This window comes from Populus nigra, chromosome 3 (genome assembly GCF_951802175.1).
Source record: "Populus nigra chromosome 3, ddPopNigr1.1, whole genome shotgun sequence".
NCBI classification, from domain to species: domain Eukaryota; kingdom Viridiplantae; phylum Streptophyta; class Magnoliopsida; order Malpighiales; family Salicaceae; genus Populus; species Populus nigra.
Window position 1 is genome coordinate 2,280,064 of NC_084854.1, and position 275,447 is coordinate 2,555,510.

The following is a 275,447-nucleotide window of genomic DNA, read 5'->3' on the forward strand; positions in this document are numbered from 1 at the left end:
CCAAACCCTCCCTCTATAGCTCCCCAACGTATACATATTCTTGCTCTCTTTCTAATTCTACTTTCTCTTTTTAATCTCTCCAATTACAGGATGCCAGCTTCCATACTGACACAAGAATTTATATACACTTTTTCCTGTAATTCCATGCATTAACATCATTAATGCATTTCCTTTTTCTCTCTTGACGTACGTACTTGTGACCATTGTATTTTTGGTTATGGAAAAAGTAAGTTTTGCATAAACTTGGTTCGGTTTTGTTCTCGTGGTACAACGTGGTTTGGACTTTGGTGTCGTTTGTGTCTGTCTTAATTGTAAATTTTAAATTATTTGATTAATTAATACATATTATAATTTTATATGAATTTTTTAAAAAACCTTGATTAAAATACATTTATAATTTTTTTTTAGTTTAACGTGGGTGTCCGGGCCAGCTTGCGCGCATCTCGACTAATCTCACGGGCCTTAAAGTTAACGATCATGTAAGCTTCCAGTGGTCATCATATGAGCAACCACAGGACTCGAACCTGAGACTACAGAGGTAGCAAACCTCTTGGTTCCAAACTCTTACCATTGAGGCACCACCTAGATGGTTACCATTGTATTTTATATGAATTTTTTAATACATTTATAGTTATTTTTTTTAGTTTAACGTGGGTGTCCGGGCCAGCTTGCGCGCACCTCGACTAATCTCACGGGCCCTAAAGTTAATGATTATGTAAGCCTCCAGTGGTCATCATATGAGCAACTACATGACTCGAACCTGAAACTACAGAGGTAGCAAACCTCTTGGTTCCAAACTTTTACCATTGAGGCACCACCTAGATGGTTACATTTATAGTTTTTAATTGTTCTTGAACAAAAATTATATATTACAATGTCGAACACATATTTAGACAAACATATTATTTTCAAATGATCGCACTCAATATTTATAAGAAATTTGAAATTTTTATTAGAAAATTTCAGATTCAAATTCTAGAAAAGATAACTATATATTCTCTTAATTTAACCAAGGTGCATTAAATCATTAGCTAAACCGATGTATCTTCATCTTTTCTTCTTCTTTTTTTTTGGTCGGTCGGTCCCTACATACGAATGAATGAAGCTAATTTATTTTATTACATATTTGATTTTAATTCCTATAATAGTATAAGAGAATCATATTTGATTTTTAATTAGCAATGTGGGTGTGAAGATTTCTTTTTATGAAATATATTTTTGTGTTTTGACTCAAGAAATTTATTTACACGGGCTAGCATCTTAATTTAGCATGTCTGAAATGTTGGGTGAGCACGTAGTAAATGAAATTTCTATATTATCATAAATACATGATTACTTTCAACATAAAGGAAAATAAATTAGTCTTAATTAAACCATGGAAATTTATATATTAAAAGTAAAAATGTTCTACGTGATGCGTGTTAGGATCTGCATGCACGTGAGGCGGTAGAGATGAACGTGATATCATCAACAATGATAAAAGTCTTCTCTTCTCTTCTCTTTTGCTTTTTGTTCCTCCAATATCTTTTCCTTGTGCTTCTTCAGACTCCCCAGAATCAGCCCTTTGAGGTTAATCTTCCTTAGGGCACAGCCCTCCTCTCACTTGTGAGCAAAGCATTGTGTTTGGTAATTTATATCCAACAACTTGCATTAGGAAAGCAAATTAATCAGAGATTGGAATCAATCTCAAATTCATCAGGTGCTTGTATGGTTAAAGGTTAGAAAAGGGGAAAACTTTACTTGGTATTTTAATTAAGAATCTAATTTAATACATTTAGTATATAACTTCCCTCGGGGTATTTAGAATTGTGGTGAAGCTGCTTTTCTAAATAACTTTTCACTTGAAAATAAATTTATTTTTTATATCAGTATATCAAAATCATCAAAAAACACTAAAAAAATATTAATTTAAGTGTTGTTCGGCATTATGGTCTAATCGTGCTTTTTAAAAAATTTTAAGTTTTTTTGTTTGAAAAAGCATCAAATTGATTTTATTTTTTTTGTATTTTTTATTGTTTTGATGTGTGCTGATGACAACAAAATAAAAAAAATATTTTAATGTATTTTCGAGCAAATAATATTTTGAAAAACAACATTTACCACACTCCTAAATAAATTAATATTTTTCAAGTTAGAAATATTTTTAAAAAAATATAAAAAAACAAAAAATTATATCAAACACACCTGAATTCTTCATACAACACCATGGCTAGTAACTTCTAGTTTATGGTAAATAGATTCATAGGCGGTCCAACATCGGAACTAGGGGTGGCTATGGTCATCCAAAAACTTTTTAAAATTTTCATGCATATCTATGTTTTTTTTTTATATAACCCGGGTGTTCGGGACAGCTTATACATACCATGACTAATTTCTGGATCTACTGAACATCTTATAAACCCAATAAACAAGTAAAATACCGCAGAAATGACAAACATGCACATAAAAATTCAAACCAAAATGCAGAGACATAGAATTCCCCTCAAAAACCTCCAGGCCTGGATGCACATCCCTCCGTTTTTGTTTCCCAAGTGTTAATTTTTTTGGTCTACTGTATTTTTTTAAAAAAATTTCTTTGGGCCTAGAGCTATTAGGCTCTTCGCTAGCCTCTGCATGTACTTTTATCCTTTTCAATTCTAATCAAATTTTATTCGTATGCTCTCTTCTTTATTTATTTATTTTTTTTTAGTTTAAACCCTGGATCTGCGTCTGGATGGATTTTATTAAATCTTTAAATGCATTGTTTCGATAAGGAAATGTGTTTTTAAATCATCTATAAAAAAAAATTTAATTTTGATTAATGTGCAATTTGATTAAAAAATAATAGCCAGAAAAATCTTTTAATTAGATCTGTGTTTGAGGGTAGCCTTCAAGAACCCTGAAGAACTAGGATCCATCTACGGCCTGCTACAGATTTAAGCAATGATGAGGGCCTGTGGGCAAAAAGATTGAAACCTGAAGAACACCACTTTTAGTGTGCAACTGAGACCACTATATGAAGGCAAAGCCCAGTCTAATGATGTGTTTTTGCTTCCCTTGTCTCCTGTACTTCGTCTTCACGTTCGCGTCAGATTATATAACTCAGTTGAGTTGAAGATTCCATCAAACATCGGTGTCGTCTAATTCAACTTGAGAAGACCGATCTTCAAGCTACGAATCCTCGGAGGTTGGAGTTGGTTGAGGTTAGCGACTTGATTGTGATAAAAAAACAAGATCTGAGTAAAAAATTGCCTAATTGGTGATGTTTGCTGAGCTCCAACACCATGCACGTAGTTATCATACTTGATAAAAAGATTTAACCTATAAAATTGGAATCGGAAGTCGTTCAAGTTATCAAGGTAGTTTATCGATTACAGTCCACTCGAATATATTATTATATTTTTTTAATTTTTCCTGCCTGAATTTTTTTAGTGTTCACTGGATAAATTTTGATCGGAGCAGCTAAATGAGTTGGATCATGAATTAAATGGGTTTTATAAAATTAATATTAAAATTATTTAACTTAAAACTCATGTTAAGTTAAACTTTAAGTCATGTGTTTTGTAGATCAATTAGTTAAATCATGTCAAGTTTAACAATGATGAATCGCCTAGCTACCAACTATGAAATTTAAATGTAAAACTTTATTTGTAATTTTTTTTCTTTTTTTTTTATTTTAAAAGGTTTGGGATTCATAGATAAATATTTTTTTTTTAAAAGGGTTTTGTATCGTCTCGCCCTTATTTGTCAATTCAATCCTTAACAAAACTCAGTTTTTTCTCTGTCAATCCATTCGTGTTTATTCAAAAACTAAATATTTATTCTCACCAAGAAGTTGTACCACACTCTCCCATGTTACGAAACGAGCAAAACACACAAGTGAAAAAAATAAAATATGTACAAATATAAAAGTTACTATAAGAACCAATTTCAATCATTTACAAACTCGAAAATATATACGCAAGTTCCTTTCTACTTACCCACTTAACTTGCATTGCCTGCGATGCATTGCATGCTACCCAAGCCTACATATAAAAAAAATAGAGTGAAAGGCTGTGTTTGTTTTTTGAAAAGTGATTTATAGGAAATCACTTTTCAAACTTTCTTGTGTTTGTTTGCCATTAGAAAAGTTGGTCGGCGAAAAACACTTTTTAGTTAAAGGAAAATTTGGCTTAGTTTACAGGAAAATATTTTCCTGTAAAATTTGGGCGAAAAATACTTTCCGGAAGTTGTAAAAAAATTAGAAATGTCATATTATTTGCTGATTATATCAAATTTTGTCCTCAAATTTTTGATTGCTATATATATATATATATATATATATATATATATATATTTGTTTTGAATATTTATTTTTCAATTTCATCTCTTAAAATTTATTTTTTATATTAACTTTGATACTCATTTTTATAATTGTTATTTGTTTTTCCCTTATCATTTTTTTATTCAAAATTTTTATCTATCAAATTTGATCATCATTCTTTTGATTGTTACTTATTTTATTTAAAATAATTTATGAAATGTTAATTATTATTATTTTAATTTTTTTATCTTTCATTTTTTTTATTTTTTAGATTTGATCTTTGTTATTTTGATTATTATTTATTTTATTTGAGATAATTTATGAAATTATATTTTTTTTTCAGTTTTATTCTCATTCAAATTTTTATTGTAAGATTTTTTTCTCATTATTTTAATAAACTTGAGAAAAATAAAATATTAATAAGTTATTTTCTAGCTCATTTTCCATGACATAGCCAAACATTGAAAATTGTTTTCCAACTTATTTTCCATTATATTATCAAATATTAAAAAATAATTTACTTTCTTGAAATTTCTTTTCTAAAATTTATTTTTAAAAAAAAATTAATTTTCAGCCCGCAAACAAACAAACAAACAACAAAAATTACAATATAAAACTATCAATAAGTTCCGGCACAATTTAAGACACGTGTCCCTTTCTTCCGACTATTTCTCCCCCCACGTAAGAAACTGTGGAAAACTGCCACCGACTTTCCAAACTGCCGTAACTCCAAGTACCTGAGAGAAGGAGACGGTCCCCTACTTATCAAATCGGGCTTTATTGCCTTTTCAGTATAATACAAATGGAGCCCGTTAAGAACAAGCCCAAAACAAGTGAGGCCCAAAAAGGCATGTGAAAAAACTTCCCGCTCTGTTTTTAAAAAGCCGCGTCAATAGGCTACGTCTCTTTTCTATTTTTCTTTTTATCTTTACTTCCCCCCCCAAAATAACATCAAAATTAAAAATAGGAAAAAAGTAAATACAATTTTTTTTCTACTCTTAGTTTCACCCTGAAAGGAGCAGATTAAAAAAAAAACTAAAATGCAGCAATTGATTTCCAGGGTTATCAAAATTAGGGTTTCATTTCATGGATTCTCCTAAAACCACCACCACCACCACCACAACAACCACCATTTCCGCCACTGCCACCACCGTCAGTTTATCAGATTCTCCCCCAGTTCAAGTAACTTCATTTCTTAATTAATTCACTCCATTTTTGAGTTTTTTGCCTAATTGTGTTTATGCTTGCTGGTTTCTTACAATACAGTGTGACCATCTTAGGGTTTTTTTTAAAAAAAATTCTGTAGGAATTTTGTTTGGTTTAATTGCGTTTGTGTTTCTTAAGGATCTCGTTGTGATTTGTTTTAGTTCAATTTTGTGACATGGCTTAAAATTAGGGCTGCTTTTGTTTATTTTTTTAGCAATCTGTTGCTTCGTTGTTTTTAATGATTTTTAAGGGTGTTTCTTTTTCCTGCTGGTGAAGATATGTGGTTAGCTTGGAAAAAATGATTCCATTCGAGTAATCCATGATCGTAGTTGAAGATATTTAGTTAATCTGAATTGTAGACTCTGTGATGAGGATTTTGTGTTGTTGTATTAGGCTTTGAAGTCGCATTGGTGGGTTATTGGCTTAAGGATGGAGCAATGTATTGAATTATGTGTTTTTTGCAAACATGTTTTCGTTTCTGAACTAAGGCATTTAGTATTGTTCAAGCATATGGGGATGTATGGAACCTGTGTAGAGATTATGGTTCCTTGATGTATCAGGTGTCAATAAAAACCAGTCAAAGAGAAAATACATCCGAAGGCTGTAATTATTAGCATTACTTGTATTGTTTTTGCTGTGTGGTGTGTAAATGAGTTGAAATTCCCTTTGGAACCACAATTGGTGGAAAGTGTATGATTTTGATTTTCTCCTGTTCTATTTTAATAACTATACCCTTCAAGTCGTGGGTGAGTGATTGGTATCTGTTAGTTTTATTTTTGCTTTAATATCGTTAGATGTGCTGTTGCGTTATGAAAATGGAGGGTTCTCCAGAAAGTTTCTTGTGCATGTTATCAAGAATCGTGAATGTTCCCAATTGGAAAAAGGGAAAGTTGTGGATATCCTGAGTACTTTGCTTCCTCTGTTTCCAGGAATCCCCATTTTCTAATTACATAAGCAATCTATCGCCTATTAAGCCTGTCAACACTGCACATGTAGCACATGGACTCCTAGGAATCAATTCTCCTCCACTTGTCTTCAAGTCACCACATACAGCATCAGACCGTCAAATAAATCTCCTGCGAAGGTTTGAGATCCTAGATTTCACTGTTCTTACAGTTTTAAAGGGCTTGAATTAAGGTATGAAGACTGTTTACGTGACTAGTTTTTTGCTTTCCCAGGTTTCAATATCCTCAGATATCTGGGGCAGAAACATCTAAGATTGACGATGGAAGCAAGAAATCTGTTGATGGTCCGGAGGATATGGGGAAATCTAGCATCTGTTTGACTAGCAGTCTGATTGTTGATGCCCAAACAAGCGACAATGTCAATAACTCTGAACAAGACCAACCTGGCAGCTCCTCAGGCTGTGTTGATGAGTACTTATCTGATCCTGTGGATGCAGATTGTGCAGACTCTGTTAATTTGGTAAACCCAAACGTGAAAAAATCTGATGATGCACTTCAGTCATCAGAAAGTAATTTAACCAACTTGAAAATAGTAGAATCTGATGACATAAATGATAAGGGGACGAAAGGGGAGGTGTCTCAGGCCAGGCCTGAGCAAGATGGAGAGGATCCTAAGGAGCAGCCAACATCTGAAAATAAGATGGAAAAGATTAAAGAGGAAGGAAGCCTTGCCAAACAACCATCTCATGTTTGCCCAAATTTTGGGTCTGACTTGCTTGTAGACCATGCTTCTAGGCAACAATGCTACACTTCAGGGGCTCAGGTAATAACAGCGTTCATTTTCTTTTGTGAAACTAGGAATAGAAGTGTGAACCCTGTTGTGAAAAGACGAGAATGTTTGCCTTGTAATGTTACTTTTTCACTCAACTACTTCCTTTTCAGGTTGCTCATCCACATGAACCTATTCAACTCATAACATATAATGGTTCGGAGGTATAAAAAGTTTTATCTTAAATTCATCTTCCAAGTTTATTTCCAAAGAGCAGAGAGGCTGATAGACCATGCATATTTCAAATGAGATTTTTTTTTTCATTTCATTGGTCAGTTAAATTCATAGCCACTAAGAATTTATAATGAAAAATTGTTATCAGTAGCGGGCTTTATTTTGGTTGTGCTTCCTAATCACGATTTTAGGAACTGCACTTTTTCCTAATTAGGAAGTTCTGATGAATCATGTTCTACTCCAATGGGCCTCACCCGTTTAATAGGAATAAAGTTAAATTCATGGAGCTTGCCATTGTCTAACATTTGAGAAGTGATAACTATGGATGTGCATGCTAGAAAAGGCTGATAAGGGAAAATTGTGGTGATTCTTCTTGTGTTTTTGAAGTGTACATGGAAGAAAAACTTTTCTACCGATAATCTATCTCATTCAAGGTTTTGGATTTGCTGTGCTATTCTTCTCCTCATGCGAGTCCATATGATGGCTTTTCTATGGATATCTTAATCTATTCTTGCATGATAAAAACAAGCCCCCTATGCGCACTCTCATGGTTTATGTAATTTGGGTCATGCCACTTTAAGTGCAAATCATTTGCGCACTTTCACATATCATCATGAAACTAGTAGTCCTCATAATTTCTTTTGCAATCAAAATTTAGTAGGATTTTCTTTCTTGAGCAGTGTAATTGCAATTTAAAATGTAGGTCAGTCAGCTCCAACGTGGCATGAGTAGACGCTGCCTTCAGTTTGAACAAGCTCAACAGGAAACTACAAAGGATGGTACCTATTCTCCAAATCCAGCAATCAATTTATTTGGTTCAATATCACCTGCTTCCAGTACAGAATTGGAGATTTTGGATTCATCTCAGGTGGAGCTAACTATCTCTTCCCACAAGGAGCAAACTATGAGTGCTATGTTTTCCGCTAATATAAGTGGAAAGTGTCCCGTGGCTGTTTCCAAGCCTTCAGGTATTGGCTTGCATCTCAATAGCATTGTCAACACTTTGCCAATGGGAAGCGGTGCATCAGGACCTATCATGAGCCACCATTTAGTGGAGAACAAAATTAGTTGCTCCAAACTATCAAATTTAGTTGAGAGAGTCTCATTAACTGCGGGAGATGGGGTGCTCCAAACTAAGGCTTCACTTGCTACAAGCTCTACCACTTCTGAGTCTTTTCACAACATGGAATCTTTCAATAACTTGCAGCCACCAGAGCATCAGGTAACCCCACACAATAAGAGGAGATTTAGTTCAGAGCACGCTGGCAATTTTGAGGAGTCCAGCCCATCAAGCCCCAAGAAGAAAAGGCATGTTTATGTGATAATTTTCATCATCAACTTGTGTTCCCTCTCTCTCTCTATGCGCACGCGCGTGTAGTTTGTTCTCCGAACTAAGTTGCACCACTGAACTTCTTATGATCTCCAGGAAGAAAGCATCAAGCACTGATGGTGATGGTTGCAAACGTTGCAACTGTAGGAAGACTAAATGTTTGAAACTGTAAGTGATTTCAAGTTGTCTTGGTAGTCATGTTCACATATGTGTAATTTATTTAAATTATTATTTCTTTTTAACTTTCTCCTCCTATTTGGCCAGATACTGTGATTGTTTTGCAGCCGGAATCTACTGTGCTGCAATTTGTGCTTGCCAGGGATGCCTTAACAGGCCTGAATATGAAGATACTGTTCTTGAAACACGACAACAAATTGAATCACGTAATCCACTTGCTTTCGCTCCAAAGATTGTACAGCATGTGACTGAGTTTCAAGCAATCGATGTGGTACCAAACCATCTTTTTTGGTTTTTTAGCAATTTCTTTTTGACTGGGAATTTGGTGATCATGTTTGCATTTTCACAGGAAGATGTAGACCTGTTTACACCGTACTCAGGGAGGCATAAGACAGGATGCAATTGCAAAAGGTCAATGTGTGTGAAAAAGTATTGTGAATGCTATCAGGTGCAGTATTTTGTCAATATCTGAATTTGTCATCACCTTTGTCACAATTATCCATTTCTCAATATTTCTAACTTTTCTATCTTTTCATGTTTAAACTTTAAAAGGCTAATGTCGGATGCTCCAATGCTTGTCGATGTGAAGGGTGCAGAAATATCCACGGTAGGAAAGAAGGTGAGGAATTATGCAGAAATTAAATTTTGCCTCATTTCTTTAGCTGCCATCGTTTATCATAAATTATGATAGGATTTTGCCCAATTTGGAGTATTTGTGGTTTGAATTCAAAAAATAGTTGAAAATTCAAGTCTCAGCCTTTGTAGATTCTCCTCCCAGCTTTATAAGGGATTAAATCTAATGACAACATAACATCTGGAAAGTTATACAAATTCTTTTGTTATTTTGGCTAAAGATATTTTGTGTCACAGAATGTTTGGATGCACCAAAAATAGAAGTGAAAATCACTATTCTATTGGTGGAATGATGGCTGATTTTTGTTTATATATTTACAGAATATGCTATGACTCAAGAAATAGCAAGCAACAGAGCTAATGAAGAAAGTTTAGAAGGCATGGCTGATGAGAAATTGGAAATGGTTGCAAACAATAAATTTTTACATGCTGAGCTATACGATCTGCGCAGCCTCACACCACCAACACCATCATTTGAGTACTTAAGGTACTATTTCCTTGATGAAGATGCATTTGTTCTGGAGAGGTTAGAATCTTTTATTCCAGGTTGTTTTAATAGCTAATTGTTCCTTTTTTCTTAGCCATGAAAAGGATGCACCAAAATCCCGACTCCTTCCTGGTAGGTATGTCTTGTCGTCTGAGTCTGATTTTTCTATGCTGCCATCTTATGCAAAATCCGTAAGTTCTCCGAGCAATTCACACGGCAACGACATGCTTCCAAAAACAAGTAAAACCCTGGACATAGCTTCCCACGGTCAGGAACTAGATTATAACATTACTGAAATAACGGGCCAATTCTCACCACAATTTGATGAACTTGCCGATTTCTCTGATCATACTCCACTGCCAAATCCTTCCTCAATCATGATGGCTTCTTCGGCTTCGTCTAAAACGCAGGACAAGGCAAATGTTTCACAACCTCAGGTGTATCCTGGAAGTGCTTGTCTCTCATCTGGCAGTTCTCTTCGTTGGCACAGTTCACCAATTACCCCAATGACTCGGTTAGGTGAGACAAAAAATCATGCACAGGACTCTGATTGTGGGCTTTATGACATTCTGGAAGATGACACACCCGAAATATTAAAGGATTCTTCTGCCCCTATCACATCTGTTAAAGCAAGCTCTCCTAATAAAAAGCGAGTTTCTCCGCCTCACAGTCACATTCGAGAGTTCCAATCGAGCTCTTCAGCAGGCTTGAAAAGCGGGCGCGGGCGCAAGTTCATTTTGAAATCTGTGCCTTCTTTCCCGCCCCTCACTCCTTGTCTTGATTCCAAAGATTGCACCCAACAGAAATACTAGAAATATAGACATTTGCCACTTTAGGTGAGTTTTATTCATGTTTCTTGCCATTTGCAAAAACGTTATTGATAAATATTCTTATCCTTGATTGACCAATGTGCTCCTTTGTATTGCAGTGGTGTTGGATATAATTCATTCCAGGAAAGTACATATGCAGCTGTGGTCTGAGGTTTTGATTTTGGGCCAGGTTCGGATAAGGACCTGGTATGGTTCTCAATTGATACTTGATTGTCACAATCTTGCTTAAGTAGGTATTTCGAGTGACTCCATGTTCGGAATATACGTGACTCATGCTAGAGATGTGGCCAGGCATCATCATATGCAGTTATTTTTTTGCTCCGCTCCTTTTCCATCTCCAATTCGTATCTCTCTGTTATGCAATTAGATGTGTCTATTGTCGATTGGATTTCATTAATGGTTGGTGGATAGTACTAAAGGTTGCCCATGTTGATCAGTGAAAAAACAAAATTTCCATTCTCTTAACCCTAAGTCGTATGAGTTCACAATGATTTTCTAATTTCCAATCTTATCAAGTCATTTTTTGACTGCTTCCTGCTCTCTACGTGGTAAAAATCTTCACAGCATCATTAGACGGCAGAATAGTTTTGAACTTGGCCTCTGGTTTTGCTACAAAAACCTAATTTTGGATGATCGATTGATTAACTTGCATGCTTGCACAGAGTTGCATACATGCATAGCCTAGTCAGAGTTTTTATCTGTCCGTGCAAGGTGGATTCGTGAGCCTTTGTGCTCTATCAAGCTTGCCATGGCAATTTACTAAAGCCCAATGCATGGGGCTTGATGCAGGGCCAGTTATTGTCTAGATGTCAATTCCTGATTCCCTTTGAAACCCAAAACTTAATAGTGAGCCTCTATTCCGAGCTGCCCTCGCTATGTCATGCTTGCCTCAGCCCATATATATAAATATATATATGTTTATATTTGGGCCTCGAGAGCTTGGGCTGGCTTTTAGCCGTGCTTTGCTCAAAGACGGCTTTAGGAAAACTGGAAAAACATTATTAGTCAGATTGTGTTGAATTGTTAGTCGTTTATTGAACATTTGATTAAGAAACTCTCTGGCCTTGACATTATAAATGCTTCTTGATATGATCGAAACAATACATCAGGAAAGAGTGAGAAGCCAGCTAGCCCTTATTTTGTACCTGAAATCCATCTAATGCTGGTAACCTCACAGATACATTATTCTCAGTCAAATAGCTCATAAAATTTCCTGGATTCAGAGCATGAAAGAATCATCCATGCCCCCCTTTCCAACTCTCTAGATGCAAACGAGAAAAAACCCAATAATACTAAAAAAAACCCATGCTAGCCATCAGAATATCATAGGAAGCCCAAACAAAAAAGAAAATCAACAGATAAAAAGAGTTTTTTTAAGAAAATGACATCTGGGAATAATGAATCAAACCATGAGCTATACCATAAACCCCACACCATGCATATATTCTGGAATGCCTTTCCTATCCATTATACATTCTTCTGTAACCCTGTGTACCCTTGCTCCTTGACAGTTCCTTTTAAGACCGTGGCCCTTCGAGACCTATCCTCGTGGTTAGCCAATTACAAACTTCATCCATCTCTTCAGGGATTGTGTAATGGCCAAGCCTGCATGGAAGTAGAGCATTATTATTATTATTATTATTAGTGCCAGTAACAAAATGTTTATATAGTTGGGTATGCTATAATGCCTAGTGGGAGATAGATATACCCATTATAGCTTCTAAATGTAAGATTTCGGAATCCAGCTGAACTTAATGCTTGTGCTGATTTCTCTCCATGTTTATGTGCAACCACATCATCACCTGCGACCAGAAAGTTAGATATGAACTTACTATAGCTCAGTAAATGCGGCTTACACCACTATGCTATAAAAGACCAATCAGCAGTTAAAAAGCCTAGAGAACAGCGAGTTCACTTCTTTGGAACTGCATACAATATTATCTTGTTTGTCCATTTCAAGTATTCTTAGAGTATAAGAAAATTTAGCTTCATGTAAATGGTATACTATGATTTATTGTTACAAATTGTTTGCAAGTCATACGCATTTCTGAAACAAGCACATTTTTTTACAGTACATGCAAATATGATGTTCTACCAAAGTTATTAGAAATGCAGATAGCAAAATTTGTTCTTGTCTTTCTATCTGCTTCCCAATGAAGATATCCTTATTGAAAATGAATGCAGTCAAACCCGTGGCCCGTGGGATGAAGGCCAATACCTGAGCCATGGCAGAGCAAGATGGGCAAGGATGCTGCACGTCTTGCAGCTTCATCTGATCTTTCCATCCGGTTCCTCAAGGTCCTGCAAGACAAGAAATAGTTTTCTGAATAGATTGCTTAACCAACACCTGTATTTCATGTTTTATCATGTGTCTAATCATGGTTAGGGTGTTTATGTCTGTTCACACATCAGAACTCTGAAACCAAACCTTGAACATGGAAGCCAGCCACTTAGACCAACAATTGCACTTAAGTTGACTGGGTACATGTTTCCATTCCCATATTGCCCTAAAATGTGGCATGTGGCAGAGTAGAGGGCGGTTGCAGCTCCCATACTGAAGCCACCTACACCAAGTTTGACTGAAAAACAATGATAAAAACACTGGTTACTTACTGAGCTACTTGAAGGTGCAGTATTCAACATTGACATGCTAAAAAAAGTGCGCAGTTAAGAAGAAGCAGGCATATCAATATGGACATCCATATTTCCAAGCAATTTAAGAAAACACGCTTCCATTTAGCCAACTTCTCATGCCTCGGTCGAAGTAGTGTGTCCATAGCTTATCAAATCTGACTAGAAATAGAACTAAACAAGTGGAGCACATTTCAAAATGCATCTGACAGCCTTTTCCTGGTGATGCATGGCAAATCCACATGCAAACAGGACCAATAAACCAAAAACTTCATGGATGCACGATGAAGTTTATTGCGTGAGAAGAATATTTGCAGATTGAGATATCACGATGATCATATAAGGAAAACAGTGAGGTCTTTTGCTTAAATCTCAAAGCACACTCAGATAACAAAATTGAAGACAACCCCCCCCCCCCCCCCCCAAAAAAAAAGAAAAAGAAAAAAAAACAACAGCAAACAAATGAATAAATAAATAAATCACTAGGGTTTTAAAAAGTTCATAGAAATGAGACTGTCAATGTAAGAAAGATTGGTAAGCTTCTTAGCTCTCCTAAGGACACGTAGACAGCCAAAGTAGAGAGCAACAGTGGAGGAGTTTGCAGCATATTCTCAAGTATACCCTTTAGTTCAAGCTTTGTATTGGAGAAATACATTAATACCATTTTGATCTACTGAAGCCTCTCTAAGTTTACGACCATGAATAGCCCTCAAGTCCAGGACAGGCGGCTAAATGGTACTGAAAAGCTACTTACTATCAGCAGGCTCAGTCGATAAAAGATTTGCAACATGCGCTGCTGAAGCATCTAGCCCCTCCAAATCATCAGGGGCATCTTCCGAAATATCCCCAACATCAGACCCTGAAATGAGATACATAAGCTATTCAGACCATCTTCTCTACTGGCACTATAGCTAAAGACATGAATGAGGACTTTCATTTTGACAGGATACATAAAAACAGTTGCAGGTTAGTTTCATGCAAGGTTAGCTCAAGACAAGTAATAGAGCTTGCAGCCATTTAAATTTTGTGAACTGGACAAAAAGAAATCCACAAAGTAGTTCTTACAAGCAGTGCATGGAAATCCACCAAATATTGCTACTGGCCTGGTTGGAGCAGTTGGGCATATCCATTTAATCTGCCACGTCAAATTCAAACAGAACCATATGATTAAGTTATTTTCGTCTGCTAAAACTATATTTTTCTGAACATGGAAGAATTAAGGCATACAGTGATGCATGATGCATGTTGCATGTGTGCAAGAAGAAGCTGTGTAGCAACTTATAATAATAATAATTATACTTACATTTGGAAGGGGAAGGGTTTCCAAGAGCTGGGACCAGCTGCAAAACAAAGCACAAAAGGGGGAAATTCATTCAGTCACCGTAAGGTACTCTCCAAACTCCCTCGACAACACATCAAAATCCAATTGCAAAGGGGTCATTACAGCTCTTCAAGAAGTTTGAAGGCATCTTATTATAACTTGGGAAATACCTTCCAACATCTGGGGACCACCCTCAAAGTTGAGCACCGGGCCTCAGCAATAATGGTAATAGTATACATCATATTATATGACATTATCAATCTCATACTTGATTTTCCCTAAACATATTCTAAAAAATGGACAATTAAATATTAACATTAGTAATATAATTTCTCAGTCAATTGAAAGGACAAGCTAGTGCAGGAGTGGTCCCCTATTCTAAGCCTTGGCATATCCACGTATGGCTTTGAGCTTAGATCAATGGAGGAGATGGAAGAAAAGGACACCTAATCGTGTTTAAACAATTCATGCACAATTTCCCTCTCCAACAAATCAATCATGATAAGAATCTTGTGGAAAAGGACACAAAGTTCAAGAAGTTAAACAAATGCCAAAAATCTCCAGCAGAACAGGACAAGATATTGACATTCCATAACTCTCCCTCTCCCTCTCCCTCTCCCTCTCTGGTTTTGTAGGAGGAAAACAAGTCCATTCTCATATAGGGCATATGCTCAAGATAAAGAGAATAGAATTTCACCAGGTGTTGTTCATAAAGCAGGATCACACTTAGTGATAGTGATAGATGCTATGAAAAAAACTGGTGGTCCTAATCCTGATAGCTGCCATTCCATGCACATTCAAATAATCCACAATTCAGACAATAGACAATTATCTAAGTTGCTTCTGATAAGAAACAATCAACTTCCAATTGCATCAAGAAACCAACATGAAAAGTGAGTTCTTCAGCTAAAAAAGTTTCATATGGAAACCAATAAGAGAAAGAAAAAATTAACAGCGATAAAAGCACCAGTTCGCGGAATAAAGCTAGCATTATCACCTTGAGCCCTTATCACCAAGGCCATGCAGCCAAACTATAGTGGCCTGGTGCTTTCCTTTAGGCCTCACCACATGGGTCCTTCCAAACTCAAATGTTCTTGAAGTATGCCTACTGCCTGAAATGTTGAAATTGATGAGTTCAAAAAATAACTAAAGGCCACACGACCCTCTCACACACAAACCATAAAAAAGAATGGCAACAAAGACTAACCAGATCCTGCAGCGGAGGTATTGTAGCTCATTATATTACACCAAACAAACTTAAACTGAGCAGGATTTTTTATGAATGTTCAAGCTGAGCTCTTGAGTTCCTGCGATGAATAAAATCAAAATTGACCACACCTCTATTTATAACCATATAAGAGGGTGAAGATGGAATATAACCCACTAATCCACATCAACACCTCTTACTTGCACCAGTTATACACTGCCTCAAAACTTCCACAAAGAAACAACCAGAAAGTGAAAGGCACCCCAGAAAAGAAGAAAAAGAAAGTGACAAGAAATATAATATATATATATAAAAAGCAGCAGCCTTTCATGAACAACGAATCCACACAGATCAAATTAGCACATAGATGCAGAAAATGAGCTAACAAAGACTTCAAGGTAGCAATGCAAAGACATCAAGAATCTATTCTTTGTGGACAGTGGACAACTAAAGCATTTCAACTATAGCAACCCAGGAATATATACAAACATAACCACAAATAGCAAATATTTCCCTTATTATTTCAAGAAAACAAAACGAACCCATCTTTTTCAATTTTTTAAGTGCTTAATGGATACCCATTAGCATTCAAATCTTGAAGTTGAAACCTTCAACTTAGTTTCACCGTGAACTTGCTTGTTACATGTCTGTCTATGAAGATCTGAATTAAAAAAGAAAAAACAATAATAATATTGAATATGGAAATGTGGGGTTTAAGCTTTTCAATGGCACCAACCTGTGTTAGGAATAAAACCCTTAAAAGCATAAGGCCTTTTTCAAATTTCACTTTCCTCTTTCTCTCTTACAACCTTTGTTTTGTTTGCTTTGTTCACATTGACGGTGGAACCCCCAAAGCACATATGCGTCCAAAATATCAATGGTCTCATGGTTTTCTTGCAACCACTACTTCTATGACCAAATTGCCCCTCTAGCATATCTACACGTCCATTCCACTGCAATCTTTTTTTGGACAATAATCCTCTAGATCAGGAAGCAAGCTTCTCAGAATGAAGATTTTATGTTTAAAACCAAGGTGCTAGTAAGAGATTTTAATTAATTTAGCATATAAGCAATTTTATGCGCAAAATATTGATTAAGATATTAATTAATCGGTTTCATCAAATCATCTAATTTAAGATTAGATTAATTGGATCTAAATTTTAACATAATTTATGATCAAATCAAGTTTTTTTATAATACAATTAAACTTATATATATCAATTAGATTATGAAAATCTATTAATTAATAAAGTCAAGTTTAAACTCAAATTAAACAAGAATAATATTTAATCGAGATTATTAATTTATTAAGATTATACTTATATTTTTTAATGCACATACATATATATATATATATCATGAAAGACAGGATATTTCGTGTAAAAAAAATCATGATAAACCATAGCCATCGGGAAATATCAAGATTGCATGATTGAATTATTTATGATTGTGCATGATTTTTTTTAGTGCCACCGTTTTTTCGACTTGGTAAAGTTGTATTTCTCACCATGCGACTGATTTATCAGGGCAACACCATGCCCCACCAAGAACACGTAAGAATAAGCCAAGGTAAGAAGATGAAATTGACTTGAAAAAACATGTAAACCTCTTAAAATAAAGAAACTAATTAAATCCTATCACAAAATAAAATAATGGATATTTGTGTATGGTAGAGAATTTATGTATTCTAGTCCATATTTTCTTGTAAAATCAAGGGTGTTTTTTAACCCCTTTTTATTTATCAAAAAAAATTATATATTTTTATTGAAGTTTTAATAAATATTATATTTACATTGCTTATTAAAAACAATTGAGTCAATGACTCATTTTTTAGATAAATTTATAATGGTTTTAGCTTTTTCTTTTTTTCATTGTAAAAAATTTGAATTATTTTACAATATTACGTTGGTTTTTTTGTATGTTTTAGATTATTTTGATGTACTAATCTTAAAAATAATTTTTAAAAAATAAAAAAATATTATTTTGATATAAAAATATTTTAAAAAGCAACCACAACTAGATTCTCAAACAATATTTTATATCTAAAGTTTAAACTATTTAAAAGATTTTTTTTTTTTTAATTTAAACTTGAAATGAAAGCAACGATATACAAAAGTAAAATGGGTACCAACTTTTGAGCTGTTTTCCAATCAAATCACTATGCCATCCCCAAAAATAAAAAAAAAATAAAAAAAAAGGAGCATCCTTTAATATCCTTTTCCTTTCGAACACGAGTGATGATGGGTCAGTCAGGCCTCAGCTGGATCTCATCACGTTAGGGAAGTAGAAGTATGTACGTGAGATTTCTATTTGCCAAGGATGTCTGGTCTGCCATGGTGGAATTCCTTTGGCTCCCACCAATTTTTATTTTTTTTTATTTATTATTATTATTATTTTTTAATTTTAAAAAGCTGATGCCCTCTAATATTCAGTATCCCCACTCTCATAGTCTCATGCAATCAGCAAATCTCATGTCATTAACCTCAGCAAAAAGAAAATGTCATCTGAGAGATAAAATGCAACAAAAGGGAAGAAGATTGTGTTCCCATTTTACATGTCAAGCTGCCGGGAGATACCACTTTTATACAGTGATGATGTTGCGTCAATGACGTGTTTATAGTTATAAAACTCGATCGGTTGGGATTAAGTTTCATTTTAAATTAGATTTTTTTATTAAAATAATACTATTTTATTTTTAAAAAACAAAAAAGATGATTAATACAAATATTAAATATATATTCAGCACGAAATGTAGGATGTTTTTTAAAAATATTTTTTAAACATTAATATATCAAAATTATATAAAAGTACTTAAAAATATATTAATTTAATATCTTTTAAAGAGAAAAAACAATTTAAAAAACAGATTATAATACAAAAACAAGTCTCATTAGAATCTTTTTAGGTAGGGAGAGGGAATCAAACTTTTTAAGATGTCTAACTCTTTTCACGCCCCACAACTGGCTAGAAGGAGAATAACTGGCATACAAGCAAAATCCTTTGGCTTTGGTTACAATTCTAAGATATTGTTTTTGTTTTGGTGGTTGGAAAGTATTTTTGTAAAAATTTAAAATATATTTTGTAAAAATTAATTTATTTTTCAGTGTTTTTATATTGTTTCGATGTGTTGATATAAAAAATAAATTAAAAAAATATATTACTTTAATGTATTTTAAAAAAACAATAAAAAAATAAAAAAAAAATGACTGCAACGAGAATATCAAACATGCTTAAAGCAGATTTTCTTTTGCTCAAAAGTCTTCAAGTTTCTATTCATTGATGTGCAGACAAAAAACTAGAGGCTGATGCCATCTCCTTTGGCTCGATTAGGAGTGAAGTATCTTGCATAGTAATCCAAATAACAGTGCTTATAGCTGACAGTCCTGATGTTAATCATGTTTAATATTTTTTTTATTTAATAAAGAAGTATTCTCGAATCTGTTCTTACAGTATGATTATTATTTTTTTATAAAGATATACCTTTTTATATTAATTTAGTACAAATCTTAATTCAATAACTTCTTGATTTCGAGATTTGAACATAAAAATCAATATAAAATCATGTATATTGGCGGGGTTTTGGAGAGATGAAGGTGGAAGTTGACTGGTGCAAATTGTATGGATTTTCTTATGATTGCAGGATTGTGCGAGCCCTTTAAGTTGTTGATATATAATAATTATGATATGAAATGAAAGCCCAAAAAAATTATGAAATTTATTTGCCCAATGGTCTCAAGAAGTGTCCGTTGGGCAAATATCCTTGTTTATTTTAATCCTAGTCCACGCCGGCCCCCTACTAATGCTCATGGCATCACGTTCAAGAACATAAAAGAGAGGGAAAATCTCGAGTGATTCCTGCCTTTTCCTGGTCATGATGATGAGCACTTGAAGGCCTAGGGCTAGAGGAGGTTCCTCTGATATTGTCGAGAAAAAACCAGTACCGTTTTACCAGGAAAAGGAAACAGAGGACAACAAGAATATTAGGCTGTCTGTGGTGGACACCTTCATCCTTGATCCTGTTAAAAAAATGTACAGACTCGTGAAACCAAGCCCTTTGATTTCATCCAGTTATGCAGGCCACACGAGAGCAATTCAGTCATTCATCAATGGAAAACGAATTGACTTTCTTGAGCTGTTGATCGTTTTATTATCACCATAGCTATGACTATGATCGTTGGATTACTATGCAATCAATGGCTATACAGGCATTCTGATGCTGGATATTTCAAGATTATTGGTAAATAAATTGTCAAATAAAGAAGATTATTATTCAACGGCCTCATTGATACCATGGGAGAAACAGGGAGTTCCCATCAGTGTAAGGATCAAGGTTAGCATCCACCATCTTCTTCAGTAGCTGATTTGCCTTCTCGCGTGCCTTTGATGATCCTCTCACTGAAATATCAGCCAGGACAGACGAGAACTCTGGCAGCCTGAAAGCATCTCTAACGCAACCTTCACTTTCGTCGAAAAGTCGAAGAAGAATCTCCGCTGCGCCTTCCTTGCTCAGCATGCACCTCCCTCTTAGAACATTTAACATAGAACTCACGATCTGGTCAGTTCTTATTAAGGCATTCAATCCTTCATTGAACCGAGCTAGGTGACCTAGAACAGCAAGAGAAGTCCCAGCCAAATCCTCGCCATCTGTGCTCTCCACTACTCCAATGAGCACTTGGACTGCTCCTGAACGGACAGCCACTGTACAATTCCCATGAAACTGCACAAGCTCAGCCAAGGAACTAAGGAGATGGTGAGAGGCAGGACAACGAGGTCCTGAAATAGCACCAACCAGCACCTGGACAGTACCTGCCACCCCAAACTTGGCCTTGTTTTTGTCTAGCATCGCTAAGCTGCAAATCAAAGAGCAAACTAACCGGTCGATTTCAGGGGAACTTGTTGAGAGAATTATTGAATTGAGATGATGAATGGTTTCCATATCTGCAAGATTCCACTTTAGATCAGGGTTCAGGGAGAGGTTGAAAAGAATGGATAACGCTAGGATTCTGATGATAGAAGAGGAGATTTTGGTCAGGGTAAGAAGGGTAGATACGACACCGTCTGTTTGTGCAAGCAAGCTCCTGTTCTGGGGACTGACCTTGGTAAGGGAAGCTAGGGTTTGCAGAGCTTTCCGCTGAGCATCAACGGAGTCTGATTGAACATCAGCAAGGCATTCAGTAATGGTTTCACGCAGCCTGGTTGCTGACATGGTTTTACTAGTCTTCCAAGAGGCAGCAGCAATTTCAAAGTTCACACAGCTGATATGCTCAACATAACTATATAATCATGAGGCAAGTGATCAAGTCAGAATAATAGAAATTTCCAATGTCTAATGGCATTGGAAAAATCTCCATTTGTTGTATTATCAGTTCTGCAATTTAGCAGCATTGTTTCGACAATCCCATAGCTTACATCACAAAATAATTATTTTCTTACCTTGGACACCAGTGGTCGTACCGCTAAAAGCATCCATTGATATGGACAAACACAAGAAAACAGGCTAATCATATTTTTACAGTAACAACAAATGGCTGGGAGGATTTCAAAAGCTAAAAATGGTTTCCTATTGAACGAACAAGAAGAGTAAGCACAAGTTAGATGGCAAATATGATGTAGATGGAAGCACAAAAACAAAGAAGACAGCAATAAAAAAGACAGAGTTTGACACAAAGGATTAGCGCACCAGGAATCCTAATTCGTAATATTATTTCTAAAAATTAAGTCCGATGTGTTCTGTCTCTAGAAGATTTACAACTCTTTAATTTGGTCAGAAACCAACCTTAACAAGAAAAGAAAATCAGAATCCTTAAACAAAAAGAAAATCTTTTAATACCTCGGTGATTTTAATCCAAAATATATTTCTACATTTGCATCGAAGATCACGCAGAGCACAATCGACAATCCTTGAAATTGGAGCACTGGCGAACAGAAAAGGATCAGCGCAGAAACCATGAAAACAGTTGGTTCCAAGCTCACCTAGTAAGCCTACCAAACTGAAAAGACCATCCTATCACAACCTTTTCTCTTGTAATTCAACCTGTTTTTCATTGCGTCACAAGGTCAAGGTATTTGCTTCCCATGGCCCAAGGACTTGCTAGTCACCAGTCCTTAATGTGCCTCTCTTGTCCAAAACAATCCAGAGAACCAAAGATTTGGGTTTTGAAATGAATGCATGTACAGACCATCACATCTCCTAGTAGATGAAAATGTGGACTAGATGGTTTCCCGATCTATGATTTGCGTGGCAACTGCCATGCTTCAAGAACTCTTTCAGTGGCTACTAGATGAAATCCACCCTGATTAACTGGTTGTCTTATTGCAGACGTGTTTTTTTCCTTGGACTACTGATGTTGCGGCTAGGTTTGGAATTCAAGGGGACTAGTTTTCTCTTCAAAAACTGGTCAATGCCTAGGATTACACGAGCCACCCAAGAAAATATCATCGGATTCTGAACCCTTTTTGGTGGTGATATCAAGTTGACAAGGAAGGAGGTGCCTTATCATGAAAAACATGATGAATCTGACCTCGCCAAGGTTTTCAAGAACGTTAAAGATGCAGATTTGCAAAAATAATGGACTGGTTGTCGACAGTTTCTACGAGCTTGACCCAGTTCATGCTGATCATTATAGAAACGTTGTGGAAGAAAGGCATGGCATGCAGGACCAGTTTCACTATGCAACAGAAACGTAGATGATAAAGCTGAAGGGAAGGCAAGCCTCTATTGATGAACACGAGTTTTTGAGATGGCTTAATTCAAAGAAACCCAATTCAGCTGGTTTTGCATGCTTTGGAGGTACAGGTGAACTGGAGTTCTCGCAAGTAATGGAGATTGCAATAGGGCTTTAAGCTTCTGGCCTGCATTTTAACCGGGTTGCAAGGACAGCCGAAAGTAGCCGGGAAGAGGTTGTCTGGGATGCAGTTGAAAATTATTTACATAAAAAATAATTTCATCAGGGCAATTCTATATAGGAAAGATGGTGACAGATACTGAGAAATGGTACCTACGTTAAAGGTGTTCATGAGCAGACTTCACCACCAAAATGATTGTTGATGAAAAGAAAAAGACTAAATGACAGCAGTCACAAGTTGCATCACAGCCCATGCTCGTTCAGGCACCACAATACTCCACAAGAACAGATGCATCTTGAATACGCAAAAATTCCAGCTTCGGAAACAAAGTCTCCAACCCAAGGCACAAATTATCTCCCACCTCCACCTCTACCCAACTTTCAGCAAGTAAACACAAGGAAAGAGTAAGGACAACCAGCAGCAGCTTGATTCTAGGTTCCTCATAAGATAAATTATTACTCTATATCCTTGCAACACGCCAAAGATAAATCTAAACCACGCTACGAAAATTATATGTGACTACATTATCTGCCCCGGTGAAAATAAAAATAAAAAAACATCAATTTAGGTCCAGTTGGAAGGGGAGGGAAAAAACAAGACCCTAGTTCATCGTCAAACACAGATTCTCAAAATGAAGGATGCATAGCTCAAGCTTGTCCTGACCAAGGATATCATCAACATCAAGTCTTTCACCCAGTTCACCTTTGACTAGAGTCGGGAGAACCATCATCATACGACACCAGACCCTTCTTCCCACCGGGACTCCTTGATGATGACCTTGATCTGTCTTTGCTGAGTCGCTTTGGCGACTGGGAATCCAATGAAGATCGTGATTTTGATGGACTCCGGCTGCTAGACGGCGACCTCTGCCTTGCAACTCGTGGAGACAGACGAGACTTGGACACATCAACTGGGGAACGACTGCGAACAGGGCTGCCACTGCGGCTATAATGACGATTACGATAACGAGGGCTGCGTGATACAGATGGGCTTCGTGTACGGCTTCTCCTCCCTCTATATCTGCTAACAGTGTCAGAGAGAAATTAAGATAGCAAGACAGAAAAATGCACAAGTATAAATAAAGTACTTCCAGAACTAAGTTCTTTGGAATCATCCCATTAAACATGAGGAAGGCACTTCCAACTTCCATGTAAACTGTATTTCCAGCATCACTATACAATCCAATAAGAAATGAAATTAGCCAAAAAAACAAAGTAGATCACAGACCTTGGTGGAGTTCTTCCTCTTGGTGGACTTCTAAAACGCCTAGGAGAATACCTTCGGTAACTGGAATATCTAGAAACATATCATAAAAGTGAGAATTGTCATTTCAGAAAATACATCATGTAGTTGAACAGGATAGCTCACAAGATTTAAACAAATCAGACAGAAGGTGAGCAGAAATCAAAGGATGTTGGCTTGCCAGGTACCTATCACGCCCGCTATAACGGAAGGATCTCACAGGAGAACGCTTTGGAGAGGGAGTTCTGTATCTCCGAGCATAAGCATATCGTTGACTGAAACCTCTTCCCCTCCTGATGCGCTTGGGAGACCCATCCGGGGAAACACTTCTTGACAAACTTCTTCGATCAGGAAACCTTGCCCTACGTGTGCTAGGGCTCCTTGAGTAGCTGCGACGATTATTCCTGCTTGGTGCCCTAATTGGACTCCTGCTAACACTTCTCCTTGAAGGAGCCCTACCAGAGCTTCTACTAATGCTTCTCCGAGAAGATCTAACCGGGCTTCTGCTGACGCTCCTCCTGGAAGATCTAACCGGGCTTCTGCTGATGCTCCTCCTGGAAGATCGAACCGGGCTTCTGCTGACACTCCTCCTGGAAGATCGAACCGGGCTTCTGCTTATGCTTCTCCGAGATCTAACTGGGCTTCTGCTAATGCTTCTCCGGGAAGATCGAACCAGGCTTCTGCTTATGCTCCTCCTAGAATCTCTTAAAGGACTTCTGCTAATTGACTTTTTCAATGATCGAGACAGAGATCTCACTGGGCTCCTGCTTTGGCTTCTTCGAGGCAGTGCTCTCACAGGGCTCCTGCTAAAACTTCTTGGAGACCGAGATCTCACCGGGCTCGTGCTTATGCTTCTAGCCTTCTTTGCCCTCACAGGACTTCTGCTGAAACTTCTAGCTGGGCTCTGGCTGCTGCCACTTCTAACAGGACTCCTGCTGATACTCCTCTGTGAGACACGAGGATGGCTTCTACTAGCACTGCGACTCCTGCTTGCGCTTCTCTTTGGACTAACATCTGGGCTCTTGCTCAGGCTCCTCCTGGGACTAATACTCATACTCTTACTCGTGGTCCTCTTGGGACTCATGCTTTGGCTCCTGCTCATCAACTTACAATAAAATACAGACCTGGAAGAATCTGAAAGCATAAAGAATAACTGAGGTGTGACAAGAATGGAAAGTAGACCTGGATTTTCCTGGGTGATCATCTCTGATATCGGGTTCTCTATCTTCGCTTCCATAGGATTTCGCATCTGCCCCCATGCCATTACTTCGTCGAGATCCATTTTCCTTGGGGAATTCACCATCTTCCTTTTCAAGTATATCAGGTTCCTCCCTCTTTTTACAAGGAAGGGAGGGAACTTCTTCCTCCAAAACCACAGGAGACTGATCCTCAGCTGCACAACATTACACAAAGCAAGTAGTCCAATATTTGTTAAATGCAGAATACATGACCATCACAGGAGAATGGCCATGATGCCAAACTTAAACAGAATACAAATGAAGGCAGCAATTCAAGAGAAAACAAAGTTTCACTCCACTTCCAACATTGTTAGCATCAGATATACAAGCATCAAATTAATAGCTAATTTTAAAAAGAACCAGTACAGTCAATATGCAGATAACACATACACAACATGCATCAAAATAAAGAAGCAAGAGAAATCAAATGAACTTTTCCGAACATTCTGCAGTGATTTTGGAGCTGTGCAAAAAACTTGGATAGAATCACTTCAAGATGCAGTACCAGTTTTCTGAGAAGGGTCTCTACGCTTCCTCTCTTTTGCTTGAGCATTAAGAGCATCGTCATCAGAGCTGGTTTCACTCTCACTCTCACCATCTGTGAGACTATCTGATGATCTAAGAGACGAAAGAATGTGAGGTTATTAAAAACCAAAGATCAACTTATTTCTTTCTGGCAGAGGCGGGAAGAGGGGTAATCAAAGCAGTTTGGAATCATTCCTCATTAATGGCAGAAATCTTGAATCTAATAAGTTAACTCCCATAAAAACATTAAATTAACATTGACACAGATTTCTTTCGATGGGTTAGGTTAAGAAATCATGGCAATGCAGCTACCTTCTTGTTCTACGTTTGGATCGCTTGTCACGTCTCTTTCGCCTCTTCTCACGTCTCTTGTCTCGTTTTTTTCCACGTCTACGTTTGTCTCGTTTAGAAGTTCTCTTTCTCTTCTTGCGCCTATCTTCACTTGAAGAACTGATGTCAGATGATGAGGACAAAAGGGAGTCAGAATCACTATCAGATTCCGTTGATTCCATATCAGAATCAGATGAACTCTCCGAGTCGGACAGGTAGTTTCTCCTCCTCCTCTTTCTGTCTCTAGAAGATTTCTTGTGCTTTTCCACTTTCAGTTTATTTACTTTCTTTTTGTCTGCAGAAAAAATGACATTGAAAGTAAAACTTGTGAAAAAACAGTCGCACATCATGTTAAATAAAATGGATAACACAGAAAGAGCAGGAAACAAGAAAGAAAGTATTCCTTAGACACTCATCAGATCTCTAAAAACCAAATAAAACAGGCCCAGCAACAAAGTCACGCATATTGTCACACATGTTGACTATAGATTTCTTACCCTCTATAAATTCACCACAGTTGATTATTTTCACTGTTACAGTGGGTCTCCCTTCTTCATCACCCACATCTTCAATATTCTTCAGTACTTTATCTCCTTGCACAAGCTTCCCAAAGACTACATACTTCCTGTCATATAAAATCCACAAGCACTGTAAATCATAGAAGTTATGACATATCAAACAGGGAGTGAAAATAAGGGTATCAACTTCGAAGAATTGACATGCTTCCTAAGTAACAAACCTGTCAAGATGATGATTTGCCCTGAAGGTAATAATAAATTGAGAGCCTAAAGCATCACGATCGGCAATTGACATGGACAGAAGACCCGGTTCATCATGTTTTAGCTTTGGAGACTCGTCTGCAATAGCGCCACAAAAACCACTTGTTACCACATTGAAATGAGTATTACTTTAACTTGCTGCATGAATGTAGCAACTCAGAAAATCAAGATAAAATTATAATGCAAGTCCCATAGACAATGCAAGACTGGTAGATCCCAGGCTGCTAAATGGCACTGGGGACCAAACATGAATGCGGTGAAATTATTGCACCAAGTGCAAAGCAGAATCTGAGTTCTCACATTTCAGCACTCTAAACAAACATCAAACTGCTTCGGTCATTGTTATAGGAAGTTAGGAACAATAAACTGGGGTTGAGTGTATGATATGTCCAAAAACAAAATTCAGCCTGCAAAATAACAGTGCCAGCTTTAATATTTGCACTATTTCATTAGAATTGTTTCTAAGAGGGGGTGTTATCCTTAAGAGACAGAGAAGCAAAGCATAGTTTTGCTATCCAAAACAAATCTTCAAATTCATACCCTTCATTGCCTCTAAAATAAGACACAAAGAAAAACCAAAAATTTCAAAGTTGTAGGCACAAAGATATATGATAAGCTAGCATAAAAAAAGTGCCTATAAAACGCGATTCAGAAACATTTGGACCTTGGGGGCAAGCAGTTCATACATTTTAAGACATGCCATTTGACATTCAGTATACCCCCATTGAGGACACCTTTAACCTATAGTTAAAAGATCAATGATACTGCCACTCCATAATTTATAATGACACTCCAGTCAGTAGCACAATTACAAGTTTAAATGACTTTGTTGAGCTGAGTGATATTATAACAAAATGGATTGGCATTATCAACACCCCTTGTTAAAGTGTATGCACAAATGATAATTTCATTTCTATTGGCATGATGCCTATAATACACAATTTCTCAATTGTATACTCACAAAATTTATAACATTAACCTCACAACAGGAATCAACATGAACATAAGATTTCAAGTATTCTCACCTGGAAAGTTGTCCCCATATATGCTCTCTCCAAAGGTCCCTGCATGAGAGGAAAACAAAATAGTTAAGAATTTGAAGAGCAAAAACATTTCAGGATGTTCTATCCCCTTAAAATCTAAACTCATGTTTCATTCTGATTGCTTGTTTATCTTGCATAAAAGCTTAAACACGTTAATTATAAGAGAACTTTGATTTCAGACAATGTATTAGGGGCAAATCATAGGAATTATGTTATAGACCATAGTATCATCCCTTGGCCAAAACTTAATGTCTTACAATTGGTAATCACTACAACAAACAAGATTTTACATCTTTAAATCTATAAAATATTATAAATTTCAGAAAAAATTCTATCAATCTACCCTTATACTTTGGACCTACCCTTCAAACTACCCTCTAAACTATCAATTGCATCCATGATACATCTAGGGCATGGTGGAAATATCCATACAGTCTTCGATTAGAGAAGTTTATTAAATTCTACCATCCCAGTCTCAGTTCCAACAGAGACGTGGAAATGGAGATTTGAGTTTTTGAGATAGAAAGGATTTTTATCCAAGAATAAAACAGAACCTGACAGAAACCCATTTAGATTAAACAATCAAGTGGCTAAAGAAAAACTTTCTCACCCAATGCATGTGGCAGAGCCCCTTTATTAAAGGCAACTAAACCTATTAATTATCAGGGAAGAAGCACGTACAGGACACAAAACCAAGTTTAACAGATTTCACTAGCAAAAGTTCATCATTGCGATTTTATGGCGGTTCAAGTGTAAAATAGATGCAATTAAAAGTTCCATGATTAATTGGAGATTAGCTTCTAAGTATAAGGGCAAATTGGTTGATTTTCCCTAGATTTGAAGGGAAAAAAATAAGGGGTAGCAGAAATTCTATAATAAGATGAATAGCTTAAGAATTGTTAAAACAATTAAGGTTATAATTTCAAATTCATGCATCATGAAAAATCATAAACTGCATGCAACAAAAAAAAAAGATTAATGGCCTGAAAAGGAATTACATACCATCTCGTTTCAAAATATCACCGCCCTGCAAGATTAACACAAGATCTTAGTCCACCAATTAGCAAAACTATTTTTACAAAATGGGGTGGGCATGGTGAAGCATAGTAAAATTTTGAGGATGGACAACTCAGTAAGTACAACCTTAAAACTACATCACAAGAAATGCAGTCGTGACCATCAGCCCTGTAATCCTACAGCATAAACAAGGGTAACTGACTAAAAGATGGACCACCTCTAGGCCATGTTCAAACAAGAAAACTAATCAAACCTATGTAAGAAAAACCTAGATGTACACTAGAGAGACCAACAAACCTGAGCCATGGAACCTTTAATGATGCGATGGAAAAAGGATCCCTTGTAGTGCAATGGTCTTTGAGATTTAGGACCAATTCCTTTTTCCCCTGGGTGTAAAGATTGAAAACATCAGAAAAGCAACAAACGAATACAAAATTGAATTTCTAAAATCTACTGAACCAACCTTCAAATACAAACTAAAAACCACAATAGCTGAAAAGAAGGTATTCCCATCCAGATCAAGATGAAAAACCATCAATTGAGGATAAATAAATGATACACGAGACAGCACTACCATCACAAGACAAGTCATTACAAAGACTACTATAGCATGTAACTATTACCTGTACACAGAGCACGGAAATTTTCTACAGTCTTGGGAGCAATATCCAAGAAAAGCTGCAGAACAAAAAATCATGGACAAATTAATAAAAATGCAAGAACAACACTCAACGTACAGGTATTTCATCATCCATCCTACAAGGTTGAAACTTGAAACATGATGATACCTCAAAAACCATTCTCTCCTTAGGATCGCCATCAATACACACGTCCATAAAAACCAATGGGTTCTTCTTCGCCATCTTCTTCTCCATAACTTGCTAGTATCACAAACTCAAGCCACCATAACCAATAACCTGATACCCAAGTAACACATTACCATCTTTACAAAAAAACATTGAGTTAAGCCCACATCGACCGTTCCAGTAGATCTAGAGTCAATTTGAACAATAAACAAAACCCGCCAGAAATTCATCATCCTGGAACCAAAACAGCAGCTCCATTCTCTACAACCTTAACTAATTTACAGCAAAAAAAAATCTCAACAAAGCAAGTACTCGTGCAAAACTCTAATTAGCCAAAAAAAAAACCTTAAACCCTAGCTAGATGCCCGCAAATTAGGAGTGGAAAAAAAAAGACAATACCTAAAAAAAAATCATATCTAAGAAATCACTAATTATAAAATCTACCAAAAAAACAACAAAAATTAAATAAAAAAAATCACGGCTCAAAATTTGACAGGGCGTGTTAGATCAGACAAGGGAATTAGAAGATGGAGTAAAAAAACAAGGGGAATAAATATAAAAATCATAATAAAAATAAATAGAGAGAAATGAAAACGAAAGCTAGGGTTTTATTTTTTACCTGAGAGACGCAGCAGGGCCACAGAAACAGTGAGTGTGAAGAGATGAGATTATAAAAACAAGAGCGAGGAGCTGCTACTAAACAAGGAGAGACTAGCTCCTTCTAATTACTTGCTAAATTACATTGTTACCCTCGGGGTTTATAGAGTTTCGTGTCTTAAATGGCGCTTGCTTGTGAGTGTGAAGAGATGAGATTATAAAAACAAGAGCGAGGAGCTGCTACTAAACAAGGAGAGACTAGCTCCTTCTAATTACTTGCTAAATTACATTGTTACCCTCGGGGTTTATAGAGTTTCGTGTCTTAAATGGCGCTTGCTTTTTACAATGACGGATTTGTCCCCGACCAAGTGGGTGATGTCTCTGCTCGTTTTTTATATAAATAGGTTTTAACCATAGAGTTAAGGTAACTGAGCATAATTATTACACTAAAAAAAAAAATATTCCGATTCCACGAAGAAGGACCCAAGAAGTTGAAGAAAGTTTTCTTTTGAAGCTTTTCTTGTTTTTTCTTTTTCTTCCTTTTGCCCTTAGAATATCTGCTATTACTGTATTATATTTTTTAAAAAAAAAGGCCTGACTTGCCTGGGCCTGCCCAGTCAATTGCAGCTACAGCAGAAGAGCTATCAAGTCCATTATAAGTTATAAAAGCCCATAATCCATCAAAGTGTTTTTTTGGATTTAGGACATGATTAGAATTATAATAGCAATTATGATTTAAAGTATTTTTTTAAAAAAATATATTTAGATAATATTTTTTTTATTTTAAAAAAATATTTTTGATATTAATGTATATAAAAAAATACTAAAAAAATTAATTTTAAATTAAAAAAATATCTAATTTTTTGAACGGGCCCTTCATCAGTATCAGCAACTTGTGTGTATCAGCAACTTTCTCTGTGTCTCATTGTCAGAGCCCAGCATCTTAGCTTGACAAGACTTCATTTGAGAGGAGTAGAGAACAGGTTAAAATGTAAATGGGGGGATGCTCATTGTGTGCGTTATCAGGATTGGTTCACAAATCTTCTTTTTTTTTTTAATTAAGCCCTTGGAAATTTAATTAGCTGCATGTACCCGCGCTACACCCTGGTTCTATTTATTTAATTTTTTTTGCATTAAAAATAATATTCAAATTAGGGCAAACATGTTTTTAAAAAGAAAAAACATATACGACTCGAGTTATGCCTGAAATGGGTCAAAACAATTGATTTTTTTTAATTAGGTGATAAAAAAATAGATAATAATAATAAATAGATTTTAAAAATAAATTGATGATGATATCCTGGAACAAGTATTTTTGTAAAATAGAACAAATGATATAGTTCAATTTTCAATTTATTAAAACATAAAGCTAAAAAGAAAAAAAAAAAAAAACAATATCAACATGTATTGGCTTTTCAAGCACATGACCCGGGATACTAGATTAAAAGCATCCTGTCTAAAAAAAATATGAAAACCAATTCTTGACCAATTAATTTTCAAAGAATTGACCTGAAAAAATATCAATTACACAAAATAATCCAAAAAAAATGACAATTAAAACAATGAAGATCATAATTTAAATACAAAATAAATCTTATTTTCTTATTGAAGGGCGAGATTGAAAAAAAAAATTGAACATGATGACAAGAAAACAATTAAAACAACAGTGATCAAAATTGAAATAAAAAATAAAAGATTTTTCTTATTGAAATGTGACATTTAAAAGAAAAATCAATTCAACAAACTCAAAAAATAATTAAAATAACAACAATCAAATTGTAAAAAATAATACATGGTAAATTGGGATTGAATAATAAAATTAAAAACAAATAAAATTCATACAAAAAAGATTAAGAACAAAAAATTAGAAATTAAAAGAATAAGAACTAGAGTTGAAACACGAACAACAAAAAGGATAAAGTTGTAATTCTCAAGGAAAAATAAGAAAAAGAAGAACCCAAAAACACTCGCCGGCTATAAATCAAACCACCATCTTTAATATGAGCCACGTCACCATGAAGAGAACACTATGACACTTTTAAAGACATGGTAGAGAGGTATTTTTTATGTTGGGAGGTGTCTCTCACGCATTGGAGAGTGCGACACATACACCTCAACTTTTTTATATGCATGATTAAATAACAAATTGCCTTTACGTTGATATGATAATAATAAAAAATCATTGTGAAAAGGTGAAAAAACCATGTTGAGACCACCTATGAAAAATTTACTTTTAAGAGTATTTTAATTGTGTTTATTGTATTTTTTAATTTTTCATCGTTTTGATATCCAATGAAATATCAAATTACCCCTCAACAGAGTTAATAACAAAAAAAAATATCATGAAAGAAAGATGAATGCCACCATCTATCGCAATATATATCGTGGTGTTTGCAGATACACGTGCATTAGACATGGGACTTCAAACACATTTAAGTACCATGAAAGTTTTTGCCTTTTGATTTGTGTTGATGATTTTTAAGGTTTTTTTATGGCTTCAATGTTTAATGTTAAAAATAAATTAAAATAAATTATTTTAATATATTTTTAATTAAAAAATATTTTTAAAAAAGCTCTCCACCACCATGTTACCAGACAAATACTCGATATTGTTGGTTTTAGGTTCGAGCCTTGTGGTTACTTATATGATGACTATTGGAGACTTATATGGTCGTTAATTTCAGGGCCCGTGGGATTAGTCAAGGTGTGTGCAAACTGACTCGAACACCCGCGTTAAACTAAAAAAAAAAAATATTTAATATTGCAAATTTATTATACGAAACTTAACAGTAACTGGAGTGATGTGTACTAAACCAGTAATCATGCCTTGACCTACACCAATACAAAGGTTTAACAAAGAAACGATACTGGCTGCTTATAATTTAATATGGGTTTGAAAGCGTGGTTATAGTTATTTTTTTTAAAAGTTTTTTTGCTAGGAAATATATTAAAATAATATTTTTTTATTTTTTGATAAATTATTTTTGATATCAACGAATCAAAATGATCTAAAAACACAAAAGAAATATTAATTTGAAGAAAAAAAATATTTTTTTAAATTTTTTCAAAAGCGTTTTTAAAATACAAAAACAAACAGGAAACTGTGTTTAGTAATGTGGTTAGAATCGTGTTTTAAAAAAAATGATTTTTTTTAAATTTTTTTTTATTTTAATATTTCGGTATTAAAAATAATTTTTTAAAAATAAAAAATATTATTTTAATATATTTTTAATTAAAAAATACTTTAAATCATAATTGTTAGCTTGAATTCTAAATAAAAACGATTTAATTGTGGAGATGGACTCTCCATACCTAGTTTAGTTGGACTAGGTTCATTTATCTGTATACAGATTATATTTAAGCTTCTTTTGTGTTACCAATTGAGCTATTAATCTCTCTCTCTCTCTCTCTCTATATATATATATATATATATATATATATGATTTAATTGGGCTGCTATTAAACTTGATCCCCTCTTGCGGGTTGATTTGAGATATGGATTGAATTGAAATTGAAAACATTACAATGAAAACTAACCTAGTCAAACTAAATAAAGTGATAAGATGAATTAGTGTGAACTGGTTAAATACTAATTTAATATATATATATATATATAATACATTTATTTATTTATTTTTAAATATCAAAACAATAATATTTTAATTGTTTCATATTAACCCACTCGCTGCTCCGCGGGCTGGTGGTTTTAAGAGCTCCGGTTCAAACATCAACAAAGAAAAGAAAAACAAGGAAAAAAAAAGTGGCATTATGCTAGTGGACTTGTCCAAAACGGCGTGTCTTGAAACTCTAGCAAAATGCACTTTTCAGCCTCCTTAAAACCCCAAAACCCAATCTGGATTTCTAACTCAAAACGTCAACTTGAAGCATAGAAAGAAAGAAAGAATCAATGGAGGAGAAGAAGGGTCTTCTACCCAAAAAAGAAGAAGAGCCATGGCGAGTCCTGGAATTCTACAGTGGTATTGGTGGCATGGTAATTAACCCAACGCCGTCAACACCCGCCCTCTTATCTACTTACACATGCTTGCATCACTAAGTCATGTTTTTTTTTTTTTGTGTTTTGTTAGAGATATTCACTTTTAAAGGCTGGTGTCAATGCAGAAGTAGTGGAAGCTTTTGACATAAATGACAAAGCTAATGATGTTTATGAATACAATTTTGGCCACCGTCCTTGTCAGGTTTGAGCTTTGTGTTCTTTATTCTGTAGTGCTGTTGAATTCTGAATGCGTTGGCATCTTAGTTCTTGTAAATTTGAGTTCTTGTGGTGATTTTTTGATCGAGAAGCTCTAAAAATGGATTTTATCATTTGCCCATTTTGCTAATAATTGCTATATGGGCATTAAGCTCCTGAAACAAGAATCTTGATCTTGTTATTCTGAGTTGCTGTGATGCTTTATCACATGAGAAGCTCTAAAAAGGGTTTCTGTCCATTTCCTATTGTTTCAATATGGGCTTTGAGTTCCCCAAAGTTGGAGTCTTGGAGATTGGTTTACTGTTTGTGTGTGTGCGTGGTTGTTTGGCAATTGGCATTTAAGCTGCAGTGAGTTTTAACGATATAGTCTTTGTGTTTTGAACCTAGAATTTTGTAAAGTTCTCCTTTGACATTTTGTCTTCTTATATATCTTGGGAACTTTAGGGTAATATTGAGACTCTGACGGCTGCTGATCTTGACAACTATGGGGCACACACGTGGCTTCTTTCACCACCTTGTCAACCCTACACTCGACAAGGTCAGAACTACCACTTGTTTGTGTGCTCGCACGCACGTGTTTTCTTTCCATGGATTGTTTTGTGGATTGGAGGAAATGAATTAGGTTAACATATTGATTAGGTCTTCAAAAGCAATCCGGTGATGCTCGAGCGTTTTCTTTTCTCAAGATTCTTGAACTTATTCCTCATACTAAGCAACCTCCAAATATGTTGTTTGTGGAAAATGTTGTTGGATTTGAGGTTTGTTCCTGACTAGTTTGACTTAGCAGGTGGTTCACATTGTAAAACTTTCACTTATTCTTTGTGTCGTTTGCCTTTTCATTGCAGACTTCAGATACACGTGCAAAAATGATAGAGATATTAGCAAGTTCTGAATATATTACACAAGAGTTTATATTGAGCCCACTGCAGTTTGGTGTGCCTTATTCCAGGCCACGTTATTTTTGCTTGGTAAGCTCCTCTCTATCGCTACTCATGGACACATACAAACTATTATTTTACTTGGATTTTTATATATTTCTGCTTCAGTATATCACTATGCTGTCTTCCCACCATGCAAGTTCAAGAATGTGATCTCGGACACATACGAATGATTGGAATTCATGAACTTAAGTTGGGTCTAAGATTGAATCTAGGACAGCTTTTTTGAGATCTTGAAAACCAAAATTTGCATAAGATAGATCATAAATGGTAAATCATACCCATGGAAGCATACAAGCTGTTATTTTACTTGGATCTTTATAGATTCCTGCTTCAATAAATCATTTTTCTGTTGTCCCATGATACATGTTAAAGAATGTAATAAACGACTGCTATTCTTGAACTAGAAGTTGAGATTGAATCTAGGACGACAACTTGCTTGAGATCTTGAAAATCAATATTTGCATAAGATCATAAACGGAAAAAACGTATTGAATCCTGAAATGCCCGTGCTAGGTTTTCATGTAAAATTTTGTATCTGTTTTACCATCTAGCATCCTTATAATATGTTTGGTAATGCAAAGTATGATATTCATTTTCATCATGTAAATAAACAGTCCTATCTGAGCTTTGTGGCTTTTTATAGCAAAATCGACTGAAGTGGTGAGAAATAAATATGGTTGAAATATGTCATATTTGAATGCCTCCTGTACTATTTTTACAAATTAAGTTCTTAGAGGAAGTCCATTTGTACTAATAATATCCATAACTGCCACTTGTATTCATTAACTGCACAGGCAAAAAGAAAGCCTTTATCATTTCAACACGAAGTCTGCAATAACAAATTGCTTTGGTCTCCCAGTCCATTGTTCGAGCATAATGAAAATAATGTAACAGATGGATGGGACCAACCACCAGTGAACTGGGATACTTTGATCCATTCTTGTGAGCCAGTTGAGAGGTTTCTTGAGTTCAAGAGCTCCAGCAACCGAGTAACTGGAGGAACTGGAACTGATGTTTCAGCGGATTGTTCTGGAGCTTTGGAGAACATCGATGAAAGAAATCTTAATACAATGTCCCAGTATATTGTTCCATTAAGCTTGATTGAGAGGTGGGAAAGTGCAATGGGTATCCTTGTTATTTTTGCTTCTTTGTATTTTCTGCACTTCAAATTTACCCCATCTATCCTCTTCGTTATCTGAAAGTATTCCTAAAAGAGTTTAGACATTGTCTATCCGGATTCAAAGCGATGCTGTTGTTTTACTAAGAGTTATTATAGATACGTGAAAGGCACTGGATCCCTCTTGGCTACTATCCAGGTACGATTTCATTTCACACTTTCAGATATATGGCCCTGCCCCCTTTTTTTGGTTGAGCTATTAGTTGTTAATTCCAGTTGTGCTTTTTTTTCAAGAACTCATGCTCAATTGCTTTCAATCATCCTAAGCACTCCATTCAACATATTAGATTGGATCTGCTGCAAGGTCCTCTCATGTGGATTTAGTGCCAAACACAATAACTCGGTATCTATTGAGTTATATAACATCACTTTTGCTGGTCATGTGGACCCGGCCAAATTTGTTTGACAAAACCAGTTAGTTGCCTATTTTTCAATTTGATAATTCATAATAGTTCAATGTATGGTTATATTAAGTGCCGTGGAAATCCTTTTACAATATTCCTAATATTTTAAATTGTGTTTAATACCATGTCCTTTCCTTTTTCACATGACATTTACAAATGGATATCCAGCCAAACATCAAGGGAAAAGAATCTTCATTGAAGAAGCAAGGGCTTAGATATTTTACCCCTAGGGAGGTGAGTAGATTTTGCTTGTATCTATTTTTGTTGAACTTTTTATTTGTTTTAACTATTTTCATCATCTTTGTTATTAGGTCGCAAATTTGCATTCGTTCCCTGATGATTTTCAGTTCCCAGAGGCAATAAGCCTTAGACAATGGTATGTTTTATTTTGTCTGCATCTATTTTTGAAATGTTACAACATGCAACTGAAGCAGATCATGCATTCAGGTTTCGTTTATTTAGAACAAAACCTGAATGCATTCTTTTGATTAAAAAACACAAGATTACTTGCATTCTTTTGAGTATAGAGCAGTCAAAAACTCAAGATGATATTATACATAATGCTAAAATGTGAGGCATTTTTACTGTTCACACAAACACTATTCACCCATTTACATTTTACTGTGTAGATTACAATAGTGCAATTTTTGAAAATTTTCAATTTGGTCTTAGAATATTTTTTTGCACAATTAAGCTCTTTGAGACCAAATTAGAGCCTAAATGCATGTTTTTTTGTAAGAGATGGTTGGATTGAAAAAAAAGGGACTGAAGTGAAAAAAGCAGGTAACAAAGTTGGCGGATTGAAAATTTCGGTAAAAAATTCATTTGAGTCCCCCATCTTTTTTTCCTAATGGGTCATCGGTCTCTTGAATTTTACAAAATTCAATTTTGGTACTGAACTTCATTTTAAGAGATGGTTGGATTGAAAGAAAAGGGACTGAAGTGAAAAAAGCGGGTAACATAGGTGGCGGATTGAAAATTTTGGTAAAAAATTCAATTTGAGTCCCCCATCCTTTTTTGCTAATGGGTGATCTTGAAGTTTTGTTAAAAATTTAGTCATGTTTTTATCAATTATCAAGATTGCATTTTGATTCATGAAATCAATCAATTTAATTTGGGCCAACTCCCGCGCAATTTAGTTTGAAACTCGAGTTAGACAAAAAGTTCGGTTGTGAGATTTTAAAATTGACCTATTAAACCAGGTTTAATAAGACAGCTAAAATATTTTCATGCTCTTAACTTTTTTTTATATATTTTAAAATATTTGTCCGAGCCAATGAACTGTTATCAACTAAAGGCTGTCTGCAAAATATTTTGCAGTCAGAATAACAAAGGACAAGCTTGTAGGCTGATATAGGTTTCTTGCTGAATTGCAAGGCCACTTGCGATTTTGAATCCATTTTTCCAATTCTCATGTTTGAGACATCATCTTTTTCATTTCATATTTTGTCTCTTTCCTCTTGGAATTAAGTGTCTGTTTGGCCTTGTTTAGAACAGGTGCAGGGGTCTGCCTTGGCAGTTAATGTATTTATTTAATACAAATACCGTGCTAGACTGTTGAATCAATTTACACCTTTTGTAGAGAACATAACTATGGAACTATGTAATGCATCTAACTTAGCTTCTTCTTTTTTGTTGCAGTTATGCATTATTGGGAAACAGTTTAAGCGTAGCAGTGGTTGCGCCCTTGCTCCGCTATCTATTTTCTCAACAATCATGATTTTTCAATCCAAGAGTCCTATCTACCGATTCTTGGCTTTCTCTTTCAATTTCTGTACCACTCCTAATTTTCCTTGCAAGGGGTCCTAAGTTTTGTTCCCACATTTTTGGTCAGCACGGGGGTAATGAGTTAAAGAGCTTATTTATGAATGTGGATGTCTTGAGTTTTCAATACTGAAATTAAGCATTCTGGTGGAGATGGAATTCAAGGGGCACTCCAAGCATATCTAATTTTTTCCCCTCCTCTTACTGACCATGAATCTGGAGCTGAAACAGGCTGCTTAGTGCTGAGTGTTGTATCAATTTTTATGCAAGGAGAAGAAGCATGGAAGGAGCTCTTTCAATATATAGAAATATATGTATGATCTCTGCAGGCGACGAAGTGTCCTCCCCTTCCAAGTTATTGCTACTAATCTATTAATTAGATCACATTGTATGTACCTTAGTGCCTAAAGTCTGAGATTGCCTGGTTATTTGCTTCAAGTAGCGTGTGGGTTTATGGCTTTGCCTAGCATTCACCTCTTCTTTCCCAGTTTTTAAGAGTGGTTGTATGATTAACCTGCCTCTTATTTGTGAGACTAGTGGTTTAGAAATTAAAAACAAGAAAAGAAAAAGAATTGCAACTTTGAATTGGCTTGCTAGTTTGCTTTGAGTTGGCTCTACGTTATTTGACAGGGTTGACTGGACTGGGGATGCCATTGTTGCTGGACATGGAGCTTGTTTTACAACTAAACAAGGTCTCCAGACTGGTTTAGCCATTGAATAGATTCGATGAGGATCCTTGGTGCTTTTATCTGCTGGCCTCAAAGTGATTGATTCTGGTCCAGGTTAGCATTGTTTTGTTGAGCTTAATGTGGCATGTTTCGTTGTTTGATATGACATGAATGCTGTTAACTGGGTTGACAAGGCTTCTCGTGTTTTTAGGGCTAGTTTGCATCTATTGTTAGGAAAGCATCACTTTAGCGGTCAGGCAAACTCTCTATTTTCTCTAGGTGTAAAGAATTCAGGACAGACGCTGGAGCTGCATAAAACAGTGATCCAAGCTCAAATTCACCTGTGATTGATAACGACTATACCCTTTACATCTTTGCAAATATTAAGACAGCTACCTTTGAATCTTCATGGATTGAATAAGAATCACAGCATCAGGAGCATTGAATAATACCTGTAGAATTGCGAGATGGTTATTGTTATGGTGTAGATGCTAAGTAAAAAAAAATCATTCCAAATTATACACAACAAGACAATCTCATAGAAAGGAGACTTCATGAAAAGGCCGTGTTTTTGAATTTTTTTTTGTTTTTTGAATTTTAAATTAATATTTTATTGTGTTTTTTTATATATTATTTTGATATATTAATATTAAAAATAAATTTTAATAAATAAATAAATATTATTTTGATGAATTTTCAAATGAAAAACAATTTCTATCACAACTCCAAACTCACCCTAGGAATATGATTGAATAATAATGAAATTTTGTCATGACACTGAATGAAATTATTCTGCCTTCTAATCTTATGTACCAAATACAAAAAAAAAAATCACTTGAATGTGAGAGGATGAACACATAGATCATGATAGAATTGAACTAAACTTAATTTCTGTCATGTCTTATATTCACATTAACATAAGATGGAATTGTTATGTCTTGTCTGATCCCATATACCTAATGTTACCTTAAATAATTTTCATATGAATTAGAAAGCATGAGAACTATACTAAAGCCTTATTGAATTAGAAAGCCTTATTGAATTCATGTATGAGCATGGACAATGCTTGCACAGCTATAAAATTTGTTCCGAAGATTGATTTGGAGCAGGTCCGAGTTATGGAGGATTGTTTTTTTTTTTTATTTATTTATTTAAGAAAGGATCAAATCACCTCGTTCTGTCCATTGTTTTTAATACAAAATTATCTTGATTATCTTATAGTTTAGTTGTTTTTTATTTTATTTTACCTTTATTCTTTTAAAAATTAGAGTTTAAATTCCATAGTTTATAGGTTGAAAACATTTTAAATTCTCGATCACAAAAAAAAGCCAACAATAAAAATCAAATTAAAATGTCATTATATTATAATTAATAATCAAGAGATCCCTTGTAATGTTAAAATTATAAAATTATCATACAATTGAAATTATTTTTGGTGTTTAAATTTAAAATTGTCATGACTAAATAATTGTCATTTTTATTTTGGATTTTTATGAAACATATGGCTTGACATATTTAAAAATCACTCGATACCACCAAAAATCACTGTCCAGACAACCACACCACATCCAACAACATGATGATATTGTGATAATAATTATTTTTAATTTTTTTTAAGAAATGTATTAATTTTTTTTATTTTTTTAATTTTTTTTAATATTAAAACATCAAAATAATACAAAAACACAAATCAATTAAATCTCTGTCAAACACAACACAGCTAACACAACGTTGCTAAACAGGTTTTAAATCACTGGTCAACCTATTTTTTTAACTAGATTAATTTAAATCACTCATATTTTTTTTAACTTGAACCGGTATTCATTCCCGGGTTAATCTATCGGGCGGATTGGGTTTCATGACTAAGTTAGCAGGAGTATTTCAGGGCCCTCTCCATTGAAAAGTGGTGCTAATTAGCAAGGCCTGTAGGTACTGGAAGCCCAGCAAATGATTACCTCACTTCTCTTCACTCCACTGAAAAGTCGAAACAGGAGTGAGGTTTAACTGTTAACGTTGTTAGGGTAGGGTTCTTCTCTTCTGTTTCTGCAATTCCAAAAACCAAAGCAAAAATGAGATCACCAATTTCTTCATCAATCCCTCACCTCACTCTCCGCTCAATCAAAAGCCCAAAATCCCTCTCTTCACAACCTGAACTCCCCAATATCCCCGTCTCAGAAACCCCACTTTCTCAGAATCCCCATCCAAACACCAATTTCCCAGGAAAATCCGCACCAACCTCGCAAGATTCATTTTTGACACAAACCCAATACATAGACACCCTTCTAAACCACCAAAATGATCCGCAATCAGCTCTTAGTTACTTCACTTGGGCTAGTCAAAAGAGAGGGCTTATCAAAAGCGTTGATGCATTATGTGTTTTGCTTCACATTTTGACTAAGTCTACAGAGACTTGTGGAAAGGCTAGGAATCTGCTTAATCGATTCGCTTCGGATGATTGGGGACCCGTGCCTAGTGTTGTTGTTGCTAGGCTAATTGAGAGTTCAAGAAGGTTGGATTTTGAATCTGATTCTCGGGTTTTTAATTACCTGTTGAATAGTTATGTTAAAACTAAGAGGATTAACGATGCTGTTGACTGTTTTAATTCATTGATTGAGAAAGATATAGTTCCTTGTCTTACTGTCATGAATATATTTTTGAGTGAATTAGTTAAGAATAATATGATTCGTGAGGCGCGGGATGTGTATAATAAGATGGCTTCGAAAGGGGTTAAAGGTGACTGTGCCACAATTAGTGTGATGATTCGTGCATCCATGAGAGAAGGAAAATTAGAGGAGGCAGAGGGGTGGTTTAGAGAGGCAAAAAATAAAGGAGTAGAGCTTGATGCCAGGGCCTATAGTATTGTTATTGAGGCTGTTTGCAAGAAACCTGATTCTGTTGCAGCACTTGGGTTGTTGAGGGAGATGAGAGATAAGGGGTGGGTGCCGCATGAGGTCATATTTACTCGGGTTATTGGGGTTTGTATGAAGCAAGGAAAAATGTTGGAAGCAGTGAAAGTTAAGGGGGAGATGTTGAGTTGTGGGAAGCCAATGAATGTGGTGGTGGCAACGACTTTGATGAAGGGTTATTGCAAGCAAGGTGACTTGGATAGTGCTCTAGAATTGTTCGATAAAATGAATGAGAATGGAATTTGTCCAAACAATGTTACATATGCAGTTATCATTGAATGGTGCTGTAAGAATGGGAATATGGATAAGGCTTATGAGATTTACAACCAAATGAAAGACATGGATATCTCCCCTACTGTCTTCAATGTGAATTCCTTGATTCGGGGATACTTGAAGGCACGGTCACCTGAAGAGGCATCCAAGCTGTTTGATGAGGCAGTTGCATGTGGTATTGCTAATGTCTTCACTTATAATTCTCTTTTATCATGGTTATGCAAGGAGGGTAAGATGAGTGAAGCTTGCAGTATTTGGGAAAAGATGGTGAGAAAAGGTGTCCGACCCTCTGTAGTTTCTTACAACAACATGATACTTGGCCACTGCCAACAAGGCGACATGGATTCAGCAAATGGTGTGTTTGTGGAGATGCTTGAAAAGGGTTTAAAACCTAATCTGATTACATATTCTGTTTTGATGGATGGCTATTTCAAAAAAGGTGACACTGAATATGCCTTTGGCTTGTATGATCGAATGCGAGGTGAAAATATTGCCCCATCAGATTTCACTTGCAATATTATAATCAACGGTCTGTGCAAAGCTGGTCGCACGTCTGAGTCACAGGATAGGTTGAAGAAGTTGGTTCAGGAGGGTTTCATTCCCACCTGCATGACATACAACTGTATTATAGATGGATTTGTAAAGGAGGGCTCTGTCAACTCCGCCTTGGCTGTTTATACAGAGATGTGCAAAATTGGAGTATCTCCAAACGTCTTCACTTACACTAACTTGATTAATGGGTTTTGCAAGAGCAATAATATGGATCTTGCCTTGAAGGTGATGGATGAGATGAAAAACAAGGGTATTGAGCTGGATGTTACCGTATATTGTGCTCTGATTGATGGATTTTGCAGAAAAGGAGACATGGTAAATGCAAGCCAGCTTTTATCTGAACTCCAAGAAGTTGGGTTATCTCCAAATAAAGTAGTCTACAGTTCCATGATAAGTGGCTTCAGGAAGCTCCAGAATATGGAAGCAGCGCTGCATTTGCACAAGAGAATGATAAATGAGGGGATTCCTTGTGATTTACAAATTTACACTACGCTGATTTCTGGATTGCTAAAAGAGGGTAAATTACTCTTTGCTTCAGAACTTTATGCAGAGATGCTTGCTAAGGGCATCATGCCTGATTTAATAACTTATAGTGTTCTGATACACGGTCTTTGTAATAAAGGACAGCTAGAGAACGCACAGAAAATTTTGGAAGATATGGATAGGAAATGTATGGCCCCCACTGTCTTCATATATAATACGCTGATTACCGGACACTTTAAAGAGGGCAATCTACAAGAGGCTTTTAGACTGCATAATGAGATGCTCGACAAAGGTCTTGTTCCTGATGATACTACTTATGATATTCTTGTAAATGGAAAAGTCAAAGATGGAAATCTCTTTTCCGGAGCTTCAAGTGCTTGAATCCCATCCTGTTTCCTTCAGAGTTTTGTACCATATAGAGGTCCTTCAAAGTAAAGTATCCGTGAAGCGACCCCCATCTAATTTGGGCTGGACCTTAACTGAGATACGATCCAATTTTCCATTTCTTTCTGGTTCCCTCCAGGATCCCTTACTCTGACTGTTGCTAACAAGTTTTTGCAGCTGGTTCTTTCATTGATCTTTTCAAGAGCTTTTGTGGGCATCAGTTACCACTCTGTTTTAGATCCCTTTTTATTGATGTAAATGTGTTAAATAATAGATAATATTAATTGCAACATTTCCTTGTGAAATCTTTGTAAGCAAACGAGCTTGTGTCACCGGTGAAAGCTTAACATCTGATACGTTATTTTATTTCGATTCACTTGACACTCGGGTTTAAGTAGTTTGATGTTCTCGCAAATTTTTGTTCCAGTAGCTGACTAACAAATCAATGCCCCTCTGTTGTTCTGTGTGCTGTCTTGGGTATATAAAGATGCCAAATATAGGGCTTTCCACTGCTAATAGTTCTGTGGGTAAGTGATGAGTATGGGAGTTTTTTGAGGTTACAAGGAAGACGTACAAATTCGAGATCTCTTGCGAGGGAGGGAAACCTCCCGAATCTCGACGTAGCTGGTGAGTAGTGACTGCTTGCTTACAATCTGTAAGGCATCAAAGCGGCTGAACAAGATGTTTTCTCTCCCTCTCGAGGTGTGCAAGGGCCCGTGCTTGCCTGAGAGTAAAGGGTCACAAGGACTTTACGAGAGATGGCCTTATCAGGTTAACAGTACAGCTTGGAGAACAGAGTACAGCTTGGCCCTGTTGCAAGGCACCAATGTCCACACATGCTTTCATCCAGTCATATTTGCTAGGCGCCAAGATTGCTAGTAACTCAAACATTACAAATTTGTAAGAAGTAGAGAGCCTCTACTTTCGTTGTATTGCTAGGCTCCAAAGCTGCAGGGAACTTCAACATTGAACCCCACATGCTCTCATCAAGCCCACACCTCACCGAGTGTATGCTACATGGTATTCCACTTTATCCTGCACTGATCATATTGATTGTGATCTCTCGGTCACTAAAGACCACTCAAACCTTTTCTTCTTGTTGTTTTTGGACATCAGGAAGCCGAGGAGGACCTTACCTACACAATAAAGGTAACTCTTCCAAATCCTCTCATCCCAGATGTGAGAAGGCTTCGATCTTAGGTTGTTTCCTATGACCCCGAGTGATTTAACCAACTAACCTATGTAGTAGAACCTAATATTCGTATGAATATTTAAAATCTGATAAATAAAGTATAAATATCGAAATTTCTTATATATTAAATATCATAGAGAATCTATCCATTGCCATCTCTCCTGTATAGCATCAATGAAAATAGTACCAATAACAACTTGGATTGTAACTAGCTATATCTTTCCCTCCAACTTGGTGAGGTTAAGCCATGAGATTAGCTTATGATGTATATATATCATCTAACATATTAATTAAGAATTTTATTAACTCAATCCTTGTCCTGAATCTAATTTTTTAAAAAATCAACTTGAAATCATATGTAATATAACTCGATCGACATGAAATTATTATAATTTGACCCAATCATCTTGATAAGTTAATTTATACTCTTCTAAGTCTTATCAAAATTAGATTTTTTTTTAAAAAAATATTAAAATAGATTAATCTGTATTAACTTACCTAATTTATAACCTAAATTTTAGATCATAGCATGGACATAGCAGGATTTAATAACATTGAGTGTTACATTTAAATTTATAACCACCAACCACGTTTTTGTTTATGGGAAAAAGAAAAAAAAAACCTTTTCCAACACAAATTTGGATTTCTTAGATTGAGCCCAGTCCATTGGGCCCCATTTCTTAAATTTTGTTCCGGTAGAGAAGTGGAGAAGAGATTCATTATACTTAAATCCAAAGTAATTAAAAGGGACAAAAACCTTCCCTAACACCCAATCAACCCTTCACTACCCACAATAAAATAAAAAGGAAATATAAAACTCCTTTTTTTTTTTTAAAAAAATGACAAATAAATAAATAAAGGTCTTGAAAATCAAAATCCCCCAACAAATCTAATTCTCTCTCTGTTATCAAAATTTTCACGGGTTATCAACGCAAGGTCAGTGAATTTGAATTTTTTTTTTGTTCTTAAATTTCTGTTTTTTTTTTTTAATTTTTTTTGTTAATTTATAAATGGTTAAATAAATTTATGTTATTATTAAATTAAAATATTGTCATTTTTATTTTTCCTTTTCTCCATTTGTGGTATTCTATGATTTTGTGGTAGAATTGTGAGTTTAGTTATGTTAATTTGAATTTTTCTTATTTGATTTTGATTAATTTGGATTTTATTTTTATTTATTTTTGTATATTTTGTCATGTCGTGTTTAATTTCTTGGAAAGTGATTAAACAAAGAAATTTCTATTTTCTAGGGGTTTTTCTTGATGGGTCTGTCTTATTATTGCTTTTTGTTTCTAAAGTTTGTGTTTTTAGCAAGATTGTAGAGTTTGTTTCAAGAAAGATCAATTTTTTAACCAACTCATCCTGGGGATTAATTGTGATGACTATTATTAATTACATCTCACTAAGTGATGGTGCTTTGCTTTATATTAATGCAGTTAATACTTTGTTGATATATATTATTTGTTTCTGTTTTCAGGCTTGTAGAATTTTACTTCCCGCTCAGATTCATTTTTTTCTATGCACGGAGATATTGAAGTTTTCCTTATGTTTGATGTTGTTTAAGTGGTTTCTGATTATGAAAAATTAATTTCCTTATTGTTGCAGGCATTGGTGAATTCCATTATATCATGAAGTTCAAGAAAGGAAGTAGAGTGGAGGTGTTGAGCAAAACGGACTTGTCCTCGGGTGCATGGTGGTGTGGTGAGATTATCTCGGGGAATGGACAGACTTATCAGGTTAAGTATGATGGTTCACAGGGCTTGAGTAATGAGGATAACGTGGAGAGCGTGTCAAGAAAGGCCATTAGGCCTTGCCCTCCGCCTGCTGATGTTTCAGATGGTTGGACTGTTGGTGATCTGGTGGAGGTGTTCGATGATCTTTGTTGGAAAACAGCAGCAGTTTTGAAGGTCATTAGGGGAAATTATTATCTGGTTAGGCTAATTGGGCCTTCAACAAAACTTCAAGTCGACAAAGTTAACATCAGGATGCGCCAATTATGGCTAGATGGAAAATGGGTTGTAATTGGAAAGGTAAGATAATATTGGGTTCTTTTCTAGCTGCCTTTTTTGCATAATAGTTTTTGGTTCCATATTTGTGCATGCTGTCTTCAACTGTCTATGTGGTTCGCTACCCTTGTTAGCATAGTTGCCCTCTTCTGGTTGTTTGATTTGTCTAGCCAGTCATGAATATGTGCTTCCCGTGTGCTCCATGTGTTGACTAATAATTATATGTTGGCTACTGTTTCCAGGGTTCTGGCAGTTTTGAGAATGAGAAGTCAAATAAATCATCAGTTTGGAGTTGTTATCAGAAGATGAGGTCTCCAAGGCAGCAAGCCAGTAAGAAGAGGAAAGTGCAAGCAAGAGAAGCTTGTTTAGCTAATAAGAACAACACTGGCTTCCAGGAGTCTTGTGCTATGTCAGCTAGAACATCCAAGAGAGCATCCCCATTTTGGTCATCTGATTTTGAAGCGCATAATGGAAAAGTTGACAAAATGAGAGCAATAGAGAAACAGAGTGAGGGCCAGCGAGTGATATCTCGGTACCCATCCTCATTCCTTAGAAAGGTAGATGCTGTTGCTTACCCACGTGAGTGTCTGGGTGAAATATACATGCATGCTTCCTCTAACAATCAAACAATTGGATCTTATGAAATGCAGAGGGGAACACCAAATTATGTTGTCGATTCTTGTGGAAGAAGCTTGGAACCTAATGATTCTGATAGTGATGCATGTTCCATTGGTAGTTGTAGTGTTGCTAATGATAGTCCAAACAGACTGTTTAATCATGTTGTAGCTGGGAACAGTCCTGATGCAGATACCCTTAGTAGTGATGCCGAATCTTTTTATGGTCATGGAGATGGGGAAGAAAATTGTTCCTTTCCCCTAGAAGAGGATGTAACAGCAAGGGTCCGTAGGTTAGAGTTGCATGCTTATCGTTGCACTCTAGGGGCATTCTATGCTTCTGGGCCCTTAAGTTGGGAACAAGAAGCATTGTTGACAAATCTTCGCATCTCACTTAACATTTCAAATGATGAACATTTGATGGAGCTAAGGAACTTAATTTCTGCTGAAACAAGCATTCGTATTTGTTAATGTTTTCTGTCCTTTATCCTTGTTTAGGTGTTTTCCTCTTTTAGCAACAAGTTTTTCTTGGTTTCATGCCTCGCAACGATGTAAGAAGCAAGATGAGATTGTTACATTCTGTAGCTTTATTTTAATTCTTCAATCTAGGTGATTTAGCTAGTGAAAATTTGTAATTTGGATTCTTATTATAGTATAATATTTCCAGACCTGTTATTTTGTTTTATGCTCCTCTAAGGTTCTTGCTCTTTTTGGCATCTGATCTGTGAAAAACTGCGCTTCTGGTGTTTGGCATGAGGAAAGTTAGCCTGTTCATTCATTATGCATGACAGGATGATTAACTGTCGTCTTGAATGAAAATTGGAAGATTTGGTTGTTAAGGAGTGTGCAACCTACATCAATATTAACTATTCTTCTTGCCAATGGAAGTCATGCCTATTGCTTCGCATCTTTCTTTCCACGGAGTTTCGAGGTTGTTATTGATGAATCCCTGCATTTTTCAGGGCCAAAGTAGGAGGCATGCAAATTTTGCTTCCAGAGGTCTAAAGATGATGCAGGGGACCTGTGGTTCACCATCATTTTTCTGGTTCATTGAGCTGGAGGCAATGTTTGCATCCTGTTCTTTTCAATTTGCCCATTAATGGCCAGATACTGACATCATTGTTATCTCATCTCTGATGCTGTAGTCCATTTCAGGTGTGCTGGGATCATGTGCAGAGTACTGGATGAAGTAAGATCAGAACTCTGACATGGCTGCCACGAGAAGGTCCTTTCGAACTTTAAGGTTGAATCGTGAGTTTTTTGGGTTTTTAGCATTTGAAAAAAATAAAATGGTAAGTAACACATTGAACAAAATATTTGGGGAGCAGCAAATGACATCTTTGACTTTGACTTTAGTGTGTTTGGTATCGTGGTAGCTTTAATGGTTGTGGTTTGAAAAAAGTTGTTTTTATAAAAAATACTTTTAGTTAAGGTTGATTTGGAAAAATATATATTTGGTTAAAACTGTGGTTGAAATTGAGGTTGAACAAAAAATAATTTAATGTGTTTGGTTAAAAATATTTTTTAAATTGAGGTTATAAAATAACTAAAAATGATATATATTAATATTGATTGTGTTTTAATTTAAATATTGTAGATTTAACTATTGATATTATATCATGAAATAAATAATACTTTATATAAAATATTTTTTTATTGTTTCATTAAACTATCTATAATTCCATCAAGTACGAAATTCATCGGACAAGGATTACAGTTTCCATGGATTTTTTAGCGTGCAACAAAATCAGGTAAAATATCATTAGAAACAAAATTGGAATTACGATTAAATTTTGCAAATGCTATGCCATCATGTGATCTCTTTCTAATTTATATAGTGTTATTGAAAAATATTAAACACTAGTTTTTCAAATAAAATACAATTAAAAATAAAAAAAATATTTTTTTTACTGTTTATTTTTTTGTGCAGAGTGAATTAATTCACTTTCCACAGATGAGTAGACAAGGCTAGGGGAAGAACAAAGGGAAAACAAAAGAGAAGAAAATGATTTTAGTAGGCTAGCCCTTCATCACCGTCATCATCATCTTCAAGTGTTGCATAGTTTCAATAAACAAGAAAATTGTTAAGAACAACCCTCGTGGTTGAACAGAAGAAAAATGGTTTTAGTAGGCCAGCCCAGTTGTCTCCCTTGAAGCCTCCAGTAGCTGCATGCCCAAGTAATAATAGCCGTCATGGTTTTCTCATCTGGACAAAATCCACCCATACCCGAAGCACTAGTTAAGGAGGGAAAAGGAAAATGATTTTATACTGTGTTTATATATAGTTGCAATAAATAGGAAGAGAAAAGCATGCAATTACAAAACTGAGTTTTGAACGCAGATACTGGTGGGGTCATGCATGAAAATTGCAGCTCGTTTTGTAACCAAATGATATGTTGCAACTGTTAAGTAAAAACACTCCTGCAAATGCTGAGCCAAACATGCTCAATAGTAATACCCAACCCATCTCTTTTATTTTCTCTCCATATTTTCCTCCTCTTTCTCAATGGCCACTCACCCTCCCCTATCCTTGCCGTCAATGACCTTTCTCTTTTTTCCCATTGTGAAACACACTCAAAACATCACGAGACCACTTATCTCTTTCTCTTTCTAGCTCAAAATTGTTGCCCCCCCTCTCTCCACCACGAATCAATTTATTTCCGGCCAAAATAGCCATCACCGAACACAATTACCACCTATATGCTAATGTGTGTTAATTTGATTTTAGACAATGCTAGAGTTTTGAATTAGGAATGTTTTTCAAAATTTTAGGTTTTTTTTGTAATTAGATTAATTAGATATAATTTGAGTGTTGATAATTAGATTATTTTATAAAATAATTAATGATTTTGGGTTGTTGTTGTTGATTGTGAATTAATAAAATTATTTTGTTAGAGTTAGTGTTGATTTAAGTTAAATTATGAATTATACCAAATTAAATATAAAATAAGATAATTGGTTATGAAATACATGAATTGGGTTGGTAATTTTATTATGGTAGTGAAATTTGATGAATGCAGGTGCTTACCGATTAATTTGATGAATTTAGGTTTTAGCTGATTATGTTATTGTTATGGTTTTATTGATAAATTATGCATTTTAATTAACCCTAGGATATTAATAAATTAGATTTGTGTTTTATTATGTTGTTTGACAAAATATCTTGTAATTTAAGAATATTATGCTTAAATTGTGGTATCATTGTCAATACTGATAATGATATCACTTATAATGAAGAAAGCCATGAGTTCTTAACTGCTACATTAAATATGTCTCTTAAAGAGTTATCTAGAATGTTATATGATTGACTTGGCTAGAATATGTTTGAAATAAAAGTTCAAATTATTTGGAGGATGTTGCAAACCAGGGTTAGTCAAGCTCGTTATATCGATGTATCAATTTATAGTGATGAAAGTGTGAATTCAATGTTTGAGTTTGCGAGTATTAATGAGATTAATATGCTAGACCTCTACTTGAATAGTAGACCTAGACGAGGAAACACTTTTAGTACGGAGTTGATCCAGGTTCTAAGTAACTCTTAGAGAATCACACTTGCATGGGTATGCATAGACCAATTCGTTATGTATGCTTGGGTATGCATATTACATAAGTTTGGAGATTTTATTTCCATGAGTATTGTTGGCAATGCAGTATCATTGTTCATTTTAACACTATTTGAGGATTTATGGGTCATTTCTAATTACAATTCGGGGCTATGCTTGTATATCTTTACTGGCAACTATGTAAACATGTCTAAAAAAAATTGTTAGATATTTACTATTTATTTAGATATAATTATTTTAAATTTTTTAATTGTTAGAATTAAGAACATTTTAAATACTAAAATTTAAAATTGTCAATGTTGATTAATATAGCCTTAGTTATGGGAGCATGTTCATATCAAATGTTGAGAGAGTTAAGGTAATAATATGTTTGACACTATCACTTAAAGGCTACTTTCCATTGTTTTTAATTAATAATAAAATAAAATTAATTCTAATCAACATGTTATTTATATAAATTAAATGAAGAAAATGTAATACATTTGTGTCATGTCATGACAAATGATGTAAGGTTAGGCATTTCATGGTAAATATCACTCATATTCATAAGTTTTACTGGGATAAGTTGGATGCATAACAACCATATCAAATATGAGTTACATATGTATTGTATTTTTTGTTATTTAAACGTAGATTATTTAGTTTCGGTTTGTTATGTAATAGAAGTCTTTCATATGTTTTGATAGGTTATATGAATATCATATACAAAAGACTTGATACTTTCAGTTTTGTCTATTTGTCGTGGGAGATCTTACCTTTGGTTAGCACAAGTCGTGTTATACTGCTTCGATATTGTTAAGATGTATTGTCCATAATGAGTAATGCGACAATTTGAATTATCTCAGCATATACTAGATTATGTTGATATCGGTGACAATTTGCATGGTATTAATCTTTAAGGTAAACGTGAGGGGAATTGATTGGTGATTTATGCTTCTTACCTACATCTTTGAGATACTAAGAGAGATCGTGTTTTTTAGAAATGACATCTGACGATTAATGTGGATACCTACATGAGATGATATCTATTCATTACGCGTCGTTTTATTACACCTACCTGGTCATGTTTTCTAAGGCGTCCATGCAATCCGATGCATTATACGTCTCGATATCCAAGACAAAATCAATTAGTATGCAATATTATTTTACATACAACATTTATTAAATATTGTTAATGTTATTATGAATGGTGACTTTTAATTAGTTTTTAATGTATGTATATAGATTCACTACTTGGCACAAGAGGCTTGGAAAACAACAATGACTATTCATAAAGGCATCAATGAGATGAGATGTATTGTGGCCAACACTACACTCAATTTATATCATGGTGGACTTCAAGAGGTTGGGGAGATTGAGTGTCTTGAAGTGACATTAACAGAAGATGAAATTATTTACTGTAGGAATATTGGGGATGTTAGGACGTCCACGAGTATTCCAGGTCCATCCACAAGCATTCTATGTCCGTCCATAAGCTGAGGTGATATTAGTTCTCCTCACACATGCACGGATGTTATAGACCTGTCCTCTAGTTGAATGAGTTGGGGCGATGCTTTCGACTCTTCCACGAGTTGTGATGATTATTAAAAATAATTACATAATAATTATGAATAGATATATAATTAGTTTAATTTTAATAAAATGTTATGTTTTGTTAATCGCCAGTTTAATTTATTATTTATGATTGAAGATGTTATGTGCTTTTTATACGAATTGTGTTTTGATGCTGAAAAACTGATTATTTGAATTGTACAAATTATATTTTTTTGGCAGGAAGTTAATGACAGAAAAAATTGTTCCAGGATGTCTCTTAGTCGAGTCATAGATAATATTTACGACTCGAGTATTGCAATTGACATTTGACATTTACAACTCGTGAATCACGGATAATGAATGTGTCTTGCATGTTGGAGATGCTAAGCGTGCTCTATCCCTAAATATTTTTTCACTACTTTTTTTTTTTTACTATGCTAAATTTATCCTGCCTTTTCTTTTTGTGCACAAACACATGTTCTTTTGCTGCTTACAATCTCATTAACTAGCCAATTTGATTTAATACATAAATTTTGTTCAAAACATGGATTCCTTCTGGTGTGCTTTGGGCAGTTTATGTTTTATAGATGTGGTATTGTCAGTCTTAGAGAGGAGTCGTCAGTTGGCTGCTCGTAATTTTGTGTAAGAAATACGAATTTACTTGCAAGGATGGGAGTGATTGATCAGCTGTCAAGTCTTTAAACATGCAAATCATCTTGTTCATGCAGAGGAGGTCTAATGAATTCTCGGTATTTGACTCTGAGACTTCTTTGAATCGTTGAGATCCTAGACATTGGTTTCTATATTTGGTTGAAATGAGATTGCATGCTGAAATAGCGACAGCTTGCAAGAACGACGTTGAGCTGTTCCAGTGACCTACCGGCAGTGTATGCCATGGAACAACAATCGGCGGCAGTTACAAGGATTTTATTTCACGGAGGAGCGTCTGGGAACATTCATTGCAGGATAATCTTCTTGCCCTAAATTATTCAACGGAGCATCTGGATTACTTTAACAGCATGTCTAGCCGATAATCAGATGAATCTAGGAAACCATGAAACAATCACCCTCGCATGCAAATAATTGAAAATGCCATAAATGGGATCAACACAACACTGGTCGATTAAGATATAAACCAACACTAATAAAATCCTACAGAAATTGACACAAAACTGTAGGTATGCGAGGGAAGAAGAACCAAATCATGGCAATACCCTCAAAATGATGAAACAGACAACGGAAAACAAACAGGTCAATAATAAACCTAGAACCATTCAGTTTACACACGTTCATGTCAAAGGACATAAATCCACATCCCCAAGGCCATATACTATTAAAGCCTCTCAATCCACCAGCAGCCACAAAACCCACGACCTCCATCAACACTTTAATCGAATACATCATCATCATCATCTGGAAGAGGTTGACTAACTGCAGCTGCAAGCTCAGCCTCGTGCCTGTCAAAATTAACAGCAGCGGGATGGTTAAAGATAACTACTTTCAGAAACCTTTTTTTTTATAAAAAAAATCGCAAACATTTACACCCATATATAGGAGACAACGGACAAAAAAAAGGCTCTGAAATAATCTGAGTTTCTTTCATATGCCAGTCACCAGAAAGAGGAATCGACAGGAGAGGGAGAGCTAATTCTTAAAGACCACAATACTTACTGTGCCTGTGCTGCAAGATCAATTGTAACTTCCGGAGGAGCCAGGGCAGGAGACTCGACAAAATGCAAATTGGGATCCCTGCAGTCATAAAACCAATTCAGATAGGTATTTTATTCTGATAGATATGGTCAGGAGAAATCAGGCATTTGAATTGAAATAACAGTGATCCTTTTACCCAGCAAGCTTTCTGGCAAGGTACAGGAAGGGCTTCTCAAAGTTGTAATTGCTCTTTGCTGAAATTTCATAGTACTGCAAGTTCTTCTTACGGTGGAAAGTGACCTGCTTTGCCTTCACCTGCCTGTTCTTCACATCAACCTTGTTTCCACAAAGAACAATAGGAATGTTCTCACAAACCCTGAAAACATTCAATCAGTCTCAAAGACAAATGAGTAAGCCAAATATGTCATAACAAGGGATTACACACACCGGCAAAGATCCCGATGCCATGTAGGGACATTCTTATATGTCAAACGAGCAGTAACATCAAACATGATGATCGCACACTGTCCATGGATGCTGCATAAGAAACAAAAAATTGTCATTCACTAAACCATTTCAAATTGTTTTGTACAGATAACATTAGAAGATCAAACATCATACAAAGGCCAACTTAGACCGGCTAAAACACATCCCACCCCAGTAATTGAAATGACACCCCCAATTGCTTGGATATACTCATGCAATAAATCTCCTAATAAAATTAAGTACAAAACACCAGGTTCTAATTATTTGAGAACAGACAATAATATTCTGTTGGTAAAACACTTACCATAAGTTCTATAATCAAACCATTAAAGTGCTGATAAGTCTATAACTAACCCAAGAAAATTACGAATGCAAGGCATGATCTAAAACAACATAAAAATCATATAAAGAATCATCCTTAAATCAAACAGCAGCCACAAATACTTACTAATATCCATCTCTGAGACCACCAAACTTCTCTTGACCAGCGGTATCCCAGCAATAGAATCTAATTTTTCCACAGTTGGTGAAGAAATCCAAAGGATGAACTTCCACACCAATAGTTGCTGCATTCACCAAAAATACACAAACAAATCAATAACTTCCACACCACAAAACCAACTAATTAAAAAAATACGAGACTTACGCTCATATTTCTTCTCGAACTCGCCAGTAAGATGCCTTTTCACAAATGTTGTTTTCCCTGCAATGTGCAAACACCCAGAAGCCAAAAATCAATAACACTGATTTTAATTAAAAAATAAAAATAAAATTAACACCCCAAATCCAAAACTCTGCCAAAATAAACATGGTTTTTCCTATATTTTTCAAATACCCAAATGCCAAAAATCCAAACCCCAAATCTTCTTATACAGATAAATCTTATCTTCTATGCATTTAAAAGAATACCCAGTAGCTGAAAAACAAAACCCATTTTTTTTTTTATATAAAAAATATCAAAACCCAAACCCAAGCAACACTAAAAATAAACAGAAAACACAGAACCCAGATAAAAAAAATTTCAAAAATATTAAAATCATAAAAAAACGACAGATTTAACCAAAACAGATGCACATACCTGTGCCACCATCACCAACAATAACAAGCTTGAAGCTTGGATAATCAACAGTTTGCTGATTCGGCAAAGCCTACATTAATAAACAAAAACAAACAGAAAACAACCAAAAATCATCTAAAGGAAAATAAAGATTAAGTCTTGAGATTATTACAGCAAACAGATTAAAAGGAAGAAATCAATACATGAAGAAGATATTGCATACCATTTGATTTTAAGATTTAAATTCAATTTCGAATTGGTAGAGAGAGCTTCTACTGCTTGGGATTTGAATTTTTGAGGGCTTGTGAGGGATGAAGGGGTTTATAAAGAGGAGGTTTAAGGAGCGTGAGAGACCAAAGATGTAAAGAGTGGGAAGATCTGGGACGTTGGTGGTTGCCGACCTGTGTGTTGGACGGTAAGATCGATGGCGTAGGTGGTGTGTGTAGTAGGGGATCTATACTTGGCTTAAATCTGACGCGAAACGCTGAACCTCGAGTTTGGTTCCGCTTCACATCAACGCGGTCAAATAGAGTTTGATGGTGGCGTAGTGGTAAGAGCTTGGGACTAAGAGGTTTGTTCCCTCTTAGGTCTCAGGTTCAAACCCTATGGCTGCTCATATGATGGCCACTGGAGGCTTACATGGTCGTTAATTTCAGGGCCCGTGGAATTAGTCGAGGTGCGCGCAAGCTGGTCCGGACACCCACGATAATTAAAAAAAAAAAAAAAAGAGTTTGATTGTACGCTCAACCCATAAGGAACGGTCCACTGTTTTTTTTAGCAGTGGGTTACATGGTTGTTTAGAGGGAGTGTTTGTTAGTGTGAAATTTGACTTCCTTTTTTTTTTTTTTAATTTTTTTAACTTTTACTTTTCAAAGTTGTTTTTAAATTGCTATTTATCTGACAAAAAATTAAATTGATATTTTTAAAATTTGTTTTTATGATATTAATATACTAATATTAAAAGTAAATTTTTTAAAAAAATACTATTTTAATACATTTTCAATACAATAACATTTTTGAAGAGCATCATTGACTACTCGTATTAATTATTTTGCTGTTTTTTAAATTGTTTTTTTTAATGAATCAAATTAATGTTTTTTAAGTATTTTTTAATTATTTTGATGTAATGATGTTAAAAATAAAAAATTGTAAAAAATTATAGTAATATATTTTTAATTATAAAGTATTTAGTAAAAAATATCATGTATTACATTAACATAGTAAATCATAATTACAAGACATGACAATGACATGGGGATCCCATATGGCATAAGATTAGGATCTTCGAACAGTTTTTTGTTTCTGAAAAACAAGAAAGTCCAAAATGACATGGTTTTGTTAAAAAAAAAAGCTTTTTCCACAAACTTGACTTATGTTTGACCCCGGGTCATAGAGTTGACCCAGATAGGATTAGTCATGACGTAATCGGGTTTGGCATAGCAGAACCTAGCCAGGTTTACTATATGATTTTTCCTTTCTATTTCTAGGCCTTTTACATGTACTCACAAATCGGCCCAAGGAATTTAAAGCCCAATCTGGACACACTTACCATAATCCAATACACCACGCACGATGAGGTGATCTCCCCTAAATCTGACGGCCTAGATTCGTGCGTTAGATTTAAGCCACCTGAACAAGTTTGAAATTAGAAACCCTCCTAGCTTCTATCCTCTACACACACGGCAAACATCATGAAAATATCTACCCTCCACGTAACCAGGTCTACAACCATCAACGTCACAGATCTGCCAACCCCTGCACCTCATCGCACAAGATCTCCATAAAACCTCTCTTTATAAAACCCTACGAAGAACAGTCTTGCAAATCCCCCTCCTTCTCGACGCCTCAATAAAAAAGCTTTGCTGTTTTGAAAAATTAAACAAAATGGTGAGTCTTTAAGGTTTTTTTTAATTAGATCTACATTGCAACCTCTTGTTTTCTTGTTGATTGTGTACTGATATTTTGTACTGGATTTTTGTTAATTTTAGGCTTTGCCAAATCAGCAAACTGTTGATTATCCAAGCTTCAAGCTTGTAATTGTCGGTGATGGTGGTACAGGTATGTGTAAATATTTTTATTGCGAGGCTCTGTTGGGTTAAATCCGTGTTGTTTTTTGGTTTTGTGTTGATCTTCAGTGATTTTCTTTGGCATTTGGAGTTTTGATCCTATTTGAAATATTGATTTTTAGTGATGTTTGGAATTTGGGGTTTTGATTTTTTTGATGTAAAACATGGGTTTTGATTTTTAGCTTCTGGGTGGCTGTGAATTGTAGGGAAAACCACATTCGTTAAGAGGCATCTTACCGGAGAGTTTGAGAAGAAATATGAGCGTAAGTTAGAATATATTTTGTTTGTTGTTGCTGAATGATCTTATGTTTTAGTTCCTGATGTTTTATGTGATTGATTGACTTGTGTTTGTAATGGATGCAGCAACTATTGGTGTGGAAGTTCATCCTTTGGATTTCTTCACCAACTGTGGAAAAATTAGATTCTATTGCTGGGATACAGCTGGTCAAGAGAAGTTTGGTGGTCTCAGAGATGGATATTAGTAAGTTTTTGTGTCTGATGTTTGTTTTAAGGATGATTTTCATACTAATTGTATGCATGTTGTTTTGGATCATTCCTGGCGTTTCAATTTTTTTTTCTTAGTTGTCGGGTCACTAGCACTTGAATGGCTTAATGATAGATGTGTTCAGTGTTACTGACAGGATTTTGCACACGCTCATAATTAGAACCTAGTGTTCTGTATGCTTCATTTTATCGTGAGATTTATTGCATGAATATATGTAAGCAACCATCTCAGTTGTTGGGGTGGATACCAGCATGATGCTGGATTTCTTTCTTTTCCAGTTCTTTTTTCAAGTGCTGATGATAATTACATGTGTGTGTGTACCTCTGGGATTATGGATTTTAGCAATCTTTGTTGGCCCTGTCCTGTATTGCTTGTTTCTCTGATGTTTTCTTTGTACGAAAGCAACTTGAAGTGATTTTACTGAATGACAGTTTTTGGTTTCCTATGCAGCATCCATGGACAGTGTGCCATCATTATGTTCGATGTTACTGCACGATTGACATATAAGAATGTCCCTACATGGCATAGGGATCTTTGCAGGTGTGTTGATTTCTTTGTTCTGATCTATTGAATTGAATTCTTTTTGCCAAGCTGACTCAATATATTTTGATTATCTCCTGTTGCCTGCTCTTCAGGGTCTGCGAAAACATTCCTATTGTTCTCTGTGGAAACAAGGTGGACGTAAAGAACAGGCAGGTGAAGGCAAAGCAGGTTACTTTTCACAGGAAGAAGAACTTGCAATACTATGAGATTTCAGCTAAGAGCAATTACAATTTTGAGAAGCCATTTTTGTACCTTGCCAGAAAACTTGCTGGGTAAAGGATCATCATCATGCCAATCTGAATGCCTTTACCCTTTTGTAATTTTTGTTTAGTGATAATGATTGGGGTTGTTTTGTGACTCTAGGGATCCTAACTTGCATTTTGTTGAGACTCCAGCCTTGGCTCCCCCAGAAGTGCCTATTGACCTTGCAGCACAGGCACAGTAAGTGTACAATGTCATTTATTTAGCTCTCCTTTGCCATTCTGTTACTTTCTTTTACTCCATAGATATTCACAAATCTGCATGTACATTATTATGTGCATTGTTTATACAAAAACACAAAGGAAAAGAATTTCTCAGGTTTCATAAAAATGAACCTTACATATTATACAATCAATGTGTTTGTGTTTATCAAGTATTACAAGAGGCTGGTTTGATTTTTTATTTTATAAACTTGATACAGCAAATCATCCATGTTTATTTGTATACATACCATCGGTTTGGTTTTTGATCTTTGTTCTTGCTGCTGGTAATTTTAACAGGCACGAGGCTGAGCTTGCTGCTGCTGCTAGTCAACCTCTTCCAGATGACGATGATGACGCATTTGAGTAAAGAATATTAGGGGGTGTTGTCATTGATGGAGTGAGAGGCTTTTGATTATATGATTTTGAGGATATAGATATTTATATCCTTTGACATGTACGAGTATAAACTGGATGATTTCAGGTTTATTACTGACCTGTTTGTTTGAGTTGCTCATATCATCATTCTGCCAGGAGTGTCTTGCCTTGTTTATTCCATCCTTCATACATACATACAGTTTTATGCTACTTATCGATGTCTGCAGGATGCTACTAGTGTTTCTATCTGTCCTTAATTTGTCATCCCAGTGCTGATTAGCGATTATAATTATGGCTTTTCTTATTGTGGTGGTTCCTCTATTCCGGTGTGAATTAACACCAGCGTGTAAGCTATTATAATAAACGTCAACCTGGTGCCGCTAGGGGTGACTCTGGGTGTTCTGTGACTGCTCTTTCATATGAATATGAAACAAGTTGTTTCTGCCATGGTACAAGTAGCAGCATGGATGAGTAATTGCTTAACGTATTACATCTTTTATCTTGTTTAATTCCTGCAAGTTGCAGCCGCAGTTGATCTGTATTGAGAGTGTTTGACAGTGTAGTTGCTTTTCAAATAGTTTTTTGTGTTAAAATACATGTTAATGATGTTTTTTTATTTTTTAAAAATTATTTTTAACATTAATACATCAAAATATCTAAAAACATTAAAAACATATTAATTTAAAGTTAATAAAAAAATAAAAAAATTTTAAATTTTATCAAAAATGTTTTTGAAATGTAAAAACAAACGCATCCTCTGTCACACTATAATTGAGCAGGGGTGGTCCTCTGTCACACTATAATTGAGGATCGAATATACTTATCAGGCCAGGCCTGCTACGAATATGCCAGCTGTTTTTCTAAAGGAGAAAAGTATATCTGGATTCATAAAAAATGATGAAAATATATCTTTATTTTTAAAAATTATTTTTCAACTCCTCTCTCTTAATCTAGTTCTTCACTAATATTCATATGATTTGTCTGTGCATGAACTCCGGATGCGGTCTCGATGCAAAAAGTGAGGGAATCTATTAAAAATATTTAAATTCCCAATCAAACAAAGCTTCGGATATCCGAGAGTAAGTGGCAGGACAGACATAATGGCAAACAAACATTTTCAAAGGATAAAAACGTTAGCGAGGGAATCCTGAACCGAATCAAAGATAGTAGAAAGGGGCTGCTTCAAGTTTCTACTATTGAAGACAAAACGTATAAACTTTACCTAGTTTCTTGTTGGAAAACCTAGGACGAATCGCAAACAACATCATAGAATGCAAAACGCCCATGCTCTCCTAAGATCCTTCAGGCTACTCGCCAGCCAAAAATAAAGCAAGTACACTACAGTCAACCGAGCTAGCTAGCTAGCTTGGGGATAAAAAATTAATGTCATCTCCTCTATTTTTCCTGTCCAGACAGAACACTTGCAATTCTATGAAAATGGGTTCATTCTTCAGGAATCGTAGTCTCCTCGAGCTGGTGCATCCTGGAGGGTTTGCTGAGATTCGTAAGAAATCAATACCTGCTGCCGAGGTCAGAAAAAGAATCCAAGACATTTCATTACGCGTCCAAATTTCCATGGATAGTGATTCGTCCTGAGGCTATTTTGAAGCCTGCAAATGTCTTCTTCGTTATTCCATACCATACTGTTTAGCATTTAGTACAAAGAATAAATCCCAGATACCTGCCTCACTACTGCAGCAACAAGATCATTTAATTTATTCCATGTTATTGCGAGAAACAATCTCCTCCCATTTCTCGTGAGAGTAGATTGCAAGTTTGAAGATGAAGTTGCCTGGGCTTTTTTCAAATCTAGGCATACTAAACAACTCAGGCTAGGTCCCCACGCTTAGGTTTTTTTGTCTATTGATCTTTTTTTTATCTCTTTGTTTTTTCTTCCATGTTATGATGGGATTTAATCATTGACTGATGGGTTTTTATTGAATTTTTTTGTTGGTTGTTTTTCTTTTAACAAATCTCTCTAATGTTTTTTTTTAATAGAATTTGATTTAATCTTTGTTTAGTTTACTAATAAAATTTCAACATTTAGTTTACTGATTTAATTCTTGTATTCAATCACTTTTTTATATGATCAATATCTCATCCTCCATTGTTTTACTTTAATCTTTAGTTATTATTAATATTTTTTCTGTGTTTGTTAACACAAATAATTCTTGATTTGTTTAATTAAATACATGTTTTTTTAATTTACAATTAGTATTTTTTATGAAAAAAAAATTCAAAATTTATTTTCTTATATTAAAAAAACTATTCATACAGCCCGTGACACAGTAAAGCTGATATAAATGCCAAGTCATGACAAACCGTACACAACATTTGAAGTCAAAGGGCATTTACTCTAATAAATATCGTATTCTATTCTATAGTCAACCTGATCATTTCCAGGTCGTCTTCTAAATCGCCTCCCCTTCTGGAACACGAATTTTCCACGTCGTGTCTAATTAAGCTGACAAATCACAGTGGCATTGAAACTCAATCATAGCCGTCAACTCTTTTACATGAAAACAATCAATGGCAAAGGGCATAGCAGATGACAACACGAGAAGAATCGCCCCAAGGTCCAATTTAACTTATGTGTTGAATGGTTGGCTTAAGCATTTAATTTCCTTAACTGCGAAGGATCCCCAGGTATACATATATGGAGCAGCTTCCCTCTCTTCTCTATCATTCCAACTATCAAGCAGATTTCTCTCCAAGCCATTGCCGTCTTTAGCCCATATCAACTGTGAAAGAAAGAAAGAAAGAAAGAAAGAAAGAAAGAAAGAAAGAAATGGTGAGTTGAGTTGTAGTTGGTCCCTCAACGTGTATTTTATCAGGAAATAATATACATTATGTTTTAAACGAGTTTAAATCCCATCACTCTTCTTCTACCTTTTCTTTTTATACTAATTGTGTTATTCCTGGCTTGGCATGCATCCCATCGGGTATTGGACAGGCTCTGAAATTGACCATTGAGGTACTTGAGAGTAATTACTTGCTTCACAAAGATTTTACCTGTGTGTCAAACCTACCATTAATTTGTTGAGTATGTTTCTTGGTACAGCAAGAATTTTCACAATTATCTGAAAGGGTGAAATCTCTTGATCTACATCCAACACGACCATGGTAACCAGAATCTCCTTTGCAACTTGGTATTTGTGTGCTAAGTCGAAATATGATTGACACCCACATATATTTCTCTACGCAGGATTCTAACAAGCTTGTATTCAGGAACTGTGTGCATTTGGAACTACCAGACACAGGTTAGGCCTAGCTATTATTATATTCTTGTTCCTCTTTTGTAAGACTGTTTCCTTGTTCTTGTTCGTTGAATCCCTACATTAATTACTGATTAACTTGGAACTTGCATGATTGATTCTAGACCATGGAGAAGTCTTTTAAGGTCACAGAATCACCAGGTAAATATCAATACCTTGTACTGCTATAATTAATACATGACTTCTACAAGTTAAGATTAAGATTAGCTTGGTGGTGCGTAAATAGGATGTCGTGAGCACATTCTGATACCTTGAACAAGCTTTTCAAGTTTCCGACGGATCATTCTGGAATTCATCTTCGAATGGATGTTTTTTTTTTCTTGCAGTGAGGTCAGCAAAGTTTATTGCAAGAAAGCAATGGATTGTAACTGGATCGGATGACAGATTCATCCGCGTATACAATTATGAAACAACGGAGTTGGTCAAAGAGTTTGAGGCACACAGCGATTACATTAGGGGTGTGCTTGTCCACCCTACCCTGCCATGTGTGCTCTCGTCTTCCGATGACATGCTTATAAATATGTGGAATTGGGAGAAGGGATGGGAGTGCGCTCAGACCTTTGAAGGACATTCACATTATGTAATGCAAGTCGTGTTCAATCCAAAAGATACCAGCATCTTTGCAAGTGCATCACTTGATGCCACCGTGAAGGTATTTATGGCCTCGATTTTTCAAGCTGATTTCCGTGCAAAAAGTTGTTCTTCTGATTTCTTAATTAATTCTTGCAGATTTGGAATCTTAATTCTCCTACTCCTGTTGCTACACTAAATGGTCATTCCAAAGGCGTAAATTGTATCGATTTCTTCATGGGTGGTGACAAACTATATCTATTGACTGGTTCTGATGATTTTACTGCCAAGGTTAGCCAGCCAGCCAGCAATTTCTTTTTCCCAACATGCCGTGAATTGTATCTGTTAATTTTGTGGCTCATATTTTGCATGCCTTTCTTGTATAATGCAATCAGGTGTGGGACTATGAAACAAAAAGTTGTGTCCACACACTAGAAGGTCATACCCACAACATCACTTCATGCTGTGTTCATCCACGGCTTCCCATCATAATCACTACTTCCGAGGATAATACTATACGTCTATGGGATGCAACAACTTACCGGTAAATTCCTGTTTCACCAGTTCTTCCCAGATTATAAGTAAAATATAACTGAACTCAACCTGTTTAGCTCTTTAATTCTCCATGATTCCATGCTTCAGACACGAGAACACATTGGATTATGGTCTTCAAAGAGTTTGGGCTGTTGGATGCAAGCAAGAGTCATGCCAGTAAGTTTCTTTATCAAAGTTCTGCTCGTTTTCATGTAAACTTTGTAGTAGATGAATTGTTCACATGTTGAGGTGGTCAAGACTACTCTGTTTTCTTAAATTCTCTTATTATGTTTTCACGGCAAAAAGTTAATTCCATCTTTTTATCTATCAGAGTTGCATTTGGTTGTGACAATGGAACCACTATGCTCAAAGTAGCTGTTGCAGACGCAGGGCCAACACAGTGAAACCTCAAATTCATGAGATGACGAGGACTAACGTCATCGATCTTCCACAACTGATACTATATAGTGTTTTGGGGGAATAAAATCGTCGATCTTCTGAGTGGAAGAGAAGATCAGGATAATGTTAGCTGCTATTATAGTCTTTTCGCTTGCCCTCCTACATTTCCCATGATAATGGCTTGTACTGTACTGCATAGTCTCCTAGCTATCGTAATATATATGTTTGCCAAGACAATAAATTTTTATTTCTAAAGGCAGCTGTATGTTTGCCCCCTTTTTTAAGGAAAAAAGAATCCCAGAATCACATTCACAGCTCCTTTTACGCGCGCGCACATAACAATGGAAGCAAAACAAAGGTAGGGAAAAAGAGCCCTGCGAGATCCTCCAAAAGGATATGAAGGCAACCAGCCGGAGGTTGCGGGAAGAAAACAGTGCCCATATCCAGCTCCAAGGCGTGGTTGGCAGCCAATCTGCGCATCTGTTAGCTTCTCTAAAAACATGGTTAACAAAGGTTAACAAATTGACGAATAATATGTATTGCGGGCCACGTAGAGCCATTGCCCATTTGAGAACCAAACACAAAATCAACTGCCATTGTTTCTGAGTACCATTCGAATACTTTAAAAACCAATTTGTACCATACTATCAAGCAAGCTTACATGTCAAGTTCAAGCAATCTGTACCATTTAAAATCACCGTTGTATATAAGGCTGTGTTTGTTTGCAGCGTACAGCGTACCTCGCAAACAGACGTGAACTCTGTTGTAAAAAACTAAAATATAAAGAACAGACTAATGTTTATGAATTGAGAAAAAAAAAACAAAGAACAAAATCTTAACAGTTGAAAGAACAAGGAGCAGAAAATATCTCAGTTGGTTACTGTCATCCCCAATGTTTTATTTATAGAAGGAAACAAACATTACAGAAAAATAAAACACTAAAAAAACATACCAGCTATGTTCTCCTTTATCAAAGGAGTTGTATAACAAGCTAGTCTAATCTTAGATAAGCTTAAATAAATGAATTGAAAGAAACATCCTAATCTAGATAATGCTATCAGCTAACAGATAGATAGCAATGCAGTTGATTACTACAAAGTAATCATGTTCCAGCTTTGGTACCAAACTTCAACACTCCTCCTTGGTTCCAAAGCTACACATTCCAATTCTTCCTCTCTGATCTTTAAACTTGTTTCCTGTTTCTAGTTCAACTGCTGCTTTGAATTTAACAAACTCAGCAAACACATAAGATTTTGATTTTAAAAAGTAAATCCAGCAGAATCTACTATAATCATCAACAAATAGAATACAATACTTTGAACCATTCAATGATTCATTATGCAATGGCCCACACACATCTGTGTGTACAGGCTGGAGTTTTGACAGTGCTTTGAATGCATTGTCAAGAAAAACAACTCTAGTTTGTTTTCCTAACTGATAGGCTTCACAAATACTCTTTTGTTCCTGTATATCTGGTAAACCGTGAGTCATCTGTATGTCAGCTATTCTCTTTAAAGTTGCATAATTGAAGTGTCCCAACCTTTTATGCCAAAGAATAGATTCATTGTTCTCATAGGTATTGGCACTCAAACATACTTCCTTCCAGTTAACATTAAAACTTCGGTTCATCATTTTTGCAGAAAGTAAAAGTACTCCATTTTTATCTTTAATGTCACACACTCCATCATTAAAGACTATTGAATAACCAGATTCAATTAATTGTCCTACACTAACTAGATTCTGATTGATCTTAGGCACATAAAGAACATTTTTAAGAGTTTTTGTACCTGACAAAGTTTCTACTTCAATTGCTCCTTTTCCTTCAACCTTCACAAAGTCTCCATTGCCAATTTTGACTTTAGATAGGTAGCTTTTATCCAAGTCTCTAAATAAGCTTAAGTCTGTTGTTATATGGTTAGTGCAGCCGCTATCAATGAGCCATGATGAGTCCTTTGGCTCTGTTGAATTACACATGTCCTGAATTGTGACCATGAATAAAAGATCTTCTTTCATTTCTGAACAATCGGCTACTTGAGCTTGTTGTTCAGTTTCTGTTTTCTTTTTGCAAAATCTTTGGATGTGCCCAAATTGCTTGCAGTTTCGGCATTGAGCATTCTTGAGCCAACACCAGGCTTCAAGATGATTAGTTTTCTGACAGTATTTGCAAGCAGGAAAATGCTCTTTCTTCTCTTCCCCCCTCATGAAGCTGTTATTGATGTTCTGTTGCCAGTTAGCAGATTTCCAGCTTCTCCCTTTTTCTCTTTTTCCTTCTTGATTATTTCTGAAAATGTTCTTAGCCCGACTCTTATCCTTGTAAACTGCTACAAGAGCTCCTTCACTTGATCCTTCTTGTCTATATGCTTGCCTTTGCTCCACAGCTTGCAATGCATTTACCAGTTCTTGTAGGCTCATTTCAGAGAAATCTTTAGAATCTTCTAAAGAGCAAATTTTATGCTCAAATTTTTCTGGTAGACTTACCAGAACTTTCTCTACAATTCTTGAATCTGGAAAATCTTCTCCTAAAAGTCTCACTTGATTCACAAGTTTCGAAATTTGAGAAGAGAAGTCTTTGATAGTATCGGTTTCTCTCATCTTCAGACCTTCAAACTGCCTTCTAAGATTTAAAACTTGCATCTTCCTTGACTTCTCATCACCATGAAATTCTGCTTTTAATTTATCCCATGTTTCTTTGGCAGATTTACAAGCCATAATCCTTGTGAAGATTTCTTCACTCACAACATTATGAAGACAGGTAAGAGCTTTAAATCGCTTTGCCTTTTCTTCATTGAAAAATTTCATCTGTGCAATTGTAGGATTGTCTCCTAGTAGAGTGGGTCGCCTATCACTCTCCACTATCTCCCACAAGTCAAAAGTTTTGAGATATGTTTCCATTTTTACAGCCCATACACCATAATTATGCCCTGTGAACACTGGTGTTTTTGCTGGAAAATTTGCAGAATCCATTGCTTAGAAAAAAAACTCACTTAATCTCTCGTGTTTCACTCACAAACCCTTCAAAGCAGAAAGCTTTGATTTAACCTTACTATTCTCTCGTGTTTTCACTCACAAACCCTTCAAAGATCAGAGGAGCTCTGATACCAATTGTTGTAAAAAACTAAAATATAAAGAACAAACTAATGTTTATGAACTAAGAAAAAAAAACAAAGAACAAAGTCTTAATAGTTGAAAGAACAAGGAGCAGAAAATATCTCAGTTGGTTACTGTCATCCCCAATGTTTTATTTATAGAAGGAAACAAACATTACAGAAAAATAAAACACTAAAAAACCGTACCAGCCATGTTTTCCTTAATCAAAGGAGTTGTATAACAAGCTAGTCTAATTCTAGATAAGCTTAAACAAATGAATTGAAAGAAACATCCTAATCTAGATAATGCTATCAGCTAATAGATAGATAGCAATGCAGTTAATTACTATAAAGTAATCTTGTTTTAGCTTTGGTACATCAACTACAAAGTAATCTTGTTTTAGCTTTGGTACCAAACTTCAACAAACTCCCGCTTCATTGTAACCTCGAGAATTCCTGCATTCCATCAATGTATTTGCAACATCAACTTATCCTTGGGCCAATTGAATGTGTTGTGTGTTATTATGATATAGTGTGATCCATTTCAAATCAGCAGCCCATAATATACCTTAGGGTGATCTTTTTCGTTGGACTTCTAATCTACAAAAATAAAATAGTTCAAAAATAGAAACTTTCTTTCATTTATTTTGCTAAAAATAGTACACAGCCCCACTTTCATAAAATCACAATACTACTATGAACTACCCTGGTATTAGTAATTATATACTCTCTTATTTTTCTTGATATATCGTGTTAAAAACCCACTCTTGAAACCCTTGCTTGCTTCTCTTATATAACAACAATAATGATACATAGTATAACCCCGAAGGCGAAATTCACACATCCAAAGTCCAAACCATCGAATAATCTTGCTTTATACCCTTAATTAGCTTCTAATGATTCATGTTCCACGGAGACTCAACAGCTTCACATCATCGACAACAGGTCCGCATAGAGAAGAAAAGTCATCACTCCTCATGGTGTAAAATGTGCTGTAGAACATTATTCTTGTTCTGCTAGAAGCAGCAACAAATTTAAGCACTGCTCGCTTAAACCCACCTTTGCCCTTGGATTCATAAGGAACTTTGAGTGTGTCCTTGCCGGCGAACGCCTCGACAACCATTGACCCTTCACATGAATTGCTCGCATCTCCTACTGCAAATGAGAGGGTATAGGTTTTGCCGATTATGGTACGGACTACCTGTGCAATGGCACTCTCTTTGCCTGCTACAAGTTCTATGGCACGCCGTCCTTGTGGCACCGAAAAATGTTCTACATCAATGAATTTAACTGCTTTAAGGGATTCAACCATCCAGCCAGGGAGGGGAGAGTGCTTATCTTCAATGTTGGGTGGGATCAGGACACCCCAGGATGTGTTAGGTAACAAATATGGACCTTCTTCGAAACCCCCATTCTTCATTAGGTTCTCTGCAGAATTTAGAATGAAAATACAGGTTGTTAACATTAAGTCAACATTTTGGTGTTTATAGCAGGAATCAGTGACTAATAGCGATGCTGGAGTAACGATTTAAAGTTCAAACAGAAAGGAACAGCTGCAATGGGACCAGGCATCAAGTAGTCATGAATGCTAGGCTCAGCATAGGTGAAGTTGCAGGCTGCAACTTCAGCATATTAAAGTCTCAAATCCATTGAGCCGATAGCTAATTACCTCTAGGATTCCATCATTGTTAAAACTAGAAGGCTTGATCAAACCAGTTAAACACTTGCCATACTCGTCCCCTTGTGAAAAGGACTGGAAAATAAATGGTACCTAATTGCTATTCTTTCGAGGTCAGTCCATGAATATTGTGAGGCAACTGGGGAAGACAGTCCATGAGTGCCCTGCTGCTTGCTCCACAGGGGCTAAATACCAAGATGATAGTCTCTCGACAGTGTCCTCAAGGTCTCTGTGAGGTACATAATTCAACGAGGACTCAATAACTTCACATCGTCAACTTCTCCTATATTTGTTTTCTCCTTCCTTGATGATCCATGCCTAGCTAGCTACACATAAGTTTAATGCAAATAAAATATGTAAAGAACTTACTATTTGTTGGTCTAGGAGGATATAAAGCTTTAATGGCCACTGAATCAATGAGCGGGCCGCAAGCAGGATCTTCTTCAACTCCTGGATTGTGAACAACAAGCTCAACGATATCAAGCAAGGCTTTAAATGCCCAAGCATACGAGTCCCATCCATTGCTACTGTACATTGTTTGCATTGGTAGAACGCCCCACTCTGGAGAAATCGATATGTTCAATTCTTCCTCTTGAGCACAGGTTCTAGCTGCGCTAAATGTGATGGAATAATACATTCCCTTTGTAACATTTAGAACTTGCTTGATTGATGCCTCATTTCCAAGCCGGACTGCATAGGCTCCCTCTGGTACTACCAGCAACATGTCCCCTTGTTTTTGACCTGCTTTGATGTACTCGACGAAGCCGGAAATTTCCCATTTTGGTAATGCATAGCGTCCGATCATCTCTGTTCCTTTCAACTCCGATGGCTTCGGGCCAACCTCGAAGTTCCCATTTTCTACCAGTCCTGGCATTATGTAATTAGAAAAATTGAGATTTTAAGCAAATTTATTGTCCAAACCTTAAAGACTACGAAATCATGTTCATTTACAAAATAGATGGCAAATCATTAAAAAACATCATTGTTTTAGCACAACGATGAACGAGAGAAATGGTGATCTGCGCCCAATACCTAATTAAAGTACTAATTAGGGGTGCTTAAAATCTATATATATATATGAAAATTATTACCTAACAAATGATGATTTTGTTAGATACAAGATTCTATATATCACCCAACCATCCGGGGTGCTTTAAAGCATGCTCAAATGTACAATTATTACTGTGGTTTAGCTTAATAGGTTAATTTGGAACCACTAATTTAAGCCACATCTAAAGAAATCAATTTAGAGTTGACTTAGTCGAAACCTATGAACTTTTCTAAAATAATATTGTTTTATTTTTTATTAAATTAAAATCCATCATTGAATGAAATTTACAACTTTGTACATGAAATCTTTAAAAACATGAAATGCTAGAAAGAAATAAAAGGAGGGAAGAGGGAAAAAAGTGAATAAAAAATATTTTGGTGATGAGAAGTGACATGTTATTATGCTAAAAGTACGTAGCAAGCTGGTCTGATAAGGTATATATCCCATCTACTAATATCGAGATCGAATTTAAGGATCATGTGCCTCACTGGCTCTGTCTGGAAAGCCAGCCATGAAGTGGGTCCATTCCTTCTGCTTCTACAGCAGATGGGCTAGAGGCTAGAGGCTAGAGGCTAGAGGCTAGAGGATAGGTTGATGCAGGCAAATTACGCTGCAAAATCAAACCAAATCCACTTTCATCTTTTAAATCTAATTGATTGCCACTGTCCTATAGGAACACCATCACCGGTGCACGATTCCAAATCTCCAGATTTTGCTGTGAAGGAACCTTGTGGCTATGCGATTTGTAAGGTGAAGAATGGTGAAAAAAAAGTAATTGGTACTGATCAAGGACTGCTTCACCTTGAAGAACATCACAAATATATGCATATCCACCATGGACAAAGTATTTTTTGATCCCTGATGATCTTACAGTTCACCTCCTATATATATAGGCATAGATAGCAGCAAACAAGGTGCAAAATATGGCTGTGAGAGACCAAGCTAGTAAGCCCTGAGCTTTATGCACACTAAACTTTGCCAACTATATGGTGATTAGCAACGGGCACCAACATGCTTTGAACGAGCTAGTTATTGACCAAACCAATTGAATGCAACAAAATCAAGGGACAGACATGGATTTTAAAGCTTACCATCTTTGATAGAAAAGGCAAAGTGGCAAGTGGCTAACAGTAGCACCGACAATGGAAGCATGGCTCCTCTCATTTTGAGTCTTTTACAATTTCTTGTCCGGAGGATAGGAGGAGGAGGAGGAGGAGGAGGCGTATAATGCAAAGGAAGGAGAGAGCACGAGCTTATATGCATGTTGTGAACTAAAAAAGCCCTTTGGGTTTCCTTGAAATAACAAATATTGACACTATGATGGTGTCTACACGTGGCAATATTTTCTAATGACGAGATGTGATCACGAAGGCAAAATCTTGATGCGTCTTTTGGTAGAAGTTGAAGACAAATGTCGTTCGTGGTCACATGGTTCCATTCCCCATTGCTTGTGCAAACCATGCATGGCCTAGACATTTCGTGCCTTTAGCTAGATATTGTTGTTAGAGGGTATCTTCGTCTTCTGGTCATATATCTTGTGAATTAGATAACTATAATATATTTTTGTTTTTTTAGTTTAATGTTGAGGTCCGAGCTAGTTTGTGTACATCTCGACTAATTTCACAGACCCTGAAGTTAACGACCATGTAAGCCTCCAGTAACCATCATATGAGTAATCATAGGGTTCGAACCTGAGACCATAAAAAAAAAAAAACATCTTGGTCCCAAACTCTTACCAATAGGCCACCACCTAAATGGTTTAGAATAATTTTTTTTTTTTAATTTGGAGCATAGTTTACAAACCTAGCGTGACTTGATGTGTTATTTTAGTAAATAGTTTATGTCAAGTTTGATATATATTAAATTATCTAGAAATTGATGTAATTAAATCTGAATAATTTGATGATTGAATTTATAAAATTAAAAAAATCAAAACAGTATTGTTTTGAAAAAAATAATAAATATACTAGTGTTCAAGGATAATAAACTCGATAATTAATTTTAGAGAAATTAATTTTTGATGCAGCTTTATAAATTTTAATAATTAATACAGGGCTGGATATTTAAAGGCCATGCAGTTTGTAATTTAATTTAATTAGTTGGTCAAATGTGATCAAAATACATATCTTTTATTTGAATATTTAAGCATACCCTGATATCCTCATTAATTAATACTCAATTTATAATTAAGAACAATCATACGATAACATGCATGTAATCGGTTAGGAAACATCGAAAATTAATGAACTGAGTTTGCTATTAATCAGATAATTAAACAAACAATAATTAGCCTTTGTTTGTCCATACAGAAGAATCTTTTAGTATTTATAATTAGCAAATCATGTGCTCTGTGTCGAGGTTAATTGCTAGGGTTGCTTGTTTCCTAAAAGCTCTTGCTATTTGGTTGCATCCAATTAATTAAAAGTAGTTGAAGATTTTGGTATCGTGCATTTGTGATTTGCTAGAAAAATTAACCTTTAAATTTAATAGATGATTTTTTTCTCTTTTTTTTCCCTGACCCGATGTCTAAACCAATCCGGGCTAAAAAAAAATAAAAAATAAATTAATCTGATTTAGCTTGTAATTCAGTCAATCGGGTGAAACTCGGTTAAAAATCCTTTAATTTTTTTACAAAAAAAATTCTTGTCAAAATAACATTGTTTTAATGTTAAAATTTTTTATTATTATTAACCTGGACTGAGTTGTCTTTCCACTTGAGTTTAATAAGTTTGATTTTTTTTAGAGAAATTTCGCATATTGAAACATAATATATCTCACGAGTCTAATGAAAAAACAAATTATTTATTGTATGGTTGAAAATTAGTGAGGATTATATTTTTCTTACTCTAAATAATTAATATGAAATATGAGTGATGATGATTAAGGAGGAAGTAAACAGGCGCAAATCCTCTCCCCTTATTTTATTGTATTCTTAATTGCTTCTTGGGAACCGATCATGCGTATCCTTATTTTTTGTGTTTGACATAATTGCAAATTAATACTTAGTTCATGATTGGTAATGTGGGCGTGAAATATTTTTTAAGAGTATTTTTTTAATTAGAAATACAATAAAATAATATTTTTTAATTTTAATATTAATATATTAAGATTTAAAAAAAATACTTCAAAAAATTAATAATTTTTTATAAAAAAATAATTTAAAAATAAATTCAACGACAAAAACAACACAGACTCATCCAAGCCTTCCCCGGTTTCTTTAACTCTTCTTATTCTTCTTCTTCTTAATTAAATCAAATGTCTCCCTTATTCTTAAGAAACAAGACAAGTTTTGTTTGTGTCAGCTTTTTTCTATAAATTATTTTTAATTGCAATATATTAAAATAATTTAAAAATATCAAAAAAATATTAATTTGAAGTAAAAAAATAAAAAAATTTAAATTTTTTCAAAAACACTTTTAAAACATAAAAATAAATACTTAAAAACATGTTAGTGTGCAAGAAATAGAACTTCAATTTGAATTACTCAATATTTATGAGCACCCTTTGTGAATCCTATAATTTTCCGATTATCAAAAGCAATTTCATTTTTGAAGTGAGTAATCTGAATTTTTTTATAATTGAGTATATATGTTGAAATTAATTTATTGTTTTAAAATGGATATATGGATTCTCGAAATAGTAACAATCAAGTCAAGTTTAAGGAAGTGACATGCATGCATGATTTAAAAATATTATTGACATGTCATTAAAGAGATGAGATATATAGCAACTAAGATATAAATGTTAAATCATGACGTCATAAATTAGTGATGATCGATGAGACGCCAATGATATTAATTCAATGATATTAATAGAAACTCTAAATTAAGGGTGGGTGTTTCTCAATTTATATATTTTTAAGTGGAAAAAAATAATTTTTAAAATTGGGGTGATTTGGTTTTTTTATATTGACTTATTGGTTATTGAAATATTGTTTGAGAGTATATATATATATATATATATATATATATATATATATATATATATATATATATATATATATACAAAGTAAAAATACGTTTTTATTCTCAAAGTCAATAGAACGTAGAGTTGTTGACCAAGAGTTTCTTGACTTTTCATAAGTTTCTTAACAATAAAAATACTTTTTTATCCCAAAGATTAAAAAAATATTGGGTTGCTAGACAAGGGTTTTTTTGGTTTTTTCATTATTCATGTGCATCAGAAAGCATGTATTTAACCTTTGAAATTCGCAATAATTTTCATTTTGTTACAAAAAATTATTTTTTTCATTTTTAGTTTATAAGTTAGGAAAAAGAAAGAGAAACTCTCAAACAAATAGAAAGGAAAAATTTATTAGTTGTCCTGATTCTGACAACTAAAATTATAAAACTTGGTAACACTAGGTTCTATTTGATTACAAAAGTTCAATGATTATAGATTTTTCACTAAACATAAATGGATAGGCATGTAGGATTTGGTTTTAATTTTTAAGATTTGATTGATTTTTTGAAGTCATTTTAAGTTGTTTTGAGGGTTGTTAGGCGGATTATATTTGTTTTTATGGTGTTGTGAAGGTGAGAATTGATTTTCAATTTAAAAAACAATAACCCTTGATTTTCCAAGCACCAAAATGGTAAGTGGATTCTCAACTTGCCACAAGCAATCAACAAGTCACTTGTTTTTTTTTTTTTAATAAAAGGCGAGTGAAATGTCGTCTGTTTGTATCGTCCACCTTTAAAAAAAAATATGAAAGAGGTGAGACGGCATGTCCTAGGCCCATGTTTTTGGGCTTTTCTTTAGGCGTAGACCCACGCGAGATGTTTGGCTTTTATTATAACATTGATATTTTGTTAGTTATTGTTTTTAATTTTACTATTTAATATATAATTGATTTTGAATTGTTTTTTATATTTTTTATTATATAATCAAATAAATAAATGTTACTAAAATCAGTGAGGTCCGTGACTCAAGTAATAGATTTGGTGAACCAACTCGGGTTATTTGGATCTATTCAAAATGTCATTATATAATTAATGTTTTAAAATCTCATCTTGATTTTTTAAAAAAAGCCAAACTAAGCTCTTTTTTTTTATCATTTAGTTTTTTTATTCTTTAATTTTTTAAAAAAATTAATCAAGTCAACTAATTCATTCCAAATCAATTTCCACACTATTTTATTTGATGTTTGAGCTAGAGAGATCGAGTCTGGTGCTGAATCGGTTTCGTAACAATACCACTGAATTTTCTGCGACCAAGATATTATTTCTTCACATTAAAATCTGGCTATACCCACGACACAGCGCAGGAAGTAACCTACCTATCATCTCTGAAATCAACAGAAACCCTGCCCATCAATACATAATGCCCTAAGCACAGAAAAGGACCAAAACCCCCCTACGCTACAAACAAATTGGTGAAGCAGTGGTGATGGCAAGATCATGTCAAGGAAGTGAGAGAAACATGCCATGAGGGAAGTGGGTCAGATGAGCAGGAGATGGAGGGACCTAGAAGGAGGAGGGGGCATCGGGCAAGGGAGATACAGTACGGATTCTGAAAATCCCAGCTGACCTAATCCAAAATTGGAAGAGAAGAAGTCGTGGCTTGTTGCGGGCTTTCATGAAGAAGAAGAGGCATGTGGGCCTCAATGGCTTCCAGGAAAATAATACATCTCAACCTCATCTATCCCTTGATCATCGTCGTCATGTGGACGACCGTGCTCAGGCCGGGTATCGAGGGACCTCTGTCCTCTACCATTTTGGAATTTCTTTATTTATTGTCCAGAATTCAGATCTATATATGCCCTAGCCATTTGGCTGTTCAAGTGCTGGTTTGGATATCAGGAATTAAACAACAAAGGACTGTCCCAATAACTCCTAGTTCTTCATTTTTTTTCCTTCCAAAACCTACTGTATCCTCCAGTGATTCTGCCAAGTTATTTGTAATTTTGCAGAAGGCTTCTTGTGTAGCAGTATGTGTCCTCATATATATATATATATATATAGGCATGGCTAGTATGGTGGGCGTGGGGGTGGGTGTGTGATGTAGCTGTGGAATGCTCAAATTTGGAGATGGCAGGGAAAAATGATCTTCCCCATCGCGAGGCATGGCCCTCGTCTTTGAATGCAAAGCAAAGTTGTGTCATTATCTCACTAATGCTTCTTCACGTGCACTGTCTTGTTTTATAGAAGATCTAGATACTTTGAATCGTCTTTCGCACCGAGTTAGATTTTTTAATAAATAAAAAGAATTCTATATGATAAGTTTTTTTTACATGTTTTTGTAATTAAAAAAACTCTAAATAAAAATTAAAAAGTTTATATGTATAATCAAATTAATCAAGAATTATATATGTTAATAAAAAAAACTATAAACGATAACTAGAAAAAATTAAAAGAGATATGAATCAAAATATTTAATCTCGCAAAACAGGACATTTACTTCGTTATGTTTGCTAAATTTATTTATTAAAATAATTCTAATTATAAATTTGTTTATTAATAAACTCATCATGGTCTCAAAAAATAAAATAAAAAACTGTCATAAAACTTTTTTAAAAAAAAACTTACCATGATCAAATATGTTTTTATCAGGAATTTGAAAGCAAAACAACCCCTAATATGAGTTATCCTCATAAAAAAAAACAATTTGACACCATCTTCAACTATTTTGGTTATCAAAATTGATGTCATTAGAGATTTTATTTTTTCTCTCTAGAACCGAATTCTAGCAACTTTCTTCCACACCTCTCTCACATCATGGGTCAAAAAATAAAGTTCAAGAATAAAATTGATTTTTTCCTTTAATCTTGGGAATTGAAAGGACCCAATATTTATAACTTGTAAAAGTATTAGGACTACAATAAATATTTTATCCAAACTTTTCAAAGCTATCCATTTACTACTTGTTTTTGTATTTAAATCGTCTGTTTTTCAATTCCACCCTCCCCCAATTAAATTGACTTATAATTCCATCTAAGAAGGGCTTCCCTTCTTTGTGTTGAAAAGTGCTTTGTCGAGATGGATTTTAGTGCCGCCAAAGGATTAGAAATCCTATTGAAAGTTCTTTCTTTCTTTATTTATATATATAATTAGTTGTGTGTCAATTTTTTTTTAAAAAATTATACATCCAAGCTTTTTTGAATATAAATTGAAAAGCTCATATGTGTGTGTGTGTATATATATATATTTAAATAAATTTAGAATTATGTATGTTAATAAATTAAAAAAATTAATAATAACTAAAAATAAAATTGAATAAATTGAGAGACAAGTATAAATCAAGATATTTAATCTTACAAAATGAGATGTTTATCTAGTTGTATTTACTTAATTTGTTTAAATTGATTCAATATTAAAAATAGACACACATATTAATTTGATCAAATAAAATAAAAGTGAAAAAAAAACCTATGCAGGGCTGCACATCTTAGAAAATATTACTTGAAAATAAATATTTTTTATTTTAAAAAATAAAGTTCTTGTATATGAAAGATTAAAAAACAACTTAGGATGATTTAGAATAATATTTTAAAAAATTAAATACGCATAACACCATGAAAAACAACAATCTCTATCCAAAAACGATTAAATAAGCAAAAAAAATACATGAGGGGATATTAATAGAAACATAAATTTAAAATTTATTTTTTAAAAAAAATCAATTAAAAAAAGCAATAGTAGAAAAGAAATAATAGTCCCAAGTGTCGTGACTTAACTCGTCGAACTTGTGACCTGGAGCACAAATTCAACCAGGTTCAATAATTTTTTTTCCTTAAATGCATACTCAACCTAAAAAAATAAGAGGGCAAAAAGAGCATAGACTCACAAGCCTATGACCCAATGTGCTTAGGCCATTGCATTGAAGAGTCTAAGAGTGTTGGTGGGCCTTCAAGCCCAAGCCCGCACGAGCCTAATCTTGTTTTTATTAACCCTTGTTTTATTAGAAAAAAAAAGAAGGTGACACGTTGTTCTCCAAAGTAAACAACATGCTATTTGCAAGCTCAAATTCCAGGCATTACAGTGATGGTTAAAAAATTGGAGCAACGACTTTTTTGGTCAAAAAACCTAATTTTTAAGCTATTTCAACCAAAAAACAGCTTACCAACACCCTTATATACACCTGTTGTAACCCAATTTTGGATTCACCAAGATTTTCTCGAATGATATTTTATTTCTATTATTATTTATAAATCCAAAAAAATTAAGAAAAAGTTTAAAATTCAAAAATATATTTTTCTTGAGTCACCGCATCTTTCCATCAAAACCGAGTCCACCAGGTCAATACGAGTCAAACCATGTCGACCAGGGTAAAAAATGAGTTTCAGGCCGTTACGGGTCAAAACCATCATTTTCGGTCAAAACCAAGTCCACCGAGTCAATACAGGTCAAACCATGTCGACCAGGGTAAAAAATGAGTTTCAGGCCGTTTCGGGTCAAAACCGTCATTTTCGGTGAAAACCGAGTCCACCGAGTCAATACGGGTCAAACCATGTCGACCAGGGTAAAAAATAAGTGTCGGGTCGTTTTGGGTCAAAACCATCATATTCGGTCAAAACCGAGTCCACCGAGTCCATACGGGTCCAACCATATCGACCGGGGTAAAAAAAAGTTTCGGGCTGTTTCGGGTCAAAACTGTCATTTCCAACCAAAACCGAGTCCACCGGGTTAATACGGGTCAAACCATGTCGACCAGGGTAAAAAATGAGTTTCGGGTTGTTTCGGGTCAAAACCGTCATTTCCAACCAAAACCGAGTCCACCGGGTCAATACGAGTCAAACCATGTCGACCAGGGTAAAAAATGAGTTTCGAGCTGTTTCGGGTCAAAAACCGTCATTTTCGACCAAAACCTGGTTCACTGGGTTGATACCCATCAAAAGTTTTTTCTCAGTGTTTCAACATAATTTTCGGTCATAAAAATAGATTTTTAGCGATTGAATCAGGTTTTTCTAATACTAAATTGAGTTTTTAATTTTACCTATATAAATATATATTATTATACATAATAAAAAAAATAAACTAAAATAAACTAAAATTTTTTTTTATCAAACGGCGCAACGCGTTGAGCCGAAAGCAAATGATGATTAAAAAAATACCGAAAGCAAACAGTGATTTTTTTATAGATTTGCATGTTTCGCTGTGACTGGCTGTCAATTCGCTAAAGAAAAAAGAAAAAGAAGAAAAAGAAAGAAAAAGAAATCTTTACTATTCACGTTTTTTTTACTATTTCGAGTAGGATATTGATTTTCAAAAAAAACAATTTGAAAAATACTAAATATATCATAACCGTTAGATCTAATAGTGTTTGGATTTGAACCGTTGATTTAATAGGGTATAATAGGACTTACCACACTAGATTAAAACCTAAATCCATCTCAGCCCTTAAAACAATTTTCTCTTAGATCCTGTGGCGCCACGTCACACGGTGTACCAAGCTTTCGGTACAACGCGACACACCGAATCACACCTCTGATCATCCGGACCGTCCGATCAACCTGCAGATCAAGCCAATCACAGCCGTAGGATCAGTTAAACTGTGATCCAACGGTTCACGGCCTTCAGCTGTACCGTTGCACCATGCGCGCGTTCACACCGTAGCACTTCTCAGACTCCCTCTCGCCGGCGACGCTCTCTCTCTCATCTGATCTCCACTTTCCGGCCGTCTCCAGCCTCCGAACCACCACAGAAAGGTTTCTCCCCTGATGTAAAGAAAACCCCTGGTGGTTTTCATTGTTTTATCCGCCTCATCTGGCCGGAAAAAGACCGCGATCGTTGCCGGCCACCGAAGCTTCGAGTCGTCGATTCTCCTTCGTCAGCCATCAACGGCCGTCGAGACCACCGCCATCAGAATCCTCGACATCAGATCTACCAGGATCGACCGTCGGTTGGACAGTAACCGCGCGTGTGCCACACGCACCGCCAGTGGCATTTTTGTAATTTTTCGAGAAATCCGAGGGTATTTCAGTCTTTTACCTATACAGTGACACTCAGGTAATTTTTTGGGTTTCAACTTGTATTTTTGATATTTTTGATATATAAATGCTTGTAAATTTTCTTGCATGTTGTAAAAAATACAAAAATCAAAGTCGACACGTCTCTTTTTTTAAAAGGATCGATGTCAAAAATGTAAATACCAAATATGGATTATGTCCATTATTTCTTTTGGTAACTCAGGCGTAACTCTCCTTTTTAGGGTTAAAACGTCATATTTTAGACAAGTCTCCTAACTTTTAAGGACTGATGTCATTTTTAACGCGTCTCCTATTTTTAGGGACCGACGTTAACCATTTAAAAAAAAACAAATTACCAATAAACCCAAAATATAATGGATTATATCCATTATTTCTTTTGGTAACCTAGACGTAACTCTCCTTTTTAGTGACAAACGTCAGTTTTTAGACGAGTCTCCTAATCTTTAGGGACTGATGTCATTTTTAACGTGTCTCCTATTTTTAGGGACCGACGTTAATATTTTAAAAAGGAATTACAAATAAGCCCAAAATATAATCGCATTTGAATCAAATAAAAAACACACAAGTAAGGGTAACCTTTCTTTTGAAAGGATGTTTTAAGGGTGATGTCTACCTTCCCTTAATCATAACTAACCCCGTACCCGAATCTCTGATACCAGTGTCTAATTTGGGATTTCTAGTTCCCTCAAATTACTAGATGGCGACTCCAATAAAATCTTTGTTTCCCCCAATCGAGAAAAAATACTTTTTGTTAAATAAACAAAAAAGCGGAAGCTGTCGCTCGACGTCGTGTATGGATAACACCCATAAACCTTTTTATCAATTTCAAATTCTCAAAAAGTGGCAAAAAAATTCAAAATCAAATGAGGATATTTTTACTTTCTTGGTTTATACTTTATATCTATTTTTTTTTTATGTAACTTTAATGCTCCAAATAACCATTATAAAGCTCCTCTTATTTTTAAAAAGTCGTGGACACAAAGGAAACCAATTTTTAAAAATTCGTGGAATTTAGCAACCTCTTTCTCTCTCCTCTCTCTAAACATGGATTAAAAAATAACACAAATAAAATTGTATATCGAAAGTCTTTCTAAAATTTAAAGGGACTAAATTGTATAAATTACGTTATTTTTAAAGATCGATGACCTAAATGTATTTCTCATGAATTCTCTAGTACGCCACCCATATCTGATTTTTTTTTTAATTTTAAGCCTGATTCTTTAAATTTTATCATTGACTAAAAAATTAAAAGCAATTAGTTTTTAACTAAGATCAAATTGTACAAAATAAAACTCCAAGAACCAAATGATTTATTAAAAAATAAACAGTAAATACACATTATGATATAATTGCATGAACAATATCCACGTACACCCACCTACCTTTTAGTGTATTCTATAATACTAATACTAATAATAATAATAATAATAAGAATAATGCCATGCACCTTTGTTCTTGTAGGGTCTTGGATGCAAGGGGTGCTCAGATTTGTTGTGGCGAAAAAAAATTCGAGGATCCTTGGGTGATCTTGATTTTGACAGGGATGATGAACAAGTGTACTACCAAAAGAATTCAGAATTTTCTCACAATTAAATGCAAAAAATCCCTGCATTCAATCTTTTTGTTAGCATTCGATCGGAAATCAATTTAGATAACCTTCTTACAATCTAGCCAACCCTTTATTTTTATTGAGAAAAAAAATTAATTTTAATATTTAAATTAATCCAAAAATAACATTAGAGAATTGATTTAATAATTAACGAGTGAATTCCCTTCTCTATCATCCAGATCCAAACTTTTAATTAAAAATATAAAAAATAAAATTCTTATGAATTTTTTAATTTATTACAAAATAACTCGTTAAAAATCATATGTTTATTAATTGATTAAAATCTCTCCTAAAAATATAAATACCTCCAAATATAATTGTAGAACTCAACCAAAAAAAGATACAAATAACATGTCATGAGTGTTGAATTTTAATTTTTTTTTAAAAAATTAAAATAATATTATTTTGATATTTGTTTTTTAAAAAGTAAACCTAAAAGCTAAGGTCTGGATTTTAACTGAGCCAAGTTCAAGTCACGGTTAACTTAAGTTTTTTTTAACCGGATTAACTAAATGTTTTATTTTCTAATTTTTTTTCTCTAGATTAAATAGGTATAGTTTCCATATTAACCTATTAAACCAATCCGAGCTTTATAACAAACATCCTACCAAAAATAAATTAGACAAAAGAGAGAAAGAAATCAATATATAAATGAATGAAAAGTGAGCGCCGGCGGTCAAATAAGGGTTGATAGTTGGTGTTCAAGATTACATAAGGGAATAGGGATGGTGGACCAGTTGGTGGTTGGATTTTCCGATAGAGACGAGCCAACCGTCATGGCGTCAGAAAAATCAGACGGTGACTCGACTGCCCACGTAGCTTGCATTTATTAAGATGGTCTCCAGATAACTTTCTCAGCGCGACTCCCTCCCATGAAGAAAGGGCTAAGATTGCTCTTTCAACCGCCCTGCTGCTACAATTTACAAACAAACAGCATAATCACTCCTACTTAATTTTGCTCCATTTTTCTCCTTTTCTGTTATATTTTGCAGTTCACTCAAAAGCATAGTAAGACCCCTTCTGATCTATAACTTGATGCAAGATACGTACTAGCTCCGAATTATTTTAATGGAACAGTAAAGGTAGTCCATATGTTAATTATCTTTGTATATATATGCCTTCCACAGTTTCGTGTGGTCTGTGTTTTATCTAAATTATATATTTGAAAATATTTAGTTGTTTTACGCATATTATATTCTTATATGAATCCCGACGCTCGACAGACCAGCGAGGCGCAAGTATGTGAACATCTTCAAGTGATTATACGTTGTCCTAATCTTTCAGGCAATCTTCTCTATATTCACATGATCTTAATTATCTATAATTGTGAAAGGAAAGTTCATTGAATTGTTGATTGAGATGGTTGCGTTTAACGACCATCTTTGGCAATCAAATCAAGCATATATTCATCTCGACAGTCATTAGCCTTCCCCTCCCTTCTCTTCCCTCACTACTAGTGATTTTTCTTCTTCTAAGTTTTAGCTGTCGGTGTTCATAAGGATAAATAGATAGAGTTTCCACATGAAATGGATCTTCACAGGATTTCAGATCGAGGAGGTTGGTGGGTTTCCAATTTATCAACAGAGTGAAACAGTCCTTCTACTATCAATGATTGATGATGGACATTCTAACAACTGACAAATCCAGTTCCATCTCTATAACTCCATTGATTTTTGTGATCTATCTTCAGTCTAAACATTTAGATTCTTCCTGATCCTGAAATGGTGATCTTCTTTGGCTTATATGCAATTTTATCTACAGTAAAAAAGTGATTCCTTTGACTGTTCTTGGGATATACTCTTCTTCTTACTTTCACTAGTGAGTGGAGCCCAACATTCTTGTCTTAACTACAAAGAATCTAGGAGAGATATCTGTAGTTTCCAAGAGACAAGATGGAAGGAGCTATTTTATTGCAAGGCCAGCCTTCTAATTAAAGCATGGGTTCGTGTTCTCACATGGAAATGTTCATTTGCAAATATGGCGTTCCATGGTAATTATTGCAACCTCTAAAAGATTGATTTGGTGTCTGTTCATCAAGATAGTTTTGACATTAACTTCAAATCTAACCTAAATGAAATGATTCGACAGGTGAAGTTGTAACCTGATCAAGTTAACTTTCAAGAATTCTATTCAAAATGATATGATTTTAGTTTTTTTTCTTTAATTTTTGACCTAAAACAATATTTTTTTTTAATGAAACAACATCGATTGAAGTTGAGTCAATATAACTGTGTGATCCAAACCCTTAACAAGATGAAGTCACAGATGGAGTCTGAAAACTATGATAGAGACAGAAGAAATGGTGACAAAAGACGTTTGTGTCTTGAAAAGGTAGTTTTTAATTTTTTTTTCCCCCTCCAAGTTCACATGCATTTCTCATACAAAATCTCTCATGGTCGTGCTCGGAAGAACAACTGATGAACAGCTCCATGGGATTTGTAAATGTACATCGGACACGGGTGGTTTACAGGGTCAATATTTCTGCACCATCCACCACCTGCTCATGGCACTGTGTCCTCCTTCCATGGCAGCCATCCATTTCTTTTCACTGCTCGAAAGGACAATTAATAGATTGATCATGAACACGCCCATGCAAGCAGTCACCTCAAGGTAGGTACGTGAAGGAGAGCAAATGAACATGAGAGCATTTGCACATGGACGCGTTAATGGAGACAAACCCATAAAGGGTGGGAAAGAAGTTTGTGGACGTAAATCTGGTTAACAGTTCATGTGATGGGACCTAAAATCATGGTGTCTGAAATCATCAACTATTGCAGAATGCTGACGATCTTGGAGACATAAACAGGAACAGATGGATTTCCTCTTCTGCCACCACAAGTAAATGCGGCAGAGCTTTCTTTTCCCCTCTCTTGTGCATGTTGACAGATGGAATAATTGAGAAATTAACATAATTTAAACTATTCAAACCACAGTCCTGCTCCAGCCCGCGCAAGTTGATTCAGAAAATCTGCAATCCAAAGCTTCACACGAGTTTCAAGTTGAACTAACACTTGATAAAACTCAATTAACTTGATTAAATTTAATCCAAACTAATTTGGGTTAAAATCAATTTTTTTTTAAAAAAAAACAAAACAATACTATTTTAATAATTATATTTTTAATTGAGGTTCATCAAGGTTAATACAGGGATCCAATGTTCCAAATCTCAGGACCAGGTCAAATAATTTTAATTCAAACATAAGATCCAACAAAGTACAATCAACTGGTATGGGGCAGGGGGTGGGGAGGGGAGTAGAGAGAGGACCATAGCAGACATGCCTTGGAGAATTTAAGAAATGTGTCCTTTTACCCCCATATTTTAATACAGCATATTCCCAAAGGTAATTAAAATAAAGAAGGCAAGTAAGAGCCTTATTTGAAATTATAGTAGCAGTTCAAAGTAATTTTTATTTATAAATATATTAAAATAATATATTTTTTTAAAAAATTACTTTTAAGATCAATATATTAAAACGATTCAAATACATAAAAATAAATTAATTTTTAGTAAAAATATTAATTTTTTAGAAACGAGAGTTGGACCACATTTCCAAATAGTTTCTAAAAACTCGCTTGGCTTAGCATTTGCAATAGCATTTTTATTTAACAATTGCAACATATCGTTTGGTTACGAGTCGAGCCATAATTTTCATGCTGGATCCCACCATTATCCATGTTTAAAACTCAGTTTTGTTAAAGCAAAAGCTGCATGCTTTTCGCAATGCTGCGTTTCCTATTTATAAACACATTATAATAAGTTGTTCTCCTCTTCCTTCCTTGACTAGTGCTTCAAGTATGAGTGGATCTTTTGTCCATATGAAAAAACCACGAGGGCTATTGGAGAGCGTTGGAGGTTGTGCCGGTGGTCTATGGTTCTTTCAATTGGGCTAGTGCGCGTTGGGTTGACAGGGAATGCTGAGCTGACCGTTGGTTAGGGGAATCTAATGATCTAATGGGTTGATGGTTTGAAACAGATATGCAGATAGGTTTTCGGGTTTGTGTGAGGGAGACATAGGGCTGGCTATGTGGTGGTTTGATGGTTGGGTTGGTTCACTATAGACGTGTTAGTAGTGGAAGATGTGAGAAGCTACTGGGTTTGTGAAGGAGAGGGCTGATTCATGGAGGTAAATAGGTGAGGGCTAGTCTTGGTGAGACGGTTGGTTAATGGCAGTGTTGGTTTTGGTTTGAGTGGAGGTGCTGCTAAGAGAGGGACATTGTGGAAGGAGGAGATGGCAATGAAGAGAGACGCCGTGTGTGGTGGTTGATTTCGACTTTAGACAGGGGCTGCAAGTTATGAAACAATAAAAAACTATCGAATATGGTGGTTCGCGTCAACCACCACATTATATTTATGAACCACATTATATTTATGAACTTGTTGCACACTCAGGAAGCCATGAAAACTATAATTTTTATCGGATAGATTTCGTACGTGATAGAATTGCAAATAGTTTAACGGAACAATAAAAACTACTTTATATAAAATATTGTTTATTTCATGATGTAATAACAGTAGTTAAATGTACAATATTTCAATTAAAAACTATGAATATTAATATATATCTTTTTTAATTATTTTATAACTTCAATTTAAAAAGTATTCTTAATCAAACACATTATACTTACCTCAATTTTAACCACAGTATTAACCAAACATATATTTTTTCAAACCAACCTCAACTAAAAATAATTTTTATAAAATAATTTTTTTCAAACCACAACCACAACAGCTACCACAATACCAAACATATACCAGTCGATTTGTGTGTCCACCACACCCCTTCTGTCCAGAGTTTTTTTTCCCACGTTGACACAAGATAAATTTATTTCCTAAACTAACTCGATTCTAAAAATAATTCTCGCTCTAACACATAAACAAACAACAATCAGTGGTTGAGCATGTCATAATCGCACAGCATATGAGTTACGTATTTACTTTGTACGCCACAAGTAGTCACACATGTTGTACCCGCGACCTGTAAAGAAAAGCTGGTGTCCTTCAAATTAATACCCTTTCACCATCATAACCTCTCTCTCTCATTCATTATTTGGGTTGAATCACCCTACCGTCTGCTTGAACAATCAACAATGGGGAGGAAGTGATCGAATCTATGGCTGCTGTCAACATCAAAAGGAAGAAGGAAATGGGTCTGCGGGTTGATTTGCAGCTTCGAGTTGTTGCTACTGTGGAGACTAGTTCAAATGGGTCTCTTGCTGTTGTGTAGGGGGGAGACGGACTCTGGATGGAGGAGAAGAGGCAGCATTGTTAATAGTGGTTGGGAGCGGCATTGCTGGTTCGATGAAATGGTCTTGAATGACTTTTTTTTTTAATGGTTGGTATAAAGGAGGGAGAACTGTAACCTAGTTTGGGTTAAATCAGGATGAGGTTATTGTGTGGAGCTTAGGTTAGTGAAAGGGGTTGTTGTTGCTGAGTGGGTTGGCGGGTCTCATCTGGGTAGGTGGCTGAGATGAGTGGCGGAGAAAAGGAAAACCACGTCGGGTTGATGGTGGTCTGCGTGCTGATAGGAAAAGGGATGCCGTTGGGGGGAGAGGTGGTTGGATTTCTGTTTGTTTTGGTTACAGTTTGGCCGAGAGAGGTAAGGAAATGGGTTTTTGGTTTTTGTGCCGGTTCTCTCTGACAGTGAAGGTGAACGGTACAATCACAGGCACTCCATCAGCACAATGGGCAAACTTTTCATGTAGAATTGGAAACTAAAGATTTTATAGGTCGCACATGTAATTTATTACATGTGCGACTACTTGTTGCACATGTAGTGCATGCACAACGAGTGATCGTGCATGTCCCAGATGCATGACCTATTTTCCTAACTTTGCTAGTTTAAGAAATAAGTTCATCCACTATGCTAACATGGGAAAACACTTGCACACACCCATATGGACATAGCCATCAGCCACGTCGATTTCTGATTTATTGTAATGACAGAAGATACATAAAATTTGGCATGTATCGGCTAAACCTTTAGAAAGGTAAAAAAAAAAACAATTGATTAGCGAGTGGCGATCGTAGAACCATGCCAACAGGCTCATACTGGGCCAAGCCTTGCTTGGCCTTGTTTCTGGGTAAAAAACACACGGGCTTCAAACATTATCAAACGAGGTCATAAATCTTCTACAAATAGAACATAAGCGTAAAAGACAGTCCTTTTTATTGCAGGTAACCATGAAATGGAAGTTAAATAGCAGAGTTGCGCATGATTATTGGAAAAAGTGTCAGTAAAAGACTAGTAACACCATTTAACCACCACCACCACCACCACAAAATGATTGCAAGAACTTACCAAGAAGAGACAATCCATCTCACCTTCAGCAACCCGAACATTCTAAATAAACTTTCAACAAGATTTACTTCAATAAGAAATGGAAAAATGGGGGGAGCTGAGAAACTCAAGGAATGGTGCGCTGGTAAAGAGGCAGAGCTCCCAAAGCCTCACGTTCTGCACTCTCCCTCTTCACCTGCAAATCATGATCAAATAATTTATTTTAACACAGCTTGTGAAGCATGTTTAAGTTAATTGAAGTCGGATATTCTTTAATAACATCTTCAATTCAATAACTAGTTAGTTTCTTGTTTTTGTGGTAAAAAAAAACACTTAATCTAATTACATTCCCCAAAGCAAAACAGAGTATGATCGCATTTGAATTTTGCATGTATCCTTGACAATGCTTCCCATGTACTTCTATGCACCTTATTTTTTCATAAATTTATCACAAAGCCCCCTCATCCCCTTCCCTTGGGCAAGCAGACAATAGTGCCATCGGTAGCTAAAAGCTAATTTATCAAGACAATGTCCATTTAAATTTTGGATCCAAAAAATTCTCATGAGAGAAAAGTAGGATATCCATAATAGTAAAACAAAATGTTTTGTCGTAAATGATATCAGGCTTATTTGTAAATTTGATCTAAAAATTGAGCGACTGATTTCCATTATGATGAAAGCAATGCCAAAATCTGGGATGATTAAACAGAATCTGTCATAAACAATCCAAATCTTGACAGATGATGTAACATAAACATCAATCACCATGATCCATCCAGTATGAAAGCAAAATCATTTTCCTAACTGAAATGAATATAAGCAATAAAAAAAAAAAGCCAACACATGTGACATCACACAGGTAGGTCAAAGAAGCAGCCTGGGCACCAAAATTTATCAAAGAACAAGTCCTCCAATATCAGAGGTGATCCAACAACAAATTGAATGAAGCTAGACCTACAGATGAAAGACTAAAATGGTAGCTTGCTTCTAAATTTAGGTAAATCCAATTATCCGAGAAATTCACGCTAAACTCGAGACAATTTTCTGGACATTCCTAATTTATGCAATTTTAGATAGCCTCCACACCTTGCAGATCAAATTCTCTTTTTTGTTACTTTTTTAGTTAAAAAGTCAATAAAGCGGGAGATGAATTAGTTTTAATGCGGGAAAACAATAATAAACACATCAATTATGAAATAAATCCACCTAGATAAACCGGAGAATCTGTTTGCAGAATGATGCAAATAGCTGATTAAGCACTCTGAAAGGAAGTATGGCACTTTCAGGCACCTATAACCAGTAAGCCACTTCTACCGACTAAATGATCCAGCCTGTAAAAGGTCATGTCCAATACCAGTACCCAATAATAGATAAATTATTTACATAGAAGGTACATGAAATCATGACAATTCTTTTGCACAAAAACTTTACATAATATTTTCACTGGCTCTAGACTTTAACAGAGTTGCCACCATGATTAACTATATATGTTGTAGATTCACAAAGACAGCATGTCTACCTATGGCCATGCCCAGATTTTTGGGACTTGCAAGGCTCAAACCTTATGAATGTCCATCTTGTTCATGCGATCATGTCACACAACATTGTGTTGCAAGCATGAGAACTTCAATAGAAGAATAAATGCATCCTAAATTTTATTTTGGTCTGAATATAGAATAAGCAGATTATTGCTCTAAAGATAATGATAATGAACTTGTAGTGTGAAATCTTTGAATCAAAGAACTGACACAACCAAAAGACTAATTTGGATTGTTGCAGCAACATGCTAAACACACAAAACACATGGCAGCATGCTTTTAAGTGCTAAACCATCTGTTAGTAATTGTAAGTGACATGGAGACCAGAGAGCAGCCAGAGCATTTTTTTTTATTGGAAAAACAACAGGAAAGTGAAACAAGGCTGTTGTTTTATCTAGCATGTAAGAAATCCCAATTCAATAGAGTTCCCCAACAGGATCATACGGTGAAAATGAGAACAACATTTATCAATCTAGCTTACTACTTGGTACCCTAAACAAAACAAAGTAAAAGCAGAGTTATTATAAGGTGCTCCAGGAGCACTACTAGTCTACTCAAATGAAACTGAGATCCACCATGAAAACCACTCATAAATCACAAGTAAAGGAGTATTCTATGGGAGTAGTAATAACTCCTAAAAGCCACAAGCAAAAGTATAAGGATGTGAATTAGCTGCAATTTATCAACAGCAGGCGTAAATAATTCATGTTGGGTATATGCATATGCCAAAAACATGTAAAAGAAAAAAAAGGGTGTAACTGACTCTGAAATCTGCAGCTATAGATGGAAAAAAATATAAAAACTTACAAAGGCCAGCATTTCTTGCAGGTAGCTCCTGAACGGTGTTTGCATTGCCTGCAAAAGCACAATGAAAACATACAGAACCCCCTTAAGAAATCAAAGAACATATATTGCATAACAAAAAAACCAAAACAACAAAAATAGCGAATACATCGAGCATCCATAACCCAACACATACACCCACACCACACGTTATTATTTAGAGTCCGTTTGTTTTTGCGTTTCAAAAGCGTTTTTGAAAAAAAATATTTATTTTTTATTTTTTTCTTTGTTCCAAATTATTATTTATTTTTGAGTTTTCAGATCAAATTTTCATCTGCGTGAAAAATAAAAATAAAAATTATTTCAATATATTTACAAGAGAAAAACAATTTAAAAATCACATCACAAAACAACACTGCCACAATATCAAACGAGCTTTTAATCAAGCATGAACATCATCCACACACGTTCAACAACAGAAACAGGAATATAAAAATAAGTCTGAATTCTATAAGATGCAGAATAGTCTAATAAAAATACAACTTGTTTTTAATTAAAAAAATAAAAATCCATAAAATTATAAAACCCAAGAAAAAATATAAATTTCTTTCGAGTAACACAAATGTGAGTAATTTAGTAATAAAAATAAAATAAAAGATAAAAAATACCTGAAGGTCCTCAGGAAGATACTCGTGCTTCATTGAGAGGTCCATGGCACGCTTCAGACGCTGATTACGAGCGTCAATGATTTCTCTCGGGAGGCGATTAAGCGCCTCCTTGATATCCAGTTCGTAATAAGGGTCGTACAAATCATCGTATCGGAGCCCTAATTAAATCGATTTCAATAAAATACAAATGAGAAAAAAGAAAATAATTAGGGTTTTGAAAAAAGAGCAGAAAAGAAACAGACCGTATCTGCGGAGGCGGGAGGAGAGAGTTTTCATGTGTTGTTTGGCCAACCAGTTCTTTCTTGGATCTATCAACGATTGCAAAAACGACGCCATTTTTGGAAGATCTGTCTCCCTCTCTCTCTCACTCACGTTTTCAGGTGCTTGCTTGAGACTAGTCTGCCTGGCTATTCTCTTCTCTTCTTTTCATCAATTTCTTTTCATGGGCTTTTCTGGAAGAATCGGGTAGTTTGTTGGAGATATTTTAGGACCAATATCTAATGTAATATTGGGCTACATGGGCTCAATAAAAAACGCCTTGGACTTACTGTGTGGTTAGTTGGGCTACATTTCTTTGTTTTCGGGCTAAAGGATCAGGCATCTATCTTATTATTATTATTATTATTATTATTATTATTATTATTATTATTCTTGTTGTTGTTGTTGTTCTTATTGTTGTTGTTGTTGTTTGTTTTTAAAAGAATATATAAAAAAAATAATTATTTTTTTTATAAATTGCATCAATTGTTATAACATTCGCGCATATATATTTGGATTTTATGAAGCAGAGCTCGATTCCCTATCATTATCATATTTATTAAACTTAATTTGGGATTAGGGTGGTTAACTTGAAAAAATTAAAAAATATATATTTAAGATTTTAATATTTTATATGAAAATTTAAAAAAATAATTCAAGTAAACTTAAGCGGTATATTATAAATAATTAAATATAAAATATTATTTTATCCCAAAAGATATACTACCTTCTTCTTTTAAGTTAAAATATTTAAATCAATTTGTTTTTATTTCAAACACTATTTTTTTCTTTGAAACATAAAATATATATACTAATAGGCTTTTAAATTTCACATTTTAAAAAAACCTTCTTCAAGTATTTATATAGTGAATTTCGATATGAGTTTGTAACCAATAAAAAAAGATAGTAGACTCAAGCGTATAAGGTTGAGTTCAATAAGAGAAAAACCTCCAATTATCGCAATGCCTATGCTTTACTTAAAAAAAAAGCTGAGACTATAAATTCATAAATTATTGCTTTTTGTTTATTATTAAAAAAATATAAACATAAAGAAAAATGATCTCATTCTAGTTATGTCGAGTCACCTGGTTTTTAGGTTATGTCGGGTCACTTGGTTTTCCAGTTAATCTAACAGGTCATTTGGTTTTTGAGTTTTACCGGATCAATTACAAGACTTAATTTTGACTATTTCAAACCCATGAAAAACCTTGGATTTCAGGTTAATCCGCTAGGTTAGACTAGACTTAATAATTATAACCATAAAATCATAAATTCATTTTTTATTTTCTTGTTTTTTTAAAAAAGAAAGAGATGATAACATTTTTTGCTGGATTCGATGATATATTCATCAAAACAAATTATTTTAAACGTTGATATCATAATTTAAACTATAAAAACAAACTCTTGCAACCAACAATATTGTTAAAGTTGAGATGAGAGGATTAAGGATTTGTTGTTTTAAACTACGTTTATCTATTAAAAAAATATAGAAATGATGCTTTTTATGTGGCTAACCACAATTTGAAATATGGTTTTTATGATTAATTATAATTTAAAATGTGGTTCGCTGCAGGGCTGGTTGGCAAGGCCCGGGCCCGGTAAAATATATTTTTGTTCCCCTTAAATAATATTAAATTTTAACTCTAGAATTAGTAGATTTTAACTTTTGGCTTTTCATATATATATATATATATATATATAATTAGGCCCTTCAAAACCTAATGTCCTGGCTCTGCACTGCACCGACAAAAACAGACTAACTAGGGCGACCATAATCACAACCTCATGTGAATGCGAGAGAGACAACATAGAAAACTTTCCATTTCCAACGGGTCTCTCTTCACAGTAACGTGAACAAAGATTATGATGGGCCAATAACAAATCGATACCATTCCCTTTCAAGGAAAAATAAAATGAACTGATCATACCAGAAGTGCAAGATTCTTCTTCTTCTTCTTCGTTGATGAATAGAATTGCAAGATTCTTCTGACAAACAGCTGCACATGTGAGAATCCTGACATGCAAAATGGGACAAGTGGTAGGGTTAGTTCATCTATAAAGACGAAGTGCTCAGGTTAGAATCCTTAACCACAACACCCTCGTGATTCCCAGCTTCTGTGTTCGAGAAAAAAACGTGAGCCCTACAACTTTGATAGAATCGACTGTCTATATCGATCATCATAGCTTGGGTCCTAGGAACCGATTTTACTTGATATTATCATGCTGAGTCACACTGAGTTTGATAACCATGTTGTGAAGTAAATGGATTATATGGATTCATGAATAGCCTGTGCTTTCTATATAATGAATGATGCAAAGAATTATAAATACTCATGACTAGAGGAATGCTAAGGCAAGCAGGCTTCTCGATTGTGGCTAGCTGTTCTATGTAAGATTACTTGTGACGACTCACATACAATATTGGTGGATTTGATCCATTGCCACTGATGGGTCATTGACGAGACTACAATCAAGCCAGAAGTAGCTAGCAACTACTTTCTTTGGAGAGGGGAAATCATGTCCACGACATGTTTCTCCTGATTGCAGACCTAAGACAGTGCAAGAGCATCACCTTTTTATCATTGATTTATTCTTGTCTACCAATAGATATCTCAATTGACTGGATGCATGCAGACAGCTTTATAAAACTTATGGCCCATAAAAGATTAAGGGTCCGATTTTTTTATATACTTTAAGAAAAATGTTGCTTCAAAGACAAATGAGTACTCATCCACATGTTTCATGCTGAAAATCCTTTTTCTCATAAAGACCATGACTAGAAGAGATCAAGAGAAAGATGTATTAATTAAAGAAGCTCAACAGAGACCACGTCCCATAGCAAGAAAGTCTTGCAAAATTCCAGGCCCATTCCTTTTTGGGATCGGCTGTGTGCAAGGTCCAAGCTCCTATAAAGCTAGTAAGGTGCCGAGCCCCATTCTTTTATGTTCGGTTACGTACCAGGCCCAAGAATATGTGACTCTAGTGAGATGATAGACTCAATTTCCTGAATGCCCGGCTACACGTCAAATCTAAATGTTTATGGGTCTGGCGAGAAATCAAGCTTAACCCTCTTGGGTTTGGCAACACATGAGGTCTAAGTGCATGTACATCTGGCGAGATGCTAGACCTAAGATGTCATGACATAGAGTAGTCTTCTTTAGGCATGTGATGCTACCACTAATAATTGATGTCATGTAAGAAAACACTAACAATTAATATTAATGTTGATTGTAAATGTCTTTTTTCTACTTGGATATGAAGAAGGAAAAGAACTACAACCCTTGGAAGAAGACAAATATTCAAGGTTATAATTACTCTTTAAACAATCTAGAAGAGAGATGAACAATCTTCACTTTCGTACAATTTATTCTCAGAATTTATCATACATAATCTAAGAGACAAACATTCTTGATTTTAGAATTTAATAATTATTTACTTTAACTTCTCGTAATAAAATCGTTGACTTAATAATTGGAGGATTCCAAAACTCAAAAAAAAAATATTTTGCAAGTAATCCACTCTCAGTCATCAATCCTTGAAATTCTCGGTTATGTAGAATAGAAAATTGATATGAACAAGTGATAATTCAAACACAACAAAAAGTAATTCCTTTGCTATCTGGATTTTTGGAGCATTGTCAAGTACTATTAAATAACTTCATTTCAAAATCTTTTTATGAATCACAAAAGTTCTAAAAAATTTAAAAGAAACTCATTAAAATTAAGCTCGTTCATCTTATTTCCTGAGTGGTGGATTGTTCAAGTTAAATTGGTTAATTAAATCAATATTATTTTAATTTTAAATAATATCATTTTGATTTTTTTAAAATTATTATAGATTTTAATCATGTTATATCATTCAGGTTAAATCTAAATCGAATGAACTCTTATTTTTTTTAAAAAAAAAAAATATAGCTAAAGTCATGTATCAAATCAGCATGTCTATATATGTCTAGACAATCAGAGTTTAATAGCGCTAGTTAAAAGGGGAATGCTTTAGACCAAAGCAAGAAAAACACAACACTAGCCATTCACGTTTGTGCTGCTTTTATATTCGACATGCCATGTCTTTGGACCCGCGCGATAGATTCCGAGTCAGCACCAGCAAGATCAATGTTTGGTGAAAATAATAGTACGTACAAAGCAAGTCATTTGATCACTCGATAAATTATTGTTCAGCTTTCTATTGTGTGGAGGGGTTCAAAGCTTATTCTAATTTGTTTCCCAATGAGCCATGAAAAAAAAAATTATTATTTGACATTGTGGTAGTTTTGGTTTTTTTTTTAAAAAAAATTTATATTAAATTGATATTTTTAAGTATTTTCAATGGTTTTAATTTGCTGATATTAAAAATAAAAAAATATTATATTAATATATTTTCAATTAAAAATTACTCTTTAAAAAAGTTAAAAAAAGTTAATTAGTAATTGAATTTGGTCGATTAATTCCATTTTCTACATGTTAATTTTAAAGTTGATGGATTTTAAAAACTTTCTATTTTTATATAGATTAGTATTTTATTAAAAATTCTATTTTGATTAGTTTATTAAAAATTGTATAATTCTATTTTATTTTTTTTAATTTTTATAAAGCATCCAAAATGAGATGAATACTTATTTGTATAAGGTATAAGAGAAATAGCAATATATATTTATAATTGATAATTGATATTAAAAAAAATAAAATTGAAGTAAATGGAATAATTCGTGTAAGTATAACTTTTGATGGTGAACAATGGTAGATGATGGGAGGTTGAAGATGCCTCAATGGCATAAAGCAATGGAAATCCATGACAATGGAAATCTAGGAAAATCAATCACCTTGAAAAGTGAGTTTATTTTAAAAATATTTTCTTTTTTTTTAATATATTGGTTTATTTAAGGTTTTATATAGTTATTTTTATAAAAAAAATAAAAATCTGATATATGATCAAATTTCTTAGAAACAAAATATTTGGCTTCATTAATAAACTCTACTTTTTCTAGTATAAATATAAACATTATTTTTAAATTAGCTTGAATCATGTCTCGAGTGAGTTAATAATTTTTTAAAAAAATCAAAGTAACATTTTATTTTAAAATATTAATGTGTTTTTATAAAAAAATTTATGAAATTAACCGAGTCATTACCTGAATTTTTATTAAAATCGACTTTACTCTATATTTTTTTTTATGAAACCTAACAGTGTCTCGAATCAACCCGACTTTCTTAATTGTGCTATAAATGGAGGGACAAGCGTCATAAGTGCAGCTGAAAGAAAAAGATTTCCAGTCACGTAACAGCACATAGCTAGAAAATTGCTAGAGAGACAAGAACATGCAAACAACAACGGCAACAAAATAGCACAAATCCCCATATATCTTTTCGAGAAAAAAAAAGGTTGTTTTTTTTCCTTCTTTTGGTTAAGTTTTCTTGATTTTGAGAATCGAGTAAAAACGTATAAATGGTAATGAAGAAGAAGAAAAGGGTGTTATTTTGTGGTGAAGAGGGAGGATTAGACAATGGAAGCTTTTACGGAAGTGCAGGAGGAAGTGAAGAAGGACATGGAATTCATGAGAAAGAATTTGAGCAATTGTCAAGAGATGATGCCAGCCGTTTTAGCCTTACTGATGAGATTCTTCCTTCTCTCGGCGCCACCGCTCGTAGTAACCGCCATGTCCTTCTCCGTCGTTTCATTGTCTCTCCATTCGACCACCGCTACAGGTTATTGCTTGGAATTTGGAGTTTTTATATGATAATAAAAATTTAAAACCATGGTTTTGGGAAAACAATCCAAACCCATGATGGTCCTACAATTATTAAATCTCATAGACATATAAAGGCACACATTTCCAATGCATGAGATATAATGTGAACTAAAGTGTATTGTTGGTGAAATGGATATGAGTATTATTACACGTGAACGATGTAGGATAATAATATCTCGTATCACACAAATGTTGAGATATTATGTGTTTGGAAATTGTTCTTGATTGTGACATTCCTCTGTGTTCTTTTGTATAGTTGAGATAATCAATGCCTTAGGTTTTTTTTAATTGCAGATTTTGTCATACCTTTCTTCATGTTTGTTGGTAGCTGAACAATAAATGTTTAATGTTGCAGATTTTGGGTTACTTTCTTGGTATTTCTAGTTTTCTACACAGCATGGGTGTCTCCATTTGAATTTGGTTACCTTAGCAAACCCAGTGGGGGTTTAGCCATAGCAGATAATGTTGTCAATGGATTTTTTGCCATTGATATTATTTTGACCTTCTTTGTTGCATACCTTGACAAAAATTCTTATCTATTAGTTGATGACCGAAAAAAGATTGCTTGGAGGTATGCAAGAACCTGGTTGGTTCTTGATGTTATCTCTACAATCCCATCTGAACTTGTCAGGGAAATACTGCCTCATAAATTCGAGTCATATGGGTACTTTAGTATGCTTCGCCTCTGGCGTCTCCGGCGAGTTAGTCTCTTTTTCTCAAGGTAAATGCTATCCTCAGCCTTTAGCTTCAATATACAGCTGCAACTGAATAAATCAAGAGCTTTCCTCACTGTTCTCATTCTTTCGTTGCATCAGATTGGAAAAGGATAGGAAGTACAACTACTTTGCAGTTCGATTCTCGAAGCTCATATGTGTGAGTATATGTATGAACTCATTAGAACTTAAATTTGGGTAATTTTGATAAAATATTTGAGCCTCTTGAAGAGGAAAAAAAAAATATTAGTCTTATCAGGATTATGGTGTAATTGTAGGTTACTCTATTTGTGGTTCACATGGCCGGTTGTTTGTTCTATCGTATAGCTGCATATTACAAGGATCCAAGTAAAACATGGATTGGGTCCGTTTGGGAAGATTTTCATACCGAGAGCTTGTGGGTTCGTTATGTCAAAGCCCTTTACTGGTCTATAACCACGCTCACTACCACTGGATATGGTGATTTGCATGCTGTTAATCACGATGAGATGGTATTCGTCATGTTCTACATGATGTTTGATCTTGGACTGACATCGTATTTGATCGGAAACATGACCAATTTGGTTGTCCATGCGACCTTTCGAACCAGGCAGTTTGTGAGTAATTAACTTGTCCTATAATTTGTGTCTTGATTGCTTAGTGGTAGACTGGTAGTTTTTGGAACACTGCTTAAATGAAGTATCTTTCTCTTAATCACTTATATGGAATTTCAGAGAGATACTATCCAAGCTGTCTCAAGTTTTGCACAAAGGAACCACCTTCCTGTTCGGTTACAAGAACAAATGCTTGCTCATTTGAGTCTGAAGTTCAGAACAGATTCGGAGGGATTGCATCAACAAGAGACCATTGAGTCTCTTCCTAAGGCAATTCGATCAAGCATTTCTAACTATCTCTTTTATTCACTTGTGGATAGAGTGTACTTGTTTCGTGGGGTATCAAATGACTTGCTCTTTCAATTGGTAATTCTCTTACTTCATCTTCTAGATTGTTCATGGAAGAATTATTGAAGCTTTTTTTCTGTTTTTGACGTGAAAGAAGCCATAAATGCTTTGTTTCCATGCTCATAAAAAAAGATTATGTCCTATCCTATTGGTTACGAGCTTTATTTGTATATCTGATTTTTGGTTCTAACTCTGCAACTTGTTTAATATTGAAGGTCACAGAGATGAAAGCTGAATACTTTCCACCCAGAGAAGATGTAATTTTGCAAAATGAAGCACCGACAGATTTGTATATATTGGTTACTGGTGCTGTGGTAAGAACTTAACCTCTCTTCCCCAACCTCTTCGTGTCCTATGTGGTTTCAAAGCATGACACATCAAGAATATGAGATTTTAACATGTTTCTCTGGCGTGAACATATATTTCTAGGAACTTTTAAATGGGGTCCATTGAGTCTGAATGGCATAGCATTTCTTTCCCTTTGTGTGACTTTATTTTGAACGCAGATCTTCATTTTCTAGAGGACATTTTATGTAATTATTTACAAATCTACTTCGCAGGAACTTATCATGCGGAGGAATGGAATAGAGCAGGCAAGTTCGTTGATTTAGATGTTTCTGATTTCTTTCCACCAATTTCACCAGTTTTATTGAGCTAGAAATTTATAATTAAAACTTGCTTATCATAAAAACTGCTAATTTTCAATTTCTAATGGAAGATTGCAGGTTGTTGGTGAGGCGGTGACTGGAGATGTTGTTGGTGCGATTGGTCTGCTTTGTTACAGACCACAGTTATTCACAGTTCGAACCAAACGGTTGAGTCAGCTCCTACGTTTGAACCGAACTGCCTTTTTAAATATTGTCCAATCAAATGTTGGAGATGGGACAATAATCATGAACAACCTTCTTCAGGTATGCAAAAGTTATAACAACAATCTTTTTCAACTACTGTCACTGCACATAAACAAATACTAATTATTTTCAAAGTTTGTAGCACATTAAGTATCCAAAATTCTAGTTATCTTTAGTAATTGATTATTTCTTTGTAACCAACCACCTGCTGTCATAACTTTTTTCATTGTTTGATAGAATGAGTAAAAGTATGTGAGATGTTTCTAGGCTTATTTTAAGGCCTGATCAATGGTTAATTTAAAACCTTCTTTCTTTCAAAATAGATCAGAAAATGTATGGAGAAAGCAATTTGCGCTTGTAAAATATCCTTCATGTTTTTGTACTTGTAACATAATTTTGCATGAACATGAGTGCTTCCATTATGTATGTTGGGTTCTGTGCTGAAATAGGCCAAAGATTATACTCCATTCCAAGTGCTTCCCTGATATAGCTCAGAAATTTGAATCCCTATACCACCTGAATTATTAACAAATGTTAATTACTTAAGACCGTTTAGGTACTCGTTGTTATTAGAGGAGAATAGATTGTCTTAGCAATATTGCCTTTTATGGTCGATGCAGCATTTGAAAGAGTCGAATTTTCCAGAGATGGAAGGAATTCTGACGGACACAGAGCACATGCTGACTCAGGGAAGAATGGATTTGCCTCTTACATTGTGCTTTGCTGCAATGAGGGGTGACGATCTATTGTTGCGTCAGTTGCTGAAACAGGGTTCAGATCCGAATGAATTGGATGACAATGGACGAACAGCACTGGTGTGCAGATCTTCTTTTAAACATATGACATGAATATTATTCTCAAACATTATTGTCTCACAAGAATTTCTTTATCGCATGGACATGGAATGCACAGCATATTGCGGCTTCAAATGGGAATGAGCACTGTGTAGTCCTACTTCTAGAGTATGGAGCAGATCCTAACATCAAAGGTATTCTCTAGCTAATAAGCAAACTTAAACATCTCTACCGAGTTGTTTGACTCATATTTCCTTCTTATCTTAAACAAATCTAACAATAATTTGATTTTGTTCATGCAGATTCAGAAGGCAATGTTCCTGTGTGGGAAGCACTGCAAGGGAATCATAAAAATGTAATTAAACTTCTCTCAGAAAATGGTGCAGCAATAACTTCTGGTGATGTGGGCCAATTTGCACTTACAGCTGTCGAGCAAAATAACATAGATTTGCTCGAGGAAATTGCCAAGTATGGTGGAGATGTAACACTGCCCGCAGCCTGTGGGACCACTGCACTTCATACTGCAATCTCCGCAGGAAACACCGAAATGGTTAAGTTCATCTTAGACCAAGGAGCTGATGTTGATAAGCCAGATCTCCATGGATGGACACCAAGGGCTTTGGCTGATCATCAGGGCCAAGAGGAAATTCAAGGTTTGTTTGAAAATTGGGTGACGGAAAATAAGAAAACAGTTCCCACAACTCCAAAGCATCTATCGGTTCCATATGGTGGGAAGTCCATTGCAAAGTATAATAGTGAACCTACAATAGCTCCATTTTCTCCATCTTTGCATCATGATGTGGCGCCACCTCGAAGGAGAAGAGCAGACAATTTCCAAAACTCGCTTGTTGGGATGATATCAGTTGCTAGTACTGGTAAGAATGCCTCTATGTTTTCAATTCCTTGAATTTTTTTGAATACCAAGACATAATTATCACTTTCGGATTTTGAAGTTTTAGTGGTAAAACATGGAAACCATGTATTGCATGTAAGGTAAACTAGGGAGCATAGAATGCAGAGTTGTGGGGAGACTGAATGATCCAAGAAAATAGAGAATACACAGTCAAATAGAAAGTTTGTAATTAACTCGGTCCTTGAAAAAATAACCAGAAACCATTTAATTACTAAACAAACTTGAAAATGGTCTCAGTTTTTGTCAAATTTACTTGAAATGAAGTTAAATTTTCTATTTTCCAGGTGAGAATGGCATGATTTCATCTCCAGCCCGTTTTACAGGTTTCCCAAGTTCGAACTATCCTGCCAGAGTGACTCTCAGTTGTCCCGATAAGGGTGAAGTTGGTGGAAAACTTGTTGTATTACCAAAATCATTCCAAGAACTACTTGATATTGGTGCTAGAAAATTTGGATGCATTGCCACCAAGATTCTAACCAGAGAAGGTGCTGAAATTGAAGACATAGAACTCGTAAGAGATGGAGATCATCTTGTTCTTGTTCCCGGCACTGAAAGCTAAATGTGACAGATTGACCTGAATTCTGAAGTTCAGATTACCTATCCAGAATTCAAGGCGGGCCAATTTATTTATCCAACTTGAGAAAACATGGCTCCTTGCTTTATTCTTGTTTTCTCTTTCCATTTTTCAACAGTTTCCTCCGGATCATGTTGTATAAATAGAGAAACTGTGATAGGAAATAGAAGATCATGCATTACCCAATCTGAAAAGTTCGCATGACATTTGAAATGTGAAGGTAGTAGGGACCAAAAGGAGTTTTTGATTATCGCAGCAATGCTGACTGGTGAGAGTTCTATGATACTATAGTACGATCAGGGGATGCGAGTCACCTGCAAGAATATATGACTGTTTAGATGTGGGGAAAGCCTGTTGACCCCTGCCCTGTAAAAATTGTTAAAATTAAATTGTGAAGTGAATACTGTATTTGAGTAAGCCTAATGCTTCTTCTTTTTTGCAAGAAAAATATAAAGTTGGCCTTGCCAAACCTAAAAGCAAAACAGCAATACGGAGCTTAAAGAAATTAGAATTAGGATTAGAAGTAGTTGTTATTATGGGTTTTGTTATTTTTTTAGTTTTATTTTCGATTTGTGTTATTTTTCTATTTAAATTAGAATTTTAATTATTTCTAGGATTTAAGATTTATTTAAGAGAAATGTAACCTTATTCTGAGGGTAAATTATTGAAAAAATTATTCAATAATAAAATCGCTGCGAATCAAGGTTTCTATATGATTTTTTATTCCAAGAATTCTATCTTCCACAATCACTTGGCCAGTTGATGAATGAGAGTTTTCATAATCAAAGAAACAAAAGGTTGAGAGCTCACCTCACTACAAAAGCCTTCCAAACAGGAAAAATCCTGGAAACAAACAATCAAAAGCAACATAAAGTAAGAAGTTCTACCGACTGCAAAAATCAGCAATATTTGAATTTGCAGTAGCTTCTTTCAGAATGTAGAATGTTAATATTCTGAACTGGACAGACTGAATGATTTGCTTTATCATTGTAGAAGTACTAGAGCAGTTACTCTCATGATTTCTTCTATTTGTATCCTGCCATCCAAGGTAAATATAGCTGCACCAAGCAAAACTTATCACAGTGGCTTTGAAACTCTTCTTCTGCAAATAAGTCTTTGCAAATCAGATTCATATCTCCGAAGATCACAATGGAATTCCATATGCACTTCACTTCTGGACAAGAGAAAAATAAGGGATCCCTGTCTTCGATTGCTCCTTCGCAGAAAACACAATCAGGGTCAACAAGCCTCCCTCTCTTAGCTTGTCTGGCTAGCCTATTCATGATGGCTAACCAAGCAATAAAGCTGTTGTTATCTGGGGATATCAATTGGTCCTGAACTTAAACCAATCACTTCATAGCACAAATCTTTGTCAGGGGCCCTAAAGGATGCCAATTGTTCCATCGAAGAAAGACATTCCTCCTGTATACATTATTATGCTCCAAATGATCCCATACGATTTCTCTCAATTTCAAAATTTTTCTCCTATTCCAACTGCAATCATTTGGAATGCTCACACTCTAAATTTTTCAATTTCTCAACTGACATTTATGGACCAAGCAACCCGCAAGGAAATTAACTTTAACAACGAACACCAGATGTTCCTAGCTACACAGCAGAGTTCCATTCTTTTAGCTTCTTAATACAATTGACTTATCATCAAAGAAGATGAACTGGCTGTTTGGAAATGGAGATTTCTAGCATTAATCTTCTGTAGAAGTGGTTTGAAATCAGCATAAGCGAGTCCCAGTGATCAAAGGGATACTCAAATATCTGATTGGGAGAATTCCCTTAAACCAGAGCCTTCTTTCACCCTTACAGGTTCACCATCAGAGACACTACCAATATATTCTTAATAACCAGCATAGTTTCAGTGCTTGCTTTAGTTTTAACAGCCAAAAACAGAAAGCTTCTTCTAATAAGTCCTCACAAGCATCTCACTAGTTAGCATGAATGGCGTGAAGTTGGAACATGAGCAAACATTCCATTAATTTTTTTTTTGGATTTCTTTACCAAGTTTTAATTTGATTTGGCTTTAATTAGTTATATCAGTTTTAGCTTATTTTCAAAACAATTAAGATTGATTATTAACTTTTTAATTTAGAGTTTTCTCCATAATTTAGGGTCTTTCTTTCGTTATACACCGAGTCAAGATGTCATTAATCTCCTTGTCAAAACAGCTTCAAGGTTCTGTAGAGGTTTAACTGATGGCAATGAGAATACAAAGTGAGAATCTAGAAAGGTCAGGCCATTGTATATCTTTGTTAAAATGTATTCTTCTTCTTCAGCTTAATGTGATTCTGCAAATTGGGAAAAACTACTTGTAATGGAAAGTGACCAACAAAAATATGAAAGATTTCAAAATTTTCTAATAATCAATCTGTTTTCCTATTTAAAGAAGAGTAAAAAAGAAATAACAATAGTACTAATAATGAGAACTTCACTAACTTAGTTAGGAATAACATACGAAGGTTTCTGTATTCCTAAGAGTATCTCATTTCTCCCATGTCTCCTTCCCTCTCAAACTATTTTTCGCGGTATCAAATATGTGAGCAAGCAATCATGAGCCATGTATAAAGCTTCTTCATTAACCTTGTTCTTTCTGGCACTCTCTTTTCGACACTGTTGCTCAAAAGGGCCTTGTGTTTCATCTTCTTCAGGTCAAATAGAGGATCATAGTAACTATCCTCGTTGGTATGAACCTGTAGCATATCCTAATTGTTGTCGAGGCGCTTATTGTATTCAAACATCATCCTGATTCCTGTGGACGGACTGTCAAGCATACCAAATCATACACCATTATAGCATGAATCACATGGATACTTCTGGAAAAAGAACAACACTTAAGGACAAAGGAGATGAGTATTTCTTGCCTGATGTAATCTCTCTTCTTTGAGGCCTGAAGTTCTAAGCTTCAACTCGCCTCTGTTGGTTGTCATCTCATCAAGTATCTCAGCATCATAGAAATCATCCGCACCCCCATCAGACCCTACATCAGGTGGTTCTCTTTCCTGCACCAAGTTATCATGAATATGATTATTTTCTATGACATCGTTCAAAATAGATTGTGGTTCAAACTAAGCTAGAATACCAAGCAAAATTATCCTCAGCCCAATTTTGCATTCAAGGCTTTGTTATTAACAGAAAACAAAGTGGTAGTCTAGTAGACATAGCATATTCTTCATTTTCGTAGATACTAAAGCGATTAGCATTATATTGTCCATAGACTAATCGAGCATTTATAGAAGGATTTAGAAGACCGTACCCTGAGTGAAAGGCTTCGTGGTTTAGCACCGGTCATTTCTTCATACTCATCAGCATCCAGTTCTTGAAGGTGGTCAGGATCAAATAGCTTGGGCAGGATGCGCTGCCTTATGCCAATAAGAATGAAGAATGGTAGCGGGAACAATATTCCAGCTATGGGTATCCATGTCACTCCAAAACAGATCAAAAAGTAGACAAGTTGGAAGATTGTGAAGATAGCAATTTGCTTGAACGGCACCAGCTCTACAAATGAAGCGTGTAAACCTTCCAAGACTCTGCCCAAAGGAACATACAGTAAGATAAGAAGTTAGTACAATGATGCGATGCTATGATTTATAGATAATGCAGGATCGAATACATCATCATCCGGTAAGTAGCTGGTAAGTATCTAAGATTTATAGAAATTTAGAATCATCCCACTTTGTTCTTCATATAAAGTCTTTTTTCACTTAGCACTTGTTATACATTGTCACCGTCGATTGATATGTTGAAAAGAATTCTTAGAACGAAGATGTGTTTGATTGCTATGGACGGAGAAATCAAAACTTCTTAGAACTAAGATGTGTTTCTCATATCATTATCATGGAGTTAGAAAAGCACTACTTATTATTCACCATGATTTTTCTACCAATTTGAAGTTGTGTAACTTACTTGTAACGCCGGCTAGGTGTGACGAAGAGCAACAACATCCTTTCCCAGAACTGATTCCCTGGAAGACTATCAATGGCCATGTAGGCAAAGTATCCCCATAAAACTGATGTAGGTATTCTTTTTATCAGAGGCAAAGCACACATTGATGCCCCAACAAGGGTTGACTGTAACAGGTTGCTCATTCTTTGTTCATTGACTCTCACAGGCAAATAAGCATCAATGTGTTTCTCAGGATCGAATTTGTTCTTATCATCCCATCCTTCAGCAGCTTTCATTACAGCCTGCTTAAAGTCCTCCAACTCCTTATGTACTGAAACATCCTGCAGAAATATTCCTGTCAAATTTAGAAAGAAACGCACTTGCATACTAGCAGATTTCCAAACACTAGTAGGCTATAAATAAACTAACAAGCCTTGAGCACTTACAGGTGAAGACGCATCCATTTCCAAAAACACAGCTTGCATGCTTCCATAAATTTCCAAATTGCTTGCCTTCCGGCCTATGCATTCCTTTGCTCTCTTTACCATTTTCTTTCGAATCAACTGCAGATCAAGCTCATAAAATCTAAGAATCTAAACAAATTTAACTTGATACTAACATGTAACAGGAAAATGTCCTCAGAAGTTGCACCATACCTGCCTCCTGAGAACTGCAAGACTCTTGGTGTGCATGGGGGACTGGGGGAGGACACCATTCGAAGGAGGGAGCCCAAGCAACCCACAAATCAAAGTCTGAACTCGTGAAAACAGGCAGCAAGTAAGCCAAATATAATGGCAAGGAGCTACAGAAGCTAAACATCCAATTTACAAAGAAGAAACTGTCTCACGCATCACGTACCATTAAACCAAGCAAAAAGACATCATAATGGTAAGCAGATGGGTTTTTGAGATTAAACTCTTTCTGTTGGGCCATCTGTGAAGCTACACTGTGGTCAAAAAAGTATAATCCAGCTATCATAACAGCTGGTATTAAGGCCGCAAAGATGTATGTCAGAGGAACCTTCAGCATGTCCTGCAATTTGAGTGTGTGCAGCACATTATTATAAATCAGACCGATACTGTTAAATCTGTATTAAAATTTTAGCCAGAGACTAGGACAAATTAATAATTGTTCTGTCAAGCATCCCATAGAAACCTGAGAAAAAGAATCCTGCAGAGTGCAGACTGAAAAACTAACATTTCAAAATATCCTCAGAAATTAAACTATCCAATGGAACTAATAATGCAGCTGATTATTACATTGATTACTGTCCAATGTTCCAGTGATTCAGAATCCCATAGAAGTGGAACATGAACTCTCCTAGGAACCCCAGAAGGAACTTTGCCATGTCCGGCATACGACAATGCTGTCCACAACAAGACCATAAGGGGAACTCCATAGTCTGCAATAAAACCTCGGAGCCACCCTGCAAGAATGGAATAAAAGATTAAGAAAACTAAACTTATCTAAACAAAATGTTTACTGTTAATCAACCACACACCAAACTTTAGCTCATGACCTGTGCCATATCGCCATGTTCTTGCCCTTCGGCTTTTAAGGGAAGTGAACAGCACACCGAATGAGAAGATTACAGAAAGCAATCCATTTGCATACAGCCACTGGAATTGGTGCTTCTCCAGTTTTGGATTTTCATCTTTAGGAATATTGAATTCACTTATCACTCCCTGCAGTTAAAAAATTAACAGGGTCAACCCCATTATACAGCAAAATCTACCACAAAAAGAACAATCACAAACCAGTACCCTAACAGCCTCTTGAATGAAAAGGACTGCAATCAACATGCCAAAAAGCTCCCCTGCTATTCTTGTAAATTTAGAGATGATGGTAGCAGCATTAAAAATTGCAATAAGAACTAGTAGGAGTGCTGTCCAGACACAAACCCTGTAAAAACAGTAAAAGAACAATGAATCAATGACAACACATATGCATATTCAAGAACTCTAAAATTTCTGAAACAAGTTTTTTTTTTTTTTAATCAACTCCTTACCAACCAGCCCAAGCTAGGTATAATTTCTTCCCCAACTCTTCCCTTCCTTTACTGAAAGTGTACAGATAAGTGTACATTATAACAGTAGGTTCTGCAACCCCTAGAACCAACAATGGCTGTCCACCGAAAACCGAGTGGATTATTCCACAAATAGCAGTAGAAGCTAAGGTTTCCACAGTACTCAAGCTTCCATCTAACATAAAACAAACACAATCTTCATTACCATCACAACACATGCATCATATACCTTAACTATCCCAAGCACATACACATGCTACAATTATTGGCTAAATATTGGTCTTGACCCTTTCGATTCTATCTTTTAAAATTCTTCCAATTTGACAAAAAAAAATCAAGAGAATAATTACCTGTGTCTCTACTTAATTGCTCTCCAAAGGCAATCACAGGAAGGGCAGAAGCAAAGAAGATGTAAAAAGTTGGAGCCAATATTCTGAAGCCTGAACACAGTCCACTAATCCAATCATCCTTATAACATCCTATTCTCCCTCTCACATCATTTGTTATTCCCTTGAATGGCCTCTTCATGTTCTCCATTTTCTAATGCAAAAAACAAGCAGCCAAGGTTAGGTTCATCAACCTTCTATATATATATAAAAAAAAATCAGTTGAACATATATATATAAATTAATCTAAAACAAATTACCATATCAAGCTAAAGAGAAAGACCCATCATTGCAATATATGTTGCATTTTCTACAAAAATATAAGAATATATCTAGAAATGAGAGGGAAAAAAAATTAAAAATCTTCAAATCACTCCCGTTCTTTCATCCTCGAATTCATTCTCAAAAAGAGCTAAAAAAAACCCGAATTCACTGTCATTTAATGCACCTATATAATATATATTTTTTTAACTTTAAGAAGAGAATTTTCAACATGGTGACGAAAACAATATACTCATTAAGGCCATGCATGCAAAAATGCATCCATCTTGATATCCAAATTCTTTTGTAAGAACCAAGAATGCATGAAAAAATGATATATAGTAAGCCATTTTTACCTATTAAAGAAGTCAAAAATGAAGAAAATGAAGGAAAGTGCTGGTGCCGGACGAAGAAGAGAGGTGGAGGTGACCGGAGATATTGGCAACCTGGCCTCATAAATTTTGTCCCTCAAAAACTCGAAACCTTTTCCCTCTCTCTAGAGAAAGAGAGAGAAAATTATGGAGATGTGACAGGAAGGGAAGAAAGGAAGGTTTTTTTTTTTTTTTGTTCAAAACCTAGGAGACTTTTGTGGGGGGCTACCTATTTGTGGGTCCTACAGAATCGGGGAAGTTGCTTACGTGTTCTCGCCTCATTGGCTCTAATAATTTGGTGCAAGTAGTTCATTTAAGTGGTTTCATGGCATGGCATGGCATGCATGAAGAGAGGAAGGTTCATGAAACTATGTGAAAATGAATCATTGATAAAAAAAAAAATGGAAATTTCAGAGGTCGTTGAAATGGGTTTTTGGAGACAATTTGATTTTGTAACTTACATAAATAAAATGTAAAAAAAAAAATTCAAGGATGAAACTAAAAGGAAAAAAAATCTTTATATTTAGTTTTTTTATTTAGTTTATGTTTAAAATTAAATATAGAAATTATTTCGACGTGACTTGTCGATTTGATCAATTTCAATGTAATCTGGTCAACCGATAAAAAAACATTAAGGAAAAAAATGATGAAATCGATAAAAAAAAATCTCGAATCAAATTCTTATATATTTAGCTCGAGTTTAAAATTAAACCATATGTGAATTATCTTAACGTAATTTAGTTGATTTGATCAATTTAAAGATATCCTAGATTATTGTTAAAAAAAATTTGAAGATGAAACTAAAAAAGAAAAAAAATAAAATTTAAAAAGAATTAAAAAAAACAATATACAAAGAAATAGAAGGAGCTGAAAGTTTTTTAGTATAACACGTAATCGATCCTAGTTAGGAGAAATTATTTTTCTTAGTTTTCAAGGAAAAAAATTTTTCTTATCAATTTTTTATTTGGTTTAGAAAATTAAATATTATGCTAATAATTTTATTTTTCCTAGTTTTTTTATTATTTTTTCGTTATTTTCAGGTTTTTTTAATTTATTTAGGTTGATTTTTAAATTTATCTAAGGAGCTGTAATATCTTTTAAAAAGATAAAATACTTAAAAAAAAATATTCACTGCTAAAATTATAAATGAGAGTCATTTCAATTCTGTAATTCTAGTTAAATGTGTTTTTTTTTTGTGTGTAGTTAAATGTGTTTTAATATATTATATATATTTCCATCTGCTAGAGAAACGACGAGGAAACAGAGGGTCCTATAAAGCATATAATATATATATATATATATATATATATATAGACACACACACAGACACACACGAATGAATATGATTATCAAAGCACATGCAATCCCATGCATAGACGTATACAATGACAAGGGGTCCAGACGTAGCACAGACAAAACAAGAGACCATTGCTGGACTTTCAACCTAATACTTACACGTCTGATTCTTGTTATTTTTATTTTGAAAATATAAGAAATTCACTCAAAAATTGTTTCTTCATCTCTTTTTTCTGACCAAAAATGTTTTGTTTTTTATTATATATTTTTTTTATCTTGAAATACTAACCAAACACAGCCTAAAAAGCTGCAAACCAAGGCTACCGCTCTCTACAAAAAAAAAAAAAAAAAACTCATTTCTACTTTTCTATGCGGTTTTTAATTAGAATGGAAAATCTTACAATTTATTCTTTAATATATAACTTTTGAATTATTGTTTGATCTCAATATCTTCATCCCCCCTCTCAGCGTAGATTTTCTACCTCCAGTGTAGTTGTTGTACTACGAGTTTCTGTGTTTGGAGGGTGAGCTGCCACATCTAGAGAAGCATGGTACCTTCAAGTAAACCTAACCTGTCACCCACTGGCTGGCATTTAGCATGAATTCATATGCCATTAACAGCTGAACATGGCAAATCTTGAAAAGTTACTGTATACAGGTAGTCTGGTTGCTGTAGCTTTCGAGGTAGATTAGAAGAATCGTCTGCCTCAATTAAGTTTTATGATCTTGGCTTTGCTTCTTCAAGAAACTATAAATGGAAAGGCTACAAACCCATGTCGGCCCTTCAGAAGGAGCACAATACCGATGACCATCACGATCATTAGATCTGCTTGTCTATTCAAATCCAATGGCTCTTGCGGCCGTTGGCATTGTATCGATGCTCAAAGCTAAGCCATGGTTCATGTCTGTGGTACCATGCTGCTTTTAACGGAAGGACAACTCTACCAGGCTGGTTTTGCATTTTCATGATTGGGTATAATTGAAATGTTGTTTATATTACCAAAAAAGGAAAGAAAAAGGCTCTTGTAAACCCCACAAAAAATGAAGGGAACTGAAGAACACTGAATGCACTGAATAATGATAAATGATAATATTTGGCTCTCCTAGGGTAGGAATTCCCGCAAATAGTAAACAGGGTGACGTGCATTGGTGCTTGTGCTTCATTTTTGTGCGAACCCTTAGGAATTATTTCACAGATAGGTCAGACCTTTACTTTGTTACCATGCATGGATGTGTTTCATGGAAGAAAGAAATGTGGAGGAGAGAAAACTGAGATCAAGATAAATGCAGTGACAGCTGCTCTGAAGGTTACAAGCATATATTTTCATCTGTCGGTTTACAAGTTTATACAATAGAAAATCTAATTTTACATCAAAACCTGTAAACTAACAAGAAATTACAAAAAGACCTGTGCATGCTTGAAGTCATCTTGGGCTTCTTCTGTTTTCAGCCCTCTTTTCCAAGGCAGGTTCGGCAAGAGCATTGCTTCTGACAGTGCAGGAGGGAGAAGATTTTTAGCACATTAAGAGCAGAGCTTCACGGGTGCGACCAAGCAGTCTTAGCACTGTTGCAGCGATATGATGTCCAGTCAGCCCAGCAAGAGCGAGCTGTTCCTTTGGCAATGCATGTTCGATGTATTTGTCTGGTAAAACAATTGGTCGCCACTGAAGAAGTCATACAGGAAAAAATTGCTTTTAGGAAAGAATTAGTTTAATGCAGTATTCAGTTTCTAAATAAGAGCCTATCATAATCATATATAGGCATCAGTAATGAATTGACATCAATCAATATCGTCTGCAGCTCAAAAATTACTCCAACGGCAGTGTTTGTATTCCAGGAAGCATATGATACATCTCTCCCTAGTAAAAACAAACTATTGATATTATCTGTCCGTGTGAAATTATTACCTTAGTTCTTCCATCAAGCTGTCCATCAAGGGCAATGAACTGTGAAACATGGGATCCAAATCCTCCAATAGAACCTTCCTCAACTGTGACCAGAAAGGCATGGTTTTCACACAACTGTCTGAGAAGCTTCATGTCCAGTGGTTTGCAAAATCTTGCATCAGCAACAGTTACCTCAATGCCAAGTTTCGAAAGAAGGGCCCGAGCTCTGAGGCAGTTCTGAACCATTTCCCCATACCCAAGCAAAGCAACATCTTTACCCTCTATAAGAATTTTTCCCTTTCCAATCTGCTCCACATAAACAGTAGTCAAACAGGGTGTGGGTGCATAAGAACACTCTGTGCTCATTCACTAATATTATACAAAAAAGAGTGACCCAAAAAAACTTGTGGAAGTCATGGGAATCAGCAGTTATAATGAAGTTCTGAAAATTAAAAGAAAACTTGAAAAAGGCTTAATCAATAATATCAGAGAAATTCTGAACCATGCCAAGTAAATTAACTGAACACCATTGTGGACAGATAAGCTGTGAATAGTGAATCAATTTTCCTAAGATGCATTAATTATCTTGTCACAAATTATAGAGGGCATGACAAAACATCAGTTCTAGCTCTTTTTTTTATAACTTTTTTTTTTTGAACAGTCATTAGCAAAAACTAGTACGCTTTTTCTGAGCATCAAAACTAAAATCAATAAAGTTCTGAAAATTAAAAGAAAACTTGAAAAAGGCTTAATCAATAATATCAGAGAAATTCTGAACCATGCCAAGTAAATTAACTGAACACCATTGTGGACAGATAAGCTGTGAATAGTGAATCAATTTTCCTAAGATGCATTAATTATCTTGTCACAAATTATAGAGGGCATGACAAAACATCAGTTCTAGCTCTTTTTTTTATAACTTTTTTTTTTTGAACAGTCATTAGCAAAAACTAGTACGCTTTTTCTGAGCATCAAAACTAAAATCATTTTAGGAAAGCTAATACACTTTTTCTGAGCATCAAAACTAAAATCATTCTAGGAAGGCTGATATCAAAAGCAAGGGAAAGTAAACAAGTACGGCATATTAAAAGGATTACCTCAATGGGAATACCACTACGTGTATAATGATCAGTTCCAACAATGGCACCCCTTGGATACCGAAAGCAAATTGGGTGATCATCAGAATGGACTGCAGTAGCCACCATGTCCACAAGCTCATCCTCATCTGATGGTGCCATAACAATCATGTTTGGTAAGCATGACATGAATGTTATATCGAATGCTCCACACATAGTTGGACCATCAGATCCTACCAGTCCCGCACTTGTAATAACAAAACGAACTGGAATCCTCTGCCTATCTACATCATGGACCACCTGGAGAAGCCACAGAGCAACATTCTAGAGAAATTAAGATTTTTCCTGCAATTAATTTTACAATTATTTTTCCAAAACTTGACATCACGCTATCCTATTTCCCTTGAAGAATCAACAAGAATTACAAATCTTACTAGCTTAAAATGAAAATCTGGCAGGATCTGATTCTACAGTATTCATGGCACACTTGCATGCACGCAAGCACACACAGAATTTCAGACACAAGCAGAGAGAGATAGACCTGATCATAAGCTCTCTGCATAAAAGCAGAAGGAATTATGCAAAATGGCTTTAACCCCCCGCATGACAAGCCAGCTGAAAATGTAACTGCATGTTGCTCAGCCATTCCCAAGTCAAAAAATCTGTCTGGAAATCTTTCCCGAAATAGTTGAAATGATGGATCCATTTCCATTCCTGCATGAACAATCACAATATCTTTGTCTTTCTCTGCTTCCATGATCAGAGCCTCGACAAAGCAATCACTGTATGTTCGAGCATGCATACTATATAGTAATTCATTGGAATCAAATGAACCTGCAAAAATGGAAAAACTATTAGAATGGAACTTGATGAATTAAAAAAGAAAAAATTACACTAAAGCCAAAACAGAACTGTGGATGGTCACTCAGCCATGGTGAGGGGAGGTAATTTGGCATCTACAATTAATACACATGGGAGAAATGTCTTTCAAGTAAACTCACACAAACAAATTTACATCTGTTATGAAACAATTCAGCCCCATGGTTATATAACGAATTAAAAATACAAACACTAATAAGAGTCTGTCCATTTGCATCACTCACCAGAGAAAATTAAATAAAAGTTTAAAATTTTGGGTTTGAACAGTCAGCTACAAGATGTCCTGCCTGTCTGATATTTCAAAGAGGATGACCAGACATGCTAGTGGCTAAGTAAACATAGCACAAACTGAGCCTCAACACAAATGGGTACCTCATACTCCAAACATAAAAACTAGAGGTACTTGTGGACACATGTCACATCTCACAGATGGATATTCATAAAACTTGCACTGTTGCACAGCATCTTAATCATTGATTAGTTGGCAGCTAAAAGCATATACAAGATAAAGCTTAGACATGACAAGCCTTATTATTTGTTTTGTTCATAACAGGTTGCATAAATCCAGAATTCTGAAAGAGGCAATTGAAAGCTGTAAGCACGCTGATTTGTGTAGCACGTGGCAGTTCTTCTGTTTCTTCAGAACTGATAAGTGATCTCTTAAACTAGTTTTAGTTCTTGTTCTGATAGAATTTGTACATTTGTTGATAGCATGGCTCTTTAAGCAGGACGGGTTCCTACTTTAGTTTCATTTTGATCAATGATAATCTTCAACTATCAAAAATAAATAAATAAATAAATCTTAGCCTGGCCTAGACATGAACATTTGAAGCAATCTGCAACTTAAAGAATATATATGCATTAATTTAGAATTAAAATTATCACCTATACTTAATAATCTGTAGAGCAAATAACCAGTCCTGGGTTCTTAAAACTTAAAAATGAAGACCAGAATTCAAATTTCCTTTTCTCAGCTAAGGCCTGATCCTGAACGAAGCATAAATGCACAGAATTGATAGTCACTATGAAAACTCAATGTTGATTGAAGTATAAGAACTCAACATACCTTCCTGCTGGTTCTCCATTGCCTCACTAGGTTGTTTATATTCTGTACACTGATTTTCTTCAGTTATTACATGTATCAAGACAGGACCCATTGAATCCAGAGATGACACTTCTTGTAAAACACAAACCAATTCTCCAATATTGTGCCCATCAACAGGGCCTATGTAGTACAATCCAAGTTCTTCGAAGAGAGTTGATCCCAGAGGACCCATCATACCACGTGCATACTCATCAACTTTAGCTGCTAATTCATGCATACCTATCCTCTTGGTAACACCCTTGATAAGGAAAAAAGAGGAGAAAAAAAAAGAGCATTCAATTTAATGAAAACAATAAAGCACTAAGTCAGGACAAGATATTAAATCTGATGGTGAATTTTATTGTGCTACTTATTGCAATAGAGATTTCTAAATTACCTCAAAAAAATGTATTCTCAATTATAGAAATTTTCCATTCTCCCTAACCAAGCTAGTCAGATAATGGTCCTAATACAAGCTTAGTCATGTAGGCAAATAGAAAACTGCTGAAAGTACCTTCGCAACTTCTCTGAGCCTCCGGAATGATTTACTTGACTGGAGCTTGCTTAGTGTACTAGAAAAGGCAGTGATTGAAGTCTTGGAGCCCTCTTCAATCTTGGGGTGTAAAGAGTGTCGGCTGTCATTTAAAATCACAATCATATTTGAGTCCAAATAGCCTGCATTACCCATTGCTTCATAGACCTGACCAGCCATGGTTGTGCCATTGCCAATGACTGTAACAATACGTTCCCGCTTCCCTTTAATATCACGAGCAATTGCCATGCCTGGTGATAAACTAATCAAATTCCATTTTTTAGGTTTGATTCTGATAGCAATTCTGAAGCATTTAAGCAAGAGTTTTACAACTTGATTTGGAGATAACAACAATTTATGAGCTATAGTTAACAGCCCAAACTTGGACAGGTGATCTCATTGGTTGGCAGGATAGCACACATACTAATATATTACCAGGGTATAAGCACAGGCAAAAAAGATTTAATCACGGTGGATATGTGAAATACAGTGCAAGAACTTCTGGACAGGGTGCTCATTCAGGCAAGTGAGCAAAAAAATTAAGAAAAGCATAAGAAGCTGATAGCACGGCATTTTACCAATTCCAGCAGAAATACTGTTGCATCCATGTCCTGCTCCAAACGGGTCATATTCACTCTCAGACCGGGATGTATATCCAGAAAGACCATCCTTTTGTCTTAGCGTATGCATAAGAGATCTCCTTCCAGTGAGAATTTTATGTGCATATGTCTGCCGACAAAGAACAAGGAACTGACTTAAAAAGTGGACCACATGGTCACTCAAAACTAACCATTTCCATATACAAAAGGCCAGTTGTTTTGAAATATTCTTTGGTTCAGACTCTGCCCAGCCAGTAACATCAACAAATCCCCAGTCCACCCCCACTCCAAAAAATATTTAGAAAAGAAAATAATCATGCTAGTAACACTTCTATAGGGATGCACAACACAAAGGAACAAACAAACCGCACTAAGCACGCTATCTTCTGCTCTTTGATGACTACACAGTCCTCTATAAAGAAAGGAATCAGCTGCGAATCTTACTTGTTCCCCAACATCCCACAGTATCTTGTCCACTGGAGCATGAAAAACATGGTGTATTGCAACTGTCAGTTCAACCACTGCCAAACTGGCCTTAAAGTCATTTTGTGTCTTTGACATTATGGAAGACAACTCTGATCGTATTTCACTAGCTAATAGTTTCAGTTCCTGCATATATCAATCCTCAACGAGTCAATAAGCTGAAGTATTAATAGCGTGAAAGATGTATGGTAAATGCAGAAAGTTCATGAACTAACCTTAATGGTTAAATTCTTCAAGTGGATAGGATTTTCAACCACGTCAAGTAATGGTGTAGCAATAAGATCAGAAAATATATCATCGATATCAGGTAGAGCACATATTCGTCTAACACGCACCTGTATCAAGAAAAAAACCGACATGATTCTAAACCTTAACTCTTACAGATATTCATGCTTTACCGTAAAAATCTTTACATGTAGCATCCACCTAGGAACATCATCCTGGATACATGTAGTAAACTTGTCCATGACCAACACTAAATGGAATACGAGAAGGATCACTAGTTTCCTAGGTGTGGCTCCATAGAATGCAAACCAATATCATATATAAACAAACAAGCTCACTGATCATCAAATTCTTTCAATCATCTATTCTATAAATTACACTTATCCAGTTTGCTTAAATCCATACAATTAGCCATTGAAGGTAATCAAAATTTTCAAAACAAAACTACCTTATTTACAAAATTGCCACTAGCACATAAGTTATATTATCTCCTTCTCTCCGTCACATTACAATATGCTCAACAGGGGGTTTCGTTTCATTTCTTTCCTAAAAAATTGACTAATCAATTGTGCAATATTATTATAAAGACACAAGCTTTACTCACATACCTTGGAGTTTGTGGTGGAAACAGAACTAGGATACAAGTTTAATCTTGATAATTCCACCTTATAAGGAAAACTAGAGCTTGAAATCTCCAATTTGTGACCAAATTCTACATAAGAAGGTGAAGTAATTCCATATGGGTACTGAGTAACAGAAGTACCCATCAGAAAAAATAACAAAATCCCACCTCTAAGAGTTCACTATTTTCCCCAAAAAAACACAAAGAGATCAATGCTTGATTGTTTAAAAGCTCACTTGATTGATCAAAACTTAATGGCTTAAAAAGTGTAAAAAAAATTCCAGATTTCTTGCAGATAAGAAACAAGAAAAGTTGCCAAAAAGGGTTATTCTAAAAAATGATTGGAATAAGCGCAAAAAATAATGAAATTTAGACGAGTAAGTGGAGAGAAGACAAAGGGAGCATAATTTGAGCCTATTTTAAGGTTGATAAGGTATCAAGTATCAACTGTTTGAAAAAAAAAAAAAAAGGAAAGAAATAAGAAAATGGAAAGGCCAAGTTATTTTTGGAAAGTTCAACGTTGGTGTTTTATGGGCTGGGTCTAGGCCTTAATTTAGTAGCAAGGCATTGAATGGAAATGGGCTTTTCTAATGGGCCTTCCAATCAATTTGTGCGGGGAGTAAATAATGAATAGGAAATCAAATGAAACATGTTTGAAAACTAGGAATATACCAGAAAATGAAAAAAGAAAACACAAAGGACTATTTTCTAAACCTAAATAGGCTAGATTTCCAACAAATTCATATTGAAATGAAATTATTAAGGTGTATAATGCTTTAACCCATACTTCTATATATATATATATATATATGACATAATTAAAGTGACACCTAAAGATTGAAAGATGAGAACAAATTTCAACTTTAAATTATAACACTCAAAGCGAAACTGAAAAAGTTTGTTTTCATGATCTAAAGTGATTTTGATGTTCAAAAAGGAAAAACAATGGTGTATCCCTGTAGAAAAGGTGAGAAACATCCAGGTTTAGTTATAGATAGATATATGAATTCAAATTTCGAAGAAGTATGAAAGCTAGGCAAGCTGCTACTGCAGAGATTATATAACAGCAGGCGAGTTCTTCAAAGGATTCAAATGGAATGCAATATGTTGATTTTGCTGGAAAATTAGTTTTTGGATCACTAATATTAAGTTTGCTATTACTTGCACTCTCACTATGTTTTCCCGGGCTAAAACAGATATTCTAATAACATTGATAGCGATAATAGATCAATAAGAGTACCAAATCACAAAGCCATTATCATAAAATTGCAGAGTTCGATGTTCATTAACACAGCCAAATTCATTATAGAAATTACTCCTACGTCTTAACCAAATATCTCGAGTACAAATAATCAAAGGCTTTGCTGAAATGCTCATCAGATCACATGAAGCTTTTGCAGGCTGGTCCTTTTGATATTCCAAGACGAACTTCCATCCCACTATGCATGTCCACTGGACGTAAAGTTTCAGATTCACGAGGATCTGCAAGTATCAACACAGAAAGGACTCATCAGTAGAAGTTAGAGCAAAAACACATGTGAGATGCCAATTCATCTGAAAGCATATGCCAAATTTACCAGGACCAAATCAGGAGTTCACAAAAAAATAAATACAGCCCATGTTTAGAATGTTTTTACCAATTACAATTTATCTATCACACTAACTAAAGTGCAAAATAATTACATCTATCCTCGAAACCCCAAATTGAGAACACAATCTGTGTAATTAACGTACTAGAACAAAAATGATTATCAAAAAGAAAAAGATATGTGATGCAAATGAAATTAATGGATCCCCAAAATTACATGAAAGATCATTGACAGTTTTATCAACTGCAGAACCCTAAAATCCAATGAAAGACAATCAGCCTACCTTTGATCATTATGAATGAGGATGATGATTTTTTCAAATACTTTATTGAAATGAAAGTAGGTGTGAATTCAAAATCTAACCAACTCAAAATGAGAAGGCAGCTTTTATAGCAATAATCAAATACTATCAAATTGAAAATAACTTTCTTTGTGGTTAGCAAATAGAAGTAGTTACCATTCAGATAATCCTCAAAACCAAAATCTTCCAAACTTCCGGTCAAAGCCTCCAGCCCAAGCATTGAAGATGGAATTGGTCCTGGTGGCCTCCGGAATCTGCAAAGTTCACACAGATGAATAATGCAAAAATAGCAGCATAATCTGATAACTGTACAACTTTGAATATTTTATGTGTGCATTTGTGTGTGTGGAGAACCACAGCAAAAGAAGAGGAAGCCCCAGCAAATTTTGGACAAAATTGGGATACAACATGCGCATGTGCAAGTTATGAGTGAACTTATATGACCTAGTTTCAGAAGAAGCAATCTTCCAAGCCTCGTGTCAAAGTATCCATTTCAGCATGAGTGGTCATAGTAACAACTATACAGCATCCACCTGTTTAGTTTTTCAATATACAGTGTGGATAATGCTGCTCTTAATTCTTAATTGTAATGATAGGTCAAGAGAATATACTCCTGGATTTTAATAATAAGCCCCTCGAAACCAGTAGTATCCCAGGATGACACCACAGACAGCAATTAAAAATTCCAACGGTAAGGATTTAGGTGCAGATGATCCAAATTCACGTTAACAACTTGCCCAAAACTACAACAGTTGAACACTCCTACCTAATATGGCTCTAAGTGTAGCACCATGACACCCTCGTGGGCATCTAACAACCAAACGATATGTGAAAATAACAACTCCATACTAATTGCTACTTTCTGTAGCAAACTGTTCAGGTCTCCAACCCTCAAGCTCACATCCAATCAGTACAGGATAAGCATCTTCAAACAACTAAAATGCAAAGCAATGTTAAGCAAGATCCATCCCATTTCAGCCTTTATGCCCTTGTATTGATAATCTAAAGTCCTTAGCTCCTGTAAACAAAGCACTTAAGCTAAATTTCCCCTAGTCTGAAATTAAAGCACAATCTCATTGCACTTTTCAGATTAAAAAAAAGAAAAGCTTGGGGATACAAATAAAACCCAAATTGACAACTAAACAAAAACCTTCTTTTAATTATCTAAAACACACACAAAAAACCCAAGAAACAGTCACCAGCGACAGGTTATTTTTTAAACACAGAATCAATCAGTCAAAAACACATACCTAGAAAGCATCTGCCTTTCGATACCCATCTGAACAAGAAAAGCTGCCCCATAAGCGTTTGCAAGGGTTATTCTCTTCATGTCCTCTTGATTTTTCTCCACCTAAAGAAAACCTAAAATTATTACCTTCTTAAACATAAAGAAACCAACTTCAATTTCAACAATCTATTCAGACAAAACCCTTAAACCCCATTATCATACTAATTCCATAAAATATACTAAACAGACAAAAAAAGGGAAAAAATGGTACAAAATTAACATATTTTCAATCCAGAAAAGACAAGGAATGATTACAGAGAGCAAGGCAGATTCAAGAGGGTGAGATCCAATGATGTCGCCTCTCTTGGTATCAAGGCCGAAACGAAGAGAATCATGGACTTCTCCAATTTGATGCTCGATTGTCTTTGGTGCTTCCATTCTTTCTTGTTTTCTTCGATTTCTCTTCTCCTCTTCTGTTTATGTGTTCTGTCTTTGTGAACAAGCGACTAGTTAGTTGATGGAGTAGGGGAAACTTTATGCGTGCTGTGTTGAAACGACGACGTAGATTCGGTTGTCTTATAATTTCCTTCGGGCGACTGACTTATCTAGTAAGTCATGGAGTAAATTATAAAATTAGTCCCTCTAGTTTTTAAAATAAGTTCAATAGTCTTTTTAGTTTTACAATATAACTAATCAATCCTTTTACTAGTGTTAATCGTGCTTAATTTAATATTATTTTATTTTCAAAAATATCTTCTTTTCTCATAAATATTTTCATATTATATACTTCATTTTATGTTTCTTAAAACAAAAGGGATTAATGGCTTAATTAGTCCTTGTTGAATAGAATAATTTGTCTTTGGGCTAAATGTTGTAAAAATAAATCTAGATTTAATTCGGTGAAAGGACTTATAATCTAAATTAACTGATTGAAATTTTATTTTATTTTTTTAATCAAAACAATAATATTCTAAATTTTTAAAAAAATATTTTTTTTTATCAACTCATATTAATTTGCTCAATCAAAATTCAAGTTTTTTTATAAATTAATTACCAGAATCAAGTTTAAAAACTAAAATAGATAAAATAAGTGTGTCAGGAATATGAGTTATTTGATGATTTTATTAATTATTAAAAAAAAACAGTATAAAAAGTTTCATTGAGATCTTTAGGTAATATTAATAGAAAATTAAGGGTTGGAGTTGACACATGATAATATTGTGAACAATGTAATAGAGTAGTAGCCATTTTGTAATTAGCCCTCGAAAAAATATAGCAGTTAGCAATGAAAAACAAATGATTGAGGCCATTAAGAAGTTATTGTTTTGCGGATTTTTATTTTAAAAAATATTAAATTAATATTTTTAAACATATTTTAAATATGTTAATTTTAAAAAAAATTGATATATTTTAAATTTTAAAAAATCACTTATAAAAATTATCGTATTATCAAACACACATAAGTGATGTTACAATAAATGATCAATGAAGTGTTGATTTAGTGGTTAAAGTATTGGTATATCTGCAAGGATGAGAATACAAGTTGGATCCCCAGAAAATATATTTATTGAAAGGGACAACCACGAACATCGAATGTGATTAGTCTTACTATTTAAAAGGATGTGAGGATATTCGAGTAGGAATAAAAAAAAAACACACATAAATAATGTGTTTTGAAGAGCTTTTGTTTCTGTTTTTGAATATTTTTAGTTTGAAAAGAAATTAAATTTATATATTTTTAGTGTTTTATAATGATTTTAATATATTAGGTTAAAAATATAAAAATATAAAAAAATTATTTTAATATATTAAAAAAAAAGTTATTGAACACTCCCCGAAAATGTTTTGAGAACGGGCTCATGGACCAAAGCTAAAGGAGCCCAAGACAACGAACTTGGACCACTTGGTAGAAGAAGTCCCCAGCTAAAATTCAAACCGTAAATTAATCAGCATCAAATCTACCCACCCCACCACTTAAATTGTTGAGCCTTCCTAGGGGAGCTTTTAGCCATTCGATATGCATCATCCATGGTGCTTGAAGCTGGTTTTTCAAGATTGTCCTCGAAACAGAGACTGTCTTCAAGCTCAAAGAATGACCAACAGGGAAGACAAAAATGACTCCCTAAGAAGCAATGGCTGCAGATGATATATTCTTTCAATGTCAACCTCTTTCCAGCTTCTCGAGTGCTTCTGTACAAGGTGTGATACTTCCAAAAAACCCTCGGTCTTGCAACTCTAGGTTGCTGTAGAGACGATGAAATTATTTGTATGGAGGATTGTTCTCTATCCTTTAATTTTCAGAGTATTGAACTTTACTCTTTTTTTTTTTTAGTTTAACGTGGGTGTTCGGACCAGTTTGCGCGCACCTTGACTAATCCCACAGACCCTGAAGTTAACGACCATGTAAGCTTTCAGTGTCCATCATATAAGCAACCACAGGGCTCGAACCTGAGACCACAGAGGAAGCAAACCTCTTGATCCCAAGCTCTTACCACTAGCCACCACCTAGATGGTTGTATTGAACTTTACTCTTAATTTCTCTTCTGATGGATGATAAAGCATGTTTCTCATAAAAGAATATGTTAAGCTAGGGGTGAGAAAAAATCGAAAAACCGATTAAACCGAGAAAACCGGAAAAAAAAATAACTGAAAAAACCGAACTGAAAAAAAACGATTAAAATTTTAAAAAACTCAGACGGTTCGGTTTCGGTTTTATAAGCAAAAAACTAAAAAAACCGAACCGAACCGAAACCGAAACCGAAAAAACCGGAAAAAAACCAAGCCAAACCGAAAAAACCGAGCCAAACCGAAAAAACCGAGCCAAAACCGAGAAAACCAAGCCAAACCGGTTTGAACTGGTTTTTGCCCTAAAAAATCGTACCGAACCTGGTCGGTTTGAACCGGTTTCGGTTTTTTAAAAAAAAAATTAATTTGATTACTTTTTTTGATAAAAACCGAACCGAACCGAAAATAATTATCCCTATGTTAAGCCTTTCATGTTCTTCCTTCTTTTTTTTAACTCTTATAAAGGCAACACGTTTAGAGTGAAAATTAATAAAAATATCAAAAGTTTTTGGATACAATATTAGGTTTCATTTAAATTTATGTGCACATAAAAACATACACGGGATTACAATGGATATCCATGAATTAGATTTCTTGATATCTATATTTTCTTTATTATTTATTAGATAAAAATTTAGATATTCATAAATTACCTATATATATATATAATATAAATATAAATTTTATGTTAGGTTTGAGCCAATTTCAAGTTAAATTTAACAATATTTATACCATATTTATTATTTATTTGAAAAAGATAACTATTTAAAAAATACTTTACTATTTAAATTGAGTTGATATTCATCGAGTCTGGATCAAATTTTTTTCATCCTTGTTTTCTAGTCTCCATATTTATTCATCCCAGGGAGGGAAAAAAACAAGTCTCATCTTCTTTCCAGAACAAGAAAGAAAAAAAACCATGAGTTAATACGTTAGAACATAAGTCTTGTATTTAAAAACAAAATTATGCGTACATGTAAGAAACATCTTGCATCAAATAAAATAATAATGTTTGAGCCAACCTTGCCGTGTGGGCAACAAGGTTGCTCGAGTGCAATATCATGTAACGTTTTGCTCTATAAAAAACGTATGTAGAAATATTATTGTGGTTGTTTTTTAAATTATTTTTTATTTAAAAATATATTAAGATAATATTTTTTATTTTAAAAAAATTATTTTTGATATTAACATATTAAAATGATCTGAAAATACTAAAAAAATATTATTTTGAAGAAAAAAAATTATTTTTTTAAAATATAAAAACAAATTAAGCCATATTCAGCTTCCTTTTCCATGACCTTGAAAACATTCCAGGTACTTTCTAAACCTTTATTTTTTATAGGCAAGGCTTTTCGACGGAAGCTGATATTTCAATTAACTATCTAGATGGTGGTGCAGTGGTAAAAACTTGGACCAAGAGATTTGCTCTCTTTGTGGTCTCATGTTTGAACCATGTGGTTGCTTATATGATGACCACTGGAGGCTTATATGGTCGTTAACTTCAGGACTCATAAAATTAGTTAAGGTGCATGCAAGCTGACCCGAACACCCACGTTAAACTAAAAAAAATTAATTAATATTTCTCCTCGCATCCATTCTAGCTAGCTTCGTGCATGGAATATTGTTGAATAATGATATTACAAGTTAGTGTTGCTCTCTATGTTATTGTCGTATACATACACATGGAACCAAAACATGAACAGCAAATATCATATATCTTGTTGGGTGAGGTAAGGCCAGGAAGAAAAAACAAAATTGAAAATTACAAGGATGACTAATTGGTTGAGTGTAGTTTCTAGCTAGGTTAATTAATCAATATATTTATGGAGGGGAATGGGATTGATGAAGAAATAGAGTGATCAAGTTATTTATCATAAAAACAGCATTCTAGGGTTCCATTTTAACTTTACTGTCACCTTTCTGAACATAGTCAATTGAAAATGGTTTATTTAAAATTTAATTAATAGGTATGAACATATATAGAATCAAATAGTTTTAAGAATGTGCCTAAAAAAACTTCCTGCCGTTAGGATTTGGGAGGTCCCAAGATCAAACCATGGCATAAGCATAAGGAATAGTTATTATGCTCGTTCTTATTTAATGCATTGATATGGGAAATTGAAAATCTAATCTATTTTAGTTGAATCAAATAAAATATTAATTTAATTATAATTTTCTTGAATTTTTAGCGGCTCAATATACTTGATCAATCTTAATCATGTCAATATCTTGTAAAAAAAATATTGTTATTTTAATAAAAACTAGTTTACCTGGTAATTTATGAACTGGCCTAGAGATCCATCTTTTTTTAAGTAAATCTCTTAATCAAATGTGATGAATTTAGATTTTGAATAAAAAACTAATTAAACAAAAATTAAAAAAAAATTCTTCATATCTCATCGATCATCACCTATAGAAGAACAAGAAAGAAAATAACGTCAATACAATATATATTTGAAGTGAAATTTAGCAAGAGAAATTTGGGATTTTAGATTATAAAGGTATTTAAGAGTATAGTAGTGCTTGTTTTTCAAAATATTTTTCATTCAAAAATATATTAAAATAATTTTTTTATTTTTAAAAAATTATTTTTGATATTAACACATTAAAATGATCAAAAAACATAAAAAATTAATTTTTAACAAAAAAAAATTCCCAACTTAAATTAGCCAAGAGGAAACTAATTTTATTTCTAGAATTCATATACGAGCACATTTGAGAATGTCAAAATCTCATTAATATTAAATCATCACATGCAGTATATATAAATCTTTGTAATTTAAGAATTTATAAAATTTTCTTCATTTTTATTATACATCGCGTTAATATTAATATTGTATTCTCGTACGAGCAAAAACACAGATTCTTGAAATCTCACATTCCAATCCCTTAATCTCCCGCATTCTCTACAAAATGCCAGGTAAATATGTATGATCCCACAAGAAAAAAAAATCCCAGAGCCCATCTGCACATGCTGAGCATTCAGAGATGCGTAAAATCTTTTTTTTTTTTGGAGAGAAATTAATTAATGGAGCCAGACACTCCAAACAAATTAAGAAATAGCCACAGACCACTCGATGCATTGCTTCAATTTTATTTATTTATTTAATATGTGTGCAAAGCTCATGAAATTCAACATGAACCTTATGCAAAGAAATGGCACCAGATCAAGACGGTGAAAACTTCGTCCCTGAGACGGCAAATACATGCCCAGTCTCAGCAGACACCGGAGGCCGGCGTTGAGCAAAGAGCCGGCTGATAACATTTATTTATTTATTTTGTTCCCTTATTAGTTGGTACGTTTTCAGCTTTTATATTTACCTAGACGGCCAATTTATTTATTTATTTTTTTTTGTTAGACGGCCAATTTTATGCCTTCTCGAAGTCGGCATATCATAGGACATTATTTAGGTTTATAGGCAACCATCCAATTAGAATTGCACTTCTAGTAAAATATTGTATGTTTTAGCGACGTTGCCTTGCGGTTGTCTTACCACAAACTTCTTAAGAGTTTAAGATTTCAATAGCTAATATAAACTCAAAATCATAATTATTAATATCGATTCAAAAAATGAATTGAAAAGGGTTTTGGATCAACATACAAGTTATCAAGTTAATCAAGTAAAATATTTTTACTAAAATACTTTTGTTTTGTTTTTTTAAAAAAATTATCATAATTTAATTGAATTTAGCTGGATTAACTAGATTTTATTAAATAAATATTTTATCTAATTCAATTAAAAACTTTGTTTGAGTGAAGTTTTACGTTAACATATCAAATCTAGAGTGATTAAAATTAAATATTTAAAAAAACAGGCCATTTTTTGCTGTACTAATTATTTCTGACATCCCTCATGTACGTACATGTATACAAGTTGACTTTTCAATTGGCTTATTGCAGCCGTGCATATATATATATTTATAGTCTAGCGATGTACTGCTGATGAACGCCTAATATATTTAGAAGGTTTATTTCCTTGTATCAACATGTCAATCTTCGGCGCAAGCGCAACCTCTCTCTCTCTACTCGTATTGCTCCTGGCAACTCTCTTCCAACTCTCATATGGCGATGTTGGCACTTGTGCCGCCTACAGCGCCCCATATTTACGTAAGTGCCATTACCACCTCTACAACTAGAACTTCCATAACTGAAATTTAAAAACTTTTCCCTCCTTCCTAACTTTCTTTTTTCTTTCTTGGGTGATTGTAATGCATGCAGCCACTGCCTGCTATGGAAATTCATCATCACAATTCCCATCAAGCAACATGTTTGCCGCAGCCGGCGAGGGAATATGGGATAACGGTGCAGCCTGTGGGAGACAATACTTGGTGAGATGTATTAGTGCAGCTGTTCCTAGAACTTGCCTTCCGGACCAGATGGTTCAGGTTAGGATTGTGGATCGTGCGCAAACGTCAAGGTCAAGACCTTCATCGGACGGTGCCACCATTGTCCTTGCCACGCCCGCATTTGGTACCATCGCAGACCCTTCAGCGCCATTAATTAACGTAGAATTTCAACAGTAAGTTATGCTTATATATCCTTGGTCTTCCTCCATCCTCGATTTTTCCATTTCGAATGAAACATAACCAAACATCACATGTTTTCCTGTACAGGGTTTGACGAGGAGAACATTTGTTTCTAGAAAAATGTGCAAGAGGGCGAGAAGTCAATGTGATTAGTCATGTGGGTTAGCTGGATAACCCATAGTATTGATTGGATTTTGTACCTATCAACACGTTCAATAAATTAAATATTAATTAAGCATATTGTTAATCAACTCTATACCTTCCAGAGAATTTGGACCTTCTCATTTTTAAGAATTATAGAGTATACCTCTTCCCTCAGACGGTGCGCTGTAAGTGCTTAAATCAACAGAAAATGAAGATAATGTTTTACTCTTGCATTAGTTACATTTTATTGAAAGTATAATTTCCTGTTCAATGTAAACAATGCAAAGAAATCATGCTGTATTATGCTTGCAGTACAAGGATGTTCTTTTGCCTGCACTAGATGTTAAGGATTAGACAAGCTGACAAGGATTTAGAAGCTGACTAGTGATGACAAGCCTTTTGAATGCTCAAGCCCTGGTATAAACCATTTGTGACCTGCAGATTTCTTGACTGATGATTCAAATCAGTTCATGGATATCATTTTCTATCATACTCTCCTGTGTTGTCCAGCTAACATGAGCAACCAACGCCAAGCACAACCAAACAAAGTTGCATCGTTGCATCCGCTTTTCGCACCGTGAAAACTTCCATGGCTAACTATAATAGTGTGTGAAGTAATCTAAAGACAGGTGACGTACAATTATCTGCGCTTTCTTAACCTTTGTTAAAGGTTAAATGAGACTAAACTCTGGTCAGGAGGGAGTAATTTCTTTCTTGTTGATCTTCAATTTACCCCGAAGCCCCGGATTATGAATCTTCTCGGGTTCCTTTCTGAAAAGTCAATGCTGTTAGATTTTGATTGGTAAGCCAACCGAAAGATAGGACAAATCAACTAATCTGTGTGACATATCTCATCTACAAGTTGAATATCGGCGCCGTTGAGTGATCTAATTAAGGCATTGACAATTTCAAGGTGTTGAACATCATGAACATAAGGCATGGTCATCAATGGAACGTGCTTGATGCTCCATTACATGCGATCGACGACTTGTGCTCATCATACCAAAGCCAGCGCTCTCTAATATGCAGGCTCCATTAAGAAGAGAAGTCTAACCCATTAATCACTTGGGCCATGCAGCTAGTTATTGTATCGATTGATATACCATGCACCTAGGCTAATAAGTAGATGTCTCTGGTTAACCACTAAGCCCTCAGGCCTCAACTACTGCTCTAAATGAACTGTAGGGTCGATCTCTGGGCAAAAAGATGTGAACTGGTGGAAAAATCATGCATGGAACCGGTCCACACGTCCCGATACAATTAATTTCATAGGTTGTTGCAACAAATCTTGGTATTTTAAATGGTTGTTGTAGTGTGACAATATGATTGTTCTCATTACAAGGTACTTAGTTCTACTTTGAGTGAGATGTCTTCTCACATTATTTGAGAAGTAGAACACGAAATTATTTCTTTAGAAGATTCATTATAGACATTTAGTTTCTCCTCCACTAACCCTTCACAATAATTTCTCGTATACAACCATTGGAATATGCCGTTAAATGAAAAGAGTAAGAGGAAGAAGAAAGGGGGAGAGATTGTTAGCAGCTATAATACTTTCAAATTTACTGACAAGATTTTCAAGAAAACTGGGAACGAAATATTTCTTCTGGGAAATTCATCTGTAAATAATGATAATTTATGTTACCAATAAAATAACTGATATAATATTTCTTGATGTTTTTTATTATTTTTATTAAATATATAATTCTATCGGTTATCTTATCTGCAAATAAAGATATTTTATCACTAATAACATCAATAATTCCGTCGTTATTCGATGATTTTATATATAGTAGTGACCGACCCTTCATAATAATGCTATGAATCTGGCGTAAAAGGAGACAAATGTTGAGTTCAGGCCCGCACGTATCCCTTCATTGAAGGTCAGCCAGCTGATTTCAGATATTTTACACAAGCTAATATTCCTCAGTCAAAGATGGATACAAGATGCCCATGGAGACAAGCAAGAAACACTTCACGATCGACAACCTGTTTTCCCTGTTAATTAATTAAAAGCGAGACTGTTGACCGTGTTTGCTGTCAACTCCCGTTAAACCCACCAAGCACATAAAAAATAGTTCGTATACCTCATTTTTAATTTATATTTTATATAAATAAAATTAGTAATCAATTATTTGATTTGCATTTAATAATCGGCTATACTATATATGTGTGTGTGTTAAATAATATTTATATAGTCTTAATTATTAAAGATAAACAAATACTTTCAATTTAATTTATATATACTTTATTTATATTTAAGTTAAGATTAAATATTTATAATATATAGATTATTTAAAATATTTAGCTTTTTTTTATATTTGATTTTAATTATTTTAACAATATAAACCTTTTTTTTTTTCAGGCTTGCTTGCTACCTACTAAATATTTTCTTCTTCTTTTTACATAAAATTAATGGGTGTAAGTATAGTGTGTGTGTGTGTGTGTGTGTGTGTGTATATATATATATTCAGTACTGTGAAACATTATGCTTTTCACATTTATACATGATTAGAGAGATCTATAATTAATAATTTTAGGTTTTAACATCATTATTAATCCCATTAGAAATGGATAATAATCAATTGGTTTAACTAATTATCTTGGAACTATCAATTAGAACATTCTAAAATTATATATCTCCGTAATTTCAAGAGCATATATAAACATACCTTCACATCATGTCTGAGCAGGGAAGGATTTTTCTTCTTCATCTTGTCTTTGTTACTTAAATTTTCTTGATGAGAAGGAGAACACGTACGTACATCTTCATGAATATTATGTCATTTTCTGATAATCTAGATGGTTTGAAATTATTAAATATCTTTTGCACAGTTGTCCAGGTTTGGTGTAGAAAGCATTCATATCATTGGATTGTTGAGTTGCCTTGATATATATATAGTCGCCGTGTTAACATGAACAATTATTTTTAATAAAAAAAAATCATTTTGTCTTTTAATTTATTGATGTTGACTTATTCTTGTTGACCTAATTAATATGATTTTATCAAATTAAAGTTTATTTGTTTTTGTTAAAATTGAAAACCAACGTTAGCTGAGTTTAAGTTATGAGATTTTTATTTTTATTTATTGAATTGGGTGGAGTTTGATAATTATAATCATTTATAGTTTTTGTTTTTAAAAATTTACGAATTTTATTTTTTTTGGTTTTCGAAAACCTCAAGATTCACAAGTGACAGTGAATTCTCGAAACTTTTTAAATTAAGTTGTTATTATGATAGTTCAATTCCTTTTTAAAAAAAAACTGAAGAAACCTTTTTTTAAAAAAAAATAAATGTTTTTAAGAATTAAAAAACGAAGTATAAAATAAAAAACTCAACAATATTTATGTCAAACTTAATGGATGTATTTATGGATTAATTTCCAATAAAGTACGACGTAATTAATCCCCCCCCGTGGGAAGGGAAAAGATGCTCTTGACCTTTTGCATGAAATATCCAAGGTTCTAAGCCTTCTATGGAAGAATCTTCGATCCAAAATAAATGATTGGAGGAAATTGTTGGATTGCTTCTAAGAATGCTTGAACTTTCTCTTCATTGATTATTACATAGGGTTATCATCAGACTGACCTAATCAAGATGTTGCTGCTGCTGCTGCGCATTTTAAAGTCAAGTTATAGCGGGTGGATCTAAAAAAAGTTATGATTTGAATTGAAATTTAAATTAAATTGATAAAAATATGATATAATAAAAGTCAATTGATTTGGTAAAGTTTTTAGTGATTTGGTTAATCTAACCCAACTTAACAAAGTCAATTAAAATAAATAAATAATGTTATTTTAATTAAAATGATTGACACATAACCTCTAAATTGACTCGATAAATCAGTAATTTAACTCATTTGCATGTTTAATAACTTTAAACTTGAAACTTGTATAAATTCATCATTATCCTTGTGTTTAATTTTATTAATTTAATTAGTCATAATGAAGATAATAAAATTCAAAATCTTTTGCTTAGTTTTATTAATTTATTTAGTTAAAATAAGAATAGTAAAATTAAAACTATTATTGTTCGGTGATCAAAAGTATAAAAGTATTTAAATTGTTTAATAAAACTCAAGAAGTAATTTTAATTGTAAAAAAAATTAATAATATTCAAAATAATAGATCAGAAAGCTTAAACTCCTTGAAATTAACTTCCGTAATTTAATACAAGTCTTCAGGGCATTTAAATTACATCTGTACAAGATATAAAGTCTTTCTGGGTTTATCTTACGTTGTCTCAATAAAACAAATCTAAAGAAAATCCAAGAGCGAGCCAAAGTCTGTTTGGATTTTGGAAGAGAAGATGTCAGGGAAAGGAGCGAAGGGATTGTTGACAAGCAAAACCCCAGCTCAATCTAAAGATAAAGACAAGAAAAAACCCACCTCTCGTTCCTCTCGTGCTGGTCTTCAGGTTTCTTTTTTGGGTTTTTTGAGTTTGTGCTCTTGTTTCAATCTTAATTACGGGTTTTTGATTATTTAGTGAGTTTTAGTCATTTTCTTAATGGGTTTTTGTTTTGGTTCTGATTTTTGGATTCTTGCTTGGGTTTATTGAAGACTTTGATTGCAAGTTGTGTTTTTTTTTTAATTATTATTTTATCTGGCCATGAGAAACTATTTTGATTTTGTTAATCAACTGTGTTAATGCTTTTTTTTCCCTTGTAAGAATATCATTAGGGTTTAGAGTTGAGTTATCAATTTGTGAAAGAGAAAAACAAACTGAGATCTATGTGAAATTGAAGAAACTTGCAGTCAGGGTGACCGACTAAGATAACTGTTGGGGTTAGTTAAGCTTGGGCTTTATAGTTTGGAAACCTAAACCATCTGAGATTTGAGAGTAAATATTGGGTTTTGTTACTTTCCTCAAGTCATCATGTCAGCTGAATTGATGAAGCTGAGGAATCTGTGTAAAAAGTGAGAACTAGAATAACAGGCCAATATAATGTAAATAGGCATAAAAGAGAATGCAGGAACCATTGGAGAGAAGGAGAAAAAAGGAAAAGGAATTTAGTTTCTCCGAGTAAGCCACATTTGACATAAATCTCTTTAATGCAAATGCAAAAATCCAAGGCTGATAAAAGTACATACCTAAAAAAAATTGCGACTTAATGTAATAGCTTCGGATGTTGTTATGAACAAAGTTTGTATCCTTGTCCTCTGTAATCTCTTGGTGTGTTCTAAAGATTATTTATTATGCTGAATTATTGATGGGTGTTGACTTTGTAGGCATTTGGTTGTTGCTTTGAGATGCTCAATAAGGACTCTTGATCTTGGGTAGCTTGAGCCATAGAGGAAATGAATCTTGTTAAACTGAACACAACTTAGGTGGAGTAAGCATTGTTAGGAATGCATTTCGGTATGTAATCTTGAAATGGATTGGGAGGATGTTAAATAGTTGTGTTCTTACATAGGGCATACAGTTGAGGTTTTGAGGACTTTAGGGCACCTATTTGTTCCAGACTAGATGGGTTATTCATAAGGATACCAAATAGCATTATGGAGCTGTTTAGGTTTTACCAATTGACTGTTAAGGTTAAGTACAGATGGCCTGCTTGGTTCAGTAACCCCACAAGGATAAACCAATCTCTTACTCTTCTTGTACTTGTCATCAGGTTCTCTCTCTCTCTCCCTCTCTCTTTTTTTCTTTTTTCTCTTTTCAGGGTTCTTTTATTGGGATTTTTGCTTTTTTTTTTAATGCCTACATGATTATTATTATTATTATTATTATTATTATTTTTTTGGGGGGGGGGTTGTTTGATTATTTAGTGAGTTTTAGTTTTTCTTACACCTGGGTTGTTTTTATTTTGGTTCTGGTTCTGGATTCTTGCTTGGGTTTATGGAAGTTTTCAGTGCAAGTTTTTTCTTGAGAAGATTTTGTTAGTGAGTTTTATTGAAGTTTTGTGTTAATATGTTTCTTAAAGAATGCTGTTAGTCTTTATAATTGAGTGATGAATTTTGCAAAGAGAAAATAGACTTGAGATTTATGTGAGATTAAGACTTGGGGTGGCTAAGATAACTATTGGGCTTAGTTGAGCTTGGATTTTATAGTTCGGAAATCTAAACTACTGATATTGAGAATAAAAACTGGGTTTTCTTTATGTTCCTTTGCTTATCATTTCAGCTGAATTGATGACTCTGAGGATTTGGTATAAGGAGTGAGAACTAGATTAATAGGCAAACATAATGTAAATAGCCTCAAAGGAGAATGCAATTGTAGAGAAGGTGAAAAAGGAAAAGAATCCAGTTTCTAGAGAGACAACTAGCCCTTTGTTTCTTAAGATTTAGTTTCCTGAGTAACCGATATATGCCACAAATCTCTTTAATGTGAATGCAATCTGAGGCTGATAGAAGTACATGCCATACATAAGACGCAACTAAATGTTATTGCTTGGGATGTTGTTATGAAGAAAGTTTGTTTCCTCATCCCCTGCAATCTTTTGATGTGTTTTTGGTTGGTTATTTGAGATGCTGCTCAATAAGGACTTTCATGAGCTGGAGTACCTTGAGGTTATAGAGGAACTGAATTTTGTTAAATGAATTGAATATAAATCAGGGTGACTAAGGGTGATTTAGAAATATAGTTTGGTGATATATAATTTGAAATGGATGATGAGGATGTTGAATGATTACTTTTTTCAGAGGGCATATGGTTGACGACTTTACGGTGACTATTTAGGTTTTGCAAGTGACTGTTAAATTTAAGTGTTACAGATGGCTCATTTGGTCCAGCACTTTCAATGATAATATGTATGAGGTGGTATAACTTATCAATTCCACACAGGTCTAATTTTCAGAAACACATAATCAGGAATTGTGAAGCACTCAGATTATATGGAGCCAAAAGTTCTTTTGGCTATCAGTTTGATCATTAATATTATCTAAAGTGGTGAGGATATCTTTGCTCTTCGCGTGCATTGACTATATTGCTTAACTCTTCAGAAATCAGAACTTTGGTTCTGTATGCACCTCATGACCATGGTATTTTTTCTCTTGCGCTACTTGTTGTACTTGCATCTCGTTATGCTCTTTCTTTTAACATTGTTTAGATCACACCCATTGAGATAAACACAGCTAGAAAACAGTTGCTTCTTAGTTGCTGGGTTGTAGGTTTAGTCTTGTCTTGGTTACAACTGTGGAGTAGCCTCTTGCATTACAATTGATTGTGCTATTTTTGTCATTTGGCCATTATGGCACTGAGGATTGATTGTTGTTACTTTTGCTTGTACAAGTAGGGGATGTGTGTGTTCTAGGAATTTGCAGACTTCCTGAGTAATGATCATTGACTTGGCCATTTATACCTGTCTGGAAACATAAAAGATTTGACCATCTATTTTGTTCTATATCATCCCTGCAGTTTCCTGTTGGCCGTATCCACCGCCTTCTGAAAACAAGAGCAACCGCCCATGGAAGAGTGGGTGCAACGGCAGCTGTTTACTCTGCTGCTATCTTGGAGTACCTGACTGCTGAAGTGTTAGAGCTGGCAGGAAATGCAAGCAAGGATCTGAAGGTGAAACGTATAACACCAAGGCATCTGCAGCTAGCAATCCGGGGTGACGAGGAGCTAGACACCCTTATAAAAGGAACCATAGCTGGTGGTGGTGTGATCCCTCACATCCACAAGTCGCTTATCAACAAATCCTCCAAGGAATAATGCTTTTGCTGTCCATCGTTTTATTAACTGAATCTATGGGATGGATTGCTGTGTTGTGTACATTGGCAGAGATAGTTTATTGGGTGATAATTTGCCCATTTTCTTTTCGATGATAGCTGGTTTTCTTGTCGTTCTGGTAGGAACTGAACAACGTATGGTTTCATTTGTGGCAGTTTGCAAATTGTGAGACAACCCTGTAGGTTGAACAGAAAGTTGCTAGAATCCGTTACTGTTCATTTCATTTTTACTCTCTACAATTCCCTTTCATGTTTTATTGAAGTTTTTAAAATAGGTTAAACAAAAGAATGCTTAATTTCTTGGTAAGGGGCAATCATAATTTCAAAAATCCATTTGACACTTAATTTGAAGCATTATTAACCCCAGTGTTGTATGATCTGCTATCAATTTCTATTACAGTTGGCCACCATAAACTTACATTGTGATCAAATCAACCATGTTGATAGTGGGATGGAAATATATCTGACAGGATGCGAAGGAAGACAGAAATATAAGCAGCTTTAACCAGTGTTTGAAATCCTAATTGTGGTGTAATTAATTTTTAAAGTGTTTTTAATTTGAAAATTTATTAAAATAATATTTTTTTATTTTTTAAAATTTATTTTTAATATAAAACAATAAAAATATATAAAAAGTAATTTTCAAAAATTTCTAAAAATATTTTTAACCATAAAAATAAAAACGTCAAAGTAGCCAATTACGTTTTTTTGCGGAGCATAGGGGTAAGTAAGACAGAAGCATAATAGTTGAGGGACGTACCTATACTGCCAACCGATTCATCTCCCACTGCGTTGACTAGTAGTCATGAGAAGATAAGTTTATATTACCATTCCTACCCCCCAAAAATCCATAAATAACCCCACAAAACGAGTGGTGTCTCCGTAATATTATTTCGGCTTCAGAGCATTTAACTTTCCATCCTAGGATTTATAAAGTTCCATTTTGGGTTCATCTTCCGTTGTGATAAACAAATCTAAGGGCCGAGGTCTCTGTTTTTGGTTTTTGGAAGAGAAGATGTCAGGCAAAGGAGCAAAGGGATTGTTAACTAGCAAGACCCCAGCTCAATCTAAAGATAAAGACAAGAAAAAACCCACCTCTCGCTCTTCTCGTGCTGGTCTTCAGGTTCTTCTTCTTGTCTTTTTTTTTTCTTTTGGGGGGGGGGGGGGGGTTCTTTGGATGGGGTTTTTGAGTTTTAATCTTACTTGCTTATATGCTTGGAGGGTTATTATTTGGTGAGTTTTAGTTATTTTCTTAATGGGTTTTGATTTTGGTTCTGCTCTCTGGCTTCCTGCTTGGGTTCATTGAAGATGTAGAGTGCAAGTGCTATATATATATAATTACCTGGGCCATGAGAAACTATGGTGATTTTGCTATTTAATTTTATTGAATTTTTGTGTTAATGTATTTTTTTTTTAATTTGTGAATGAGGGTATAAACTGAGATATGTGAAATTGAGGGGAACTTGGTACTTAGTGTGACTTGGCTAACCATCGGGCTTAGTTGAGCTTGAGTTTTATAGTTTGGAAATCTAAGCTATATGAAATTTGAGAGTAAATACTGAATTTTCTTTATTTTCTCAAGTCATCATGTCAGCCGAATTGATGATGCCAAGGGATCGGTGTAAAAAAGTTAGAACTAGAATGATAGAAAAATATATTGTAAATAGGCTCAAAAGGAGAATGTTGTACCCCTTCGAGAGAAAGTGAATCTCTTGAGAGAAAACTAGCCCTTGGTTTTTTAAGGATTTAATTTTTCGAGTAATCCACGTTTTTCATAAATCTCTTTAATGCAAATGCAATCAGAGGCTTATAGAAGTACTTACCATAAAAAAGTCGCAACTAATGTTATAGCTTGGATGTTGTTGTGTACAAAGCTTGTATCTTTGTCCTCTGCAATCTTTTGGTGTGTTCTGAGGAGTGTTTATCATACTGAATTATTGATGGGTGTTACTTGTTAGGATTTCGGTTGGTTCTTTGAGATGCTCAACAAGGACTTTATTGAGCTTGGGTAGCTTGAGGTTGTAGAGGAAATGAATTTTGTTAAATTGAATACAATTCAGGTGGAGTAGGCTTGATTTACAAATGTAGTTTGGTGTTATATAATTTTGTGATTTAGAAGTGATTATGTTTTTTCGTAGGGCATGCAATTGAGGACTTTAAGGTATCTATTCTTTCCAGACTAAAATGGGTGGTTCATAAAGTACAGAAGAGCATTATGGAATTGTTTAGGTTTTACCAATTGACTTTTAAAGTTAAGCAATAATGATGGCTCATTTGGTCCAGTAACTTTCATGATATTTTAGAATGTGATTAATGTGGAGTAGTAGAACTTATCGATTCCAGGCATCAACAAATTCTCAGGAAAGATTCTTTAAGTTAGTAAAACATTAAATAAAGACTTTTCAAGCAGTCAGATACATGGAGCCAAAAGTTATGGTCATCAGTTATTTGTTAATTTTTTTTATCAGTGATGTTATCTAAAGTGGTGTGGATATCTTGGCTCTTCTTGTGCATTGCCTATATTGCTTATCAACATAAATCAGAATTTTGATTCTTTATGCTTCCCAGGGCCATTGGCTTTTACATGTCTTATGCTTATTGTACTTGCATGTCACTGTGCTCTTTCTTTCAACTTTGTTTTAGATCTCACATGTTCAGAGAAATAAATGCAGCTAGAAAACAGTTGCTTCATAGTTGCTGGGTTGTAGGTTCTAGTCCTGAGCTTGGTTACAAATATGGAGTATCATTTTTTCTCGGCTGCTGAGTGTGTACTCTTTTTGCTATATGGCTGTTATGGCTCCGAGGATTGGTTATTGTTACTTTTTCCCTGTTATCAGCAAAAGATTTCCATTTCTAGATTTGGCCATTTATACCTGTCCGGAAACATAAAAGATTTGACCATCTATTTCATTCTATACCATCCCTGCAGTTTCCTGTTGGGCGTATCCACCGCCTTCTGAAAACAAGAGCAACAGCCCATGGAAGAGTGGGTGCAACTGCGGCTGTTTACTCTGCTGCTATCTTGGAGTACCTGACTGCTGAAGTGTTAGAGCTGGCCGGAAATGCAAGCAAGGATCTGAAGGTGAAACGTATAACACCTAGGCATTTGCAGTTAGCAATCCGGGGTGATGAAGAGCTAGACACCCTTATAAAAGGAACCATAGCTGGTGGTGGTGTGATCCCTCACATCCACAAGTCGCTTATCAACAAATCCTCCAAGGAATAATGCTATTTCAGTTCATTGTACTGAATCCATGGGATGTACTGCTGTGTTGTGTATACATTGGGTGATAATTGGCCCCCGGTCCATCTTCGATTGGATTATAGCTGGTTTCCTTTTGGTAGTAACCGAACAATGTAGGTTTCGTTTGTGACAATTTGCAAGTTGTTAGACAATCCTCTAGGTCGAACAGAGAGTTGCTAGAATGTATTTCCGATTACTATCCTGTTCGTTTTTACTCTAATTTATGTTCATGTTTTGTCACGGTTTAAAATAGGTTAAACGAAAGAATGTTTGAGGATATGCCTGTTTTATTTCTCAGCTTCTCTGAGTTAAGAGCACTGCTAAGAGCTCTTGCTGTTTTGCTTGTTGAGAATTTTACAATGATGTTTCATCTATACCTGGCATTCTGATGCACCCTTGGTGTTTGGAGTACAAATTGCAAGTTCCCATGTTTCTTCTAAAACGAGTACCATGAATCCACAAAAATTTGATCGCTTATACTTTCAATGTCTTGGTAATGGGTAACCGAGTTTTCAAAAATTCATACAATTCGAATTTCAAGCCATCATCAGAGCAAACATCGTTGTCCCAGTGTTGTATGATCTTCTTTCAATTTTTATGATAATTGGCAACCAGAACAGAACATTGTGATAAAAACAATCATGTCTGGGACGAGAAGGTGAATATAATGCCATAGTAGATTTCTAAAAACGGGAGCTAGAACAACACGAGCAATGTCAGAAAGGAAAAGCATCAACTGCAACAAATAGGATGAATGAATTGCTTTCTGCTCAACGGAGGATAGCCTAGTTTCAAGTCACGACCAAACAACTTATACTAGTAAGTCAGAGTTCATAACTCTCTAATCACTCTCTAATAAATCTGCTGCAAAAGCAAAAATACATGAGAAAGGCTTCATAACTCGATGATTGCTGTTACCATCACGGAAACATACCCCTGCCAACCAATGGAACTGTTGCATCTACTGTATGGCTGAAAACTTTGGAACATCAACTGGGAACTGGTGGATCTCATCCATCCATGGGTTTTTCTCCTTGGCTGGGTTTATGGTCCTCAGAGCCTTCCAGACAGCACTGTTACACTTGAACCCAGACCCAAAAGCGATCTGCCATGTTCTGTCTCCCTTCTTTATCCTCCCTTTGGCTTCTGAATAAGCCAATTCATACCAAAGAGAGCTGCTTGAAGTGTTGCCAAATCGATAGAGTGTCATCCTGGAAGGTTCCATATGCCAATCTGAAAGCTGTAGGTTTTTTTCCAATTCATCCAGCACCGCTCTCCCCCCAGCATGAATGCAGAAATGCTCAAACGCCAATTTAAAATCCGGGATGTATGGCTTTAACTTCATCTTAAAGAGTTTTTTCCCCACCAATGTGGCAAAAAAGAGCAGCTGTTCAGACATGGGCAAAACAAGAGGGCCAAGGGTAGTGATATTAGTCTTTAAAGTATTCCCTGCAACTGCCATCAAGTCCTTCGATAAAGAAACCCCAACCTTTCCAGTAGAATCCTCTTGTTGAGTAACACAGGAGAAACACTTATCATCAGCGCCCTTATTTGTTCTAACAGTATGAACCAATTGGTACTTAGAACGCCACCAGTCAGATCTTTTATTTGAAAGCAAAACAGCTGCCCCTCCCATTCTAAACAAGCAATTTGAGAGAAGCATTGACCTATCATTCCCAAAATACCAATTCAAGGTGATGTTCTCCATGCTAATAACCAAAGCATAAGAGTTAGGATGCGCTTGAAGGAGATGTTTGGCAAGATCAATCGATATCAAACCAGCACTACAACCCATACCACCAAGATTATAACTAAGAATATTCCCCCTTAGCTTATAATGGTTGATCACCATGGCGGACAAGGATGGTGTTGGGTTAAACAAGCTGCAATTCACAATCAGAATTCCAATATCTTTCGGTTTCACAGATGTCTTCTTAAGCAGCTCATCGATTGCACCAAACATTACAGCCTCAGCTTCCTTCCTTGCTTCAGCCATGCACGGATTTGGAGGGACTCTCAAGACAGCCTCGGGGAGATAAGTCGACTCCCCAAGACCAGACCTCTCAAGAATTTTCCTTTGGAACTCCATGCTCTCCTCAGTGAAAACACCTGTTAACTTCGATCTATCCATAAAAATCTTCCTAGTACATTCCCTAGAATCATCAGGCTTATAGCATGAAAAATTCACTAGGTAAACAGGGCGAGGTCGGGTAAGGAAATAAAGGGTCAACAAAAACACGAGGAGGGTCGAACAGAGGATCACGGATATGAGATTGAATTTAAGATGGTACCAAAGATCATGTAGATCTTGGATCGAGAATGTAGATAGCTGTGCCGCAATAACGACGGCAATAGGTGATAAAAACAGGAACATCCCATGAGTAATAAGGTAATGATAGCCAAGTTTCACATATTTCAACTTCACTGATTGCTTGAAATCAGGGAGTTTTCTCAAAGATGATGGCTGGATCAAGGGTTTAGTTTGATTTGATTCAGACATTGTTGCTTGATTCGTTGATCAACAAAGGTGGCCAAAATCAGAAGTATCCTACGATAGGAATTGGAATCTTTGAGGATTTTCAAAAGCCGACAGGAAAGGGGCTTAAACCCCAAATATGCTTTAAGGATCAATACAGAAGATCAAAACAGAAACTTTTGCATCAGACTCAGGCAATGCAAAAGCAAGAAGTCAAAGAACCTTAACACCCCTGCAAAATAAGACAAATCCCATCACCAAACTACATCACTACATCATTTACATTCTCAAAATCACAAAAATGCTCAATCTTGTTGACATAAAAGAGATCTACATGAAGTCTTTTTATCACCAACAGAAATGATAAACGACAAAAAAAGAAGAAAGCAAATATATGCCATTTCAAGCCGCACGAAATGACCAAATACATAAATGTTACTTATAAAGTACGATCAAGAAGGAAAAACTGACCTTGAATGAGAAATCTGAAGAGAAATGGATACCCTATCTCATCTGAAAAACCAAAGGACATGAGTGAGGGAAACCTGAAAGCACTTTCGTGTCTTGTAAAAATCAGACTTTTGTGCTTTTGTTTGTGTTGTGCTCGTGCTTTTGAGGTGTCGTGCGGCAAAACATTGTTGCAAGTGGTGGGTCCTGTCTTCTCTTCCGGAGGCATTCCAGTTGTCTTAGATGGCCAATAAAATGCTGAAACGTTGTGAAATCGTCCCAATTTAACGGTCAAGAAAAGCTATTTTTGAAATGTCTCGTCTACATGACGTGCTCTCCATTCACGAAAGTTACGTAAGTATGGGGATGCTGCTACCACGATACTTAAATATCTTTCTTTAATTATTTTTTTTCGTTATTTTGATATATTAATATAAAAAATAAAAATAAAATTTAAATTTATTTTCAAACAAAAAATAATTTAAAAAATAATCACTATTAACTTAAATTAATAAAAAAAAGTTTTAAAACTCTAAAATTATGTATTTTTAAAAAATATTTCTTTTCTAAATTAATGGATTTTGGGTTTATATATATAATTTTACTTAACACCCTTGGTTTTTAAACGATGTTACTTTAAGAGTTAATCCTCACTCAAGGTCAGGTCGATCAGGTCATCAGCCACGTGCCTTTGTGCGGCAAAGGGAGAGTGGCTTAGCTTAGCTAGCAGACAAGAAACAGGGAGCAATGAGCTGTTTGCCTGAAATTAATTGCCTGCAACCATTCTTTGCTGACCAGTTGACATGGTTGCCAAAACTCAAGGAGCTTGCTAAAAATGGATCCTGACATGCGTGCTCACTGGTGTCCACAAACAAGATAATCCATTTTCCAACTTAGATTTCAAATCGGTCCAGCAGGCTGATAAAGTAACCTGCTAACCTGGGATCCAACCCAGGACGGCTTGGTTAACCCGACCGAGATCCCTTCAAAGAATATTTTTTAAATTCTCATTGCAAAATTAATACCTAAAAGGATAATCAGGTATCATCTAAAAGGAAAAACCAAGAGAAAGGCCTTGAACCAGTAGAACTCTCGGTTTGCTCTATCAGTGGATTATCAGGGTTTCATGTACGGATGTTATGCTCCAAAAATTGCATAAATATTCTAGCATGTTAGAAACACTTGAACTGAGAAGCTGCTGGTATCATCTTCTGTTCTTCTTCTTGAATCTTCCATCTTTCTTGCATGTATTTATCAATTTCTTCCTCGTCCTCGTCTCCTCTGCCCTTCCTTTTCTTACCTCCAGGTTCTTTAATTTGCTATGGAAGTTAAACAACAGATCATGACCAGAAATTCAGAACATGATACAGCAACCAAAATAAGATAATTAACAAAGCCAATGGCAAGACTTGTAACGATAATTGGTGTTTTATGACAGACTAGTGAACCAAAGAGACAAGATCAGAATCAGAAGTTCAACCAGGGTTAAATTGAGGAATTCGTTTAAATATATGAAAATTACAGGATTTTTTACATAGAGAACAAAACTAATAACAATAACCAATTTTATATATGAAAATTTTTTGTGTGTAATAGCCGACTGGGTGATCAAACCAGGAACGGGTTAAGGACCCAAAGATCAACTATGGTTGAATTGAGGCTGAGCTAGTTGTTGCATTAATTATGTAAAATAAATACTTGAAGATTAGAGAATTAAAATTTTAGAGGATAAATATACAAGAAATGTGTAAAATTTGTGTCAATTGTAGGAGTTTTTATCATTTAACAACCAAACAAACGTAATGTGTTCTGTAACTAAAAAAATTCTTAGAATTATCTGAAAGTACAACTTCGGAAAAATCCAACTTCAAAATAGATTTTTGACCTCCTCTATTGGTTCTCGACTGGATTTGAGTGGTGGTTAGACCATTTTGAAGTTTATACTACATATGAACACCTAAGTAACTACCAGAAAGCCTAACGGCAGCATTTGAACCTCCAATAAAGTAGATGCTGACAAATGAAGAACTTTTGAAACAATACCAGCAACTCCATTACCATTGCAGGCTTATCTTTCATCTTTTTTACTTCCACATCTAGTATAACAAAGATAAATCCTATAATGATATTTTAAATACCTTCTGTGAAATTCTTTTGGCTTCTGTGACACGCTCCAGCAATAGCATGATTTCCTCTTGATGAGGACGAATATCCGACATCCTAATGCCTGAAACATAGTATACAGCTCAGTACATAAAACACACTGCTTTCAAGAGCCTCAACGAATGTTCAACCCACCAATGAGATTCTCTATTTGTTTAAACCACCCAATTTCATTTTGATTAACTAGTGATATTGCCAACCCAGATCTTCCTGCACGAGCAGTTCTCCCAACACGATGAATATAATCCTGCAAACCACAGAAAATCAGAAGAGGAAAAGTTAAAATAAGCAAAATACCCTCACACAACCAAACAAGTTCCTTGTCATCTAAAGGAACAGCAATGTTTGGCATATATTACACTTCCAAGTTCATACTTATAATTACAAACTAGGAATTGCAAGAATGTTGGACGAAGAAGTGAGAATGCAGGGTAAAATACCAGGATAAGAAAAGGAGAAACAATTAACCACAGTTCAAAACTCCACATGAGGGAGAAAAATAAGCATATGCAGCTCTGAGATCCAAGGCAGCACCCCTTCCTCTCCTTTGGGAGTAATTTTTCATTTATGTAAATAAAGCATTGAGAATGACACACTCAGTTTTGAAGTTGTAGAAATTAATCCAGATTTTTCAGAAAGAGGAAAAGGCAATGTATATGCATACAAATGAATATACATGTATTTCTACTTCTGGATTATGGATTTTTGGGCCATCTCTCGTGCAATAAAAACAGGCTAAATTGTTTTACTGTAGCAACCTAGGGCCACTCCAAGACTGAAATATTAAACCTAATTCTTGTTTCCCAATTAGTCAGCCTCCAATTTATCTAGGGATAGCACTAACCGATAGGAAAATTGACAAATTAGATAGAAAAGAATCATCAGCTACAGTCAGGCAAGAGTACTTAAGACTCTGACAAAGGTAAGAAGAAGGTTCAAATTATGGTATCCTTGGTCTACTCCAGCATGAAGACACAGGAAAATAGTAGGCTACCTTAGAGTTGGTGGGGATATCATAATTAACAACCATATCCACAGATGGAATATCAAGTCCTCTACTTGCGACATCAGTGCATATGAGAATATTGCACTCGCCAGCTTTGAACTTGTTTAAGGCTCCAAGCCTCTTAGACTGTAAAAAAATATTCCACTGACAAAGTGAGAGACAATTTCTAACGAACAATAAAACCGAGGCAACAAAAGCAAGAAGATCGAAAGAAAACAATAATAAAAAAATATAAGGCAAAATCAAGAAAAAAAAAACTTGGATTTAATAAGTTTTACCTGACTCATGTGGCCATTAATGGGGATGGCCCTTAGACCAAGATTTCGAAGAACCAAAGCCAAAAAATGAGTTGCATCACATGTCCGTGTGAAAACCATGGTAGAAGCTCCAGATTTCAGAGTCAGAGCATGTACAAGATAGCATTCCTGCAGGCATAAATAATGCAAATCAGCTTAAGAGAGACATTAACTGCGAAAGGAAAAGGAATGGCAGCAGTGTCTTCTTGTTGAGCTTTATTGGAGTACAAGACCCAACAATTATTATCTCTATTGTTTTATGCATAACAGAGACCTGGAGTCCCATTAAGTACTTATTCTTTATCACCACTACAGTGAATGCTTGATAAGACAGATCTTAAACATGCGAGACTTGCTCGATCAAGATAATGGGATTAAGCAATACTCTTTTCTATCAGTTCTGCTGTGTGCTTTACGTTCATGGTATAGTACAACTTGGATGGAAACTTTTCATTGACCTCACATAGCTTAAAAGCATTCACCCATTACAGATTGACAGATTCAATCTCACGATAAATAAACCACAAAAGAATTTTGCAATTGACTATTTTAAAAAACACAATTACTAAGATGAGGATTATTTCTTACACCATACAAGATGCTTCATTACCTATGTTTAACAGAAAATCAAAATGTTTAATCAGATCCTGAAACGTTCCCCTAGCTGATCAGAAAGAAATAAAAGTTCACCTATAGTTTATCACACAAAATTAAGTGTGCAAGATAAATTCGAAAACAGACACACTAATGACCTGGTTTGTTCTTTTATAAGGTCCTAGGAAACAATCACTTTTAGAAAGAGAAGAGTATACCAGAATACCAAGGAGAATAATGACAATGCATAGCCTTGTCAGGAAATCTAAGCTGCAGCAAATTTTGTAGTATTAATCTTGTGATGAACACTATACTAAAATATCAACTTTGGAAGTCACCTTAGATTTCTGGATAAATCATCTACAGGATAAGTAGAGCATTTGGGGCTGGGGAAGGATTCAGAAGAAAGGATTTTCAAAACAATTCTCCCAACCGGTCAGAAGATCATATTCTACTATCAAATAGAGCATTTGAGGTTCAAGAATGATGTTAAGGAAATTAGTTTTTGTAGTTATGGAAGGATATGGAAGAAAGGTTTAGAAGATAAATCAATTGACTGATCAGAAGACCACATACTACAATCAGATCTTGCAGTAAAGGACATGGATAAGAATGGGAAAGAGCAACAAGATGTGTGTTCATTATGGATATTGAGAAAAGAGCATTACCTCCTTTTTAGAAGAAAAACTTAATAAAACATGAATGACAGGATCCACACACACTTTTCAAAACCATTAACCTGGTTTTCATCATCTGCCTTGTATAAACACAATTTAAAGGTTCATTCCAAAATTACTTGTTTGCTTAGAATAAATTCCCCTATCAGTATAATCAATTTTGGATTTCCCTTTTTGTTCTGCCAATCACCATTACACACTTGTATACTTCAACACCTAGTCCTTTTGTAAAATATTTTCAAAGATATGCACCAATAGGAAAAGAAGAAACCTTGTACTTAGCAGGACAAAACAGAAGTTGCTGCCTCAATGTCTCGACAACAGAATATTTGGATGCCACTTCTATCTGAAATGATTGAAATTGCAATTTGTGCTAGCAGTTAGGGAAAAAAAGGCAAAGAATAAATACAACAGATGAAAATCATATCGCCTCACCTTCACAGGATTTCTTAAACAAGCCCTTTGGAGCTTTCGAACCTGAAAACCAAGAGAACAATTTGTTCAATTGTTGAATGCCATCTAATTTATCTTTTCTTCATTTTCCTTTCAACCTCTATGGAATAGGCCTCAGTTTCTAGCATTTGAATGTACGGTAAATATAATTCATTTCTAACTGTAAAACAGCTCTTTTCTTCTACAATCAATCTATATTTCTTTTATTGCAAATATTTGGAAGTCATTTAAAAATTCAAAATTCCAGATAAAGATATCAGCCACAGTTATTTATGAAACCTCATGCTTATTGTCCAGCCAAGCGCCTACTTGTGCCAGCATGAGAATCCAGCTTGAGAGTCATCTTTACAGAGAAATATTGAATTTCTGCCCTTTAAAGCCATACTAAACTACTGTAATCAGCTTTTAATAGTTTCTAGAAAATTGTCAATCTTATTTCATTCATTTGCAAGGAATCCATTAATACTTTATGGGAAACAAAAACACCATGCAGATTTAAATGTCAATTATCATTTCAATGCATATGGTTCAACCTTCTTTGTCATAGTTGCAGAAAATAAATATGTTTTCCGATCCCGTGGAATAACAGTTAGAATTTCATCCAGTGATTTCTCAAACTCTTCATTTAGCAACCTGTCTGCCTCATCCAAGATCTGTCAAATGTGGCACACGACACATAAAAAAAAATTAGTATTCAAGGTACCAAGGATAATAGGTAACATGAACATTTTCACTTTTAGCATTTTTAGACAGATTAACACTTCCAATACAGCAAGGCATCAACTGGGAAGCAGCGCTTTCACATGAGTCTATCACAAACTATCATCAACCTTCTCAAGGTTTTGCTAAAATGGAGACACTAATTGATGCAACCAAGAAAAAAGAGAATTAAGAATTCTTTAATTCTATTTTTTTTTCCAGAAAAAAGTTTTTTATAAAGGAATTCTAGTTTACCTGGGAGTCTTATAACATTTACTAATCATAGTATATATTTTTATTTATTTTTTATTTTGTTTGATGACAGATGAGAGCAAGGTTATACGTTACTGATTAGAGAAAGACCAGCAACCAAGGCATCGAGTAGATGGCACTATGAAATTGGAACAGAAATACAAAGAGCAAGATCGAAAGGTTGAAGGAAAATGGGACGAAAGTCATGACCATGCAAGTGACGTGACCACCTATTTCCACTCCTTGCTTAGCCAATGAGCCTTCAAAGTAATTTACTTCTTGCCTCGCATGTTGGAAGATTGAACTAGAAAATGACAGACAAAGGGAGATACTATTGAAGCATATCAGAGTGTCCATGGTGGATTACTATTGGAGTAAAATGTACTAGGACCTCCTGTATTATTGATCAAAGCACAAAGAGTCTCTAAATAAATTGTTCAGCACTAACAGCCCCTAAACAAAAATAGGGATAAAAACTACTACTCCTATCAAGTAAAGTTAGGTTTCCATCCAATTTTTTTAAAGTAAAACGTGTCAAGCCCCCTATACAATCGGTCAAAGCACAAATAGTCCCTAAACAAATTATTCAACACCAACTGGATCCTTCTTTAAGTGGACTAGGGTGCCATGTGCTAGACATTTGATTTTATTTAAACCAAATTGGATGGAAACCTGACTCCATTTGACAGAAGGACTAGTTTCTAATCCCAATTTTGTTAAGGGATTGCTTGCACTGAAATATTTGTTCAGGGCCTCTTTGTGCTTTGACTAATAGTAAAGGGCCCGGGTACATTTTGCTCTTACTTTTATTTAGGTATTAGAAGTTTTTATTCCTATTTGAATTTGTATTTCCTACTTAGTTTAGAAGAGACTACAAAAGGAGGACATATTCATGTAATACTTAAGACTTCTTAATTATGAGCTATTTTGGTCTAGCTTGAAGGCTGTAAACCTTGAGGCTCTCTCTCTTTTAAAGTTTTACTTTCGAATCAAAGCAGCAGGGTGGTTAGGTTTTTCCACCCATTAACTTATTTAGCTTTGCTGAAGATATTAGTAACATAGTTATGCTTCCGTATGGATCTCGATTCAGTATATTTCATTCAAGAAATTAAAATATGAAGGAAACTAACATGCATCTCATGAAGCATGATTGATGCCAAAAATAAACCTAGATGCATAAACATTTTTCCAATGCATGTTAGTACACATGCATAACTATGTATGTAGCAGTTGTAATGTGCAGAATCAATTGGAGAATAGCTGAATGCGAGCGTAGTTTCTTGAGAAAATAATTTTGTGCACCATAACATTACAGAGATCATACCAGGTATTTCAGTGTACGGAGAGAAAATCCTTTTGTATTCGACAAATGATCCAAAAGGCGACCAGGTGTACCAACCTACAAAAGATGTACATCACTCAATTCATAAAATGCACCATCAGCAATTCCATTTTCACTTGCATTCAAGAAACACTAGAAATTTAGAGTTTCCATGCACAAATAATCATGTGAACAGAGACAAGCACAGCCATGGTACAATAACTTGCTAACTATGCGTAGGTGTGTCTATTTATACTTAGAGAGAGAGAGAGAGTTTAGAGTTTGCAAGCTGTTTAAAAATCAAGCATGCCTTGACTAAAAATCAAGTTTTTTAAGCATAAAAAAAGAAACGTGCGAAGATAATATAACAAGCACATGACCGCACTATCCCCATGCCTTCACGTCACCCTGAAACAAACAGAATGTTAGCCATTGGCCATGTGTTCACTTATTATAAAAAAACAGCACTATAGTTTAATAATTTAAAATTCAAACAGAGAACAGTAATGTATTTAAATGATTGCCATAAACACGGGAAACTCATAACATCACTCTTTCTCAGTTCAGAATTCAAAACCTAAGCATTCTCAAATCTTAGCTCCTTTTAATGGGCACCAATCTCACACAAACAAGCCAACCTCTTCTTTTGCAACTTAAGAAAAGTCAAGAGTATTATCATGCCTGCAAAATAAACACTTACAACAATATGAGGCCGCTTTGCAAGGGCAATTGTCTGTAGCCCCATATCCACCCCTCCAACAAGCTGTTAAAAGAGAAGAAGAAGAAAAAGATAGTTACCCCGCAAAATTTGACACAATAAAGTACATGAAAGACCCAAAACAGAGGGAATTGGAAACTTACAACAGCACATCTCAACCCGATGTCGGACCCTAAAGCTTCAAACTGTTCAGCTATCTGAATTGCCAGCTCCCTACAAGAAACATGAAATATAATAATAATGCAGAACTGAAAAAGTTAAAAACTCGTTTGTTTCTTGGAAGATGTAGGAGATAACCTGGTAGGGGAGAGGACGCAAGCGTAGAAGACTGGAGCAGAAGTAACTGAAGATTGAAGAAGGGCTTGGAGTGTTGGAAGAGCAAAAGCAGCTGTTTTTCCAGAACCAGTTTGTGCAAGAGCAATTAAGTCTTTGCCTTGAAGAGCATGAGGGATGGCTTCTACTTGAATTTTTGTAGGGTTTTTCCATCCTAATCTTGCACACGCTTCCACCAATTGTTCGCACATCCCCAAATCCGCAAACGTCTTTACCGCCTCCTCTGTTTCTCCGGCCATCACAGTGGAAAAAACGGTGAGCTGCTGAATTGATTGCTAGGGTTTTTTCTTTTTATGATCTGATCACAGCAGACACTGGAGTACAGACTGGGAGGGAGGGTGGGCGAGGAGAGCTGTCGCCTGTTTTATATATATGTGTGCCTCATTGAGATTTTTATAGTCCCTTAGTTTTCTAAAATAGTCTATCTAGTCCCTATACTTGAGTAAGCATAATTGAATTCCTATTATCCATACACATAAGACCCGGCGGTCGCGGGTTACCAGATCAACTGTAACTTGGCGACTCGACTCCTATTTTAACATAATCATAAAAATAAAACCTAATAATCAATCATAATAATGATTAAAAAAAAAACACGGTGATCATTTACGATTCTAGCTCTTGCATAAAAACCTTAAACCAAACTTAAATAACAACACAAATACAACTCATAGATCAATCCACGCAAGTAATTGTGTAAGCCTTTATCCCCCTAAATAAATTTCATAAGAGATTTTTTAATTGAAACTGCCGTAAAAGTCATTTTTTAAAATATATTTTATTTGAAAATAAATTAAAAAAATATTTTTAAAATTTGTTTTGACATTGACATATCAAAAAAATTTAAAAATACACAAAAGTAAATTGAAATTAAAAAAAATCAAAAAAATTTAAAACTATAATTAAAACATAGAAATTCCTATTTTAGACTGCATCCAGGGACGGAGACAGGAGGAGGCTGGCAGGGCCCCGACCCCTGCAAGAAAATTTGTTTTCCAACTCCCTTTAAGTTCAATCTTAATATTTTTATAAAACATTGTATAAATTACAGTATTTTGCCCTTTTTAATTTTATGTTTTGGTTCCGTCCCTAACTGACTGCATCATCAAGTTTATAAAAATTCAAATTATGAGTCTGGAGACAGCAATTGAAGCATTAAAAATTAGAAATAAATACTCAAATGCCAAGCTCTTTCTGTGGGATGTTCTCAATCTAGACCTTTTCTTACAAATTCTCCGTCATTCATCAAAATTTTCAAAACAGAAGCTAGCAATAGCCACAAAAGCCAAACAAATTAGATTGCAAAACCGCCTAGAAATTAAAAGCTCAAATATGAACAATTTATGAAGCCAAACACTAAATTTCTAGTAGATAAAAACATAATTAAACTCTGAGGGGTGCAACATAATTAAACTTGTTTGAAATTGAATGTAATCCAAGCTCAGATTGAAGATCAATACTGGGATTAAGAAGAAAATGCATATTGGGTGAAGGGACGACGGGGAGAAGAGATGAGGGAATTAGGGGTTTTAATTCTCTTCTGCGTGGCTGGCTGTTTTAGGAATTAAGGATTTTTATCTTAATTCAAAAGTCACCCCGAGCTTTCTCCAGATCACACGGGTTCCTTATCAATCCATTTATAAATTGAAACCGAAGCTCGACATTGTAAAGGGTGGAAGTGTAACTACACCATATGTTATAGGGTCAATTACACCCCTGGATAATTGAAAGTTTTAAGTTTAGCCCTTAAATTTAATTCGTTTTCTAGTGTTTAATTATTTTGGTACCCCTTCTCCATGCCTGCTACTACTTTGTTGCATGACATGTTTTCCAATGTCCTTCCTCTTCTATAACCTGCCACCTTTATGGCATTGGCATTCCTTGTTTCACATTGCATGTTGGTTCAATAATTAGTTGTAAAATCTAGGTATTTTGTTGGCATCTATTTACAATTTAACATCAACTTAGTAAAAATCCTCAATTTGTTTATTTAGAAATTTATGAGAATCCAACATTTGTTTTAAACTAAATTGTAAAAGGCTTTTTTTTCTCTCCATAAAAAGGTATAATTATAAAAGGTAACATTCTTACAAGTTTTTTTCTTTAGTAAACATTAGTCACGACTTGATAACATATAAAAGAAACCTGACCAAGACTTGATATGAGTAAAAATGAATCCAGATGCTGAAATCTTAACAGACATTGTTTTCTTAAACATATATAAAAAAAAAACGAGCATGTTCTTGTGTTATTAAGTTCGGTTCAGTGGGTTAATCTTGAAATCTATTAACCTATTTATTTATAATTGACTATATGAAAGTTGATCTGATATATAGTTAAGTTAATTTGACGGGACCAAAAATAACCTGAATAATTAGTTAAAATATGAGTTGATTTTTTTAAAAAAAATAAGTATGACATACTTTCTTATTTTATTTTCTATGTTGAGGCCAAGCAAATCACTCACCATCAACTTAGATTAAAAGCAAAAATCACGACTCGGGTAATAGGCATGGATAAGCGGTATAGCTTTCCTTTCCCCAGTTCTTATTCTCTCCTTGGCTGGCCCTGCATTGGGCTTGGGTTGGATTGAATTCAAGATTAAATTGAATAGTAACTAGATGCAATTAAGGATCATATTGCTCGAAGGGGCAAAAAATAACGAGCGCATGTCAATCACGTGCTAACACGTGGGAAGTGTAACTACATTCTGGTGGTGTATATGAAGTTCTTTGTCCTTCACAACCTATCATCCTTGGTGTCTACGGATGCATCTCGATGCCCTCTTACATGATATGCAACGCATGGCATTGGTTAATCCCCGTGATGATGTTAATGACCAGATTTATTTTCTTCTTCTTTTCTCTCTCTTCTTCCTTTGAATTCCACATCTTAATTTTTTCTTCCTTTAAATCCTGGTTTTGCCCATTTTTCAATTACAATTCTTTGATTATTAATCCCTTGAAAAAAATTAAGAGAGCCGATAAATTAAGACCGAGAAAAATGGTGGAATGTCTTTTCCCCTTGAGAAATTGACATTAAGCTTCTATAAACTATTATAGTTGGTGGCTTGTTAGACAGATGAGCAAATTTCTTTGGCAGCTAGGATTCCTTTTGTGGCCAGGTTTTTATCGGGATTTAAGATCTCTTATAAATATATATCATACGATTCTATTTTGATATAGTAAAAAATAAAAACCCCCTACTCTAGTAGATATAAATATATTACCGAATCATGTTAAATTTTATGTTCTTTCTAGTTTATCTCGTATTATAATATTTATCAATAATTACTGTAATTTTTTCATAACATAAATAAATAATCAAAGACAATCATAAATAGAGTAAATATAAGATGATAAAATTAAAAAAAAAATCTAATGGCAGAAAAAAATGAAAAATGACTTTGTGTGAATCATAATGCCAAAAAAATCCGTTGCTACAAATGATACAACAGTGAATGACCAAGGCGCTTTAGTTTTTCTTAATTAATTATAGCTTTGCCTCTCTCTTTAAAACTTATTAGTATATTGGCCTCCGAGTTGCTACGAGTAACCTCATAAAATCTATTACAGTAACTAATTAATTCAGAAAACTTAGGCAAACGAAATCAAAATCAAACAATATTAATTTTTATTTAATTTATTTTTTTTAGTAATATTGTGTGTGTTTTTATTTTTTAGTTCAAATATATTATATAAATATATTTTATTTTAATAAATGCAAAACGCAAACATGTAATCAATTATTTATATTATATATTAATATAATTAAAAGAATCAATAATTAGAAAAAGGCAAGAATCAATAACAGAATGGTGCTCGAGTAATCTATGTTAGAAGGAAACTTAATTTTAATCATTGAGTCCATAACTATTTATTATGAAATCCTATTATTCTCTACTTGATATTTTTTTAACAAAAATTTTATTTCAAAATAAAATAATTATAAACAATAATTCTTCAATATATATTGAGGAATTAATCATGATCAATTTTGAAGCGAAATTTATATCAGTCAAAAATCAATACAAACTAAAATATGATAAATTATTAATTATCAAATACCTGTTATTTGGATTATTTATTCTTTTAATTAAATGTTAATCTTTAGCCAGTCTTGATTTATTTCTTAAAGAAAAAAATCGATACTATATCAGTTTTGTTTTGATGTTATTGCCATTAAACTTTTAATTTAAAACCATGTATCTTAACTCGATTAATTATCAAACATCAATTATTATTAAAAAAAACTTGGTAATTAATTTTTTTTTGTAAGACTGCATTAAGAATCACTATTTTATATAATAATAATAATAATAATAATAATAATAATAATAATAATTATTATTATTATAAAAAAAAATTAAAAAAGTTAAAATGATAAAAAAATCATTATTTTTGTGAGATTGTATGAGAAATACAAAAGGCAAGAATTAATTATGCGAGGAAAATTGATACTGAGCAAATAATAAGTAATAAAAAAAGGAAAATTAAAAAAAAAAAAGTCTGGCCGATGCTCACATAGGCCTTGTGGCAATAAGCCATTGCGCTCTTGGACCGATGTGCCTAGGCCGGATGACTATGGCATGTTAAAAAGTAATTATTTTTTAACCTTTTACAATTAGAAGTGAAAACTTATTTGGTTGTTAGAAAATGAAGGAAATTGACTCAATTTGTTTTTTTTTACAAGCTGCATTTTATTCTTATTTTATTTTAATTTTAATAAATTTTTATTATATTTTTGTTTTTTAAAAAATTAATTTATTTAACTGAGTAAAATATAGCCTACATGAAAATGAAAAGCATTCAACTGATAAAACTTTGAAAGTAAAAACACTTAAATAGCAAAAATAAAATTGCATACACCAAAAAAAAAAAAATAGTACAAACACTTTATTGAAAATAAGATAACATATTTGAGTACGCTTGACATATATATCATTATGTTGACGTGTAAATTTAATGGCCACACCATCATAACTTGACAAAAATTAACAAAAACTCTTAGAAAAAAATTAAAATTTTGTACACTTCAATAATAAAAATAAAAGTATGATATTAAAATAAAAAAATTTCCCACTAAATTTATATTTATAATAATCACTATTTTTTAAATTAATGCAGTGTTCCTAAGGAAGTGATGAAAAGAGTAACCACGTATATATAGTCATAATATTTTTTGGGGTATTTTAAATCATTTTGATATGCTGATATCAATTTTTTTAAAAAAAATTATTATTTTAATGCATTTTTGAGTGAAAAATAACCGCAATCACACTCTCAAACACCCTTCAATAAACTTGGTTAATTTAATAACATGATTAAAATAAAACATTGACAATAAATAATGCAATTTTTTTTTGCAATAATTAATTATAAAAATAAGCTGTTAATATCATATTCGGGAGGAGAAGGAAGAAAAGCTCATTGGAAACTTGTTGTTGCTTTGTCGTGGACATCGCCCCACAACCAAAAAACACTCAGCAAAATAGTTTTAACGTCACCGCGAAAGGCTGCACAATGACATCAAAAGAGACTGCATGCACCACCAGAGCGACGACCCGGAAAGGAAACCAAGCAAAATATTATAAAATGAGCATCTCATACTTACATTTAATCCATTAATTTAATTTAATTTAATTTAATTTAATTAAAATTTTTTTTTAAAAAAATAAATTTAACAAAGAATATCAATAAAAAGACTCAAGATAACTTGAATCTTTTTTAAAATTATTTAAAAAATCCTATAGAATGCAAATAAAAAAAATAATAGAGCTCAATCTCCAATTAAGTAAATGCTGAATGATAAAACTGAAAAAACATAAGTTTAAAAAAGAGAAAAAACCAATCAAACCCAGATAAATATTCTAAACCTAGGTTAATAATCCAAACTTGTAAATCAAGAAATTCTAGCCTCATGTTCAATAAAAAAACTCAATTCTTAATCAATTTAATATTGAAAAATATTTGGAAATGTGATTGCAGTTGCTCTTAAAAATACTTTTTGATTGAAAATATATTGAAATAATAATTTTTTATTTTTTTTAAAATTTATTTTTGATATTAAGACATCAAAATAAAAAAAAATTTAATTTTAAACAAAAAATAATTTTAAAATTTTATAAAAACACGATTTTTACGGCATAAAGAAACGCCATGGGAAAACACACTTCCAATATATATTATGAAGAGTTCCCATGCATGATCTAAGCAATGAATGAGACTGGACTGAAGGTTGTCATAATGCATGGGTGGAAAATCTTTACAAATCTGGGACACTAGTAAATGAAACATTACTTGCTGATTTTGAAAGTTAACTAATAGATCCGAGTGACGATACAATTTATAACAAAAATAAATAAATAAATAGACCTCTGTGCTTGCTTGCGATCCTCATTTGGATTGGTGAAAGCATGCATGGTTGGTAGAGAGAGTCTTTAAGAATTTATTGGGTTGTAATGGACATTACTTGCTGATTGTGAAGTTTAACAAATCCATGGATATGACAATGATCGACACAACATTTAATAGCATGAAGGCTTGCATTTTAGTCTCCGACAGAAGATCCACCGCTCAGCTAGCAACTCAGGCATGGATCCAGCCGTACGTCTTAGGTTTTTCCTAGGGTGCTTAAAATTAAATGTCAATTAATTAATTCTCTTAATTATTGCATGAAAAGAGAACCCTTCAGAGAAAGGTGCTTGTCATTATAAATGTCAGATACCCCATGCCTGTAAAAAAAGCGACGTACATCTAATATATACCTTCTTCAATTAATAATGCAAGTGTCTTGTATATATATTAGCTATAGACATGCTTATAAATTTAACACAAATTAATCAAGTACCATATACTATATATATGTTATATAATTAAGATCACAAAAATTCTCTTGATATTTAGTCGGATAATCTTTGTCTCATGAGAGGATCTCTTGACCCATGCATGCAGTACTTCGTAGAGACAGGAAAATTTGTTGGACCGTATCATGCATATCATAATTATTAGATGCATTTTAAATTTGACCGGTTTATTATATGGGTTATTGAATTATCAAGTTAATTTTTAAATAATTAAAGAGGTGTTTGTAAGTAGTGATTATTTTTACTTAAAAATATATTAAAATAATAATTTTTTGTTTTAAAAAAATTATTTTTATATCAGCATATCAAAACAATTTAAAAGTATAAAATAATAAATTTTTTTATACCAAACTCTTATTTGGAATACAATACCAAATAACAACTAAGTCAACTTGAATTTTTTTATTTCTGTGATACATCTTTTCCTTCTAGTATTTATACAAGATCATCCCACTACTATTGTCCCACTTTCGTTGCCCTCTTTGATCTCTCTCTCTCTCTCTCTCTCTCACTAAAACATAAATAAACACTCCACTCTCAAGTCTCATGCAGAAAATGTACTCCATGCTCAATTTGACCTCCTCTCTCGTGGCTCGAAGCCCACAAGGAGACAAGCTCATGAATATCACTTGCTCACCTCCACTAGCTCTGGATCCAACAGATAAGAAGCTTGAGCCAACCCCTTTGATGAAAGTCATGGTGCATTTCACACTAGCCGAGCTCTATTACAACTACTGCGTACGTCACGTCGTGCTAGGAGACCAGGACTCTTCGTTAATTTTCTCCTTGATTTGTTTACCTAACTATATAGTATACAAAACACTCCTATCATGCTTGCATATTTGTTTTTCAGGCTCTCTCATGTAATGCTACATTGCAGCTGCTGTTGAAGGATGTTGCAGTACTGCTTCACAGTGACCCCGAAGCTTGGAGTCCTCAAGGTATATGTAAACAGAGTACAAAAGTTACTTTCTCATTTTAATATTCATTAATTTATTTGAGTTGTGAATGATTCATACGTACGTTGGAAGGGCTAAATATTTATACGTGACTTCTATTTCCTACTTGACGTTAAAGTCACATTGAATTTTATAATGCGAGTATTTTAATATAAAATATTAAAATATTTTTAAAAATTAATTAAAGATGAATAAAAAATTATTCTCAATAAATCTACAATTTCTTGTTGGTTTCTCTAAAGACTTGTTTTTCTTCCTTCTTTTCACTTTAGAGCTTAGATTTAGGCTTAATAGAGAGATATTAAATACTATTTTTTAGAGCTCGTTGTGTCTTGTTTAAGAGTATACCTAAATAAAAAGAAGAAATTTTAAAAAGTTTATTAAAAAAATCTTTTTATATTAAGCAAAAAATTATAAAATCTTGAGAACAAATGATTAATCCTTAGCAACAATAAAATTTTAGATTGGATATCTTTTAAAGACTTCTAGAAGTATAATTTCAATACTTATTTAATTTGCATGTTATAATTGTTATTCCTATAATTTTTTACAAGTTAATATATTTGTTTAGTTTGCATGCTAGCTTTTATAATGATTACACAATTATTATATGTTTTTAATATGTTTACATGAGTATAAACTAATTAAATAAATAATCTCACTTATATAATTATTTTTATGTGTGATATTTGAACAACAATCTTAAAGCTTTACTTGCTATGTGTCATGAGTTTTGGACACCATCATATCCTATTTTATTCATGTTCTTTTGAAAAATTATTGAAAGACTCCATATCCCACACGACAAGGGTGGCAAGTGGCTATGGCTCGAGTGGGACTGGGAGCAGAAGGCCCGTGTATCAGGGCGGATGTAGTGGAAGCAGTACCGGTGGTGTATTCGAGTTGCATCAGCAGCAGGGCGGCAGCCAAGTCGAAGGCGATGGAGCGGAAGGAAGTGGCTGTGGACAAGGTGCAGGAGCGGGACAAGGTGGTACAGCTGATCAGCCTAACAGACAGGTGATCTCGATCATCATCAGGAATTATGATGACAGTTTGGATAGGACAGAATCACTGGATATCACAGATACCCAAACTCTTTTTGATTTCTATGAGCAGCTCCATGGTTTGTATGTGCAATTGGGTTATGGTTCTTCATATCATGAAGATCTTTACCGCATGCACCCATGGTTTCGCTTTACCCTAAGTTACATGGCTAAGGATGGAGCTTCTTTGGACGAACTTGGGCGTTATGATGATCGAATTCCTGAAACAGATGGTCAGCGTCAGAGGCGCTGGTATCATCTCAAGAGTCGTTTGAGCTACATCGTTGCTAAGAAAGATCATCGTCATGTCTAGTTCTTCTTATATATGACTTAGATCATATATGTTCCTAGCTATTAACTTGTCTACAGTGCTTTAGATATATGTTAGTTTTTGCTGGGATATTGTTATCTTCTTAATTATTTAGGATTTATCTATCCAATTATCTTTTGGATGATTATGGATTTGCGTGAATATTAATGTAGAATGTTTGCGCTAATATTGATTAAGATCTATGTTTTCTAATTTTCCAGATTTTTCCTCAAAACTTATGTTGTTTCATAGTGATCATATAGGCTTCCCAAGACAAAAAATTCGGTATCTAGTATGGTTTTTATATTAATTGATTTTAGAGTGAATTATAGTTTTTCTCAGATATGATCATGAGACTACGGCCAAAACCACTTAAAAGTTTGAAGATTTGACAAAACCCCCCTATTACAACCAAAATATCCTTAATTATTACTTACAATAAAACAAATTTAAAATTAAGAAATTTTAAAAATTAGAGAGAATGAATATTAAAAAGAAGATTCAGAACAAAAATATTGACGGAAATTAAATAGTTGAATTAATATTGTCTATATACTAAAATTAATAATAATGTCCTATGCTTTATATTCTCTCTTATTTTTTTTTAGTTCTTAATTTAATTTTTTTATAATACTAATTAAAGGCAATTTTATCATAAAAGGAATTTTTGTTATATTTTCTTAATTGCTAAGGGGAATTTTGTCAAATTTTCAAAATTTTGGATGAACTCTATAACTTCTGTAATAATCCCAAGATGATTATTGGAATTTATCCTAAATTTTAAAATTGCATCAATGTTAGAGGTGATCATTTTTGGTTTGGTTTGATTTTTATAAAAAAAAACAACTAAATCAAATTTCAGTTTGGTTTTTTGGGATAAAAACCCGTTCTAATCGGTTTGGCTTAGGTTTTTTTTTCCAGTTTGACTCTGTTTTTTTATTTTTAAAAAAATTATTTGTTATATCAGTGCATCAAAATGATTTGAAAAAACCAAAAATATATTAATTTGAAGTAAATAAAAAAATAAAAAAATTTAAATTTTTTCAAAAATACTTTTGTTTTTGAAACCCAAAAACAAATAGAGCTTTATGAAACTCGGTTAAAAAATATGTAAAAATTGTTTAATAAAAATTACATTTCAAATTTAATTTTTTAATCCACTCCACGATATAAAATATAACATATTATTATTTTTGTTTTACCGCAAATATAAACACAGATGAAAAACAAACACAGCATAAACCTAAGCAGCTTGATGGCTTGACTCATGGTGATGGTCTTCCGTAACTATACTAAAGCTAGTGTCTATTCCCACATCAATCACAAGAGAACAAAGTTAAATTTACTGCAGGAAAAAAAAAAACAATTCTTGCATTAATTTGCACAAACTTTATAGCACGAACAAAATTTTCCATGATCTGAATCGGAATGCAAATCTCTCTTAGTGAAATAATAAGACCGAAAATCAAAAAGTTCGACCTACAAGAGACTAATGCTGAACTAAAATTGTTAGGAGAGCAGTTTGAAATTTGAACCTCATGACAGAGCTATAATTTACAAATGCTGAAGGAAAACTCGATAAAAATTTGAAAACCTGGAAAATTATTTGAACAAGAAGTTCTAATTTTCTTTTTTAGTCCAGTTTTCCGGAATATTTGAGTATTACTCTGATTCTAAACAGTCTGTCATATATTTCTTCAGATTGCAACCACACAAAAGCCAATTTTCTGTGCTACTGAACTTCAATGTTATTGTTGTTCGCATCTTATGTGAAAGCGAATTCAGAAGCCAATGCAAAGTGATCATTACCCTCATTTCTGAACAACACAGCAACAATTAAACTATCAAAAAGTGCATTGCAGAAAAATCAAATAATATTTAAATGCATTCTCTCAGATTATAGGTAACCACTTTGCATTTCTTTACCTAATGCTTTCAGGTATGGAATTCCAGCCAAGAATGGATGATGGGGCTAGACGAACAAGAAGAGGCCAAATAGGTGTCTTTCAAAACCCAACTCCCCTCATTGTGGGCCCCAATTCGAAATAATGAGGCCAGTTAATAGAAAACCAGTAATGTGTTAAAAAACTACCACACAACCTAACTTGTTACAAAAGTGATGCTTATTTTGAGTATTTAATAGCGTTGGCGAGGGGGGATTAATTTGAACTAGGGATCTCCTCATCAGAGGGGGGAAGTGACTTACGATTACACTGCCTCAGCCACAAATGTGATAGATAAATTATGGAAAACAAATTTTAATAGGGTGGAAAAACAATAGAAAAGGAAAAAGATTTAACTTCATGAAATTTACCTCAACTTGTGCATGTGCTTTTGAGCTTCAGAGGATGCTCCACAAACATGCAGTCTGCATTGTCTGTAGCAGTTGCTATTTCTATAGAGGTCCAAAAGGATGGATCATATGCAGTTTTCTCTACACCAGCACCCTCAGAGTCAAGGCCCAGAGGAAAATCATCCAGAACTTCTTCATTAGGTGAACGCAACTGAGAGTCATTTGGATAAGATGCAAATCCTTCCGGGGAGTAATTAAGCTCACGTGGCATGAATGAACCCTCCATGCCATGCAGTGCGGATAAAATTGTACTTTGATCTTCTCCTATTGTTCTATTTTCTGGAAAGAAGTCATTTAGATCCCGAGGAGAAACATCATCAGGTAGCTTATCACCTGCATAGGAAATACTTATAGATGCACCTGAGATGATGGCTTGATAGGAGGTTGAAAGGTCAACATTCTCGTCATTGACAATTGGCTGAGATGAATGATATGCTGAACTCCCTGAAGTAAAGGCTTCAAGATTATCAAACTTTGTCCTTGTATTTCCTGTATAATGTGACTGTGAATGTTCACATGACAATACCTGATTAAGATGAGAATCAGAATTTTCTTCTCCTCTATGTTCCCTCTCGTTAGAGCAGGCATCTTCAGGATGGGAGGTCAGTGGAGGAGTTGATTTGCGCATCTCATCAATACCTTACCTCACTGTGAAATATTGTTGAACTTTGCTCTACTGCTTTCTGCAGAATTTCTTTTGTCTCTTTAATGAACAGTTCGCTACCTGAACTCACATCCAAAGCATCCTGCACAGTTCTCGTATTTTGGGGCTAAGTGTAATTAACAAAAGGAACATTCTCCAGAGTTTCTTGATTATTCTGCTTCTGCATATCTGGGAGCGAATCACTTTGCTTGCTATCTACCATTGATGAAGCTTGAACCGAGCAATCAGAAGACTGGGTCCTACAATAGTTTGCAGGTTTTTTTTAGGGTCAATGGTCAGAAGTTCACAGAAACATCAGAGGTTAGAAAAAATAAGTTGACTCGTGGAAACTTACCCAGGACTAGCATTGGGATTATGACCAGAATTTTTTTTTTTATTATTATCGTGGGTGTCCGGGCTAGTTTACGCGCACCTCGACTAATCTAGAATTATATGGCCTAGAAGCGCGTATTTCAGCAGAAGCTTGTCCTGATACTTCATTATACTATACTCTGTAACGCATGGGATTTTCATGGTTAATTTATCACTGTTTAATTTATTTTTTTCAATTTAGTTCTCTGGTTAATTTCTATTTAAAAAGTAATTGATTTTAAATTTTTTTGAAAAGTGTAAAATTACAAGAAGAAGCATCAAAATAAAAAAACACGACAAATATAGGTGGTATGTCACTAAGTTTTTAAAAAATACATTTTGATCTTTCAACTTAAACAATCACATAAATTATATAATTTCGATCCTTAAAATTGTTCCAATTTCATTTTGATATAAATATTTATTTTTGTTATTTTTTGATTCTTGGTTTATAAAGGAGAGAGGGGTCGCTGGATTCTGTCGATTTAAGCCAACAAAACAGGGGATATTTATGTTAAATTGTTCCATTTGATGATGAAAGTTTATATTATGTGTTTTTGTATCTTAAAAGTTTATAAAAAAATAGATTTGAGCCCACATTGATTTTTGGTTTCAATTTAAGTTCAGTTTTTAGGGTGGTTTTTTGGGGTATATATAGGTTTTTTAGGATTTGTCATGGTTTTTAAAATGTTTTATAGGTATTTTAGGTTAAAAAAAGGTTGAAAAACAGGTTTTTGAATAAAAAAATATAAATCTTAATTTTTCAATCACCACAGCAGTTAAAATTTAAACAAAATAAGCCACGCATCGTTTGTTATTTTTTTTTATAAAAAAATAAATAATATAACAAAAATTAAAAAAAAAAATCACGGTCGCCCAGGCCTGCGCACATGAGACAAACATGAAGGAGTAGAGCACTTTCAGCAGTGTTTGGCATTACATTTCGGAAGCATTTAAAAAAAAAAATTTATTTAAATTAATATATTTTTTATATTTTCAGATTATTTTGATGTATTAATATCAAAAATTATTTTAAAATATAAAAAAAATTATTTTAATATATTTTTAAAAAATATATATTAAAAAATAATCATAACTATATTTTTAAACTCTTTCTTCGAGACAGGTAGATTGTCTATGTTGTCTATGTTGTACGAGAGTATACAGCCAGTCCCGCGACAGTAAGATGATATCACGTGGTCATTTTGAAAGCGCACGTGTCTGTAAGAACTAACTACAGATCAGGACCCCAACTATTTGATATTACAATCCTATCCATATTTCCAACCGTCTCAACTGCCTGATAATTTTACTTTAATCAAAGCGATCAAACGGTGAAGATCAAACCAGACCTCATCATCCTCAAAAACACCACAAAAAACAATTCCATTTTCAGACAATCAACAAGCTCAGAGACAGACAACATACGAACTCTTACAGGGTTCCAAGGATGTCGTTTTGTTCATCTATATCAACCCCACAGTCTCTGTCTCTCCTATCTAAAACCAAGCCCATCATCAATGGAGGAGACTACAAACTGGGCTCTCGCTTTAGAGCTTCTGCTGATGTCCCTGATTTTCTTTCTGCAGATTGGTATGCAAAATTCCTCTCTCTCTCTCTCAAAGTTTTTTTTTTGTTGAATTATCATATTTAATTCCCTTTAAACTTTTTTCTTGGGGGGGTTTAATTATGATGGATACATTACAGGCTTGAATCTCGAAGGAAGAAACCATTTGGCCCAAGATTAAATGTAACTTTCTGACCATAAAAATGATGAAAGAAGTTCACTTTTTTTTTGTCGAAAGAGTATCAAATTTATGTTAAACTCTTGTTATAGTTTTGTGCAGAAGAAGCTGTTAATTGCCAGCTTGATGCATTGAAGTATAATGATCAACCTCGTCAAGATTATGGGATTGAGGTCATGTATAGGGTAAATTCTAAGCACAGCCCATGTTGATTTTTATCATTTTTTTTTTGTCTTTTTTTTTCCCGAAGTTTTTTGGGGTTTAACTATGCAGTGTTGGAAGTTGTGGCTAATATAATTATCTTGTGTTTTTACTGTTGATAGTTTGCTGGATTTGATCCTTTCGAAAGGTCTACATATTTTGGGCCATTTTTTGATTTAGGGCAGGTCAGTGAATTCTGTTTAGAACCCTTTAATATCTTAGTCTGTGTGTTTGTACCATTGAATTCTACTCATGATTCTGTTATATCTTCTTGTGTTTGTGTGTTATACGTGTTAATTAATAGCTCTTTTTTGGGTTGGCCAACCTAATTTCATTGCAGTTTGAAAGGTTTAGGAGGATTTTTCACCATTCGACATATCGAGTGTTGCTTGGTCACAAGGAGAGGAAGATCTTGAGCAGTTTGTTCGTGAAAGAGGTAGAGTTAAGACATGTTTTGATTCTGTTAGTAGTTCATTTCGTTTGTTGCTTGACAAGGAAATGAGTTTGAGTGAGTTCACTAATGGATGCATATGTGCTGGCCAAAGAGGATTTTTGTCAAATTATGAGTCATAGATTCTTCTAAATATGATAAATCCTCTCTCTTCTGCTGTATATGTTATTTGTTTGGGTGTTATGGATGGAACAGAATCGATTCAAACAGAGGATATGGATTCGAGGGAATCGCCCTGAGGAGGAAGAAATATTTCAATTTACCATGGTTCAGGTAACTGTACCTTTTGCAGACTCGTCTCACCTGTATAGATAAATCATGGTCATGGCTATCTTTTACGATGTTTCCATATAAGATTGCGTTGACTGAGGTGGTACTCTATTAGTAGTTGTTTCAAAAACAATTTTGGATGATTTTATTATAGATAGTCAGCGAGCCTTTAGAGTCATCGATATGCATTGTCATACCGTTTGCTTCAGACTTATTTTTACAGTCAAATGTGAGTTTTTTGATGTTATGCTCACTCAAACAAGTTGCAGATCCAAAAACTGTAATTATTTGAATTCTTAGATCTGACTCTCTTGTTTGGAAGCCATGCTCTTTTCGAGGACTTATAGTCAGGCTGACTGGTAATCCAGTGACCTCCATCATATTGATGCAAAAGTCTTAGGAGGTCTAGCTTATTGGAAACCATGATACTTGCCCATCTTGCTTGCTAGCTAGCTAGCCAGCCTTCTGCGAAACTGTGTGGGGTTTAAGATTAGTGGTTTCATTCAGTCATTTTACTTTAGATTGATAATAATGTAGAGCTTTAATGCACTCTCCATAGTCATATCACCTCTTCTAATATGTCGTGGCGGCGTGGCAGAGAGTTGGTGGTTCATGGGATGGTTATTGGTTGACAGAGTCTCTTCTTCATGATGGAGATGCTTTTGCTGGTGGTTTGGCCTACTAAACATCAAACACTGATACAATATGGCTTGACTGATGAAAATTCTGCTTTCCCTGATAATGAAGCATGGCATAATTTGCCTGCTCTCAAACCCCGGAACAATGTACATATATTATAATCAATTCTGTCAGACTTCTGTAAATGAAAGCTGTATATAAAAGCTCTTCAGAATAAAAGATAAATGTACTCCTTGGTTGCTTCTCCATGCATGTTCGTACTTGGGTCTAATACACCAGGCCAAGCCTGGCTCTAGTATGGAACTCTACATAAAAGGCCAACCGGTGTAGCCTGTAACTACCAGTAATTATAACATAAAAGGAAGGAAAGAGAGAGAAATGGCGGCGAGAGAGAATGATGTTTGGGTGCATCTACATTGTTATCCAACTCCAGCTGATAATATTGTTCTACCTGGATATGAATTTCCCAATAGTTACAGTGGGTACATCATAAAGCTTCTCAAACTCTTCTATCGAATCATGTGAAGCAATGCAATACCTGAAACTTGTCTACCTTGCATAAACTCTTCTATGAATTATATAAAGCAATGCAATGCCTGGACCTTGTCTTACTTTTTGAGCTAGCACAGATCGAAGTTGATTGCAAGCTATACATGGCTGTTGAATGTATGAAAGGGGATTGGCATAGCCATAACATTCAGAGCCTTCAGATCAGCGATTGTAAAAAAAGATGATGGGTGGACAGGAATTTTGATAATATCTCCAAACAAAAAGCATTCATTGTCAACAACGCCTTGCTTATATAATTGTCTTGCTAATTTTCAGATGATTTGGGTTTCAAAATGAACATCCAAAGAAATTGGTCCTACTTCATGCACAGTATGAGATCACAAGATTGCTAATTGGTTCCCTGATCCGTCTGAAAGACAGCAAACAGAATCTTATAAAACAGCCGGACCCTTCTTAGTACCTCAAAGAAAAACAGGAGTACAAAAATGTTTGTGCAACTGATTAGAACCATAACAACTCACTTGATCCACGAATCTAGCAGGTGATCTTTTAACCCATCATTTCATCAATAGTATCTATAGAACCTCAATATCAGTATCTGATATTGATAGTACAACTAAACCAAGGTAAAGTCCAGTAAATAGGCAAAAAGTGGACTCCCAACTTAACTAATAGCTCTTTTAATTCTTTGTCTCAGTGATGAATTTTGTAAGAAGATAGCAGTCAGGCGGGGTAATGTTCGTGTAATAGTTCTGGATGGTATCTGTGATTTCAAATCCAAATTTCTTGTAAAAGCTGATAGCATCTTCATTGTTTGTCTGCACGTGCAAGTACATCTCAGAAATATGTTGCTTTGAGCAGAGATCAATAACATGATTCAACAGCTTTGTACCTGCGCAATCACACAAATTCGATCAGTAAAAGCACATGCCAAATCTTTCTTTCAAAAATCTTTGCTTTCTGTTCTGATTTCAGAGGAATAAATCCAAAAACCAGAGGACTTTTTACTTTTTAGCAAAGGGATTTCAACCGTTCATAATTGTAAAGTGCAAAAGAGTTCACGATACTTCACGATTCTTATTTTATATAGTGACTCCACAGCTAACAATTTGCAAAACCTATTAGGCCAGTAGGAAATAAGAAACAAGGAGGCAGACAGCAAACAAATAAAGGAAGTTAAAAATGTGTTTAGCAATAACTGGTTCAGGTTCGAGGAGTAGATTTCTGCCTTTTCTTTATGCACTTTTATTTGAGCATCGCTCATTCTCTGAATTAACAAAGATAGTTTGTGTATCTGAATCAAGTGCATAATCAAAAAGCATGATTTCTACCATAGGAGGAAGATAGGTGATTTGCTCACCAATGCCTAGGCCGCGATATGGTGCTAAAACACCTAATGTCATGATGTAAACACGTAGACCTCCACCTTCTTTCTTCTCCAGTCGGCAAGCAATTGAACCGACACAGATGTCACTGTAATATGCTGGAAAAAAAACAAAGTTTAATACGATTGACTTTTCATGAAATGTTGCCCTCCAGCATTATGTATTGAGATGACGTGAACATTGCCACACTTCATGTATCTTTAAATTATGTGTATATCACATTTTCACTCATCTGTGTGGTACATGTCTTAAAAAATGGAGGAACAATTAATTACAAGCACTGCAATGTTTATTCTATAGTGCATTTAGATCTCCACGATTGATCCACAACAGAAAGACATGTTCTATATATTTCAGAACATAAATCCAAGAAAAACATATTTGGAAGTGCTCAAACTACATTATTAAATAACATGATATTGCTCAATAGTCATCAATCCACTAAGAAACCAATGGCTTCAAAAAGCATCTTGATAGACAGAATACACAACTTTTCCAACTGATACTAAAAGCTTGCAGTTTGGGATTTTCACAATACGTGAAAACCTCTTAGCACACAATTATCTCCCACTTAAAGGCAATGAAATTCACAAAATCAGGAATCGTTCCGTGCACTGAAATCCATAAATTCATGATCTATTGAAAACATCAGCATAGCAAGAAACTAAAAGGCAAGATAAAACAGACTTGATAATACAATCAATGAAATTCAGGAATATACAGCATTCAAGATATTTGTTAAAAATCATGATATCAGATGATCAAATTAAGAAGTAATCAAAACTACAAGACTTGTTCATTTGTATTTAACAAAGCTGAAATGTCAATCCTAAATATTAACATTTTGCCCCAAAGGAAATGGGTATAAATTTAAAACAATCATTGGGAAAGAGTTTGAAATGCTCTACAATAGAAAATAAATGCTTGTCAAATGAGCTTATCAACAATTAGGATCTTGAGATGATAAGCAGCTATCCACAAAAAAATGGAAAAGGACTAAAAAACATTTTACTGAAGCTATAAAACCCATAAATGAATAGAAGAATGGAATCAACACATTATACAACAATCACCAAAACATTGCAAAAAGAAAGGAAAGTTGAGTCATTAAAGAACCCAAAGAAAGCCTAAAGTTACACCGTCAGACTCATGCCAAATTGGTATAAAGAAACTAAATGGCCTCCTATGAGTTCATGGAGAAAATAACCCATGACGGAAATTGAAAGTGAACAAATATCAAACACGTAGGTCACTCGAGTTGGGTTGTTTCTTTCTTTTTTGTTCATTCGCATTTCACATACATTAACATGGTCAGCGCTATCAAATAATCAAAAACATTTAACTAGAACTAGAACAAACACCAACACCAGGCTTTAGATTACTCGGAACCTCCCGTTATTGACAAAAGCAGAAACACAAAGAATCAGCACTTTGTACTCTTAAATCCAACACTAAGTAATCACAACCTAGACCAGTTAATTAGAATTCGGCTTTCATACAACATTTTAAGGAGCAAAAACACTTTTATAAACTGAGAAAAATCCCAGAAACACCCAAAAAATCAACAAGAAAATCCAAAGCAAAGAACAAAACAACAAACCCATTAAAGAAAAACCAAAACACAAAAAACCCATTTCACAAAATCAATATCAATAATCAAAAACCAAAAAAAAAAAAAAACAGAAAATAAAAAACAGAAAAGACACACACACACATATATATATATATAGAAAAAGAGAAAGAGAGGGGTATATAAACCTAGCTTGGTGAAATCGCCAGAAGCGAGGGCATCGGCGTAGTATTTGTCATTATAACGAACAGGGAAGAGAGCAGTGTTTAGTTTCTTAAGCTGCATCACGTTCTTGTCTCTTACTCCATCTAGGGATATTGATACTTCACGCCCTGCCCCCATTTTAGATTTCTAACCAAACCCAAAGGACAAAACCGCAAAGATTTGAAATATGGGGTATATAAGGTTGCTTGTGAATTGGGGTTTTGTCTTTCTTCTTGACAAGCTGTGGTTTTCTAGTTGATTCTCTGAAGTTTCTGTTTGGTTAGTAAGAAAATTATGAAGGTCCAGTGGGCTTCATTCTAACTCTAAGATACAAAAAATGATTAAGTTTCAGTTTTTCTGCTGGGCTTTAAAAATTTATTGGGCTTTTCTATCTATTGAGATCACCGAGGCACCGATAGCTTCTGTTTTTTTGCCCGTCATATAAAAAATATTATTTAATTAGTTAAATAGATTTTGATTTTTGCACTGGACTTATAGTTTCAATTCTTAATTTTATAAAAGCTAAAATAATATGTTTTTTTATTTATTTTGCTTACAAAAATTAATTTTCCAACAATTTTAACTAAATATATATTTTTTAAGATTTAATTTTAAAAATCTCAGTTAAAAATGCTTTTCTTAAACCTAATTTTTTAATTAAATTATAATTATAGAAGCTACCACAATATCAAACATACATTAAATCTTAATTTACATTGGAGTTTTGATGTACGAAAACTAATTCGAGAGTAATGAGAGAAGTAATGATATCATTTATATATAAACATAGTTATAAAATCTGGTTCAATCTGGTAAAAAAACTAGAGACCCACCGACTCAGATCTTAACCTAGATTAGGTTTCGTATCAAACCAATTTTTTTTATCAAAATAATATTATTTTGATATTTTTTAATAAATAAAAAATAAAACAATATTGTTTTGAGTTTTTTTTTTAAAAAAAATCAAATGTTCAAATCAACTCATCAACTCATGAGTTAATCTATCTAAACAGATATTCGAGCATTGGGCCAGGTTAAAGGCTGAGTTGGGTCTTATAACCATGCCTCGTTATTTTTTATTTTTTTTAGTTTATTTTTCTTTAATCTTCCTGATTTTTTATATAATTAGGAAATTTCATAAAAAATTGTTTCGAATGAGTAACTTTACTGACTAAACTAGTTAATAATTAGAAATTATATTCATAACTGAAAAAACACCTTCTTCAATTTTTATTTTTAACAATGAATATTATTAATAATATATCCAAATATTTTACCCCAATATCCCATCTCATATCTATAGGTTTCAAGAGAGTAAAGAATATTTTCTTACAGAACATATGCAAAAATTACAAAATAGTAGAAAACACTGAAGTATCCATAGGATGAGACAAGCATGCAAGTCCAAAGGGGAAAAAAATAAAAAAAATTAGTGACGACTCTAACGAGTAGACATAGGCAACCATTTGATTCTTTTCAATAATCAAGCAACATTGCCATTTAGCTTTGAACTACAACATCCACACATGTTCCGACAACCTAATAAAATTTATATGCAATGGGAGGATTTGGGTAGGTCACCCATTAGGGTTACTGTGCTTGGAGAGGAGTTCTTGAATTTTCAGGAAATGAGATTTCAGAAATTATCCTGTGCATCCGAAGAGCGTATCTTGGGAAATGCTTATACTTTTATCAAAGTACCTAAGCTCACAGTGCGGTTTATGAACTAATCGGTGAAAGGCTTAATTGGAATTGGCATGTCCATCAACCTGAGCCTGACACAAGGGTGATTTCCTAGTTATCCCATTTCTGAGATTTTCACATTCTACTTTCATGGTAGTATGATGCTACACAATTCATTTGAAGATGGACAATCTCTAAAGGAACAATTAGACCTCTATTAGTACATAGAAGATCTAATGATGTTTTTGCTGCGGTGCAACCTGCTATACACTGCGTTGCCAAACGATGCCCAGAAAAAGTGTTCTTGTGGGGTCGTTTGTACCTTTGCTTCAGCACTTCTGAAGACAAAACCTCGGTTAAAGTTGAGGCTAAAGTTCTTCAAACTGAAGAGATTATTGAGATAAATGGGGACTTGCTTGTTGCAGCAGATGGATGCCTCTCTTCAATTCGGAAGACATTTCTACCTGATCTCAAATTGAGGCTTATTGAGATTACTATTAACTTTTTGCATCACGATAATGTTTTGCTGATATGATTCAGACCAGTTAATGGTAAGCATTACATGTTCTGCAGGTATTCAGGTTGCTGTGCCTGGAGAGGAGTTCTTGACTTTTCAGGAAATGGGAATTCAGAATCTTTGGGCATCCAAAGAGCGTACCCAGATCCTGGAAAATGCCAACTTCGATCTAAACACTGGAAGTCACACTGGGCTTTATGAACTCCTTAACAAAAGGCTCAATTGGATTTGGTATGTCCATCAACCTGAGCCTGGACAGAAGGTGATTGTCTGCTCTTACCCTATTCTTTAGATTTCCATATCATAAACTTCATAAATTTACTTCTTTTTAACTGGCCACAGTCCAAGTTTCAAGCTGCGAAAAGGTTATAGTTTGAAGATGGATTAGAGATCATTAGACCTCAGTTTCTAAAGGATAAGGAGTGCTAAGAAACATAAACAATGGGATGATATATTGAAACTCGTCGTAATGATCTGCAGCTGTTAAACCAGCTAGAGGCTAGAGCTGATATAATAACTTGGAAGCTTTTTCAGGGAAATTCTGTGACCATGAAAGTAAGCAGTGACATGATAGAAAATATGTACCAAGAAGCAGAGAAAGTTTGGGGTCCTGAATTGGTGAGAGTCACGAGAGAAACAAAGGAGCCTTTCATAAATATCATATATGATTGTGATCCTCTTGAGCAAATCTTTTGGTACAACGTGGTATTGATTGGAGATGCTTCTCACCCTACAACTCCTCATAGAGTCAGGAGTACAAACATGTCAACTTTGGATGCGGCCGTTCTAGGCAAATGTATTCAGAAGTGGGGAGCAAAAAACATACCTTCAGCTCTTGAAGAATATCAGCGCATTAGGGTAACAGTCACTGCGAAACAAGTCCTGCATTCAAAGAGTGGGTCGAATCAAGCAAGGCTTAGCTCTTCCTGATCGTAAACTTTTTGATCCAATGACAGCAAGTGCAGAGGAAAGTGAAGAGCTTCAACAGAAACATAAGCCTTTCTTTGCTTCTGCTCCTTTGTCAGTTGATTGATGTCGTGCTCCTCATGATAAAGACAAGCTTCATTCTCTGCAGCAGAAAACTCTTGGGTTCTCATGCTCTTTCTTTATTTCTCAAGTCAAATCCTTTTTTGTTTTTTCAGAACAGTGTATAGATTCATATATCTATGTAAACGAACAAGGCCTGTGTTTCAATAGAATACAGCTGAGTTGTATTTGATGAGGTGAACACTCTGAGTGCATTTAGCAGTAACAATTTACATTAAGAGGGTGCTCTGCAATTAACTTAACGGCACATAAAACACTCTTTCTAACCAGATTAGGGTAAATTATAAGGCATCTTGCCAGAACATTATTAGCATACAATCACTAGCTTTTTTATTTATTTATTTTACAAGCACTGTTAACTTTCTTCTGAACTCTGCACGGAAAATTACACTGCCGAGTGGCCTCCACGACTCAGAACAGCTCATATCACGCAAAAGAATATTAAACGTAACAGTGTACATCAAACACCAAGAATATTAAACGCCCATCCTGCCATTGGCAATGATGCTTTGTGCCTTCCACCAAAGTTTATTTTCAAATGGTCAAAAGCTTAAGACTAGAAGAGACAGCATTACATTTCCACTCAAGTTTTTACAAGCCTACTACCATTGAATTAATAAAATACAAAGTTCATTTACGATACACAGCATATATTGGGCCCCATCATAACTGATTTTTTGCATTCCGAGAAGAAAAACAAATTACACTGATCTTGCAGGCCAGGTTGCTTGAGCTGACATAATAATTCCAACAATCACTCCAAACAACCCCAGAGCACTACCAAAGATCTCAATCACAAGAATCTTCACAAAAAGAGATGAGTTTTGGGCATCAGACAGAGCACAGCTGCTTCCAATTATACCCACGCACAATCTGTTCCACCGAAACAGAAAAAGAAAAGCATATATAATTAACGGAAATTATAGATTGGTGAATCATGACGACACTAATGCCCACATAATTAAAATGGTCGAAGTTTTAATCACAAGCATGCCAGCTGTTCATAAAATTTTCATGTTATATACTTCATGATGCAAAGCATATATTTCAGTAGAAGATAAAAGCCAAACAGATGAAGATACTAACCCGCAGAAGAGGTTTGCAAAGCCCACAATAATCCCAGAGGCAAAAATTGCATATCCAGCTCTAAGAGACTCGGGGTCATAAATCTGTGATGCTGGAACACTCTCTAACTTTGTTTGTAGAATAATTGCTACAATAACGCCATAGATAGCAACAGCCTCACAAAAAATTACACTGAGAAACAAAAATAGTTGAGCAAGTCACCGTTTGAAGGCATCATTTAAATTTCATAAGTTCAATTATCATGTAACATAACTTCACAATCAGAAAAAATGCACATTTTGCAATCACGACATCCTGCATAGGTGCATGAAACTCAAAACTTGATAGAACTTGAAATTAATATGAGCAACTATAATCCAGTTATATAGCATCCTTCTCACAAAAGAGATGTTTCATTCATGAAATGGCACAGCATTGCATGTAGAGACACACTTTGAAAGGGGATTGAGAAGACTAGGGAAAATAATTGAGCTAATAACATTTAGAATCTAGCTAAATCAGCAATACATTCATTTCGAAGCTAAACGAGACACTCTCCTTAACCCTTCTAATTCAATGTGTAAAAATCATCTGCTGGGCTCTCAAGAATTGTAACAAGAATGAAGATGCTCTAGCTACCAAGTATAAACTAACAAGAAACTAAATACAAATTGTGCACAACCACCTATAACATACACCTGAAGCCATCTTTGCACAAGACAGTAACGTTATCTTCCCAACATAACCTTCCAAAGCTCCCACTCGCAAAAACATTTTTGAAAACCCCTTCTCTAACTAGTTCAAATCATGATGATTCCGATAACCAATTCACTAGTCCAAGATTCTGCAACCCAACACAAAAGCATGCAGCCCCACCACAGCACCACGGAAAGCACATACAAGTAACATACACAGCACAGATCCACACCAACTCCTCCGTCCCAAAGCAAAAATTTCTCCTCCAACCACAAGCTTCTTAGCGCATTTAAATTTCTCACTAAAGAAATGCAGACAATACTCATCAATTTTGATTCACTTCTTATAGCCCACTACCAATGCAAACAACATTGGATGCCAAAAACCAGTTTGTAACCCAAACAGATACTCAAATCAATCAATCATCATCAACCAAAAAACCGCCACAAAAAAATCAGATTAAAATAAAATCCATAAAAATCAACAATTAAACTTGAAAAAAAAAATCGAATTCCACCACTTTAAACCCAAATCAAATTGAAATAAAGGGAAAAAAAAGAAAATTAGGGTTTATAGTATTTTATAATAATCACCTGATGAGATTCTTAGAAGTAATGCGAGGAGCCTTGACTGCAGCACCAATTAAACTACTCCCAGTTATATAAATCCCCCTATCAAAAACACCATAGAAATCACATAATAAATAATTAATCAACAAAACATCAGGCTCAGCACACCAAAATTAACAAGTCACGGTGGTACCAGGCGGCGCCGAGGACTGAGACACCGATGGCGATGGCGATGCCTACGGCGGAGAAAGTGTAAGGAGAGATCCTAACGAGTGCATGCGACCATGAGCTTGACATTTTCGTGATTTGATAATTTGCGGGGGTTCTTTCTTCTCCGATCTGATTGGTTTTTATCTGTGTGGAGAGAGCTCCTGTCGAGTACGTTAATTATAATTTGGGTAAACTACATTTGCATCCCTGTATTTTTACTTTTTACAATATAATCATTTTTGCGGTTTCAAGAACTTCAACGATGGTCCCTAATTTTTAAATGATCGAGGAAAAATAATAGTTTAACGAGACATATTTTACATAATGAAAAAAAAAAAGAAGTTAAATACATGGCCAATGATTTTACATGAACTAGTTGATTTGGTATGTTCAAAAATAACTGATTGATAAAAATATAATTTAATTTAAAAAAATTCAAATGATATTTTTTAAAAAAATATTCAAACGAAAACATTTGAGATCGATTTGAATTAGTTCAATATTAAAAGATGAAATTAAAAAATAGCAACAAAAAATAATCTGAGTCAACACGGCTAACTCGTAAAATTCATAACTCGAGTTATGGGAACATAATAACTTTATAGAAAACAAATCAAAATAAATTATAAAACTATATATTTAGTAAATTTAATATTAAATAATAAAATTTAAAAAAATTATTTTTTTAAAGAGATTAGAGTGAAAAAAATAATTTGTTTTTCATTATTAATTACTATAGTGAAAAATCAAGTTCATTATACATTAGGGATTCATGAAAAACATATTTAACATTTAAGATTAAGATTTGGATTTTAGTGGCTCAAGGTAGAACAACTTCTACCAATCCTTAAAATGTTTTTAAATTATTTTAAAATATTAATAAAATATAATCACATGCATGGATTTTAAGAGAAGAAATAAATGAAAGTAAAAGAAATGAAAGGATAAACAGACGTTTTATTAGTTATACAATGATCAAGGGCTATGTTTAAACTTTTAAAAAACTTAAAAATTGATTCTTGGAAAAATATAGTTTATTATCATAATATGTTTTTAGTAATATCTATCAATTTGAGATCAACAACGCAAGAGGCCCAATAGAAATATTAAGAAGAAAAAGGCTAAAAAATCTGGCCCATGGACCCAATCACACAAGCATAAAACCACCTCCAAGGATCGAATCTTGAGTATATTACAGTTTAGTCGCTATAATTTAACAAAACTAAATAATTAATCCATACAGTTTCAAATATTTATATATCACACCACTATATTCTTGAATCCCTTAACAATCAAGCCTCTTTGTCAATTCCTTATTTTTTTCTTCCCAATTTATTTATTTTGAAAAAAAAGGATAAGAAAATTAAGTAATTAAAACATGGGAGTTTTATTAGAAAAAGAAAATTACCTTATTTAAGAAAAAAAACTACAGAATCGAGGATGATCAATGCTGGTTTTTGGAATTTTTAATTATTGTTAGTATTATAGGAACTGATTAATTAATTTTTAATTTTAATAAAACATAGGATCTTTGGTGTTAACAAACGACATGCATCCACCTCTCCTACTCTTGCCCTTGGATTATCCCCTCTTAATTATGACTTTTCTACATAATTTTTTTTATATATAAAAACATGTTTAAAAAATTAATATATATAATATTTTTATAAAAAAGAACTATTTAACCCGGTAAAACACGGGTCAAATAACCAATATATATATATAAAATGTTTTCGCTTCTTTTTGTCATTTGTCATCTTCTTCAATTGTGGAAATTTTATCATTCGTTTTCCTCCCTAATTCTCTCATGATGGGATTGGTATCAATTCAATTACTATATCTCGGTGTCTTTAAAAATGTAATTGAGTTATCTCAGTACTCTTTCTTTGAATTTTATTTTTCTATTACAAATCTCATCAATAACTCATTAAATTGAATAGAAAAAGAATCAATTAAAAAAAAATCAACAAAACTTAATTTTATTATGCCAAATTAAATATCAACCGAGCATCAAATTTGTTTTTTAACATTGCGAGAATTTTATACCAAACCAACTAAAATACATTATCAAACTCAACTCTAAATCAATATAATGTAAAAAAGTTAAATTGAAGAAAAAAATCAAATAACAAAAAAATTAAATGAAAAAAAAAATAATCTAGAGGTATTCGATAAAAAAAAAATCAACAAAATCAACTCTAATTTTGCCAAATTGAGCATCAATTAAGCATCATATTTGTTTTCCAACACTGCAAAAGATCTCATATCAAGTCAACTTAAATAAATCACCAAGTTTAACTCTAAATAAATCTAATATAAAAAGATCAAATTAAAAAAAATCAAGTGACAAAACAAAAGAAAAAAACTAATTAAAAAAACTTTACTATTAAGGTGGTTCATTGCATGAACAATGTTTTCATCCCAAGTTTTTTAATTGTATTGATAATTGAGACTAGTTCTTTACTTTATAATATGAGATTTAATATAATTTTATCCCTTATAATATATAGATTCTATAATTTGTTTTTCAAATTGTTTTCTATTAATTACTTTTTTGATAATTCATCTATTTATTAATAAGATCATTTCATCCCTTTCTATTAGCAACACAAAAGTAAAATATCTTTATAATTTTTAATTTTTAATTTTTTTTCTAAAAAAATATAGATAGCTTATCAATTAAGTCCCTAAATATATCTTTCATGTGCGATTCATTTGAAAGATTTATGCATAAATTGATTTTGAAACCAAATTTCCTTTAAATAAATACAAAAAATATAATAAATGTGAAATTCAATAAAAAAGAATAAAAATACAAAACCAAATATATACATAATTCGTATTTTCTAACTACTACTATCTACATTGAAGCAATTCATGAAAAAAATATAAAAAAAATATTATATCATATAGTTAAATAATACACATAGGAAGTATGTGGCAATAAAACTAACAATCAATGAAATACTTGTAAAATTTTGATTTTTTTAATATGGAATATGATCTTATTGATTAAAAATAGTTTTATTCTTTAATTCATTAAAAGTGAACTTATTGGTAATTTTTAATAATGAAAAAAGAAGATATATAACAACATGTTCAATTTTAATTTATTTTTTAGTAATTTTTCAGAAACAATTATATTTATTATGCATTAAATTAAATGTGATTTTATTAAAATTTTAATGTTACATAGCATTTGATGATTGGATCTTAAAATCTTGAATTTTCTTTTTCATTGTCTTAAAATTAGTCTTAATATTTTTATACCATATAGACATGTAACACATGCACTAAAATTATATACTAGTATATATAAGAAAATACGAAAAAAAATTTGACATGGATTACTTAGGTGGATAAATGACTCTCAGAGTCTCAATGTAACTTCAATTCTCCTCCTCTACCCTAACTCCGAAGTCGAATGCAACTAAACCTCTTGGCTCTTGATTTTTTTTTTAAAAAAGAAGCTCATGTCTAAAGAGTTTATCAGCTGGTAAAACCCTAAAAACTTCTTTCCATATGCTTACAATTTAGCCCGCTCCAAACAAGAACAACAGCAGTCTCTTTAGGTACTTTTTTCTTCTTTTCATGATGAGGAATTATACTACAGCACCATCTCCTTCGTATTTATATAAAACTTGAATATTTTTGTTATTTCTTGTTCTTTATAATATTGATTATTAACTAGTGTTTTTTACGTTAATTTTTAACTCAGTGGTTGCTGTTGTTCATGGAAAGTCCATCCAAGTTGATGGCAATGAGCTCTCGTCGAGACACACTTATTATCCTCGCCTCTACACGTGATATATTGAGCAGTCTCCCAGACCAAATTATCTATCATATTTTCTCATTCCTTGGTGCTAATGATACTGCACGTCTTGGTGTAGTGTCAAAAAGGTTTAATCAACTATGCACATCTAGCCCTTACCTGAATTTCGTTGCGGATTTTGATTCTGAATATTCTGATCCTAGCTGTTTAAGAACAAGGTATACCGATTTCTGTTCTTATGTCAATAAAGTGCTGCGATGGCGCGAAAAGACTGGAGGAGGGCTACAACGTTTGCATGTTCATTGGCACTCCTGCAAGAAAAGAAGGTTTGATATTGGAGAGAGTACTGCTGTTAATTCATGGGTTACTATTGCTACAAAGTGTGGAGTTGAAGAGCTTGACATGCTACTCCATGTAGACCCATGGAGAGGCTATTCTTTGCCGGGTTGTGTTTATAACTGTGAATCTTTGAGGGCTTTGAAATTGAATTTGCAGATGGGGAGGTTCAATTTTCGAGTAGCAGGGTGGGACTGGCTCAAGGACCTGTGGCTAGATTCAGTTACCGTAGAGGATATATATTTTGGACAGAGGATTTCTGAATGGTGTAAATCTCTTAAAAGGCTAACTCTCGAGGATGTTGATGGCATTAGTGGTGGTCTCAATATGACAACTTCGTCTCTTGAAGAGTTGACAATAAGTGGTTGCGATTTTGGTTTTACTGGTGGGAATTTTAACATATCTAGCTCATCTTTTAAGACTTTGACAATATACAGGTGCCAGTTTAAAGCCCAGAGGCATGTTAACCTTAACTGTCCATCTTTGGAAAATCTGACAGTCCATGACTCCGAGTTTGGAAAATGTTTTCTTTGTAAGATAAGTTGTGAATCTCTTGAGAAACTAAGAGTCTGTGGGTCTAGTTTCCTTGAAGCCTGCCATTTCCGCATCGCTTGTCCATCTTTTGGCCAAGTCATGATTAGCAGCTGCAGGTTTGCAGGTACTTGCGTTCTTAACATCAATAGCTTTTCCCTTCAAGACTTGACTGTGTCAGAGTGCAACTTTAGCTCTCTAGGAAGTGCTTCGCAATATTTGCCCCCAGTAAAAGACTTCCAAGCAGGTCCACAACTCCGCAGGCACATCATTGTCAAGGCTGCAAACCTTGAGAAATTGAATATAAGCTCCTCAGATGAATATTCATATGAATTTCCTCTGAAAATTGATGCCCCCAACCTCAAGGTCTTATGGTGGGCTGGAGATCCTGTAGATTTTAGTTTTTTGAAGCAGGACATGTTTATGTCACTAACGAGCGCAAGGATTTATATTGAGCCTTCTTGTCAGCATAAGAGTGTCGAATCTGATCGTCATTGCAAGCGTTCAAAGAGTTTAATCTATTGTGCTGCCAAGCTCCTTCAATGTTTAAGTGAAGCCATATTCTTGAGAATAAATACCTGGCCTCTTGAGGTACCTCCTAACACATTTTGTTCCTGTTTCTGGGTTTTGTTAGATAGCATCATTGCCTTTGTTTTTCTTTCTTTTTGTTCCAAAGAACTGGTGACCATAGGCTTTCTTATGCCGCAGATTTTCTTTATGCAAAATGATTCTCCCATAGTTTTCAAGAATCTACAAAACTTGGTTCTGCTATCTGATGGTTCACTTGCTGACCAAATTCCATTCATCGCCTCCTTCCTCAGGGGAATGCCTAACCTAAAGAAACTAATAATAAGTTGTTTCGATAAATCCCATGAGCTTTCTGATCCAAATGTAAGTCTTAGAGCACTCTTAGCCCTTGACTTTTTCTCCATATGGAACACATTTCAGTTGTTCATCTCTTAAACCTTCTCCTTTTTCTCTTCGTTGTTGCAGTTGATTAATTTCTTGGGCTTGAAGTCAAGGAGCTTTAATGTGACAGAAGTCAGTCGGGATTTGAAAATTGTAAAGATAGAAGCTGTTCAAGCTCAACAGTATGCAGAATGATGGCAGGAGAAGATTAAAGCTTTAGCTCAAGATTTTATTTGAACTTAGGCAGATATATATTTCTTACAGTATGGTTTATAAAGTTCCTTAATTATCTGACAACCTTTCCCTACAATCCATTAATAAGTACACCGAGAAAAGCTACCCTTGGATTCCAAGGATCATATAACTGTCACTGTCCCCTTTGACATAGAATTCTGAGACAAGTCGTCTTCTTCAGCTGGCCATGTCCATATCTCTCCATCTATATGTTTGGACAGAGTTTCATCACCTGAATTTAAGCACATTGATAGAGTCGAGGGCAGAGTTACATCTCCACCACAGTAAGGCGTGTAACTCCAGCTGATAGTCTTAAATTCCGACGAGAATCAAACTTTTGAGAAATGTTATGTAACCAAGGTAGCATTTGACTACCATCTCGGGTTCTTGTTTCAGAATAACAAAAATTCCCTTCAAAATTAAACTAGAAATATTTATTTTCATGATTTTATCTCTGTTTTTTCAATCAAGCATGTTTTTATTTTTATTTTTTTAATCTTGAAATACCAGTAACCATTTCATCTTCACTCTTGCAAAAAGTTTTCCTTTTCAATATTTATAATCTCCGGAGTCCGCACTCATGTCTGAATCACCTTCTTCACCGAGACTTTCTTGTGAAACTGTATCCATGTTGCAACCCCACATCAGAAGCCATTTTTCTAGCTTGACATGTTTCCTTGATTCCTTCCATTGCTCTGCTTTTCAATTGGATTCCTTTTCCTGAATTACAAATTGAAAGTGGGCAATAGAAAAGGCTCCCAATTAGAGGGACGAAATGCATCCAAAAAAGCTAGCCTTTTCCCCTTTTCTGCAATTTATCAATGGATAAATATTATGGCTTATTTGTTTTTTTTTTCTTGGAAAGCTAACTATGTTTAATAATTAACTATTTGTTATTCTGTAGCTTTTATTTTTTAAAATATTTTTAAAATTATTTTTCATTTAAAAAATATTAAATTGATATTTTTTAAATAATTTTCAAGACTTTTAATAAGCTGATATTAAAAAAAATTAATGTATTTTAAATTGGAAAACATCACAGAATTTTTTTTTCGGCCAAAGAGTATTATCTGAAGATGAAAACAGGTCTAGATTTAAGGACCTGCTTATTTTTACTTTTTAAAAATGTTTTCAAAAAAAGTTTAAATTTTTTTATTTTTTATTCAAAATAATTTTTTTTGATGTTTTCATACTATTTTGATGTGCTAATATTAAAAATAAATTTTTTAAAATAAAAAAAAATTAATATATTTCCATAAAAACACTTTAAAAAATAAAAAAAATGTATTTTTGTATCGTTTTAATGTGCTAATATCAAAAATAAAATTTTTAAAATAAAAAAAAATTAATATATTTCCATAAAAACACTTTAAAAAATAAAAAAAATGTATTTTTGTATCGTTTTAATGTGCTAATATCAAAAATAAAATTTTAAAAATAAAAAAATTAATTTAATATATTTTTAAATAAAAATATTTAAAAAAATAATTAATATCAGTATGAAACTCATGTATTTACAGTACAAGTCCAAGTCAGAAGAATAAAAAATGTAAGACATGATGATTAATATTAATCACTCCCCCCAAACGTGGTTTTGATTGATTAGTGCAACAATACCCACTAATTAACACGATGTAGCCCTTTCTCCAAACCTCCACGCGCTCCAGACAAAGAATTCTATCATCATGTATTTACTTAATTAATTGGTCAATAGATATGCTACATGCAGGATTCATCCTAATGCTAATTAGTTTATTATTATGATTTATTCGATTGAAAGACAGAAATATCCGTCAATCAATTTATACATTAATTAAAATTAATTAATTAATATCACTATATACTTAATTAGTTTTAAGTATCAAAATTCAAAAGATTAAGGGAAGGGATATACCTTATTAATCATTAGTCAACTTCTTGAAGTTAATGAACGTGATTTCTAAAACATGCTAATTTTAATTTTATCATTGATAGTCTATTATCAATCTAGATGTGAGAGTAAACTAATTCAGGAATGGCAATAAACTCTGAAATCAAAAGGATTGATTTTGAAGGTGTTATTGTGATTCAATGTTTTGTTTTAATTATTCTTTTCATTTTTTTTATCATTTTGAATATCAAAAATATATTTTTGAATAAAAGATATTTTAAAAAACAACTTATATCTCAATCAAAACACATTCTAAAATATTAAAGTAATGTTTTATCGATCTCACTTATCAGCAAAGTTTTTAAACCCGACTCGATAATCAACTCGGTCCAAAACTCGAATTAACCCTAATTTTTTATAAACCAAAATGATATTGTTTTAGTTAAAAAATATAGTTAATAAGTTGTAATCAAGTTTTTTACTAGGCCAACCGAGTTTTTATTTTTTAAAATTTAGTTTAATTTCAGTTTCAAATCAATCAAGTCTCGAATCAACCTGATTAATCGAGTATGCTTGTCCAGTAATAATCAATGTTGTTATTACTATAAAAAAAAAAAAAACAAAAGTCATTGTGTGACCCATTCAGTGAAACAAAAGAAAGAGAAAAGTAATGTCAACTACTAAACAACCTGTGATTTGTCCTCAATATGTGTTTTATTGTGTGGCCCATTCAATTGAACATTGTATTTAAAAAAAAAAAACCTATGACTTTAATGTTCTTTTGCTATATTTATTATATATCAATAATAATATCCTTCTTATCTGATTTAATTATAGAATTAGCTAGTACATGTAATTTTATTTTAAATAGCAGTTTTAATTAAATATATTTTAAATAAACTTGCAAACAGCATGGAAGGCAATTATGGACTTCAAAGCATAAACGCTAATTGATGTTGTGGTGTGTAGTTTTTTTTAAAAGTATTTTTTACTTGAAAATATATTAAAATATTTTTTTATTTTTTATATCAATATATCAAAATCATCAAAAAATACTAAAAAATATCAAATTTATATTTTTTTTTCAATGAAACATACTTTTAAAATATATCTGAAAACAAAAACCACCACTCTCAAAAGGTTAAGTTATACCATGTTTTATATCCCCAGACTAAACTACACAAGCACGCATGAATCTATATTCCCATCTGTCTCACACTGCCAATTCTTGAGGAGGATTAATGTAGTTGTCGGCAATTAATAAACGAGCCATCAGACCCATTGCTTTACGGCACCGATATTTCTTGAAATCTTTTAATAAATAAATAAATCAATCAAACAACGAAGATTAATTCTAGGGTTTCCCCGGGACTAACTTTACAAAACAAATGTTTGCTAGCATGGTGGAATCAACACTACTTTCTTCACTGAATATGCTCATTCTATGACTAAATAATTATTCCCAGATCAATAAATTGCTGTTGTGGTTAGAAGATGCCCTTCTAGATGAAATGTTAGTATTTAAAAAAAAAGATGCCCATCACTAGAAGAAAATATACACAGGCTTGTGTACAAGCATGAGAGATCAGTTACTATATCCTATCATGCTCTGCGTCATGAGGAGAGAAAGAAACAGAGGAAATGACATTTCTTCATTAGGTAAGAAGAAGATACCTAACAACTCCGAGCGATAGTTCAACTGATCAGGTTTTAAGTTTACTTTCTAATTAAAGATTACTAGTTCGAGTCCTACAAACTTTAATGTTACCCACGGAGGCTTACATAGTTGTTAACTTCAAGACCCGTGGAATTAGTTGAAACACATGCAAGCTAACTCAAACATCTACGTTAATAAAAAAAAAAAATACCTAATCCCATTACAAACCAATTTAACATCCTTGATGCCATGGAAGTGGGAATATCGACTAACAAACTAGAGAATATACAACATCAATTAAGGTCATAATTTAATTTAATTTTCAATTAAACTAAAATTATAAGTTTAAATCATCATCGTAAAACATGGTATGCTTGGCGGGTTAAGTCCATAACTTGTCGATCTGAAACCTAACTTAAATTAGGTTTAACTTTAAAATAGTGTTTTATATAAAAACTATGTTGATTTATTTTTTTTAATATAACAATATTGTTTTAATAAAAATATATATATTATAAGCCGACTTTTTAATTAGGAATTATAGCTATATATGATTTTCACTAGGAACAACTGAGATTAATAAAGTTAATAAACATTTGAATTTATTTTCATATAAGATTCCATTTTACGAGATTGGGAACTAAGCCAACAACAAAAATATACCAAATTTGTCCTACGTACCTTCGATTTACAATCACTAAATTTTAAGCTTTTCAGAGTTCTTATTAAACTATTTGTAGATGGATACATCCCCCAAACATTAATCATGATTAATTAATCTAAAACCTGGAAGTATCAGCCGTTGAGGCGCAATCAACACTTCTTTAATTATTTTAACTACTAATTAATTAAGCCAACATCACGGCGTGCGCGCACACACAAAATATATATATATATATATATACACACACACACACACACACACACACACACACACACACACACACCTTATTCAGTTAACGATATGTAATTGAAAACTCAGTTCAGCAACTAGGCTTGAGCCCGAGCTATATACGCTATATATAATTAATTAAAATTATGTTTTAAAAATTTAAAAGATAATTCCATCTCCAATTAATTATATGGTAATGATCAATGGTAAGTAGTGATTTATTTCTGCTTTTTTTTTAATAGATACAGCTGTTTAAATTATATATATAGATAGTATATTTAAAACGTGATATATAAAAAGACATTAATTTAATTAATTTTAATATTTAAGAACTGGTTTGAAGATATCTTTACAAAAATAAAATGATCATGACAATGTAATTCCTTATAGTTTTCAAGGAAATAAAAAAAATTTGTTAGCAACCCACTTGGATATATGCATGTACCTCAACATATATATATAAGATTGACCATGAATGGCAGATTTTTTTTCTCCGGATCAATGGGGATTTTGCTCACATGGGAGAGGAGAGGACTGCTAGCTAGGGTTAGGGTTTTCAAGGTGGTGCCTAGAATACAGCCTAGGTTTTGAGCTTCCTAGCTGGATATCTGGTTGTTGGGTGGCACATATCCTGTACGTAGCCCTGAGAACTTACAAAATAAAAATAAAAATAAAAAAATGATTGACGTACTATAGAAGGATCAAGAGAAAATATTTTCATGGGATAATAATCTTATTTGATTTGACGAGTAGCGTGCTGTTGTAATATTTAAATATTTAGTGTGATTTTAACCACACAAAAAAATCTTTTGGCTGTGACTGTGTGATGATTAAAAAAAAACAATAATAATTAAAAGAGTAGTTGGTACGTATAAGAGGTATAAAATATGAACAAAAAATCGAAAAACCATATAATAAAGTTGGCCAGCAAGAATATATCCTAATTAAAATCATTGGTGTCTTCAAGCCCTAATGCTTTTGTGGAACCCGATCAGTACCCTTGCTAGGTCAAAAATATATATATCCTAAAGAATACGGAAAATCTCTAAACTAGCTCCTTATAAGCCACACATGTATATATTTATAAATAATAGTCAACTTGTGATCGAATTGTGAAGTACAGTGGATTCTATCTTCTTGACGTGTTTCCTTAAAAAAAAATTTATTAAATCAATATTTTTTTATGATTTTAATATGATAAATAAACTAAAAACAATATTTTAATATATTTTTAAATAAAAATTACTTTTAAATATTATAATTCACAGTAGTATACCATACATACTTTGAGAATGTTTGGGAACGCAATACAAATTTTATTCTTTAAAAATAAAAAAAAATAAAAAAAATTTGTTAAAAATTAATTTTTTTATATGTTTTGAATCGTTTTAATACGCTAATCTCAAAAATATTTTTAAAAAATTAAAAAATATTATTTTGATATATTTCAATACAAAAAATACTTTAAAAACAACTGCAACCATACTACCACACAGTTTATTAACAAACACAATGCGTCTCGCAATTTTTCCACTGTGTTCTTCCTCGAGTAAAAGAAAAAAGAAGTTCATGGTATATAGTGTTTGTCTCCCATCAAAGTGTGCACGGGAAATTAAAAGAAAAGGAAAATGCAATGATTTTTTTTTCTTTTTCCCTTTCATTTTACGCGCGGGAAAAGTCTCGTACAATTAAAATTAATAAACTAGAGGTTGGATAATTGACTTGAATTGACATGAGTCAATTTAAAATAAAATCATTTTATTTTGGGTTAGCCTGTGTTTATTAACAATGCAGCATCCTACCAGGAGACTATTATAAGACTTTATAATATAATAATAATTAAGAAAAATGTAATTATGATTCTAGGTTGAAGTAAGCACAGACGTCAGAAGCCTTTCATGATTTCTTTATTTTTTTTCCCTTATAAGTGCTCTTCTAGAATTTAAATTTGAAAACAAAATTAGGAGATAATTGTGTTTTTAAAGAAGAAATAAAAATTTAATAACTAGGTTAAATTTTGATTAATTTAATAATATATAAAAAAATAAATAGAAAAATTGCCTCTAGCAAAGCTGGGCTAATATGTGAAATCATGATCTGGATATAAGATACATTCAGATTACATGTTTGTCATGCATTTTAAATCATGGTATTAGAATAATTTAATAGAAAATGAATTTGATGATAAATAAAAAACAAAACTAGAAAAATTAAAAAACAAATATAAATCAAGATATTTAATATTACAAAATGGATCATTCACCAGGTTGTATTTATAAATTTATTTATTAGAATCAATTTATAACAAAAATCAAAACGCACATAAAATTTATTGAATAAAATAAAAGAAAAAAATATTGTACAAGGTCATACATATTAAAAATATCATAAGAAAATAAAATATTTTTAATTTTTAAAAATAAATTTAATCTATATAAATATATATAAAAAAACTACAGATGAATCATACTAACCCCCTCAAAAATTAAATATATCCAATATCATTAAAAAAAATATCGCTATTTAAAAATTATTAAATAAGCTAAAAAAATCATAAAGAAGGGATATTAATTAAAATATAAACTTCAAAATTATGTTAAAAAAAACATAAAAAGTTATTAATTAAAAAAAATTTATGAGGCCAAGCGTTACTGGTTGCCTGGCCCATCAAGAAATGGCTCACGCACATGCTATTTTTGTTTTTAGGTTAAAAGGCAAATGACATGTTATCCGTCTTAATTTTTTTGAAAAAAAATAAATGATACTTCGTCCGGATTCCCATATTTCGGCTATTACGGTGGCTATAAAAACGGAGTTTATGTTTTTTCATTCAAAAATCCATTTTCAACATATTTTTTATTCAAAAAACTTAGAAAACACTATAAGAACCTAGTTAAATCAATTCATGACCTCAAAAATAATTAAAAAAAAAAACATCTTAGAACTTGAAATCAACTTAAAACTAAAATCTTTTCTAAGTTCATATATGTTTTTTAGGTATTTTTAAAATAAAAAAAAATTGATCTATCTTTTTTTTTCTAGTTTAGTTGAAGAGTTAGAAAATTTATAAATTTGCAGACAGTAAGTTATTTTTAGAATACTATTATTTTTTAAATAGTTTTTAAAAATAAGTTTTGTAATTGTGGATGCATGGCTTTGCATGAACGGAAGTGCCAAAACTAATTTAAGAGTATTAAACCATGATTTTAAAAACTATATGCACTAAAGTATTATATTTGGATGTGTTTTAAAAATATATTTGACATGAAAGAATATTAAATTAATATTTTTTAAATAATTTAAAGGGTTTTTTAAGTGAAAAATAAATTATACCATAATACTAAATACACATTATAAATCTTGGTTTTGATAAAACTGAAATTTAATGATTTTTCAAAACGATGTTTCGAAAACGCAATTCTAATTGAAAAGCACAGCAGCAAACCCTTCTGCTGTCAAGATATTCGACTTTCTACATGAGGATACCTTCTCACTAAAACAAGAACATCCAATATTCTTACTTGAAAAATCAATATATAGATATTTTTTTTACTCCATTTCTTTAAAAACTCGACCATCCCCTTTGTATGTTTTGCAGTCAAATACAGTGCTCCTCTCTCTCTGCGTGTGTGTGTGTCTATATAGATACCATTTCTTGACACTAAGCCTCTCAAAAAATTACAAATCCCATCAATTCTTCAACTGAAAGGACAGAGAAGAAACTCACATTGTTGCCTCTACTCTCTCCTCCATAAACGCTTAAGGCAGAGAAGACAGAGAACCCATACCATATTCAAACCAACTGACCAAAGTGCTTCGGGTACAAAGTTCATATCTGTCTGGTTTTTCTTGCATGAAACTTGAAGAAAACTTCAAAAGTTGCTCTTGCTTCTTCATGTTTGAATGATAGTAGCAACATTTTGATAGAGAAACTAAAAAAAATGGATGGTGCTGGTGATATATACAGAGTAAGTAGTGCACGTTTAAGCACTTCTTCTAATATATGGAGGAATAGTATCCCTGAAGCTTTTTCAAGGTCTTCTCGTGATGAAGATGATGAAGAAGCTCTAAAATGGGCTGCTTTAGAGAAACTCCCTACTTATTTACGTTTGACAAGAGGTATTTTAACTGAAGAAGAAGGTAAAGCAAGAGAGATTGATATTATGAACCTTGGTTTAGTAGAGAAAAGGGATTTGTTAGAGAGGCTTGTCAAGATTGCTGAAGAAGATAATGAGAGGTTCTTGTTGAAGCTCAAAGAAAGGATTGACAGGTATTGGTTCTTCAAACTTCAATTTCATCTCAGTTTCTGAAGATTTTCTTTTCTTTTTTTGATCAATTTGGCCTTTTTCTTCAGAGTTGAACTGGAAATTCCAACAATTGAAGTCAGGTTCGAACATTTGAATGTTGAAGCAGAAGCTTATGTAGGAGGTAGAGCGTTGCCTACAATATTAAACTTCTCTGCTAACATGTTAGAGGTACAAAAGTTACAGAAATCATACTAGCTTGCTTATCTATTTTACTTGATCAAATTTGTCATCTTTGAATTGAACTCATTGGTTGCTCTGTATTCTTCCTCTCTTCAAAGGGGTTCTTGAGTTTTCTTCACTTGCTTCCAAGTAGAAAGCAGCCATTTCCCATTCTTCGTGATGTCAGTGGAATCATCAACCCTCGTAGGTCAGTAAAACATTAAGTTAGCAGTGTTTTTATACAGCAAATTCTGCAAAATGGTTGGTTCCTCACACTAGTTCATTCAAATCTTGCAGAATGACACTGCTTTTAGGCCCTCCAAGCTCAGGCAAGACCACTTTACTAATGGCTTTGGCTGGAAAACTTGGTAAAGATTTGCAGGTAAGGAGATAGGGATTTTCGTATTTGTTTTCAAGAAATTATTTTCCCTTGTATATGATCTGACCTTGATATTTGTGAAATTTCAGTGTTCAGGAAGTGTTACTTACAATGGACATGGGATGGAAGAGTTTGTACCACAGAGGACATCAGCTTACATTAGTCAATTTGATCTTCATATAGGAGAAATGACTGTGAGAGAAACACTGTCTTTCTCTGCGAGATGTCAGGGGGTCGGACCGCGTTACGGTCAGTGATGCACCATTGTTTCAACACATCAGTTGTTTGATTAATAAAGGGTTTGAAATTAATTTACTACGGGATTCTGAAATTGTGCAGAGATGTTAACTGAATTATCAAGAAGGGAGAAAGAAGCAAATATAAAACCAGATCCTGACCTTGATATTTACATGAAGGTGAGGAAGGATGGCGATAGAATTGAGTCCATAATCATAGTGAGAATAGAGTTTTCACCGTTAAAATATGCTCTAAATATTTGGATTCTGCAGGCAGCAGCACTAGAAGGGCAAGAGACTAGTGTGACAACATATTATATTCTCAAGGTACTTGCTGCAAATCTAATTAGGCCAGTGAGTTGCAGGATTATAAATATGGATATAACTAATCTTTCGGCTTTTACAAATTCACAGATTACAGGACTTGATATATGTGCTGATACCATGGTGGGCGATGAAATGATACGAGGCATCTCCGGTGGACAAAAGAAGCGACTCACTACAGGTAAAACATTAGGCATTTTTTTTGGTATTGTTGGCAATAGTCTTTATGAGCATAAGCCATACCTGAGTATCTTCTGGTCTATGTGATGTAGGTGAGATGTTAGTTGGACCAGCAAGGGCACTTTTCATGGACGAGATATCAACTGGTTTGGACAGTTCAACAACATTCCAAATAGTGAACTCACTCAGGCAAACAACACACATCCTCAATGGAACTACTCTCATCTCTCTACTTCAACCAGCACCAGAAACCTATGATCTTTTCGATGACGTAATTCTTCTGTCAGATGGACTAATTGTGTACCAAGGTCCACGTGAAAATGTTCTTGAATTCTTTGAATCATTGGGTTTTAAATGTCCGGAGAGGAAAGGAGTTGCTGACTTCTTACAAGAAGTAATACTAGCTATAACTTCAAATATTATGTTTCCCTTGCCGATCTTTGAGCAGCTTTGAGCTTGTTTATCAACTTTTTCTGGTGAAATGGAACAGTTGACATCAAGGAAAGATCAAGAGCAGTACTGGGCAAGTAGAGATCAGCCTTACAGCTTTGTTTCAGCCAAGGAGTTCTCTGAAGCATTCCAATCATTTCATATTGGTCGAAAACTAGGTGATGAACTTGCTATACCATTTGACAAGTCCAAAAGCCACCCTTCTGCTCTATCAACTGAGAAATATGGTGTCAGCAAGAAGGAACTCTTGAAAGCTTGCATTTCAAGAGAATTTTTGCTCATGAAAAGGAACTCATTTGTCTACATTTTCAAATTCACACAAGTGAGCATTCTTCTTCTTATTTTCTGAAATTATAGCCATATTCTGTGTTCTCAAGGATCTGCATATATTCAAAAACTAGAATAAACTTTGAGCTCTTCACTGTTGTGACAATAATAAGTGCTTCCTTCATTTTCAGCTTATTCTTTTAGCTTCCATAGCAATGACAGTATTTCTAAGAACGGAGATGCACCGCAACACAATAACGGATGGTGGGATTTATATCGGTGCTCTTTTCTTTGCTATCATTGTCATTATGTTCAATGGCTTTTCAGAGCTTGTCATGACCATCGTGAAGCTTCCTGTTTTTTACAAGCAAAGAGACCTTCTCTTCTATCCTCCATGGGCATATGCCATACCTACATGGATTCTCAAGATCCCAATCACCTTTGTAGAAGTTGCCATATGGACCACCATGACATATTATGCTGTAGGCTTTGATCCAAACATTGGAAGGTGGGGAAATTGAACTTGTCAATGAATTTGTTTCAAGTCCTTGGGACTTCAGGTTCCAGAATTTGCTGAAAAACCTTTCGTGGCAGGTTTTTCAAGCAGTACTTGATATTCGTATTGGCTAACCAGATGTCATCTGGGCTCTTCCGAATGATGGGAGCACTAGGAAGGAACGTAATTGTGGCCAACAATGTTGGTTCATTTGCATTGCTTGCTGTACTAGTTATGGGAGGATTCATCTTATCAAGAGGTGACTTGGAAACATTTACTCTCATTTATTTTGTTTAGTGTGATGAGATTAAATTCTGATGATGAACCCTATATTCTTTTGTATTAGATAATGTGAAGTCCTGGTGGATATGGGGGTACTGGGTCTCGCCGTTAATGTATGTGCAGAACGCCGTGTCTGTCAATGAATTTCTTGGGAATAGTTGGAGACATGTAAGATTCATGTTCTTGAACTCCGACAAGAGTATAAATTGAAGACTCAAAGAAATGCTTCAGCTAATACTAATAACATGGAAATATCTTTGTGCCGCAGATTCCTCCTAGTTCAACAGAGTCATTAGGAGTTACTTTATTGAAGTCTCGTGGAGTTTTTCCAGAAGCACGTTGGTATTGGATTGGAGTAGGAGCTTTGATAGGATATACCTTGCTTTTCAACTTCCTTTTCACCTTGGCTCTAAAATATCTCAACCGTGAGTATATCTGCATTTTACATGTCCAGTTTTGAAAGTTGAGCCTGCGGTTCTGATGATTGAACTGATTGCAGCATTTGGGAAGCCTCAGGCAATTTTATCAAAAGAGGCCTTGGCTGAAAGAGATGCCAACAGAACTGGAAATTTTATTGAACTATCAACAAGAGGAAAGAGCTCTTCAGGTAAGTCACAAGACTCTCGTACATAGATACGTTGCTTTTGTATCTTGTATGATGCAAGCTATAAGTTAAGCTTCCTTGAAACATTGCAGAAAGAGGGAAAGACAGCAAAACAAATTCCTCAGCTAGGGCACCATCTTTAAGAATGCCTAGCCTTGGTGATGCCAATCAAAATAAGCGAGGAATGGTTCTCCCTTTTCAACCGCTTTCTATCACTTTCGAAGAAATAAGATATTCGGTAGACATGCCGCAGGTACCTTAAGGCTTTAATTATGAAGCAACAATGTAAATATTAGCAAGCTTAAAGAACAATTGAATGCTAAAATTTCAGGAGTTGCAGACAATATGGATGAATTCATTCTCTAAGTAATTCTCCCAATTTCATTGCATGAAAAGTTTCTGAATCTGTTGGAAGTCTCGAAATTTCAAAATACTTTAATGTTCAGACATCTTACTTGCTTTTCACAACCATTCTATTGAAATGCTGGCCGAGGTGTGCATCCTGACTTTTGCCCCACACTTGCAGGAAATGAAGGCTCAAGGTATTCCTGAGGATCGTCTGGAACTTTTGAAGGGTGTCAGTGGTGCTTTCAGGTCAGGAGTCCTAACAGCTCTAATGGGAGTTAGTGGTGCCGGCAAGACCACTTTAATGGATGTATTATCTGGAAGAAAAACCGGTGGTTATATTGATGGAAGAATAAGTATATCAGGATATCCAAAGAACCAGCAAACATTTGCTCGCATTTCAGGATACTGTGAGCAAACTGACATTCACTCCCCTCATGTGACTGTCTATGAATCCTTGGTTTATTCCGCATGGCTTCGACTTTCCCCCGATGTTGATTCGGAAACAAGAAAGGTACATTTCTTTCCTTTTCTTTCTTCTTTTTATTGGAAAACGATGAGGGGTGAAAGTAAAAGCATCCAACCTCAAGGATGCACGCTGTAGTGAATAGGAAGAGATAAATTATAGATAGAAAACACTAGACTACAACTTTTCAGCCATCAGGTTATTGACAGTAAATTCAATCAATGTGTTGCAGATGTTCATTGAGGAGGTCATGGAACTTGTGGAATTGAACCCTTTAAGAGAAGCACTTGTTGGATTGCCTGGTGTGGATGGTCTCTCCACCGAGCAGCGCAAGAGGTTGACGATTGCAGTTGAGCTTGTTGCTAATCCATCCATAATTTTCATGGATGAGCCAACATCTGGCCTTGATGCCAGGGCAGCAGCCATAGTTATGAGAGCAGTGAGGAACACAGTGGATACTGGAAGAACTGTAGTGTGCACAATACACCAACCAAGCATAGACATATTTGATGCTTTTGACGAGGTGAGACATATTTTTCTTGCTAATGAGCTATCAAACAGTTTCGATTCGGTTTCCGTTTCTATTTTCTTCATAAAGGCTCTAATCTGATATTGTCACGTTCTAGCTATTTTTGCTGAAAAGGGGAGGTGAGGAAATTTATGTGGGTCCAGTAGGCCGCCATGCTTGCCATCTAATCAAGTATTTTGAGGTTAGCATATCATTTGCTTGATAGAGAAGATAATTGAATCGTACATTCCTTATTTCTAAATTCCTAATATTGAGGACTTTAACCTTTTGAAGGAAATTGAGGGAGTTCCAAAGATTAAGGATGGTTACAATCCTGCAACTTGGATGTTGGAGGTTACTTCAGCAGCACAAGAAGCAGTTCTCAATGATAACTTCACCGATATCTTCAAGAACTCAGAACTATACAGGTCTGACCACCTCACATTTCATTTTTCTTTTTAACAAAATAAGAAGGGGTTGAGAAAACAAAAAGAAACTTCTGTGGATTTTGTGCTCAGATTTTGAGCTGAAAACAGCTATGATTGGAAAATTATTTAAAGAATCTATGTGAAGCTTCACAAGAACTACATCATTTTCTGATGCACATAATGTTACAAGGCTATATATTGACAATTTTCAGTGAATTATTCAGGAGAAACAAAGCCTTGATCAAAGAGCTAAGTGCTCCGCCACCGGGTTCAAAAGATCTATACTTCCCAACTCGATATTCACAGTCCTTCTTCACCCAGTGCATGGCTTGCCTATGGAAGCAGCATTGGTCATATTGGCGAAACCCACCGTACAATGCAGTGAGACTGTTATCCACAACAGTCATAGCTTTAATGTTCGGGACCATATTTTGGAATTTGGGCTCCAAAAGGTATAGAGAAGTTCAGCATATTCTTTACATAAGCACTAAATCGCCCTCCTTTTCTCCCTGGCTCTCCAACTAAAATGAAATGTTCTTGAATTGCAGAAATAGAAAACAAGATATATTTAATTCGATGGGTTCTATGTATGCCGCTGTTCTTTTCATAGGAGTGCAGAATGCTACATCAGTGCAGCCAGTTGTCGCTGTTGAGAGAACAGTCTTTTACAGAGAAAGAGCAGCTGGAATGTATTCTGCATTGCCATATGCCTTTGCACAGGTAAATTGGTTTCGTTACTCGACCCTTCTGTCTTTCTGGGCACGAACTGATTCATAAATGCATTATCCATCTATCAAAAGTTATACTGTACGAATACAGGACACAAGCACGAGAATATGAGCTATCAGAATTCAGAACACTAGATACTTAGATGAGACTTTTGCATCCGAGACTACTAACAGCTTTTTGCTTGTTTCGAGATTCTAGGAAATTCAACCGTGAGGTTTCCTCACCTTAACATTTTTTTTTCCATGCAGGTTATGATTGAAATTCCATACACTTTAGCCCAGGCTCTTATATATGGAGTTATAGTGTACTCCATGATCGGTTTCGAATGGACAGCTATCAAGTTCTTTTGGTACATCTTTTTCATGTATTTCACCTTATTATACATGACTTTCTATGGCATGATGAATGTTGCCATCACGCCAAACCACAGCATTGCTTCTTTAGTTTCATCTGCATTCTACGCAATATGGAACCTTTTCTCAGGATTCATCATTCCTCGAACGGTAACTTCCCACTACCCTATGTGTTTTTATACCTCCTATCAATATCAAGAACACAACATGACTAAAGGTGATTAACTCTTTATTCTAACAGAGGGTTCCTATCTGGTGGAGATGGTACTGCTGGGCATGTCCGTTCTCGTGGACCCTCTATGGATTGATTGCTTCACAATATGGAGACCTCGAGGATAAAGTAGAGGGTGATGAAACAGTGAAAGATTTCTTGAGGAATTATTTCGGCTTTCGGCATGACTTTGTTGGAATCTGTGCAATTGTAGTTGTTGGGATGTCTGTGCTATTTGCCTTCATCTTTGCGTTCTCCATTAAAACATTTAACTTCCAGAGAAGATGAGAGGTTTTTAATTCCTTTTTACATGGATAAATGTAAAAACCAATCAACAATTTATCATATCTCAAGTTCTATTTGTTCTATTGATCATAAATTTTGCTCCCGTTGAAAATGTGAATAAAAGTTGACCAGGCCAGCTTAAGCTAATTCATGATGAGAGTTGACTCCTACAAAAGAGGTGAAGAGGGAAAATATGATGGGGTCCTCTCTGAGTCCAGGGGACTTTTCAAGGCTCAAGTCTCGAGTGTTTACAAGGAAATCAACCCAGCATTTATAGGCATGGTTACAGCACTCCGACTCGGAGACTATTAAAAGTTAAAACAAAAGCCTAAAATAAAGTTCGAGACTTGAGAGGAAGAGAGAGATGGAACAAAGATCGTAACAAAAACAAACACCCAATACAAACCACTTCAGTATTAATATTATTAGCCTAGGACTGATGAACAGGTTTAATACCGCACATCGAAATGTCTTCATGAAAGAACTACTCTGTCAAGGCTGAAACAAGATGGAACTTCTAACAGAGCAACAGATTAGTTTATCAGCTTGCCGCCGCATATGTTACAGTTGAAACTCAATTGAATCAATATCTAAAACTACAACTAAAACTCTAAATTAGAAAAAGAAAGGGAAAAAAGGAACATGTCATTGCCTCATTTTGCCAAGTCATCCAAGAAGCTCTGCAACTCCCTCAAACCATCGGCGGATATGCTCCTGTGAACCCTTGGGCGTGGGGCAACCAAGTTACGGGGAGGCTCGGACTGGAAGCAAACCACGATAACAGCTAAATTATCGCCACTCTTCCTCTTCAAGGCTTCATCAACAAGATCTTTGCTGCACATGACTGGGTCATTGTGCTCCTGAAGCCTCCGCCTAGCAAAATCCACAGCATTTTGGCTCCTGAACACATCCCAGATCCCATCACAACCTATGATGATGAATTCATCTTCCTCTGTCAATTGTCTAGTCATAAGCTCAGGCTCTGCACTCAATGGCCCACCATCACTGCCACTACCTTTCAGCCCTTCCATGTGCCAGTCTCCCAAAGCACGAGCTACATTGAGTAGTCCATTGAGATAACCATCATAAACATACCCCCCAGATGCCTCAATGCGCTTCCTTTCTTTGCTACACATCGGTTTGTGATCGTTAGACATGTCAATGGCATTGCCGCGGCGGCACAACACTGCTCGACAATCTCCAGCATTTGCCACAACTAACAACCTGTTGTCAGAAACAAATAGCATATAAATAGTCAAAAACTTTCAGTTCTCACAAACCAACTTCTAGAAGAGAACTTAAGGCCAAGCCTTAGAAGTTACAATCATTTAGCCACAGCTTTTTATCTCCTAAAAACTCATTATCAGCCTCCCTAAGAAATATCCAGATGGAGGCTTGCCCTTGAATATGGAATATGGCTAAACCCTATTTCAGGCTCATAAAAAGCCTTCTATGGTTTTGATAGCTCATATCTACCATGCTTCTTAGCTCCACATTAGGGTAATTGGTGAAATAAAGCACTGAGATTCTTAACAATCTAACTAATAGAATGCATCACAGCCTAGGTTAGCGAGAATTCAATGCTCCAAGAAAGAGAATTAAATAATAGCCAGTAACATATAAAACAGTTGGTGGATGGATAAATGCTAACCTCCCAACAACAAGAGCTGCCAGTGCAGTGGTTCCAGAAGCAAGAGCTGTATCCAGAGAGCAAGCCTTCGCAAAAGCAGAGTCAGTTTGCAGAAATGCAGAAGCAATGACCCTCTCAACCTCCACCGGAAAGTCTTCATCCTCAGCTATGAATCTTGGCAGATGGTAGCATGCAAAGTCAGCAGCATGCTTTCCACCATGTCCATCAAACACCTAACCATCAATATAAAACTCTATGTTAAATTGCCAAACATTACAATCACCAAACTAATGCTAGATATAAAACTACAATCAACACAGGATCTGTGCCCCGTGAGAAATGAAAAACCAACAATAACATCAAAACCATGACTTGCAACATCAGTAGTAGGTTACCACATTACGTAAGCACAACACTGCCTCCTTACAAAAACCACCATTACCTCCATTGCCAACACATTACAATCACCACTAGCAATATTCAATAACATCATAAACATCTTTTATAACATCATTCCTCTAACACAGCCATCATTAAAGACTGAAATCAGTTGAACCAGCATTTAACAATCCACCACCATTAAATCCTACCCAACCACAGCTGCTGCCATGAATACATTCACCATTTCATCAAAAACACAACCGACTTGAACCAATGCTCATCACCACCATAACTGACATTGATGCCATCAGTATTGCACTCACAACCAACCACACAAAAATATAATGTTTTACCATGGCCACAATAATAAAAAAAACATGCTTCAACTATGATTTTTTGAGACAACAGAAATTGAAGAAAAGATAAAAATATTGTGTTTCTTGAATACATGCGAAAACAAAAGGTTCTATTTTTGAAGCCTCAACTTTTGTATAACAACCTGCAATACACTTGATTGAAATGGTGTTATATTGTGAAATGCAAGATTTTAAGAAATTTGATAAGAGAAAATTTATAAACAAATGAAAAGTGACAATGCTCTAATAAAATCATGCATATCCCGCACATCATTTGCACCAAAGAACAGCCAGTAGCATTCTCGAATATCCCACATGAGCAAACATGAGTAGAACTAAGAGAAAGAAAATAGTACCCCATAAAAGGCGTTGGGCCCATCAGTAGCATTCTTGAGTCCATAATCACTCATAAAATTGTCAGCACATATGTATACATCTTCCATACTTGAGCGAAAGCCAATATCCGCCCATGCACCAGAGCGAACAATCGGAACGAAATCTGCATCGTGATTTTCTGCACCAAGGTTAGGTTTAACAGAGATATCCAACTTCTTTGTCTTCACCTGCACAAAAATCTGGTCAAAACCTTGACAGAAAGAACTGTACATCACCATTCACCGGTACTGCAAACTTTTACAAAAGTCAAAGAAAACAGTTCATAATAGAAAATCTATTCCAACAAAAAGATTTTGATAACAACAGAGTAAGAATATGCTACAAGCTAAAACATAACTCTCTCAGCTCATTTCAATTCTTACTAATATAGTCTCTAACTTCCCAATTCCGTCCACATTATAATCTATACGCGGATAATGCTAATTTTACAGAAAAATTATTCCCGAAATCACTAACCGAAAAATTCTTCCCGTGATTGTTACGAATATGTTACTTAAAGCCACTAGAAGAACAAAATATTTTTTTTTTAAAAAAAAAAGAAGAATCAAAGCAAACAAACCAATTCAATCCAATCAAAAACCAAACTTTAATTACTCAAACAACAAAAAAACACACTGCCAATTTACATAAAAAACCCATTAAGCCACTACAACAATAAACAATAACCAAAACCCAAAACCCAAAAAATTTTTAATAAAAAACGAAAACCCAGGTGCCGAAAAGGTCTAAAATTTAGAAACTTACAAGGGACTGGTGACGAACCAGAGTCTTTTTACAGCTTACAGGCACACTATCAATGCTAAAACACTGTCTCCACGACGTCGTGGTGGTGGTAGCAGCAGCAGATAGAGGTATTGGTGGTCTACTATTACTTTCACTCGAACTCCCATTATTTCCTTCCATTTTTTCACATTCCTAATAAAACCCACCACCAAATAAAAAAAAAGGGGGCCAAAAACTCTGACTCACCGAGTTCAGTTAATTGAGCAACTCACTGGGTAGACTCAGGAAGAAATAAAACGTTGGAGGTAGAAATATTTGAACTTTTTTTGAGAATGCGAGTGGTAGAGAGGTCAATTTGGAGATTTGTTAGGGTTAAGGTGAAACTAGGGTTTTAAAGGACGCGACTCTAGCAATTCACTGCTACACTGTGATCTATGCAGAGGGGGGGGGGGATTCCAGGCGTTTAAAACGAGATGGTGCTGTTTTTCTTCTGATGGTGAAGTCAAGAGAGACGGTTGGTTTGGCTTTAGAGGCGGACGGTGACGACGTCGTTTTCAGTCAGACATGGTTGTGCGGCTTTCTTTGTCAAATCAATTTTTTTTATTTAATTATCTTGTTGACTGCAGATATTTTTAATAATCTTTGATGTTTGCTTGCCATGAATTTAACATGCTATTTATGAATCGTTTTTAAAAGTTAAATTTTCACGATTTGATTGTAACAATTCTGAAAGATTTCTTATTCAGGTAATAATATCTAACAAAAAGTTGTGTTTCTTCTAATATAACCTTCTATTTTAGGGATTTTTTTATTTTTTAAGTATTAAGGATGATCATTGTCTTTACTAATGTGTTATATATAAATTGGTTAACGGTAATCCATTTTTATTTAATGATAATGAGTATTTTCAAGTTATTTTATGCACCGGTTAAAATTAATTTTTTATATGTATATTGCTTCTATAAAAAAGAATTTACTCTTTCATGCTTGTTTGAATATGGTTGTGGTTATTTTTTAAAATATTTTCACTCAGAAATATATTAAAATAATAATTTTTTATTTTTCAAAAATTAATTTTGATATAAGTGCATCAAAATGATCTAAAAACACCAAAAATATATTAATTTGAAGCAAAGAAAAAAATTAAAAAAATTATTTTTTTTCAAAAACGCTTTTGAAATGCAAAAAACAAATATATATTCATGAATTTTTTAATTTGATTTTTTCACTATATAAATATAGTGTAATAGCATCTAAAATTGTTCCAATCTTGTAAGGGATATTGTGTACAATGTTTTTTAAAAATATTTTTCAGCTTAATTATATTTTTTTATAAATTTTTTATTTTTTATAGCGATATATTAAAATAATCAAAAAACATATAAAAATATATCAATTTAATTTTTTTCAAGATAAAAGCAATTTAAAAGGCAATAATTAAGTCAATGCAAATAAAATGATATAATTTTAATAAAGAATATAATATAATAAAAAAATCTAAACACTTAATAATATATTTAGACAAATATTTCCGGATAGCGAAAAATCAAAATAGAGACAAATAAAATGGATTATTATATAAAAATACTAATAAAGCATTGTTAATATTGTCTCATAATCACCCACGTGGTTGAAATTCCCCATTGCATACAGTCTCCTTGCTTCAGCTAGATTTGAGGTAAAATTACAGCACGTTTTTACTCAGGTTAGATTTGATTGTTATTTTATATGCTAATTTAGACCGACATTTAACTACATTCAGGGTCCCAGTGTGATAGTAGCGTGAAAAACACGAAGATTAAGATTTAATTTTGAATTAATTGCCCGATGTTTTTTAAAAATAATTTTTAATTAAAAATATATTAATATTATTTTTATATCTTTTATTTTTAATATTCATATGTTAAAGTTATTGAAAAATATTTTAAAAATACTAATTTAATATTTCTTACAATTTAAAAAGCATTAAAAAAAAAGTAAATAACTCGATCCTAAAGAGGCTACCGAACATGGCTAAAAAAGTCAGCCTTCTTGATTATGAAGTCGATTTAAAACAAAAAAACATGTGGAAAATTGAGCATGTCAGGTGGTTAGACCTAACTTTTTATTTTTATTATTATTATTTTGGTAACTTAGGGTGTCTGGGCCAGTTTATGCGCACCATAACTAATCTCCGGATCCACTGAACACCCTGCAAACCCAGCAGACATGTAAGACACCGCGTGGGTGACAGGAATGCACGCTGAGTCTCGACCCAGGTGACAGAAGCAAGGAAACCTTGCCTCTGCCGCTAGGCCAGAAGGCTCGGTGCAACTTTTTTTTTATTATTAATATTGGTGTCGGTGTCAACGTACATGCATGTTAATTAATCACACAGCTCTTGAAGTTAACAACCATGTAAGTCTCCAGTGACCCTGAAATTTATGAAACTTGAATTGATAACCTCTAAAAAATAAATTTAAATTCTGACCAATAAACTATACCCTCAAGATTAGGTATAACCTAACATAACAAATCAAAGTAAAGAAATGAGAGAGGTAGGTGTCTTGTTTCATCGTTTAAGCTAACTAGCATTCATTCATTCATTCGTCACTTGATATTCAATGACAACACATGTGAATTCAGGAATATAATCAATTTAACCATATGCTAAAAAGGTTATTTTCTGTGAGCAGTTTTTAAAGAAAATTTAAAATATTATTATCTTTTAGTGTTTTTGTTTATCGTTCAAAAATAATTTTTAAAGATGAATAATAATATTATTTGATATATTTTTAAATAAATAAAATATTTTAAAAAATAAATACTATCACAATATTAAATATTGAATGAACTATATATCTTCCAAGACAGAAATACATGAAGAAATTTCAATACCAAAGCAAAGTTTTTGTGTATGAATAGATTTATAGGATAGGTGGGTCGACCTGAATCAATCAAAACAATATTATTTTAATTTTTTAAAAAACAAATTTAAATGATATTGTTTTTTTTTTAAAGTCAAATCTTATTTTTATCGGGTTGACTTGCAAAGTCATTTAGACTTAACTGAGTTAATTTCACCTACTTTTTTAATCTGATTTGAAGTCAAATCCTAAAATGACTTGTTATTCCAAACTAAATGTGAATATTTGTTATTGTGGTGTAAAGTGTTTTTCACTTTAAAATCTATTAAAATATTTTTTTTATTTTTTTATTTTTTAATATCAGTACATTAAAATTATAGAAAAAATAAAAAAATATATTTTTTAAAACAAATATATTTTTAAAAATATCAAAAAGTAAAAGATATCACCCTGTAAAGCGCTGGTCTAAAGTACTATTATTATTTTTTTAACTTCTCCCCATTTAAGTTTTTTTCTGGTAAAAAAAAATCAAAGAGCATTAAAGTATTCAATAACAAAAATAAAATTGTTTATGCAAGCCGAAAGCGCCATCGTGGGTACTTTTTTTCTGAACAGAGAATAATCTCTTTAATCAAGAGGATGGAATCGGAGTCAAAATGCACGCAGCCCAGTAACAAGAGACCTGCAGGCCCATATAATGCAAGAATCGAGCAAAAGAGATTCTAAGCCCATGGAAAGGATAGTCAATACCAATCCATCCGAAGGCCCAAACCCAACAAAGAACATGAAACTTGTCTTGTCTGGGACCCAACGAATTATTACTATACAACCACGCCAGGAATTTTTTTTATTTTTTATTTTCCTTTAAATTATATTATTTTTTTATATTTTCAAATTATTTTTATTATATTTTTAAATAAAAAATATTTTAAAAAATAATCGCTATCATATTAACAAACTTTATACACATCTTATGTTTTAATAGCTATAGTTATAAAACTTAACTTAATTCGGTAAGATAAACCTGATGATCTATCAACTTTATTTAAAAGATTTGAAATAAATTCATTTTATTTTTTTTAAAAAATTGGAATTACCTAACGAACGCACAATCCCATTAAACTGGAACTTGCTATAGGATTTAAAGCAATGCTTGAGAAAAAAGAAAAAAGGTTGTGTAAGTTTCGCAAGCAATAGAGGGTGGTGTGACAGGCGAGGAGGACTGCCTTGTCCTGAGCTACTAATCTTACGACCTACAAGAAACCATTCCCAACACGCGTCTCAAACGCCAAATAGTGGAGGACGGCAAGCAATGAATGGTGGCTTGATTCAAGGGCCGGTCCAACCCACGTGTCCAAACACAAGCAGCCATTTTTGTCAGCTCCCAAGCTATTGGCTCCTCCTGTCTCTATATATTGAACCATCTACCCGCCATGAATAGTTGAATTGAACCCTGAAAGAGGAGACCCAAAGAGAGAATATGGCCATCAGAACCACTTGTCGCCTCAATCTCTCCCCTCCAGGCTCTGGCTCAACCCTCCCTTCTTCCTCTACAAGGAACTCCCAGGTTGCCTGGTAAGTCAAAACCTCATTTCATCTCAATTATTATTTAGAATATATCAAGAATATGCTATTTTGCTCACGGCAGAGACCACTTTATTAAGTAAAATGACTAAATTGGACACTAGATTTGAACATTTTACCTCGTGTAGGTTCAAGAATGAAAAGTGGAGGAATCGATGTGTACTGGGCGCGGCGTGCATGATAATTGGACTTGAAGTGGGTGGTGGTTTAGTGGGTGGTGAAGATCTTGCCATGGCTAGGGAGATGCAGGTGGCTGTGGAATCAAAAGAAAACTTGAAAGGGCCAAGGTGGAGTGACAAGAGAATGTGCCCTCCATGGAGTCGGAATTCGCTAGAGACTATTGTGCCGGAGAACCTTCCAAGGCCATCGGCTCATAGGAGGTGGGAAGAAGTTGGCTTTTCCAAGAACAATGCTCCGGCCGTCAAAGTGATTGTGATCAAAAGAAGCAACGGTTGCTTCTCCATGTAATTAAAACATACGCAATTTCATTTGTCATTGCATACATGTATTGTGTTAAGAAGTTTAGGAAAAGGATCGTATATGTATACAATATGCTTAGTAAACATTGTTGAAATACATCAATAAGATTTACCAATTTTAGCTTCATTATTTAATTGATGTTTTTTTTAAAAAAAATATTTTTGATAGTGTATCAAAATGATCTAAAAACACCAAAAATTATTAATTTAAAATAAAAAAATAAAAAAATTCAATTTTTTTTAAAACCATTTTGAAAAACAAACATGTTAAATTTAAAAAGAATAAAAATGAATTGATTAATAATTTTTATTTAGTTTATAATTATAAAGAACTGATTTGATGAACTGAAATATTAATCTAATTAAATTTTATTTTAAATTATTTTAAATATTAATTGGTTTGATCTAATTAATTAAATCAGTACATATTTGACATTGCTAAATTAATGTAATTATATAGCAATACGGATTTAAAACCGATCAAAATCATAACAATTATGATATCGTTTACATTTTTTATTTATTTTATGGGGTATGATTTTTAGAATATCTTGGAAACATCTGAGCGTTGACCATTGACATTAGAAATATCTAAGGTGGCTACAAACTGGGAGTACACGTAGTACAGATTCATGATTGGCTTAGAACGAGGAAGAAGTACAGCTTGGAAGTCTCTTCAAATATCACCAGGCGATCCTATTATGGCCAGGCCTTTTGGGCTTGATGGGCTTGCCACCTTGTCATGCAGCAAATCGGGCCCATTTTCTCCCGTGAAAACCCCAGTCTGTTGTCTGCACAAAATATTTATTCAGTTTTCATTATAATCTTAAGCCTTGATCGTGAAGAATTTGATATTCAGTTTGAGATGTTCATAGACATGGACTTATATAATTATCTTCTAAAACAATGTTATTAGAAAACAATTAATATAGTGTTATATCTTGCCTGAAAAGCAATTATAAAACATACATATATAATATTTTATAATTATGACATTCTGTTATACAATCTTGAGATATATAAAAAAAATTAAAAATTAAAAATTAAAAATTAAAAATTATATTACAAACATTCAATTTTATTTAATTTTTTATATTCACGAACAATTTCAATTACATCAAAAATTAATTACTCAAGTGTAATTTTGTTAAGAAGATAATTAGACAAAAAAATATGTTAAGGAATAATAAAAATTAAGTGAAATTCTTAGAATATCTCCGATCTTAAACTATATTATCGTCAAGGATTAATATTTTATCCTTAAAACTTTGTTATTCCTCACTTGATGCAAAAAGATTTCTTTTTAATAACTCATCGTTATTTATGTATATTCTTAAATAAGATTCAACGAACTAAAATGAATAATACTTAATATCTTGAACGAACCAAAGCTTTATAGAATAAAGATAAAAAATAAAAGAACAAGTATGTAAGAAAACCAAGAACTACAAGAGAAAAAAACTTGAGAAAATTCTTCTATTTATCTAAAACATCTATTTATAACTTAAAAATTAAAACATTAACATTCATAATTTACAAATCTTCATAATTCATGAATGTTTATTAACTGTGATGAGTGCTCATAGATCATGAATTACACATAATTTATGTTGAATTTCATGGATACATTTATTTTTATCACATAACTAATGTATTGGTTTGTGTGATAGGATATTCAATGATTAAAAATAAAATGTTGATAAACTAGAATTTAATAGCAAAAACGTACTTTTTTTCAATCAAAATCCAAATTCAAAATCATGAGCCCACAGGCTCACAGCACATTCCACACAACTATTTTGAGTTAGTTATTTTTGTTATTCAAAAGCTTATTACCAAATAATTTATCATTTATTTTTAATTAACTTTTAAAACATGTTAATATCTTATATTGGGTCATAAAATTCAATATGACTTTAACCTCAACTATGAGTAGACTTCATATATAATTGGTCTTAAAAGTTCTACTACATATTTTGTAAATAAATCCCAACATATACTTCAGCTCAAACATGTATAGATGAATTCATCTCAATTCCATATAATTACGGCTCTAATTAATAAAACTAGAGAGATTATCGAATATTATCACACTCAATTAAAAGGGAGATAATGGGTAGATATCGTACTGAATTTTGTTTTTATATAAAAGTTGACCCTAGGGCAACAATATATCAAGAATGCCCAACAATGATTTCTTCAGGATTTATTTAAATGTGGTACAAACCTTGTTCTTAAAAAATTTATTTTTTTTTAAAATTTAATATAATTTATATGTTTTTTAAAAGGGAGATAATGGGTAGATATCATACTAAATTTTGTTTTTATATAAAAGTTGACCCTAGGGCAACAATATATCAAGAATGCCCAACAATGATTTCTTCAGGATTTATTTAAATGTGGTACAAACCTTGTTCTTAAAAATTTTAAATTTTTTTTTAAATTTAATATAATTTATATGTTTTGAATCGTTTTGATATGCTGATGTTAAAAATAATTTTTAAAAAATAAAAAAATATTATTGGTATGTATTTTAACATAAAAAATTATTTAAAAAATAACACTATCAAACATACTCTAAGAGACCTCTCTGGGCTACTCTGGTTCTGGTTCCATTCTTGCTGGGCGTTGCTTGATTTTTTGAAATCATTTCGGATCTTTCTCATATAAAACCTGGGCTCAAGCTCGTTGAAAGGTTCCTAGACCAAGTTGGGTTGGTTCAAAACTATATATGTATGCAGTCTTTTATTATTAATATTTAATTTTAATTCTCAAAACTTAAAACAAGCCCACAGCAACCTATCGAGATTTAATAACTATTAATATTTAACTTTAAATGCTTCGAAAATCTTTGACATCAAGACAATAAAAAATTTAAAAAATATTAATTTAATATTTCTTTTTCCGTGTAAAACACTCTAAAAAGAAGAGTAATGAACGCTTGAATAATTAACACACATGTGCGGAATCAAAGAACAAGGTGAAGGGAGAAATACGGAGAAGAATGGAAACTTTATCTGGAACACGAATTGTGTAAACAAAGCAAGCAGCACATTTTTCCTTTCAGAGACTTGGGTGCCATGCATAGCTGAGGTAGAGCCCGAGGGGTAGAGGCGAGAAAACGATGAACCAAATCTTCATGTGTGATATCTCTGCACGCCACAAGAAAAAACAAGAGCCAACCCAACAAAGAATTTCTTAGTAGCGTGTCAGAAATGGGGTTGAAATCTTGAACAAGGGCTGCATCTAAGCTGGTGATGTTTCTTTTAAGGCCTGCATAAAGCTATTTAGTTTTGACAAAAATTGTGAGTAGCTCTAGCTAGGTATATACATTCTAGGCCTTTGTTTCCTCTTCCATTCCCATCAAATCCTACGATATTTTCAGTTGCAGCAAAAGAAAATGAAAGGAGAGGAAAAACGAAGCCATGGTCTTAAAGGGCCACTCAAAAAACAATCCTTTCACATGCCTGATCATAGGCAAAATCTTGTAGCATCTCGTACAGATTTTACAGAATCATAGAATTCGCTAGGCTTTTTGGTACCAAGAAGATGTGTTGATTAATTACTTCAGAAAAAAAGATATGTTCAGATTTATAGCCAAATTAAGTTCTTACATATCCATCTAGGTATCTAGGAGATTCCATGGTGCACTTCGCCAGATTTATTCTTTCATGTACCTTGATCATGTAAGAAAACAGTACAAATTAAGATGAGCAGGAGGCTTGTTCCTGCTTTGATGTCAAGATTTTTGCAAGAAACTTAGAGGATGCGTGTTTAATTAAGATGTACCTAGGGCTTAATTTACTTTCTTTAATGATAGCAAACTTTCTTCGTATATATATTTTATATTTTATATTAAAACATCAACGCAGTTAAAAAAATATCAATTTAATATTTTTTTAAATGAAATGTATTTTTTAAAAACACGGAGGGACTCGAAATTCTGAAAATTCATCAAATTCCCCCCATATCTGAATACATTGACTGTAAGAGAGCCAAACTTCAAATGTGTCGCACTAGAGAACAAGTCCATTTTCCAACTATGCTTGTTTGCTATAACTCGAATTCCAACGTGTTCAAATCTAGCTTGACACAAGTTCTCTACCGTACGGAATGTGCACCAACCTGTGTGCTTGTGAAACAAAAACAGAAGTAGAAGCTCTTAACGAGACAATTCAGGATTCTAATAGCTCCGGCGATGCCATTGCAATTGACAAAAAGACAAGCAAGAATCAGGAGCATTTCATCAACACCGGTTGAAAAAATTTTCAGTGAAGAATTCGTGCCATGAGATGCATTAAGCACTGTTACGAGAAAGAAACGGAGATGCATCACTGATCAAACGTTTCAAATGCACCAATCCTTCTCAGCATAAAATCTTGCTTCTCCCTTATCCTAATTCAGTCCAGCTTATGTTCTTTTCAACTATTCCAAGAAAGAAAACAAAATCTTCTTTACTTATGTCTATACTCGTTGGTCTAATATCATCATGAACTTCAAAATTTGAGTGCTCGGAATGTGAACATCTAACAGTCGAAACACTATAGGCCGTCCACAAGTTCTTGACCATAGTGTTAGAGAGTTTGTACACCCGACTTCTATTGGATGCACCGAACGATCATGTCTCCAACTACAAATCTAGATCGAGATTCGGATAAGTCAAAAGATCATTCCCGTATCTCTTCTTCAACCATTGTTATATGTATCCTAGAAAAAAAAAAGTAAATTCATTAAATTCAAGGAAATAATAAATTAAAAAAAATGATTGAAAACCAACATACTATAAAGTGTTGAGCTCGATTATTCACGAACTGTTGCACTTTTTTTTGTGGTCATCACTCCATATATGCGTTTCAATAAAACGCTTCATCGGGTTTGACTTGTGTCCAAAAAATATAACCTATAAGAAAAAAATATTATCAATTAAATATATTTATAGAAAAAACTAATAAAAAAATTATTAACTACATGTAAAATGAATAGAATAGAGCAGCGGGTGTTTACAGTAACAAAATTATAAACACGCCAATTCTGATTTTCTAGCTATGCCATGCTATAGCATGAAACGAGGGTATTATTGACAGTTAATTTTTTAAGAGAACGTCCTTAGCATTACAGGAAAATTACATGGTTTTGGGATCAAAACTAATATATATATATATATATATATATATATATATATATATATATATATATATATATATGTTTTATGAAAACAACGTTGGAATAGAAGAAGTTGTACTTGTACTCTCACATTACCTAATAGTTTTCCAGATATTTATGCTAAATAATTTGAAGTATTACAAGCAAATGTCAACCATGTGACGTTTTATGCGCAATCATTGTAATTGACCTGATGAAGAACGCAATTAAATCATGATGTTGCCAAGAACGAAAAAACATGAAACCTAAACTCATCATATTATTGAACACCCAGTGTACTTCTCGCAAGGAAAATTGCATTTCGATACAGCAAAACGTGTACAAATTAATTAATGATTGCCATAAGAACACCCCATGAAAACGATAGAATGAATTTCACAGCTAGCTAATGAGTGTCAGATTTGCTGTGGCCAATCCTGAACCACTGTCCAATATTAGTTATATAAGCAAATATGTAGTATACCTCTACAGAAGCTAGCTAAAGCAGCTTCCACCAGCAGCTGCAGTATCATGGACCTAGATATTGATGAAGATTTCATTGATCATTATTCAACTAAAAGGATATTCCAGCCATGCAAGACTACCTAACCTAGCTGCTGGTCCAGACGTTCATAGTATCACAAAATATTCCTTGCGCAAGGAAAGCTTGCAAACATGGGGCCTAATTTTCTGAGCATCACCATGCTGCCATGATCACCAGCCCGAACGATTTGCTTAAAACTTTTTGATAGGGACACTGATAATTTATTTAGCTGTATATTTCCTCATGCGGTCCTTCACTTTTCTCCCTTTAGTATCAATTTAAAATGGGAAAAAAAAATATAAGATCCATGCTGCAGAGAGATTGGATTGCAAAGTTACTAGCTAGGAATTGGAGCCTTGTCTAGCTAGTTAGCAGAAAAAAGTTATGCGCATGCAACTATGGAGTCAGGTAATTTGGATTCTATTGTAGGCAGCATAAATATCAGTGGCCTTCGCAAAAAGTTTAGGTTCCACCTTAGTTTATAGATTAATTTTGAAAGTTTTTTAAGGAATGAGCCCGAAATTCTGCTCTGTACTTTATAGATCCAGCTATAAAAGCTAAGGGTTGCGCATAATTCCTTGCAATCATATCTATGGAGGGGGATCGGTTGATTGTATTTCTGATATTGCTGGGCTTCATATAATCCCAGCTTCGGTGGACCCTGCAGTTTCACTTTGTGTTGCTGTCCTGCTCCCCTTCTTGAAAAAAATGATAAACATCCTCATTATTAAACCTTGCAAGTTGGTTGTGACATAATAAGTTAAAGTTGATTCCATTCAATTTTGATTATAATTTTATAATAATATTTTTTTTAATCAAACTATATCATTTTGAATTGAATTGGATCAACTTATTCCACATGTAATTTAAACCTTAGACCAGATTATAAGCAACTCAGGTTTAATTACTTTGATTAATATGAAGATTTTAATTAGTACTAATATTTACAGAAAAATTTAATAATGATTGAAGAATAACCGATGACATTCTATTAGTTACTCATCGATGATAAGTTTTTTATAATATCTATAAAAAGAGAGATAAATCATATATAGATATATTTTTATAATTTTTTATGGATAATGGATTTTATTTTATTTTTAAAAAACACTTTTGAGAAAATAAAAGGGAAAGGAGATGTTGAGAACCGAAATTGCAAGATGAAAGTGTGATTTGATAATCCTCTTCTCTTTATGAGGGTAAAGAACATGCGTGGTCAATGACTGGAGTAGAAGCTCTTGAGTAATCCAAATCGAAGTGTATGGGCAAATGTGATCACTTCTCAAAACTTGAGGGACCATAAAGATAACTTACCCATTTTAAAATACAAAAGGACAAGAATTGTAATGTTCATCTACAGTTCAGGTTTCTAGTATATTTACATGATATCTATAAGAAATTTAGATTCTTATATAATATTTATAGAGTTTCGAATATCCATTTATGTATTAATTATTCAATTATTATTTCATATATATTTATAATAACAATATTCATATTATATTTATTATTTATTAAATAAGGTAATTATTAAAAAAAAAAAAAAACTACCTCATCAATTAGGGGTGATACCGTGATATCTCTCCCTTTTGGTTAAATTGTAATCCCCATAAAAGGAGACTGTCATTGCAATTTCATCGTGTCATCATAAAAGGTCAAAACTGTACATTCTGAAGCATCCCAGCCGTTAGATATACCTTGGAGTTCGCATGATGTCCCTCTTTAGCTGTCCAATCAACGGCTCATATCCAAGCATGCTCTGCAGCACAAAGATCCAAATTTCAAGCTTAAACACATTTAGTCAAATTATACCACAACAGGCAAAAGGGTTTTCGACACGTGTAATAAAACCTTATGACGAAAAAACCCCGACCGTCAAAACAAGAGTCCCCATTCCTAATAATAAAAAAAAAGATTAACTTCTTAGGTGTTTGGTATTGCAGTAGCTGTTGTGGTTGTAGTTTAAAAAAATTGTTTTATAAAAAGTACTTTTAGTTGTGGTTGGTTTGAAAAAATAAGTGTTTGGTTAAAACTGTGGTTGAAATTGAGGTTGAAGAAAAAGTAATTTAATGTGTTTGGTTTAGAATGTTTTTGAAATTGAGGTTATAAAATAATTTTAAAAAATATAAATTAATATTGATGGTTTTTAATTTAAATATTGTGGATTTAACTATTGTGGTAACATCATGAAATAAATCATACTTTATATAAAAAAATTTTTATTGTTCTATTAAACTATCTACAATTCCATTACGTACAAAATTTATCTGACAAGAATTACAGTTTCCATAATTTTTTAGCGTGTAATAAAATTAGATAAAATATTATCATGTATAAAATTCACTCTAAACTAGTTTTTTTAAAAAAAAAATTAACAAAAAAAATTAACACTTAAAAAAAAAATTCACGCAATGCAAGAGAATTGCACTATTCACTATTTTTAACATGAACAGTGCATCACTTTGCACTGTTCATGTTAATTGCACTGTTTATTAAACAGTGCAATTAACGTGAACAATGAAAAAAAACAAGAAATTCTTGCTTTGCAAATACTGCGTTTCCAACGCAGAAAAAAGATGGAACCCAATGAACAATATGTCATATTTTTATTTAACCAAACGACTGCAACTGCGTTTTAAATAAAATGTAGCCGCAGTCGCACAGCCAAACGGGCACGTAGACCAAAAATCTAAAAAGTGTATTTTCTGTGCTTCAATCACTGACAACAGTCAAGGTCGTTTTGGTCTTTTCAAAACTTTCAGTCATTAAGATTCTATTGGAGGTTAGAAATGCCACGTGACTGGCAGGGCATGACGGTTTGCTTATATCACGTGACACCAGCGACTGAATACACAAACTTGACCGGGAAATACAGAAATCAGTCTATACAACCTGTCTCATATGGTATTTAATATTGTTTATAATTCTATAAGTTATTTGTTTTTTTAAAAATTTTTTCATTACCATAATAAAATAAATAACACTATAACAAATACACAAAAAATTATTTTTTAAAAAATTTAATATTTTGAAATACTCATATCAATTCTAACTTGAATTGCTAAATCTTGATTTAAAATACTATACATTAGCGTTTATGCACACATTAATTTTGAGACAACAGATTAGCATCTAAATTTTGAATGCATCTATGAGTAATATGAGTTAATTTAGGTATGTATGAGTGTTATTAAATTCAACCTAATCCAAAAGGATCCACTTGGAACTTAGTTAAATAGAAACTCGAATCATTCGTCAATTTAATTCATGATCTAATTAAAATTTAGTTTAATTTTAAAAAAATATTTTAAAATAATTTTGTTTTAATTTTTAAAATATCTTAAAATGATATTATTTTAAATTGAAATAGATTAACATGCCAGGTCTATAATACAAGCCTTGAATCGCGTCAAATTTAATAACTTTTATGTGTGCATGCTATTGTTGCCGGACTATGACGATCAAGTTATGTGCAGGACCGACGAGCATATTCACCACTCAACCAATTCCTCAACGGTCCTTAATTCAATATAAAGTTAGAGGATAGGTGTTGCTTAGAAACTTGAAATTTCTTACTAAAAGGTTTAATTGAATCCAGAAAGAAATGATGGAACGGGGATTTGATGATTGTCGAAGGGATTACCCGTTATATTGCTCAAACCCATTAATAAAATCAGTACGTGTAAATATAATGCTTTAATGATTGCAGCAGCAGATGAATGATGCGATCGATATGAGAAGTAAGAAAATTGATGGGACTCCATCTCCTGGCTTTTGCAATTGTGACCAAAGCCTTTTTCCTGTTTATTTTCCAAGAACGTTCACAGCTGAGATTAATTTGTGCAGTTTTCTTGCACTTGACATTAAGCTTGTAATAGTAAGAATACAGGCAATTCTCTCATTTACAGCTGCAGAATACACGAGTCTAGGCAGTTTTGAACAGTCATATATGGGCTCGAGCCCCCAAGAGATACCCACAGATCTCATCGGGCAAATTGGTATTAATTAAGAATGGTAGATGTGCATGCGCCTGTGAAAATAGCTTGTCAAGGAGGCAACTGTGACGAACAAGAGAGAAAAGGAGAGGACCCTGGTAACACAGTGGGGGGACCGTTCACATTGGTTAAGCTGATACGTTAATGTCAATGACAAAAAACCTGTGATCATGGGTTTAACGAGAATGTTTGAAATAGGAACCAAGCTCTCTCCAGTCACCTTCAGCAACTATGTATACGTGTGGCTTGCTTGATGATGGAAGAAGGAGTGTCCTGTGGGCGTCATACAGTGCATATCTGTGAATCTTACGTGCAAGATTTACTTGTAGCATCGTTGTAAGAGTATTATACTGTTGAGATGCTAGCAAGAAAATCAATATATTTTCTTGTTCAATATGTTTACTGTTTTCCATACGAATAAACCTGGCTTTTATATTTGTAATTAATTTTCAATAAAAAAGAAAGAGGGAATATATAATGCTATACTTACATGCAAATCATACGAATATATAACCTATAAACGTATGATATCAGTAAAGCTCAATCCTTCGAGATGAATTTAGCATTATATATATATATATATATATATATATATATATATATTGGCCACCACTTTGCCATTTTCTCACTTCAAAGCTCAATCCTTTTTGGAAACTAAAGCTGTAATTATTGATTGATAGATGTTTGAAAGGATAGATCGATCATGGTTGTTGCGTCCACATTTGATTTAACTTTAACTCTGACTAAAATTAAAAAAATAAATAAAAATCTCTGTCGGTAAAACCCTTGGATTTCTTTTTGTTAAATATGTTTCTAGACTCGGACAACTCACTGTTATATGATTTAATTATTGATTTGTCAAATAATTAGCACACGAGCTTCGTCACTTTACAAATGCTACTTTCGTAAGTGGATTAATTTATATACTTTTCTAATGTCACAACTACCCTAGTTTCATAGGATAGGGCATCATTGCTATCTTGTAGTAAAAAAAAATTTCTTCACGGGTGGATTAATATTCTTAGTCATAGTTATTTTTAGTTGCTTTCTAATTAAAATATGTTTCGTCATCATAAGAAACATCTTTTATCGTCACCTTTACATCTATAAGTAATTATGAGAATACTCGATAGTTAAAATATAAACCTCTAATTAAAATTCACAATGTTAATAAAAAGAAATATTATGTTAATGAGTAAAGTGAATATTTTAATTATAGAAATAATGATAGATTTGACAATCAAAAATAAAAAGGTTATGTGAGAGTTTAAAAATATAGAATATGGAAGATATCGAGAAAATAAAAAAAATATAGAAACACAAATAAAATTTAAATGGAAGTACTGTTGTGCGAGAAAAGAAAGTTATTGAAATATAAATCATTGAAATTCAAAGTAGTTCAGCTTAAATTTGGTATAAACAAGTGATGAAATTTGTAAAATATTATTCGGAAAACATAAAAGGGTGTAAAGGAGGGATGCAATAGAAATTAAGAGAATAAGAGTGTTTTTTTTTTCATTTTTCTTCAATTTATGAAACCTAGGAAAAACTATAAATTAAGGGAGAAAATGAGAGACTTTGATAGTGTAAACGCTTAATCATCTTAAATTAAAGAGTTTTGGTAAGGGGAAAGTAAAGAGATAGAAAAGGAAAGTAAGGAAGGAAAGTGAAGAAAGAAGGGCAAAGCTTGGAGAAGTCTTGTCTAGTTAGCTTTCGGAGTACCTCTTATTACCGGTAAAATGTTCAGAGCTTATTTGAACAAGATATCAGGAAGTTTAATTGTTTTTTAATTAAATTCTTAAATTTTTTATTTAGGGTTCTTATACGAGATTTGAGGGAAATTAGAATTGGTTGTGAATTGTTGTATTTGATAAGGAAATGATTAGAGAAAGTAAAAGTTTTGTTAAAATGAAGTGAAAATCATAGTGTAAAGTGATGATGTTGGCCGACCAAAAAGATAGGGAAACTGAAAGTGTTATAAGATGTTTAGATGTTGTATATTATATGGTTTTAATGTGTGTGGTTGTGATGATGATGATTTGAAATGAAATAAGAACTTATATGTTTGGTTGTAATGGATTGGATGTCTTATTACCTTAGATACTTTAGGAATTTAGGAAGAATTGGGAAAGAATTGTGTTTCTTTTAATAAACAAGTGTATGATTTTTCTAGAGAAATTGTGTTCTTGGTAATAAATCCATTAGGTGTGATTTAGTGTAGACTTTAAAGTATGTTTAAATAAAGAATTGTTAAATTTCATCAAAGTTTTATGTGTAAAAATATTGATAATTATTTGATGATTAAATGAGATTTTGTGAGATATATTAGGTTAAAGTTTTTTATGTGCCTTAAATTTAGGCTCATTGGAATTATTGATGGATTAATCATGCGGTGAAATCCTATTGATTCAGGAGAAATTTCCAAAGTTGGATCTCAGATAAAAGGAGTTAGACCATCTCGAATAATAGGTAGATGTTCACCATCTTTTTAAAGTTAAAGGTCTTAAACTTACATTGTTGTGAATATTTTGTTTGATTGTTGAGTTGGATTGATGGAAATGTAAAGCAAGGAAAGAAATAATATTACAAATTTAATGATTGATTGACATCTGTGAAAGGATAGTCGGATTGTTGGCAACCAAAAAGGTTGCCAGATTTTTTGACTTTTGTGAGGTGATAGCTTTATTGTTGGCAATCAAATGGGTTGTCGGATTTATTAGCTTCCGTGAGGGGATAACAAGATTGCTGGCAATGGAGTAAGTTGCTGAATTCATTTGCATTCGTGAGGGGCTGACCGGATTATGGGCAACCAAATGGGTTTGGAAAACTTATGGTGTTGTGAGGGAAGCCGAAATTGTTGTGATAATTCGTTAAGAACAATTGAAAATGATGAATGTTAGAATAAAAAAAATATGGGTTAAAGGTGTTAGATTTATGCAAATATTTAAAAAATAAATTTATGTGATTATGTGATTATTTAGTTAAAAAAATTAATGCCTATAATATTAATTAAAACTTTTAAGTTATTAATTTTGCATTCACAGGTTATTAAGTCAGGCTGGAGCATTAGGTTTTAGTGTATTAATTTTCACAGTTTGCTGATAAAGTAATGTAAGTAATGATATACTATAGATATTTTGGGAGATATATGTAATTTTAAGTTTGAGTTTTGTGTTATGTATTTAGCATAACTTTGGTGTGGGCGTTGTAAACTTTTTAAATATGATAATTACTTAGAAACAATATTTGTGTATCATATGTCGATTAGTGTATTTTAATGAAGTGTTATATATAGATGAAATGTATGGATACTATTAATTCTAAATATCTTTTTTTAATACATGTTTAGTGATAAGTTATACCCTTTTATTTTAAATTCCTTCATTTATGATGTCTATAATTGCTTATTACCAAGGAAGAATATTTATGTATTGCTGGAATGTTGAGAATAGTATTGAGATAAGTTGTGATAAATGATGGTTGAATTAAGAATGAGATTTGAATATGTGATTGGAAAAAATATTGATAACTTGATATATTTAAAAATAAGGAAAACTCTGTGGAATTTTTGGTAGAAACTATGAAAAAACAATTCTCTAATTTATCAAAGAGTTAATAATGAACATAACACATGTGGTATTTAAATATTAAGGCTATTACAATTGGTATTATATCTAGGTTTTTTATTCAATAGACTTATCGAGTGACTGATGAAAAGTTAAATTGTTGTAGGATATGGTGTGTATTATGTTGATAATCAGAGAAGATCCTTAGAATTTAATGTTTAAGATTAGGTGTTTTTAAAGGTTGCACCATAAAAAAAACATTATCCGATTTGGATGAAAGGGAAAACTAATACCCATATATATCAAACAATTTGTGATTATTGAAAGAGTTAGACCTATTGATTATCCATTAATGCTACCTTCATATTGAACAAGATACACAATGTGTTTCATGTATTGTAATTTTAGAAAGCAAAAATAGATCTTATGCTACTCTTGCAACAAGTGCCGATTAAAATCAATGAATATTTGACTGTCAAGGTGAAGCCATTGAGCATTTTGGACAGAAGTGAAAAGAAATTAAGGAATAAAAAGGTTGCAATAGTAAAAAAAAAATGAAGAAGACACTTGGGAAACAGTGTTGGAAATGAAGAAAAAGTATTAGAATTATTTTCAAAAATAGATATGAATTTAAATTTTAGGAATTTTTATAAGAAAGGGAAGAAGAGAATGTAAACCCCACAATGCTAGCAAGGAAAATATTATATTAATGAGTAAAGTGAATATTTTAATTATAGGGATGATGACATATTTGGGATTAGTCTTATGCAATGTCCTCAAGGGGCGTAGTGTGATGGTAAAAGATTTAAGATCTGTACAGTAGGTCTCGAGTTCAAGTCAGGGCGTGTATTTCTTGTAAGAATCTGGAACAGCCGGAGCTTTACTCGCTCACCTGGACCTATAAAATATGCTTTCCAGAAGATGAGATTTTCTCGAATCCAAAAAAAAAAAATACAAGGAAAAAAATAAATATTACACAAACGGGCTGTTTTTTAATACGTGTTTACATGCATAGATTCTGTAACTTGCCCATACAATAATCTACGCTCCATGCGAAATTGAATATCCAAAAAAAAAATACATGACTGTGATTGCAAAAATAGAATAATAAAAGTAAAACAATCATTGTTGTTTCCTTGAGGATACGGGGGGATAGGGCATTAATGATTCATTAGTCTAGCCCCTCTTCCTTTTCTAGAGCGCATGTCTTTATACTCGTAGGTCTTTTATCTTAAACCATTCATTAAAGCTAGGTATTCATGGTATGGTAAAGCAACATTTATTTATATGGAGATGCTTTTTATAAAATAAATCTTAGGGTGTTTTTTTAATAAAGTATGATTGAAATTATATTGTGTTTTAATTATAATGTTTTAAAATACTTTATTAATGACAATATAGTTTTGCATGAATCGCACTGAAAATCTTATCTTTAAAATTTAATTATAAAAAAACTATAATTTATAGCTTCTTAAATTTATTTTTTTAAAATTATAACTGTAAAAATTACCACAAAACCAAACACAATTTAAAATAACCTTCAACTTGATTATTTATGTTTTGTTTTAAATCGGTGGTTTGTTTTTAAAAATGAATTTCTTTTGAAAAGCAAGTGATTTGTAAGAGAAATAAGTTTTGAGAAAATAAATTACTTTTTTCATGTTAGGTTGTATTACAAAATATAAAATAAAAACAATGTTTTTTTAAAATAAGTTGAGAAATAATTATACATTTTAAGTACTTTTTCAAGAGAGTAAATTTTTTATATCTATCAAATATTCTTCTCTCTCTTTATTAGGTTTTCTCCACTTGTAGCGTAGGCACTGAATCCAAGCTTCCTAGATCCTCTCACTCATATCCAACGTTATCAAAAACGACGTCGCTAACATCTTTTTTTTTTTTTCATTCTAAGCTCAATAATTCTTCCTGTCTCTGTGCTCTGTCCAGCTGGGCTTCAGACAGCTGCATGCTACAAATTTCTCAGAAAGGCAGGGGTTGGTCTTCAGACAGCGTGAATACAAGCATGTTAACTTTAACTTGATATTTGATTGGAAAAAAAGGAAGAGGTTCAGCAATAGGGTAGCACATGAAGCTAGCCCTAGCTAGTTAATTTATAGCATTACAGTGATGAAGAACATATAAACTTTGTTGTCTTTAATTAGTATAAATTCAGGTATGTTCACTTTTTAATTTCCTTCATTATTTTCCAGGTATATATATATATTTTTTTTAACGTACGTATCAAAGCGCTTGCATGCATCTCGACTAATCTCACGGGCCTTGAAGTTAACAACCATGTAAGTTCTGATGGTCATCATATTAGCAATTACAGGGTTCGAACTTTAGACCATTAGGAGAGCAAACTCTTTGGTCTCGAGCTCTTACCACTAAATCACTTGCTAGATGATTATTATTATTATTTTTTGATAACCCGAGGTGTTCGGACCAGCTTACGCACACCACGACTAATTTCTGGACCTACTGAATATCCTGCAAGCCCAGTAGGTAGGTAAGGCATCGCGGTGGTGACAGACATGCATGTTAAAACTTGAACCCCGGATGCATAAGCAAGGAAACCATGTCAATCAAGACCGCTGGACTATAAGTCTCAGTGCCTAAATGATTATTCTTTAATTACGTATGTGATGGAATAAAATGCCATGCATTGCTTATTCAAAGAAAATCAAGGGTGGCGCGCGCATGCAATCTAGTGCTCCTAAACCTAAATACCTTATCAACTGCATAGATATTAAGGAATATAATCCAATTTCTGTCATGCTTAATTAAAACCCTATACAATCAGGTGATAATCAATGCGAGGAGTGGCGGATATCATTTTTCTCGGGTTTAATTCTTATGGTTATTTATGCTCTTGCTAGAATAATACCAGTCCAAGTATATAATAACAAAACATAGGATCAACAATTAGCTCGGTTGTCAACTCGATCAAGGATTTGACTTGGAAAAAGACTTGTATTATTAGTTTGTTGGTCAATGGTTAAATATTTGTTAATTAAAATTTGATTAGGTTAATATATTTTTTATTATAAAATAACATTTTAACCGATTAAACTCTAGATCATAAATTTTTTAAATAACCTACTAAGTTAGGTTGGGTTATAATAACTATGGATATAGTTTTTAGATTTGTTTTGAGATCTAACCTAAAAACCTCGGGTTATTGAGTTGTTGATTCAACCCATGTATTGATTTTTTTATCAAAACAATATGGTTAAATTCTTTGTTAAGAAAAAATACCCTCGTGTTTATGTGACATGATTGACCAATTTAATGTTTTTTCTAGTTCAAATTAAAAAAATATATATAAATCATAAAATTTTCAAATTAGTTTATTAAGCTAAATCAAGTTTAATAATAAAGTGCACTTGAGGTCGTGGCCTAGCGATCATGGCAGAGACTTGTTCCCTTCCTCGGGACCCAGGTTTGACTCTTTTTGTGCACGCTTGTCACCCCTGCGTACCTTATCTGCTTACTGGACTTACAGGGTGTTTAGTGAATCTGAAAATTAGTCGTGGTGCGTGTAAACTGACTCGGACACCTCGAATTATATATATAAAAAAATTTAATAATAAAGTATCTCTTTTTTTTGGAAGAATTGATGATTATTTTTATTTTACCATGGGATTAAAACTTCGTTGCAGTTTTCACATGCTAAGATTAAATCTATTTTTCCAAATTAGGTTTAAAAATCATATGATCTTAGAGTCTAGATCAAGACATTTCTTAAGTCATTAAAGCAACCCTTTATTATTTCTTTTTAACAAGACTAGATGCCATCTTTTCAAAATATGATGAATTTCGGTGTTCTTAATTTCTAATACATGAATCCGTTTTTTTCTTCTAATTTTTTATGGTCAACTTATTTTTAAATTCCAGGAGAGCTCATCAAAGACCATTCACGAGAAGATGCCACGTAGAAATAGTGTAAGAGTCAAACATCAGACGGCTGTTTGACTGAAATGGAAATAAATCTTAAAATGTTTCCCCCCTCGCAACAAATCATAAGATGCTTAGTAGTCTCCACGTACCATCACTGTGTGTGCTCCACCACCGCCGCTCCTCAAAGCGCGTCTATGATTTCTTTTGATGATGCGTGAGATTGTTTTTTAATTATGTGGATAATTTGTTTAAAATTCAATTAAAAAATGAAATTCAGTGCTAATATAAAATATCGATTCGAACTAATTCTAAGTACTACGATTAAAATAAACATATCTATCTTTCATTTTTTATTCACTAATTACATAATTCCAAATGTGTTTTTCAGTTTAAAAATCCAAACTTAATCATCACAATATCTCAAAAAAATAAAAATAAAATTTAAATTCATTCACTTCGTTCTATCACTACTATTATTGTTTTTTTTAGACAAAATACTCTAAGTTTTTATTTAATATTTATATTTTTGTTATACTTACTTTTTAAAGTATTTTTTATTTAAAAAAACATCAAATGAATTACTTTTTAAATATTTTTGAATAATTTTGATGTTCTGATATTAAAAATTAAAAAAAATTAAAAAATTATTTTAATACAATATAGAATACACACCGTCAATACACTATGGAATTGGTGGTGTTCATAATTTTCTTGGATGGTTCAAGCCATACTCGATTAATTGTGGATAATGTCAATACACTATGGAATTAAACACCAAAAAATGCACTACACCAATGGAAATAATTATGGCAGAAGATAACAAATAAGAGTAGCAATATTTAGCATTCCATGGTGTGATAATTTTGATTATGGAATTAGAAAATAAAAAAACTAAACCAGAATAAGTTGACTAAACTGAATTTTTCTAAACAAAAATTATTAAAAAAGCTTAGATAGATGACATGAAAGTCACTTAATAAAACCCAATTATAAGATACACGAACTAACTTGATTTTTAAAAATAAAACGAGTCATTTGATTTGAACTAGTTTTTCAATTTTGTTTGATACTATTTTTTTTAATTTTCAACTTGATAGGATATTTTAGTTTAAATTGAGCTAATTAACCTATACTCATCCTTATTAATAATAATTGAAAAGGGGTATGAGAATATATTTAGAATTATTGTAGTAATTGCTTTTTAAAATATTTTTTATTTTAAAAAGTATTAAAATAATTTATTTTATTTTTTAAAATTTATTTTTGATATTAATATATCAAAATCATGCAAAAACACTAAACAAACTACTTTAAAACAAAAAAAAATCTTTATTTTTTATATAAAAAAAGTTTAAAACTGGCTTCCAAGCATATCAAAAAGCTATTTATATCTCATGTCCGGGACATTGCCTTCTACGACTAGATTACACTCTCCCAGAAAGAAGAAAAAACTCTGCAGAAGGCTGAGAAGAAAGCCTTGAGAAAGAGAACTGAATCCTTTCCTTAACCCTTACGCCTTCATTACACCGTTCCTCTCTCTCTCTCTCTCTGCTAATATTAACTCTCCCTCTCTTCCCTATATTTTTTCTCTCCCCACCTCTCACTTCTCATAAAAACCTCTGTTTTCTATGCATTTAAAACCCTCAGTCTCGCACACGCTCGACCTCTGATTCTCTTCTCTTTCACTCTATTCTCATCAAACTTCACCAGAAGAACCCTTCGTTTCTCTTTAAATTACCATTCTCCGAGAGGGTAAAAACAGAGCAAAAACAGAGTCATTGTAGGTGCAGGAAACAGAAGAACTAATCTTTTTTAGTTTCTTTCACTTTCTTCTTGTTTTTCTAGGATTTTCAACATGGATTCTTGTAAAGAGCAAGAACAACAAGGGTTTAACCAAGCAAAGTTCGTTAAGGTTCTTGGACCTATCATCGTAGGTGCAGGACCATCTGGTTTAGCAGTTGCAGCTTGCCTTTCCCAACAAGGAGTCCCTTCTCTAATTCTTGAAAAAAATGACTGCATAGCTTCTCTCTGGCAACAAAAAACCTACGATCGCTTAAAACTTCACCTTCCTAAACAGTTTTGTGAACTCCCACTTCGTGGTTTCCCTGATGATTTCCCCAAGTACCCTACAAAAGGCCAATTCATTTCTTACATGGAGTCTTATGCTTCGCATTTCAGAATCCAGCCTAAATTCAACCAAGCCGTAAAAACGACAGAATTTGACCACGGGGTCTGGAGGGTGCAAACTGAAGACCTTGAGTACCATTCTAGGTGGCTTATTGTTGCTACTGGCGAGAATGCTGAGCCTGTTATACCTGATATAGCTGGTTATGACAAGTTTAAAGGTAATATTCTACATACAAGTGAGTACAAGTCTGGTTCTAAGTTCAAGAACCAAAGGGTCTTGGTTGTTGGGTGTGGCAACTCAGGGATGGAAGTTAGCTTAGACCTTTGTAGGCACAATGCAATCCCTTACATGGTTGTTAGAAACACAGTAAGTAATCCAATTCCATGTTCCCTTTCAGTTTCCAAAGAAATTGATGTTCTTGTACATTAAATTGCTCGGCTTTGTGATTGTTTTTAGATTTGATATGTTTGGCTTCTGATTATCCTTGTCTTATTTTGTAAATACAGGTGCATGTTCTACCCAGAGAGATGTTTGGCATGTCAACATTTGGAATAGCCATGGCACTTTTGAAGTGGTTACCTTTAAGATTGGTGGACAAATTTCTACTTCTGGTAGCAAATCTCATCTTGGGCAACACAGACCAATTAGGCCTCAAACGACCAAAAACAGGCCCGATTGAGCTCAAGAATGTCACTGGAAAGACACCAGTGTTAGATGTTGGTGCGTTATCACAAATCAAGTCTGGCAAAATTAAGGTAAATTAAGCGCATCCAAACAAATTAACCCTTATTCTTTTCATTCACATTTTTGTGCCTGTGTGTTGCTGGTTTTTGCAGTACCTTTAGGCTTTTGGCTAATGTTTGTTAGGGTTTCAGGTGATGGAAGGTGTGAAGGAGGTAACAAAAAATGGAGTCAAATTCATGAATGGACAAGAAAAGAAGTTCGAGTCTATAATCTTAGCAACTGGGTACAAAAGCAATGTGCCTACTTGGCTCAAGGTAGGCATCATACTCGTATAGATGACCTGTTTTGCATTGCTCTTGTTTTAGTTTTAGCTCCATCTTCTTATGAATCATCTATCCCTTTCTGCCTTGGACACATGCACAGAGGGCAGACACCTACAAATCTCTTCTTTTCTCCATGCAAAAAAGAATAAAATCTGTTAAAGTCTGCTTGAATTTATTATATTTCCTTTGTGGGGTTTTATGTAATGTTGCTTTCATGACATCATATCATTCGTTTTGCTAAATGAACCTAGAAATTTGTCCTTCCAGTTTCTATCTAATTTATTCGTTTTGCTAATCTCTGCCATGGTTAATGCAGGGATGTGATTTTTTCACAAAAGACGGGATGCCCAAAACACCCTTTCCTAACGGCTGGAAAGGCGAAAATGGACTGTACGCAGTTGGTTTCACAAGAAGAGGTCTCTTAGGAACAGCCTCTGATGCTGTGAAAATTGCACAGGACATTGGTGATCAATGGAAGACAATCAAGGGAAACGATAAATCTTGCAATTCCCATGTTATCATACTTGGAAAACCATGGTGAGGCAGATAAAGACGAGAAAGGGGAGAAAATTTGGGGTAGATTTTCTTAGGTTAAGTTTTTAGATGGGAGATTGATTAATTGTTCACTTGATGAGGACTAGTTTTCAAATTTTCCCTTTTCTTTCTTGTACATTCGCCAATTTTGTATGGGAGGTTCATCTCCCACTTCTCTTGTATCTTTCTAAACTCTGTACAAAATAATTTCCAAGTAGAGTGTATCTTGAATTCCAAAAATATTGTGACATGGATCCTTCTTTCTTTGGTTAAATTTATTTAAAAATAAAAAAAGAATAGTTGCACGTGCATTTAGTCATTTACAGGTAGCTAGGTTTTTAAGAAAACTAAGGTCTGCAGCTACCTTCTTGCTCCCAGTGCCAGCAGCTTTTCATAAAAGCAGAATCAATTGAGGTCCTCCAAAAGATATTTTCCATCTGCAGAAGTAAGAAAAATTTAGCAGAATGGAATAATCTAATTCTAAAATCTAGTGTTTTCACCCCTTATCCATTAATGTGTTGAATGCTTTCCTATCCAAAAGACATGCAGGATAAAACTGATGATGTCTGAGCTTAGTGGTGTGATGTTCATCTAAGTTATTGAGTTATGGGTTTAACGGATTAATTTATTATTTTATTTTAAATTTTTCTCATATCAAATCAGATTTTAATTATATCAACGATCGTGGATTAATCTGTTAGGTCATTTAGTTTTAATCAGATCAATTTTACCTAGTTTTTTTTATATTTTTAGGTCAGGTCCCGAGTCGATCCACGGTATCCGGGCTATGTTTAATGGCAATGGTTGCTATGACTGTTAGACCAGGAGATTTATTTTTATGAAGAATTTTTGTCGCCACTGAAATTGAACACAGTAACTTGGTTGATAAGAGAGTGTTTTAGACCCAACTTGAAAAGGCAAAAAAACCTAATTCCTTTGTAATTCCACCAAACCCATGTGAGAAAGATCAAATGATGAAGAAAGGTACTCAAAATGTGAGGGAAAGTGAACATTTATGTCCACTTTCATCATGAGTTTCTATATTAAGAACAATTCCTGAAAAGCGTTAATGTAAGTTACAGGCTTCTTTTGGCTCATGGCAAGTTCTAACCGTAGTGTACTTTGGACGCTAAGTGTAAGAATTAAACTTTACATAACCCCCCATCTTTTTGTCTTCTGCCTAAAAGGTTTGTTTCAGCAACAGATCTACGAACCTTTCCCTGTTGTTTTACCCATCCAAAGATTGTCTGTCTTCCTCACTATGCAAATGGCAAGCTGCATCTTTACTACAGGACACCTGTCATCGTTTGATTGGCTGAATCAAATCAGACGGTTGACTAATTCACCCCCCACTGGGAACTTGTTTGCTTTTCCCTTATTAATAATTTAGTTGTTTTCTGTGTATTTCTGTTAATGCCCCCGTTTTGTTTTCTAGAGAATTTGGTATGCCAAAAGTGTTTTTCTATAAATTATTTAAAAAAAAAAATTTATGTTTATTTACTATTAAAAAAGTTGGTTAATTAAAAATATTTTTATTTTAAAAAAATTTATTTTGATTTTTAAAAAAGTATTTTTCTTTTATTTTTGGTGAGATATACTTTTTAAAAGTTGTAAAAACTTTAAAAATATTATTTTCTTTTTGATTATATTAAATCTGACGCTTAATATTTTGATTGCTATATTTTTATTTTGAATATAAACTGTGCTATATTATATATTGGAGCTTAATTTGCTTTAAAAAAAATAAACTCATAAAAATATGGAAAGCATAATTTTGGTAGAACGTGCAAATTTTATGAAACAAAAATGGCATTTTAAAAAAAAATGATAGTAAATATACTAGTGGATATTGGACGTGGATAGAAGGATTCAATTGAGAAATAATGGAAAGATTAGGAAACGAATTGATAAAATATTTAATTTTAATTGTGACAAAATTGAGAATTGAATTGATATGTCTTGATGACTGTGTTTGTTTTTAGTTTTGTCTCATATCAGCCATTTCCAATTTGATTTTCTAATCCTTATCCTTTAATTTCTCAATAATAATATGCTTCTCTCTTTATAACAAGAAGGAAGGAAAATCTTTTGAATGGAATCTCATCTCATATATCTAATTTAATATCATGTCTCTTATATTATAAAATTTAATTTCTTGTATGTTTTCAAAATCAAGAACAATTTCAACTCGATTCATAAACTAAATATGGTTTTAAATTTTTTATTTTAAAAGAATTTTTTTCTTGAAAGTTATTTTTAGATTTTTATTATTTTAATATCAATACATTAAAGTCATCAGAAAATATTAAAAAATATTAATTTCATATTTTTTCAAACCAAAAGTATTTTTAAAATGTAATAAATTTAATTTCAGATACAAAAACAAACACTGCTGAATCATTTTTCATGAATCGATCACCAAAGAGGCAAGCTTAGTAACTTCATCTTCTTGATAAACTCAATTAATTTCATGAGTTTTTAAGTTAATAACCATTTAAATCTTCAATAATTCTAAAATTTATAAAATTTAAACTAGTAATTTATAAAAAAACAAATCCAAAACCTAATTACCTATTGTTTTCTTCTAAATTATAACAGCACACATAATGATAAATGTGTGTGTGTATTACATATTATGATACAAGGTGCGTAAAAGGGTCGCTATTATATACTGATCAGTAGTTAGTATATATACAATACTGGCTAGCTGGTATTCTCTCCCTCGCTCTCTCTCTCTCTGGGGCTGATAATTGAGACAATGATGGGGCTCTGATCCTTTTTCATAGACTATTTGTACGAAGCTTGCAGAAACAGATTGACAGATCTCCTCTGTTACTCTCTATCAGAACCAAAGAAAAGAAAACCCTATTCTCTTGCTCTTTCTCTTTCTCTTTCTCTCTGTACTGCTGATGATGGTGATGATGCAAGCCTTGGCTTGGCCTCTACCTATCTCTTTCTCTATCTGCCGCCATGAGACAATGGAGAAAGGAAAAGTCCAAGTTAGGATAGGAAGGAGGGGTTTCTGGCTTTCTGCATTGAATTCGAAATCCGCATCACACGCTTCCAAGCACGCCTTCTCACGAGTGATGAGAAGCTTGCGTCACTTCTTTTGCTTCCTACTGACCAGTTCTGATCATCCACCCAAAATCTTGGCAGAGAGGAACGGACTGCCTGAGAGAGACGGGCAGATTGCATGGTTTTATGATACACCTTCTCTCATCTCTTCGCTTCTTGTATTCATTTCATACCCTTTTTGCAAGCACCTGATGTCACAGTACCATACTTCGCTATTAAATATCTCTCGCTTCACCCTTCACTCTTCCGTTCCAAATGCCTTTCCCGAGCTTCTGAAATTAGACGTCAAATCGGAAATACACAGAATAGATATACATATACTCTACACAAGAATAGGATAGAGCAAGACAAGATTGTCCATGGCAAAAATTTATTTTCAAATTCCGACGTAAATAAGGACCTGTTTTTTTCCCATCAATTACAAGGAGGATAGTTGTCGGGCCCCACTTTGAGTTGGAACCGGTTTAAAGTTAGGGCATGGGTCATTGAATCATAGAGTCAATTTATGAGTAATTGAGTCAACCTTAACAATGTTATTTCATTTAAAAAAATTAAAAATATTTTATTTTTGAACAAAAATATATAAAGAAAACACTTTATTAGAATTGACATAAATAAACATTATTCAAGTGGAGCTAAATCAATAGTGTGATGGATCAACTTGATAAATAAATATTTAAAATAACTTGAAATAAATCACAGTTTAAATGAGATTTCAGGTCGAAAAGTCTAATTTACGAGTCACTGAGTCAATCTAAAATTAATTTTAAAACATAATCTTTCATTTAAAAAAATTGAAAAAATCTCATTTTGAACAAAAATATGTAAAGAAAACACTTTCTTATAATTAACCTAGTTGAGCCTCATTTGAGTGTGACTAAAACAGCAGTGTGGTGGAATAACTACCAAGTAAATATTTAAAATGATTTGAAATAAACTTGATTTATATCAAGTTCCAGGATGACAGGTCTAACTTATGAATTATGAATCACTAAGCCCACCCGAAATTAATTTTAAAACATTTTAAAATATGTAAAAAGCTGAAATAAAATTTAGAATTTCAGGTTGACAAGTTCCTTAATAACTATGACCGAGTTAACCTCTGCAGCCCATCACATCCTCGCTGGCTAGATTCTAGTAAAAAATTCAAAATTTAATTAATGGAATGTCAAATCGTAACAATATAAGTGGACTTCTATAGGGTGTTTTTTCCTTCTTATTTTATATATAAAACAAAAATATGTGAGTTTGGTTTATATGCGATTTAAGAGATGTTCTACAGAATAGATTTGTCTCCTTCCAAAGCAGGAGTAACGCCATGTATCTTGTTCCCTAAAAAAAATCAATAAATACAAACAGAAATATTAAGAGAATATTTTTATCGGTAAATTTTTAAGGGATTTTATCGATAAAAATATTTTCTCGGTATATACCAAGAGAATTACAGTAAGAAAAAAATTAAAACAACGAAAAAAAATGATAACGTGTCATTTTTTACTTGCAGAATTACCGATAGAATAAATTCATTGGTAAACTGTGAACATTGTTCATCATGTCAATTACAAAGGGAATCACCGACGAAATTTTCCATCGATATTTTACAGAGAACTCCAGAACTGTTCACTTTCCAATTGCACTGTTAATTGTTGTTCTTTACGGACAAAATCATCGACGGATTGAAAAGTCGTCGGTGTTATTTGGCAATTTTTTGAAAAAATTGAATTAATTTAAAATTTTTATTTAAATATTACAGACGGAATCACTGACGGATTGAAAAATCATCAGTGATTGTTGGCAGTTTCTGAAAACTTTTTATGAAATTGAAAATTTGAATTAGATACTACAGACAAAATAATTAAAAAATATTAATATTTAATTATCCGTCGGTAAAACCGTTGCTAACGCGTCCTAATAAAAAGCTTGAATCTCTTTATTTTACAAGAGACAAACTCATTTATTCTTCTTCTACTTCTTCTTCTTCTTCACTATATGTAAAAAACATCAATATCTATTTCTTTCTCTTCTCTTCTCTCCTCATCCCCTTCTCCTTTCCTCCATGTTTGGATATGTTTTCTTCTTCCTTCTTCTTTTATCCTCTTAGTTTTTTTTTAATTAATATACTTTATGAAAAAAAAATTTCTCTTTACTTGCAATTACATTAAGGTAAGATTTTTCTTTTTTTCATGATTTTTTCACTATATTTTTATTTTATTTTTTTAATTATTTTTGTTATTAATAATTGTATAAATATTGTTGTTGTGAGATTTTTTTTTCATATGAGATCAATTTTTAGTTGATTTATTTATAGGATTTTTAAATTTTTAGCAATTGCAACTTCATTTTTTTCATATGAATTTCTTTAGTTGAATTTATTTTTTCTTTTTATTTATTTGTTGTAAATTTGTTTGAGTTGATTTTCTTATTCTTTTTTCCAAGCATTTTGAGTATATATTATAGAGTGTTGATTCATATTAATTTAATTATTTTATAATTTTATAAGATAGATTTTTTAAAAATGTTTTTAAATAATTACCGACAGAATTACTGATGGCCTTTTCGAGGGATATACAAACGAAATCAAGCAGGTAATTTTTTTTACGCATCTGTTCTGTTAGTAAATCCGTCGGTAATAATATTTTTTTATTACCAATGGATTTACCGACGTACTAAAAATTACTGATGAAAGATTCACCGAAGAAGCATTTCCGCTAGTGATTTTGTTGGTAAATTAATTACCGACGGAATATGTATCTTACACCGACGAAAAAATTCTGTCAGTAGAATTGTTAAATGATGTAGTGGTTCTTGAAAAATTAGATTTCAATTTCGAAACTAATAGTTTGGTTTTTTTTACAGAAAAAAAGATAACCATCCATTAAAAAAAATCCAACGTACTACCCACCAATTAATTAACCTAAATAAATAAAATCTCCATCCTTATAATTCATACCAAAAGCTTGGATTATTTCATCAACATGATGCATCATGGTACTGTTGATTTAGTTATAGCTCAATCCCTCACGCTGGTAGAATCCGCTGCCCTGTCAATCCAAGATTTTTTATAGTAGCATGATTAATTTTTCCAAGATAAACATTGGGTAAAATTAACAGCATTAATAGTCATGCAGTGAAGACTAATCTAATTATGGGGCTTAATTAATTGTATATTAACTACCTGGATGTTTAATCTATGAAGGGAATTTAGTGGCATGGATGAGAGGTGCGTGCATGGGAAGATGGGATTAACCTAGGGGTGGATGCAGGCAGGAGGGCAGGCCGGCAGGGGGGCGTATCTATGCAAGTATAGGCATGGCATGCACTTGTACTAATCAAAGAACTGATTGATGTGCATGCATGCCATATTGCTTCATGCAATATTACTCGTGAGAAATTGATTAACACTGCATTTGGCAGAGTACAAAACAAAACAAAACCCTTATATTTTCTGTCATCTACTGCTGATTTTGTTTTTACGTTTCAAATCTTTGGTAGTGATGAGATGATGATGATGATATGAGAGAAAGGTCCCCAGAGAAAGAATTCATTCCCTTTCCTTCTAGTTTCTTCATTCAATTGGGTCCACTTGATCTCAGTGGTATGTTGCTTTAGTGGCAGCCCTTCTCAAGCTGACAAGCTAGCTAGCTAGCTAGCTAAGAGTGTAGAAATGTAAATAAAGAAGAGAGAGACCCCTCGATGCCCGCCTTCCGCGACTAGCTATGCATGTTTGCTTCAACATCGCTCCCTGCTGATCCATAACGTCCACTTCGATTTAACGGAGAAAAATGGCTTTCTCTGTCTAACATTCTTGCATTATGTTTTTACCAAAACTCATGTGGGTGTAACGAGAAGGACGGAGACCTTACAGTGGCCGTCTTATTCTCTGTCTTCAACTTGGAATATTCAGGGATCTAGGCTAGTCGTGTATTGTATTGGGTGTGATATAGGCCACAGCTAGTCTAATCCATGAAACAACAGCATATAGGATAACCTTCTTCCAATGCAAATTGTCACCTTCTGATAACGATCAATTGTTGTGAGATGAGACTTCAGAGGAGTGCTGGATTTCTTACATATTGGGATAGTGATAAAAATCACAATAATGTTGTTGAAAGGAGCATAATATTCGATTTCTTTTAAATTAAATTACCGTGGTAAAATAAAAACACTAGTAAAATAGTACAAATTAAAAATAATTGGTGATGAAATAGAATAATTTCATTATGTTACAATTTTTTTAATTATGATATTTATAAATGTCACGGTTCAAACCACCACGATATATAATAAAATTAAAAATGTTTTACGAGTATTTTAGTGGTTATCATAGTTTCAAAATATAATATTTATTTACCATCATATTTTTCAATCAAATTTTTTATATACTATGTTTTGAAACAGGTAGAAAACCGTATTCTTCCATTAAAACTTTTTGTAATTATTTTATTTCACCGATATTTTAATTTTCCCTAAATTCCTGGAGCATCTGAATTTAATGAGCGATGGAGGATGGACCATCTTTAATTATTGACCAGAGAATTGATTTTATTCGTCGGCTTTTCTTGGTAATTGTAATAGAGAATTTTCCCTCGAATCAAATCATGGTTTAGGCCCATTGAGCCCAATTGCATTTAATCAGATGCATGCCTATAGGCTTAAAATCATTGGTAGACAATCAGGCCTATCTGATGACCCAATAACTTGAAGTTGATGTGATTTTCATTTGTGTAGTGTATTATTAATGGTGGTGGGATGTATTTTTTTCATTCCAAAGAAAAGGTTAAGACTTGAAATCTCTGGTTACTAACGGGAGCCGCTAATATCAGTTCAACGTAGCAAAGTTTAAAAATGTGTTAATATAGTTAACTCGAGTTGATCAGAATAATATTATCTATTTAAAAAAATAAAAATCAATTCAGGTTTTGATCAAATTATGAGTTTAACATATCACTTGGGTTTCATTAGGTTAACCTACACTTGGTTTTTTTAACTTAACTCGGGGTAGGATTCGAGTTGACTGAGTTCCGGTTAGATCCAATGGGCTAGGCCGACTTAATGACACTGGAATGAGGATTCTACTGAGAGCTCTATTTCAAATCATATGGGCTCGAAGTTTGCAGTTGATATTTACTACTTCCCAATTCAAAAGCACTTGAAGGCCCAACTGAAGCAAGATTGGACCTGGTTGATGGGCCGAAGCCCCTATAGGACATAGGCAAACTCCGTTCCTATGCGAAAAAGTGTTTTTATTTTTATTTTTCTCTGTAAAGCTGCTAAAATCAACCAATTCCAAGATTTTAGTATTTTATATATATATATATATATATATTGTTTACTTCTTGTCTGCAGAGAAAGGAATGGAACAGCTTCAAGAATTGACCGAAGGGCCAGCTTGTGTGGTTTCGGTCAAAGCTCAAAGAACAAAAACCACATCTAGCAATAAAGCAAACAATGAGTGAAATAAAATTGATGAGTTGACTTGTCTGGCCATTTCCTTCGTTCCTTTTCATTTCTTTGCAATTTCATCATATACTTTGTCTTATCAAGTTATTCAATCATTATTATATATAAAAGTGTTTTCATGTAGAGATAATATAATCATACATCTTTTCAATTAACGGTAAAAAAATTATAATTTTCAGTTTTTTATTATAATGGTACTAAAGCGTGGCAAAATTGTAAATATTTTTTTCGAATACATATTTTTCTTATATTTTCTTTTTTTTATGCTTGATATTTTTATCATCTTACACTTGATCTATTTATCATCATTTTTCTTCTTATTTTTATTTTTTGTAATTTGTTTTTAGTTTTTCCTTTCCTTTTATCTTTAAACACTTCTTTTGAAAATAAATGTTATTTTTTTCTTTACACTTTTAATATTTATCACTCTACACTTGTCCTATTTATATCATTCTTTTTGTTCTTATCTTTTTTTTTGTAATTTATTTTTTTAAAATTTTTTTCCTTTGAACTTTTTTTTTAAAAAAACTCATTATACAAAGACTAAGAAAAAAGTGTTTACCTGCAGCAATTGCAACATTGTTCCACTCTCCTGCTACGTTAAAAATTAGCTTAAGATCTTACATATTTTTATTATATGTAAGTATTGACCTTTTGATTCACGGTTATAATTTTTACATGAAGTCAAAAAACACGGTAATAACACCTACACATTAATTCTTTTGCGTTAGAAAAAAATATCCGACTTGTAGCGAGACGAGTTGAATAGAAGAGCGTTAACATTTTGTGTTTTGCATTTATTGGTACAGATGATTCTCGATGTATTTACTTAAATGCATCTATAGGCTTTTTGATTTATAATTTGAAATTTAAAAAATACATTTAAAAAGCTAGTATATTTTTTGCCAAAAACATTATCTGATTCACAATGAAGCGCATGTCAAATAACTAGTTATATCCTCATTAAGCATCTTCATTTTGCTTAACATGAAATTTCTTCAATTTAGTGAGTGTTTGTTTTTGTGTGACAACTTAATTTTTAAATTGCTTTTTATATAAAAAAGCATCAATTAATGCTTTTAGATTTTTTTTATATGATTTTGATTTATTGGTGTAAAAAATAAAATAAAATCTAAAAACACATAATTTTGATGTATTTTTAATTGAAAACTATTTTTAAAAATAATCTTACACCATGATATCTAACACCCATCTTAGAGCATGTTTGATATTGTGATAACATGCTCTTGATGCTCTTATAAGATGTCACATTGAAAAAATTCCACCAATGATTGCTTTTTTGTTATTTATTTGTTATTGGTGATTAAATATTTCGTTGTGGTTTTGATATTGCAATGCATGAACTTGGAGCAATAAACTAAAATTTCCATATATTAATTTTTTTATAAAATGCATGCAAAGGCGCTTATTTTGTTGATAGTCTATTTTCAACACTTATGGCAACTAAAGATGTCGAAGATAATCCTTCCATCAAAGAAACATTAGAGTGAAATGATAAAATATGCACTCACGTCACTTGAATGTATATTATGTGAACCAAGTCACGCGTGCTCTGCACAGTTCGAAGGTAATTATAATTCCCTTCGCACTGTTTTGCAAACTTTAGAAATGAATTAAGTGGGCAGGAGGAAAAAAGCTTACCTGGGCAAAGACAAAAACCAAGACGAGGGTAATGGTCTTACCGACCGGAGAATGCCCTTCTCTTCCCTCTCCTTTCAGTCTCTTCTCCCTCTGTCTCTTGTTTTTTTTTCTTTCCTCTGTATACTCTTTTTTTCTTTTCTTTTCTCTGTTTTGTCTTCTCTGTCTATTTTTTTTTTGTATTCTGGATCCTCTTTGTTTTTTAATTTTTGGTTTTTTGGCTTTTTCCCCTCCCTTATTTCCTTTGGAGAGCTCTGTATTTATAGGGCACGTCCCTGGTTCTCCCTCTGCCGCGACTCTTTTCTTGATAAGCATGACTAGAAGGGAGGTGTTGGTTTTTTGATGGGACTTGGATACCTGAGGTTCGATCCTTATCTCTATGGGGTAGTAATCTTTATGAAGATAAGATTTGCAATTTGTGTTTTGGTTGGACTGGGATGCCGGCATTCCACAATTTCCCCCCTTTCTTTTTAGGCAGATTTGCAACGCTGAAAGAAGACGAAGAGTGGTGCCTTTTTTAAACGGCGTCGTTTTAGCCTGGGATGACCCTTTCTCGATTTGGTCCTCGAAGTTTTCAAATTTTGCATTCAAGCCCTTGATCTTTTAATTTCAAATCTTACCCCCATTAAAATTAGATTATAAAGCAAATGGGTCAAAATTAGGTTATAACAAAAATCTATTTTCTTAAAAGGATTTTGATTAGAAGAATAAAAGTTGATCCTTGATACATACTCCATATGGCAAAAAAAAAAGAAGAGCTGATATACCCCCACCTCCATCACTTCTTTGGACAATGGCCTTTACTCATCTTAAGGTTAGAAGACATTGTTTAGGGTTGGATTCAAAAAGACATGCTTAAAGCATTCCCTTTATATGTTTCGTCTAACTCCTCCATTTATTCTTAATAAATGAAAAAGAAAAGACCGTTTGTTTTTAAAAATGGACTTCTATGTTTGAGATTGAATAAATTAATTGAAGAATAGTAAATGATTAGGTGATGGTATATTAGTGAATTGATTGAAGAAAGGTGAATGATTTCACACTCTCTCTCCATATCGCACATCCCCCGTGTGGCATTGCTGGCGATTTATGTTCGTTTACTGGTTTCTTGGAGTCGCTATCTAGTATTTGATTCAGAGTTACTAGGAAACTCGGATGTATTGGCCTTTGTCAGAGATTCATAGGTAAGGTACTGGTTGTAGTTAGGGAAAGTATTAGCACCCCTAGCGCACCCTACCTGAGATAAGTTGCTTCATTATTTGATGCGATTTAAAAAATTGAAATATTAGCCAAATTCTTAAGGCTTTAATAAACCATTATTAAATCCTAAAATATATGCAGAAACATGTTCTTGCATTTTCATGGGACAACATGATTTTATTTATCCTTAAAATACTTGACCATGTACAAATTAAAACATTAAATTATTTTTTTTTGTCTTTTTGATTTTATAATTCAATAACATACATAAAAAAAGTACAACACACACATACATCCCTTTTTTATTATTTTTTTCTCATAAACCTACGTTCACATGTTACAAATCACCAAAAAATCAAAATAAAACAAATTATGCATTAAATAATTTGAAGTTTACAAAATAAAACCCAAAAAATTCAGATCATTGCAGGGAAGAATTCTAGAACTGCAACAACAGTGGCAGCACGTCTTCTCCACATGCTGTCGCAGGCAACACCTGGAAACAGGTAGATCTGGCCTGCTTTTCTCTTCTCTTCCCTTCCTCGCCGGTGGTGCCCTTCAAAAACAACAAAAAGTTAGATGTCGGGGGGAGAGATGCTGATTGTTTGGGAGAGATGGGTTTTTGTTTTTTTTCAAAGGGAGGGGGGCAGCCGTTTCAGAGAGGGTGAGGTTTAGGGTTTTTTTTGTTGTTTCTCCCTATTATCTGCCCCTTTTTTTTTCCCTAAATTTTTTTTCCTCTCGTATGATGTTGACATTTTCCACTGTATTTATAGATAAAACACAATGGGTGACCTACCCGATGAAGATGGTCTCATTGTGATGGGCGACTTACTCAGATGAAAGATGGAAAGTGGTCTCATTGAGTGACCTACGCAGGTGAAAAGTGGAAAGTGGTCTCATTGTTATGGGTGACCTACCCAAATGAAAGATGAAAGGTGGTCTTATTATAATGGGCTACATACCCAAATGATAGAACGTGACTTACCTGGCAAAAAGACTTGGCTAGAGAAGTCCTTACAGGATAATCTGATAAACTTGGCGCTTTTTGATTGTAGGGTTGACTCGAAGACTCCTCTTGATGACATGATTGATCTTCTAGTTTCTTTGAGATTTGACTAACAACAGGGTTTATCTCGTCTTCTTCCTATTCTAGGGTCAAAATTATGATTCTTTGTTATCATTAACTCAATGATTCTTTCTTTGTCCACAATCTTGCTGGGCTTTATTAAGGATTTTCCTGTAACAATTCAAAAATCTGTGCAATTTTTTAAGTTTAAATGATATGCATGCATCCTGCCTGATTTGAAATAGAGGTCCATCCTCTTTGATGTCCATCGTCATAAGGTGATTTTGTTTACTTTCCAAAGCTTTCTTTATTCTTCTGACTGTTTGGCTCATTTGTATGCTAGCTTTCCATTTAAATGCAAGTGCAGTGCTCATTCTGGCTGTCCGCGATGATTACTTCTCTCGCTATTTATCAAGCTTGACCATGCCCCCAAGTGTGATGTGGCTTGATTCATCATGAATGAGCTTAACCAATCATTCCTCTTCCGGATTCTCCCGAGAATTGTTCTCTCATTGATTGTGCATATCGTGCCAACACTCGTCAAGAGGTTTTTTTTATGGTCGACCCCATTCTAGATTGCCAATTAGTCATGAACTTGCCTCCAATTAAAACAATACTTTTTAAGTATATGTTATCATCAGCCTTCTTGAGAACTATGCAGTCGTCCATACATGCATCTTATAGCTTGTAGTAAAAGACTCGTGGTTGTATGCTTAATGTTCTTCTCAATGGATTCCCTTATCTTGTCAAATCAGATTGTGGAAGGAAGTGTATTAGCATCGTCAACGATGTTCTTTTTATCACCCATATTTATGCAATAAAGTGCGCACTTGACCTTTAAAATAGATGCTCCCACAGTTAGTCTTGGTGGTATACATCTTTTCAACATTCATTCAAATGCAATTGCATGATAACATCTATTGGGAATTAGAGCCATGTTTTAAAGGTTATGTCACACCCTCGCAAACGGAGCGCGGCGTCGCGGCGATCCTCGATTGATTTCGGGGTCTTTGTTGTTTTTTGGGTAAAAAGAAGGCGCCACCTAGTATTATGATCACTAGGAACCTTAACTGGTCTTTCAGAGATTCTAAGGCAAGGAACTAGTTGCGTAAAGGGAAGATATTAGCAACCCTAGTACGCCCTACCTAAGGTAAGCTGCTTGGTGTTTGGTTTGCCTTATAATTGCTATAGTGTTAGTGTTTTCCTAGGATACGTTTTGCTATGATGAACAAACTTGGACTGAAAGTCTAAAAAGAAAGAGCCCTTGGTCAATGTGGATCACACACTTAGATATGTCTATAAAGTACCAAGGAGAACTAATGCAGATCTCTTAAAATTTGTGTTTGATTCAGACTAAATTTATTAAGATAGAAATCCAAGGAGATTCTATGTGTGACTCGTTTTCCTTTAGTATTTCAAGAGTTTTGCGACTCGTAAATCGCAAGGAGAAGGGACAAAAATTTAGAGATCTAAGGAAATTTATAGCGCTTTAAAAGCCTCGTTTTGCTTTAGTGTTTCATACTTTCACGGCTCGTAAACCGTGGAGTCAAAAATTGAAATGTCCTCAATTATAATCGAGGTTTCTTTCAAGAATGTGTGGTGACTTATTATTCTTAGAAAAATATTTTGGAAATTAACCACTTAGGGTTTCTTTATCCAAACATTAATAGCGAATAATAATAAGTTATTCCCAATAATATTTTGGATATTCATCCCTTTGGGATTTCTTTATCTAAACATTAACGGTGAATAATAGATGAATACCCCTCAAAATAAGATTTTTATATTTTTTGGAATATTGACCAACACCCTTTGAAGTTTTACAAACATGTTGTAAATTCCAGAATGCAAGAAAATAATTTCTGTGTGTTTAAGAAATCTATGCTAAAACATATTTTCTTTTAAACTTCAAATATTTGCTTTTTTTTTAAAAGAGAAAATTCAAAATATATTAGGGTATTGGTTGTATGCATGAAAACATTTTTGATATATATGTATATTTGTCACATTTGCGTTGAAAATCGGGTATTCTAAATGCGAGATTGATATATTTTTTTATAATATAAAAAAATACAGACCTTAAAATAAATATGTTAGAAAATCATTAATCTCTCTCTTTCTTTCTTTTTTTGGAAAAAAAATGAAACTAGTAGATCCGGCCAGGTGACTTGCCTAAGCAAGTGACCCGGGTGGACACAAAAAAACTCAGCTACTGTTCAAGTGAATTATAATTCACTTGAATAGTAAACACAAAAGGTATGCACAATAGGTGTGTAATTAAAATGCAAAGTGAATAGAATGCATGAAAACTTACCTGGCACTGAAACGAGCGAAGGAGATGGTGCTGCAGTTTCTTGCGCACAACCGGTCATCACTGATTCTGAAGACAACGACGAATGCTGGTAACTGGTGTTGGTCTTTGTCTTTCTCTTCTTGCCGAAGCTTTCTCTAGAGACGATGAACATGATGATGAAGGTGTGATGTGTCGACAGAATGGATGTTCTTCCCTCTGTGTTTTCTTGCTCTTTCTCTATTTTCCTGTGGACTGCTGCTTCGACTAATACCTATGGAAGAAAAAGTTGCACCGTTGGAGGAGAAGAAATTAGAGACAGAAACGAAGGGACGAAGGCGATGGCGTGCTGGTGGTCCCTCTATGTTTTCTTTTATTTGTCTTCTTTCCTTCTGCTCATCCTTGTTGTGTTCTTCTTTGCCCGTTTGTTCTCTGGTTTTCTTTCCCGTGCTTCCCGCTTTGTCTTTACTGAGAAGAAATGGTTGTTGTTGTTGTGGGGCTTGGTGGAGGCCGGTCTGGGGCTACATTGACAGAGAGGGCTGCTTCGGGTGTAGAGGAAGAAATGGCTGAGATAGGGGAATGGCTAGGAGAGGGACTGGTTTTGGGTGCTCTCTCTCTCTCTCTCTCTCTCGTTCTTGTCATAAGGAAATGGAAATGAGTGGGCTGTCGGGAAGAGCGAGATAAGGAAATCGGGGAGGTGGTTTTAATGGGGTTCTCTGGTTTGCAAGGGAAGAATGGAGATGGGGGACTAACAGAAAGGGGAGCTGCTGTGTTTTTGAGGAGAGATGGCGATGATGGAACGACTAAAAGGGGAATGGGGGTTCTGGTGAAAGGGAGAGGGGACAGTGTCTGGCCAGAGAGAGATCCTTAGTTTCTTCAAAGGGAGGGGCTGCTTCGTTGTTTTTATTTTTCAAAGATGAGTCGAGGTTACGGCTTCTTTGCTAGAGAAATAAGGTTAGGGTTAGGGTTTTTTTGTGTTTCCTTAAATTTTTGTTTCTCTCTCTGTTCCTGTAAATTTTTCTCCTCCAGTGCATATGGCTGAAGGTTCACTTATATAGAAAATCTCTACATGTGCTATTTAAAGAAGTATTGCAATAATTATTGCAAAGATTGTCTTCTATAACCAGCACCAACAAATCCTATGTATATGGTATTTTATATTGCAGTGATTATTTTTCATAATTAGCACGAATCAAATCATATATCTATGGTTTTTTATATTACAGTAATTATATATGATTCAATAATTATCTTCTTGACATATTGCTTCCTTAATATTAGCCCTAATGCTTTATATTATCGCCATATGTAAACCCTTATTATTTTTTATTTTTTTATTTTTGAAAAATTTATCAAAACGTGGGTAAAAAATTGGGTAGCAACAGGTTAAACCCAAATAAAGATGTGAAACTGTCCTTCAAATGCAACATTATCCCATAATCAGTCTTGGTGGAGTGCATCCTTTCGATATTCATTCGAATGCAACTGCGCGATAACATATGTCGGGAGTCATAACTATGTTTTAAAAGGTAATCCAATATGAATATATAAAGATGTCCTTCAAGTACATATCTACCCTCCATTGTTGTTGAGGTTTACTGGATCATGAACTGTTTTTGCCCTCGATTGATCTGAGTATGCTCTTTACTGATTCATCATTCGATCATCTTTCTTTGCCCCCAGCTAATCTGAATACTGTTTTTTTCCTTCTCAAGATCCAATATATTGCGCCTAGGTGGTCACTTTTTCAATGAGTGTCGGGAAGTGTTGATGTCATTTATGTCCAGGATTTTATGAACTCGATCGATGTTCTTGTTTGACAATCTTTCTTGTTTTGGAATCAACTCTCATATTTCAAAGGTCATGCCTATTCGAGTCTAATTGTTAAAATGAAATCAAAGTGATGTTTGTTTTTGAAAGTATTTTTGAAAATCAAGTTTCTTTGGTCAAAGATCCAACATATGCTATTCAATGTAGTCTTTTGATTGTCTTGTATTTTGAAAACAGAAATAACCCGTTATAAGATTAAAAGAGTTCTTTCTATCGTTCTTTGTGTCAATTTTAATCTTTGATCTTAGGTGTGTCATTTGATAGTCTGCGATGAGGTGACCTTTTGTGAATTTCAAGAAAAACAAGGTACCCGAGTCAAAACTCGAGGCTTTATCATGAAATGGTTGTTTTCCTTTTTAGCACCGAAAAATCAGTAGCTTGAGTCATAAAGTCACGACCCTTATGGAACAACTCTTCAAGTTTTGAGATCACCATTTATCGGTTCAGATTGCTTACTTGATTAAAAGGGCTTTTTAAAGCACGTAATACAGGCTATGGTTTATGGCTATGAAAAAAATGAAAAATCAGGCTCAAAAGATGTTTGAAGGTTTCAAAGACTTAGAATCAACATCAACTATTCATCAACTCTCTTTCTCTTGTTGTGTTTGTAGAGGAAATGACATATAACCATGTTAGCTTAATCAAATTTTTTTTAACATGAGTTATAATGCAAATCCAACTTTTTTCTTGATGAATACCTAATCTAAGTTTTTTAGGACACTAAAGGCTTTATCCTAGACACACAAAAAGACATGAAACTCGATTTTTTTGGTGTTGACTTTTAGCATTTGCTGTGCCTTTCTTTAATTGAAACTTTTTTTGTCCTTCTTAGAATTGATAGGCATTCTCTTTCCATTCCACTCTTTTTTTTTTCTTTTACATAGCCTTCCTCAAAGTTTCCTTGGATGACCCTCAGTCTATGGCTTTTCTTCTCCTTGCTCTTTCTCAATCATTGGACTTTTATTCTAAGCCTTCCCTTTATCCATTAATTCTATCAATGTCTTCAAAATATCTCTCATTTACCCCAAGTGTGGGATGTGATCCTGATCAGGGTTTCTTGAAAGAAATATTCTATCAGGCTCAAATGGGAACTACAAGGGATATAATCTTTAGAAAGTGAAGGCATAACAAAAAGGGCCTTTTCTCATTTCAAGCAAGGTCGGTTAAAACTAATAAATTTTAACCTCGTCCAGTGTAATGATTTGGACTTGTAAGAATCATGATTCACGAGTCTATAACTACCGAATCCACTACATGTCATTATATGTACTGCTAAAATTAGCTACATGGTGTGTGGTTCAAGTTCATGTGTGAGTTCAAAATTTGTTTGGTCACCTCATATCATTTTAACGAACATCGAGTCATTTCTGTTGTCATCACCCAATTTTGGGTGATTCCCCAAAATTCGTTTTTTTTTCCAAAAAATAAAATAATCAAAATAAAAAAAAATAATAAAATAGAGGCTGGCAATGCGGAGAAAGCTGACCAAGAAAGGCTGCAAAAATAGGCAAAAATCAAGCTGCAATTTTCGGAGGCCCAAATGTACGCTGTTATGCGCAAAAATAGAAAAATGCAAATTCAAAGGTCAAATTAAATGAGCATTGGACGAATTTGCATAAAAATTAAGTCTAATGACATAATTAAATTTTTAATGGGCCAATTTGATTTAATCATGGGCCAAATTGAATTTTAATTATGTTCAAGAATTAATTTAGGTCCAATTGAAGGAGTTAATTAAGTACAAGGACTTAATTACACTTTAAGCGGGTCAAAATTAATTTGAGGTCTTAATCGGTGAAAAATTAAGTTTGGGGGCCTAATTTGAACTTAATTGAAATATTGGAATTTTGAAAGACCTAATTTAATTTTTACCAAGTTTTTGCAAAAAAAAAAAAAAAAAAAAAAAAAAAAAAAAAAACGGGTCACTGTTCATCATCTTCCCCGCGAAACTGCCCGAGTGGCAGACTTTAAGGAGCATTTTCGGCCTCGTTTCTTCCTCCAAATCCGACAACCCGTGCACCAAAATGTCCACAAGAAACCCCTTTATCCTTGAGAATGGTCCGGTCGGGTCGAAAAACTTTGAAACGGCTTCGTTTATTGGCCCAAAGTGGCCACCTCGTTCAGTCTGCAGCCTTGGATTGCCAAAATTTGGCAGCTCGAGGTGCACACTTTGAACCAACGGCTTGGATTACTCGAGTCGAATCAAGGGCTGAGAGTTTTTCCACATTGAAGACAAGATTACCCTCTTTCCAGCCCTATAAATAGGAGCAATTTTTATGCTCAGAGGACGGAGAAAACGGAGCTCAAAGTTGGCCGAAAACCAGCCTTCTGTATTCATTTTTCCTGCAAACAATCCTTTTTCTGCTTTCTCTCTCCACCGTGGCCTTCAGCCACCACCACCTTCATCACCTGGCTTCTCACCATCATCCCCACCTCCAGTAGCCATAAAACCATCTCACGTGACAGTTGCACCGCTTCTCTCCCTCTCTCCTCTGTAAAAATCTTCTCCTCTGCCACCGGGACTCCAGCAGCGGCGGCGACAGCAGAGCTAGCATCCACCACCTTTCCCAGAAGCTCTCTTCCTTCCCAAAGGCAGCCGGGGTAGCAGTTCTCTCCTCAGCCACACCAACAGCTCCAGCCGTGAGCTTTCCTTCTCCTCTGCAGGACTCGTTTCCTTCTTCTTCCAGCCGTGACCAGTGCACGCCGCCGGCCTCACCACCTCCAGTTGCACCGCGCTCCGCCGGCCAGGCTGCCAACTCCTCCACGCCAGGTAATACTTTCCTCCCCTTCCGCTTCTTCTTCGCCGTCTCTGTTCACTGAGTGAACAGTGGACGTGAATTATAATTCACGTCTACTGTTCACGCATGAACAGTAGACGTGAATTATAATTCATGTCTACTGTTCATGCAGTGTATTATTTTCTTTTTTTTTTTTTTCCAAAAAAATTTCAAAAATTAAAAAAAATCTAAATTTAAAAAAAACATCATTTCAAAAATTTGTGATTTTCTTAAATATTTTTCTACCAAGTTTGCTCGATATTGGGTTGTATACTTACATTGTAAGATACAAGTCCGGTATTAAAATACCTGGTTTTCTTCGAAATATTTCAAAAAAAAAAGAGAAGAAAAATTTCAAAAAAAAATATTTTATTGCATACGGCCAGGTCCTAAATAATTTTCCAAGCATGTTTGTTTTCAAAAAAAATATAAAAAATTGCATCTTTCTCATGTTTTAAAAAATAAAAAAATGGATATCATAACTAGTTTATGATCATCTGTTAGGGTTTGGCCAAAATGTCAAAAACTTTTATTTCAACTTTTTTTTTCTAGGATCCAGATGTAGACTTTAATATTTGTGGGGTGTAAAATTACACGATAAAGTACACTCTCGGGTATTAAAGATACAAGGTGTAAATAAAAGCAATTTTAAAATTCAGACTTTAGAATGGTTAGGATTTGACCCAATAAGGTAGAGACTCCCTCATGAAGGGAGATCTGCCTTGAACTTTAGAAAAGACCAACGAATAGAACCTTGACCTAGAAAAATAATCAAACAACAATGCAGCTTACCTTAGGTAGGGTGCACTGGGGGTGATGCGTCTTCCCCTTGCACAACCAGTCCCTTACTCAGACTCTCGCAGACCATAGGTTCCTAGTGACCATAATACTAGGTGGCGACTCCAAAGAACCAAGCAAAACCAACAATAATAATAAAAAAAATCGCCAGCCGACGTCGCGCGGATTTTTTTTGACGTGCGACAGAATGGCGACTCCACTGGGGAAAGCCATGTCTGGTCGGACTAAGCATTGATTGTTTGATTGTTTTCCTTTTGTTGGTCTTTAATTTTAGCTCGCATTTTTACTGCTTTAGCATGCATTTTAATTTTGCGAATAAACCCAATTCTAGGATTAGGTGGGGAGTAGCGGTCTGCCTCATGACTTTCAGTCGGGGTTCAGATTCGTGAAACATCCAACTATAAACTGAGTGTTTACTCGGTAATGGCGGTCACAATGTGTCCCAACCATTCCTTGTAAACCCCTATACTGCCTTCACGTGAGGTGGTCACTGGGCAGTTCATAGACCCTTTTAAGACTAGGTAGAAAGTCTACCCATCATGTAATGACCTAAAACCTTCCTTTAGAGCATGAACCCCTTACATATTCATTTTGCATGGGTGTACCTACATTTGCATCCACACACATACATCCATCCATTGTAAATAACATACATACATGCAACAGGTTGAAATATAGGTCCCCAAATAGCCTATAACACCCGACTCTGAACACAAAACATGGAAGGTGAAGAGCGTGCTCACCGTGACGCCCATTTCCAAGAAGAGTTAGAATCTCTGAAAGCAAGCGTGGCTCGCCTCACTAGCTTACTTGAGCAAACACTTAGAAATGCCTCTGGTGAAGGTCCTTCCAACCGGCCTGCTATTTTTGTTCAACCTCCAGCAACAGTTCAACTCGAAGAAACAATGAGTGAACATGGTCATGAACCTCCACACAATCCAGCTTTTGTGCACTCAATGCCACCAGCACCAACCCCCACAGTCATAGATGCATTTGCCAATAAGTCCCACAAGACCAAGTCATCTGATAACATTGATAAGATGGCAGCGCTAGAAGCCCGAATCAGAGCCATTGAGAGGGTAGACTTGTACGATCCAGTACGAGCAGTAGAAATGTGCTTGGTCCCAAATGTGGTTGTCCCGAAGAAATTTCGTGTTCCTGAATTTATCAAATATATTGGGACACAATGCCCCACAACTCATCTCAAATCCTACTGTAACAAAATGGCAGAAGTAGTACATGATGAAAAACTACTGATGCATTTTTTCCAAGATAGCTTAAGTGGGGCGGCATTAAACTGGTACATGAGATTGGACAACACCAAGATCCAAAGATGGAAAGACTTGGTGGATGCTTTTGTCAAGCAATACAAGTATAATATGGACATCACTCCTGACAGAACCAGTTTGTCCAACTTAGAGAAAAGGGACATGGAAAGCATAAGGGAATATGCTCAAAGGTGGAGAGACCTAGCTGCTCAAGTACATCCTCCACTCCTGGATAAAGAGATGGTCACTCTATTTGCCAACACGCTCAAAGACCCATACTACGAGCATGTGATTGGTAGTTCGGCCCAACAATTTACTGACGCTGTGGCAGTAGCTGAACGCATAGAGCAAGGAGTAAAGAGTGGTAGAATCTCTGCATCTGTGGAGAAAAGAGGCTTTGAAGATAAAAAGAAAGAGGTTGACTATGTTGAAAGTGGATATAGGGGTAGGAAGAACCCATTCCAGAACTATCACACTCCATCCCCTTCACCCCAAATTTCTAACATCAATCTCAGCCCTACATTCCTCACAAGAAAACCTAAGCCTCAAACCAAACACCAAAGAGTCCAAGAGCAACTACCTCCATTACCGTTGCCCTTAAATGAGATGTACCAAAAGCTACTGAGCATCGGGCATATAGCTCCAGAACCTTTGACACCTTTGCAACCACCTTACCCCAACTGGTACAAGCCTGACCTCACTTGCGAGTACCATGCTGGTGCTGCGGGACACAACATTCATACTTGCAGTGCCTTCAAGAAGAGGCTCATGCATTTGATTAAAGCTGGATGGATAACCTTCGAAGGAACTCCAAACGTGAGTTCGAACCGTTTACCCAATCATGCTTCAGGTACCGGATCGGTGAATGCATTGGAGGTGGAATGCTCCGAAAACCTCAAAGCACTGATGGCAAGAGCAAGGTGTGAAAAAGGAAATGTGCACTCTCAAGGATAGAGGACCAAGTTCTGCTATAGAATGGGAAGATGGAGCCTACCCAATTATTTCCTTTTGTTTGATCATGTCTGTTTCAACCTGTTTTAGTCTTATTAGCAATTTAGCTCATAATGCCATAAGACTTTCTCTCTCAAATGAGCCTTTCCTGTTAATAAAATCATGTGTTTTCCTGTGTTCATGACATGCCTTCATTTTTTTGTTGTTTCATGCAAATAACACATTGAACATAACCTTTAAACATGAAACCATTGCGCCAAGAATCTTTGGGCGTGTTTCCCCTTTCTTCCAAAACTATGCATGTTTTCACAAGGATTTTTGGGAAATCAAAGTTTAGTACAAAAACAGAAATCATGTTGGTGTCTGTTCAAATAAACGAGTTCTGAAAATTCAGGTGATTCCTTAGAGAGGTAACCATACACCTAAAAAAACCCAAAAAAAAACAACAGAATGAAGTGACTCTAAAAGCTGAGTTTTATTTGCATGACTAATGAGAAATCACTCTGCATACTCGCATGAAAGCAAGGCTTACCGATCCTAAATGCATGCATTTGAGATGAAGAAAGGCCATCTTTGATAATCCTTTCACAAGGCTGAAATATGTCCTTTGCAATCCCCTTTTGAGCCTAATGCATTTTCCTTGAAAAATAACCTTAGCTAGGATCACACCCTACACTGGGGGGCAAGTGCCAAAAAAATCCTCAATGATTGAAAGTGCCCAAATAACTCTTGGTGGCATGAAAAACCTTAACGATTGAAAGTGCTCGAACAATACTGGGGGGCATAAAAGAAAATTCTCAATCATCGAGGGTGTCCATACAAAGCTGGGGGGCATGAAAACAAAATCCAAAGGATCCAAAATTCTGAGCATAAAAAAGTCAAGCCAATGCAATGATGCTCAAAATCAAATGAAAAGAGAAAGAGCTCAAGTCCAACACTGGGGGGCACCGTGGACCATTTTACAAATCAATTCCAAGGTCCAGAAATGTATGAACAAAAAATGTTGGGATATAAGCACTAGTGATCCTTAGTCTTAAAGTCCCTTAAACACCTTTTGAGCCTACAAATATCCTTTTCTCTATAGCCAAGAGCCCAAGCCTACATTACGGGCCTAATCAAGCCCTTTCTGATCAAAGGCAAGCAATTTGGATCGGTAGGCAGTGCTTTCTCATGCGAAACAAAATCATTATTCATGCAAATAAAATGAATGCTTTGAAAGACGGTTCTCAATAACCCTCAAATTGACATTTCAACCCTTTTGTGACCAACCAGATGTCACTTCTTCACATTTTCGTCGAAAGACAGTTCTCAATAACCCTCAAATTGATATTCCAAACTTTTGTGACCATCCAAATGTCACTTCATATTTTTCACCAAAATCAAAACCAAAAGTTTTCATCACATCTGAAAACCTCTCAATAGGAATCACTTGATTTTCTTCAGAATGAGTTTGCTTTCAACAAACATCAAAATGATTTCTGTGTCTGGAATAGCTTTGAAATTCCAAAAATTCATCATGGAAACAATTCCTTGTAAATAACTAGACCTTCCTTCACCTAGCCTCATCCTCAAACCTGATTTGAATACTTGGGGGCATGATCAAGCTAGGCGGCAATCAAAAACATCTGGTAGAGTCGGCTTCATGATTCCCTTTTCCCTTTCTAGGAAAAATGTTGGGCAAAATTGGCAACCCTTGAGGTAAAGGGGTGGAGGACAAAGAAGTGTGATGGTATTCAGTCCTTCCTAGAGGTCAAAATCACAAGATATGGCTCGAGTAAGCAAGAGCGAAAAGAGCCATCGAAGCTTACTATCAGAGACTCAAACTTTTGAGAAAATCAGAACTCCATGAAGAAAGGAGAACTCCATGAAGAAAAAAAAGGGACCTACATTTCTCAGGTAAGTATACATGCATATTGATCATGATGCATTACTTTCAACCTTGACATATTAGTGTCTCATCATCACCTCTTTTGAGCAGGTTGTTAAGCCCTCATCATTTAGGTAGTGTGTTTTCTAACCTTGCCTCCATTTTTAAGTGGGCCTTCGTGCCCTCACATCTTAGGTAGCGTGTCCTCTAACCCTACCTCCTCTTTCGAGTGGGCTTTCGAGCCTTACTTCCTTTTGAGTGCGCCTTAGAGCCTTCAAACACCTTAGGTAGCGTATTTTCCAAACCTACCTCCTTTTTAATGTGCTTTCGAGCCTTCACATCTTAGGTAGTGTGTTTTCCAACCATACCTCCTTTTAATGTGCCTTCGAGCCATCACACCTTAGGTAGCGTGTCTTCCAACCGTACCTCCTTTTTAATGTGCCTTAGAGCCAACAAACACCTTAGGTAATGTGTTTTCCAACCGCACCTCCTTTTTAATGTGCCTTCGAGCCATCACACCTTAGGTAGTGTGTTTTCCAACCATACCTCCTTTTTAATGTGCCTTCGAGCCATCACACCTTAGGTAGGGTGTTTTCCAACCATACCTCCTTTTTAATGTGCCTTCGAGCCATCACACCTTAGGTAGCGTGTTTTCCAACCCTGCCTCCTTTCTTAGTGTGCCTTCGAGCCATCACACCTTAGGTAGCGTGTTTTCCAACCATACCTCCTTTTAGTGTGCCTTCGAGCCACCAACCATCTTAGGTAGTGTGTTTTCTAACCATACCTCCTTTTAGTGTGCCTTCAAGCCATTAACCATCTTAGGTAGTGAGTTTTCTAACCATACCTCCTCTTTTAAGTGTGCCTTAGAGCCAACAATCACCTTAGGTAGTGTGTTTTCCGACCATACCTCCTTTTTAATGTGCCTTCGAGCCATCACACCTTAGGTAGTGAGTTTTCTAACTCTGCCTTCCTTTTTAGTGCGCCTTAGAGCCATCAACCACCTTAGGTAGTGTGTTTTCTAACCCTGCCTCCTCTTTTGAATGTGCCTTAGAGCCATCAACCATCTTAGATAGTGCGTTGTCCAACCCTGCCTCTTTTTAAGAGCTCCCTCGAGTCTTAACCTTTTAGGTAGTGTGTTTTTCTAACCTTACCTCCTTTCGAGTGCGCTCTCTAACCCTCAAGAGGATTCATCATTCCTCAACAAGATGAGTCAACCATATCTCATCCTTTTTTTCTTCTTTACAACGCTTATTATCTAAAGTCTCTTACGAGACTTTCTACCATAAGCATTGTAAAGAGGGGGGCAGCTGTCATCACCCAATTTTGGGTGATTCCCCAAAATTCGTTTTTTTTTCCAAAAAATAAAATAATCAAAATAAAAAAAAATAATAAAATAGAGGCTGGCAATGCGGAGAAAGCTGACCAAGAAAGGCTGCAAAAATAGGCAAAAATCAAGCTGCAATTTTCGGAGGCCCAAATGTACGCTGTTATGCGCAAAAATAGAAAAATGCAAATTCAAAGGTCAAATTAAATGAGCATTGGACGAATTTGCATAAAAATTAAGTCTAATGACATAATTAAATTTTTAATGGGCCAATTTGATTTAATCATGGGCCAAATTGAATTTTAATTATGTTCAAGAATTAATTTAGGTCCAATTGAAGGAGTTAATTAAGTACAAGGACTTAATTACACTTTAAGCGGGTCAAAATTAATTTGAGGTCTTAATCGGTGAAAAATTAAGTTTGGGGGCCTAATTTGAACTTAATTGAAATATTGGAATTTTGAAAGACCTAATTTAATTTTTACCAAGTTTTTGCAAAAAAAAAAAAAAAAAAAAAAAAAAAAAAAAAAACGGGTCACTGTTCATCATCTTCCCCGCGAAACTGCCCGAGTGGCAGACTTTAAGGAGCATTTTCGGCCTCGTTTCTTCCTCCAAATCCGACAACCCGTGCACCAAAATGTCCACAAGAAACCCCTTTATCCTTGAGAATGGTCCGGTCGGGTCGAAAAACTTTGAAACGGCTTCGTTTATTGGCCCAAAGTGGCCACCTCGTTCAGTCTGCAGCCTTGGATTGCCAAAATTTGGCAGCTCGAGGTGCACACTTTGAACCAACGGCTTGGATTACTCGAGTCGAATCAAGGGCTGAGAGTTTTTCCACATTGAAGACAAGATTACCCTCTTTCCAGCCCTATAAATAGGAGCAATTTTTATGCTCAGAGGACGGAGAAAACGGAGCTCAAAGTTGGCCGAAAACCAGCCTTCTGTATTCATTTTTCCTGCAAACAATCCTTTTTCTGCTTTCTCTCTCCACCGTGGCCTTCAGCCACCACCACCTTCATCACCTGGCTTCTCACCATCATCCCCACCTCCAGTAGCCATAAAACCATCTCACGTGACAGTTGCACCGCTTCTCTCCCTCTCTCCTCTGTAAAAATCTTCTCCTCTGCCACCGGGACTCCAGCAGCGGCGGCGACAGCAGAGCTAGCATCCACCACCTTTCCCAGAAGCTCTCTTCCTTCCCAAAGGCAGCCGGGGTAGCAGTTCTCTCCTCAGCCACACCAACAGCTCCAGCCGTGAGCTTTCCTTCTCCTCTGCAGGACTCGTTTCCTTCTTCTTCCAGCCGTGACCAGTGCACGCCGCCGGCCTCACCACCTCCAGTTGCACCGCGCTCCGCCGGCCAGGCTGCCAACTCCTCCACGCCAGGTAATACTTTCCTCCCCTTCCGCTTCTTCTTCGCCGTCTCTGTTCACTGAGTGAACAGTGGACGTGAATTATAATTCACGTCTACTGTTCACGCATGAACAGTAGACGTGAATTATAATTCATGTCTACTGTTCATGCAGTGTATTATTTTCTTTTTTTTTTTTTTCCAAAAAAATTTCAAAAATTAAAAAAAATCTAAATTTAAAAAAAACATCATTTCAAAAATTTGTGATTTTCTTAAATATTTTTCTACCAAGTTTGCTCGATATTGGGTTGTATACTTACATTGTAAGATACAAGTCCGGTATTAAAATACCTGGTTTTCTTCGAAATATTTCAAAAAAAAAAGAGAAGAAAAATTTCAAAAAAAAATATTTTATTGCATACGGCCAGGTCCTAAATAATTTTCCAAGCATGTTTGTTTTCAAAAAAAATATAAAAAATTGCATCTTTCTCATGTTTTAAAAAATAAAAAAATGGATATCATAACTAGTTTATGATCATCTGTTAGGGTTTGGCCAAAATGTCAAAAACTTTTATTTCAACTTTTTTTTTCTAGGATCCAGATGTAGACTTTAATATTTGTGGGGTGTAAAATTACACGATAAAGTACACTCTCGGGTATTAAAGATACAAGGTGTAAATAAAAGCAATTTTAAAATTCAGACTTTAGAATGGTTAGGATTTGACCCAATAAGGTAGAGACTCCCTCATGAAGGGAGATCTGCCTTGAACTTTAGAAAAGACCAACGAATAGAACCTTGACCTAGAAAAATAATCAAACAACAATGCAGCTTACCTTAGGTAGGGTGCACTGGGGGTGATGCGTCTTCCCCTTGCACAACCAGTCCCTTACTCAGACTCTCGCAGACCATAGGTTCCTAGTGACCATAATACTAGGTGGCGACTCCAAAGAACCAAGCAAAACCAACAATAATAATAAAAAAAATCGCCAGCCGACGTCGCGCGGATTTTTTTTGACGTGCGACATCTGTAATCAAAACACTTTCAAATCATTAAGGATTGATTAGCCTTAATTTTACATGTTAGAGTTTGATCAAAGTATTTTGTCAAAATACCCTTTCAAAAAAGCATCTCTTGATTTCAAAACAACAAAAAAACAAAGAAAAAACATGTTTCGTTCAAGGATGGGATGTGACCCCAAAACAAAATACAAAATAACAAAAATCCATAACAAAAATGCTTGACAGTTTAACACATTTCTCTGATTAGGTACTCTGGCAATATTTGTGTTTTGCCAAGCAATTTCGATCACTTGTCATTCTGAGGATGTTCTTTAACAATATGGCCAATGACACCCTTCTTCACAGACTCCACTTTTCTCTTGCTCACCCACTTCCAGACTTGATTCTTGAAATTCTTGTAACTGTTCAATTGAAATGGTTGAGGACCCTACCATGACATCATATCTCTTGTTTGGATTATACCACTTAGAAAATAGTGGTTGCATGAGATTTGTCGGAGTCAGGCAAAAAGTGAATCTGATAGATGCTGGTCGACAAATTCGAGTGGCTGAGGTATGTCAATCTTGGCAAAGACATTTGAGCAGTTGATGCTACAGTGAAACCTAGCTAGACCACATAAATAAGGGTTTCCATCTTTAGAGTTATCTTCTCATTCATCTCTCATTATTGTTCTGGAATCTATGGCAGAACCTTTAATCTTTCCTATCTTCCTAACTTGTTCAATTCTTTCGACAATCCTCACAACATCATGTCAATCTTCCAATGTTGTTTTGGTTGTTTGAGGATTGTTAGAAACCTTCCACTAGTTAGGTAATATTGGCAGCGCACAGAAACATGCAGCGCTGCCACTGGCGACATGTGGAATCACGCCTAATCTCAATTGGAAGAGAACCTAATGAATCTAAAGCTCCTTTGTCTCCTTTTCAATTCCTCACTGACAGTGCAATAAATATACACTTATAGAGGGAGTTCTGCTCTGTTGAAATTTCATTCTTCTTCCTGTTTTTCAGCCCTGGTTTGTCTTTTCTCCCTACTTTTGCATTTGAATGCTGACACTAGCAGGAGAAAATTATAGACGATCTGAAACTATTACAACCCTTCTTTGATTCCCCACTTGCAGAGCCACAAATAAATTTCTATGAAGAGAGTTCTGTTATGTTGAAGTTCTATTTCTACTCCTATTTTTTTAGACCAGGTCTGACTTTTCTGCCTACTATAGTGTTTTACTGGTGCCACTGGAGAGAGAAAGTTTCATAGTATATGAAACTACTACATCTCCTCTTACATTCCCCACTAGCAGATCCACAAACAAATCTCTACAGAGAGAGATTTGCCACGTAGAAGCTCAGCGTCTAACCTTGTTTTTTTAGACCAACATCGTGTGTTGTTGAACTGGAATTGAGATCACAGTGGGGGTAACTTCAAAAAAGGCTAATACACTATGCACAAAAGGCTAGCAGCTATTGGGTACCATTGGAAGGTGTAGAGGCTAAGAACAACTATCAGTGCAGCTGAACAAAAATAAGGATTCTCATTAGTTGTTGACTGAAGGTATTGTTGTCGTTGTTCATGACTGAAAAGAAGAGGTGCAACTTTAATGGCACGTGGACAAGCAGTGTTCCCACATAAGACTGTGCAGATATTCCCTTTTCCATTCGATGTTCAACATTTGTTCAAGCATATCTGAGTCTAGCTACTTCACATTTAATGCTCTAATTTTTTTTTTATAATGAGCCTCTATCTCTTTCTTCATTTTTCATCCCCTTTTCTAGTCCAATGCAATAGACCTTAGATGAGGGAGCATATGTTTCAATCGTGGAACATGCATGATAAATATATGAGCATGTAATCTATATGATAAAATTGCCCTTCGAGGGGTGACATATAGTCGTAACACTTGTACGATAAACAAGAATTTTTATTCTTACTCAAACTATACAATAGAAATTTCTTGAGTGATGACCATTATATCTCCCATAAGTCCTGAATTCAAGATGCTTCAAAAAGGGTTTGCTTAGATGCCAAACAATGTGTACGGAGCATACATCCTAAAGGCAGGTTCTAATCTTTTTACGTGAGGCAAAAGGTTGGTTTACTACTTGGTCTCTAAAAAGGGTCTTTTGTTGTCCTAGTGATCACCCTCGCAAAGGCAATATGGGGTTTAACAAATAGTGGGATGAAACTTATACCAATCACTAACAATCTAAGCACTCAACGAAGAGTTGAGGTTTACATAAACTTAAACCTTGACTAAAAGTCATAAGGTAAGCTGCTAGTCCCCCACATAACTTGAAGCTTGTGTGTACTTTCAAAAATTAAAACATGTGATGTATGAGACAATTCTATACAATGTATGGATAAAACAGAAATAAAATAAAACAAAACACAAAAAACTTAAACACATCAAAAACATGAAGCTTAGTCCAATATTGTCAAAAACAATACCTTCCCCAGTAGGATTGTTATTCTGTCATAAGTCCTTTGCTCGGCGTCGTTGGTGATTTTTGTTTGTTTACTGGTTTCTTGGAGTCACCATCTAGTATTTGATTCGGGGTTACTAGGAAACCCAGATGTACTGGCATTTGTCAGAGATTCACGGGTAAGAGACTAGTTGTGGTTAGAGAAGGTATTAGTACTCTTAGCACATCTTACTTGAGGTAAGCTGCTTCATTATTTGATGTGATTTAATAAATTGAAATATTAACCATATTCTTAAGGCTTTAATAAACGAGTTATTAAATTCCAAAATATATACAGAAACATGTTCTTGCATTTTCACGGGTAGTACAACATGATTTTATTTGTCCTTAAGATACTTGACCATGTACAAATTAAAACATTAAATTCTTTTTTTGTCTTTTTGATTTTATAATTCAATAACATATATAAAAAAAAGTACAAACACACATACATCCCTTTTTTATTTTTTTTCTCATAAACCCATATTCACATGTTACAAATCATTAAAAATTCAAAATAAAACAAACAGTGCATTAAACAATTTTAAATTTACAAAATAAACCCTCAAAAAATTCAAAACAGTGTAGGGAAGAATTCTAGAACTGCAAGAATAGTGGCGGCACGTCTTCTCCATGCGTCGTCGTAGGCAACGCCAGGAAACAAGTAGATCTAACCTGCTTTCCTCTCTCTTCCCTTCCTCGCCGGTGGTGCCCAGCAAAAACAACCAAAAACGCAACAAGCGATGACCTCTTTTTGGCTATCTGTTTTTGGCCCCAAGAGAGGGGAGCAATCGTCTGAAGAGAAAAGTTAGATGGGTTTTTATTTTTTTTCAAATGGAGGGGGCAGCCATTTCAAAGAGGGTGAGATTTAGGATTTTTTCTTTGTTTTCCCCCATTTTCTGCTCCTCCTTTCTTCCCTAAAAATTTTCTCCCCTCGTATGATGTTGACATTTTCCACTGTATTTATAGATAAAATGTTTTTAGGTTTTTAAACTAGCCCATTAACTTTAGGTAAAGTAGTTTAGTCCCCAAAACACATTGGTCCTTCAACTCTTTTTTTGGTATTTTGAATTGTTTTTGAAAACAAACAATATCAACGTTGATTGAACAAGGAAAATCAGTGATTGTAAAGTTAACGCATTCAAAATATATTTGAAAATTTAAATTCTACTGAGATGACGTTGAAAATGCTAAAACAATGCAAATATATCAAAAATGCTTCTTTTTTTGGGTTTTCGTTGTTTTTTGCTATTTTTAGTTTTTTCTGAAAATTTATCAAAATATTAGGTAAAAAATTGGGTAGCAACACTCCCTACTCTATGATCTCAAGCTCTTGCTCATTAAAAGGTTTATTTCAAAGCATGAGTTTTGGTTAAGAAGGTGATCAATCATAAATGTGGTTAATCCCATAAATGTTGCTTACATATATGTATAAAATAGGTGAAATCCATGAAACCATAAATTTCAGGCTTTCCCCCATTCTATATAAGATGAAATTTATTTCATTAGAAATTCATAATCAAGAAGGAAAATAATATAAAATTTAATAACATTGCTTGTTTTTTATTATTATTTTGCATAGGATCCCATACAATATAATTACATAAACAAAGAGACATATAAGGGCCTACACACAAAAAGATTAAGAGATACTCACGCAATAACCCTAGACAACTAAAAACCTAGCAAAATTAAAGTGTAGAAAAAATAAAAAGAAGAAGAAGGAAGGAAAATTTAATCAACCCTCTATTTCTTCTGCAGTTTGTCTAGTAAACGAAACTAAGTTCTTACTAAGATAAAACACTGTCACTTTTACCCAACCTCTATATAGCAATCAAGCACCATTCATGATAACAACAACCCCGGTCAGACCACCTATAACTGTAAATCATAACATAAACAACTTGAAAATTCAACAAAAAAACACCAACAAAAGGAGAAGAAAACAAACCAAAACTTTGTAGCCATTAATCTCCCATTATGAACGCCAATGATATAAACTATTTGGGTAAGAAGCAGAAAGAAGGAGCAATTGACCCACTAGTTCACACACTTTTCTAACATGCCAGTATATGCAAACAACATTCACAATCCAATATATCCTTCTACGCGTGTAGTCTGCACGCCGATACTGCCTCTTACATTTTAGCCACTTTGGTTTAGTTCCAACCGACTCTCGCGACTTGTGAAAGGTCAATTCTGAACACCAATGTGTGGTATGTTTTTTTAGAACTATTTGTGACATGTGTTGAGTTTTGATTCGTGAAAGTTTATTTGATTATTGATCTTTGTTTTTTGTTTGGAGTTATTTGTGATGTGAATAATTATTTTTAGGTTAAATTATACTTACTATATTAATTTAGTTACATTAAATTATTCAAACGATATTGCATTGCATGTGTGTGTGTGTGTGTGTGTGTGTGAGAGAGAGAGAGAGAGAGAGAGAGAGAGAGAGAGATTATATTGTTTTTTAATAGCAATTATATTGGTTGTTATAGACTTGGAGATGGTATGATCCTTTAAAGGGTTATATCCCCGCGATTTAAGTTTTATAGTCTAAAAAGTGTGATTTGTTTTAAAAAAAAAACATGTAAATGAAATCTTGTTTTCATTAAGTAATCAACTTATGGACAATGTAATCTTAAAAGGATTTTGTCCTTGAGCAGTTAAGTTTCATTATAAAAAATATAAAAATAGAATTATCTCATTTTCTTCGAGAAAAAAAGATGAGTAAATAAAAGTTTTATTTTTATTTTAATCAAAGAATCAATTTATGAGTGATATAATCCTTAAAATGGCTATATTTCTAAGAACTTGAAACTTTGTGATTTTCAAAATTAAAAATATATTAAATTTTACTTTTACCTAGGAATTGACCTAAGTATGGTAAAATTATTAGAAAGGCTATATACTCGTGAATTTTAGACTTTACCATTTTTTCAAAATAAAAATACAAGTTGTCTAATGAAAAGAAACAACTCAAAACCCAATTTATCATTTTTTAGATCTTATACCCATATTCAAAAAGTGAGGACTAGGCCTTGTTGTTAGGTCTAGATCCTAAATTAATATCTTAGGCTTTATGAACATTTTACCATCAATAAGTAAACACACATTTATTAGCTTAAACAAATTCTTAGCATGTAAGCACAATATACATATGTATCATTAAGAACAAACACGAAACAACTTCCATTATATAACATGTTTTAAGATGATTTTCATCTTCTATTTAACATAATTAATCCCTTACCTAAAAATCTATAAAGACTAGCTAGAGTTTCTAGCTACCATAAAACTAGGTGACAACTCTTTTTCTTATTTTAACCCCTTTTACATAATCAATTAGTCAAGATGTCCCCCGCGACAACCTTGATCTATAACATAGAGTATCACTACTATTGGCTTTGAAACCTCGCCTTCCTTTTTGATGTTTGATTTTGGGAATCTTGACTAACCTTTAAATAGGCTTCAAATTTAAAGGAGACTAACCAATTTACAAACAACAAAGGCAATGAAGATCAAATTATTAGGGGTTTTGAGTTATGTCTTTTCTAAAACCCTATGCTTCTTATGTTTTCTTCTCTTTTATATGAGACTTGTTAACACACTCATTATTACCTTTATTCTTGATAGTTCTAATTAATGTACCTAATAAAGATATTTGTGCTTTAGCCCAAATAGTGTTGGTTAGTCGAGCCAAGCTCAAACGACCAGAGACATGATGGTTGCTTACCAACCCCGGGCCTGGTCACCCAGGCTTCGCCAATAACTATTACAATTTTCTTTTTTCTCTCCATATATTTTTCTTCTCTCTCTACCTTTTTTTTCTCACATTTATTTTTATTGGTGCCCACAATTTTATTACACAACACATATAATTTTTCTATCTCACACACACAAACTTTTTGCAAGACATGCACCATTTTCTATCACCATTTGCTACATTCTTATTATGCTTATTAGCCTACATAAACACCGATAAAAATAAATATACACCGTTAGAGAGACGTGGCAAGCCAATTTCTTCTTTAATCATGTAGCAAACACAGAATTTATAGCACAACATCATACCAACCTATGAGCCACTTTGGTTGGCTAATGACATAATTCCCTTATCCATGAAGATATTATAAGTCTAGGTGTATAAATACATCAAGCTACCAGACTAAGGCATGAAACTTTTTTTCTGGCATACTAGGTTTATAATCCTGCAACACTCATATATACTTCCCTGCACTTTCAATATATTTTTCATTGTCTATTATTTTCTCCACGTATACAAGTACCAAGTTAAGCATCAAATGTGTCTCATATCCTAAAAGAGGACTTGTTTTATAGGAACCACTCATCAGCCCGGTTCTCCAATCAAGAAATTTGATTTTTCTTTTTGAAGTTTTTTAATGACTTCATCAGTAACGCTATCTATAGGAATCAGAACAAAGAACTACCTTATTTTCTTTCATTATTCATCAGAAACACTTTTCAAGGCTAATAAAACTCTAGAATAAGGGAGAGTAATTGATCTCTACCATTAGAAACACTTTTCAAGGCTAATAAAACTCTAGAAAATGTAAAAGAAAATCCAGATTCCAATTTCATTTATAATCATAACAAAGTAGTTAAGCTCATTAACAAAAACATTTTTTACTTACATAATAATTTTAAAATAAAAATAGAAAATACATGAATCTAATAATTTTTCTAGGCCTACGCTATACTGCTGGTCGGGCAAAAATTTGATGCTTAACTTGGTACTTGTATACGTGGAGAAAATAATAGACAAATGTGTTTCAATGAAAATATTTGATCATGTGCTGTGCAAAACCCTTTAAATTTCTTAACTTAATTATATGATACTGCTTTTTTTTATAAGAAAAGCAATAATTTAAATTTCATTGAAACAAAATAATTTGTAGTAAAAGTATTATTTTTTTATTATCTTTAATATTACAAAAATATTTTTTTTCTATGTCATTAATTTAATAAAAGCAAAAAGCATTAAGAAGATATACACATAAAACCGTGATGATTTAAATATAAGTATAAAAAATACCTCTCTAACTAAAACCCATTTGTCATATCAACATGCTCTCTTTTTCTTACAAAAACATTTCTCCAAAATATTTGTTTCTTAGACAAGAATCTATCATTATAAAACAAATGAATAAAATAAAAAAGGTTGATTATGATGGGTTATATATATAAAAAGGATTGTTTCGAGAATGAATTAAAAATTAAATGGAATTTAATAAAATAATATCTAAAAAATATTCTTAATTAATCTAAAAATTTAAAAGAAATTATATATAAGTTATATAAATTTTAAGAAAGTAAATATTAATTGTTGGAAAATTGAAGTGAAAATTCAAAGTGAAGTGTACAACGCTAGTGGCCAAGTGCATTTGGACCTTTAAAAATAATCCAAACATGTTATTCTCCAAATTTTTTTCAAGAAAGAAGTAGAGTCGAGAAAAACCCAAGTTTTCTACTTAGTAAAGTGCACAACCTTAGCTTTCGCCCACCACAAAGGTGGCCAAACAATTGGGTTATGGAATTTTTTATCCAAAAACCTAGTTTTTAACATTTTCTTATGAAAAAACTCCTTTATAACCTTAAAAACCAATTTTTTAGCTAAAAAAACCCAAAACTTGGTTAAAAAATACAAAATCAAACAAAAAAATCTCTCAACCATGATCTACCTTACATACGACGTGGAAGTCCAGAAACACTTCAATGACACTCTTTATATTGAGATAATACTTTGACACCAAATTTGATCATCTTTTTGTATGAAATCCAAACAATCGACTCCTTTCTCTTTTATTCGTTGTTTTTTAGCAACTCTCCCTCTCATTTCTTAGACTCGGAGATTAAAATATGAATAAAATAAAGTTTTATATTAAATCATATAATATTCAAATTAAAAATACAGAAAAAAAAGAAATTAAACAAAATCTTAAAGCTGGAATGTACCGACACTAAATTTTTTTAAAAGAGCTGCTATTTTACCAAGCTTTTAATTATTGTCCTATCTATTTTAACTTTATTTTAAACATCAAAACTCAATTATTTTATGCAGAATTGAGAAACAATCTAATATTGAGATTTTTTATGCTGAGATAACCCGAAAAAAGTAATACGAAACAAATTATCAAGTCAAATCACCAATCAATACAATATTAAAAGATAAAATTAAAAAAAATAGATAATCCAAGTAAAAAAAATAAGGAACAAAAAAGAAAAACTTTTGGTTTTAAATAAAGGGTTGCGATTTAACTTTACTTTCAATACTAATTCCCTCATTTTAAATTTTATGCAGACAATTAAATTGATTTTTTTTTTGTTAATCAAAATCCTCTAAATGCAGTAACTTTTTTGAAGACCGCAAAAACCTAAAACAAAGCAAGCATTGAACAAATTATCAAAGCCCAATCATAAATCAAAGCAATGTGGAGAAATAAAATTGTAAAAATGATCAATAACCAAAGCAAAAAATAAAATAAAATAAAAATTAATGAACAAAAAATAAAAAAACATCACTAAAATCCATAATATTTTCACGACGAGCTCAACATTATTGTAAAACTTGGATCGACTTAGCGAGTCAACCTAAAATTCAAAGTTTGAACCAGTCCAAGTTAATGAAAAAAAATCTAGATAACTTGGTAAAAAATTCAAGTTGAATCATTAACCCGGGTGACCAAGTTTAATCCAATTAAAAAATGACACATAACCCAATGATTTTTTTTTTGAGTTTTTTATTGTCACAAGACGTTGTTTCGAATCTTAAATCTAAAATCAATCTAGATTAACATGAATTAAATCTTTTAATTTATGACTTGAGCTTATTCTTTAATAACTATGTTGCTAAATGTGCATGAAGTCGGCCTGAAATTTTGGGTAACATACGAAAATTACCAAGTTATCTGGCTAGTTCATAAAAAGAAGAAAACCTGAGTGCCTACATAGAAAAGTGTAACAATTATCTAACACAATCAATTTACACAAAACTCCTCCGTTGCCTTGACAAACACACACACAATGATGTTCTAAAATTACCAGAAACTTTACTAACGTGCAAGGTTATTTCAGCCATTCAACCCTAAAGGTGTCCAGAAACTTGTGGTTCAGACAAAATTAGACAAGGTCCTAAGGGTTTATTAGTAAATTGAGCCAACCAAAGCCCTTATGTATCTGCAACAGCAACTCGCAATCCACCAAAAGCTACAGAGATAATTTTTTTATTCTAAACAAAATATAGTAATTTTCTTTTTTGGGTTTTCAGGTATCGCGATATTTAGTTTTCTTTGATTTCCCATAAATATTTTTGGGTTTTATTCAATTAATTTAAAAAAACTTTTTTTTTAATTTTCTTTCTAAATTTAGAGGTTCTATTTCTCTTGCACTGATAGATTCTTCATTGCTCTTTTTTATCACTAAAAAAGTAAAAAAAGTTTGGAACTTTATCAACTCCTGTTTTTTTTTTGGGTTCTATTAGTGATTTGATTTTATATATTGAAGGCGAAGTTTTTTTTGTACTAATAAATTTATTGTTTTTATTTTCTGGGTTGCTATTTTTAGAGGCAAAGAGAGCTAAAGCAGTGTGTTAAGTAAAACAATCGTTTAAGGTTCAAAAACATGTCTCAAACCAACTGGGAAGCTGATAAAATGTAAGTTCATTTTCTCTATTTATTGTTGAAAGTTCACATTTTTCTGTTCTAATGCTCTTTTCTTTCATGTTTCTGTTCTTGATTGGTGTTTCTGGCATGTGGGTTCTTCTGGGTTTTGTTTCTTATGTTTGTTTTTGGACTAAAGTTTTGTTCTTTGAAGCTCTTTTATGTTGTTACTTGTACATAACTAGAATTTTAGGGTTTGTGTTTCCCTTACTGTTGGTTGGTTGTTGATGTTTTTTATTTTAGAATTTGAATTTCTGCTATATTTAGGGTGTAAATACCTTTTGCGTTTAACTATATTCTTCTTTTTGTGCGGATAAGCTTAGATTCTGTATAGTTTTGAGGTTTAATCACTGGGGTTGCGGGTTTATTTCCTTTTTTGGTTACAACATTTGGGAATCTTGTATCTCTGGTCTGGATTCTGTCCTTGTTATATACTTTTCTTCACACGATTCACTATGATGTCTGCTTTGGGTGAATAGTTTGTACTTATTACTCCGTTCGCAGCTGTTAGGGTTGGTGAAGCCTTTTTCTTCTTCTGTTTTTTCTCGATACAAATGAAATCGAGTAATTTTTTGGATAAATAACAGGTTGGATGTGTATATCCATGATTATTTGGTAAAAAGGGACTTGAAGGCTTCTGCCCAGGCTTTTCAAGCTGAAGGAAAAGTGTCATCTGACCCTGTAGGTAAGTTTTTTTGGATTTATGATAAAGGCAAGAGAAAGCCTTTATGTTGGCTTCGGTTGTTTATTATTTATTTTTAATTTCTTGCATGGTTTTGACTTTTTACCGTGGTTTTCCAGCTATCGATGCACCTGGAGGCTTTCTCTTTGAATGGTGGTCAGTGTTCTGGGATATATTCATTGCGAGGACCAATGAGAAGCACTCAGAGGTTGCTGCGTCTTACATTGAGGTTGGTTTTCAGGACTTTCTGCCGTATCTCATTCTTTACTTAAGGTTTATTTGTGTCAATGAGTGCTAGAGAGAAAATGAAAGTTGTGATTGTCCAAGAGGCATTGAAGTGGCAAATCAATGACTTCCTTTTTTTGAATATCTTATTGTCGCCTGCAAAACTATTATCAAAGTATCTGAGTCAAGGGTGAGGCTTCTCCTCTGCATGCAGTGAAACCTTGTTCTTGAAAACAATGTTAAGACTCCTCTCCTAGATGGTATGATAAATTGTGGTGGCATCCAAATCTTCTGTGATGCCAAAAAGCCCGACAATATCTTAACTAGTTGTTGATTCTGTAGTTGGATGAACAACTCATTGCAAGCGTGGTGGCGTAACTTCAGCCAACTGCTGGTCCAGGGGTTGCTCTTTGGGATTTTGTAAAATATTTTAGATATGTATGCTCATTTAAATCCTCAACTGAATCAGCCATTTGGTGCTCTTGTAACATGGGTGCTGGACTTTAAAATATTTCTTGCAAATTTCATAGAAGTAATAACTTTTGGTACTCATCGGAAAGTTTTGATATATTGAAACTTCAGACTCAGTTGATTAAAGCACGGGAACAACAGCAGCAAGTTCAACAACCACAGCACCAACAGCAGCAGCAGCAGCAACAACAACAGCAAATGCAAATGCAACAGCTCCTATTGCAGAGGCAGCAGCAGCAGCAGCAGCAGCAGCAGCAGCAGCAGCAGCAACAGCAACCTCCACAGCAGCAGCAGCAGCAGCAGCAGCAGCAGCAACAGCAGCAGCAGCAGCAGCAGCAGCAGCAGCAGAGAAGGGATGGTGCCCACCTCCTTAATGGTGCTGCAAATGGGCTTGTGGGAAATGATCCTCTCATGCGCCAAAATACTGCAACTGCTAATGCAATGGCTACAAAGATGTACGAGGAAAAATTAAAATTACCAATGGAGAGGGATTCATTGACAGATGCTGCAATGAAGGTAGGTGATTGGTCTTTTCCTCATTTCACTTTTTCTTAAGTTTGATTTCAGGAGTGGTGGATTGACTGGATTTTTCGAAGCATGACTACTTTATTCTATTATCTTTAAAACTTTTTACAGCAAAGATTTGGTGAGAGTGTAGGGCATCTTTTGGATCCAAATGCCTTGATTTTGAAGTCTGCTGCAGCAGCAACTGGCCAGCCTTCAGGGTGCTTTTCTGTTCCATTCACCTTTATTGCTTAATCATATACTTGAACTTGTGGTTAGAACAAAAACTAGAATGACAAATGGTTTTTGTGCAGCATTTGAAATGATATTTTTATTTATTTCATATTAATTGCAAAGTTCTTGTTAATTATTTTGTTTCTTTTAAATAAATACTAGTTGGTGTGAATTTGCAACTAATGTTACACAAGCTTGATTATTATTTACATGTCTGAATAAACACTCATTGATTTTGTGATTTAGTTGTTGAATCTTGTAATTGATTCAAAACTTTTTTGATGTTGTATAACCTAATTTCAGGCAAGTGTTGCATGGTGCGTCTGGTGGAATGTCCCCACAGGTCCAGGCTCGGAATCAGCAGTTGTCAGGGTCCACGCCGGTATGGGTTCCATAGGGTTTTCTCATCATTTTAGATTTTCTTGATCATTAAACTGTTCTAAATTTTGTCCGGAATGGAATCAGGACATAAAGAGCGAGATAAATCCTGTGCTGAATCCAAGAGCTGCTGGTCCAGAAGGGTCACTGATAGGAATTCCTGGTATGCTTTGTTCATGGCATTTCCCTTTTTACACTGTTATCATTGATTGATCCTGATTTCAGAGAGACAAATTACATTCTAATGCACTTGTGAGACTATTTGATCTTTAACCTAGTGCCTTTATCTTTCAATTTAACAGTAAACTGTGGCTCATTATAATCTGTTTGGTTTAGAGATGCCCATGGCTAAACATATAGGTCCTTGCTTTTCAGGATCAAATCAAGGTGGCAACAATTTGACTCTAAGAGGATGGCCACTCCATGTAAGTTTTCCCTGGTTCAATTGTTCCTGAAAATTCTACATTGTACATGCACGATTATGGTTTAATTTTGGATGCACAATAGCAAATAACATGCTTACTTTGAATGTGTATGCGTATTGGACTATCAGCTGTTTAACCCTATTGCTTCCTGGTCAGGGATTGGAACAACTTCGATCAGGACTTCTTCAGCCACAAAAACCTTTTATACAGGCTCCTCAGCCCTTTCATCAAATTCAGATGTTAACACCACAGCACCAGCAGCTTATGCTGGCACAACAAAATCTAACATCACCAGCTGCTAGTGATGAAAGTAGAAGGCTGAGAATGCTTTTAAATAACCGGAATATGAGTATTGGAAAGGATGGCCTTACAAATTCTGTTGGTGATGTTATTCCAAATGGTGGATCCCCTTTGCAAACAGGTGGCCCACTTTTGTCTCGTGGAGAGACAGATATGCTGAAGGTTCAATGATTCTTTGAATTACCTTTTCATCTGTAATTAAGTGTATTTTTTATGTCTTCCTCTAGTTGTTACTTCATTCTCATAAATTTTAATGTTCTGAAAAAAACTTCCTTTCACATGTAGTTAAAAATGGCCCATTTACATCAGCAGCAGCAGCAGCAGCAGCAACCGAACAGCAATCCACAGCAGCAACTTCTCCAGCAGCATGTGCTTTCAAATCAGCAGTCACAGAGTTCAAATCACAATCTTCATCCGCAAGATAAGATGGGGGATGCTGGCAGTGTCAATGTCGATGGTAGCATATCCAACTCTTTTCGAGGAAATGATCAGGTCTGTTTTTTTGGTTACCTCTGATACAGCTTTATAACTGATGCTCTGGCCGCATGACATCCTTTTGATTGGTGGTGCAGCGTCGTTATCTTAATTTTTTGAACCAGCTATTAAAATTTCTAGATACATTAGTTGGAACCAGTTTGGTATTGTTTCATTAATTTATGGAAACCAAATATACCCTTTCCATGGCAGTAGTTATTAAACATGCCTTTTGACTTTTCCCTGTATCTGGATTAACTTTCATGTCATGGATTTTTGTTGCTCCCCTTGTCTTAAATTTTATTACCTTTCCAAGATGTTGCACACTAGTTTGTTCATTTTAAAAGCAGCATGCTCAACATGACTGACCTTTACAGGTTCCTAACATGGTTTTTCTTATTGCATCTTAAGGTTTCAAAAAACCAGACTGGGAGAAAGAGAAAACAGCCAGTGTCTTCTTCAGGTCCTGCCAATAGCTCAGGAACTGCAAATACAGCAGGACCCTCCCCAAGTTCAGCACCTTCAACGCCTTCAACCCACACACCTGGAGATGTGATCTCAATGCCTGCTCTGCCTCATAGTGGTGGTTCTTCTAAGCCTTTTATATTTGGGGCGGATGGTACAGGCACTCTTACATCACCATCAAATCAGTTGGTGAGTAGATTTTTCATCCTTTTTATTGGTGAAGGAATTGAAAATTCCTTGCTTGAATTCTCATTGGCATTCCATTTTGGCAGTGGGATGACAAAGATCTTGAATTGCAGGCTGATATGGATCGTTTTGTGGAGGATGGATCTCTTGAGGATAATGTTGACTCTTTTTTATCCCATGAAGATAATGACCCTAGAGATGCAGTTCCTCGAATGGATTTGAGCAAAGGTGTGCAGATGAAGGCCTGATTTTTCTTTTGATAAGATTTTCTCAGAACTTTGGTTCCTGAATCTTGTTGGCTTTTTCGTCAAGATCATGTACTTACATTTCTTAAATATGATGCAATGATGCTGTAACAAATTATTCGCAGATATTTCATCTATGACTGGTTATTGATAATGATATGCCTCTTCATGTTCCCTTGTTTTTTCTTGAATTGATAAATACATGTAAAATGTAATGACATGACAGACTTATTTTGAAAATTGCCTTGTTTATGCACTGTGATTTACCCTGAGTGTAGAATTTTGATGTGACTTCAGGATTCTCATTTACTGAAGTAAATTCTGTTAGAGCAAGTGGAAGCAAAGTAGTCTGTTGCCACTTCTCATCAGATGGAAAATTGCTTGCTAGTGGTGGCCATGATAAAAAGGTGAGTATAAAAAAATGACAGGTCGTAATATTCGTAATTCTAGGTTAATTAACCTCTTGGATGGTTTCTTATAAAAAAAACTTTTTAGAAAGTTATAAATATATGGGATAGTTTGATGCCACATTCTCATTATCAAGCTTCTGGGATACTCGTTTGAAATTCTGTTTTGCCTGTCCAAAACGTGAAATTCTCTGCCTTGTGTGTATGTTCGAGTAAGAAAAAGGAAGATATGTATTCTTTTGGCTGCTTTGTACTGACCCAAAATACAATGTTAATTTTTTGTTTGATGGTTTATGATACAGGCTGTATTGTGGTACACGGATACTTTAAAGCAAAAAACTGCCCTTGAAGAACATACATCTCTGATTACTGATGTCCGTTTCAGCCCAAGCATGTCACGACTTGCAACATCATCATTTGACAAAACTGTTAGGGTTTGGGATGCTGACAATGTTAGTATGATATTCGTTCTTTATGACTATCACAATTCTTTGCAGCTAATTCTTGCTTCTTTTCTTTTCTTTTTTTCTTTTTTATCATGGAGTGTTTTATTTTTGAACTCCTTTGCAAAATGTAAATTCATCTGTTCAATTTCATAAAGAGTTGATTCTTAAAGTAACTTTCATATTTGGTGGATCCATACTGTGCTAAGTTTTTTTCCTCTTTATTGAATGGTAATAGGATGTTTTTTTTTCTCTAATTGACGATACGACTTTTCTCTATCCTTTTGATGCTGCATCATTAAATTTATGTTGTTAATAACTTTACAATTGTGTTTGCAGCCTAATTTCTCACTCCGCACTTTTACCGGACATTCCGCCACTGTAATGTCACTAGACTTCCACCCGAATAAAGATGACCTTATATGCTCTTGTGATGGAAATGGTGAAATAAGGTACTGGAGTGTTACCAATGGTAGCTGTGCAAGAGTATTCAAGGTAGGTCTTGTAGACTGGTTTATGATATCAGAGATTTAGTGGATTTGACATTAGTGGTCTCTTTTATTATTTTTATTTTTTCTAGTTTTCTAGCTTGTGGTCACTGATAGATGTTTGGATTAGGGTGGTATGGCCCATATGAGATTTCAACCTCGCGTGGGAAGGTATCTTGCTGCTGCGGCTGAAAATGTTGTGTCTATACTGGATGTTGAGACACAAACTTGTCGGCATTCATTACAGGTTAGTGGTGTTTTCTTTCATCTATGTGAATGGAAACAGGATGCACAAAAGGTCAAAGTAATATTTAACTGTATTCTCTCGCTGTTCGAAAATATAGGTGCCAACTGGATTCAATCATGTGTATTCACCAATATATTTTATTTACTGTAGTCATTTTGCACATTCAGTTGCCTGTCACTCATGGTGACAAAAATCGCCTGTTTTTATCTAGGAGAGACACTGATGTTTTTCTTGCATAACATGGATATCTGTTGTTCCTGGTTGTATTCATATTTTAAGGTGTCTTCACATTTTGTTTAAACTGATCCAGATTCCATGTGTACTCCGCTCATGAATGTCTTGTGCCTTTACCATTTTTCTATTCTCCTTTCAGTTTAGCTGAACTTCTGATATTTCTAACTGTAGGGACATACTAAGCCAATTCATTCTGTTTGTTGGGATCCTTCTGGTGAGTTTCTGGCATCTGCCAGTGAGGACTCTGTCAGAGTCTGGACGCTTGGATCAGGAAGTGAGGGCGAATGTGTTCATGAGTTGAGTTGTAATGGCAACAAATTCCACTCCTGTGTTTTCCACCCTACATTCCCTTCGTTGCTAGTCATTGGCTGTTACCAGGCATGTGATTTCTGCTTTGTTCTTTGTACTTTGCAATTTCACTATCATCATTAGCATCATAGTTTTAAATCCTACTTGCAGTCGTGGATGCTGATTGTGGACTTAGCAGGTGGTAAAACAACTATCATGGCTATTGTTGTCATGAATCATTAGTAATTATTAACAAATTTTTGCAACGCATGTTTCTCTAATAATTTCATTAAGCTGTACAATAATAACATTTCTAGTAGTTAAATTTCATACAAACAATACATTACACACACACACACACACTCCAAAAGAGTGAAAACTGTGAAAACATGAATTTGGCATGCAAAATCTATATTTATAAAAATCATTATTAGTAGGTAGGCCATTATTGGGTTGTTGGCCTGTTATTTTCACAATAATAGCCAACAAATGGCTGTTGCCATTATAATGACACCATAGCTGTCATTGTTGTGAATAATTGCCATTAACGGCATCGTTTTTTTGGTAAACAATGGCTGTTATTTAAAACCAATATTAGTATTGTTATTATCTGGTGTTGATGGTGTTTTTTTAGCTTCTATATCAGCTAGCAATATGGTTTCCTTTGCTGCAAGTTTTTCTTATTAGGATTTGGTAAATTTTATAACTGTTGCATAGGTTGGTGCTGGTTTACCGCAGCCCTAAACCTGCATTATTTCTCTTACCATTGTATGTGGTGTTCTCCACTCCAAAATTGTCCATGTTGGATCCAGGTCAAAGGTCACATCAGTTCTCAAACTATGATAACAATTTATTAATATCTGGTGGAAATATTTTTTTGAGAAGTCCAGAAAAGTTTCTAATGTGTCTCGTATATTTTCATTTGCATCTCCCCTCTGATGCTGCCTTTTTTTTTCCCACTCTTTCCTCTTATTTCTCTTTGCTGAGTTGGGAAGGGCCATTCACACTTGGGACTGGGTTCTATTCATATCTTTTTCAATACCTGCATTATATTTTGTTTTGGGTTCTCTGATATGCATCTGTGGTATATGCTGCAGTCTTTGGAGCTTTGGAACATGAATGAGAACAAGACAATGACTCTGCCAGCCCATGAGGGTCTAATTGCTGCTTTGGCTGTATCAACTGCTACAGGGTTGGTTGCTTCTGCTAGTCATGATAAGCTCGTTAAACTGTGGAAATGATACGTGATTGTTTCTCTTTGTTGCTCAAGTTCTTCTAGCTTGTTTATTTTGGTTACTAGATCTCCCCATTTTGTGTTCTATTCAAATATCAGGTCACTATAACCCCAGAAACTAACCTTATATGTTGGTGTATCTGTTACATGACCACTTCTGTAACTTGCAAATCAATGGTCAAACATCGTGGACTATTTTGTACTCCAGGAAGTAAATGGTTTATGTTAATAGTTTTCTGGTTCGGTCTGTTCTGGCTCAGACTTGCTTATGCTGGACTTTTTTTGGCTCAACTCATCTACACTTCGTTAAAGCATAATTCTTTTCCTCGGCAGATTGCTTTATGCATTCCACATCTTTTGTTTGATTTGATTATTGGAAGAAATGTGTGGAAGGTTTCATTATTAGAAATTCGCACAAGCTTCCAAATCATTAGTTGCCAAAAGCACAGGAATCAACAAGCTAGTTGACTGAAATGTCCCAAGGTGTCTAAAAGAGGGCCTGATGCTGAAATCTATACGTCGTGCATGAGGATAGGGGGAGAGAGGTGGGGGGTGTTTGTGTTGTATTTTGGTGAAAAGTGGGGCCAAAAGCGCACATTGAGCTCCGGAGGGATATAGAGCACAGGAAGTGCAGTGTATGCGTTCGCTCCTGGGCGCAGGGCCTTCGCATCTCATCATTGGGCAGCAGAACCTTGTAATCCATTATGGAGTCAAAAGTTATCTCCTCCCAACCTATAGTTGCTATCAGCTACCAACATCCTGATTATACAATATGGCTTGATGTTGGTTTGGCTGGTTGAAACAATCAGATAGGTCGGACGTAGCTTCGAAGATTGTTTCTAACTAAACTCGTAGAATTGTGTCCTAGCTCCCCGACATTGCTTGAACTGTTGCGCAGGCGGTCTACGACATCACTCCCAGCCATGACCGCTTTAAAAAGAATCTGGACTCATTTCTTTTTTGTTTTCAAATGCTTTGCATGTCGAAGCCAAGTCTTTTTGCTAGATGTGTCTTAAACAGGTCATTATTGATACCCATTTTGTAGTCTTTTTCAAATTTAAACCCGAGTCATCAAACCACGCCTTCAAGGGCAAACGGAAGGGAGTCATGAGCGTGCCGTGACAATCCCATTACTGGATTATCACTCAAGCTAGTTGTGCACCTCTCCTCTCCAACTGTTCTCCTTTGCGTCAGTGGACAATTGTAATCATAGTGACAATACTGGAGGAAGCACGTATTTAAGTTTGTGTTCACGCAAAAGATTACTACACCTTGCATAGATAAAATCTTAACAAACTCAGTTAAGGTGACAAGGAAAAGGAGGGCTTTCTTATTCTCCTTTTGCGCAAAAGTATAAGGAAACCTAACTGTTGATTGAAAAGAGAGAAGAAACCAGGAGCATTGATGGCTGCAAGTGCAAGATTACCTCACCATTGCCTTGTATGGCAATTTGTGGCATTGTCCATTTGCATACGTATCGCGGTATCGTGTAGCTCCCATTCAGCTCCTATCTTCTCCCTCTCCTTTCTAGAGTTTTTTCAGGCTATCTTGGCGTCACTTTTCTTCTTCTTTGATTGGGGAAAACTTTCAACTATTACGCTCCCAAAGGTAAAATTTTAAGGAGTTATTTGTTTCAGAATATAAAAATCTTGAAAATGCAAGCTAATTGTAACCAAAAATAGAAATAATTGAATGTTAAGGATGGACAAAAATTACATAAATTGCATTAGGTTTGTCGCACGTGTGCGGCGTCGCGACAAAACATCCACCCTCATGATGTTTTATCTATCAATCTATCTGGCAAATACGGGGAGACAAGAAATTCTTGTCTCTTATCACTGAAAAATTAGAATGGGAGCCGTCACCTAGTATTTTTATCACTAAGAACCCTAACCGGTCTCAGAGTTCGGATACGGTGACTGGTTGCGTAAAGGGAAGGTATTAGCACCCCAAATACGTCATACCTAAGGTAAGTTGCATTGTTTTATTGTCTGATAAAATCTAAGGCCTTGTCATATTTTCTGGTCGTTGGTCCGTTTATGGTTTAAAAAAAGTCCTTCTCGGTAAGGAGATCCTTATCTTATCGGGTAAAAACCTAACCATTTTAAAATTAAAAAAAAACTATCTTTTTAATATTGAGACTACGCCTTATGTATAAGCGTGCAATCCTTAATATTAAAAGTAAACGAAATGATTTTTTTTGGAATTTTTGAAATATTAGCATAGTTCTCGTGGGTTTAATAAACTGGTTATTAAAGCCAAAATGCATGCTAATACCTATTTTTTTGAATTTTTGTTATATGAAAATATGATATATTTTTTTGAGATACTTGACCATATGTTTGAAAACAAAAAAACATTTTAAAATTAAAAAAAAAACTATCTTTTTAATATCGAGACTACGTTTTATGTATAAGCGTGTAATCCTTAATATTAAAAGGAAACAAAATGATTTTTTTTTGGAATTTTTAAAATATTGACCTAGTTCTCGTGGCTTTAATAAACTGGTTATTAAAACCAAAATATATACTAATACCTATTTTTTTGAATTTTTGTTATATGAAAATATGATATATTTTTTTTTGAGATACTTAGCCATATGTTTAAAAATAAAAAATATATTTTTTAATTTTTTTAAAGTTTTGACAAAAACTGGGTACTTGAATACTAGATTTGTATCTTTACAATATAAAAATACAAACCAATACTAAGCAACATTCAATAAATTTTTTTCAGAAAAGCATATATTTTTTAAAATAATTTTAAATTTTTTTTCAGATTGAAGATAGCCGGATCTATATAGCTAGGCTAAACTAAGCAAGCCTAACCAGGTCATTAGCCCTAAGTCACTAACCCGGCTGAACAGATAAAAGGCACGCGTTAGCTTCCTCACGCGTGCATGCTTAACTACTGTTAAAGTGAATATAATTCACTTAAACAATAAATAGCAACAAT

At 34.1% G+C, this 275,447-nt stretch overlaps 32 protein-coding genes across 46 annotated transcripts; 18 read left to right on the forward strand and 14 right to left on the reverse strand.

Annotated features, from left to right (window-relative positions):
• Nucleotides 1–5,215: 5,215 nt before the first annotated feature.
• On the forward strand, nt 5,216–11,352 carry LOC133688750 (CRC domain-containing protein TSO1-like). Of its 2 annotated transcripts, XM_062108353.1 has the most exons (12): nt 5,216–5,464; nt 6,418–6,572; nt 6,667–7,216; nt 7,336–7,386; nt 8,100–8,708; nt 8,827–8,894; nt 8,991–9,174; nt 9,253–9,351; nt 9,456–9,522; nt 9,858–10,023; nt 10,118–10,859; nt 10,952–11,352. In XM_062108353.1, exons 1-11 carry the CDS (start codon nt 5,369–5,371, stop codon nt 10,833–10,835), a joined length of 2,763 nt encoding a protein of 920 aa, XP_061964337.1. In that variant the 5' UTR covers nt 5,216–5,368; the 3' UTR covers nt 10,836–10,859; nt 10,952–11,352. The 2 variants fall into 2 exon arrangements, with proteins under 2 accessions (XP_061964337.1, XP_061964338.1); XM_062108354.1 differs by lacking the exon at nt 7,336–7,386.
• A 661-nt stretch (nt 11,353–12,013) lies between these two features.
• On the reverse strand, nt 12,014–16,876 carry LOC133688563 (uncharacterized). 5 transcript variants are annotated; one of them, XM_062108076.1, is made up of 10 exons: nt 16,749–16,876; nt 16,013–16,112; nt 15,803–15,917; nt 14,788–14,824; nt 14,550–14,619; nt 14,239–14,343; nt 13,282–13,432; nt 13,072–13,154; nt 12,562–12,655; nt 12,014–12,458 (listed from the first exon to the last, which is right to left on the reverse strand). In XM_062108076.1, the coding sequence occupies exons 2-10, from the start codon at nt 16,041–16,043 to the stop codon at nt 12,371–12,373; spliced, it is 774 nt and encodes a 257-aa protein (XP_061964060.1). In that variant the 5' UTR covers nt 16,044–16,112; nt 16,749–16,876; the 3' UTR covers nt 12,014–12,370. The 5 variants fall into 5 exon arrangements, with proteins under 5 accessions (XP_061964060.1, XP_061964064.1, XP_061964063.1 ...); XM_062108080.1 differs by lacking the exon at nt 16,749–16,876 and adding an exon at nt 16,621–16,738; XM_062108079.1 differs by lacking the exon at nt 16,749–16,876 and adding an exon at nt 16,591–16,738.
• A 3,415-nt stretch (nt 16,877–20,291) lies between these two features.
• Nucleotides 20,292–21,218, reverse strand: LOC133688284 (U-box domain-containing protein 10-like). The gene has a single exon (XM_062107717.1). It carries the CDS (start codon nt 21,216–21,218, stop codon nt 20,292–20,294), a length of 927 nt encoding a protein of 308 aa, XP_061963701.1.
• A 2,045-nt stretch (nt 21,219–23,263) lies between these two features.
• On the reverse strand, nt 23,264–30,603 carry LOC133688446 (peptidyl-prolyl cis-trans isomerase CYP95-like). Of its 3 annotated transcripts, XM_062107929.1 has the most exons (15): nt 30,458–30,603; nt 29,821–29,949; nt 29,656–29,710; nt 29,330–29,418; nt 29,159–29,208; nt 29,018–29,042; nt 27,998–28,036; nt 26,933–27,050; nt 26,691–26,818; nt 26,176–26,488; nt 25,844–25,956; nt 25,283–25,493; nt 24,289–25,194; nt 24,086–24,154; nt 23,264–23,878 (listed from the first exon to the last, which is right to left on the reverse strand). In XM_062107929.1, exons 8-15 carry the CDS (start codon nt 27,004–27,006, stop codon nt 23,557–23,559), a joined length of 2,136 nt encoding a protein of 711 aa, XP_061963913.1. In that variant the 5' UTR covers nt 27,007–27,050; nt 27,998–28,036; nt 29,018–29,042; nt 29,159–29,208; nt 29,330–29,418; nt 29,656–29,710; nt 29,821–29,949; nt 30,458–30,603; the 3' UTR covers nt 23,264–23,556. The 3 variants fall into 3 exon arrangements, with proteins under 3 accessions (XP_061963913.1, XP_061963912.1, XP_061963914.1); XM_062107928.1 differs by lacking the exon at nt 29,159–29,208; XM_062107930.1 differs by lacking the exons at nt 27,998–28,036; nt 29,018–29,042; nt 29,159–29,208; ... (2 more) ...; nt 29,821–29,949; nt 30,458–30,603 and adding an exon at nt 27,273–27,385.
• A 3,581-nt stretch (nt 30,604–34,184) lies between these two features.
• Nucleotides 34,185–39,516, forward strand: LOC133688599 (tRNA (cytosine(38)-C(5))-methyltransferase 2). 2 transcript variants are annotated; one of them, XM_062108133.1, is made up of 10 exons: nt 34,185–34,426; nt 34,521–34,631; nt 35,090–35,183; nt 35,285–35,403; nt 35,491–35,613; nt 36,381–36,711; nt 36,808–36,902; nt 37,336–37,401; nt 37,479–37,543; nt 38,809–39,516. In XM_062108133.1, the coding sequence occupies exons 1-10, from the start codon at nt 34,343–34,345 to the stop codon at nt 38,885–38,887; spliced, it is 1,167 nt and encodes a 388-aa protein (XP_061964117.1). In that variant the 5' UTR covers nt 34,185–34,342; the 3' UTR covers nt 38,888–39,516. The 2 variants fall into 2 exon arrangements, with proteins under 2 accessions (XP_061964117.1, XP_061964118.1); XM_062108134.1 differs by having other exon boundaries at nt 34,555–34,631.
• A 2,009-nt stretch (nt 39,517–41,525) lies between these two features.
• LOC133688202 (pentatricopeptide repeat-containing protein At3g54980, mitochondrial-like) lies at nt 41,526–44,594 on the forward strand. 2 transcript variants are annotated; one of them, XM_062107611.1, is made up of 2 exons: nt 41,526–43,847; nt 43,953–44,594. In XM_062107611.1, the coding sequence occupies exons 1-2, from the start codon at nt 41,669–41,671 to the stop codon at nt 44,192–44,194; spliced, it is 2,421 nt and encodes an 806-aa protein (XP_061963595.1). In that variant the 5' UTR covers nt 41,526–41,668; the 3' UTR covers nt 44,195–44,594. The 2 variants fall into 2 exon arrangements, with proteins under 2 accessions (XP_061963595.1, XP_061963594.1); XM_062107610.1 differs by having other exon boundaries at nt 41,529–44,594.
• Nucleotides 44,595–46,101: 1,507 nt separating this feature from the next.
• LOC133688189 (uncharacterized) lies at nt 46,102–48,692 on the forward strand. 2 transcript variants are annotated; one of them, XM_062107590.1, is made up of 4 exons: nt 46,102–46,325; nt 46,995–47,419; nt 47,638–47,952; nt 48,046–48,692. In XM_062107590.1, exons 2-4 carry the CDS (start codon nt 47,018–47,020, stop codon nt 48,478–48,480), a joined length of 1,152 nt encoding a protein of 383 aa, XP_061963574.1. In that variant the 5' UTR covers nt 46,102–46,325; nt 46,995–47,017; the 3' UTR covers nt 48,481–48,692. The 2 variants fall into 2 exon arrangements, with proteins under 2 accessions (XP_061963574.1, XP_061963573.1); XM_062107589.1 differs by having other exon boundaries at nt 46,103–46,325; nt 47,638–48,692.
• Nucleotides 48,693–54,204: 5,512 nt separating this feature from the next.
• On the reverse strand, nt 54,205–56,764 carry LOC133690159 (GTP-binding nuclear protein Ran-3-like). Its single transcript, XM_062110374.1, has 8 exons — nt 56,522–56,764; nt 56,320–56,389; nt 55,888–55,944; nt 55,690–55,807; nt 55,203–55,292; nt 54,952–55,131; nt 54,777–54,854; nt 54,205–54,562 (listed from the first exon to the last, which is right to left on the reverse strand). Exons 1-8 carry the CDS (start codon nt 56,522–56,524, stop codon nt 54,493–54,495), a joined length of 666 nt encoding a protein of 221 aa, XP_061966358.1. The 5' UTR covers nt 56,525–56,764; the 3' UTR covers nt 54,205–54,492.
• Nucleotides 56,765–57,984: 1,220 nt separating this feature from the next.
• LOC133690062 (GTP-binding nuclear protein Ran-3) lies at nt 57,985–60,406 on the forward strand. The gene is made up of 8 exons (XM_062110212.1): nt 57,985–58,185; nt 58,287–58,356; nt 58,571–58,627; nt 58,728–58,845; nt 59,320–59,409; nt 59,505–59,684; nt 59,776–59,853; nt 60,174–60,406. Exons 1-8 carry the CDS (start codon nt 58,183–58,185, stop codon nt 60,241–60,243), a joined length of 666 nt encoding a protein of 221 aa, XP_061966196.1. The 5' UTR covers nt 57,985–58,182; the 3' UTR covers nt 60,244–60,406.
• A 2,468-nt stretch (nt 60,407–62,874) lies between these two features.
• LOC133690291 (coatomer subunit beta'-3-like) lies at nt 62,875–65,284 on the forward strand. The gene is made up of 10 exons (XM_062110531.1): nt 62,875–63,042; nt 63,205–63,225; nt 63,313–63,374; nt 63,457–63,511; nt 63,631–63,667; nt 63,853–64,178; nt 64,256–64,387; nt 64,492–64,640; nt 64,739–64,807; nt 64,962–65,284. The coding sequence occupies exons 1-10, from the start codon at nt 63,040–63,042 to the stop codon at nt 65,032–65,034; spliced, it is 927 nt and encodes a 308-aa protein (XP_061966515.1). The 5' UTR covers nt 62,875–63,039; the 3' UTR covers nt 65,035–65,284.
• A 3,445-nt stretch (nt 65,285–68,729) lies between these two features.
• LOC133690145 (BIIDXI-like protein At5g11420) lies at nt 68,730–72,089 on the reverse strand. Its single transcript, XM_062110357.1, has 3 exons — nt 71,936–72,089; nt 70,163–70,660; nt 68,730–69,543 (listed from the first exon to the last, which is right to left on the reverse strand). The coding sequence occupies exons 1-3, from the start codon at nt 72,006–72,008 to the stop codon at nt 69,017–69,019; spliced, it is 1,098 nt and encodes a 365-aa protein (XP_061966341.1). The 5' UTR covers nt 72,009–72,089; the 3' UTR covers nt 68,730–69,016.
• Nucleotides 72,090–88,525: 16,436 nt separating this feature from the next.
• LOC133687972 (cytochrome b-c1 complex subunit 7-2, mitochondrial-like) lies at nt 88,526–92,111 on the reverse strand. Its single transcript, XM_062107330.1, has 4 exons — nt 91,891–92,111; nt 91,649–91,806; nt 91,005–91,052; nt 88,526–88,855 (listed from the first exon to the last, which is right to left on the reverse strand). Exons 1-4 carry the CDS (start codon nt 91,982–91,984, stop codon nt 88,787–88,789), a joined length of 369 nt encoding a protein of 122 aa, XP_061963314.1. The 5' UTR covers nt 91,985–92,111; the 3' UTR covers nt 88,526–88,786.
• Nucleotides 92,112–97,173: 5,062 nt separating this feature from the next.
• On the forward strand, nt 97,174–102,861 carry LOC133689128 (potassium channel AKT1). 3 transcript variants are annotated; one of them, XM_062108885.1, is made up of 12 exons: nt 97,174–97,608; nt 98,008–98,373; nt 98,468–98,525; nt 98,644–98,961; nt 99,079–99,324; nt 99,522–99,620; nt 99,867–99,899; nt 100,032–100,217; nt 100,778–100,972; nt 101,070–101,145; nt 101,254–101,826; nt 102,149–102,861. In XM_062108885.1, exons 1-12 carry the CDS (start codon nt 97,349–97,351, stop codon nt 102,421–102,423), a joined length of 2,685 nt encoding a protein of 894 aa, XP_061964869.1. In that variant the 5' UTR covers nt 97,174–97,348; the 3' UTR covers nt 102,424–102,861. The 3 variants fall into 3 exon arrangements, with proteins under 3 accessions (XP_061964869.1, XP_061964870.1, XP_061964871.1); XM_062108886.1 differs by having other exon boundaries at nt 102,188–102,861; XM_062108887.1 differs by having other exon boundaries at nt 98,196–98,373.
• A 2,319-nt stretch (nt 102,862–105,180) lies between these two features.
• On the reverse strand, nt 105,181–108,895 carry LOC133688288 (probable boron transporter 7). Its single transcript, XM_062107723.1, has 12 exons — nt 108,709–108,895; nt 108,341–108,533; nt 108,096–108,234; nt 107,852–108,017; nt 107,592–107,758; nt 107,191–107,364; nt 106,989–107,084; nt 106,779–106,895; nt 106,354–106,673; nt 105,704–105,977; nt 105,312–105,449; nt 105,181–105,210 (listed from the first exon to the last, which is right to left on the reverse strand). The coding sequence occupies exons 1-12, from the start codon at nt 108,893–108,895 to the stop codon at nt 105,181–105,183; spliced, it is 2,001 nt and encodes a 666-aa protein (XP_061963707.1).
• Nucleotides 108,896–111,927: 3,032 nt separating this feature from the next.
• Nucleotides 111,928–118,508, reverse strand: LOC133689946 (probable 1-deoxy-D-xylulose-5-phosphate synthase, chloroplastic). Its single transcript, XM_062110062.1, has 10 exons — nt 118,045–118,508; nt 117,427–117,546; nt 117,173–117,337; nt 116,708–116,858; nt 116,112–116,380; nt 115,580–115,856; nt 114,176–114,468; nt 113,656–113,934; nt 112,580–112,864; nt 111,928–112,336 (listed from the first exon to the last, which is right to left on the reverse strand). Exons 1-10 carry the CDS (start codon nt 118,201–118,203, stop codon nt 112,187–112,189), a joined length of 2,148 nt encoding a protein of 715 aa, XP_061966046.1. The 5' UTR covers nt 118,204–118,508; the 3' UTR covers nt 111,928–112,186.
• A 783-nt stretch (nt 118,509–119,291) lies between these two features.
• On the reverse strand, nt 119,292–121,738 carry LOC133688612 (cyclin-B1-2-like). The gene is made up of 4 exons (XM_062108154.1): nt 121,492–121,738; nt 121,199–121,299; nt 120,105–120,202; nt 119,292–119,540 (listed from the first exon to the last, which is right to left on the reverse strand). Exons 1-4 carry the CDS (start codon nt 121,612–121,614, stop codon nt 119,440–119,442), a joined length of 423 nt encoding a protein of 140 aa, XP_061964138.1. The 5' UTR covers nt 121,615–121,738; the 3' UTR covers nt 119,292–119,439.
• A 5,929-nt stretch (nt 121,739–127,667) lies between these two features.
• LOC133689202 (EG45-like domain containing protein) lies at nt 127,668–128,519 on the forward strand. Its single transcript, XM_062108991.1, has 3 exons — nt 127,668–127,849; nt 127,961–128,261; nt 128,356–128,519. Exons 1-3 carry the CDS (start codon nt 127,729–127,731, stop codon nt 128,360–128,362), a joined length of 429 nt encoding a protein of 142 aa, XP_061964975.1. The 5' UTR covers nt 127,668–127,728; the 3' UTR covers nt 128,363–128,519.
• Nucleotides 128,520–132,631: 4,112 nt separating this feature from the next.
• Nucleotides 132,632–136,307, forward strand: LOC133689546 (probable histone H2A variant 3). Its single transcript, XM_062109436.1, has 2 exons — nt 132,632–132,829; nt 135,770–136,307. The coding sequence occupies exons 1-2, from the start codon at nt 132,722–132,724 to the stop codon at nt 136,064–136,066; spliced, it is 405 nt and encodes a 134-aa protein (XP_061965420.1). The 5' UTR covers nt 132,632–132,721; the 3' UTR covers nt 136,067–136,307.
• A 679-nt stretch (nt 136,308–136,986) lies between these two features.
• Nucleotides 136,987–139,606, forward strand: LOC133689545 (probable histone H2A variant 3). Its single transcript, XM_062109434.1, has 2 exons — nt 136,987–137,206; nt 139,013–139,606. The coding sequence occupies exons 1-2, from the start codon at nt 137,099–137,101 to the stop codon at nt 139,307–139,309; spliced, it is 405 nt and encodes a 134-aa protein (XP_061965418.1). The 5' UTR covers nt 136,987–137,098; the 3' UTR covers nt 139,310–139,606.
• A 380-nt stretch (nt 139,607–139,986) lies between these two features.
• Nucleotides 139,987–142,489, reverse strand: LOC133689544 (3-ketoacyl-CoA synthase 11). The gene is made up of 2 exons (XM_062109433.1): nt 142,275–142,489; nt 139,987–142,035 (listed from the first exon to the last, which is right to left on the reverse strand). Exon 2 carries the CDS (start codon nt 141,825–141,827, stop codon nt 140,289–140,291), a length of 1,539 nt encoding a protein of 512 aa, XP_061965417.1. The 5' UTR covers nt 141,828–142,035; nt 142,275–142,489; the 3' UTR covers nt 139,987–140,288.
• Nucleotides 142,490–143,114: 625 nt separating this feature from the next.
• On the reverse strand, nt 143,115–151,099 carry LOC133688696 (DEAD-box ATP-dependent RNA helicase 10-like). Its single transcript, XM_062108271.1, has 12 exons — nt 150,727–151,099; nt 150,573–150,642; nt 150,412–150,474; nt 149,715–149,789; nt 147,973–148,092; nt 147,422–147,463; nt 147,258–147,332; nt 145,698–145,844; nt 145,408–145,545; nt 144,549–144,660; nt 144,389–144,477; nt 143,115–143,569 (listed from the first exon to the last, which is right to left on the reverse strand). Exons 1-12 carry the CDS (start codon nt 150,999–151,001, stop codon nt 143,423–143,425), a joined length of 1,353 nt encoding a protein of 450 aa, XP_061964255.1. The 5' UTR covers nt 151,002–151,099; the 3' UTR covers nt 143,115–143,422.
• Nucleotides 151,100–164,632: 13,533 nt separating this feature from the next.
• Nucleotides 164,633–166,861, forward strand: LOC133690288 (uncharacterized). The gene is made up of 7 exons (XM_062110527.1): nt 164,633–164,900; nt 165,015–165,057; nt 165,145–165,237; nt 165,376–165,438; nt 165,594–165,689; nt 165,900–165,977; nt 166,573–166,861. Exons 1-7 carry the CDS (start codon nt 164,758–164,760, stop codon nt 166,657–166,659), a joined length of 603 nt encoding a protein of 200 aa, XP_061966511.1. The 5' UTR covers nt 164,633–164,757; the 3' UTR covers nt 166,660–166,861.
• A 693-nt stretch (nt 166,862–167,554) lies between these two features.
• On the reverse strand, nt 167,555–170,561 carry LOC133690289 (uncharacterized). The gene is made up of 3 exons (XM_062110528.1): nt 170,267–170,561; nt 168,484–168,606; nt 167,555–168,015 (listed from the first exon to the last, which is right to left on the reverse strand). Exons 1-3 carry the CDS (start codon nt 170,418–170,420, stop codon nt 167,804–167,806), a joined length of 489 nt encoding a protein of 162 aa, XP_061966512.1. The 5' UTR covers nt 170,421–170,561; the 3' UTR covers nt 167,555–167,803.
• Nucleotides 170,562–171,910: 1,349 nt separating this feature from the next.
• LOC133688293 (uncharacterized) lies at nt 171,911–172,774 on the forward strand. Its single transcript, XM_062107727.1, has 3 exons — nt 171,911–171,999; nt 172,149–172,399; nt 172,539–172,774. The coding sequence occupies exons 1-3, from the start codon at nt 171,911–171,913 to the stop codon at nt 172,772–172,774; spliced, it is 576 nt and encodes a 191-aa protein (XP_061963711.1).
• A 54-nt stretch (nt 172,775–172,828) lies between these two features.
• LOC133688001 (uncharacterized) lies at nt 172,829–173,704 on the forward strand. The gene is given in 2 exon segments (XM_062107367.1): nt 172,829–173,369; nt 173,371–173,704. Coding segments are annotated over 2 exon segments (483 nt in total). The 5' UTR covers nt 172,829–173,031; the 3' UTR covers nt 173,516–173,704.
• Nucleotides 173,705–174,003: 299 nt separating this feature from the next.
• On the reverse strand, nt 174,004–176,230 carry LOC133688000 (V-type proton ATPase subunit c''2-like). Its single transcript, XM_062107366.1, has 4 exons — nt 176,053–176,230; nt 175,884–175,961; nt 174,616–174,786; nt 174,004–174,402 (listed from the first exon to the last, which is right to left on the reverse strand). The coding sequence occupies exons 1-4, from the start codon at nt 176,154–176,156 to the stop codon at nt 174,231–174,233; spliced, it is 525 nt and encodes a 174-aa protein (XP_061963350.1). The 5' UTR covers nt 176,157–176,230; the 3' UTR covers nt 174,004–174,230.
• A 13,597-nt stretch (nt 176,231–189,827) lies between these two features.
• On the forward strand, nt 189,828–197,373 carry LOC133688712 (pleiotropic drug resistance protein 1-like). Its single transcript, XM_062108285.1, has 24 exons — nt 189,828–190,540; nt 190,625–190,745; nt 190,856–190,944; nt 191,034–191,118; nt 191,205–191,364; nt 191,455–191,531; nt 191,625–191,678; nt 191,766–191,856; nt 191,948–192,249; nt 192,346–192,627; nt 192,764–193,080; nt 193,167–193,327; nt 193,415–193,518; nt 193,619–193,775; nt 193,850–193,957; nt 194,047–194,207; nt 194,481–194,813; nt 194,998–195,288; nt 195,392–195,475; nt 195,568–195,701; nt 195,926–196,153; nt 196,250–196,421; nt 196,679–196,933; nt 197,025–197,373. Exons 1-24 carry the CDS (start codon nt 190,212–190,214, stop codon nt 197,280–197,282), a joined length of 4,353 nt encoding a protein of 1,450 aa, XP_061964269.1. The 5' UTR covers nt 189,828–190,211; the 3' UTR covers nt 197,283–197,373.
• A 285-nt stretch (nt 197,374–197,658) lies between these two features.
• LOC133688355 (probable protein phosphatase 2C 22) lies at nt 197,659–201,346 on the reverse strand. Its single transcript, XM_062107820.1, has 4 exons — nt 200,787–201,346; nt 200,003–200,209; nt 198,931–199,142; nt 197,659–198,503 (listed from the first exon to the last, which is right to left on the reverse strand). The coding sequence occupies exons 1-4, from the start codon at nt 200,943–200,945 to the stop codon at nt 197,933–197,935; spliced, it is 1,149 nt and encodes a 382-aa protein (XP_061963804.1). The 5' UTR covers nt 200,946–201,346; the 3' UTR covers nt 197,659–197,932.
• Nucleotides 201,347–204,797: 3,451 nt separating this feature from the next.
• LOC133690247 (protein CHLOROPLAST VESICULATION) lies at nt 204,798–205,801 on the forward strand. The gene is made up of 2 exons (XM_062110474.1): nt 204,798–205,186; nt 205,324–205,801. Exons 1-2 carry the CDS (start codon nt 205,092–205,094, stop codon nt 205,661–205,663), a joined length of 435 nt encoding a protein of 144 aa, XP_061966458.1. The 5' UTR covers nt 204,798–205,091; the 3' UTR covers nt 205,664–205,801.
• Nucleotides 205,802–224,256: 18,455 nt separating this feature from the next.
• LOC133687877 (probable indole-3-pyruvate monooxygenase YUCCA4) lies at nt 224,257–226,740 on the forward strand. The gene is made up of 4 exons (XM_062107214.1): nt 224,257–225,315; nt 225,456–225,704; nt 225,825–225,947; nt 226,273–226,740. Exons 1-4 carry the CDS (start codon nt 224,677–224,679, stop codon nt 226,495–226,497), a joined length of 1,236 nt encoding a protein of 411 aa, XP_061963198.1. The 5' UTR covers nt 224,257–224,676; the 3' UTR covers nt 226,498–226,740.
• Nucleotides 226,741–247,364: 20,624 nt separating this feature from the next.
• On the forward strand, nt 247,365–248,867 carry LOC133688305 (uncharacterized). Its single transcript, XM_062107742.1, has one exon. The coding sequence runs from the start codon at nt 247,365–247,367 to the stop codon at nt 248,865–248,867; it is 1,503 nt and encodes a 500-aa protein (XP_061963726.1).
• Nucleotides 248,868–264,032: 15,165 nt separating this feature from the next.
• On the forward strand, nt 264,033–272,739 carry LOC133689390 (transcriptional corepressor LEUNIG). Of its 3 annotated transcripts, none has more exons than XM_062109243.1 (19): nt 264,033–264,171; nt 264,468–264,556; nt 265,150–265,247; nt 265,364–265,473; nt 266,052–266,456; nt 266,577–266,665; nt 266,982–267,060; nt 267,144–267,219; nt 267,432–267,481; nt 267,638–267,943; nt 268,067–268,273; nt 268,667–268,909; nt 268,993–269,134; nt 269,449–269,558; nt 269,861–270,010; nt 270,341–270,496; nt 270,620–270,736; nt 271,142–271,348; nt 272,356–272,739. In XM_062109243.1, exons 2-19 carry the CDS (start codon nt 264,525–264,527, stop codon nt 272,497–272,499), a joined length of 2,721 nt encoding a protein of 906 aa, XP_061965227.1. In that variant the 5' UTR covers nt 264,033–264,171; nt 264,468–264,524; the 3' UTR covers nt 272,500–272,739. The 3 variants fall into 3 exon arrangements, with proteins under 3 accessions (XP_061965227.1, XP_061965229.1, XP_061965228.1); XM_062109245.1 differs by having other exon boundaries at nt 269,020–269,134; XM_062109244.1 differs by having other exon boundaries at nt 268,682–268,909.
• Nucleotides 272,740–275,447: the final 2,708 nt, after the last annotated feature.

Coding starts and splice junctions, on each gene's coding strand:
- LOC133688750 (XM_062108353.1), top strand. CDS start 5,369: ATGGATTCTCCTAAAACCACCACCACCACCACCACAACAACCACCATT. Junction 5,465..6,417: donor CAGATTCTCCCCCAGTTCAA/GTAACTTCATTT, acceptor CTCTGTTTCCAG/GAATCCCCATTTTCTAATTA. Junction 9,175..9,252: donor AGTTTCAAGCAATCGATGTG/GTACCAAACCAT, acceptor GCATTTTCACAG/GAAGATGTAGACCTGTTTAC.
- LOC133688563 (XM_062108076.1), bottom strand. CDS start 16,043: ATGAGCTACAATACCTCCGCTGCAGGATCTG. Junction 14,620..14,787: donor AAACCCTTCCCCTTCCAAAT/GTAAGTATAATT, acceptor TTGACGTGGCAG/ATTAAATGGATATGCCCAAC. Junction 12,656..13,071: donor CTTGCTCTGCCATGGCTCAG/GTATTGGCCTTC, acceptor TTCTGGTCGCAG/GTGATGATGTGGTTGCACAT.
- LOC133688284 (XM_062107717.1), bottom strand. CDS start 21,218: ATGTCAGCAACCAGGCTGCGTGAAACCATTACTGAATGCCTTGCTGAT.
- LOC133688446 (XM_062107928.1), bottom strand. CDS start 29,907: ATGGAGAAGAAGATGGCGAAGAAGAACCCATTGGTTTTTATGGACGTG. Junction 26,819..26,932: donor GCAAATCATCATCTTGACAG/GTTTGTTACTTA, acceptor TTTATATGACAG/GAAGTATGTAGTCTTTGGGA. Junction 25,494..25,843: donor AGACCCTTCTCAGAAAACTG/GTACTGCATCTT, acceptor AATGTTGTGCAG/CTGAGGATCAGTCTCCTGTG.
- LOC133688599 (XM_062108133.1), top strand. CDS start 34,343: ATGGAGGAGAAGAAGGGTCTTCTACCCAAAAAAGAAGAAGAGCCATGG. Junction 34,632..35,089: donor TTGGCCACCGTCCTTGTCAG/GTTTGAGCTTTG, acceptor TGGGAACTTTAG/GGTAATATTGAGACTCTGAC. Junction 36,903..37,335: donor CCCTCTTGGCTACTATCCAG/GTACGATTTCAT, acceptor ATGGATATCCAG/CCAAACATCAAGGGAAAAGA.
- LOC133688202 (XM_062107610.1), top strand. CDS start 41,669: ATGAGATCACCAATTTCTTCATCAATCCCTCACCTCACTCTCCGCTCA.
- LOC133688189 (XM_062107589.1), top strand. CDS start 47,018: ATGAAGTTCAAGAAAGGAAGTAGAGTGGAGGTGTTGAGCAAAACGGAC. Junction 47,420..47,637: donor AATGGGTTGTAATTGGAAAG/GTAAGATAATAT, acceptor TACTGTTTCCAG/GGTTCTGGCAGTTTTGAGAA.
- LOC133690159 (XM_062110374.1), bottom strand. Junction 55,293..55,689: donor GGTCTCAGAGATGGATATTA/GTAAGTATTTGT, acceptor TTTCTTATGCAG/CATCCATGGACAGTGTGCGA. Junction 55,132..55,202: donor TGGCATCGGGATCTTTGCCG/GTGTGTGTAATC, acceptor GAATGTTTTCAG/GGTTTGTGAGAACATTCCTA.
- LOC133690062 (XM_062110212.1), top strand. Junction 59,410..59,504: donor TGGCATAGGGATCTTTGCAG/GTGTGTTGATTT, acceptor CCTGCTCTTCAG/GGTCTGCGAAAACATTCCTA. Junction 59,685..59,775: donor CTTGCCAGAAAACTTGCTGG/GTAAAGGATCAT, acceptor TTGTGACTCTAG/GGATCCTAACTTGCATTTTG.
- LOC133690291 (XM_062110531.1), top strand. Junction 63,375..63,456: donor CTACATCCAACACGACCATG/GTAACCAGAATC, acceptor TTCTCTACGCAG/GATTCTAACAAGCTTGTATT. Junction 64,179..64,255: donor CACTTGATGCCACCGTGAAG/GTATTTATGGCC, acceptor TAATTCTTGCAG/ATTTGGAATCTTAATTCTCC.
- LOC133690145 (XM_062110357.1), bottom strand. CDS start 72,008: ATGAGAGGAGCCATGCTTCCATTGTCGGTGCTACTGTTAGCCACTTGC. Junction 70,661..71,935: donor TGCCTTTTCTATCAAAGATG/GTAAGCTTTAAA, acceptor ACATAATGCCAG/GACTGGTAGAAAATGGGAAC. Junction 69,544..70,162: donor TCCTCCTAGACCAACAAATA/GTAAGTTCTTTA, acceptor TAAATTCTGCAG/AGAACCTAATGAAGAATGGG.
- LOC133687972 (XM_062107330.1), bottom strand. CDS start 91,984: ATGGCGTCGTTTTTGCAATCGTTGATAGATCCAAGAAAGAACTGGTTG. Junction 91,807..91,890: donor CTCCCGCCTCCGCAGATACG/GTCTGTTTCTTT, acceptor CGATTTAATTAG/GGCTCCGATACGATGATTTG. Junction 91,053..91,648: donor ATCTTCCTGAGGACCTTCAG/GTATTTTTTATC, acceptor GTGCTTTTGCAG/GCAATGCAAACACCGTTCAG.
- LOC133689128 (XM_062108885.1), top strand. CDS start 97,349: ATGGTAATGAAGAAGAAGAAAAGGGTGTTATTTTGTGGTGAAGAGGGA. Junction 98,374..98,467: donor GTTAGTCTCTTTTTCTCAAG/GTAAATGCTATC, acceptor TCGTTGCATCAG/ATTGGAAAAGGATAGGAAGT. Junction 98,526..98,643: donor GATTCTCGAAGCTCATATGT/GTGAGTATATGT, acceptor GTGTAATTGTAG/GTTACTCTATTTGTGGTTCA.
- LOC133688288 (XM_062107723.1), bottom strand. CDS start 108,895: ATGGAGAACATGAAGAGGCCATTCAAGGGAATAACAAATGATGTGAGA. Junction 108,235..108,340: donor TACCTAGCTTGGGCTGGTTG/GTAAGGAGTTGA, acceptor CTGTTTTTACAG/GGTTTGTGTCTGGACAGCAC. Junction 107,085..107,190: donor TCTTTTTGCTTGGTTTAATG/GTACGTGATGCG, acceptor TCACGAGTTCAG/ACTTTGATTTGTGGGTTGCT.
- LOC133689946 (XM_062110062.1), bottom strand. CDS start 118,203: ATGGGTACTTCTGTTACTCAGTACCCATATGGAATTACTTCACCTTCT. Junction 116,381..116,707: donor CAGTATTTCTGCTGGAATTG/GTAAAATGCCGT, acceptor GTTTATCACCAG/GCATGGCAATTGCTCGTGAT. Junction 113,935..114,175: donor TGCAGAGAGCTTATGATCAG/GTCTATCTCTCT, acceptor TGGCTTCTCCAG/GTGGTCCATGATGTAGATAG.
- LOC133688612 (XM_062108154.1), bottom strand. CDS start 121,614: ATGGAAGCACCAAAGACAATCGAGCATCAAATTGGAGAAGTCCATGAT. Junction 120,203..121,198: donor GAAAGGCAGATGCTTTCTAG/GTATGTGTTTTT, acceptor TGAACTTTGCAG/ATTCCGGAGGCCACCAGGAC. Junction 119,541..120,104: donor TTTTGAGGATTATCTGAATG/GTAACTACTTCT, acceptor TGATACTTGCAG/ATCCTCGTGAATCTGAAACT.
- LOC133689202 (XM_062108991.1), top strand. CDS start 127,729: ATGTCAATCTTCGGCGCAAGCGCAACCTCTCTCTCTCTACTCGTATTG. Junction 127,850..127,960: donor CTACAGCGCCCCATATTTAC/GTAAGTGCCATT, acceptor TAATGCATGCAG/CCACTGCCTGCTATGGAAAT.
- LOC133689546 (XM_062109436.1), top strand. CDS start 132,722: ATGTCAGGGAAAGGAGCGAAGGGATTGTTGACAAGCAAAACCCCAGCT. Junction 132,830..135,769: donor CCTCTCGTGCTGGTCTTCAG/GTTTCTTTTTTG, acceptor TCATCCCTGCAG/TTTCCTGTTGGCCGTATCCA.
- LOC133689545 (XM_062109434.1), top strand. CDS start 137,099: ATGTCAGGCAAAGGAGCAAAGGGATTGTTAACTAGCAAGACCCCAGCT. Junction 137,207..139,012: donor CTTCTCGTGCTGGTCTTCAG/GTTCTTCTTCTT, acceptor CCATCCCTGCAG/TTTCCTGTTGGGCGTATCCA.
- LOC133689544 (XM_062109433.1), bottom strand. CDS start 141,827: ATGTCTGAATCAAATCAAACTAAACCCTTGATCCAGCCATCATCTTTG.
- LOC133688696 (XM_062108271.1), bottom strand. CDS start 151,001: ATGGCCGGAGAAACAGAGGAGGCGGTAAAGACGTTTGCGGATTTGGGG. Junction 145,546..145,697: donor TTAATGGCCACATGAGTCAG/GTAAAACTTATT, acceptor ATTTTTTTACAG/TCTAAGAGGCTTGGAGCCTT. Junction 143,570..144,388: donor CCAAAAGAATTTCACAGAAG/GTATTTAAAATA, acceptor TAACTTCCATAG/CAAATTAAAGAACCTGGAGG.
- LOC133690288 (XM_062110527.1), top strand. CDS start 164,758: ATGTCGTTTTGTTCATCTATATCAACCCCACAGTCTCTGTCTCTCCTA. Junction 165,238..165,375: donor GGATTGAGGTCATGTATAGG/GTAAATTCTAAG, acceptor TACTGTTGATAG/TTTGCTGGATTTGATCCTTT. Junction 165,690..165,899: donor GCAGTTTGTTCGTGAAAGAG/GTAGAGTTAAGA, acceptor TGGATGGAACAG/AATCGATTCAAACAGAGGAT.
- LOC133690289 (XM_062110528.1), bottom strand. CDS start 170,420: ATGGGGGCAGGGCGTGAAGTATCAATATCCCTAGATGGAGTAAGAGAC. Junction 168,607..170,266: donor TGGCGATTTCACCAAGCTAG/GTTTATATACCC, acceptor TTTTTTTTCCAG/CATATTACAGTGACATCTGT. Junction 168,016..168,483: donor ATATCGCGGCCTAGGCATTG/GTGAGCAAATCA, acceptor GTGATTGCGCAG/GTACAAAGCTGTTGAATCAT.
- LOC133688293 (XM_062107727.1), top strand. CDS start 171,911: ATGAGATTTCAGAAATTATCCTGTGCATCCGAAGAGCGTATCTTGGGA. Junction 172,000..172,148: donor GTACCTAAGCTCACAGTGCG/GTTTATGAACTA, acceptor ATTCATTTGAAG/ATGGACAATCTCTAAAGGAA. Junction 172,400..172,538: donor GCTTGTTGCAGCAGATGGAT/GCCTCTCTTCAA, acceptor CATGTTCTGCAG/GTATTCAGGTTGCTGTGCCT.
- LOC133688000 (XM_062107366.1), bottom strand. CDS start 176,156: ATGTCAAGCTCATGGTCGCATGCACTCGTTAGGATCTCTCCTTACACT. Junction 175,962..176,052: donor TCAGTCCTCGGCGCCGCCTG/GTACCACCGTGA, acceptor TGTTTTTGATAG/GGGGATTTATATAACTGGGA. Junction 174,787..175,883: donor ACTTCTAAGAATCTCATCAG/GTGATTATTATA, acceptor TTTGTTTCTCAG/TGTAATTTTTTGTGAGGCTG.
- LOC133688712 (XM_062108285.1), top strand. CDS start 190,212: ATGGATGGTGCTGGTGATATATACAGAGTAAGTAGTGCACGTTTAAGC. Junction 190,746..190,855: donor TCTCTGCTAACATGTTAGAG/GTACAAAAGTTA, acceptor CTCTCTTCAAAG/GGGTTCTTGAGTTTTCTTCA. Junction 191,857..191,947: donor AAAGAAGCGACTCACTACAG/GTAAAACATTAG, acceptor TATGTGATGTAG/GTGAGATGTTAGTTGGACCA.
- LOC133688355 (XM_062107820.1), bottom strand. CDS start 200,945: ATGGAAGGAAATAATGGGAGTTCGAGTGAAAGTAATAGTAGACCACCA. Junction 200,210..200,786: donor TGGTTCGTCACCAGTCCCTT/GTAAGTTTCTAA, acceptor ATTTTTGTGCAG/GTGAAGACAAAGAAGTTGGA. Junction 199,143..200,002: donor GGCCCAACGCCTTTTATGGG/GTACTATTTTCT, acceptor ATTGATGGTTAG/GTGTTTGATGGACATGGTGG.
- LOC133690247 (XM_062110474.1), top strand. CDS start 205,092: ATGGCCATCAGAACCACTTGTCGCCTCAATCTCTCCCCTCCAGGCTCT. Junction 205,187..205,323: donor AGGAACTCCCAGGTTGCCTG/GTAAGTCAAAAC, acceptor TACCTCGTGTAG/GTTCAAGAATGAAAAGTGGA.
- LOC133687877 (XM_062107214.1), top strand. CDS start 224,677: ATGGATTCTTGTAAAGAGCAAGAACAACAAGGGTTTAACCAAGCAAAG. Junction 225,316..225,455: donor ACATGGTTGTTAGAAACACA/GTAAGTAATCCA, acceptor TTGTAAATACAG/GTGCATGTTCTACCCAGAGA. Junction 225,948..226,272: donor ATGTGCCTACTTGGCTCAAG/GTAGGCATCATA, acceptor TGGTTAATGCAG/GGATGTGATTTTTTCACAAA.
- LOC133688305 (XM_062107742.1), top strand. CDS start 247,365: ATGGAAGGTGAAGAGCGTGCTCACCGTGACGCCCATTTCCAAGAAGAG.
- LOC133689390 (XM_062109243.1), top strand. CDS start 264,525: ATGTCTCAAACCAACTGGGAAGCTGATAAAAT. Junction 266,666..266,981: donor GCAACTGGCCAGCCTTCAGG/GTGCTTTTCTGT, acceptor ACCTAATTTCAG/GCAAGTGTTGCATGGTGCGT. Junction 267,944..268,066: donor GAGAGACAGATATGCTGAAG/GTTCAATGATTC, acceptor TTTCACATGTAG/TTAAAAATGGCCCATTTACA.